The 288,358-nt window shown below is 39.3% G+C and overlaps 4 protein-coding genes and 2 long non-coding RNA genes across 10 annotated transcripts; 1 reads left to right on the top strand and 5 right to left on the bottom strand.

Moving 5' to 3' along the window:
* The first annotated feature begins 39,700 nt into the window (after nt 1-39,700).
* Nucleotides 39,701-40,489, top strand: LOC122433833 (spindlin-1-like). The gene has a single exon (XM_043456794.1). It carries the CDS (start codon nt 39,701-39,703, stop codon nt 40,487-40,489), a length of 789 nt encoding a protein of 262 aa, XP_043312729.1.
* Nucleotides 40,490-44,857: 4,368 nt separating this feature from the next.
* LOC122433968 (heterogeneous nuclear ribonucleoprotein A3-like) lies at nt 44,858-46,106 on the bottom strand. Its single transcript, XM_043457083.1, has one exon. It carries the CDS (start codon nt 46,070-46,072, stop codon nt 44,936-44,938), a length of 1,137 nt encoding a protein of 378 aa, XP_043313018.1. The 5' UTR covers nt 46,073-46,106; the 3' UTR covers nt 44,858-44,935.
* A 21,968-nt stretch (nt 46,107-68,074) lies between these two features.
* Nucleotides 68,075-70,886, bottom strand: LOC122434132. The gene is made up of 4 exons (XR_006267256.1): nt 70,777-70,886; nt 70,569-70,655; nt 70,309-70,420; nt 68,075-69,477 (listed from the first exon to the last, which is right to left on the bottom strand). It is a non-coding gene; the product is annotated as an uncharacterized LOC122434132 (long non-coding RNA).
* A 4,551-nt stretch (nt 70,887-75,437) lies between these two features.
* Nucleotides 75,438-116,886, bottom strand: ALDH8A1 (aldehyde dehydrogenase 8 family member A1). Of its 4 annotated transcripts, none has more exons than XM_043456770.1 (8): nt 116,882-116,886; nt 100,933-101,110; nt 96,870-97,017; nt 93,342-93,497; nt 91,585-91,734; nt 84,678-84,934; nt 82,545-82,706; nt 75,438-76,731 (listed from the first exon to the last, which is right to left on the bottom strand). In XM_043456770.1, the coding sequence occupies exons 2-8, from the start codon at nt 101,068-101,070 to the stop codon at nt 76,279-76,281; spliced, it is 1,464 nt and encodes a 487-aa protein (XP_043312705.1). In that variant the 5' UTR covers nt 101,071-101,110; nt 116,882-116,886; the 3' UTR covers nt 75,438-76,278. The 4 variants fall into 4 exon arrangements, with proteins under 4 accessions (XP_043312705.1, XP_043312706.1, XP_043312707.1 ...); XM_043456772.1 differs by lacking the exon at nt 116,882-116,886 and adding an exon at nt 77,951-78,116 and having other exon boundaries at nt 76,538-76,731; nt 100,933-101,905; XM_043456773.1 differs by lacking the exon at nt 116,882-116,886 and adding an exon at nt 77,951-78,095 and having other exon boundaries at nt 76,538-76,731; nt 100,933-101,904.
* Nucleotides 109,830-190,989, bottom strand: HBS1L (HBS1 like translational GTPase). 2 transcript variants are annotated; one of them, XM_043456768.1, is made up of 18 exons: nt 190,800-190,980; nt 185,205-185,270; nt 177,490-177,618; nt 174,460-174,654; nt 139,775-139,883; nt 132,698-132,960; nt 132,069-132,234; nt 130,290-130,407; nt 129,250-129,396; nt 127,249-127,323; nt 126,451-126,568; nt 125,985-126,053; nt 122,746-122,850; nt 119,606-119,696; nt 119,067-119,175; nt 115,071-115,171; nt 112,370-112,514; nt 109,830-110,484 (listed from the first exon to the last, which is right to left on the bottom strand). In XM_043456768.1, exons 1-18 carry the CDS (start codon nt 190,840-190,842, stop codon nt 110,473-110,475), a joined length of 2,061 nt encoding a protein of 686 aa, XP_043312703.1. In that variant the 5' UTR covers nt 190,843-190,980; the 3' UTR covers nt 109,830-110,472. The 2 variants fall into 2 exon arrangements, with proteins under 2 accessions (XP_043312703.1, XP_043312704.1); XM_043456769.1 differs by lacking the exons at nt 109,830-110,484; nt 112,370-112,514; nt 115,071-115,171; ... (9 more) ...; nt 132,698-132,960; nt 139,775-139,883 and adding an exon at nt 167,073-173,253 and having other exon boundaries at nt 190,800-190,989.
* Nucleotides 190,990-226,470: 35,481 nt separating this feature from the next.
* Nucleotides 226,471-238,221, bottom strand: LOC122434222. The gene is made up of 3 exons (XR_006267303.1): nt 238,193-238,221; nt 236,703-236,707; nt 226,471-226,580 (listed from the first exon to the last, which is right to left on the bottom strand). It is a non-coding gene; the product is annotated as an uncharacterized LOC122434222 (long non-coding RNA).
* Nucleotides 238,222-288,358: the final 50,137 nt, after the last annotated feature.

Genomic DNA, 288,358 nt, shown 5'->3' on the forward strand with positions numbered 1-288,358 from the left:
AGTATCTCAACAATCTGTAAACGCTGGCTCACCACCTGAGTTTGTAAATAAGATTTACGGGAACACAGCCACATCCAGCTTTTCTTATATATTCTCTTGCTGCTTCTGTTCTCTAGCATCAGAACTGAATAGTTGCAAGAGAGACAGTATGGCCCATAAAGCTGAAAATATTTACTCTGGTTCTTTATAGAAAAAGTTTGCCAGTGCCTGCAATGGCTGATCAACACTGGCTGAACCACATTTGTGAAATAATAGTCAGGGATTCCCGAGGAGACCACCACCTTTCAGATTGGGAGCTCACATGCCAAACATGAAGCTTAAGACAGTCAAGGATGAGCAAGAGTTGCATGTGGGCGCGAAGAGACAGACAGCCTAACGAACCCCCTCCATGAGCTGGCATCCACATACCAGCGGGGGCCATTAATATCAGATTTTGAAGCGTACATTCCACTCAGCAGAAAAACAGCCTATAGCACCAGTGAGATTTCACAATAGCACTCCTGACCATGGATCGATTTTCCTTCCTCTCCAACGGGAAATGCTTTTTTATGAGGGACACGCTTAACTGGAATCCCTGGCACGATGTCTTCAGCAAGGGTGGGAGTGGCCTGCAGACAGAAGCACCACTGGTGACAAAAGGTGAGAGTATGATAAGATCACTGGGTCATCAGAGGGATCAAAGAAAAACACGGGCAGCTCACGACGAAACACTGCGCCGTAGTCCTCCTGCATCCACTGGTTTCCTCAAGCAGGAAGCAATGGGGTCATGCTGACCGGGAGCTGGGAAGCTGTCTGACTGACCAGACCTTGGTTGATGACACCACCCAAGTCTCACCCTTCAGTGCAGTGGGATACACTGCTTTCCCAGATTAAGAGCTAGGGTATGATCAGGACAGGAGCCATTGGGGTGGGGGAACTTCCAAGGGCTAAGTGATGAAGAAAGACCCCTTACCCAGCCGAGGATGGCCACCCAGCATGGCGATGGGTCCCTACAGTGGGTGTTGGAAGGCTGTGGACACTTAGAGCCAGGAAGAAATCCCCACCCCCCCAAAGAGGGAAAGCAGCAAGGAATCACCATGTCTGTAGAGGATAGATAAAGAGGGTCAAGTGGGGCCTTTATTCACAAAATATGAGCTTTGGAAAGGCTGCAAAGTCCATGGTGTTGGGCTACTTTCCAAATTTTTCTGAGGTCTTTCCAGGGCTTTCCCTGTGGCCCCAGCTTGTATTCTGTTTTTTACTTCAAGGCTTGATGCTGTGGTAGTGCATCCATGTAGCCCCTGATGGAGCCTGTGGATGATACTGTTGGCCTTCTCTTGCCAGGTGGAGCCATGGCGTTTTGCAGTCCTAGGGAGAAGCTGGCTGCCCGGTAACCGAAGGCATCGGTGAACCCCTGACAGCAAGAGTCCCATCCTCATCTCTGGCTGACAGTGGCTGCTCTGAGAGAAGGACAGTGGGGACCATGCCCCCCATGTCCCCCTGAGCTTAGAATACTCAGCCATGTGGGGAATCAGCCCGGGTGGCAGCTGGACCCCAGGGAGGAGATGCCATCGCAGCCCAGGGACAACATTCCAGCCACAGTCACAACACAGGCAGTAAGTTACAATAAATTCACACAAATGGTGATTCAGGGGTTGACTGTCTTCCAAGACAAATAAGGATCTGGGTTGTCTGACACAGGCCAGGTGGGGCTGGCAGTGATTTGGGATTGGCCCACAAATTGGGGAGCTGAGGATGACCCTGGGGCAAAATGAACACTAAGCAGATGGTTCACATGAAATGGCAACTGAAATAGACAAGAAAGAAGCATGACCCTTAAATATCCAAGGCCAACGTTTAGAAAGCAGAGAAGCTAGACAAGTGCTAGAGGGCAGAACTGGGAGAGAGCCCCAGGGCTGCAGTCACACCCGTGGCCTTCTCTAGAGGTGAGTGGCCAGGCTATAGGAGCAGGGCGAATCAGAGACCTGGGTGAACCACGATCTGCTAATCCCACCTGACATCATGAGTGTTAGTGAGTGGTTAAAGTTTACAGCGAGTATGTTGGGCAATGTTGGACAGAGATCTGGGCTGTGAATTGGGCTACCAGAGGCCTTTCTCTACTCACCAGAGACTGTAAGTGTCTCACTTAACAATTTCTGAACCCAATCTTGGTCTCTGACCTAGAGATTCAGCCTCATTGGTGAAACTTCATAGAAGATACTGCCAAGAATATCTGAAGGACACCTGTAGTGAGCTGCTTGGGGCAATGTTTTCTATTATTGACCTGTCAGATTTTCACATCTGTATCTAACATTCAGATTCTGTTGATGAAAGATTCCATATATATTTAGTGGAAGGCTTTGCAGAAGGAGTCAGAACAACTGACTCTGGCTGTGCCACTGATGAGGTCCTCCAACTTCCAATCTGTGGTTCCTTTCAAATCTATTATCCTACAATTATTCAGAAATCAAACAGTATACCATGATGAAGCATGCTGGCAAAAGACAGATCCATGTGGACTTGTACAATCCCGCTAAAATCAATTATTAATGAAGTCTTTGGCTTGAAGGCTCTGTATACAAGGATTGGTCTGGCGCCCACAGTGTAATCATCTGTACCCATGTACAAATCAAGGCTATTGTGATCAATAAAGCCTTGTTAAACATTACTGAAGGAGTGGACAAACAGCACAAAATTAATAACCTATTACCCACGCTATCGTTTTCCTCTTGATCCAAAATGTCCCTTTTCCCTTGTGTTTGCAGTACATGATTGCACTAAACTTGTTCTGATTCATTTAGCTTTAAAATCCAGCACTATTTATTTATTTATGTAAAAATTCAGAGAGAGGGAGAGTCATTTCACACTGATTTCCTGAACTGGACCCAATTTCATAACTAAAATCATAGGGAGAGTTTAGCCAACATGAGTAAATTGGAAAACTTGACATTTTAGTTAAGACCTAGAAATGCTAACTAAACTGCTTATGAGCTTCTTGTGAAAGCAGTTATTTGAATAAAAGCATCATGTATTTCGGTATTTGCTTAGTCAGAAAAATCACCATCAACTAATTGTACAAAAATTAGGTGTTCTGTATTCAGTCACAGACAGCTGAGGATTAACTTGGACCAGCCTTTGCAGTAGACTCTCATTCATCAGAACTCCTCAATATGAACATGTGGTCATTTTAATGCAGTTAAGATACTGTTAACTTAGCATCGCGGGCTCTCTGACTCCATGGATGCAGAACTCGTGGATAAGGAGAACTGGTTGTATTGCCCCATTTTACACAAGGGATACGCGCATCCCTGGGTATTAGTGTCCATGGGGTATGCTGGAGCTAATCCTCCATGGATACTGAGGGATAACCGTCCAACCAAGTGCCCAGCTGATAATGGTGACAGCGAATCAACCTAGAGGGCTTACTTGTATCAGGCCCTGGTCTAACATCTTTACATACATTACCTCATTTAGTCCTTATAATAACCTTATGAGATGCATTCTACTACACTCTACACATGTGAAAATTGAAAGTATATTTTCTCATAAATAGGAAATCCAGCCAGCCTAGTCCAGAACCACAGAATTACTCCACACTCCTCTGTTATGGGCACCTCAACTGTTTTTGCAGGGAGTCCATTATAAGTGAATCTTGGCATAATTAGAGATATAGAGAATGTATTCCTTTTTACTACCAGGAGCAGAGGATCTTGATGTTGAAAGGCTCTGCCAAGACCTTGGACCTTGTCCAGTTCAGTCCCTATGGAATCTGCCAATGGGAGCAGTCACCCTCTCTCTGCTCACTCGCAGAGATAGGGAGTCATCACACCTTGTAGCAGGACCCTCCCACTTCAGAGAGCCTAGACCACTGGAAGGCTTCCCTTCCTTCAGGCCAAATGTACTTTTCTATAAATCCACCTGCTGCCCAGAACTCTGCTGTCTGAAGCCGAGGTAGCAACGTATATCCCCTTCTTCTCCCAGGAGGGCCGGCAAACATCTGGAAGAGTAATTATGCACCAGCCCAGATGGCATCCTTCCTTCCCACCTTCTTGCTCAGCACTCAGGAGCCACTATTTCAAGTTCCAATTATCCTTCTCATTGCACAGTGGGCTTTATAAGTTTGGAGCAAATTCCATTTGAACTGTGTGTGTGTGTGTGTGTGTGTGTATGTGCTCAGTTGTATCCAACTCTTTGCAACCCTGTGGACTGTAGCCTGCCAGGCTCCTCTGTCCATGGGATTTCCCAGACAAGAATACTGGGGTGGGTTGCCAATTCTGTAGGGCCTGTCAACAAAGACAGTTGTAAGAAACCCTGAAGATGCCACAATAATCTCCCCGAGACCACCCCTGCAGGCCAATAGCACCCCTGATAGTTCACTCACATCTGGCTTGTAGCCCACCACAAGTCTGGAAGGACAGTTTTTCCCCATGAAGTTCATTAAATCAAATCTTCCCCCATTGTATACTTTTTGCTACTTTCTTAAACATAAGCTTAGTATTTAATATTTTTCACTAAATGAGTTGGACCCCTCCTCAAGTCCACAGACAGAGAGAAATAGAGATTACTTGGTATTCATTCCGCTCCACAGATTATTTCTATGGACAGTAAAGAAATTCAAAAGGCCTGTTAATTAGCTCACTAGACATGAGTTATTTTAGAAGAAAAAAGAGGGGGGAAAGGTGATATTAGCACAGAGCCAAGATAAAATATAAAAATATTTTATACTCTAAAATATATAAAAGCCAAACCAAAAAAGAGAGAGAGAGAGAAAGCTTCAAGAGTGTTCATCCAGGGGCTACTGCTTCCCTTGATGGACAAGTTACCAATCAAATGCTATAATTTCATTTATTGAAGCAAGAGTCAGGTCAAATGTCATAGAGGCTGTTTGTGGCATGTGGGTCATTGTTTTGTCACATATGACACTGTTTTCATGAACAACAGGTTGAACCTGGGGAAACTTACTAATTGACTGTCAATTTCAGCTAAAATTCTAACCAAAAAGCAAAGCAGAACAATAGGTTTAAAGTGAATAAAGGATTCCTTCATCATATCCACAGCACCAGTGAATTTACAGCACTGAAGGAAGAAAATGGTTGTTTATATGTTTAGACAATTGTTCTTTATGTTGCATAAACTTTGTTTAAATAATTCAAAACCACAGAATCAAGATCCCACACACAAACTCAATAGATTTTATCTGTGCATACCAAAGGGGTTTAAAATATTTGGAGTAGTGTGTTCAAAGATGCTTTTCTTTTTCCTTCCAAATCTCTTCATATTCTTTGTCACAAAACAGATTTCAAGTTTAAAAGTCAACAAAAGAAAAATGGAACACAGACTTCAATAAGAAATAAACTGTCTAACATGGAGAACAGCCACCTCCCATTTTTTGTTGTTGGATGGACCTGGTTTGTCTCAAACTAGAGAGCAAGTGATTAAATTATGGTGTTAGTGGGTATTATTCGATGTTTTGAAATTCAATGAAATGATAGGAAAAGTGAAAGAGACTTTACAGAAAAGATCTTACTATTGTGTTGACCGAGGTATCTAAAGACATCTAGGTGGACCTTAAGTCCCCATAACACTTACTCTCCGCAAGCAAAAGGGAAACTGAGTCAAATACAATAACATTTTCCCAGGACATTTAAAAGGTTTGTGGAAGAATTATAATGAGAATCTATCATTTTCTGATACCTCACTCGTTTTCTTCAAGGGTATTTTGAAATAGGAGTTAAGAAAGCTTAACATTTCCTTGATGTAATAATAAAAGAAATGAGATCACAGCCACTGGTGAACTGGTAATCAGGACGGAGTGTGGGGCAGGGGAGAGGCAGTTTTTCCCATGTGTCCCACAGTGATATTGACTAAGACATCAATCTCCTTGGCAAAGATGGACAACCTCTGTTTTCTATTTCCCCAGGGCACAAAGCATCCATATCTATGCCATCCCATTGGTCACAGGAATAAAAGAAAGAAAATGAGATTAGTACTTAACACACATGATTTATTGTAATCAATTTTAATACTGTACCCACAAATGGAGGGAGGAAAAAGGAAAACTGTCTTGGTATTATCTAGAGAATTTAATGATCATTACGTGGGAGAAAAGACATGCTGAAAATTCATGGTATTCAACAAAAGGAGTATAAGCAGAATTTTTTTCATGAATAATCTGTCCATGGACAATAAATATATCTACCAGTTAAACAACAGTGTGTTTATGTGTGTACCTTCTATTTAAGGTTATCCAACCTTCTGTCCTGTTTTGTTCTATCCATCCTTTCCTCAACTTCTACTAATATCTACTAATTCCACAGGGCTGTGATTTTCATTTTATATACATTTTGAGTATCCAAATACTATCCTAAAGATGCAAATCAGAAGTAGTCTACAAGTTCAGCTCGCACAGTCTTATTTTTTTAATGAGTTTGTGAACCCAAAAATAGTAAAAAAAAAAAAAAAAAATGTATTCTATTCATCTTTTTGTATTTAGCAAACATATCTCCTTGAGATTAATGACCTACAAGAAGTCTTGTTTGCTGTTCACATGAGTTAGGAACCTAGGAAGGAATGCCATTGGGGGAGGTTTTGGCAAAGATTTTTTGAGTACAAAACATAAAAATACACAATGGAAGTCTGAAAGTATTTGGAAAACTCAAAAACAGCAGCTTGTGCTAATTCTCAGTTGATTTGTGGCTAGTGTTCACTTTTCACCTCACTGAGACTGATGGCAAAAGAGCAAGCCAGACTCCGCGCAGCTTTGGCTGCAGATGTTTTATTCTAATTCCATTGTTAAGAGAAACACAGACCATTGTGAGGGTAATGTATGTTTCTTGGGAAACAGAAATATGTGGCAATTAAAACAATCCTATCTACAATTAAAAACAATGGGCTCAATATATACTAGATTTATGAACAAGGGTCCCCTGACATGATCTCCATTTTTCAAGATAGAAGCAAACAATAAACAAGAACAAACCGAACAGAGAAACACCTTACAAGACAGAACTGCAGCCAAGCACTTACATTTAAGAGAACAGACTGATGAGTTACTGATCCTTAGACTTGAGATTTCAGAGGTAACTAAAGCTCTTTCCCCAGTGGAAGTCCAGTGTCAGGACAAGAAAGGGAACTGCTGCTGCTTTGGGTGCAGCAGAGAGTTGGCCAGATATCTGCCAGCCCAGGCCTTCCTTGTTCCTAGGAGAGGACTCAGGCCATAAGGCTCTGAAGGACCTGGATCGAAGAAACAGAAGCTTGGAGAGTTTGACTCCATCAAAAGGATTTTTCAAAACATCTCTCTGATGTCAAAGCATTTAAATATCTAGAAGGCAATACATGCAAAAAAAATGAAATTTTTAAGGGAATGATTTTGTTTAATTCAATGACTACATAAAAAGAAAATTCTTCAGCCTACTGTTGTACCCGGATCATTGTTTCTCCAACGGGGATAGAACTATATACTCCAAGCTCAATCAATGGCACAAACCTTCACTTATCTTCTTCCGTATCTCTGTTTGGTGATGGTGCCTCATTTATTCAGTCACGAAGTTCTGTCCGTTCTACCCTTGAGGACCTATCAGATCCAGCCCTTCTTATTCATTCGCTCAGCAGCTGTCTTAACTCAGTCTGTTATCAATTCTCTTCCTAAATCTTCAGGTAATCATTCTAAAAGCCAGCAATACTGATGACTTTATTCATCTGCTCACACTCATCCACTGGTGCTTCAGTGTTATGGAGTAAAGCCCACACTTATTTCTGGAATACCCCCAAATCTGGACCTGGACATCCGCTGCTTCTCCAATTCTCCGCCACCGGGAGCCGTCCCTGGCACACCTTGTACCCCTGCCTCTGTGCCTTTGAACCTATGTGTTTGTTGCTTCAATGCCCTTCGTTCTAAACATTTCCACAACTCTGAAATCATTCCCCATCCTACCTTTTCTGCTTGGCCTCTATGCTTCCTTCAAGATCCAGCTCCTACGTCCTCTTGTAAATTCCTCCCTGGTATCCTTAAATGGAGTAGAAACTCCCTTCTTTATACTGCTTTCCTATACTACATAAAACCCTTTTATAGCATATATCTTAACATATTATAGTCATCTACTGACATGTATTCATTATACATCTATATTGTGACCTCTTCAAGGATAAGAATTTTTTTTATTCACCTTGGCAGTCACGGAATTCAGCTGGGACTTAGTAGCAATCAAGGCATGTTTAAAGAATGAATGAATGAGGGAATGAATGAATACATGTGCTGGGAAATCCAAGGAGGAAGTTTACCGGATAAGAGGTGAAGATTTGTGGCAACTCATTTTGGTGAAGCTGATGGGTCTGTTCAGCCCTGACCCTGTTCCCGCACTTGATTTGTTCATTTGTGTACACATTCATTGATTGAACAAACACTGGTTGAGTATCTGCCAAGTTTCAGGTACTAGACCAGGCACTGTAGGTCATAAATAATAAAACATACTTCTGCTTTCAAAAACTATATTGCCCAGAGCAGGCATCAGGTGTGCAAAACATAAGCACCATCAAGACCTGTAGGAGCTACAACAGAAAAGTGGGGCAGATAGAAGCTGAAAAAGTGCCTGATGTATCTGACCGGGGCAGGTTTCCTCATGGAAATGCTTCCTGAGACGTGCCCTGTGAGGCGGGCATGAGGATGAGGTGGAAGACATAGCCAACAAAGGCAGACAGTTTGTGCAAATATCGGGGAGGTAAAGAAGGGTGATGTAATTGAGATGGACAGGATGCAAGGCAAGCCTAGACTCTAGAAGGCAACCTGTGTGAAAATTTCAATTCTGTACCTGTGTGAGCTTGGGAACACTCCACCTGCTGTCAAGTGAAATGGTAATGATAGTACCTACCTGGTAGGAGAGCTGTGAAAATTAAGGCAAATCAGGCGAAAAGCAGGTGAAACAGTTGGCACAGTATCTGGGGCTTGATGACAAGGAGGCTGATTGTTGGCGCTACGGCACAGAGGCATGGAGCAGGATGAGTCTGAACAGCAAGAAGGGCCCAACTGGAGGAGACTTAGTCTGCAACGTATCACAGAGTGGACCTGAATCCATAGAGGCTGGCAGAAAACTACGGAAGAATTTTAAGTATCAAAGTGCTTAATCATCAGATTTGCATTTTAAGATCTCCTAAGTAGCCATATGAAGTGAAAGTGAAAGTGTTAGTCACTCAGTCACGTCCCGACTCTTGCGACCCCATGGACTGCAGCCCGCCAGACTCCTCCGTCCGTGGAATTCTCCAGGCAAGAATACTTGAGTAGGTTGCCACTTTCTCCTCCAGGGGTCTTCCCAACCTGGGGATCAAACCCATGTCTTCTGCATTACAAGCAGATTCTTTACCATCTGAGCCACCAGGGAAGCCCCCAGCTGTGTGAAGATAAAATTAAAAGTAGCACAAGATGACCAGTGAGGGCTGGATTAAGACAATGGTTGGGGGGATGGCGAAGAGAGGACAGACTGTAGAGATGTTATAGATCCAACTAGACTTGGTCACAGACAGTCAATGGGAAAAAAGAAAGATAAAGGGTGGAAAATAACCCTTAGATTTCTGGCTGAAGTAAACAAACTGGAAGTGCCATTGGCCAAGAAAGGAAGCACAAGAATAAGAATCAAACTGAGGAGGAAATACAAGTTTCACTTTAGATGTCAAGTCTCCAGGATATGGAAGACCCAAGCAGGGCTGCACAACAGGCTATTTGGTAGACAGATCTGGTGCCGGCTGGACTTATAGATGAGAAAGGCAATAGCATATTATTAACTGCTACTTGAAGCTACAGAAATAAGACATATTCATCTGAAAAAAAAAAAAAAACAAGTAAAAAGCCTGAAGAGAGGAGAAGTTTAGTTTCCCAGTGAATAAAAGAAGTTAAGTTTACATTATACTGTATTCTACTAATTATGCATTAGCACAATGTCTAAAAAATAATGTACAGACCTTAATTAAAAATACTCTCTTGCTAAAAATTGTTCATCATCATTGGATGCTTCACCAAATTGTAGTAGTAACATCAAAAACCACACATCACCATACCAAGTATAATAACAATGGGGAAGTTTGAAATATTGTGAGAATTACCAAAATGTGACACAGACACAAACTGAGTAAACGCTGTTGAGAAAATGGTGCCGGTAGACTGGTTGGATGAAGAACTGCCACAAATCTTCAATTTATCATTTAAAAATGCAATATTTGCAAAGCACGATATCACAAAGTATGTCTGTACTTTTATTGCCATTTATACATCTTAACTACTTTTTCCATTCACTAGAAGATACAGATTTCTAAATTTCAGAGACAGTAAAAGGTCCCCATGAAATCCAGCCCAATACTGTAGAGCCACCAGTTCTGATTTAACTTTATTCATGGAAGGTCTCACTTTGTTGAGACATTTTTTCAATCAGGCCTAATCAAAGAAGACTCAAGGAATAATCAAAGTAGTGGCACTGGACCTTGCTTGTTTTGTCCCAAATGAAGGCTGTGTCTCCACAATAGTTACCTGATGTGTCCATTCTTAGCCAAATCTTTCATGTCCCAGAGGGGCAAACTTGTGCAGAAAAAATTAGCCTCCAACTAATAAAAATAAATGGGAAAAAAAAAATAGACATACCGTCTGAGATAACATTATTCAAGTTCTATATGGTAAATAGCTCGCTTAAGTGTCACAACACACTTTTGAGGTAGGTTCTTTAGGTTCTTATTTTTAGTCCTTCATTTTACAGATGAGGAAACTGAGGCTCAGAGAAATTAAATAACTTGACTCAGGTCACACCACTAGTGAATGGCAAGGTCAGGATTTGAGCCCAAGCAATCTGATGGCGTCAGAGTTGCCAATGTAAACTATTAAACTTAATACCCTGTGTAATATCATTAATGCTCATTGGTTAGCAGTCTTTTTGGCTTGTGCTCACAGTTCCTAACTGTCCCCTCTGTGGCTCTGATCGATTGGTAGGAACGGTAAGAGATGGAAGGAACAAGACAGCATGTGAAGTAATGAGATAAATTTCCCAGCCTCCAGCTCCTGGATTTCCATTAAGAACTTGCACAGCCCTGTGCTTCAAAATGCAAAGTGGTTTATCTCCCGATTTACTTGCTCTTCACATTAGTAACTCACCTACTTTGTAAATATTATTGTTTTAAAGTGGCCACTGCAGATTAAGTCTCCTGAATGAGTCCAAGAGAAAACTCAGTTGCTCATCTCTAGAGAGACAGAAGGCAGTTGCAGCCGGGAACAGGTTCAGGATAAACTGGTCAGATGAATTCACATACTTGGAATAGAATACACATTTGTGCAGGGAGAGAAGAGACAGTCTGCTTGTTTCCCTGGAGAGACCTTGAACGACATTGTAGCCTCTGCCTGAACCTGCTGGCTGAGACTGAGATGTATCTGGACCAAACAAATGCAAGCACCACAAACTGCTGGGGCTCTTGACACTGACGCAGGCAGTCGGCCGAGCAGCCCCGCGGTACATCTTTCTGTAGCTTCTTCTATGCACACAGCGCTATGCTCAGAGTTGGGAATTCCATGGTGAACAAAAATAGACAAGAACTTCCCCCTTCTAGCATAACCATTTTGTGTCAGAGACAGAAATTTCATTAAATAATCTCACACATGAGTGACTAATCCAAATAAGTGCTATGAGGCAAAGAAGCAGGGCTTTGTGAGAAAATGAAACAAAGACCCTATGAAAGAATTGACACTTTAATAGAAACATGAACAGAAATACATCAGTCAAAGGGCATTGAACTTCCAGGAGGAGGGAACAGCATGTGCAAAAGCCTCATGACAATAAGGCCACCACTGGCTGAGAAGCATTTTTGCACAAATTAGAAAAAAGGCACCACTTCCTCCAGACCTTTGGCCGCAGCTGGAAAATTGTTCTAATTCACTGATTTTGTTAGAACAAGCCTCTTTATTGGTCAACTTCCAGAAATCTTGTTTATACAATGCTACATGATCTGGAATGCCAATGGTACAATTCCTAATATCATAGTAACTAGTAACATAGTAACTAGTCATCATTTGGCTACTGAGCACTTAAAAATATAGCTAGTCTAAGTCAAGATGTGCTGTAAATACAAAATACTCTGGGTTTTGAAGAGTCCATGTGAAAATAGAGGGAGAGAGTACCTCAATTATTTTTATTTGATTACATTCAAATGGTACTATTTGGGCCTATTGGGTTAGATAAAATATTTGTATTAATTTCACTTGCTTCTTTTAATTGTTTAACATAGCCACAAAAAAAATTGAAAATTGCATGTGTGACTCAAGTCCGTGGCTCATGTTGGCTCATGTGGCATTCTTACTGGCAGCTCTGGCAAAGTCTTTGGTGGCGTGGCCTTGTGTACTGCCCGACTTGGCAAGCCATATCATGTGCCCTGAGTGGCGGGAATGGGCCTGATGAGCATGGGAAATGAAAGGACAGCAGGGTCATTGCCACCCAGAGGCCAAAGAGGAGTGTAGCACAAGATAAGACTGAGGCCAAATCATGCCAAACCCTGCCTTCAAAGACTGGAAAGTTCAGTAAGGTTCATCCTTTGCTTCATACTCATGGATACCTCCCTTGCTATGAAGTTGATCTCAGCAGTAATTTATTTTAGAAGCATTTACTGAGCACCTATTGTGTCGGGAAGATCTCCCAGAGGAGAAAATGGCAACCCTCGCAAGGATTCTTGCCTGGGAAATCCCCTAGACAGAGGAGCCTGGTGGGCTACAGCCCCTGGGGTTGCAAAGAGTCAGACATGACTGAACTCACAATTGTGTGCTGAGCACGTGCTTGGAGTTATAGATGTAAAGGTAAACGATAAAATCTCTATTGGCGTGGGGCCTACAGTTTGTGGGAGACACAGGCAAGCAAGAAGACCATTCAGGAGTGTGGAAGGCTTGATCACTGTGCTCAGCCCTGAATGCTACATAACTGGGTGCTGCTGATGAAATGCTGGGCAAGCGAAGGTGGAGAATTCACCCAAGACTGAGGAAAGCATATGCCCAACTGCTCGCGCTTCCACATCCAGAGTGCAGCTCAAGGAAGAGTCTGGCCAAGAGAAACAGAACCGTACCCTGTTCTGGCTCCTGGGGCTCTCTCAGTGTCCACGTGGGGAATCTCCCTTTCAATAGGAGGCCTGCACAACTCTCTTTAGTATTCTAGATGAGTGTAATTTATGTCTATCGTTGTATCTTCTAAAGACAGAAGAAATGAAACCAGTGACTTTAGGAATTCAGCAAGAGGAGGCTAGTGAAATTTTCACCTGAGAGTGCTGAGGACTAGAGCTGGGTAAACCAGAAAGGAGGGACTCTGGAGACCCAAGACTCTGGGATGTGGTGTCTGTGTATTCACAGTTGCTCAGGCATGTCCAGCTCATTGCGACCTCAAAGACAGTAGCCCACCAGGCTCCTCTGTCCAGCGGATTTTCCGGGAAGCAAATCCCTTGTTCCCAGAGCTATCCCCAAGTGTTTCCACTCATATTAAAAGGAATCCAGGGACTTTCCTAGTGGTCCAGTTGTTGAGCATCTGCTTTCCGACGTAGGGGACACAGGTTTGATCCTTGGTCAGGGGAACTAGATTCCACATGCCACCAAAAAAGATCCTGCATGCTGCAACTAAGACCTGATGCAGTCAGGGGGAAAAAAAAACCGCAGAGCAGTAACAATCATAGTGCTGTCAACTATACTAACTGTACATCAGACATGAAATTAGATATATTTATTTGCTCATTTCATCCTCTTAAAAACCTTCTGAAATGGGTAGATTTGTACCTATTTTATAAGTGAGGAAACTGATTCACAGAGAAGTTAATTGATTTGCCCAAGTCTGCTAGTAGATGGCAGAAAAGATGGAGCAAAAAACTTGAATATAACAGAGACAGCTTAGCTGTCATCCTGAAGAGGAGGGCAGTTTGTGTGCTCTTTATGAACCTCTGGCTTCATAAGGCACTGCAGGGGACTGCTGCTCCCCATGCCCCCCTCCCCCACACCTGGAGAAGTCTTTCCAAGGGTCTACTTAAGGAGCAGGGAGAGGAATAGTCTATTACTTGGTTCTGATATAGTCCTGGGAGCCCTCGAAGTGAGCCTTCACCTGTGAGGCAGAATTGGTTTAAATATAAAGATGACCAGACTTGGAACTAGACCAATATATTTGATTTTTAGGCTTTAAATGTACATCTTTAGCAGAATTAATAAAGTCATACCAGCTCTCTGGAAACGTTTCCTAATCCGTAAAATGAAAGATTAATATTGATTATCCTTAATACTCCTATTACCTCAAATAAAGGCTTCGCTTGTGGCTCAGATGGTATAGAATCTGCTTGCAATGCAGGAGATTTGGATTTGATCCCTGGGTCAGAAAGATCCCCTGAAAAAGCGAATGGCTACCCACTCTAGTATTCTTGCCTAGAGAATCCCATGGATAGAGGAGCTTGTTGAGCTACAGTCCATGAGATCGCAAAGAGTGAGACATGACTGAGTGACTAACACACACTTTTTTTTTTACCTTAAACAATCTATAATCCATGAACAAACACAACAGAACAAGAGCTGGAAGCTGTGGAACTAACTAGAAGATGGGCTCTGGCCTCAGCTTCTTTCCCTCAAATATGCATCTTTATTATTTTATCTTTAAGTATTATTCAATCTTAAAACATATCTTCATTATTTTGGAATTTCTCACAAAAAATTAGTGATAAATCATATACAAAAATTTTCAAAAATAAATAAAACTGGTTTAAGAATAAGGAGAATGAGTTCTAGACCAAGTTAAGACATTAATTCCTTGTGGAATCCTAAAGAGATACTTTGCATTTCCTCTTGTGTCAAATGGAGAACATATTAGCATCCAAGAGACAGCAAAGGATGCATGCTGTGAAGTTGGCCAGGACTGGTACAAATACATGACTTCTTGATGCCTTTTTAATTATTTATGTATCAGACTGAAGTGCCCAGATTTCATATAAGTGAGCACAGTGCATGCCTCGTGCTGTCTCCTCGCTATGGGCTCTGCGCTGGTTAGGCCATTGAAACCTCAGGCCACCAGTATGGGGTAGGTGTTACGATTGCCCCATTATATGCAGGAAACAGAAACACCAAGTTGCTAATATATCTGGGCAGGTGGTTGCTACAAGGCCAGGCAAGACTTCCAACCCAGACAGGGAGTTCTTACCCAAACCCCCAAGTCTTAGAGCTCTAGGTGCCAAATACCTACCTGCTCTGCTCAGTCGCTCAGTCATGTCTGACTCTGTGATCTCATGGACTCTAACCCTCCAGGCCCCTCTGTGCATGGGATTTTCCAAGCAAGAATACTGGAGTGGGTTGCCATTTCCTACTCCAGGCATCTTCCCAACCCAGGAATGGAACTCCCATCTCCTGTGTCTCCTGCGTTGGCAGATGGATTCCTTACCACTGCATCACATATCTACCTATGTTTCACTTATTAGAAAAAAAATACTTCTAAAGATATATTAAAACACTAAAATTACATGTTTTAAGTATTCAACAAAATAGAAATAACTAGATCTTATGTCTAATGTATTATTGACTTAAAATGAGGATCATTCTAAGATTTCCAAAGTGACTCATTTTTTTCTTCCTTGAGAGATCAATATGCCTAATTTTAAAACCATAAAATAGCAGGGACTTCCCTGGTGGTCCTGTGGTTAAGACTCCACACTTCCACTGCAAGGGATATGGGTTTGGAAATTAAGATCCCACATGCCACTCAGCAAGTGCAAAAAAAAAAAAGCACAAGTCAGTATGCAAATTTGCTTTAAAAATTATTTCTTACCAAAGACCTAAGTTGGATGTTATTGTGTGCACACATTAGCACTCAGGGTCACAAGCTTTGAGACAGTTGACAGGATTGCATCAGAAGCGAGCTCCCAGCTTCCTCCATCTCGCCCACTGGGGAGTATCTGGAAGAGGACAGACAAGGTGTGTCCACACAGACCAATCTACAGCAAGTGACGCCCGTGTCCTTGGGGTCTGAACAAACAAAAGCCAGAGGGGGCTGACGTCAGTTCACAAGGTTGGCACAACAGCCAGGTGAACTAATCTGTTTGTGCAAATAACCTCTGCTGGAGGCCCATCTTGCGCCAGCATTCAGACTGGGCCACCCCGGGCTCCTGCACATGCGTGGCCTCTCTGACTGTTTGCTGTCCTCTGCAGTGACTTCGCTGGAAACCAGGCGGGCGCAAAGCACCGGGATACAGGCTCCAGAGACAGGCTGGTGGGGAGACCGGCTCTGCCGTGCCCCAACTGTGTGACCTTGAACAAGTCACCTGTCCCCCCGCGCCTCCATCGCCCCATCTGTAGAGCGTGGGTGATGACCGCACCGTCTCAGATGACACCCTATATGCTTTTCAATTGAGACTAATTCACCAACATACCATTTCAGAGTAGACAGTCACTGTCTGCAGCGTATTTGCCATGCTGTGCCGTCATCCCTGCTACCCGATCTGGGATGTTCCTTATCAGCCCAGAGAGAAACCCTCCCCACGGGCTGTGTGTGTTCACTCGCCTCAGTTGTGTCCGACTCTTTGTGACCCCATGGACTGTAGCCCACCAGGCTCCTCTGTCCACAGCATTTTCCAAGCAAGAATACTGGACTGGGTTGCCATTTTCTCCTCCAGGGCAACTTTCCAACCCAGGGATTGAACTCGCGTCTCCTGTGTCTTCTGCATTGCAGGCAGATTCTTCACCCACTGAGCCACCTTTCCTTAAACCCCTTCCCCATCCCCTCACACCCACGAACCCACCTTCTGTCTCTCTGGATTTGCCTTTTCGTGATATTTCATATAAAAGGAATCTTAAAATAGGTGGCCCTTTGTGAAAATGGCGCACTCTAAAAGAAGCCCTTACACTTCAGAAGCAAAATAATAGGATCCTTCCAACCTCCCTCCGCAAGACAATGTGGCATCAACCACATCTCCTTGTTGTAACAGCATCTCAGTGGTCTGCCGGGAGGAGGCGCAGCTTGATGTGGGCTTTTGAAATGGCTTAAGCTCTGAAGTTTGTTTTCTATTCCACATCACACAACACAGATGCAGAGCAGTGGATCTATTGTTCCAGCCTCCTGCTTTCCTGGTTCCTCTACAAAGATCAGCAGAGTAGCCTAAGTCTCACTGCCAATCAATTATCTCACCTGGCAGGATGCTTCAGACCTCCACACCTGACCCACAGGAGGAGACTGATGACAAAGTTTCTTAAGATGGCAAATTCTTCCTTAAGCTCACAGAAGCTCTAGGCTAAGAAGCCCCCCTGGGCTTAAATCACACCAGCAATGTCTCCTGCTTTAAAATATACTGAGGTCGCCCTTAGGCCTGATTGGTGCTACTTAACTGTTTATGAGGAAGAAAACTCCGACACCGCCCTAGAGAGAAACAAATAATACAGAGCAGCTCATACTGGCTGTCTCATACTCATTCCCAGTTTGAGAAGAAAACAAAGGTACATTTTATTCATTTCTCAAATCTCTTAGATTTTATGGCATACATTGCTGGCAGATGGAGAGGAGGAAGTAGATTAATACAGCCAGCCATAACATCACAGTAGAAGGCAGCATCAACCTCTGGACTCTCTTGGTGGCCAGTGAGCCTCAAAGAGCCGTGAGGAGCAGCCCACCAGCCCAGGCATTGCAATCAACTAAGCGGTCTGGTTTGAGGAAAACCCATTAAAGACGTATGTTCATGGAAACCATGCTAAACTAAATTTCTATTCTGTAGCTGAGTCTTTTGGACACCTGGGTATAACTTACTATTAATAATGACTGCATTATGATGATTGCATTATCCACCCATGGGACTAGATAATTTTGTTCAGAACAGCTTAGTAAAAAGAGCTGTGAACCTGTAACACCTCAAGCAAATCTCTTTTTAAGTTGCTGTTCATCTCTATTGTTATATCTCTTTCTTTGAAAGTATCTGTGCTTTTGCATATTTTAATGGGCTATATATCTTTTATTGTTGAATTGAAGGAGTTATTTATATATTCTGGATACAAAGCTTCCAGCAAATACATTAATTACAAATACATTCAGTCAGTGCTCATCTTTTTATTTCCTTTTTCTTTTTAAAGCTTTTATTGCTGTACATCTTAAATTTACACAATGTCATATGTCAAACGGATCTCAATAAAGCTGTGGGAGAAAAAGATTTTCCAAAAAGAAAGCATGGTTTGGAGAAACGGGAGGAAAAGGTTTATTGAGATATGAAAGCGAAAGTGTTCGTCGCTCAATTATGTCTGACTCTTTGTGACCCCATGGACTGAAACCCGCCAGTCTCCTCTGTCCATGGAATTCTCCAGGCAAGAATATTGAAGTGAGTTTCCATTTCCTTCTTCAGGGTGTCTTCCCTACCCAGGGATTGAACTCTGGTCCCCTACATTGCAGGCAGATTGTTTACCATCTGAGCCACCAAGGAAGCCTGCTATTGACGTATAACTGGTATACAAAATTTGCACACATTTAATGCACACATCTTGATGAGTTTGGACTTATGCATACTCCCATGATACTTTTCAAGGTACTAAATATCTCCATCACATCCAAACATGTCCTTGTGTCATTTCGTGAGTAGCTTGGTGTGGGTTGGGTTTTTTGTGGTCCTTTTTGTGTGTGGCTTGGTGTGGATTGGGTTTTTTGTGCAGTAAAAACACTTAAGATGAGCTCTATCCTCTTAACATCTTTTAAACTGCAAATCTTACTCTCCTGCATTCAATATCCTTGTGATTTTAGACAACGACTCCTATATCTTTGTCCTGGACTTCTCCAAGTGTAAAACAGTGATGACCCCAAGACCTCTCCAGCTCTAAGGACCTGACAAAGTTTCTCTCAATAATCCATTAACATGAGCGTGAAGCACTGACACCACCAAGATAGCTCCCAGAACTAAGCGCTTTCTTGTAGTCAGACTGAATTTCAAGGAAGGAAAAGTAAGTGGTAACTTCTGGCTCACTGAGCCCCTGCTCATCAATAAGGGGTTTGAGAACCGGATAAAAATTCTGGACCTCCACTGGTCTTCAGTCAAGCAAAGGTATGATTAAAACGGGAAGTATTGTTTTGATTGTCACATGGGAATAAAGAACACAGGTGTGTTTATCACCCTTGCTTTTAAATTGTGTGGCTCGTGAAAATGTTCTAACATCTCTTATAGAAAAACCAACATCCTTGTGAAGGTGTTAAGCTCCAAGCTGGCTAACAGTCAAGCAGCAGGAAACAGCACAGAACATCAGAAGGGGAATAAGCCCCTGAGTAAGAGAGTGCTAATTATATAATACACCCAGTATCGGGCCCCATTGTCATGGGTTACTCGCTGCCCTTCCCTATTGGATAACCCGGGAAAGGCTGCTTTGTTACCGGAGTGGATTCTGCCTTCTGTGCCAGCTGCTAAGTGTCCCAGTGCCCGAGTGGTTTCTCTGATTACTTGATTTTTCAGGCTGGCTGGGATTTCATTCTTCTAGATCAGTTCTTTTTATCAAAGGACCCAATGATGATCTCTGAACATTCATTCCTTTAAGGTACCAAGGCTATCAAAGCAGTGAGATCACTTTATGCTCTGGCCAGTCTGAAATGAAATAAGAGGTCTACTGTATGTACTGTACCTGCTTCTGTGGCTGGGAGTTGTCTTGTTGTGTAAGTTCTCTAGAACTGAGACTCAGAAATGCACTGTAAAAATTCAGGAGCAGATGTATAAATCACACACGTGCTAAAACCACCTTTTTGGAATTAAGGCAGCTTGCATTTCCAGTTCATACACAGTTACCTGTATCAATAGAACTCACGAATTAAAAACACATCCTAATCCATTTGGACTTCTTTTCTAGCCCCAAGATTTTCACATGGTTTTATTTCCCAACCCACTTGAGCCAAACAGGGTAGATCAGCTTTCACTGTAGTCAAAACATTTTGCAGAAGCTGACAAAAAGTTATCATGAGGCAGATAAGAGGGTCCACGTGATGTCAAAACAAGGTTAAGACAACTTCAAGTTAAACACATATGCCTCCTGTTTTGAACATCCCTTCTTGCTAAGTTTAAGAAACACAGTTTTCAGCGCTCTGTGACAACATATAGGGGTGGGATGGGATGGGAAGTGGAAGAGAGGTTCAAGAGGGATGGGACATATGTATCCCTAGGACTAATTAATGCCGATTTATGGCAGAAACCAAAACAACATTGTAACGCAATTATCCTTCAACTAAAAATAAATAAATTTTTAAAAAGAAACATGGTTTTAAATTTTCTCATTTTTAATTTTTTTTTCTAATTTTCAGTTTTTAATTCTCCTCCTGCAAATTCTTCTAACCTGAGTGTCTTCTTTTCTTTGTTTATGTTTATAAGCTTCTTGCTATTGGAGCAGCCCAGGTGGACCCAGAGAAAATACTGATCATGGTTAGAGTAAAGAAAATGGGGGAGTCAGGGAAGAGTCTGCCTGGAGGCAGTCCTTCAGCAATACTCACCGATCACTCACTAATGACACTTTATTGGCCATCTGCAGGGAGGCTGTGGCCACCACTTCTGGAAAACATAGCACAGAGGTTGTCCTTGAGTCCCCGAAGGACAGGGCTTGTGGGTGGGGGTAACCGTTTACACTGGAGCAGGTGGTGGGATTTTGTGTAAACTGGTCTCTGTTTTTCAAAGAATCAAGGTGATCATTTTTTATTAAGTATCAGATGAGCACTGTCAACAGTGCCACATAAAGGTCAATGGAGGAAGGGAAAAAAAAAAAAAAGGTCAGTGGAGGAAAAATGTGAAGCCCCAAATAGCCTTTTATCATGGTATCCATGAATCTGCCATTCTCACTGTTTAGAAATTCTTTGATCAGTATTTTCCACAGTCCATGGGGTCGCAGAGAGTCAGACATCCCTGAGCAACTGAACTGAACTGGACTGATCAGTACTTCCCCTCCCCGAGAAAAATTATTTGCAAGTACTGGAGGGACTTGATTGCAATATTTTAAGAATATTTTCAAGAGGGGCAGCATTTATCACTCAAAACTAGCCTATATACTTGTCCGAAAATTTCTCTGCTGAGGTTGTGGAGGCTATTTCTCCTATTTTCAAAGCAAAGAGGGCATTGAAGGATGGACAGCCCAACAGACACCAAATGCAAAATGAGACCGGAAATATCTATTTAGAGCAGGATTTCTCAACCTCAGAACTGTTGTTATTTGTTGTTGTTGTTCAGTTACTAAGTCACATCCAACTCTTTGCAACCCCAAGGACTGCAGCACGCCAGTCTCCCCTGTCCTTCACTATTTCCCTGAGTCTGCTCAAACACTTGTCCATTGAGTCAGTGATACTATACAATCATCTCATCCTCTGTCGGCCCCTTCTCCTCCTGCCTTCAGTCTTTCCCAGCACCAGGGTCTTTTCCAATGGGTCAGTTCTTCGCATCAGGTGGCCAAAGTATTGGTGCTTCAGCTTCATTTGGGGCCAGACAACATTTTGTGGAAGAGAAATCCCCTGTGCATTATAAGCTGTTTAGCAGCATCCCTATCTCTCCTCTAGATGCCAGGAGCACCCCCACCCCACCCCACAGTTGTAACAAACAAGTGTCTCCAGACACTGATGAATAATTCCCAGGGGACAAAATCACCCCTGGTTCATAGCCACTGACTGATCTAGATGAAAAAAGGTTGTAGTTTTCTTTGCTGGTTTTTTCTGGGAATAGGAGGAGGGACAGTATGGTGATTAAGTCTGCTAAAGGATCTAAAATGGATTTCCAGCAATCAAAATGACTTTCTAAATTATACAAACAAAAGGATACTGAAGTTTGTATAGAAAGCTAAGAGTTTCCAACCGGAAGCCTCTGTTAACACACCTCAGTCTTGTTTGGCAAGCTCCTGAGGAAGCAATTGACTTATCCGAAAAAGTGAAATAAATTATACTTACTCTTTAGAAGATATAGTGTTTTCTAGACTAGAGAATCAACTAAATAATAGTTAAAACTAAATTATAGTCTAAATAGTCAAGCTGGTGCAACTTTTGCAACTGATGTTCTAGATCATTTTGCTGATAGAAATGAGAAAAATTAAAGCATTAATTTCTGAGGTTTCTGCTTTAAGCCCAAGTTGATGGCTAGTTTGTGACTTTCTGAGAATCTATACAATTATACAACTGTGTTTCATTTTGTGAATTACAGATACAATAAATAAGATTCCATAAGCAAATATGTTGGAAAATTAAATGATCCTTTTATATCACCTCTCCTTCCTTCTTCCCCCACCCCAAAACACAAGCGCACACACATACATTCTGAACTTTATTAGTCTAATTTGGATTTTCTCTATGACTAGTCATTTTAACCTATGGCAATAATTTTCTTTATTAAAAAAAAAATCAGGGAACCTCTTTCTTCCAACAAGTTTTAGGCAGAAATTCAACTCATGAAACAAGACACCTCCCTTTTTCTCCCTCTGGAGCTCTTCTTGAAGCAGAGTTTAAACCACTGACCTAGGGAAGGAAATGAAACTTGTCCGTTCTTAGTTATTATGGACTACGTGAGGCATAATGACATAAGTAAGGTTCAAAAGCATTTTAAGGTTATGAACTGCCTTTATATGTGGCAAATTTTCAATCAGCCTCAAAAAAAACTTGTAGTTTCCAAAGACAGACATATAAAGGAAGAGCAATTCTCTCAAGTTCTTATAAGAGCAAAAAGTACTGTAGTGAAAACTCTGTTTATTGTACAAAGCTCTTAGTTCACGTATTCAGTTAAAAGTCTTCATTAAACACCAGTTCTCTGCCGTGAGAAGGTGTCCCTCAATTCAAAACCTCACAAGGTTTTGAGCTGAATTGAGCTGAATTCCTATTCTGCCATTCCAGAGTCCACTGACCTGTGTTTCAGCCATTTCTCCAGCCTCAGCTTGGTCCCACCTCTTCAAACAATCCAGCCACCACACTCTGGACATCCTCACAGATGTCCCTGTCTAACAGAAGCCCCACTTCCTGATCTCCATCAAGTTAACTGCTTCGTTAACATCAACTTAAGAACTGTTGTTGTTGTTTTAATTTAGCTTTAGAATTCACCTGAAGCCTCTCCTAAGTGTTTATTTCTAGAAAGAGCTTTGCCTCCCTTTAAGACTCCTCGAAATCTCTGCATTTGAGCTCAGTCATTGCCTGGCCTTTGAACTCTTCAATCTGGTGAATGAGTTCTTTCAATGAGTAAGTTAGTCACAGGGTTACACCTAGAGAACAAATTCTTCAAAGATAAGACCCTATTTCCTCCTTTTCTCTATTCCCTATCTTTTTTTCATAGGACGTAAAACAGATTTTCAAAAACATGTGCTAAAATGGAACTGCATATATAGTTTATAAAAGGAAAAAACTATTAAGAACCCAGGTATGAATAGGCCAGTCACGGAAATAACAGTTCACTCATAGCTCAACTGGTAAAGAATCTGCCTGCAACGCAGGAGACCCTGGTTTGATTCCTGGGTTGGGAAGTTCCCCTGGAGAAGGGATAGGCTACCCACCACAGTATTCTTGGGCCACCCTGGTGGTGGCTCAGATGGTAAGAATCCGCCTGTAATGTGGGAGACCTGGATTCGATCCCGGGGTTGGAAGATCCCCTGGAGGGGGACATGGAAACCCACTCCAGTATTCTTGTCTGGAGAATTCCCATAGACAGAGGAGCCTGGCAGGCTATGGTCTGTGGGGTCACGAGGAGGCGGACACAACAGAGAGACTAAACACACACAGCTAACAAAGTGAGCTTAATTTTACGGGCCCACGTGACTAAGTCGAAGGGTACTCAGCTGTTTCGCTGAATATTATTCTAAGGAATTCTGGGAGGATGTCTTGGGATGAAATTAACATTTAAACTTGTATACTGACTAAAGCCAAATGCCCTCCAGAGTGTGGGTGGGTCTCAACCAATCAGGTGAAGGCCTGAGTGAAACAGAAGTTGGACCATGCTCCAAATAAGAGAGAATTCTCCTGCCTGATGGTCTTTAAATGGGGATATCAGCTTTGCATATTTAGGACTTGCTAGCCTCCAAAATGACATGAGCCAATTCCTTATAATCAATCAATTTCCTATTGGTCAGTTTCTCTGAAGAATACTGAGTAATATACAAAGAAATCTACAGAACTGCTAACAATTGTCACAGGGCCCTATCTGAGCACGAAAGGCCTGCCAGCCTAACCCAGCCCCTAAGAAAGGAGCAAGACCAACAAAAGGCATGACAGGTCTCAGCCTCCTAGGTCAGGGAGGCTGGCAGCATGATGGAAGGAAAATGACACACAGGTCCAGGGTCACCCCCATGGCCACAGGGGCAGAGACAGACTGAGGGTTTGTGGGACTTGAAGTTTAGATCACGGTGTGTGTTGGGAAAGAGGGAGGAAAGGATGCTTTTTAAGAAAAAGAATATAAAACTAGAAAATTTCAGAAATATATAAATTCAGGTGAACATGTGAACTTCTAACAACATTGGGAAGATTGGACCCTAAAGCTTAAGCTTCATTTACTTCTCAGTCATTTTTCCAGTAGTCTTGTAGAGATGTGAGAGTTGGACCATAAAGAAGGCTGAGCACTGAAGATTGATTCTTTCAAACTGTGGTGTTGAAGACTCTTGAGAGACCCTTGGACAGCAAGGAAATCAAACCAGTCAATCCTAAAGGAAATCAACCCTGAATATTCGTTGGAAGGACTGATGCTGAAGCTGAAGCTCCAAGACTCTGGCCACCTGATGAAGAGAGCTGATTCATTGGAAAAGACTCTGAAGCTGGGAAAGATTGAAGACAAGAGGAGAAGGAAATGACAGAGGACGAGATGGTTGGGTGGCATCACTGACTCAATGGACATGAGTTTGAGCAAACCCCAGGAGATAGTGAAGGAGAGGGAAGCCAGGAAGGCTGCAGTCCATGGGGTCACAAAGAGGCGGACATGACTTAGCAACTGAACAAAACCCAAATCTGCAGCAGGAAACTTAGCTAAATGATCCAGAATCACCCTCTATCTGAAGGTTCTGGTTCAGTGCTCACCCAACTTTAAAAGTGTTGAGACAGAAAAAAAAAAAAAAAAAATACAAACAGAAGGGAGAATGAGGGCTGCTGACAAATTTGACAACTAACTTTTGAAATTATTTCCAGATTCGAAGTAGCAGATGCCCTCCTAAAATAAAAACAAGTCAGAAGTAAAAAAGATGCAAGCATTTTACAAAGAAAAAAAATCCCTCAGTAAATAAAATATGGTCAGTAGGTACAAATGAAATAGCAGCTGCTTACAATCCTGGCACTGGGTCAGTCTGCAGTCAAATGAATGCCGAGGGTACACGGGGTGAGTGCATCTCAAATCTGAGACAAGGGCACTCAAATTGGCTCACTTCAGAGTTGCTCAAGCAAGCATAACCATTCATGCTGGCGGAGTGTTGATAGATGGAAGCTGCATGGGGAGAGAATGCTAGCTTTTTTGTTTATAAAGCTTGCAATGAAGAGAATGGGTTGGTTTTCTGGAACGTCTTCAGGGCTAATAAATTTCGTGTTTATACAAACAAAAGACAGTTTTACACTGGAAGTTAATTTTGGTGAAAATTGACCATACCTCTTTAAGAAGCAGCAAGCTTCCATCCGAATCTCTAACTTAACACAGGTTACTTAGCGTGAAGGGGAAATAGCTATTTTGACCTCTGCTATAGTCATACAGATTATATGATTACAGATTCCATTTCTTCATTTCAGTCTTCAGAAGCTTACTGTGTGAATAAAAAATTCACAGCTGCCAAAGCCAGTCTTGATTCTTGACTTTATTCCTCTCAAAGATGAGGTACTCTGAGACAGATAGAAATGACAGCCTGGCTTATTCCAGGGGGCCTGGCTCCCCTATCCTGGCTGCTGAGTTAATTCACGGAACTGAAGATCACTGGGTCCTCAGCTCATCTGCTCTCAACTAGCACAACCACAATTACTGAAAGAAGAGCATTTTACATTCCCCAGAGAAGGTAAAAACCGGCAGCACTCTGCTGGAAAAGGTAATACCATTGAGGAGTGATGTGTTTAGCTTTGTTATAAATCTCACTGGGGAACTTCCCTGGTGGTCCAGTGTTTAAGAATCCACTTTCCAGTGCAGTTGACACAGGTTTGATCCCCAGTCTGGGAACCAAGATCCCACAGGCCTTGGGGCAACTAAGCCCACGTGCCACAACTACTGAGCCGGAAGGCTACAACCAGAGGAGCCCACAGTCACAATGAAGACCCATCAGAGTCAAAATTTAAAAACAAATAAATCTCACTGGGACCAACCTAAATCACACATGGCTGGCCACGCTTCTGTATTTAGTACGCACTCTTAGGCATACTTTCGAAGTGTTCACTATCAGAGAAGGTAAGAGAAAAGAACTAGTGTGCAGAGCTAGAGCCCCAGAAGCCTGAAAGGAAAGAAGATACATACAAATGAAATTTATAGGAGTGATCACAGGCCAGTAGAAAAGGTGATTTAACTTCCACTAGAATCTCCCCTCGCTTCAGCGTCACACATCGCCTACTAAAATCAATCCCTCCCCTGCCTCAGATAACAGGCATAGTAGACTTGTAAAGTGAAGAACTTGCTCATACACCACACAGATTTTGTATACACACATTCACAGATTTTATATACACATTCATGTATATATATACTACACATATGTGCAAGCATATGCAATTGATTCCCATTATTCATGATAGTTATAGTCTATAAAGTCATAATGAGCAATGAATTAGTGAATACTGAAGCACTGCTCCTGAGGAGAAGTACAGTCTACAGGGTTGAGTTCCCGCAAGCCTCAGGTTACATTTTCATTCACTGATCAACATAGAACCTTGTTTTATGTGTGTATCTATTTCAAGATGCCTTATTTAATATTTACCGTTGACTCATTAACATTGAACCCACAACCAAAAGCGCTATAACTCCCAATTGCATGAAGCTTATCTGACTCATGTACCTACTCTGTAAGGCACATTGGCCTTCTTGCACCTTAAAACACTAAACATTTTAGCACTAACATTTCACTGTTTTAAACAGTGAAATCACCAACAAGAAGCACAAAAACATGAAAAATATAGCATTAAATAGACTAAGCAAAGGACCCTGTATATAGTATGAGAGCTGAAGCTAGAAGGTAGAATTTAGGCTTGTTCCCTCTCAATGTGCCCGATGGGCAAACTTAAATTTGTCACCATCCTCTGCAGTCCATAGATGACAATGAAAGCACTGGGACTGTTGATCTGGGGATTACAAACAAATTTTAGTGAGTGGGTAAATTCATAAACACAGAGAATCTGCAAATAATGAGGATTAAATATATGTGTGTGTGTGCACATGTGTGCGTATCAGTGCCACTACTTTACAGGTTATGATTCAGTCAATATTTATTGATGCCTACTATTGGCTACATATACACATACAGACACTGTGGTAGATGCTTAAAGAATGCAAAAAATCATAATTCACAATAGCTTCCCTCAAAGGAATGCATAGATTATTGGAAAATCAGGGAATTTGCATATAAAATGATAACCAGTAAAGCCAGTGTTCACTGAGTGATGGAGATAGTGCATGTTATATAAAAGCTATTCAGATTTTATTCCTGTTGTGGATATTTCATGAGTTATTTTCTACATAGTTTTGGAGGGAAATAAACTGAGTTTAGACCTGCACTGTCCAACTGTTGTAGACACTAGCCGTTGGTGGCTATTAAAATTAAATCAAACTAAATTAAAACTTCAGTATCACAAGCCACATTTTAAGGCTTAATGGTGACGTGACTAGTGGTTACTAAACTGGACAGTGTAGATATGGAACACTTGCATCAATGTGGAACACTCCACTGGACAATGCCGACCTAGATTCTCTTATTTACATGTGTGGGAAACAATGGCCAAAAAAATCTCCCATTTACAATTACTAAACTCTAAATTACATAGAATATTTTAAGTATTACTCTTATACAACTTGAAAAGGAGAGTTTTAAGCTTATCATCTTTTATATGCTAACATTATTGTATGGTAACAGCCCCCAAACACCATAAACATTCCACAAGTTCTTCAGATAACAATAATAGATGACAGACAGCGATCTTCTGACATTGTGTGCTCCATGAAGATTTATTACATCAAAAATATACATATTCTACTTTTCTATTTCCCCTCGTTTGTGCTCCTTAATTCTCTCAGAGATGCACTAAAAGTTCACCTGTACTGATAAGCCCTGTAGAATGAACCAGAAGACAGGAGTCTGATCACAATTCTGATCACTTACTATGTCAACTTTAAAACACAAGAATCAAGAACCTGGATTGGAGCTGTGCTTTCATTCACTTCTATGGAGCTACACAAGTGCCCCCAGAAACTTCCAAATGTCTTCCCACCCACTCTGCATCTCCAGGAACCTTGGTAGCTTCTCCAGCTTAGAGTCTCCCTGCCACCAGCTCTACGGACAGATGGCAGTGGGAGAAAGGGGTTGGGGGGAGTTCCCCAAAAGATCTGTGGTGTCCAGATTCAACCATAAAGTAAAGAACAGATCCTCCTGATTTTCAGAATTCCAAACAGAAAAAAGTATTCCATAATATGTCAATCCCCACTTCACCTTTTCATTTCCAAATTCTCCCCCCATTCACATTTCAGCTTAGGACGCATTGCTTCTGTCTGAAGAGACAGGGCAAAGAAACGGCTCTGGAAAGTTAACGCAACAGTCTACTTCAGGTATCTTTCTAAGTCTTGCACTTGGACCTGTTGACATTTAAGCTTAGAAGATCAAGAATTGCTGACTTTGTTCTCGAGTACAGTCCTGACAAATTCCCCAAATCTCCCAGCCCCGCTGAGGAATGGTCCTAAGAAGAAACAACTACCCAGTTTGATTCTTAAAGTTTATTATCCCAGCACAGACACCAATCTATTCGCAACAATCACATCAGTTATCAGTCTTACTTGAATTGGTACATCAGGTTGTTCCAATACCTGAACAATTTCCTACCCATTATCATCAGAAGCCATAAAAGATATAAAGGAACTAACTTGGATCCAGGTATGCACATTTGATCAGACCAGCATAAAAAATACACTTATGACAGAGTGGTTCTACTTTGGATACTTCCTTTAACATTACACTTTTTAAAAAGTTACTTAGTCTAGTGCTGAACTTCTAAGTTTACATTCAGAGGCTGCTTAAGAAGAAAACTAGAAAAATGGAGATTGTATTCCCTGAAACTTGTGAGAAATGCTCCTGTCTCCTACTCCCTGCTTTAAACAATAATCTGACACAACAAGGAATTCATTTTTTTCATAAACTCCATCATGCAAGAGTTGTTGCCAACCTCAGATAGATTTAATTTTTATAAAGAAATAGCATAGATTCCATGCTAAATCTGTGTGATTAAATTAAAACATGTTAAGTTAGGGGCTCAGGAGAACTTGCCTCAACTAGTACCATGAATTCAACACACCATCCTAGAAACAAATGTCCTTCTAAAGAAAGAACAAATAAAAAAATTAGGGAATTTCCTGGCAGTCCAGTAATTAGAACTTGGAGCTATCACTGCTGGTGCCCCGGGTTCAATCCCTGGTCAGGAAACTAAAATCCCATAAGCCAGGTGGTGTAGCCAGAGGGGGGGGGGGGGGGGAAATTAAACAAAAATCTTGATTGTAAACCTTTATGAATATGCAGTTTTTGTATGAAAAATGCTTTTTAGCACAACCAGCAATTTTCCAGTAACTGAACAAAGCTGCACAACTGTCTGCCCCCACCTAGAACATGAAAGGTGATTTTTATTTAAAAAACTATAAAATAGCAGATTGAGTAGGCAAATTTTAAATATGACAGTGCAGCCATTTTACTTTATTGGTTCCTGGTGAGAAATTCCAAGGATGAATTCCATCTCCAGACATGATTTTTTGCAGGAAGCAGCAGTTTGAGGTTTAAGTAAGTAGCTCTGGTAATGAGACATTTTGACTCCTCATATCGTTCACTTGTGAATTACAGATGGGCCAGTACTGTCAAAGGAGGTAAAGACGCTGTCTTACCAAAGTGTGACCACGTGTGTGTGCATCTGTGTCCATGTGCACACGCATGCATACAGCAATGGGCCGCCAAGGACATTTTCATCTGCTTGTTTTTTTCTGAGACTCTGACTACATAGCATTGTTTTCCAGCAATATTCAGTCTCTGACTCCTTGGTGACAATTGTGTGACGCAGCAAGGTGCTCAGGGCTCCTCCTCCACAGGCTCCTGGGGGCAGATATTGTCTCTGTGTCTGCGTCATGGAATCTATTATACCTGGCATCCTTTAGATTAGGCTCTTAAGGCTTACTACGCATGAGTTTCTTCAAAAGAATGTGTAAGCCATTCCAATAATAAGGCAGGCATGATAGGGGACAATTATGCCACTTATACAAGTCTCATGTTTACTTAGTGTACATACCTAGTGTATTTATCGCATGAAACGCCGCATTTTTTACTCTCCTCCTTTTTGGAGGTAAAATTACCTTAAGTACAAATACAAAATGAAATAAATAATAATAATAATAGAAAGTAAATGCAAACAGTTACCATTTTCTCATAGAATTTTATGTATCATGGTAATAAAATTAATAAGTGATTTTAATATAGCTGAAACATCCACAAAAGTTAAAATTTAGTTGACTTCTAAGTCATATCATTAATGTAATATGTTGTTTTCTTCATTTTTTTGTTTTAGTTTTAAATAACAATTTAAAAGAATAAAATTCTATTTTAAAGATATTAATCAAATTCAGAAAACTATGTCCTTCAGGAATTAAATTTGTACTAACCAATCAAAAATATTACATCTTGTAGCTGACATTGCTTCACTGCTTCTAATTTAAACACAAATAAAACAAAATTGCTACTGGACATGAGTGGAGAAATAAACAAAATGAGAGAAAGAATTGAAATAATTCAAGCTCTGGTTCTTCCTCTTTATAACCTTTGTACTATCATTGTTTATATCAAACCTACCAAGTACGTCATGAGAAACGCTGGGCTGGAGGAAGCACAGCTGGAATCAAGATTGCTGGGAGAAATATCAATAACCTCAGATATGCAGATGACACCACCCTTATGGCAGAAAGTAAAGAAGAACTAAAGAGCCTCTTGATGAAAGTGAAAGAGGAGAGTGAAAAAGTTGGCTGAAAGCGCAACATTCAGAAAACTAAGATCATGGCATCCGGTCCCATCACTTCATGGCGAATAGATGGGGAAACAGTGGAACCAGTGGCTGACTTTATTTTTATGGGCTCCAAAATCACTGCAGGTGGTGATTGCAGCTATGAAATTAAAAGATGTTTACTCCTTGAAAGGAAAGTTATGACCAACCTAGACAGCATATTAAAAAGCAGAGACATTATTTTGTCAACAAAGGTCTGTCTAGTCAAGGCTATGGTTTTTCCAGTAGTCATGTATGGATGTGAGAGTTAGACTCTAAAGAAAGCTGAGCACAGAAGAAGTGATGCTTTTGAACTGTGGTGTTGCAGAAGACTCTTGAGAGTCCCTTGGACTTCAAGGAGACCCAACCAGTCCATCCTAAAGGAGATCAGTCCTGGGTGTTCATTGGATGGACTGATGTTGAAGCTGAAACTCCAATACTTTGGCCACCTGATGCGAAGTGCTGACTCATTTGAAAAGACCCTGATGCAGGGAAAGATTGAGGGCAGAAGGAGAAGGGGATAACAGAGGATGAGATGGTTGGATGGCATCACTGACTCAGTGGACATGCGTTTGAGTGGACTCCGGGAGTTAGTGATGGACAGGGAGTCCTGGCGTTCTGTGGTTCATGGGGTCGCAAAGAGTCGGACACAACAGAACAACTGAACCGAACTAAACTGCTTCAGTGGAGGATGTGTAGCATCCTAGGACCTGGGGATGTGAACTTTGTCAGAAACCAGCTAGAACTCCAAACCATTATCAACTTACTATAGAAACAAGCATTTGTAGCTAAATCCACATGCGTTAGAGCCAGGAAAATAACTGGGATTCTCTACATTGACTTCTTTGTAAAATACAATGTCTATTAAAGGACAAGTAATAATACAAACAAATTTGCAGCTAATATGTAATTAAAACTTGGTCATAACTATAAAAATTAGAACTTAAATCAACAACTTTTTTTCAAGATTCATCATTGACATTGCTTAGAATTACTAGCCCATGATTGTGACGAAAAGCAAATTAACCTGTACTCATTTTAATTATAGTTTTTAAGTTCTCTATAGATAATGCACTTCTGTACTGATACACAGAGGGCTGTCTATTCCTAGCGACGGATCATCAGGACACTACTGACTTCTAATAAAGCATCTACAAAGCATGTAATTGCAGAAACCCAATTTGCACACAAGTTTTAAAATATCAAAATAAATTCCCAATGTACTATCCATTCTTCCTTCGGATTTTTGACAATTTCATTTAATGATACAATACGCAGGAGATCGAGGCTGGCACCTATTTCACTTCAAGATTTTTGGTCTTATCTTGAAAATACAGCTAGTTTTCCATAATAACTTCGGTACTCCCTTCATCCTAGGATTTTTCTGAACATTTTTGGAACCTATTTATATTCTTATCATGGTCCATGTTAGGGGTTTATACATACTGTCACTTTAATACTTGCTATTTACTACTTCTATGCATTGTTCTCTTTAAAGTTATTCTTTTAAGCTTTAAAGGCTGTCACCTGGGTTCTGGATTCCAAGATTCAGTTATATAATTTTGGTCACATTTCCAGCATACGTTCAGAGAACTTCAAATGAAACCATGCTGGTTGTTCTATTATCTTCAGATAATTTTTCACCCTCCCACCTCATGTTGCTAATTAAAAATTAAACATAAAACTGGTTTAAGAAAGAAGACAAGTAAACCCTCCAGCTATAACAGAAGCTTGATTTGCAATAGTAAGCCAGCACATTCAATAGATTAGAAACCATGCCAATGGACCAGGATCCCGGAACCACGAGGCTGCCCTCATCTGCATTTGAAACCTGGAATGCTTGAACGGCAGCGTACCCTCCTTTGAGAGGGTACACAAACACACCTGTGCTTCCTATTGACATTCACCTGCTAACTAATTAACACTCCCTTTTTGACTTACAATAACTTTCCCGGAAAAACTACTTTACTATAATGTTTTAATCTATTGAATTCCTGCTGTCATATAAATGTGTTCATCCCAATCTGCCTATGGCTGGATAGAAACAGTGAGGTGCTTCAGCTGGCTTCTGCCAGCTTGCTAGAGATGATATTTAGATGCATGCATGCTTGCGAAGTTCATTCAGTGTGCTGACTCTGCGACCTCATGGATGTAGCCCGTCAGGCTCCTCTGTCCAAGGGATTCTCCAGGCAAGAATACTGGGTTGCCATGTCCTTCTCCAGGGGACCTTCCCCCACGCACAGATCAAACACGAGTCTAAGTTTCCTGCATTCTCAGGCAGGCTCTTTACCACTAGCGCCACCTGGGAAGCCTTACTGAGATGGCATCTCCTCCCAATGGTTATTCAACGATGTCACACTGGTGTTTTGAAACTGGCCCTGGCAGAAACATTTACACCACAGAAAATGGCAAATGTCACAAGTCTGGACTCCCCCCAACAAGAGAGCTGGCTTTTAAACATTTCCCAGCACAACTAACTGTTATTACTTCACAAAGGTAACTTTATCCTCTCTGCTTCTAGTCTGCCATTTCCTCCTCCAGGGGATCTTCCCACCCCAGGGATCGAACCCAAGTCTCTTATGTCTCCTACTTTGACAAGTGGGTTCTTTACCACTAGCGCCACCTGAGAGACCAAACATGCATGCATCTACAAGAATGATTAAAAAAGAACAAGCATTCACTTAGAGATCAACGAGGGTGTCCATCCCCTCTCAATACAGTATGCTGAATGAAAAAGGACGCCACAGTTCATCAGAATACATGATACTGTTTTAAACATCTAATACAAGAGAGCAAACATGCTCTGATCCATGAGTCTGTATCAGCCAGGGTCTTAGCACTGGCATACGTAAATGCTTACCTGAGAACAATGCAAATGAAAAGCTATTTACTCGAAAGGGATATATGTATATCTATAGCTGATTCACATTGGTGTACAGCAGCAACCAACACAACATTGTAATGCAATTATCCTCCAATTAAAAATAAATTTTAAAAAGAAAGCTGTTTGTGGAGGGGTGGGCTCCACTCCTAGTTTATCTTTATCTTTATCACTCCTTGTCTTCTTCCGCTGTTTTCCTGGCGCTCTTTTTGTCCGTGGGGTGTGGGTAATAGCCTATGAACAGTCATAGGCTTTTGAAGACTTTTAACTGTTTTGTTTATTCCTTTTCATTTATAAGAACATCGAACATTCAATTTCAGAGAACCAATGATCCCATACTCTCAAATTCTTTCACACGCCTCCAACTGGGAGTCACAGCCTGTGACTGCTTCAGCCAATTGAGTATGACACAAGTGATGCTATATGATTTCTGAGGCGAGGCCAGAAAAGGCCATGAAGCATCCTCCCATTTCTCAGGATGTCTGCTGAGGCAGAGGGTGGGAGTAGGGGTACCAACCACCAAGTAAGAAGTTCAGCTTCTCCCAGACCACCATACTTAGCTACTTTGGTCAACAGTCCGGCTGAGTTCCTGACAGCCAGCCTCGACAGCCAGACAGGTGAGTGAGACATCGTAGACATTCAGCCTCAACCAGCTAGTATGAGGTGAATAGTGCCCCTCCAAAATGAATGTCAAGTCCTAACCTCTGGAACTTGTGAATGCAACCATATTTGGAAAGATGGTCTTTGCAGACGTAGCCAAGTTAAGAGGAAGTCATACTGAACTAGAATGGGTTCATCCAGATGGGTTCAACCAGATGGGAGCATCCAAGTACTAACCAGGCCTGACCCTGCTTAACTTTCGAAATCAGATGAGATTGGGCATGTTCAGGGTGCTGTGGCTGTAGACCAGAGGGGTTCCTAATCTAATAACTGGTGTCTTTACTAGAAGCAGGAAATACGGACACAGGGACAAACAGAAGGAGCAGCCTACCCTGCGAAGAGACAGACAGGGAGGTCACCTGAGAAGAAAGGCAGAGATGGACGGGATTCACCTGTGAGGTGAAGAATACCGGCAACCACCGAGGAGTCGGTGAAGAATCTGCCTGCCATGCAAAAGACCGCTTGCAATGCAGGAGACCAGGTTTCGATCCCTGGGTTGGGAAGATCCCCTGGAGAAGGTAATGGCAACCCACTACAGATTCTTGCCTGGGAAATCCCATGGACAGAGGAGCCTGGTGGGCCACAGTCCATGGGATTGCAAAAGAGTCAGATGTGACTTAGCAACTGAACCACCACAGGAAGCTAGGAACAAGCAGGGAATGATCTGCTTTTAGAGTCTTCAGGCAGAGTACAGCCCTGCTGACACCTTGATTTTGGACTTCTGGCTCCAAATTGGTGAGCAATAAATCTCTGTCCTTTAAAGCGCCTAGTTTGTGATACATTGTTACAGAAACCCTGGAAAACTAAGGCAGTAGCCTTCAGGTGACTGCAGCCCAGTTATCTGGCTGCAAACACAAGTGAACCTCCAAGTTAGAAATGCCCAACCAAAACCCTCCCCTGGTGGTCCAGTGGTTAAGATGCCACACTCCCAGTGCAGGGGGCAGAAGTTTGATCCCTGGTGTGGGAAGACCCCTCATGCCATGTAGTGTGGCCAAAAAAATAAAATTTAAAGAGTTAAAAAAAAAAGTCGCTGCTGATTTCCTGACCTTCCCAGTTGTGAGCAAAATGAAATGGTTGTTTTAAGACTTTAACTTTTGAGGTAATTTGTTACATAGTAATGATAACTGGAACACTTGGTTCACTCCCATTCACCCTTCAAGTTTCAACTCAGCTTTCACAGTCCTGGAAGCCTTCTCCAACGTCCTCCTATCTGAGTTGCATGTCCCTCCTCCAAAATCCCACAGTATCTCTATTTACCCACCTTGTTTACTCTGCATTGTCCACGGAACCCATATGTCAGTTAAGTTCAGTTCAGTTGCTCAGTCATGTCTGACTCTTTGCAACCCCATGAATCGCCGCACACCAGGCCTCCCTGTCCATTACCACCTCTCGGAGTTCACCCAAACCCATGTTCATTGAGTCTGTGATGCCATCCAACCATCTCATCCTATGTCATCCCCTTCTCCTTCTGCCCTCAATCTTTCCCAGCATCAGGGTCTTTTCAAATGAGTTAACTCTTCTCATCAGGCGGCCAAAGTATTGGAGTTTCAGCTTCAACATCAGTCCATCCAATGAACACCCAGGACTGATCTCCTTTAGGATGGACTGGTTGGATCTCCTTGCAGTCCAAGGGACTCTCAAGAGTCTTCTGCAACACCACAGTTCAAAAGCATCAATTCTTCTGTGCTCAGCTTTCTTTAGAGTCCAACTCTCACATCCATACATGACTACTGGAAAAACCATAGCTTTGACTAGACAGACCTTTGTTGACAAAGTAATGTCTCTGCTTTATAATATGCTGTCTAGGTTGGTCGTAACTTTCCTTCCAAGGGAGTAAGCTTCTTTTAATTTAATAGCTGCAATCACCACCTGCAGTGATTTTGGAGCCCATAAAAATAAAGTCAGCCACTGGTTCTACTGTTTCCCCATCTATTTGCCATGAAGTGATGGGACCGGATGCCATGATCTTAGTTTTCTGAATGTTGAGTTTTACCCATCTTGTTACTCTGCATTGTCCATGGAACCCATATGTAAGTTATCACCCAAAGACAGTCTTTCCTTTTGTCATACACCCGACCTCTTCTTCACATTCACCCAAAACATGAACTCACCCTCTTCACCTCAAAGTTTTAGTAAAGGTTTTGTAGAGGAGATAGAAGAGAAAGATGGTATGACACACTCACAGAGCAGATAACTGAAACACTCACCATTAGATATCTTTTTGTTTGTTGTGCTTGTTTGTTTAATCTGAAGTTTTCCAGGGGTTCTTTACTGCAGAAATTCTCAGAACTCATCAGATGTCAATGTCACCCCGTAAGGAAAAGAAAGTATTGAGAGTGATCTCCCAAACTGATGAAATCACAGAACTCTTTTCATGGAGTAGTTTCAAAGGCATGGGCTATCCCTAAACACTCATGGTTATTCTACATTCCTTCCAAATAATATATTATTCTTTCTTCAAAGTTATGGACACTTTGAAAAAGGAACACGACCCTGGGCATGTTACTTTGACTTCTTTATCATCATTAAGAAGTCTCAGAATGAGTTTCTGTAGAGATACTTTGAAGATTCCTATCACTCTGGCTTGGGTTTAATGAGCTTCATATCGCGAGTTTTACAGAACAGCTAAAAAACTCCCATCTCTGGTGTCCAAAGTCAAGTAGAAAGCCATTTGGGGAACACTGAATACTTAATTTTCTTGTTCTTTTTTATTTCTTTGAGTCATAATACTAACAGACTATTAAGTTCATGGCTTCTACATACATGGCACAGAGAAGGTCAAATCGAGACGGAAGTTTTGACAGTGCTGCAAACACCTTCAAATATAGTTCTCTCAGCTCCCAAATGACTGTAAGGGCCAGAGCCTTTGACTGTATAGATCACAAAAAACTGTGGAAAACTCTTCAAGAGATGGTAATATCAGACCACTTTGCCTGCCTCCTGAGAAATCTGTATGCAGGTCAAGAAGCAATAGTTAGAATCAGACATGGAACAACAGACTGGTTCCAAATCGGGAAAGGAGTACGTCAAGACTGTATTGTCATCCAGCTTATTTAACTCATATGCAGAACACATCATGCTAAATGCTGGGCTGGATGAAGTGCAAGCTGAAATCAATATTTCTGGGAGAAATATTAATAACATCAGATATACAGATGATACCACTCTTACGGCAAAAAGTGAAGAGGGACTAAAGAGCCTCTTGATGAAAGTGAAAGAAAAGAGTGAAAAAGTTGGCTTAAAACTCAACATTCAGAAAACTAAGATCATGGATGGCATCCAGTCCCATCACTCCATGGCAAATAGATGAAGAAACAATGGAAACAGTGACAGACTTTATTTTCTTGGGCTCCAAAATCATTGCAGATGGTGACTGCAGCCATGAAATTAAAAGATGCTTGCTCCTTGGAAGAAAAGCTATGACGAACCTAAACCCCATAGTAAAAAGCAGACATTACTTTGCCAACAAAGTTCTGTATAGTCAAAGCTATGGTTCTACCAGTAGATATGTATGGATGTGAGAATTGGACTATAAAGAAAGCTGAGCACTGAAGAATTGATGCATTTGAATTGTGGTGTTGGAGAAGACTCTTGAAAGTCCCCTGGACTGCAAGGAGATCAAACCAGTCAACCCTAAAGGAAATCAGTCCTGAATATTCACTAGAAGGACTGATGTTGAACCTGAAGCTCCAATACTTTGGCCCCCTGATGCAAAGAACTGACTGACTGGAAAAGACCCTGATGCTGGGAAAGATTGAAGGCAGGAGGAGAAGGGGATGACAGAGAATGAGATGGTTGGATGGCATCACAGACTGGATGGACATGAGTTTGAGCAAGCTCTGGGAGTTGATGATGGACAGGGAAGCCTGGCCTGCTTCAGTCCATGGGGTCGCAAAGAGTTGGACACATGGAGTGACTGAACTGAACTGAACTGAGTTTTCTTGTGGAGAACAAAACTGCTGCTGCTGCTAAGTCGTTTCAGTCGTGTCCGGCTCTGTGCGACCCCATGGACAGCAGCCCACCAGGCTCCGCCATCCCTGGGATTCTCCAGGCAAGAACACTGGAGTGGGTTGCCATTTCCTTCTCCAATGCAGGAAAGTGAAAAGTGAAAGTGAAGTCGCTCAGTCGTGTCCGACTCTTTGCGACCCCATGGACTGCAGCCTACCAGGCTCCTCCGTCCGTGGGATTTTCCAGGCAAGAATACTGGAGTGGGTTGCCATTGCCTTCTCCGGAGAACAAAGCAGGTGACATCATTTTCTAGCCACTGACAAGCGCGGGTGAATTATGTATTCGAGCAGCAGGACAGCATGTTTGTGAGCCCAGGGCCCAGGGATGGATGATGCCAAGGACAGAGGAAGGATCCTGATAGGCGACTCTCATATCCTATTATTCAGTGTTGCAGCTCCGTGTGATCCATGATCTCCGTCTGTACAGTTTTCCTTAATCAGAAGAGCTTGAAATGCAAGAACTGTGCATACTCGACCTCCTATAGGATCAAAAGAAAACCAAGCACACCCTTTTAATAATTGAAATTTTGCAACGATAAATAAAGATTTTGGCACCCGATCAACAAAGGCAGGCACAGCCAGGGGGCCTCAGTGCACAGGTGCCCTCCGTGAGCAGGCGCCAAAAGGCTGGGGGCGGGGCTGGGGCGGGGCTGTGTTCAGGGATTGGGCGGGGCTGGGCGGGGCCATGGGCGGGGCTGGGTGGGGGCGGGCGAGGTCGTGGGCGGGGCCGGGCGGGGCCATGGGCGGGGCTGGGCGGGGCCGTGGGCGGGGCTGGCGGGGCTGGGCGGGGCTGTGTCCTTTCCTGGGTCGCCAGTGCTGGGAGCGAGCCTCAGAACCTCAGGCTGTGGACGTTGGCCTCCGTGGCCTCGCAAAGTACTTAAGATTTCGAGCTTTTGCTGAACTTGTAAAAGAAGCACTTGAGTGATGGATTAATAAGAACACTGAAGTTCCGTGGAAGGTTTCACATTGGAGAATCTTGAACTTTGATCCTCATCCGGCAGTTCCACTGTTCACGTAACTTCAGATGAATGAAGACTTCATTAAGGAAGACAGCTGACCAGTGGTCCAGAGCTGATGCAGGTATCACTGGTGTATCTGCTAGCATAATGAAGAAAAGAATGACTCACGCAAAACATCAGAGCAGAGTGGGACCCAGCTCACTTGTTTCTCAGCCGGAACAGAGCATCATAGGCTGCAGGATTCGCCATGGGTGGAAAGAAGGTAACAGCCCTATCACCCACTGGAATGGAACCATTGTGGGCCAGGTGCCTGTAAATCCCTCTTTGTATCTTATAAAATACGATGGATTTGACTGTGTCTATGGACTAGAACTTAATAAAGATGAAAGAATTTCTGCACTGGAAGTCCTCCCTGATAGAGTTGCAACATCTCAAATCTGTGATGCACACCTAACGGACATGATGATTAGCAAAGCAGTGAAGCACCTGTTTGAATCGGAGGATGGCTCTAAAGATGAGTGGAGGGGAATGATCCTAGCACCCGTCCCTGTAATGAACACGTGGTTTTATATCACCTACGAAAAAGATCCTATCTTGTATATGTACCAGCTCTTAGATGATTATAAAAAAGGTGACCTTCACATTATGCCTTATTCTATTGATTCACTTCCAATACAAAGGGAACAAGGAGACGTGGTAGACTTCTTGGTTGGCAAACGAGTGGAATACGCCAAACAAGATGGCTCTGAAAGGAATGGCATGATCATCCATCAAATAGAGGTCAAACCCTCTATCTGCTTCATCAAATTTGATGATGATTTCCATATTTATGTCTACAATGTGGTGAAAGCATTCTAGATGTCTTCACTAATTTGGCCAGATTTGTGAAACTATTAAATGTGTAATCTGTAGATGTAAAGGTTTGACTGCTTTCCATTTTAATGAGAGCTTAAATGTCCCTGTGAACCCACAATTTGCCAGCAGAATTGATTTTGTTCAGAATAGTATAGATGTCTGCGAAAACAGTGTATTATTTGTAAAGAACCCTTTCCACTTAAAAGAAGTCTGTCTGTTTGGAGGGGAGTTATAGACAAGTTTGGTAAAAAGTTAAGCTAGTCTCATAGTTACATAAAACTAAAAGGTTTTATCTGCTTTCCCTTCACTCCTAACATTGTTTTTCTGTGTTGTCACAATACAAGCACAACGCGGTGTTTCTGCCTCTCTGTATCTCTGCACAGATATCCACAGATACCTCTCTATTGTGTGATACATATATATGTGCAGGCACAGATCGGTATACACACACATACACACACACTTCATTGGCAGTCCTTTATGGATTGGAGTCGGGGTTAAATAATTTCCTCCAATTCAACAGGAATTTTTTAAGGAAGTCAATCATATTTGGCATATGACTGCTGCTTGTTTAAAATTAAATTTGGGCACAGAAAGCCCATCGGGACATTCAATTGTTTGGAAAGCCAAAAGTGCAAAGCACCTTTTCGGTCTGAAAGTCCAAACAAGATTAAATTGTGAGCCATTAATGACCCACATTAGAATTTAACCATTAGAAATCTGGGTAAAATGTTGACTTTGATTCTAAGCTTTGCAAAATGTTTATTTACATTTTTGGTTACATTTTTTTCTTTTATATTTTACTTTTTTGGGGGGTTGGGGGTCAAAGTCCAGGTGGTTTAATTTGGTCCACACAGTGTAACACAGGTGTATTTTGGTCAGTACTTTTCGTCCATTATTTGTACAAATCAGTAATTTGGATTTTAGCACATGATTTAAAATTCAGTAGTACATCAGTGGTTTGTGTGTATGTGGTAAGTTCCTGGGAGAACACAAATATTAGAAATGCAACCTTAAGAATAGTTTTGTTGCTTTTTAACACATCCTCTGGGACACCTTTTGTTTTTATTCCTATTTTACTGATGGTATGATTATGGTCAGAAAGCTTTTTCTCCTGGGCTTGTCCCGACAAAGAGTGTCTGGGCAAGCGACAGCAGAAGCCCTCTGATATCTCAGTGGCGCTGCACCCTCTTGCAGCCTCCATGCAGCTGATGTGGATTCATCCCACAGAGTGGACCCTGGCATGCAGGGTCAGTCACCTGCGCCGGCTCATGGGTGTAACTGACACCGGCCTCCAGCCGCAGGCTCCTTATGTGGCTTACTCTGCAAGGTTGTTTTAACCAAAATAGAACTGCAAAAGTGGTTGGTCTTGCAGGGAAATGGCCATCTGTCACTTTGTTCTGGAGGAGCCCTGGCATTTTGAAAGCTAAGAGAAAGGCAGTATGTGGAACCAGTCTCCTGGGGCGATTAGAAATCCGACCTGAGATTTGGTTGGAAGGTGAAATGCCTACCTAGGCTCTCAATCAAATATCAGAGGTCCCTACAACCTCCACTGTGGCTGTTCTTGGTGTTAGAGATTGTGTAGTTTCAAGGCCTGGCTGTGAATGGTTGGCATGATGCACATTTCTTCCTGCAGGAAAGCTGTGTCTTGAGCTTCTGGCTGGTAACCCCTTGCACCCTGTAAATACAGCACCCCATTTTCTGCAGTGTGCCCAGTGCCTCCCGGGTTTCAGCCAGGGGAGAGCTTCTCCATGCAGTGAGAACCCCACCCAGGTCTGAGATGCTCCTCCCTGCTTGAACAAGGTCACGCTGCACCTGTGTCATCTGCTTTCCTGGTGGCCCTTGTAATAACCCCTCCATGTGAATCTCAAGGCTGAACCTGGCTCCCGGAGCCCAAGTAGACACATGACCCAGGGAGTGAGTGTCCTGCGTTCACTAAACACCATACAGTGACTTCAGGATGAAAAATCAAGTTCTTTGGAAGCACCCAGAAAGTTGGATCAGTTAGAACATCTCATCACTGAATGACTTGAACTGTGGTTTTTCTGCAAGTACCTTTATCAACTTCAATACCTTGTTATTGGCCAGTCTCTCAAATGTGACATGTGATTATTATTATCATTATTTTAATCTTTGTTCCTTTTCTTGCCTTTAGGGTAAAGGAAGAGGAAGGAGGGTGTTGTTTTTCCATTTTTTCCCCACCTTTTATTCTTTTGGTGGATTAAACCACACTTCCTGACTCCATGACTAACTCTGCTCCACAGCCGAGTATTTCAGGCTTCATTTAGGCTTGTGTTTCAGATCTGCATGCATGGCTTGCCTTTTTGTGATATCTAAACATTGGTTTCTTGTTCTTGGAATCCAATGTGAATTTCCAACATTATCATCATGGGACTTAACAAAAGACAACTCTGTATAGAAGAATCTCTGTAAAAAATTTATTGGCCTTTCTCATTGACCTGCTAGAGTATTGTTGTGTTGTGTGTGTGCATGCCTGTCTGTGATGTCTGGGTGCTCGTAAATCTTCAAAGGAAAACCTTAAAAGCAGACCATCCTTTTTTGCATGCTATTCCAAGTAGAATGTTCAATGTAACTAACTAAAATTACATGTTAAAGATATTTAGGGTTTTTTATTTTGCGTTTTTGTTTCTCTTTGTTTTCAGTTTTCTATTTGCCTATTGTGCAGTTTTAGTGGTTGTAAGATAAAATGCACTCCTGAAGCAAACAGTGCCAACAGAAGGTGGTTTTCCAGTTGTATATGCCATGCAGTATGTGAAGGGACTGCAAATTCTGAGAACAATCACAGTCACTTCTCAACCAGAGTTCATTCCTATTACTGTTTTACAGTAATTGTAAAATGCCAGGCTGGATAAAGCACAAGCTGGAATCAAGATTGCCGGGAGAAATATCAATAACCTGAGATACGCAGATGACACCACCCTTATGGCAGAAAGCGGAGAAGAACTAAAGAGCCTCTTGATGAAAGTGAAAGAGGAGAGTGAAAAAGTTGGCTTAAAGCTCAACATTCAGAAAGCTAAGATCATGGTGTCCGGTCCCATCACTTCATGGCAGTAGGTGGAGATACAACGGAAACAGTGGCTGACTTTATTTTGCGGGGCTCCAAAATCACTGCAGATGGTGACTGCAGCCGTGGAATTAAAAGACACTTGTTCCTTGGAAGAAAATCTATGACCAACCTAGACACCATATTAAAAAGCAGAGACATTACATTACCAACAAAGGTCCATGTAGTCAAAGCGATGGTTTTTCTAGTGGTCTTATATGGATGTGAGAGTTGGACTATAAAGAAAGCTGAGTGCTGAAGAATTAATGCTTTTGAACTGTGGTGTTGGAGAAGACTCTTGAGAGTTCCTTGGACTGCAAGGAGATCAAACCAATCAACTCTAAAGGAAATCAGCCCTGAATATTCATTGGAAGGACTGATGCTGAGACTGAAACTCCAATACTTTGGCCCCCTGATGCGAAGAACTGACTCACTGGAAAAGACCCCGATGCTGGGAAAGATTGAAAGCAGGAGGAGAAGGGGACGACAGAGGATGAGATGGTTGGATGGCATCACCAACTGAATGGACATGAGTTTGAGCAAGCTCTGGGAGTTGGTGATGCACAAGCAAGCCTGGCATGCTGCAGTCTATGAGGTCACAAAGCGTCAGACACAACTGGGTGACTGACCTGACTGAATGACTGTTTTACATGCCAAACCCCGAAGTGTCTTTAGCTTGAATCTCTGAATGCTGTGGGCCCATTAGAAGACTATTCTGATGGTCATAAATTGTAGTGCCTAAAAACATTCCTAAGTTACTAGTCTTTCTTTAAAAACATAAAAGTTCTCAAAAATATAGGAACAATGATTATAACAGAAAATAATTATGGCCAAATGCCTGTGGTTTTTTGGAACTGCTGCAGTTTTTGTGTTTTCCGTCATGAGTACAGTTTGAATGTGTATAGTTCAAGAGGTCTTTGTGCCTGCATTTTAAGATTAGGTAAATGACCATCTTTCAAGCTTGAATTCATTTTTAAATTTTATTTATTTATTTATTTTTTAAAGTTAAAAATTCCTTAATTTTTTATTCCTGGTACCACTACCACAATTTACAGGGCAATATACCTGACGTAATGAAAAGAAAAAGAAAAAGACAAAGCTACAACAGATAAAAGACCTCAGGAATGTACATCTAATTGACACTACATTGCATTAATCAATAGCTGCACTTTTTGCAAACTGTGGCTATGGCAGTCCTGAACAAGAAGGGTTTCCTGTTTAAGCTGCAGTAACTTTTCTGACTACGGATCATCGTTCCTTCTGTGGCAGATTTTTACAGTTCCTCTAACGCATTTGGGATGACTGTCTCAAAGTAACCTGCAGCTTTCCTGACACCTCCTCGCTCTCTCTCCTGCTAAGAACTGTAGCCCTTTTCTTCTGAGTTTTTAGAACCTTCTGCTACCATATCCACCACTTCCACCACCAGATCCATAACCACCACCATAGGGACTGCCCGAGCTTCTTCCACCAAAACTACCCCCTTTCATGGGTCCATAATTTGATTGCTGTTGTCCACTATAATTTCCAAAATCATTATAGTTTCCACCACCACCATAGTTACCTCCAAAATTTCCTCCTTCATTGTAGCCATCATATCCTCCACCACCGCCACCATATCCACCACCTTGGTTTCCATATCCTGGCCCACCACCACGGTAACCTCCTCTACTCCTATAACCAGGACCACTGCCATAGTTGCCACCATCACCTCCACATCCATTGTATCCACCATCACCTCCTCCGTAACTCCCTCGGCTGCCACCACCTCCTCCACCATAGCCTCCTCTTCCACCAAAGTTTCCACCACGGCCAAAGTTACCTTCACCACCTCCAAAGTTTCCTCCACGACCCATAAAGTTGCCAGATCCACCTCTACGACCTCTTTGTGATCCAGCAGATTGCATCTCTTGTTTAGAAAGGGCCTTTTTCACTTCACAATTACGCCCATTAATAGTGTGGTATTTCTGAACAACAATTTTATCAACTGTATCATGATCATCAAAAGTTACAAAAGCAAATCCTCTCTTTTTTCCACTCTGCCTGTCTTCCATAACTTCTATGGTTTCAATCTTGCCATACTTTTCAAAGTAGTCTCTCAAATTATATTCTTCTGTATCTTCTTTAATACCACCAACAAAAATTTTCTTCCCTGTTAGATGGGCACCAGGCTTTACAGAATCCTCTCTAGAAACAGCTCTCTTTGGCTCCACTGCACGCCCATCAACCTCGTGTGGTCGCGCTAACATTGCTGCATCCGCTTCTTCAACACAAGAGTAAGTCACAAAACCAAAGGCCCTGGAACGTTTTGTTTGGGGGTCTCTCATCACCACACAATCTGTAAGTGTGCCCCATTTCTTAAAATGTTCCCTTAAGCTATCATCTGTAGTTTCAAAGCTCAGACCACCGATAAACAGCTTTCTCAACTGCTCTGCTTCCTTGGGATCGTGACCCTCCTCCCCCCCGCGGCGGCGGCGACGGCCGGAGTCGGGCTGGGGGCGACCGGGCGGCGGTTTTACCTCCATTTTGAGACCGGACTCGCCTCTTCCAACTCGAGTTCAATATCTAAATTTTATTTTAATTTTAGACATTGTGTAGATGGTTCCGTGGTCTCTGCATTTAGAAGTATAAGCAGTATAAATCTGTTGATTCTGTATGTCATTTTTATAATTATGGTGAAGCTCTGTCCTTAAGATGTTTCAAATAAACCCTACGTGTGCCAGAAAAAAAAAAAACAAACTGAAAGTTGTAGCATGTATTGTACTCCTTGGTAACAGTGAGGTTACCTGAAGCTTGCCTGTCTTTGGGCTCAAAGTCCTTCATCCCCTACACTGAAAATATACCATCCTCATTCCTCAGCACACTCAGATTTTCTTATACACACACTTTTGCGTAACTGTGGCTGTCCTGTGACTACACTCGCTTGTACACTTGATTCTACCTACTGAGTTTCTACAATAAAACTAGAAGTCACTTTTGATTCCTTCCGGTCTCTGTCCCTCAGCCTGGGCAGCTGCCGCTGGCTGCAGTCTGTCTTTTTACCAACCCTGAATACCACCCTCTCCCCTGCCAGCTCCCACAGATCTCCTGCAGCACTCGGCCCGCTGCATGTCATCATGCAGAGGCAAAGACACAGACCCCTCGCCTGTGTCTTCTCTAAAGACACAGACACGCCTTCCCATGGCCTTGTGACTTGGTCCATGACAACATCAGTTCAGTTCACTTCAGTCGCTCAGTCCTTGTCTGACTCTTTGCGACCCGATAGAAGGCAGCACACAGGCTTCCCTGTCCATCACCAACTTATGGAGCCTGCTCAAATTCATGTCCATCGAGTTGGTGATGCCATCCAACCATCTCATCCTCTGTCGTCCCCTTCTCCTCTTGCCTTCAATCTTTCCCAGCATCAGGGTCTTTTCCAGTGAGTCAGTTCTTCGCATCAGATGGCCAAAGTACTGGGGTTTCAGCCTCAGCATCAGTCCTTCCAATGAATAGTCAGGAATGATTTCCTTTAGGATGAACTGGTTTGATCTCCTTGCAGTCCAAGGGACTCCCAAGAGTTTTCTCCAACACCAGAGTTCAAAAGCATCAATTCTTCAGCACTCAGCTTTCTTTATAGTCCAACTCTAACATCCACACATGACCATAGGAAACACCGTAGCTTTGACTAGATGGACTTTTGTTGGCAAAGTAATGTCTTTGTTCTTTAATATGCTGTCTAGGTTGGTCTCCATGACAACATAGCGCCTGGCAAATCACGACACACCTTCCCATGCTCTTTGTGACTTGGCCCGTGACAACATAGCACCTGGCAAGTCACATTATCATATTGAGTGAACAGATTGTCATATTAAGTGAAGTAAGTCCAATGGAGAAAGACAAATGTCATATGATATCGCTTATATGTGGAAACTTAAAAAATGATACAAATGAACTTAGTGACAAAACAGACTCAAAAGCATAGAAAACAAACTTATGGTTACCATAGGGAAAACAAAAAGGAGGATAAATTAGGAGTTTGGTGTTAAAATATACACACTACTATATGTAGAGTGGATAACAAAGTACAACACAGGCAACTGCATTCAATTATCTTGTAATAACCTGTAATGGAAAAGAATCTGAAAAATAATATTAACTGATTCACTTATGTATAACTGATTATACATAATTGATTCAGTTTATATATATATATATACATATATATATAAAATCTAAATCACTTTGGTGTGTTCCCAAAACTAACATGTTAAACCACCTATATTTCAATAAAAATGTTTTTTAAATGACATGTGTCCTCTAAGATAAGAATTATCACTTCAGATTAACCTGTTTAGTCAACTAGCAAGATTAAGAATGGAACACAGAATAGATGAGTTTTGATGGCTGACCAGGTCAAGTGAGCTCTATATCATCAAACATAAAATCCCTAAGGAGGGGCTGGGTCTAAAGGAAAAAAATCACAGAAATAAAACTCGAGGCATTTAGGCTTTGCCTCTAGAATGAGATAAATCACAAGAAAGCAAAGCGAATACTTCGCGCTCGAGTCAGAAGTAGGAGAGGCTGTGTTTCCTGTCTTGAGCCACAGCTCCTATGCTCTGCTTCTATGGAGAGCCATAATTCTCCTGCAAGACGTGAATTTAAGAAAACCATGTGTTTGGGTTTCCTGGAATTCTTCTGACTTTGAATATGGACGTGTCCCTAAAACTTCCATGTCCCGTCTGCCTCATGCACGGGCAGTGTCCGTGATGCGGGCAGAGGGGACTCAGCAAACGGCCTCAGGGCTGCTGTGGCTGCGGGATGTGACCCAGCGGCCGGTGGAGATTTATCGTCCCTGAGATCTACACGCCGCTGAATTCACCTTTTAATTTATTGCCCGCAGCAAAACAGAATGAAATAAGAGCTAATAAAATAACCCAGTTGGCCAGAAAATGTTCTCCATCCTATTTCTGCAGAGTGCTCTAAACAAGCGTGAATCATCGCCACATCTATCAGCCGTGGTGGGTGGTTAGCGATGCTACAAGTCTCTGGGCTGCCCCCTCCTTCTCCCTGTTTCCTTCGCCTTGCTTCTTTCTGTTCTTTTCTTCCTTCACTCCCTTCCCTCTCCTGTAGCTTTCCTTCCTTCCTTTCTTCATTTCCTTCCATCCTTCATTCATTCAAAAAAAAGGAGGGCTTACCCCAGGTAAGGTGCTGCAAAGAGAGGAATAAAATTATTGCACAGAATCCTTTCTCTCTCTCACACACACACACACACGCAGAGACACACACACTCCTATTTGGGGCCTCCCCTGGTAACTCCTCAGCATGAAGTGGACATTGGCTCTGTCACTTTTCACTTGGTGGTGAGGCATAGCTGATGGCCTGGACAGGATGCGACAGCAAAGGTGACTGACGGGAGATCTGCGTTTGCCTCCTGGCTCTGCCTTTGCCTCTGAGTGAGGATCTGGGCCGTAAGATCCTAGATGGTCTTCTTAAGTCCTCTCGGTCTCCTCAACTGGTTATAAGAGCTGAAAGACCTGAAGTGTTTGAGGATAATAATGAGGAAACTGGTCTTTCAAGGTCAGAAATGTTCAAATGAAAATCATTTTTTAAAATCTGGCTTTTTGATACCCTTGTTTATCAAGAGATTATATAACAAATGGAAGCAATTCCCTATTTCCACTAAGGTGGTTGTTGTTTGGTCGCTGAGTCACGTCTGACTCTCTGCAAGCCAACGGACTGTAGCCCGCAAAACTCCTGTCCATGGGATTTTCCAGGCAAGAATACTGGAGTGGGTTGCCATTTCCTTCTCCAGAGCATCTTCCCAACCCAGGGATCAAATCTGTGTCACCTGCATTGGCAGGCAGATTCTCTACTGCTGAGCCACCAGTGAAGCCCCTCCACTAAGGTAAAATATTCAAATTGTTTCTTGGGGTCTGGCCTTTGCAGTAGCGATGTCAGTGATGGAGGCTGATGAACCCATCAAAAAAAATTTCTGCAGAGAAGCAGCGCCACCCGCTGGGATATTATGGTGCTGCATGTGGTAACACAAATGATGAGAAATCATGGAGTCTGAGGTTTCACTGAATACAGAATCAGGAGCATTAGTCTTAATCAGAAGCTGAACCTTTAAACTTTGACAAGACCATCAGACTGTGGAAAGATTTCTCCACAGGTTAATTTTAGCCGTGTCTTAGATATACTTCCCTGGAGGAGGAAATGGCAACCCACTCCACTATTCTTGCCTGGGAAATCCCATGGACAGAGGAGCCTGGAGGGCTACAGTCCATGGGGTCGCAAAGAGTCGGACACGACTGAGCGACTTTCACTTCACTTCACTTAGATATACTTCTGTATCAAACTGTTCATGCACGCTATACATCTTTCTTTATAAATCAACCTCAATAATACATACTAATAAAGCCACTTAGTCAAAATTGATTATTTTGAGTATATAGCTAGGTTCAAAAGTTTAAAGTGTTCTTTAGCTCAGACTCCATTAATTGATCAACCAACTTGTCCGGTCTCCAAATCTCCATCCAGCTCTAGAATTCCACCACATGGAGAAAACCCTGTGTCTGATGCATGCAATTTCGCACAAGGCATTTTCAGTATTGAGGGGTATATACAGTGTAAGACAGGCTTCCCAGGGGACTTAGTGTGTGAGGAATGCACCTGCAATACAGGAGTCATGGATTTAAGCCCTGGGATGGGAAGATCCCCTGGAGGAGGGCATGGCAACCCACTCCAGAGTTCTTGCCTGAGAACCCTGGGAACAGAGGAGCCCAGCAGGCTATGTATGGTCCATGGGGTAGCAAAGAGTTGGACACGGCTGAAGCGACTAACCACACAGACACGCACAGTGCGATATGCATTCCTGATCTCTCATTGTGGAGAACTGGCATGAAAACACAAACATAAATAGCAGCTGTAAGAAGTAAAGAATCGGGCTGATCAGCAAGCAACATGGGCCCCAGAGTGAAGAGGACCTGATTGCTTTATGAACCAGGGCTGCAGGCAGGGGACCATAGAGGGTTTTACGGAAAAAAGATTTCTGGAGTTACATCTGAAAAAATTGCTAGAATTCAGATAACATTCAAGGACGATGGGGGGAAATGGAGCAAACATAAAAAACAGAGGCAGAAAACATGCTAAAATTCTTTATTTTTAAAGAAAATGAAAGGCAATGTGGTGATAAACAACAGGAAGATCAACTTAACCTGAGTAAGACTTTTTAGGAGAATAGAGTGAGATAAGGCAGGAAAAGGAAGTTGAGACTTGATTAAATGATTTCGTCAATGCAAGAATAAGGAGTTTGAGCTTGTTCCTGTAAGCCATTGAAAAGCATTGAAGATTTCTGGGAAGGAAAATAAAATGATAAGAACTGGGTTTTAAGATGACTCACCTGGCAGTCAGATACAGGACAAAATGACACTAAGATGTGAAAAGATGTCCTGAATGTACAAAAGACACATAAGTAAAAAAGAAGGGCTTGTAAGATCACAAATGTATACACAAAAACCGAAGAGGAAACTCATTCTGCAATACTTTTCTGAATCAAGGAATATACGATAACTTAAAATAATTCTGAATATTAAACCAAGAGAGGCTCACAATGTAGGAAAGATTTTAAAAAAAAAAAAGGATATACACCCCATCCCCACCAAAAAGAAGGTACTTGAAAGAAAGTGATCCTGACCCAAAGCCTTAGCAAGTTAAGTTAATAACAGTGTTAAGGCCCCAGAGACATCTAGATTAACAAGAATTGAGAAATGAATCCATTAGACATGGTTCCATGATGTAGACAATGCATAAATAATAAATGGGTTAACTGATTGATTAATCACTTAATATGTTGCTGAAGCTGAAGCTCCAATACTTTGGCCACCTGATGTGAAGAGCTGATTCACTGGAAAAGATGCTGATACTGAAAACACTGAAGGCAAAAGGAGAAAGGGGCAGCAGAGGATTAGATGATTAGATAGCATCACCTGCTCAGTGGGCTTCCCTCGTAGCTCAGTCAATAAAGAATCTTCCTGCAATGCAGGAAACTCGGATTCCTTTCCTGGGTTGGGACGATCCCCTGGAGAATGAAATGGTAACCTATTCCAGTATTCTTGCCTGGAGAATTCCACAGACAGAGGAGCCCGGCAGGCTAGAGTCTATGGAATTGCAAGAGTTGGACACGACTTAGCGACTAAACCACCACCACTCAATGGGCATGAGTTTGAGCAAACTCCAGGAGATAGTGAAGGACAGGAAAGCCAGCATGCTGGAGTCTATGGGGTCACAGAGAGTCAATTTACCTGTGTATCTGAACAGTGGAATAGAATTTAACAGGGAAAAAAAAGAGTAAAATATATGTACTGTGACATGGATGAACAGCAAAACCATTATGCTCAATTTTTTTTAAAAAAAGCCAGTTACAACAGACAGTATGTCATGTGATTCTAGTTATATGAGATAGAATAGTGTGCTTGAAAGCCCCGCCCCCTCATTCTCTCTCTTTCCCTCTGTCTCCATCACTCTCATTTCCTCTGTTTTCCCACTTTGAGTTCCATTATAAGAACTCTCTTCTGTTATGCTTTGTATGTGCCCTGCCTCTCTTGGGAGAGAGAAATGCTTTAGGAAGGGAAAACTGGGGAGGAAAACCCCCAAACCATCAGGCCACCAAAAATGTAGATTTTCAGTCTTGTTAAAAACAAAATGCAACCAAGTAAAATTGAAAATGAAATTGGCTTAATTCAACAATTTTTGAATGAGGCAGTATCCCATCGAGCAACTGGAAGAGCTCTCTGAGAAGCTTACAAACTGGAACATTTATAGAGAGAGAAGGGTAGGACAAGGGAGCTATTAGAAAAAGGAAGGATTATTTGTGGGCCAGGACGTTTTTTTGCAGGGAAAAGGAAATGGCAAGGGATTTAACTTACTAACAAATAGCAAGTAAGAGTTCTGCTCAGAAGTAATCACACTGGACAGAGTAAAGATCTGTTTTTATTGTCTTTGGGGGATGTCTGTTTGTGGCTATGGCACTTTCTTTCAGTCAAAATTAGTCAGGACTGTGTCTCTTATTTCTCAGGAGCCACAGCGTTAACTAGCAAATCTGGGACAGAATCCAGTTGGTGTGCTCACAGGAAGGTCTGTGCTGAGACAGGGAGCCCACTGGGGAGTATTTTAGAACTTTTCCATCATTGTAACACATTTACTGTTCATCTGCATTGCCCGCCTTGTCCTCTCCCCTCCACTCTGCCCACCATGAATCTACTTTTTGTTCTTAGAGCTTTGCCTTTTCTGGATATTTCATATAAATAGAATCACATAACATGTCATCTCTTGTATCTGGCTTTTTTTTTTTTTAATTGAGTATAATGGTTTTGCTGTTCATTCATGTCACAGTACATATATTTTACTCTCTTTTTTTTCTGTTAAATTCTATTCCACTGTACGGATACACAGGTGAATTGACTCTCTGCGACCCCATAGACTGCAGCATGCTCGTTGCCTGCCAGTTGCCTCTTCTTCCTGGGAGTGCAGGTGGGGAGGTTAATGGAGAAGACTTGCGTGACGGATCACCTCATTAGTGCTGCCCAGAACATTCCAGATCGGTTGATTAAGATGACGTTTCTGGAGAAGATGGAAGCTTCAATAAGGGCAAGTATTAATGTGGTTTTCTCTTTAACAGTGTCCACACTGCTTCACCGCCTTTTTGTTGTTTCATATTATACCACAAACATCTTTTGCTGTATTAAAATTCATTTTTTGTTCTAGCAGTAGTGCTCACATCTAGTATTCACTCTACTGTGCTTTTCTGGTTGGAAAAGGATGTGACAGGCTAGGAACCCCCTACCCTCATCCTTCATAAGACCGTAGCATGAGACTGCCTGGGCCATATAGAGCAGGGTTGAAAGGGCAGTGACCACAACATTCATTTCAATGGCTGAGTTGCGTTTTATAAATTATGATTCAACATTCAAAACTCAACATTCAGAAAACGAAGATCATGGCATCCGATCCCATCACTTCATGGAAAATAGATGGGGAAACAATGGAAACAGACTTTATCTGTGACAGATAAAGTGTCATAAAAGTGACAGACTTTATCTTTTTGGGCTTCCAAATCACTGCAGATGGTGACTGCAGCCATGAAATTAAAAGACACTTGCTCCTTGAAAGAAAAGCTATGACCAACCTAGACAACATATTAAAAAGCAGAGACATTACTTTGCTAACAAAGGTCTGGCTAGTCAAGGCTATGGTTTTTCCAGTAGTCACGTATGGACATGAGAGTTGGACTATAAAGACAGCTGAGCACCGAAGAATGGATGCATTTGAACTATGTTGTTGGAGAAGACTCTTGAGAGTCCCTTGGACTACAAGGAGAACAAACCAGTCAACCCTAAAGGAAATCAGTCCTGAATATTCATTGGAAGGACTGATGCTGAATCTGAAACTCCATTACTTTGGCCATCTGATGCGAAGAACTGACTCATTGGAAAAGACCTTGATCCTAGGAAAGATTGAAGGCGGGAGGAGAAGGGGACAACAGAGGATGATATGGTCAGATGGCATCACCGACTGGATGGACATGAGTTTGAGCAAGCTCTGGGACTTGATGATGGACAGGGAAGCCTGGCGTACTGCAGTCCATGGGGTCGCAAAGGGTCAGACACAACTGAATGACTTAAGTGAACTGAACCGATAGCTTATGTGCAGGTTTTCATTCTTTTAAATAAGGCTGTAGGAGGCATGTAGCTAAATCATTGTGCATATTTAAGACATTTTCTGAAATAAACTCCTAAAAGTATTACAGCTGATTCAAACTTATGCACACATGTATACAGATTGAAAAATTACACTCTAAAAATTTTATCCCAATTAAACCATAACAGTAGTATATAAGAAGGCTTGATCCCTTAGTCATCGGATTTTGTTCTTTTTTTTAAAAAAAATATCCATTAGTCTTATAGGTGGTGAGTTGTATTCCTTGTTTAAATTTGCTATTATCTATGAATACTTGTGCAGTTGCATAATTTTTCTATTTTTATTGGACATGTATGTTGCTATGTTGTTCTGCACTCATTAGCTCTTGGTTTTTAAATTCACAGCTTAGTTAAATTCTTTGAGAAGAAAGCCTTAGAACATCAGCTTTCCTGGAGCTCAGGCGCAAAGTAGAGTATGAACCCAAGACCAGCTAGCAGAACAGAGCCCAGGACTGGATTCCAGGCCAAAAATCTGCAGTTCTGGATCGCTTTCCGCCTCTCTCAAACTCTTGACCAGATCTTGAAGTATAATAGATGGCTTGGATACAGATAGCCCTTGTTCATAATTTCATAACAAAACCTCAAAGAGTTCTCTGTGCTACCTCTGAGGAGACAGACAAGCTCAGAGGTCTTGGAGGCTTTAATCAGATCAGTGCCTCCTTATTGAACTAAAATCTGACTTGCAACAGACTCTTTGCAAAATAAATTTAAATAACAATAAACTCTTTCGTGTAAAGTTAAAGAGGAGAATGAGAGCCCCGCTCATCTCTGCTCAGTTCTCAGGGTCCCATTGTCATTAATTAGTAATTCCTTTCCTTCTTTTCTTCCTTCCCCGTGCCCCCTCCCTCCTACCTTCTCTTCCTTCCCACCCCCTCCCTCCCTCCTTCCTTTCTTCTTTCCTTCCTTCCTGTCTTCCTGCCTTCCTGCCTTTAGCATCACCTATTTGGGAATAGGTACAAGGTCTTTGGACTTTCAAAACAAAGAAAGTAAGATAATAGACTCTGTTCCAAAGGTAGACATAGAACACACATTCAGGAAATAATTTTTAAATTGGGTGGGGAGGAGGTTTGAAAGGAAAGGTCTTTAGCTGTTTTGATACATCTGCTTTCCACAGTTTAGTAAAAGGGAGCTGCCCAGAGGAGAGTTATTCATGTTTAAAATTTTGTGTATATATAAAAGTAGAAAAGGTGGTTTTCAAAAGTTAGGCAGTATAAAGCTGTGTAAAGCAAAGAGTAAAAGTGGCCCTTGCACATGCAAGGGGGAGAGAAAAGAAGCCAAAATGTTTCACTTCCCAGAGTAACAATGTGCATGTGCCCTTGGAGACATGTTTGCAAGTCTGCGCATTTGTGACGTATATGTAACAACATGCTGCGTGAATTCTCTCCCTTAGTCTTGAATGGCTAAAGTTCCAAAGCCACGCATGGTAAACACAGCGCCAGGGAGCTGCCCCAACTCCCTTCAGCCTTCTGAAAGGTTGGCCAGAAAGAGCCCTGACCCTCAGCCCTGATCCATTCTCCAGAAACAGAAGGTCAGGCTCATGGAAGGACAAAAGGAGTCATCCAGGTAGTGAATAAGATCATATCCTATTAGGGTGGGTTCTTAATCCAGCGTGACTGGTGTTCTCAGGAAAAGAGGAGACAGGACAGAAACACAGGGAAGTGATGGTTTCAGGGCTGGTCGCCCCAGGGTGTTGCTGCGCTGGCAGGCACATTTCAAGCTGAAAACGATAGAGACCCAGAAGACTCGGGAAAACCCTTTGGATTTCCTCCTAACTGCCTTAAAGAGTGTAAGACAGGAGGCCTGTGCCAGGAGGAACTTTGAGACCCCGTGGGCTGTAGCCCACCAGGCTCCCCTATCCATGGGATGCTCCAGGCAAGAATATTGGAGTAGGGTTGCCATTTCCTCCTCCAGGGGATCTTCCCAACTCAGGGATTGAACCCACATCTCCTGAGTCTCTTGCATTGCAGACAGATTCTTTACCGACTGAGCCATCAGGGAAGTCCCCAGAGACAACTACAGTAAAGTATTAATGTCAGGTGTGGGGGACAGAGAGGAACCTAGTGAAGCCCATTTGATCCAAGTCCTCTCCTCGCCTCATTGTCTTTGAAGGGCCCACAAACATTCATTTACATTAACTCTTTTTATCTTCCTGTGAATTACTTTGTGAGTGTGAAAGTGTTAGTTGCTCAGTTCAATTCAGTTCAGTTCAGTTCAGTCGTGTCTGACTCTTCGCGACCCCATGGACTGCAGCACACTAGGCTTCCCGGTCCATCATCAGCTCCCAGAGCTTACTCAAACTCATGTCCATTGAGTCGGTGATGCCATCTAACCATCTCATCCTCTGTTGTCCCCTTCTCCTCCTGCCCTCAATCTTTCCTAGCATCAGGGTCTTTTCCAAAGTCAGTTGTTCTGACTCTTTCCAGAGTCAGTTCTTAGCGTCAGGTGGCCAGAGTATTGGAGTTTCAGCCTCAGCATCAGTCCTTGCAACGAATATTCAGCACTGATTTCCTTTAGGATTGACTATCTTCTTGCAGTCCAAGGGACTCTCAAGAGTCTTCTCCAACACCACAGTTCAGAAGTATCAATTCTTTGGCACTTAGCTTTCTTTATAGTCTAACTCTCACATCCATACATAACTACTGGAAAAACCATAGCTTTGACTAAACGGATCTTTGTTGGCAAATCTCTGCTTTTTAATATGCTGTCTAGGTTGGTCACAGCTTTTCTTCCAAGGAGCAAGCGTCTTTTAATTTCATGGCTGCAGTCACCATCTGCAGTTATTTTGGAGCCCAAAAACAGTAACGTCTCTCCCTGTTAGTTCTTCAGTCATGTCCAACTCTTTATGATCTGTAGCCTGCCAGGCTCCCTGTCCATGAAATTTTCCAAGCAAGAATACTGGAGTGGGTAGCCATTCCCTTCTCCAGGGGATCTACTTCTGTTGCAGGAAGGAAGCAATTCTGACTCCATGTTGAAAACTGTTTCTTTGACTTGCTTTTATTATTATAATTCTACTCCATGGCTTGCCTGGAGGACCCTGCCCCTCTGCTGACTGTAAACTGACGTGCTTTTGTTCAGCTCAAGGAGAGATAGTTTGTCCCTGTCACCTGTGAATAGAAGAGATTAACACACCCCTTCTGAAGGCTGGACATTCCCTTGGACTTCCCCACTGCATCTCCACCTCCATTCTGCCTTTTGACTTTAGTTCCTATTTGCTACTTTCTCTCTAATCGATAAAAGAATCTGGCATCCAGACCCCAATAAGATGGTTATTTTGAGGCACTAGTCTGCCATCTTCTCGGTCTGCTGGCTCCCCGATTAAAGTCTCTTCCTTGCCTCAACACCTCATCTCTTGGGTTAATTGGCCTGTCGTGTGGCGAGCAGAGCAAGCTTGGAATCAGTATCCTCTGACCCCTTTCTCCTTAGTCCAGAAAATGCACTTTGCTTTACCTTGCTGTCATGGAAATTCTTCACAGTTATGCAAATTCCTCATGCATACATAATAAATTTTGTTTTTTTCCTATTAATCTGCCTTGTGTCATTTTTATTGCCAGCAAAAGAACAAAGAAGAGAAAGAGGGGAAGTTTGCCCTCCCCCACAAGAGAACGTCACATGGTGACCGAGGCCGAGAGTACAGTGATACATCTGCCAGTCAAGGAGGCCAAGAGGACCAGAAACTAAGAGAAAGGCATGCACAGATTCTCCCCTAGAACTTCACAGAGAGCATGGCCCTGATGACACCCTGGTTTTAGACTTCTAATAAATCTCTGTGGCTTTAAGCCACCTCATTTGTGGTACTTTGTAAGAGCAGGCTTGGAAAACTAACACAGAGGCCAATTGATGTGTGGTCAAGAAGGAGAAGAGGGGCTTCCCTGGTGGTCCAGTGGTTAAGACCACAGGCTTCTGACATAAGGGGCACAAGTTTGAACCCTGGTCAGGGTACTAAGATCCCACATGCTATAGGGTGTGGCCAAATAAATTTAAAAAATTAAAAGGACATCAAAGTGTTAGTCACTCAGTCATGTCTGACTCTTTGCCACCCCATGGACTCCCACCAGGCTCCTCTGTCCAACGGATTTTCCAGGCAAGAATATTGGAGTGGGTTGCCATTTCCTTCTCCACAATCTTCCCAACCCGGGGATCGAACCTGGGTCTCCTGAATTGCAGGCAGATTCTTCACTGTGTGAGTAACCACGGAAGTCCCAAAGGACATCAAACACGTTGCCAAATTGCACTATTTTAAAAAAAAGAAGACAACAGAGGAATCAAAAGTGATCTAGATATGCCTGGCTTGCACCAGGTATAGAGGCTAGAGGCTACTACTGGGTAGAAGCTAGTGCTATAAGCAGATAGGGTAGGGGGTCCCAGAAAGAGAATCAGGCAGGGCTTTCTTGACTTAAGCCATTTTTTGGCATAAGCCTCTTTGTGATGTAAGCCTCACTGTAACACTTGTCCTTGAACATGTCTCAGTAACTAACCATCCTAATAGAATGAAAGAATGCAAGAACAAACCACTGTTTTCAGGCAAGAGAAGTAACAATAGCAAAGATATTTTTGCTGTTAATCAGTCTTTAAAGACCCCCAGTTCTGTTTCAACGTTAAAGATCAACTGAAACCTAAGGCATGATGGTGCTGACCTTTCATGACCCTCAGTGACATCAATCAACTAAAGCTTGTACCCTATCGGCCTTTGCCCCAGCTCTATGCTGGAATCCCCTCTGCTCATTCCCCATCACGAATAAGCGTACACCACACACTCCCCTTCATGAATGGGCATGTACTCTTAGCTCAAAACTTCCCCCAGTTTTGCTGTTTGGGAGGACACCACTTTGGGAAAGATCCTCAGTGTTCTTCTTGCTTGCTGCAAGTAATAAGTCCTTCCTTCTCCCAATTGATCTCTGGTGTGGCTGTCTTTTGGCTTAATATCCTCCAAGAAGTGAAGCCAGATTTCCTCACAGTACCCTGAACTATAGTAATGGATATAGAAGATATACAAGGAGGGGCAGTCAGGTTGGGGTAGGGCGTGAGCAATGAGTTCAGTGTCTGACATAGTTTAAGTCATAGCCCCATGGTCCGCCTATTTAGATGTGCCCAGTCTGTGTTCACAAGGAGAAGCTAAGCTATCACAAAGAGCCTAGAAGTACAGGCAATAACGGGAACTGTCAAATTCATTTGAAAAGTGTCCATGTTCAACCTGGAACACCTTCATTCAGTTAAATTGACAGACTTTGCTTTTTGGTAGAGACACAAATTTCTTGGCAGATTTATACCCAGAACTGGCCTGGTGAGTTCTGGGAGCTAGCTCTATTTCCCACCCAGCAAGGATCCCTATCTTGAGCTGATAACTCTCCAGAGCCGATATGTGTCTGCATGGGCTCTGTCTGCCTCAGGGTGACACAGGCAGCCCAGTGGCCCAGACTGTGTGGGACTCACTGCAGGAAGAACGGGAGGTGGGGAGCAGGGGGACCGGTCCCTGACCACGGGGGCGGCCCTGGCCGGGATGCCGAACATCCCATTTCGCAGTGAGAAACCACAGTGGCCAACAGACAAAGGACAGTGAGAACTGAAATCACCTCCCAGTCGGTAAAAGCAGGTTTTTTTACAGAGGAGGAAAATCAGACACAGAGAAGTTCAGTGGTTTATTCAAGGTCACCAACAATCAGGTTTCGGAGCTGAAGCTGGAAAGCGTTCTTTTCATTACAGCATTTCTAAGGTCTCTTTCAGCCTTTAAAGTCTATGCTTTATAAAAGCAGTTTATAAATAGAATGGGGGTGCTAGAAGTTTCTAAATAGCACCACACACCAAACACTGCTATTTAAAAGAGAGAACTAATTGGAATTCATCAATCTCACAATTCAGACGCCTCACATTAATTTTGTGCATTGGAGCAAAACTCGAATGGCAGATCATTTGAATGCAGGTCAGTCAGATAGACTGCATTTTCAGATCTTCCAGAACATTCAAAAGCTCTTTCATGCATGTGTGATTTTCACTGATCTTCCCTGGGACACAGCAATGGGGCTGGTAAAAAAGAAAAAAATTCCCCAAGATGTCCCCAGCTCAAAAAGGAAAAACAACTGTGGTGATAGCACATATTTATAGATAGATAAAGCCATTGTCTAGAAATGGTGAAAAAATAGCAACTGATGACTCCACTGGCTGATGTGCTCACTGGGAAGGGGCTTCCCTCAGGTCACACCAAGCCAGGCTTCCGGAGCTGGACTTGGGAGTGAATCAGAGAGATGAAGGGTGGGGTCTCGAGAGGACCAGGCTGAGAGGCTCTCACCTGCCAGCTGCCGCCGGCAGATGCAATCACAGACCCAGACTCGGCTGTGGCTGGAAGCCACCAGCTATAGAGCCAACAGGGAATCTTCCAGAGAACAGGAGACAGGAAGGCAATATGTCCCTCCCTGATCCCACCTCATTTCCTCTCTCACTCTTTTCTCCGTCTGGGGTCACCTAAATTTCCCCTCCATCCTTTTCCTTTGTCTCATTCTTATTCTTCCTTCTCTGCCCCTCTTTCCTGTTCTTTTCCCCCTTTACCAGGCCTCTTCTCCCAGTCTTCTCCTCCATCGTCACGCTCAGTCAGTCGTGTCTGACTCTTCGCAAGTCCATGGACTCCTGTAGCCTGCCAGGCTCCTCTATCCATGGAATTTTCCAGACAAGAATACTGGAGTGGGTTGCCATGCCCTCCTCCAGTGGATCTTCCCAACCCAAGGATCGAACCCATGTCTCTTGCATCTCCTGCATCGCCAGGTAGATTCTTTACCACCACACCATGCGGGAAGCCCATCCTCTGCTCCAACCCTGGTCTATCACTGGATGCATAGAAATGAAGCTGCTTTCAATCAGTATAAGTCAATAATGTCAATGTCTTAAAAAAGACTAGCTTTATGGTAATAAGTGGGACCTGTCCTTCCCTCCCAAAGGCTCTAGTGACTCCAAGTGATCACAGACAGAGCCACCAAGGGATCAGGGACCACCAGCCCTAGGAGGACACAGCAGGCTCCAGAAAGAGCACCATCTTGGTCCCCTGGCTGCCTGGATGGCCAAGCGTCAGAATCTTCAGAAGTTACCAATATGGGTTCCATGCTCCATTCTTAACTGAGATGCTAAACTGGACATATACAGGAACTACCCCTTCCAACACATAGAATAGGTAGAAATACTGGATTAAAAAAATACATCTATTGTTGTTTTTGTTTAGTAACTAAGGTGTGTCCAGCTCTTTGTGACCCCATGGAATGTAGCCTGCCAGACTCCTCTGACCATGGGATTTCCCAGGCAAAAATACTGGAGGGGGTTGACATTCCCTTTATATATATATATATATATATATATATATATATATATGTGTGTGTGTGTGTATATATGTATATATAATTTGCTATATAACATGTGTATATGCTGGATAACACAACCAGATTCAAAAGAAAGAAATAAAATCTTGAGAACAGACCTCTAAGGACATAGCTGTGGAAAGATGTTTGACTCAGGTAATCCTCAGATGTCTTGGGGGGAGTTATGTGTCTCAGAACTGTTGCTCTAGAGTTTTAGCCCCAAGCCCTTATGTAACAGGTGGCTAGAACTAGGCTCCTTCCATAAAGCCAAGTGTGGAAAAGCCAAGTGCCACCCCTGATGAGTGACCAGAAAATTCTACCCCAAAGTGATACAGCTGCTAGCATTTCTTCCAATCACTTTTGAGACTAATCAACCCATAACTCTAATAACGGGCCCTCTCTGAAAGTTTTAACCTATGCAGATGACAGAAGCAGAAGAATCTTGCAATGAAACCTGCTTTAATTCTGTACTTTGCATTGCATGGGCTTCCCAGGTGGTTCAGTAGTAAAGAGATGCAGGAAATGTGGGTTCCATCCCTGGGTTGGGAAGATCCCCTGGAGAAGGAAATGGTTACCCACTCCAGTATGGAAAATCCCATGGACAGAGAGGCCGGGTGGGCTACAGTCCATAAGGTCGCAAAGAGTCGCAACTGAACACAGTATAGCAACATACAGCAGTCAGCAAATAAGCAGTTAGAGAAAGAGGTGCATGGATGTCTCGAGCCATAGCCTTAGAATATCACCTAGGATCCATCACTCTTTCATTTGCCCAGACCTAGTACCAGACACATGTCATATGTATCCAACAGGCACCCCTTATTGGGTTTTATGGATGTTAATTAAGAGCTTTATTGTTGGCAGGCCATTCAGAGACACTCCGCTGGAAAGAGGCAGCCTCACTGAGGTTGTAAATGTGTCTGAGCCTCCCACGGAGACTTAATGGAGCAGCAGCATGGTAGGATGACTCAGGCACATGTTGATTTTGCAGTGTATCTGTGAAGCCAGGCCATCCAGGTCACTGAAATAGGAATTTACAATGGGCTTTTCCATCCCCTCGGGTAGTAATGCCTTCATGGTAGAATTCGTGGTAGAATTTGATGAGTTCGCTACATACTGTCACAAGATAAGCCAGTTCCTCTGAAGTAGGACATGGGGTCCTGGTTTCTAACCACAAACGAGAAGAGGACAAGGAGGTTTGGTGACTTGCTCACCAAGAGCTGGGCTTGGGTCCAGGTTTCTGATTCACTACACCAGGTGCCCAGAGGGCTTTTCCTTCCAATGACCATGACCTTCTACTATCCTTCTCTTGATACGTTGACTTGAGCTATCCCACACTTGTATTTTTATTGTAGTCAAATACACACAGCATATTCTAACCACCTTTAAATGTGCAGTGCAGTGATATTAAGTACATTTCCACTATTGTTCAACCAACAGTACCATCCACCTCCAGAATATTTTTCTCATCCCAAACTGAATCTCTGTACCCATTAAACAATAATCCTGCGTTGCCTCCTCTCCCAGTCCCTGGTAACCACTGCTCTACTTTCCATCTCCATGAATTTGATGATTCTAGGTACCTCATGTAAAATCATGCACTCTGTCCTTCTGCATCTGGCTTATTTCACTTTGCATCATGTTTTCAGTTTCATCCATACAGTAGCAATGATCAGAATTTCCATCATTTTTTAAGGCCGAATAATATGCCATCGTATGTATAGACTACATTTTATTTATTCATCTGTTTAAGATGCCCTGGTAGGATAGACACCCTACTACTTCCAGCTGTTTGCAGTGCCGCCCCCTAGTGGCCGTTGCCACAATGGCGCTCTCACTTCCTACCCCAGCTCTACGGGGCATCTGGCCGTTCAGTGACTGCCCTCCTCTTTTGGGAACATCCAGTGCCGGGTCCTAGCTCTTTCTGCTGCTGCTGCGAAGTCACTTCAGTCGTGTCCGACTCTTTCTAGACTTCGACAATTAACCAGGCCATGCTTCAGCCATACCTGATCCTGGCTGAACTATACCGCAAAACCACCTTTCCTTACCACCGGATCCAAGCTCTTCTCAAGTCCTATAGGTAGTAAATAAAATTAGCCATGTGCCAAGAAAACCCCACGAACAGAGGAGCCTCAAGGGTGGGGGTCACAGAGAGCTAACACGACTGAGCACATACACGCATGCACGCATGTTCACTAGGATTTGTGAACTCCAATTCAGATAAAAAAATAATTCACGATTAGAGAGGAATTTCTCTTTCATTACTTGAGAAGCACTTTTGTCCTCAGTGTATATTTCCTCAGCTGGTCAAGAAACATTCATAATGAAGCCATCTTCAGCCTGATGAAAGTCAGACTGTCCTCAGATGATAGAGACCAGGAGCCATAAACCCAGTGGCCAGATCTCACTCACTGCCCCTCCCTGAGGTCCACCGGGATTCCTGTGGGGACAGGCTACCCGGAGCTGCAATGCCCACCCAGCTCTCCCACCCCAGGACTCTCCCACTCCAGGACCCGCAAAGCAGCAGAGAAATGAAAGGCATCAGCTCTTCCTGTCTTCTGATACAGAGCAGCGCTGTGCAGAGAAACAGCCAGCCCCAGAGGAGTGCACATTTCCCCAGACACCTTCCATCACTGCCCCAGGAAGGCATTCAGTGGACATCAGCTCACAGGCCAGGTCAATGCCAAGGACAATCAGCCAGGTTGGACTTTCCTTTTTTTTTTTCTGTTCCTGCCCTTGAGCACAACTTGAAGGTACAGTGAGTTTCTCCTCATCCGTCCCCATTCCCTGCCAGCAACCAGAACAAAACCACTCAGCCATTTCCTTGAAAACTGCACAGCCTGCAGAAAGGCCAAGTTCAGAAACCGCACCAGGGAACATTAGTTGTCACGCCACCTCACATGCTGTCTCAAGGATCTGTAACCTAATATGAGTCCTCATAATCTTCACATTTCATCTGACTTAGCAATACTCGGTGACAGATATGCATGTACAGATCACAGGGGAGCCCGTGATGCAAGCTCTGAGCACAGGTTGTTCCGATCCTATCTGAGAAATACCTAAGGGCGGGGGAGGTGGATGGAGGGGAGACTGTGTGATGATGCAGATCTTAAAAAAAATTCCAGAGACTCGTACACATATAAAATTACTCTGTAAAACACACCAAAAATAAAAATGAAAAGAATGAGGTGCTCTACATCCCCAGTCCTGGATGAGGGGCTCCCAGCGGCATCAGGCACACAAACGCAGTACCCACTGCAGGCCCTCTGTCTGGTTCTGTAGAGAGGGCTTCATACTCTTTGTAATAGGAGCCACCCCTACGTCCTCATCTCTGCTGAGCAGACATTTCCAGGACGGGAAAACAAATAATTATTATTTTGTTGTGGATGGTGGTGGTCATGCAGCTTGCAGAATCTCAGTTCCCCAGGAACTGAAGCCAGACCATGGCAGTGAGAGCTTGGAATCCTAACCACTAGGCCACCAGGGAACCCCCAAACAATTATCTCCCTACAAAATTAAACCCTGAAAGCAAACGAAGGCGAGCAGGATGTGGTCCCAGAGTCCCCATCCCTGCCCTGGCCCCTACCACAGTTGTAAAGCACAATTCACTAATATCATTCCTACTGAAGAGGATTTGAGGTTGGGGATAACTAGGTCAACTCTGGATTCTATTTCCCCACGACCTTAAAGCAGTGGTCCCCAACCTTTTTGGCACCGGGGACCAGTAATGTGGAAGACAATGTTTCCACAGATGGAGGAGCGGGCGGATGGTTTGGGGATGATTCCAGCTGCATTAGATCTCAGAGGCTGCCTTAAAGCCACCTGCCTGTTGTTTGAGGACAGCCCAAACCTAGGTAAATAAATCCCCTCCGAGCCAGCCACAGGGCTCCCAGGCACCATCTCAGTGTCAGCTTTTTCCATGCATCAGATGGCAGAGACAGCCACGTGGGGCTCAATGACTGAATGAGGCCAAGTAGGACTGAGGCAGAGTGAGCCCGTAACTCTAGCCAGTAGCAGGACATACGTCATTTCACAGCTCCAACAGAGGGCGGTGGGTATAGAAATATTTGCATCTTAAAATCCCACCCTAACATCTTTGAGGTCAACCCTGCTAGAGAAATGGAACAGTCTGCGAACTTAGGCTACAAAGGATTTACAAAGTTGTTGAAAGGAAGTTTTTCTTATGAAACATGCACTTTCAGGGATGTGATTATTTAATTCAGGAAATCTCCATTCAGTGAAAAACATCAGGTCAAGAATAAATACCCAAATGGGAAAACTCCACACCATAAAATAAATATCTAACAGGCCAAGTAATGGTTAATGGGAGACCAGAAATTCCTAGGAGAAAGGAAACGAGGATGTGAAAGTCATCGTGAACCAAACAGCTCCCCGGAAGACAGCAAGTGTCCCCAAATTAAACAGAGATTCCCAGGACCAAAATGCATGGCCTCAGTTAACCCACCTCCGAGGACCTGGCTTCTTTTAAGGAAACTCAGATTGAACGCAATTCACTCACAGTTACCTCAAGCTAGGCAAAGGGATGAGAGAGATGTCTGTTTAGAAGCATCCTCTAAACTCACCAATTCCCGAGGAATGGAATCATCCTGAGGGAAAGAGTAACAGTAATGCTTTACTAAATTGTCTCCAAGCTTGGAAACACATTTCCTTTTCTAGCATTTCAGCATCTCACCCCTCAACGAAAACCTGTGCTTTTCCAGATCTTCTTGATGATTTCCCTTCGCCTTGTGATAATATCCACCTTGCTTTGTATTGTATTTATTTACATGACTTCGTGTTACTTAATTCTGGTTCCGTTGTTTAATCATCTTTTTCATTCTCCCTCACTTAAAAGCTCTGTGAAATGAAAGACTCAGAACCTGTTCTTTTTGAGTTCCATTGTCTGACCCTACAAGGGCGTTCAAAATATTCTCATTATATAACACACCAAGAAATAAATCCTTGATGAAATCTCTGTTCTCAGTCATTACTGAAAAGATTCCTTTCAGATACAAAATCTTGAGAAAACTATGAAAAAATGTCCACTTCCATTTCACACTCAGGACCTGGACTTCCTTCCACTTCACCATAACAGACTAATAAAAGTTAGGCTTGGTCAAGTCCCTGTGGGTAAAGTCAACTCCTTTTTTCATTGACCTTCTTAAAATGATGATTCTACCCACTAGAACCCACTTTTTTCATTTCTGTTCTCGAACAAGCTTGGAACCCAGAGGTGCAGAATCTGTACTAGCCTTTGCATTTTATCTTTGCTCAGATGCCATTCTCTGAGTACACAGGCCCTTGAAAACCCAGTTTAAAATCCCCGATTACTCACAGCATCCACATCACCTGCCCTCCAACTGGGTGTGTTTTTCTCCCAGAATATTCTCATCCAAGCATAAATCCAAATATTTCCTCACTTAGCTGTAGTGGGCGTATTTTTTCTTTAAGTGATGGGAAATATACAAAATAAAAGGGAGGGACTTCTCTGGTGGTGCAGTGGTTAAGAATCTGCCTTGCAGTGCAGGGGACCAGGGTTCCATCCCTGGTCAGGAAACTAAGAACCTGCATGCTGCTCCACAACTAGAAAGCCTGCACGCTACGACTACTGAGCCTGCGTGAGACACCCAAAGATCCTGTGTGCAACCAAACAAATAAATAAGCAAAAAAAGGGGATCAATGTATGCCAGGCTTCCCTGGGGGCTCAGATGATAAAGTATCCGCCTGCAATGCAGGAGACCAGGGTTCGACCCCTGGGTCGGGAAGATCCCCTGGAGTAGGGAGCAGCAACCCACTCCAGTGTCTTGCCTGGAGAATTCCATGGACAGAGGAGCCTGGCGGGCTACAGTCCATGGGGTCGCAAAGAGTCTGACGCGACTAAGCAACTAAGCATAGTATATGCCACGCGAAAGTATACTGCTTTGGTATAAAGATTATTTTGAACTGCAAACAAAATATTTACAAAAAAAAACAGGGCATAAATTCCTGTGTGAAGGTGTCTCCCGCCCTCTCCCAGACCGGAAAGAGAACAACCTTTATGAGACAGAGACAGTACCTAGATGAGTCTGCGTGAACAAACCTTACAAAATAACCTTCATTTGCCGTTCACTTCTGGAGGAGGAGATGGAAACCCGCTCCAGTATTCTTGCCTGGAAAAGTTCAAGGACAGAAGAGCCTGGGGGCTACGGTCCATGGGGTCTCAAAGGGTCAGAAGTGACTAAGCAACTCAGAAGGCACACACTGTTAGCTTCCCGCGTGTATTTACCTTCCCACAAGTCACCATTCCCAGAAGCCCTAACTCTCCTTTCTTCTTCGCTCTGTCCTTTCTCCACAATTTATCACCTTTGTTAAGATGGCATATAAGCCCTTCCCCCCAAGTATAACTCCTTTTTAGAGGGCTTCATTTTCTCTGGAGCCCTCATACTTATAAAATTGTGATGCCCTTGCTCTTGTTAATCTTTTGTCAGTTTAATATACAGGCCCCAGGTATAAACCTAAGAATATAGAGGAAAAAAAATCTTTTTTTTCCCCTATACTACAGAAATAAGGTGAAAATTTTTATTTCTCATCTATGGATGGAATTCAGAATTTTGCATGTGTCACAATGAAGGAGCCATCATAGGAAGAAAGGGTTGAGGGAAGGAAAATAATGGCTTCAGGGTTTTCCGGAGATGAAAGTAGAACTTGTGAATGATATGTCCAAACTCTGGCCCCAGGGACTTTTCTGGTCCATGATGTCACCTCTTCATTGAATGGCCAGATCACCCCACTAAAAGGCTTCATTTTGTAAGGTACAAATCATTGCTTTAGTGAGTTTAACCCAAAACACTTGAGTCAATACATATCTGATTTTAAACTCCCACAAAACCGTAGCTCATGCTGCCCATTTAACATTTTGTCATTAGATTGACTTATCAATACCTACACTCTCTCTTGCATCTTCAAGTACAAAGTGTTTCTTCCTCCTTCAGATCCCAGACACACATTTTGGAGAGTGTTACAGAAATTCTATGAGTCACTCTAGGAGACCTAAGGCAATGTTGGTACAACCATTACCTTTCAGCCACACAGTGAAGCCTACGCCCTCCTGAGTGGTGGTCGAGAGGTGACGTTTAATGAACTCTCTGAATACTATGCGCCTGAACAGGACCTGGGCCAGGACACACCTCCTGGTTGGTCTGAGGGCCTGAATCCATTACCCGCCACTTGGGCCACAACCCTCTGCCAAGAAACAAGCGGCCTGGCTTCAGATTTTGCGTTGTCTGATGGGCCAGGACACCTGGTTTCTGTACTCATGTTTGTGGGATGGACGGGCCTACCCAGAAATCAGTCAAGATTAGCCTGACTATTGCAACTCAGTCTCAGCCTCACTATAAACCATGCATTATTTCTCCAGAACAAAAGACAGTTGATATAGTCGTATAATGATCCTTATTTTTAAATTCAGTCTAAGTACAGTAACTTGTATTCAGTTTCCACTCTGTCAAAGGCATTGATCTAGGATCTGCAGGAATAAAGAAAAATCCTGGCATTCATCTAACATAAAATACAATCCCTGACTTCCAGGAGTTTACAATCCGCAGAGAATGAAACAATGTTGAAACTCATCTTCAGAGCACTGCATGGAAAACACACAGAGACACTGACATATGTTTCAAAATACATAAATGATGAAAAAAAAGCAGGGGGTGGTACAGGACTGGGCCATCTTCAGATCCTTCAGAACTTGAAAATTAAATGCTGCCTTCTGTATGCTTGAGCTCTAAAGCAATCCACATAGGATATACAAAGTTATCTATAGTTGCCAAGATTTAAGTCATTTTTCCAAAATGGACTGATGAAGACAGAAGCAGGATTTTCCTGTAATGAAGGAGAGGTGAATGACAGGGTCAGTGTGCTGAACAGTCTGGAGTAATCACAGCATTTATTTCAGTTTCTAGGGCTATGTGGGTACTTGTGATGGATAGCAAAGCATAAACAACAGTCAAAAGGCAGAAATAGTAATTGCTCACCTTATCATGCCAGGGGACTGTCATATTCTTTACAATAAACAATATGGTTCAAAGGTTCACAAGAGTGAGAAGTCTGGCATGGGGCAATGTTTTCACTCCTCATCTTTTTTTGACAGTTACAAGAAATCGAGGGAAGGGATTTTCTTGTCTAATTGTTTCTAACCTTAAAGTTCATGGAGTTAGTCTTACTCAAGATTAGGATGAACTAGCAACATCCTGAGGAAAGGGTGCAGTACATTCCCTGGAACCCCTGTCCAGGAGATGCGAACTCCCCGGCTTTATTTAGGCCATCAGAGGAAGGGCAGCGGGCAGAGCCAGTGCGGTCACAGCCTGGGGCAAGTGCTTCATCAGCGCTTTATGTCGCTTCCACCGGGAACAGGGCATGTCCATCCTGATGATGGAACGCAGTCTGACCGCGGACCACTAACTCAGCCCAAGTGCCGGCCAGGGGCCATGGGATCCCGAGGAGTTATAAATAACCCCTTAGAACTGCTTCCTGGTGATTTATTACTCCTGAGTGTGAGAGTGTATTTCCCCGAAGATACCTGAAGTGAATGCAAAAATGGATTCCAGAAGCATGCATTTTGCTGAACTTGAAACATCAGAGAAATGGTTTAAAAATCCAACCCCACCCCACCCCCCACCCAAAAGGTAAATAAGATGATCATCAAGTTTTTACCTGTCTTAATGATTCTTACATGCTTTGATTTCGCAGGGATGTTGCAGGAAAATCAGATTTCTTCTGTTTAGAGACTCATCCGTCCCTGCTGTTCACTTCCCAGCAGCAGACCCTGTAATCAGATAAGCGGACCCTTTGAAAGGCTGCAGGCAGAGCGCTCAGCGCCCGCGCAGCCACACGGGCAGTGGGCATCTGGCGCTCGGGGCGCCGCCCTTGCTGTCGGGCACCGTGCAATACGGTCCAGGGCTCCCTCACCTCACCCCTGCTGCTCATCCACCCCTGACAGGGGCACCACCCTTGCTCAGAGTCCAGAAAGGGGTTCCCATCTTCTCCACTGTTCCCTATTTCTGAAATGGAAACATCGAAATGAAGTAACTTCTTTTACATAAAAACTCAAACTGTAATTAAGAACCTACCCCCTCCATCCCCATGTCTTATCCTCAGTGGAGACAGAGGCCAGCTGCTTACTATCTGTTGGAGGAAGTCCAAAATACTTATCAGAACTTGCAATTATTTCCATTGTCCTCAGAATACCTCTAACCTCTCCCATGCTTGGATCTCTGCATGTCCAGTTCTACTGAGAGTCTCTGCTGGCTGTTAAGATCTTTGGCAGGTCAGGTAATCCCTCCGAGCCTCTGTGGTCCATGTGGGAGGGGGAGGGAGCAGGACACAGTGAGCTCAAGGTCCCTGGCAACTCCACCTTGTTATGATTCAGTGACTCCCCCAGACCTTACTGTTCCAAGGAGTATTTTTCAGTGCTTCGTTGAATACTGTTGAGTCACACTGGAATGGTAATTATGTGAGATTGGAGAACAATGATATCTCCTGAAATAAAGATTGGGCCGAGGAATGTGGATGAGGAGGCAATGAGGTGTGGGATGGGAAAGCTTCATCAGAGCAGGGAGAAGGCATATCCGGGGCCAACAGACAAGATTAGGGCCAATTCCGGACGCTTGATGAATGGCCAGCTGCAGTCAGAAATACGACTCTTCCCAGAAGAGCTACCTAGCATTTGTTTGGCAGAAGCCATAGAGTATTGAGGCCAGTGGTTTGCACAAGGCCTCTGAGTGAGTCAGTACTGACGGTGGCGCTGACGAGCGTGGCCGCAGAAACTGACAATGTAAATGCTTGGGACCGTCAGACTAATGAACCCCGGGACACATTCCAGAGGCTTGCTTTAGACACACATGAACATAATGTCTTCCTCAAAGTACACCCTGAAATGGGTCATCCGCAAAGCCTGCTATGAGGGGCTCATCAGTGAGACATTCTGGGGTGGATCCACCCACTGTTAATGGGGGCCACAGGAAGCTGCAGACACCCCCAAGAAAAGGGTTAAGCAAATTGCCAGGAGTTTAAGCAAATCCAAAAGAAAGGACCACAAGCTTTGGAGATGTATTTTAAAACTCTGGGCTCTGGCTTAGGGGAACATTCACAACGGAGGGCCAGAAGGGCCTCTCATCCTCCTGTGTTCATAGGAGGGAAAGGACGGGTGAGATGGGAAGAGGGTCTCCTGGGTCCGCCTCTCTAGAGCATCGTGCTGGGCAGACAGGCAGCACTCAGGGTGCTGGAGGACATCTCCCAAGCTTAGTTTAGTTACGTTTCCAAAATAGTTTGACTTTAAAAATTGAAAACCAGTAACAGATATTGAGATATTCAAAATGTTGTTATTCAGTGGCTAAGTCATGTCCAACTCTGCAACCCCATGGACTGTAGCATGCCAGTCTTTCTTCCCTGTCTTCACTATCTCCTGGAGTTTGCTCAAACTTATGTCCGTTGAGTCAGTGATGCTGTCTAACCATCTCATCCTCTGCTACTCTCTTCTCCTTTTGCCTTTAATCTTTCTTATATATTCAAAATATATAAATATTAATTTTAGTATTAAGTAGTGTGTAAGGCCCATAAAGATAGAAATGTGACTTTTATGTTACCGAAAATTTCCATCCAAAAAAAAGACTACACTTTTACGCTTACCCCTTCAATTTTTCCAAGTCATATCACATTTCATTTTGCTTTGTCTTATCATGCTATCTAAATAGTTTTTTGTTTCTTTTATTCTAATGGATAGAATAGCCTACATGTACTTGTTTACATGTCTAAGATCGTCCAGATTATTAAACACATTTTTAATCAATATTCTCCAGTCACTATCTCCTGTCTTCCCCGTTCTAATTTGGGCCAACTGCTTTCTAGGCCTGATTAACAGCTGATGTCAAATGTCTTTCCATTTTATTTCTCAGACAGTTCTGGTCATTGCATTCAGTTTTCTTTTTCTATATCCCCATTCCAGGAGGAGGACATAGGAGAAAATTTCTGAGACATTGGATAACTTACTTTGCCTTAAATCTGAAGTAACAGTTTGCTGGCTATTAAATGAGGCTCAATTTTCCCTGAGAACTTTGAAGTCTTTCTCCACTGTCTTCTAGCATCAATAATATTAATGTAAAGTATGATGACAGTCTTCTAGGGCTCTTTTTGTGTTTTTTACTTTGTGTGGGTTTTTTTTTTTTTTTGGTAGGTATTCTGGTAATTCTCTCTACAAGCTTTATATTAGGAATTTCAGATTTTCAACAGACTAGTAGTCAGCACTTAGTGAATATTTTCCATCTGAAAATCTTTTTTTTAGTTCAGGGAAATTATCTTTTCTAATTTATTTCATCACTCATTTTTGTTCTCTGAGCGTGGATTAGTTACATATTAATAAGTTTCTAGATCTATCTGCCATCTCAGCTTTTGGATATTTTCCTTTTCAGTCATTCTGTACATTCTGAGCTATTTTCTCAACTTTATCTTCCAGATACTAATTTAGTTTTCAGTCAAACCAGTGATTCAATTCTACTGATTTTTAAAATGTATTTGGGGAATATTTAATTTGTCATGGCTTCTTTCCTGCTTTCTGCCTGCTCTTTTTTCATAAGAGCCTACCCTTTTGTCTGAATCCACTGTTGTCTCAGACCTCTCTGAAGATCTGAAGATGGTAATTCAAAAAAATTTTTTTTTTTTTGTCATCTTCCTTTTGTGTTTCTCCTGTGGTCCGTCACTTTTCACACATCTTGATATTTCTCTTTCACCAAATATTTGATGATCCCTGATTGGTCAGTAATATTTTTAATAAAAAAGCATGCTGACTGATTATTATAGGTAATTGGCAAAGTTATTCTTTGCAGTTTGGAAGAACACTTTACCCATGAAACTCATCACTGAATGGGGACTAACTTTACATGTCTGAGTGTGAGGGGATCAGAGACAGACTTATTTTTAGGGTATGTGGACAGTCCAGGTTGTACCCTCATAACTATGAAAGTGAGGAGGATTTCACCGTGGGAAGTGAAATTCTTTGGTGGATTTCACTGCTAGGTGGGGTTGCCGTTCCTTCTGCCTCCTCTGAGTTGCAAGCAAAGGGCCCGAGTTACCTCAGGTTCTGTGCCAACATCTCCCTTGATTTTTTTATTTCAGTTCTGAGCAAACCCCCCCCCCCAACCCCCCCCCCAAACACACAAAGGCAGCACTCCGCTTGGGTGGAACTCTGTAGTGGAGTAGGCACAGACAAATATGGTACCCTTAGCTGGTATGCGATGGCTGGAGAAGGATAAGGTCTTAGAACTAAACTCACCCACTTGGGACAGAACTGATGAGGAAAGGTCTAACAGGGGTGCTAAGACATTGTATCTAATGGTTTGAAGAACTGAGAACCAAGGCAGTGGTGAGTTGAGGGAGGACAGCCTTTGGTCAAATCTGCATCCATGAGACTGCCATGTGAGCCCAGGGGAGCTTCTAGAGACCACAAGAGACCCAGAAGCAGGGAAATGGTCCCCAGGGTGTCTGTTGGCAGGAAGCAGGCACCTCCACAAGGAGAATCCAGATCCTGGACAGGGCTGACTCCAAATTCCAGGGAGGACAGATTCCCGGACAGAAAACCAGCATGTTGGGAGATGGGTATTCAGGCACCAGGAGCTAAGAGCTTCAGTTGTCAGAATTTGGACTGAAGATAGGGCTTAGGTATTAGAAATAAGGATGAAGCTTGGGCCAGATCAACTACAAGAGTGAGGATATAGATTCTTAGACACTGGAGCTACTGAATTTCTTCCTGCTGACACTCAGAATTGGTCCTAGACTTACCTGATCAAGGTCAAGGGACCCTAGCCAGGGAAGAGGGAAAGAGAGGGGGTAGAAGGTAGAAGGTAAGAACCAGGTATAACCTGACACTACCACGTGACCTCAAAGGGACTTGTCATTTTCAGCATTTGTAAACAAGCCAACATATGCCAAATCCTACATAAAATGATACAGATTATTCTGTACGCCTGCCCCAATCCCCCATACATCGTGCAACCAATACACTGGGGCCCCAGGAAGCCCTCGTTCCATCTTGCAACTCGTTCTGGGCACCCTCTGTGCACAGCCGGGCACTGGGCTGTGATCTGAGACTTCAGAGGGGAGGAACTCCCGTCCCATCAGGAAGAGAGACAGGTGAACAGATAGTTTTGGTTAGCGTGGGAAGGACCGTACCAGAACTTGGGAAAGGGTTGGCTGCATAGATTGGGTTGCATGGCTGAGTGGAGTGAGGCAGGAGAGAGGAGGGAGGGGCAAAGCAGGACGGAGACACAGCGGCGAGACCCAACACAATGTGTTCTACAAACCATGAAGTGGTAGTTGCTCAGTTGTGTTCAAGTCCTTGTGACCCCGTGAACTGTAGCCCACCAGGCTCCTCTGTCCATGGGATTTTCCAGACAAGAACACTGGTGTGGTTTGCCATGCCCTTCTCCAGGGGATCTTCCCCACCCAGGGATCAAACCCGGGTCTCTCACGTGGCAGGCAGATTCTTTACCATCTGAGCCACCACAGAAGCCGTAAGGACTTCATTTTTCTGAAACACCCAAGGTAAGCATGAAATGGCCAGAGATCATAGGGTATGGCGTCTGAAAGCCCTGGATTCAAGTCCTTCCTTTCCCCACATCATCTGTGGGACCTCGAATGTGCTACTTAATGTCCGCAAATCGCAGATTTCTCCTCTGAACATTGGGAGATTCAGGAAAAAAGAGCTAAGAGTATCACTGATACTCGGTAAAAAGTCTACGCTCCTAAGAGGATGAAGATAAGAATAAAGGACAATTCATGAAGAAGGTGACTGCTTGGTAAAATTGTTTAACATTTATTGTTTCCTTTAAGATTAATAAAGTTTGTAAACTTTTTATTTTATACTAGGGTATAGTTAACAATTCTGTGATAGCTATAGGTAGACAGCAAAGAGACTCAGCCATACAGTATTCGAAAATTTTAAGTGTCCTGAGATACTACACTTTGAATTGGAATTGATTAGACTCCATAGTAGGAAAATATCAAACCCTCCTTGTTCTGAGTTTCTTCCAAAAGTAGTCGTTATTTCATTTCTCTTTGTCTTCATAAAGATATATTTAGTAGGACCTCTCATATATGGTTACTCTGACAAGTCCCACATAAATTACATCATCAACATTCAAAGCACCCTTGCATAATGAGGTACAGTCAATTACCAATGAGCCATGCCAACTGTTGATGAATGAAGAGACCATTTCTGCAATCTCCCCAAAGTTAGAGATTATGGTGATGTGTTTCTCTTTGGCTTTGTAGATTTTTTTTTTTTTTACCATATACTTGCAAATGAAGAAAAGAAACCAATCATCTGTGAATTTTTAAGAATTGAATCAAAATGATGAAAAAATACAATGAAAACACAACTTAGGAGGAGCCCAAATGTTTGGGTGGCTTCCTTTGTATGCCTTCCTATTCAGAGATCTCTTCTTTGACTCCTCACTGAAAAGAGCAAGCATCTTTTCACCAGTTGGTAAAAATACTAGGTACAGAGGATAAGCTATAGAGAGAATCTTCTGCTGAGTCAAGACTTGGCTGAAATGTATGCAGGGGTTTCTTTTCACCACACCGGACGACTGAGTCTCTGCATCCAGGCATCAGCTTCTGCGCTGGCCGAGGTCAGTGTTTAACAGTGATGGTTTTGACTTCAGTGAAGAATTCGTAAGAGTCTCTGGCTCCTTCTCTGCCCACCCCAGAACTCTTCATCCCCCCGAAAGGTAGGTTCAGCTCTCTAATGAGCCAGCAGTTGGTCCAGACCAAGCCTGACTGTAACTTCTTGGCCACCCGGTGGACACGCCCCACGTTGCCTGACCACACAGTAGCAGCCAGTCCATATTTAACGCTGTTGGCTCTTTGAATCACTTCCTCTTCACTATCAAAGGGGACGACACACGTCACCGGACCAAATATCTCTTCCTTCATGCAGCAGGACTCATCCTTAACATCTGTTATCACCGTGGGAAGCATGAAGTACCCTGCCTGATTCCTGGGGGGAAGGTTCAATTTATCCACTCCCTCACCACACAGAATTTGGGCCCCTTCCAGGCGAGCTTTCTTGATGTAACTTCTGACCTGGGCAGATAAAAAAAACATAGTAACAACTTATCATTTGTCTTCACATAGCACAGAGAAAATTCAATATTTTTCAAGCACCTAAGAAAGACATATTGGAGTAGGAAATGGCAACCCACTCCAGTATTCTTGTTGGAGAATCCCACAGATGAAGGAGCCTGGCAGGCTACAGTCCATGGGGTCGCAAAGTCAAACACAACTGAGCATGCATGCACAGGAAAGATATATACGGTTATTCCCCCCACAAAATCTAAGGGTGATGATATTTTCACTCAGCTGCTAAGCCTGAGGGCAGACAAGCCCTAACCACCATCTGGCCAGTCAGCCCTCACAGCTAAGAGCAGGAGAGTTGTGTATTTAATGTCTAAGAGCCAGGCATGTGGATAAGTGCTTTTAACACATTCTCACATAATTCTCTCAAAACCCTATTAGCTACATATTACTGTCCTCTATTTGCTGATGACATAAGTGAATCTCCGAAAGGGTACATAGTTCATACGGCTGATAGACAATAAAGCTAGAATTCTCTTTCTCCTACTCTCTTGCCCCTTTTGAAGCAGCACGCTCACGTTAATTAAAAAATGCCAAGAGGCAGCATTCTGTGTGAACAGGGTGTGTGCAGGTGAGTCTCCAGAGGCCCAGCTGGACGCAGAGCCAGGACTTCCAGCAGCGATTCAAACAGTGCAAGGAGCGCTCTGCCTTCAGATGATCATGTCCAAGCAAAATTACACAATTCTCTCTTTGAAGCTTTTAGGATAATAAAATGTGAAGCGAAGTGTCGGTTTTCAAATTGCGAATTCATCGAATTTAGCATAGAAGGTGACTCACATGAAACTGAATTTCTTTTCTAGAGAAAATATCCCCAGATGACACAACGATATCTACACTCCTAGCTCAGAAAAACAGACTTGTGACTGATAAAGGTGATATAAAACGGAATGAAATATTCCTCTAAGACCTTTCCTTGAGGCGAGAGAGCAGAGAATAGTCAGCGCTTAGTCATTTTGGACATAAAAATCAAAGCCTGGAGGTTGGAAGAGTGGGCTTGGGAGCCCACCAGTGCTCTGACCAGCTGAGGGATTCAAATGCTCTCGGCCGAGAGCCGAGATTCAAATGCTCAGTTTCCTCATCAGAAAAATGCCATTGACTGCGCCACCTCTTTCACAGGTTCTTGCAAAGACTAAATAAGATAATAAATGTAAAGTCCTTAGCGTGATACCTGACACATAGTAAAACTTCTGAAGGTCAGATGCTGCTGTCTGTGTTGATGTTGATGGTGATGATGACAGTAGAATGCATAGTCTGACATTCACGAGCTGTGAGACCGCAAGGATGTCCCCTACTTTGTACATCAGCTTTCTTAACTGACAAAGGAGGACAGGAAGCTGGGTTTGGGGGAGAATGGAAGCATGTATATGTATGACTGAGAACCTTCACTGCTCACCTGAAACTGTCACCACATTGCTAATTGGCTCTACCTCAATACAAAATGTTTTAGTTTAAAAAAAAATAAAATAAAAGAGTGGACCTTAGTTAGACCCAAAGCTTGGCCTTCCTGGGGGATAAACCCATGAACTTCGTCTGTGCTTCCTCCAGCCTCACTGTCAACGTCCAGCACTCTCCCTCTCTCTAGTTTCTTGCATCTTTGGGAGGCTGGCCTAGAGCCAGATTCTCCAGACAGTTAAGTAGGGGAGGATTCCAGAAAGTAAAAGCAAAAAGCACCCTGTGAAACAGACCAGGGAGACATTCCTGCATCCCCCAAGGATAAAATCACCTGCCATTTCCCGTGCCTCCCCTGCCGTCCCTGGGAATCTGGGAAGCCACACCTGCACCTAGGAGCCCTTTGCCATATAGAGCACTCGTCATGTGCTCCAGTTGGATTCTTCTGTCACCGCCTCTCCATCTGTTGTGACAATCCCACAGAAGTACGGTGGACACAAAGATCCCGTGGCTAAGCTGATTTGGAGAAGACAGAGATCTACTGCTGAAGAGGAGGGCTGGAATGCCAAGAGGGCAGCCGGCCTGCCCTGGACTCGCAGCCCCCAAAGCTTCCTGGTGAGAGGGGAGCAAACACAACCACCAGTGGAGCGTCTGCTGCCTCCTCGATCCCAGACCAAGGTTTGGCAGGCTGAACCGAGAAGAATCGCAGCCTGAAAAAGAGACACATACGCTTCTCGAGCTGCTTCGCCTGGCTCCCTCTCAAAGGGCAGAGACACACAGGGTCCCCTCACAAGACGTGAGCTGTCAAAGCCCCCCTCCAGGGCTTCATGTGCTGAGAGACCCAGAGGGCAAGGCTGTGACTCCTGGCATCCAGGCACACATGTTCTGGGCGGAGCAGTGAGGATGGCGGGTGTCCAGGGCCCCTCTGAACCTCAGCAGGATGGTTCTGAGACTTGGGGTGTGTGTGGGGGTGACCACGAGCAGAGCTGAGAGATCTGCCCGTGGAACCACAAAACAAGGGGAACCCCATAGCCACCCGCACTTTTGCGTGCAGGAGGATAACGGAAATACCATCTGTTTTGTTCTTCCCTAAAATATAAAAATAAATGGCTGATGATGAATATTATTTTTAAGTTTTTAACTGTGAAAAAAATTTTTTAACACCACAATATCTTCCAGTAGAACCTCAGAACTTTTTGAGGTGTGTGTGTGTGTGTGTGTGTGTGTGAAGTCGCTCAGTCATGTCTGATTCTTTACAACCCCATGAGGTACCCTCTTTTCAAGATGGATGTCTTAAAAGGGCAGTGTGTTTGAGCTTATCACAACCAGACTTTAAGTGGCCCCCTCTTGACTGTCTGATCATCATGAGGCATCATCCAAAGGGCACCACAGAGTCAGACTCTGATGCTGGGAAAGACCCAGGGCAGGAGGAGAAGGGGGAAACAGGATGAGATGGTTGGACGGCATCACTGACACACGGACATGAGTTTGACAAGCTCCGGGAGTTGGTGATGGACAGGGGAGCCTGGTGTACTGCAGTCCATGGGATCGCAAAGAGTTGGATACACGACTGAGCCATTGAACATCACAACAGCAGGGTCAGAAGCTGGCTTTGTTCACTCTTCTCCTCTGAATGGAACCAGGGCTCAGTAGACAAAGGTCCTGTTGCCCACGTCGGGTAGCGGGTAGCATAGCTCACTCAGCCTGAGGCTGCTTGTTGTTGGAGAGCAGAGATGCCTGGAGGAGAGCCTGTGGTGGAGTTCAGGAGGGTGTGGGGGGTGGGGGGCTAAAGAGAGGGTGGGCCCCTTTGAGCCAGCAGGAATACACTGAACATCGCAAATATTGCATTAACCCTCAGAGGAGCTACAATACGGGGAAACCCAGCAAGTCTCTATTTGGTCCGAGTTCACTATATGGGGCAAAAGGGAGAAATAATCAGAACGTGGCCAAGAAAAGTCGTAACTGCCAATAGGAGTCTGTGAATGGTGGCAGTTTCTCTCACACACACAAGACAGTTTGTGTGTGTGTATGCATGCGTGCACGTGCACACACATAGAGGGGCTACACATCATTCAACTGCGACAGGAAAGTCAAATGCTTTGATTTGCTTCACTGACGTACCTCCCCTCATTGGAGAACTTAATGGTTATGACAGTGTCTAGGATAGAAAAACAGTTTCTCTGCTGAGTTGATGAAGAGAGCTTTGAGTCTCCGGTGAGTTGGTGAATTGCACAGGGGACGTTAGATGGTGCCATGGCCTCAGCTCCCCTGATGGCTCAGTAAAGAATCCACCTGCAGTGTGGAAGCCCTGAGTTCAATCCCTGGGTTGGGAAGATCCCCTGAAGGAGGGCATCCAGCCCACTCCAGTATTCCTGCCTGGAGAATCCCATGGACAGAGGAACCTGGTGGGCTACAGTCCATGGAGGTGCAAAGAGCTGGACACAGCTAAGCAACTAAATACAGATGGCACACGGCCTGAGCTTAATGAAAGAAGCTCCTGGAAAGGTAATTTTGCTCCACAGGAAACAATTGGAAAGAGGCAAAAGTTATTTTTCACCACTTATTTGCATGTGTGGGTTTACAGCATGGACCCCTGAGTTCAGAACAGTCAGATGAGAGAGAACCCAGGGGCCTCTTACACCAGGTGACACCTCGCTTCACAAAGGTGGGACCGTCCACAGCTGTGGGTCCCCCGGGGGCACTCTGGGGACTGCCACCCGCAGGCCTGCCATCGTGGGGGTGCATCTGACTGGAGGAAGACACAGCCATGCTGGCCGGCCTCCCTTTAAATCAATGACCACACGCTTTGTTAGTGTGACCACAAGTGATCACAGCCCCGGGAGGAGCCCTTGGAGCTGCCTCGCTGACAATACAGTCACTTCAAGTCCATTTCTCTCTCTCCTGATCTCCTTGAAGACTGTCTCAGAACTTTTCCTCCTCCTTGAAACTGTCAACACCATCTCCCCTCCTCACTTTGCTTCCTATTTTACCGAGAAAACAATAGAAGTAAGAAGAGACTGGGAAGATTGACACTACACGTTCCTACCTGGGGGCATCTGCGCTTCAAAGTACCGTGAAAGTCATCGTTCACATTAGCAAGTCTGCTGAATCTGCGTAAAGGCTCCGTCCCTCAGCGGTTAACCCATGCGGGCGTGCTACCATTACCCTTGCTTGGTCTTCATTACCATAGCTCACAATGAGACCTCTTAGCTCCAAAATTCTAGCACTTATTGTGGGAGTCTCATCAGGAAATGGAAATGATCTTAAAGACCCAAATTCCACAGAGCACCCAGAGAACACCTTCTTCAATGGCTTCTCCCACAAAGACCCCTCAAGTCACCCCACCAGCTAAAGTCCACGTTGTGCAGACTGGATTCGCGCTCCCAGAATCCCGTGTGCTATCACCCAGAGGCAGAGCCTCACTGCCTGAGGACTTACTGGGAACACTTACCTGTGGAAATGCCTGCCACCCTCAGCCCACAACGTTCTCGTCAGCTGGCCTCTATGCTTTGACATTTGCTTTCCTCCCTCCACAGACTGGCTCCATGGCAGTCAGACTCCACGCTGACTTCCCAAGTTTATTTATGTCATGTAGGCGCTGCTTTAACTTGACTATATTTGTGTATCTATCTGTAACATTTTCAGACTCGGTACCCAGAGACAATTTCCCACAGATCATAATTAAAAAAAAAAAAAAAGAATAGGGTAGTAATTTAACAGCATTTCAAAGATGGTGCTATGCCTTGGCACTGAGTTTCTCTCCTCATAAGAATTCTTTCTGGACTCACAGATTTAAGAGGACAAATTTACGGTTGCCAAGGGGAAGGACCAGGGAAAGGGATAGTTAGGGAGTTTGGGATGGGCATGTACACTTTGCTATATTTAAAATGGATAATCAACAAGGACCTGCTCTATAGATGGCCAACTCTTTGTGGCTATCCCAGGGACTGTAGCCTGCCGGGCTTCTCTGTCCATGGGGTTTTCCAGGCAAGAATACTGGAATGTGTTGCCATTTTCTCCTCCAGGGGATCTTCCTGACCCAGGGATCAAACCTGGGTCTCCCACAGTGCAGGCACATTCCTTACCATCTGAGTCACCAGGGAAGCCCTGCATAGTACATGGAACATGGTTATATTTAAAGGAAAACTAACAAGGCCCTTCTGAACAGCACAGGGAACTCTGCTCAATGTCATATGGCAGCCTGGATGGCAGAGAGTTTGGGCGAGAATGATGCATGTATATGTGTGGCTGAGTCACTCTGCTCTTCACCCAAAACTGTCACAACATTGTTAATTGGCTATACCCCAATACAAAATTAAAAAAAAAAATTTTTAAGAATTCTTTCTGAAACTTACACAGAGGGTTTTACTTACTTTCTCCAGATGAGCTTTACTGATCAGAGCTCCCATGTCAGCCGATGGGTCAGATGGAATACCAACTTTCCACATTCTGGTCGCCTCTACAAACCTCTTTAAAAATTCACTATAGATGCTCTTCTGGACAAAGATTCTGCTGGTACAGAGGCAGATTTCACCCTGCCAAGAATGACTCATGAGGACAAGGACAAGACAGGGGGCTCCACTCCATGGACAGATCACCCTGCACTTGTGAGTGTCTGCCACGATCCGGCACTGGGCTAGATAATGGGGAACAGTGGTAAACAAGACAAAATTCCACCATCTGGAACACAGTGTCTTGTGGGGAATGCAATAAAGCTCAATAAATAATACAACTTCAGGCCACGACCAAAACAATACAAGAAAACTAAGCTGAGGATAAGAGTAGAAATGAGTGGGGAGGGAGAACTTTTACTCCCTTTTATTAAACGGAGTCCTGGATGACACTGGTGAACAGGGAATGTTTAAACTGACCCTTGATTGACGTGAAGGAGCCAGATGGATAGAGGTACAGAATTCTCAGTGGTAAGTGTAGAGAACCTGCCAGAAGAATGAGTTTGGAGTGTGTGAGGAAAGCGAGGAAGGTGAGTGGGGCTGACGGTGGGGGGTGGAGGCAGGGCTGGGGGTCAGAGCAACATGGGAGATACGGGCAGGAGGTGAGGAGCGAGGCAACATCATGCAGCATCTTATAGGCTTACAGGCTCACAAGGACCTTGCATTTTATCCTCAGTATCATGAAAGGATCATGGACAGCTTTAAGCAGCAAGAAGAGGTGGTCGGGAGCTACATTTTTAAATGATCATTCTGGCAGCTGTGTGGAGAACAGAATTGGAGAGGATGAGAGTGGGTTAGGAGAGCTTTTCCGACAGCCGGATGAGGGGAGGCACCTTGGACCAGGTGGAATCAATGGAGATGAGAGAAAGGGAAGGAGTCCACTGAGGTCAACAGATTCTTAAAGGGGCAAAGGGGACCCCCAAAGTGTAAAGAAACTGGCAAAGATGCTCTGAAGAAGATGCAGGATATACCTTAAAGACAGAACCAACAGGACCTACTGGCAGGTAAGGGAGGTTTAAGGAAAAGAGGAGGTTAGAACAAGGATGAGTCCCAGATTTCTGGCCCAAGCACACGATGGATGGTAGTCTCTTCTTCAGAATGGTGGACACAAGGCAGGAAAATCAGAGATACTGCGGGAAAAGGAGAAGGAGGGAAATCAGAAGTCCTGCTTTGTTCAGGTGAAGTTTCAGATGACACTGGCCATCCAAACAGAGACACTGGGTGTTCCAGGGAGAGGAACCAACAGGTTTCTGAGTGAAAGGTCATCCTTACTATTATCTGAGTGTAACATGTAACCGTCGACAAACCACATTCTGGACTTGTCAGTACTGTGTATGTATGATGGCACCTGGTCACATAAACAAATATTTTCATCACACTGATACTGGATCTTCACAACAATTCTTCCAGTGATCAGGAAATACAGAGTTGTTCGAGGCTCCTTCATGATTTCAAGGTAAGAAACCTGCTTGAGACTGATTCAAGTATTTATTTCTAAGTGTGTGAATGCATTTGAGGTGCTTTTGGGTGGGGGCAGAGAATAAGGTTTCCAAGAGATAGGACTCTTGGACAGCAAGAAAAGACGGGAAAGTATAAATAAAGGAATGGAGAAGCCAGAAAGCAATCATTGGCCCATGGCTGGTCCCCCATAAAAGTTCTGAGAGCAAGAGGAGAAGAGGGCGACAGAGGATGAGAAGGTTGAATGGCATCATTGGCTCAATGGACATGAGTTTGAGCAAACTCCAGGAGATGGTGAAGGACAGGGAAGTCCATGGGGTCACAAAGCGGGGGGACCTGACTGAGGAACTGAACAGCTGGAGAAGGAGAGTTTGCTAAACAGGAGCTGTGACGCCACAATGCCTCCCAGTGACATTAAGATTGAACAGACAGTCAAAGGAGTAACGCAATGTAACCATTCTCCTTTCACTGAAAGAGCCCTGCATCAACCTACTCATCCCAGTTGTCACTGTGACACCACAGATGCAGTTTGGCAAGGCTGCTGAGTTAAAAACAAGCAAAAAAACAAAGGGGGAGGGAAAAAAACGGAGGACACACCTGGTTGGCAAAGCTGGACCTGACAGTCGTCGGGATGCACTCGTCCAGGTTGGCATCTTCAAAGACGATGGCGGGGTTCTTGCCCCCCAGCTCCAGCGAGAGCTTCTTGCAGTGGGGGGCACTCAGCTGTGTGATGCGCTCGGCGGTGGGCTGGCTCCCCGTGAAGGAGATGAGGGGTACGTCTGGGTGGGACACCAGGGCCTCGCCAACCCTGGGCCCCGTTCCAAACACAACATTGACCACACCTGGTGGAACACCTGGATGGGAAGCAGGACCGGTTACAGCCATTCTTCTCAGCGTGCCAAGGGCTCCAGGTTGCAGAGAGATTCTCCCTCAAAGTGTTTTGCTTGTTTGCTTTGCTTTGGGGGTGGTGTTTTTGGTTCTTTTGGCAAAATGATTGCTGTCAATGTTGTGTTAGTTTCTGTAGCTTGAATGGGGGTGGGAAGGGACGTTAATGGTTGTCTCTAGTACAACAAAGATCTTCACAACCCCGGTAATAACGATGGTGTGATCACTCACCTAGAGCCAGACATCCTGGAATGTGAAGTCAAGTGGGCCTTAGAAAGCATCACTATGAACAAAGCTAGTGGAGGTGATGGAATTCTGCTTGAGCTATTTCAAATCCTGAAAGATGATGCTGTGAAAGTGCTGCACTCAATATGTCAGCAAATTTGGAAAACTCAGCAGGGGCCATAGGACTGGAAAAGGTCAGTTTTCATCCCAATCCCAAAGAAAGGCAATCCCAAAGAATGCTCAAACTACCGCACAATTACATTCATCTCACACGCTAGTAAAGTAGTGCTCAAAATTCTCCAAGCCAGGCTTCAGCAATATGTGAACCAAGAACTTCCAGATGTTCAAGCTGGTTTTAGAAAAGGCAGAGGAACCAGAGATCAAATTGCCAACATCCACTGGATCATCGAAAAAGCAAGAGTTCCAGAAAAACATCTATTTCTGCTTTATTGACTATGCCAAAGCCTTTGACTGTGTGGATCACAATAAACTGTGGAAAATTCTTCAAGAGATGGGAATACCAGACCACCTGACCTGCCTCTTGAGAAACCTATATGCAGGTCAAGAAGCAACAGTTAGAACTGGACATGGAACAACAGACTGGTTCCAAATAGGAAAAGGAGTACGTCAAGGCTGTATATTGTCACCCTGCTTATATAACTTATATGCAGAGTACATCATGAGAAACGCTGGGCTAGAGGAAGCACAAGCTGGAATCAAGATTGCAGGGAGAAATATCAATAACCTCAGATATGCAGATGACACCACCCTTATGGCAGAAAGTGAAGAGGAACTAAAAAGCCTCTTGATGAAAGTGAAAGAGGAGAGTGAAAAAGTTGGCTTAAAGCTCAACATTCAGAAAACTAAGATCATGGCATCTGGTCCCATCATTTCATGGGAAATAGATGGGGAAACAGTGGCTGACTTTATTTTTTTGGGCTCCAAAATCACTGCAGATGGTGATTGCAGCCATGAAATTAAAAGACACTTACTCCCTGGAAGGAAAGTTATGACCAACCTAGATAGCATATTAAAAAGCAGAGACATTACTTTGCCAACAAAGGTCTGTCTAGTCAAGGCTATGGTTTTTCCAGTGGTCATGTGTAGATGTGAGAGTTGGACTCTAAAGAAAGCTGAGCACCAAAGAATTGATGCTTCTGAACTGTGGTGTTGGAGAAGACTCTTGAGAGTCCCTTGGACTGCAAGGAGATCCAACCAGTCCATCCTAAAGGAGATCAGTCCTGGGTGTTCGTTGGAAGGACTGATGCTGAAGCTGAAACTCCAGCGAAGAGTTGACTCATTGGAAAAGACCCTGATGCTGGGAAAGATTGAGGGCAGGAGGAGAAGGGGATGACGGAAGATGTGACGGCTGGATGGCATCACCGACTCAATAGACATGAGTTTGGGTAAACTCTGGGAGTTGGTGATGGACAGGGAGGCCTGTGTGCTGCGATTCATGGGGTCGCAAAGAGTCGGACACGACTGAGCGACTGAACTGAACTGAACTGAGTCAATAGCAAAGCAGAGACAACAGCATCCTCTCTGCCTGTATTATGCCCCCAGGTGGAATTTCTCTGGGTGCTTTGCCCTAGAAAATGCAGGGTTAAATGTCCTACGTAATTCATTCCAGAGTATTGACTAAGCCTCAGGGGCTGAGGATGGAGAGATACACTCGGGCAGGTCAGGCCCTGTGAGAGAGGCGAGCAAAGGTTAAGTACAGGGCGTATTCACACTGCAGAAGCCAGAAAAGAGAGCGGCTACCTCCTTAGGAGAGAGAGGGAGGGTCCCCGGGGAAGGTGACTTTTGAGTTGAAGGTCCTGTTCCCCATGATCTGGATGCACCAACACCCTCTAAGACTGAGTGTCCAAGAACACCCCCAAGTAGGTGCTCCAGGCTTTTCTATTACAAAAACTCACTGCCCTAAATCTGCATGTATTCATTATGTGTTTTATGGATTTTCCTGTTCATTGCACATCCCACTAGAAGGGGCACCAGCCAAGGGCAGACACGGGTCTGTGTTTTGCCCTCTGTTGTACCCCTTATGCCATGGCCTACTTTGCCAGATAGAATGAATACTCAATTTTCAAAGTCTTTTTTTGGCCATGCTATCAGTATTTGGGATCTTAGTTCCCCAAACAGGGATCGAACTTGGCACCCACTGCATTTGAAATGCAGGGTCTTAACCACCAGACTGCCAGGGAAATCCCTAGAAAAATATTTTTAATGCATCAAATTTAAAATAGATCAATGAGAAAAGAAGATATAATGCTACATATATATGTTATTAAAATAATTTTAGCAATAATAAAAATAAAAATGTAAAGAGATGATACCAGTAAATGCTCACATGTATTGGGTGCTCACTGTGAATCAACTGTAACTATAAGTGGGTTACACCCTTTAGATCTCCCAATAGCTCTGTGAGGTACATCATATTAATATCCTCACATCACCCATGAGATTATTGAGGCAAAGTGAGGTTAAATAAGAGCTTCCCAGGTGGTGCTAGTGGTAAAGAACCCATCTGCCAATGCAGGAGTCATAAGAGACTCAGGTTTAATCCTGGGGTTAAATAACAACCAATAGAAGGCAAAACTAGGTGTTGGTTAGTAAGTAACTGTTAAGTCAATGAATGCATGGATGTGTACCATATCCAATTCAGAAAAGGGTCCTGACTTTGGGAAGATTTAAGTGTTCAGAAAAAATAATCTATGTGCCATCGATTGCGTCCAGGAAACTCTTAGGGTTTTTCCTGGAGGTAGCTGAGTACATTCCGTGTTTGCAGGTTTGAACAACAGGAGATGCAGAAATGCTCTTTAGTAAGCTAACTGCTCTCTCGCTCCTCTCATCGTTCCCTTGCTCCGAGGTAGACATACTCTCTTGGATTAAAATCACCTCTTCAAGAATATGCTCTCAAGGTACACACGATAAGTCCTCACTGATGATCCAGAATCACCGAGAGGCCCTTCCCTCAGAGCGCAGGCTTCACGGCACCACCTCGTGGCCCTATCGAGGGGGCCCCCAAGGAGGCCGCGGTCTGGCAGAGTCCCCCTCTGATGGCCCCACCTCTGCATTCAGCCTGCACACGTGTTTGAAATCCAGCTCAAGTGCATCCTGGATCATAAACACCATATGAGAACAGCTGGGCCATGGCTTGGGCCAAAGAGGAGGTGTGAGGGGGAGGTCCTGCCAGCTGATGATGGGGGAAACAGGGACAAAGTTTCCCATCATTCACGTCCTCGTGAGTCCTGCATCTCCATCGCTATCGAGCTTGTGGATATTTGCCTGGTATTCAAATGGACAGTTGAGAGCCAGAGAATGTGGACTGTTGGCCTTTATGAATCCTGAAGGCAAAAAAATGGCTCAAATCACTTCTAATGCTTATTTTAGCATTTTTTAAAAGGGTGAGAGAAAACATAGAAATACCACATATTTATCATCACAGGAAAATGAGCTCATTTCAGCAGGCAGAGTGCCTTCTACACCACAGAATTTACATTTTGATTACATTTCCCTGAACTCCAATGTTAATAAATTGAGTTAGGTATCTAGTGGCTTGTATTTCTCAAAACCATTTTGCCATTTGATCCAGACATTAATGAAATTTTTCTAGAGACATTCACCCTTTACCCTTAAAAGATTCTGGTTATAAGACAGGGAAGACCGTTTAATTGGCAAATAACAATTCACCAAAACTCAGAGTAGGTGGCTAAGAGAGAGCAAAGCGAAGGGAGGCCTGCCAGTGCCAGGATATGGCTGGATGGTGACAAGGAAAATTTTAAGCTTAAATAGAGCAGAACAAAAATTAACAGGAAGGGCCAGAAACCTACCACCAGTGGCCACTTCAAGAATGAGGGCCAACATTTGGTGCACCCAAGATAAAAACAAATATTCTAAGACTTGCAAAGAGGTATTCATGGTGTACTTCAAAACATCTTAAATGATTTTTTATTTCAAACGAAGTTCATCTTCCAAGTCTGTTTGAACACTCAGGACTAGAGGAGCTAGGTCTTGCAATATCCAGACTGCATTAGCAGGTGGTTTTAGCTTTCTTACACAGCTGGAAGTTTCTCTTAGAGTGCTCTAAGCAGAATTAAGTAGATGAGGTTGACACCCCTATCCCAGTGGAGAAACTGAGGGCTCACGTCAGGTGTGACTGGATCATCACACTCTCAGTGTTTGCTGGAGGAGGAGAGTTGGACAAAAGCCAGCCCAGAGGGGGAGCGAGGGAAGGAGCATCTTGGTATAACAGGTTTATTCACCCATAGGAATGAGTGCAATGCTGTGCAAATAAATGGAAACAGTAAACCCTCATGCAGACTGGGTTCTGGGTTATTTGAAAGGGGAGGGTGGTCAGACAAGAGCAATCCTCACAGATCAAGACGTAGCTGATTTTAGGACAGAGAAGCCTCCGGGATGCAGCTCTGTGGTCTCTCCCCACCTCCTCACGCACCCTCCCAACACAGGATGCAGCAGACCAGAGGCCCCCCTTCTGTCTCATATCAAGGAACCAGCGGCAAGAGACAGGGAAGAAACCCCTTGGACCTTTGCAGATACTAGAGATTCAAGGGATAGAACACGGTCACCTTTGTAAGGAAAGGATAACATATTCTGTGACACAAAGAAGGTAAAGGTGTCCACTTCATCCTTACCAGTTTGGTAAGGATGTTTCCAGAGGTCCAGAGCAGCCATTGACGTCAACCCAGAGACCTAGGCTGGGCAGCCTCTTTCCTTCATAGGATAGGAGGCCTCATGAGTTTCCCTCAACAGGCAGCATCTAACCTGTCATCTATACCCCGGAGTAAGGAACTGGCTCAGTTATCCTGGAAGCCAACACGTATGTTTTTGCTTTGAGAGCAAAGGTGTTCAGGACAGAGAGACAGGCTTTTAGCAACCTGCCCCCTCTATGGACGTGAGCGAGCGGGGACGCACCTTCTCTGGGGGCTGGAAGGAAGCGGGCACAGCAGGGCCCGAAAGACGGCCTGCTCCCCCCCACCGGCTGCGGGTCATTCCAGCCCGGAGACGTGAGCTCAGAGCCTCGCAGTGAGGGGCTTCCTCGTGGGTTACAAGCTAGAGCCTCCTGCCTGTGACCTTCCAACCCTGGCCCGGTGTTGGCTCCACACTCCAGAATGAAGCCAGGAACGCACGTGGCCATTAACCCATCAGCAAGAGAAAGACAAGGAGCCACAGCGCATCATCGTCCGCGAGGCAGTGGGTCCCAATGCAGGGAAAACGAGGGGGTGTCTATTCGACTCTCTTGAAAACGGGCTGCTTCTCCCAGGCATTCTGTACCTATGCAGATCAGAGTGGTATCTAGCAATATTTCCTTTTCATCAAGATCCACTCGTGGTGCCAAGGCAGCATTTAAAGTGATGACTGGAGACTGTCTGGGGCAGGCTGGGGGCGGATTCGGTCGGGCTCTCGTAGCCAGCCGCCGGGCCGCTGTCCTGCGCTCCGGCGGAGGAGCCCCGCAGGGAGCGCCGTCCCACAGCAGCGCGTTCTGGGCAAGGATAAAGGCAGCGGCGGGAGCCAAAGCCCGTGGATCCGCTCAGAAGAGGGGATTTCACTTCTCAGAAGAGGTTAAGGAAGACAGATAACCAAAGATGTCCCTGGGATCTGCCGAGCAGATTTCTGTTCAGAACTTTTCAGATGACCGTGGCCCCAGATATAGAGAACCAATGTATGGACCCCAGGAGGGAAAGGGAGGGTGGGGTGAATTAGGGGATTGGGACTGACTACACACTCTCAGTCACGTCTGACTCTCTGGGACCCCGTGGACTGAAGCCTGCCAGGCTCCTCAGCCCATGGGGCTTCTCCAGGTACAAACACTGGAAAGTGTTGCCATTTCCCTCTCCAATGGAAACACCACTATGTGTAAAACAGATATAATGAGAACCTGCCATACAGTACAAGGAGTCTACTCAGCGCCCTGTGGTGACCTAAACGGGAAGCAACTCTAAAACAGAGGAGACGTGTGGGTATGTATGTATAAGGCTTCCCTGATGGCTCAGAGGATAAAGCGTCTGCCTACAATGCAGGAGACTCGCGGTCGATCCCTGGGTCAGGAAGATCCTCTGGAGAAGGACGTGGCAACCCACTCCAGTGCTCTTGCCTGGAAAATCCCATGGACAGAGGAGCCTGGTGGGCTGCAGTCCACGGGGTCACACAGAGTCGGGCACGGCTGAGCGGCTTCCCTTTCACTATGTACACGTGTCTCTGATTCACTTTTCTGTACAGTGAAACCAACATGACATTGCAAAGCGACTATACTCCCATAAAATTTTTTTTTCATTATCTTAAAAATGTCAGTAACCCTACAGTGGCTGAAGCCTACAAAACGTACATCTCCAAAGCCAATCATGTGCCTCTCCTCTGACACCCTAACGCTGATTACCTGCTTTCTCCAGGAGTCTGCACATCATCCACGCGGTCACAGAAGTCAGCTCGCTGGGCTTAGCTATCACTGTGTTGCCAGCCGCGATCGCTGGAGCGATCTTCCAGGTCAGCAGATAGAGGGGCAGATTCCAGGGACTGATCAGAGCCGCTAACAGAGGAGAAGAGAAGCATCACCAGCAATGACACACCCTTCAGAGATGGGCCAGACACGCTTTACTAATGAAAACTCCTTCGTGCTACACCAAATGTTAGCTTGCTCTTCCAAAATCCCAATCGTGTGTAGAATTTCAATGCTTCAAAAATTTCCACAAAAGAATCTCCAGTCTTTTGTAGAATTTCTGTAGAATTTCAGAGAAATAAGTCTAAAATATATTGCAGACAGCCATACCTTTAAAACTATAACCAACACAGCTCACTCTTTTCTTGATGACTCTCAATCATATTTATGAACAACAATATAAGTACCAGGGCTAAAATACTGTCACTTCTCCCCAAACAGTCTCAGAATGTGATCAGTTTTGAGGTTTGTAGGCTGATCTTTGCACTGTCTCAACAATCTTTTTTTATCTTTAAATGGTCTAGGCACTATTTCTTCTAAATTTTTCCACCTGTTTTTTCTAATTGGTTGTGGATTGAGACATAAGATCTTAAATTGTTCACAATTATTTGTAATAAATAAAAGCAAATAGGTCCTGAGATATGAAATCCATTTTAGCTAACCCAGGGAATTTTTTAACAAATAAATTATCTCTAGATTCTCACCTGTATCCTAACCAGATAGGTTTGCTGGCTAAGTAACATCTATAACATTTAGAATGTGTCTTCATGTAATATTCTGAAGCCATCCAGACTTCCGACCACAAAACACATAAAAATAAAACCCACGTTATGAATAAATACATGGAGTCACTTTATTTTATACTCTACCCTCAAACCTGAGCTATGAAAGTAAACATGCTTTATATGTTATTAAATTTCCCACTGAAAAATCTGCTCTTCAGGGAGTAAGAGAATATTTTTGCAGCATAATGTATTAGTATACTTCTTAGAAGGATACTAAAGTTTTGTTATACTGCCTTGAAAATGTTACTTCCAAAGGGTTCAGATAATCAAAGTGGCAAAATGTCCCATTTTCTTTTCTTTAACCTATCTTCTTTTATCCTATCATAAAATGAAACTAGTAAAATATGGACAGTTGATGGTTTTTCTCACAGGAAACAGTGACATCTAGTGGACATGTTGAGTCATTGCCTATATTTCTGAAGTGCAGGAACCACCGAAATAAGAGATAATACAGTCAAAGCTTATTTATCACAGTGCCAGGCACTGTTCTAAGTGCTCTACATCTATTAACTTATATAATTCACATACAACATATATAGACAAAATTAACCTATTCTCCCAGTTTCCAGATAACAATACTGAAGCACACAAAAGTGACACTTACCCCACTCTGATTTTAACTGCACTACTTTCCTGAAAGTTTTTTTTTTTTAATTACAAGGAACAAAAAGTCCTGGTTTATGAATTTATTTTCAGTGTCATTCCTTTCCCTGTGATTCTTCAAGAACAATGTAGGAATAAGTAGGGAATTTGACACAAACAAACTAGATTTAGATTTTTAAGGTCGTCAATTAAATTTCAGATAAAGCAGAAGTTTCTTTTTTAAAGCCTGTCCCCTTAGGTCACTTCTGCAGGGCTGACCCAGCATCTCCACGTGCCCCCGCGGCCCGGCGGTCATTGCATAGCACCTACCGATGCCCACAGGGGCCCGCACTGTGTAGTGCAGACAGCCCAAGTGGTCCATCTGCGTGCATTCAGACGTGTGGTGCAGGGTGGAGGAGGCGAAGAACCGGAAGTTCTGCACCGCCCGGGGAATGTCCACGGTTCTCGCCAGGGTTATGGTTTTCCCTGTAAGACGTCAACAGCAGAAGGCGCTCAGTGCACTTCACCTCGAACCTGGAGGGGACACTCCCGCACACATGTCCCAGCTCCCTCTGAAGCAGCTTCTGTTCCTTCCAGCCTGGGATGGGCATTGCTTGATGACAGAGAGTGTTGATGATGGTTTAATAAGACTATGAAATAATTAGATGTGAGATTATAAGATGAAGTAGAAGTGGTTAGAATTGAGTCAGATAATCTTTGCTTATTAGACTGAACGATTCACAGCTATCATCATTCCAGATGTTACCACTTCACCCGATCCAGCTCTTTCAATTCAGAATCACCAAGCTTTGTACATACTGCAGAGGGGTTGGAATAGTGGGTGTTAAGACAGCTGTGTTTGCACATCACCAAGAAACATGTGATGATATTAATTAACTCCTCAGCACACAGTGGAGCCATTAAGATGAACATGTGGCAGAATGCTGATGGGTACCACCAAAGGATGCTGTGTGGCCCTTACTCACCATCACGGGCCCCACGCACTTCCTAGACCTGAATTGTCCCTTAGTTATCTTTAGTGATGCTAGGAGACTCTGCCATATCAGGAAGCATTTTCTACTTAAGGGTTTGGAGTCAAGCTGCTTTCTAACTTCAGGCCACTTTACAGCACACGCATACACATACACGTATGTACATACATACATGTAGGGCTTCCCAGGTGGTAAAGAACCTGCCTGCCAATGCAGGAGACTTTAAGAGACACAGGTTCGATCCCTGGATTGGGAAGATCCCCTGGAGGAGGGCATGGCAACCTACTCCAGTATTCATGCCTGGAGAATCCCATGGACGGAGGAATCCGGTGGGCTATGGTCTGTAGGGTTACAGAGTCGAACACAACTGAAGCAACTTAGCATCGGCATACATATACGTATATATACATACATGTATATACTAACATATCTTTACAAAGATTTACAGATGTTTACCCCATTACGATGACTTCTGGGAAGCAGTTTTAAAAATTGGGAAATTGTGTTGGGAGTGGAACAGTGACTGACATGTTGGAAATCTTTCTACATTACTTGACTGTGTGCCCTTCAAATTATCTTTGCTTTTAGGAAAGAAACTTGGGTTACCAAAGGGAAAAGGAGGGGAAAGAGATAAATTAGGAGCTTGGATAACATATACACACTACTATATATAAAAGAGATCACCAACAAAGACCTCCTGTAGGGCACAGGGGACTATACTCAATATAATAACCTATAAACGGAAAGAATCTGAAAAAGAATATATACACACACACACACACACACACAGACTCTTGAGAGTCCCTTGGACTGCAAGGAATCAAACCAGTCAATCCAAAAGGAAATCAGTCCTGAATATTCACTGGAAGAACAGATGCTGAAGCTGAAGCTCCAGTACTTTTGCCACCTGGATGCGAAGAGTTGACTATTGAGAAAAGACCCTGATGCTGGGAAAGATTAAAGGCAGGAGGAGAAGGAGAACACAGAGAAGGAGATGGTGGATGGCATCACCGACTCAATGCACATGAGTTTTGAGCAAGCTCCAGGAGATGATGAAGGACAGGGAAGCCTAGCATGCTGCAGTTCATGGGGTCGCAAGGAGTCAGACATGACTGACCAGCTGAACAACTAACACACACACACACAGAGACACACACACAGAGACACACACACAGAGACACACAGACACACACACACAGACACACAGACACACACACACAGACACACACAGACACACACAGACACACAGAGACACACAGACACACAGACACACACACACAGACACACACACAGACACACACACAGACACACACACAGACACACACAGACACCCACAGACACACACACAGACACACACAGACACACAGACACACAGAGACACACACACACACAGACACACACACACAGACACACACACACACAGCACACAGACACACACACACAGACACACACACACACACATACAGCACACACACAGACACACACACACACACACACAGCACACACACAGGCACACACAGACACCCACAGACACACACAGACACCCACAGACACACACACAGACACACACAGACACACAGACACACAGACACACACACACACACACACAGACACACACACACACACAGACACACACAGACACACACACACACAGCACACACACAGACACACACACACACAGACACACACACACACACAGACACACACACACACAGCACACACACAGACACACACACACACACACAGACACACACACACACATATATGCTTCCCTGGTGGCTCAGGGGGTAGAGTCTGCCTGCAGTGGGTCCCATCCCTGGTTCGGGAAGATCCCCTGGTTCGGGAGGAGGGCATGGCAACCCACTCCAGTATTCTTGCCTGGAGAATTTCATGGACAGAGGAGCCTGGCGGGCTGTAGTCCATGGGGTTGCAAAGAGTCAGACATGACTGAGCACCCAACACACACACACACACACGCACGACAATCTGCAGCGCAGTCACACATCTACATGAATGTGTATAGACGTGTATAACTGAATCACTGTGTTGTACCCCCGAAACCAACACAAAGTTTTAAATCAACTACTTCCACTTTTGTTTGTTTTGTTTGCTTTTGACTTTCTATTTTACACTGGAGTAAAGCTGACTGATGAAGTTGTGATAATTTCAGGCACACAGCAGAGCCATTCAGCCCCTACACACACATGTATCCATTCTCCTTCAAACTCCCTCTCACCCAGGCTGCAACAAAACATTGGGCAGAGTTCCCTGTGCAATACAATAGGTCCTTGTTGGTTATCCATTTTAAATGTAGCAGTGCAACTATACTTCAATTTAAAAATATAATAAAAAAACAAATGAATAATGCGATAAAAAAAAAAAGACAAAATTTTTTTTTTGGTTTGAAACTATTTAGAACTGATGGAGGGCTGCACTCTCAGCCTTCACGTTCTACCCCTCTCCCCAAATCTGTAGTTCCTTCTATCAACAGTGTGTTTATTTCCCTGCCTCTTGAACTTGGGTTCAGCCTTGACTTGCTCTGACCATCAGAAGGAGGCAGAAGTGGGCCAGTTGCAAGCCTCAGCCTTCAGAGGCCTCGGCTAGCCAGGCTTTCCAAGCTTTACCGCGGCCATGAGAAGCATGGGGTGGGCGGGCCTGATGGGCCCACAAGGGGGCACGTGAAGAAAGAATCCTGAGTTCCATTCATACGGGTAAGACGCAAGAGATCCCCTGACAACTTGGAAGGAGGGTGTGAACGGGCAGCATCTGAGTAAGTGCATTTCCATACAGGACGGGGCACTAATCCTGGCTCCACTAGACAGCGGGCGAGAGAGAGAGGGAAGAGGCCAGCACAGACCCCTCTCACCTTGGTCCTTGGACTCGGCCTGGGCCAGCTCCTCCAGGGACTGTTCCAGCAAGTCCGCCAGCCGCTGTAGCACCTGTGAACGCTCCTGGGGGCTCCGGGAGGACCAGCCCGGAAAAGCTGCTCTGGCAGCCTCCACCGCGGCTTCGACCTTGCAGGAACAAACAGAAGAGGTCACCTTACCCTGTTGCTCTCGAGGAGCAGAAGCTAAGAGCTTCCAGCAGTCACGTGCAGATGTGAAAGTTGGATCCTAAAGAAGGCTGAGTGCCAAAGAATTGATGCTTTCAAATTGTGGTGCTGGAGAAGACGCTTACGAGTCCCCTGGACAGCAAGGAGATCAAACCAGTCAATCCTAAAGGAAATCAATCCTGAATATTCATTGGAAGGACTGATGTTGAAGCTTCAATGCTTTGGCCACCTGATGTGAAGAGCTGATTCATTAGAAAAGATCCTCCTGATACTGGGAAAGATTGAGGGCAGGAGGAGAAGAGGATGACAGAAGGAGATGGTTGGATGGCATTACCGACTCAATGGCCATGAGTTTGAGCAAGCTCCAGGAGATGGTGAAGGACAGGGAAGCCTGGCATGCTGCAGTCCATGGGGTTGCAAATAGCCAGACACGACTGAGCAACTGACCAACCACTCGAGGGTTGGATGAGTCCAGAACCCAGGTCTGTATATATCTCACTTTTTTTTTGCCTACTTCCAAATATTTGACACTCTGAAGTGCTGAGTTGCCCAGGAAGTGTTGTTTACTTAACCAGCAAAGCAGGGCACCACAAAAAAAACCCCAAATTCTCCATTTCAATCCAGTTATCCAGAATGTGGTGATAATCAAAAGAAGCTATTTCAATAGCTGGTATACATTTTCAGCAATTTCAAAATACAGAAGTTTTTGAATATCATATGAGAGAGGAAACTTAAGGGTGTACTGAATCTCTAAACTCTTAAAGAAGTTTTGACATACTGGATAAAGTCTAAGAGTTCGAAATCACATCCCAGACTGTCATTCTGACTTGGAATGACTAGCCATATTACTTATGTATTGACTATTTTTTGTATATAAAGGAAGGTACTAAACGCTTTGCACAAATTATTTCATTAAATAAACACTCTTTAAAGTTCTGTAACATGAGTATTGTTAAGCCCGTTTTACAGATGAACAAACTGAAGCACAGAAAGCTCAAGTAACTTGCCAGAGGTCACACAGCTCATAAGTGGCAGAATCAGGATGTAAACCAAGGTCTTTGTAGTTCCCAAGACCACAGCTGGCCTGCTATGGCATAACCACAGTCCCGGCCTCTGCCTGACTCCACCCAGTGGAAGGGTCCTCTTTTGGAGACGAATTTGAACAGATGGCTTGGGGACTGGGTTTTAGAGTTAAATTCAAGGCAAACAATGAATGGGAAGATATGAGCAAGGTCAGTTCAGGCAGGCAGAATGAATTATCAGGGCATCTTCTGCCCCTCCAGGGCTCCCCTAGTGGTTCAGTCAGTGAAGGGTCCACCTGCAATGCAGGAGGCCACTTGCGATGCAAAAGATCTGAGTTCGATCCCTGGGTCTTGAAGATCCCCTGGAGAAGGAAATGGCCACCCACTCCAGTATTCTTGCCTGGAGAATCCCATGGAGAGAGGAGCCTGGAGGGCTACAGTCCATGGAGTCACAAGGGTTGGACACGACTGAGAAGCCAAACCACTGCTGCCTTTCTCCTCTCCTAAAATTGACTGAGGGATCATTACACAACTTGTGAGTGTCATTATCACTCACATTTTGCTTCCCTGGGTTTTTGTTCCAATCCTGTGTATGTTACAAACGCAAGCTTATTTCTGTAAAATTTTCAAAAATGACGCATCGTGAAATTCTGAGTGAAGAAAAACTTTTTAGTGAATTTTAGACAGCTACTTTGTCTGACTGTGTCTCAGAAGATGACAGTTCTGAGAATATACTTCTGATTCAGATGACAATCAGAGGGACAATTCAGTTGCCCTCTCACTCCAAATCTGATCTACATGCCTTCCTGTTTTCTTTACGTAAACAAGGTCACTTTCAGATAAGCTAAAGGTATAAAAAATGATTCTCATCTTAATTATAAGTTTCTGGGAATTGGGAGGTTTCACCTCAAAAACCAAATCTCAAATCTCCACCAGAAGCTGTAGCCTCAGGGACACCCTACTGCCAGCCAACAAGAGGAGACTGAATGTCAAATCTAGTCTTCTTCCAATTGTCCATGTAAAACTCTGATCTTTTTGAAAAGCAGAAAATTCAAGTCCAGTCACATTTTCTAAGTTGTCTTTGGTCACATGTCCTATGTCTATTTAATACAGAACATGTGTTAATCCACTATATACAATAATAACAGCAAAAGCTAATACTTGGAAAGCTTTTACTGATGCTAGACACAAAGAGCTCTACATATGTTAGTGTGTTTAGATGTTATTATGATCCCCATTTTATAGATAAAGAGCCTGAGGCACAGGGAGGCTCAGCTCTGAGTTCAGACCATACATAGTAAGTGGTGCTGCGGATCTTTGAAGCCAGGCAGTATAACCCAATCTGTGCTTATGAATGCAACACTACAGTGCAAATGCTACCAAAGTGTGTGCCTGTGTGTGTGTATGTGTGATCACTGATACAAGTACGTTGTCATCCGTAAAATAAGGATGATGACAGAGTCTCATTTATAGGTGTTACAATGCTGATTTGGGACAATTTTTGTTCCACGGCTTAGTGAACGCACAGCACAAGGCAAATGCTGAAAGAGTCCGAGCCCCGTTGGCAGCATCGCAGCACTTTCTGTGAGTGACTTTTGGGGGACACTGGGCTTGTAGCTTGCATGGCAACCATATTCTTCAAGCCAGAAAAACATGAGATTTGAGGGATCAGGTGCCATGTTTGAAAGCTAGATTACTGGGAAATCCAAAATATACATTCCTCTACTGGCCAGTGTACTGATCCCTCTCTTGTCTCATCTGAAAGGGCTGAGTCATTAGCTGCAGAAAAGATTTCACCTGAATTTGATGTACTTGTCATTTTTATTTCAGAAAGGACTCAGACAAGAGAGGCCTGGCAAACACAAAGCTGGATTTTCCCCATGTAATCCCAGGTCATTTGAAACAGGTAAAACTGGGGGTTACAGTTTAACCAACAAACTAGTCAATATTTGCAAACTTTAATCCAGAAGTCTAAAGGTTTTTTTTTTAATACAAGACAGATTTACAATATTATTAACAACAGAGAAAAAATATCTTAACCCTTTTTTTAAAAAACGCCTTGCATATACTTCTTATTTGTTAATATATATAAAGACTACATTTATCTTTTAAATAATCTAGTTCTTTGTGCCTTACAAAATAAATTAAAAATCTATTAGGCTTTAGATGAGTATACATTCATCAGCCACATTTACCACCTCAAATATATTTATTTTCTCAGTGCAATGAGATACTAATCAAATAGATCTTAAATATCTTACAAAACTCTTGAATAATATTAATTCTACATCACTGAAAAACGTGTGTGTGTTCCCTTTGAGTAAGAAAAAGTAATGTTAAATTTAACTCCAAAAATATGTAGGAATTTGATTCTGCATTTCATCATTCAAATGATCGGTTTTCACTTTATTAGATAATTTGAAGACCTGAAGAATTACTAGAGGATAAGTTAAAATAAATCCCTGGGTTTAAAAATTTTGTTTATTTTAGTGAAGTAACACGTTTCCTGGAAATCCATGAATATAGTGGCAAATTCAGGCAAACTTGATCGAGAAAGGGAACACTTAGTAATATGATAATTCTCACAAATACTACTTTTTACTAGCAGCCACTGAGGAATGTCTGAGAGTTGTGGCTCTGTGTGAGGTTATCTAGATTATTAGTCACTTCTGCATATGATCACCTGAGATCTGCTCCACACATCATATATACCCAGCTACAAAATAAACCTTCTCAGAACTAAAAATCTTCCTTCGGCTAACATTTAGCAAAGCCCTTTGCTCCGCGAAAATCAAGTACCATAGGTCACTGCCAGGCTAAGCAGATTTCAGTCTCCTCCAACTGAACGTACTCACCTCTTCTTCCCCACTGTTTGGCACGTGGCAGTACACTTCCCCTGTGGAGGGATCATAGGAATCTAGGTATGAGCTACAAGGTAAAAATTTTCCACCTATGAAGTTTTCCAGCATCAAAAGACCCCCTCTTCCAGCCATGCTAAAGGATTCGCCTGCCCTTCCCCTTGGCTTTGCCGGGCTCACCCGCCACCCACTCCCTGATTCCTGACTTAGTCTCCTCCTCACTTCCGGCCCCAGGGCCTCATCTGCCAATCACTGAAAGTGGGCGGCGACCTTACAGTCAGAGCATTTCCGTCTCCGAGCTTTGAATGAAGAGTTCCCGAATATGTCACAGCTGACCAGGACATTATGACAAATGGATAATAAAAATATATTCAAGTAGCATCAGCTATGGGTTCACGATCCTTCAAAATGGCCAAAAGGCATCTGTCTGTATCATGTTATTGGGTGCCAGGCCGATAGTGCCAGGCCCTGAAGCGGGCCATTTACATGAATTTACTCGTTTGTTCCACACAACAACCTATAGAAAGCAAATTTCCCCTCTTTTGTAGAAAAGCCAGCTTCGGAGAAGTGAAGTCCAAAATGGCATCGTTGGTAAGGGTGAACAGTCATTTTGTCTCCAGGCTGCCTGCGTTTTCCTCAGTACAACCATCACTGCCTTCAACGGCAGAGGCGGCTGAGGGCAGACTCTCTTTCCACCACCCACCATCTCCTCCCTTGACTGTCTCGTCGCTACACTGTCCATCCTGAAACCAGGGTGGTCGCTGCAGCGACATCTTCCCAGACGTGCTATGAAGATGATGACATCAGCCAAAACGATGTATGATGTGTATAACACAACCAGGATTCACGTCCATGATGTAAGAATTTCTGCAAATAGGTAAGAGAAGTGAACAACCGCATAGAAAAGATAAGCAAAGGATAGTGTGAAAGTGTTAAGTCTCTCAGTCGTGTCCAAATCCTCATGACCCTGTGGACTGTAGCCTGCCAGGCTCCTCTGTCCATGGAATTCTCTAGGCAAAAATACTGGACTGGGTTGCCATTTCCTTCTCGAGGGGATCTTCCCGACCCAGGGATCAAACCCAGGTGTCCTGCATTTCAGGCAGATCCTTCACCTTCTGAGCCACCAGAGCAGCCCCAAGCAAAGGAAAGGAAAAAGCGATTCACAGCAAGGGGAACAGAGCAGGCTAATGAGGGCGTGAAAAGATGCTACATGTCACTGTTAGGCAGGGAATGTGGGAGACTAAGATGAGCTATGTTGCCAAGCCGACTGGAGAACAGTTTCTTTTTTGTTTTTTTAATATGGCATTTTTCTTACTTATTTATTTGATTTTTGGTTGCACTGGGTCCTTGTTGCTGCATGCAGGCTTTCTCTAGTTGCGGTGCATTGGCTTCCGGCATCACTGGCTTCTCTTACTGTGGAGCGCAGGCTCCAGGCACACATGCTACAGTAGCTGCAGCTATCAGCCTTAGTTCCCCCATGGCTTGTGGAATCTTCCACGACCAGGGATCCAGCCCATGTCCCCTGCATTGGCAGGCAGATTCTTACTCAATTGTAGTACCAGGGAATTTTGGGAAGCCCCAAAGCAGTTTTTTATGTTGAAGTATAGTTGATTTACAATGCTGTGTTAGTTTCGGATGTATACTCTTTTTAAGATTCTTTCCCCTTGTAGATTATTATAAGATACTGAACAGAGTTCCCTGTGCTACAAAGTATGACCTCGCTGCTTATCTATTTTATATATGCTGCTAAGTATCTTCAGTTGGTTCTGACTCTTTGCGACCCTGTGGACCATGGACCACCCCTCTTGTGTATGGGATTCTCCAGGCAAGAATACTGGAGAGGGTTGCCATGCCCTCCTCCAGGGGATCTTCCCAATCCAGGGATGGAACCTGCATCTCTCGCATCTCTTGCATCTCCTGCATTTCCAGGCAGCTTCTTTACCACTAGTGCCACATGGGAAGCCCATTATGATCAAATTGCCAACATCCACTGGATCATTGAAAAAGCAAGAGAGGTCCAGAAAAACATCTATTTCTGCTTTATTGACTATGCCAAAGCCTTTGATCATAATAATCTCTGGAAAATTCTGAAAGAGATGGGAATACCAGACCACCTGACCTGACTCTTGAGAAATCTGTATGCAGGTCAGGAAGCAACAGTTAGAACTGGACATGGAACAACAGACAGGTTCCAAATAGGAAAAGGAGTATGTCAAGGCAGTATATTGTCACCCTGCTTATTTAACTTATATGCAGAGTACATCATGAGAAACGCTGGGCTGGATGAAGCACAAACTGGAATCAAGATTGCCGGGAGACATATCAATAACCTCAGACACCACCCTTATGGCAGAAAGTGAAGAAGAACTATAGAGCCTCTTGATGAAGGTGAAAGAGGAGAGTGAAAAAGTTGGCTTAAAGCTCAACATTCAGAAAACTAAGATCATGGCATCCAGTCCCATCACTTCATGTCAAATAGATGGAGAAACAGTGGAACCAGTGACATACTTTATTTTTGGGGGCTCCAAAATCATTGCAGATGGTGACTGCAGCCATGAAATTAAAAGGCACTTACTCCTTGGAAGGAAGGAAAGTTATGATCAACCTAGACAGCATATTAAAAAGCAGAGACATTACTTTGTCAACAAAGGTCTGGCTAGTAAGGCTATGGTTTTTCCAGTAGTCATGTATGGATATGAGAGTTGGACTATAAAGAAAGCTGAGCACCGAAGAATTGATGCTTTTGAAATGTAATGTTGGAGAAGACTCTTGAGAGTTCCTTGGCCTGCAAGGAGATCCAACCAGTCCATCCTAAAGGAAATCAGTCCTGAATATTCATTGGAAAGACTGATGTTGAAGCTGAAACTCCAACACTTTGGCCACCTGATTTGAAGAGCTGACTCATTGGAAAAGACCCTGATGCTGAGAAAGATTGAAGGCGGGAGAAGAGGATGACAGAGGATGAGATGGTTGGATGGCCAACTCAATGGACATGGGTTTGGTTGGACACCGGGAGTTGGTGATGGACAGGGAGGCCTAGCATGCTGCAGTTCATGGGGTCGCAAAGAGTCGGGCACAACTGAGCAACTGAACTGAGCTGAAGTGTGTATCTGTTAATTTCCAATTCATCCTCCCCCTACCCCACCTTCCCCTTTGGTAATCATAAAGTTTGTTTTGTGAGTCTGTTTGTAAATAAATTCATTTGTATCACTTTTTTAGATTTCACATACAAGTGGTATTATATGATATTTGTCTTTCACTGTCTTATTTAATACTTCACTCAGTATGACCATCTCTAGGCCCATCCGTATTGCTGCAAAGGGCATTATTTCATTCTTTTCTATGGTGGAGTGATATTCCATCATGTATGCATATCACATCTTTACTCAGTCATCAGTCAATGGGCATTTGGCTTGTTTCCATGTCTTGGCTTTTGTAAATAGTGTTACCATATTTATTTCATTTACTTCACTATTAATTTCAGTGGTTTCAATATAAGAGAAATGGGATCTTCTGAAAGCTAAAAGCTGACCTGGCACTCACGGCTGGGCCATGGTGTTCTCCTATTGGACACTGATAATTCTTAAATCTCTGACATCAGACAAAGTTATTCTGTGCTCCTTATGAAGCGAGTTAACACTAGACACGCCTGAGCAGATTAACATCGCCCTCTTGTGGCTAACATGGATGAGTGCTGCTGCTTTAAGTGGCTCAGATGGTAAAGCATCTGCCTGCAGTGCAGGACACGGGTCCGATCCCTGGGTCAGGAAGATCCCCTGGAGAAGGAAATGGCAACCTACTCCAGCATTCTTGCCTGGAAAATCCCGTGGTCAGAGTAGCCTGATAGGTTACAGTCCATGGGGTCGCAAAGAGTCGGACACAACTAAGAGACTTCACTTTCACTTTCTTCTACTTCCTAGATGAAAGTTGATCAACTGCAGAATTACTCCCCACTTTCTGACAGTGCGCAATCCAGAAGAAACCATTGTTCACTTGAGCCCTCCCTCCCAATTCCCTACATGTGCTCAATTCTTTACACCTTCCTATTGTGAAGTACCTAGACTCCATGGCATGTGGTCTCTGACTGTGACGTGTCAAAAAAATACTTTTGACTGTGACGTGTCAAAAAAATACTTTTGACTATAGTTGTGCCCTGTGGCCTTTGATGACATCCATAAATGATGGGCATCAACACACAGTTGCTAAGGAATTGTCTACCATAATATCCCCAATCTAAGTTGGGAGCTACCTCTTTATGATCTCAGCACTTTAAATCCTGCCTCCCCAATCCCTCACCCCTCTCCCAGGACATCTTTTGAGATTCTTACCCCAACCTATAAATAATGTCATAGCTGAATAATCAATGTGTGGGTTACGGTCCCTTTAAGTTTTATGTATTTAGCTTCTGTGTCCTTTTGTATTTTAGAGTTTAGTGTTGTAGAAAAATCTAAGGCTAATTTTTTGTTTCTTTGAAGATGAATTTTGGGAGAATTTTGTATTGTTCCCAAGGCTTGTTTAATCTGGTTCTAATTCTTTTGTGATGTTTTCAATAACATGTGGTGCAATCTTGGGTTTTCCTGTTCATTATTTTCACTTATCTGCATTCTAGGAGTGGTTTTCTAGGACAACTTCTGTACTATCAATTTTCCTGCAACTGATATCTATTTTACAGCCCTCGCTGAATATTTAAATTTTGCTATTATGAATTAGGCTCCATGTAGTCTCTTCTAACCTGTCCTGATCCTTTTCTCAATTCATCAATATTTCCTTACATCTTATAGACACCGTGGACCAGTTATTGAAAGAAAACTTTTGGGTCCTGCAATCCACCTGAAAGGTTTTTGTCTGCATGTGCTCAATTACTACAGATTTTAACTGCAGGTCTGTTATATATTAAACATTATTTTTGAACCTTGTTTAAATAAACAGAAATACACCCAAGCCCAGAATTGGAAAGCACTAATGCATCAGTTACCCACACCATCTCACAGGCCACCATGAGATCTAGGAGAATCCCCAGCAGCCCATTGATCGCTCATTACCTTTCTGAACTGCAAGCACATTTGACTCTTCCAGGCTCAAGAGGGTCACCCCAGTTCAGGAAAGACATCAAATGTGGGCTGTGGTTCACCAGACAACAGACAAAAGCAGCTTTAAAGTTTGCTTCTAACAAATTTTCTTTTTCCTTCACTATAAAAAAAATTGCCCCTTCACACACAGCATTATAATAGAAATAAAAGCTTGTAATCCTCTGACAATACAGATGCAAAGAAACGAGAATCACTGATAGCATTACCACCACGATTAATTCTTTCATTCATTTAACAATTGCGCATATGAAGGACCACACCTGTTGCTGAAACAGAATCAGAAGGAAAACAGGTCTCTTTCCTCTTGGAATTTACATTTCAGTGGAAGGAGAAAACAATAATCATAAAATCAATATACAATTGAACCCTGAAAGTATCCCAAGGAGAGAGACAGGTCCCATGAAAGCACATTTTATTAGTAACTCATTTTCCTTACACTAGTCAGAGGCCAGGGGCTCCCTGGAAAAGGAGCGATGAGCTGGAACACAGGATCAGGACCTAATGTCCCACTGCTCTGATTAATTATTATCACATATGGTTATATGGTTCATCTCATCCCTACTGAGTCTATATTTTTTTCCTTTTAGAAGTTTTGAATACCTTTGGAATTTCAAAGAACCAGGTTGTAAATTACTTGATCCGTTCTTTCGCTCTGCCAGCAAGATCCTAGGCCCTCTAAGAAGGGCTCCAAGTATCTTCAACGAGGGTCATTGGTGGCCTCCTCGTCTTGCCACTTGGACCGTCCCTCACGTCAGTGCGGTTCTGCTGACTTGTGCTGCCCCACTGTTAAGATTCTCACTGGTGTGGCTCTGGTTCCTGGAGGTGGATGGGTTCTAAAGGATGGTTTTCAGTGTTGGTGGGATCTTAAGTTGCTGCGGCAGCATCCAAGCTGCCCTCTTGGATGATTTTGCCAATGCAAAACATGACCTGTCTCCCTCCACAAATTGTGACCTGGTCGGAGATTGTGGTTTACAGGCTGGATTACTTTAACACAAGAGGCTCTCTTTGTGTTAAGCACAAACTTGCTTCAATGTTAGGGGCTCTCCTCTTCACCTAGTCCCTCCAGCATTGTATTCCGGATGCACTCCTCCTAAACGCCTTCATAGGTTAATTCTCACTTGCCGTTTGTAGTACCGAGACCCCCTGGCTGAACTGTCAGCCCCACAAAGGCCTAAGCTGCAGAGCTCTCCTCTGTGCCTGGAATACGGCAAACTCACACTAGGGAGGAAAGAAGGAATGTTTTTGTATTTACAGGGTTCTCTGGATGTTTTAGAGGGAAGCTGGAAAACAGTGACCCAATAATTTTTATTGAGTCTAGAAGCTTTTTATAACTCTTGACTGTTGCTGAAGCTCCAATACTTTGGCCACCTGATGTCAAGAGCTTCCCCCTTGGAAAAGACCCTGATGTTGGCCAAGACTGAGGGCAGGAGAAGGGGGTGGCAGAGGATGAGATAGTTAGATAGCCTTACCAACTGAATGGACATGAGTTTGAGCAAACTCTGGGAGACAGTGGAGAACAGAGGAGCCTGGCACGCTACAGTCCATGAGGTTGCAAAGAATCAGACATGACTTAGTAACTGAACAAGAGCATAATCTTGATTAACTCCTATACACTGATGTTTGTAATTTTATATTTTTTTAAATAATTTTTAAAGCTGTAGTTCTATTAAAAAAAATCTTGATTACGTTATAAAATGAAAAGATCCTGACTAATGATCACAACTCCAAAAAAAGTATGCATGAGAGACAGAAAAGAAACACATGAAAACGTTAGCAGCAGTAACATTTAGGCAATACTACAATGGGTGAATTTTACTCTTCCTTCTACTTTTCTCTATTTTCCAAATTTTCCAGAGTGAACGATTACATTTTTAGCAATAGTTAAAATTACTAGTTTGTGTATTCACAGGAGAAAAAAAGGACTATGTCCAGAAGCTGTTTTCTAAACCAATATTTGAGTTTCTAAAATTCAAGAATGAATGTGTAGAAAAACACTATCAAGTCAAACTGTGGATCTGAAATTTTTTCAAGCCAGGTTACCAAACAGGCAACTGATCCAGTGGAGACCCATGAAGAGTTGAGATAAGAGGACAAAGCCATTTGTGTGAAGAAACGCAGTGACCATAAATAGGAAGCAGCAGCAGAGACAAGAAGTACCTGAAGCAAAATGACCCAAAATGAACATACTCTTTTGTGTGGGTAAGTCTCAGGGGAAGGATTTCAGACCAAACCAAGCTTGGGCATGCTTGCTGGACGCCCTGTCACTTATCCCTAACCTCTCACAGTGGGTCCTCTTATCACCACCCCCTCAACAACAATTCATATAATGTAAATAAAAGGATCACTCTATCACAATTGAATGAAGAAATAAACTCATTTCTACTGCTACTATTACTTGTTTTATGCTAAATTTTTACTTAAAATTCTTAATGCTATACTATCGTGCCCTTATATATGATACAGAGCGGATGTCTGTTTTCACATCCCTCCCCTCCGCACCCCCCCACTCCCCAATCCATTTCCCCTTCCTCATAGCATCCTGAATTTCCTTCCATCCCTTCCACAATCCTCAGCTATGTGCTTTGCGTGAGATTTACACCATATCCAAAGGATGCTCCAAGGAAAGAAATTAAACAGAATTACAGTCAGTGGTAAGATGTTTTTAGGCCTTCTGGAAAAGACATGCTTTAGCCTGTCTGTGTGCTTGATGCAGGGTCTGAGGATCTAAAGGTGGAAGCACAGGGGTTCTGTATGGAGTCTGAGGGTAAGACCCACACTGGAAAAGGGAGAGTACAGAGAAGTTTTTGTATGACTCTGTGACTCAAGCAAGGCCAGGGCTGAAAGCCAGGGCTACTGCTGGAAAACCGGGGCTACTGCTAGTCTTTCTTTTTTGCTTAATTCACTTAAAGTTAGGTTTCCACCAGACTACCCATAATGTGCTTAGTCACTCAGTCATGTCTGACTCTTCGCGACCCTTTGGACTGTAGCTTGCCAGGTTCCTCTGTCCATGGGATTTTTCAGGCAAGAATACTGGGATGGGTAGAAATTTCCTTCTCTAGGGGATCTTTCCAACCCAGGGATCGAACCCACGTCTCCAGTGTCTCCTACATTGCAGGCGGATGCTTTACCTGCTGCCCCATTCTGTCAGATGTATCTGTTAAATTTCTGATTAATATAGTGTATAAACAAAACACTTTCTTGCCTTAGTTTACTCTCGTGACAGCTACACATATATTTTTCAGTTAAAAAACGTGCTCATCTTGTGATGGTCCACCAAGCAGCACATTTATGGTCTGTACATCTTACCAGACTTACTCTTCAATTAAGAAGAAATGCTATTGAATATGGCAAGCCATCAATATACAAATCACATCATTTCCCAGTAAAAAAGAAAACAATTCTATCATATGGTCCATCAGATCATATAACGGGTCCCAGGCTCAGTTGAGGACAAAATCTACTCCAAAGCAATTGTACTCAGGAGGGAGCTCAACAAATATTTGCTCACTAAATATATCTTGGAGTCTGCTCAAACTTTAAAGAAAAACATGATTCTTACTCATAGGGGACTTATAATCTATAAAGTATACAAGATGAAGTCACTATACATGGAATTATGGAAGTGAGAATGGGAAAAATAAAGTTATGGTTAGAAATGGATGAGACTAAATTTGCTCTATTAAGATCAAAAGCAAGGATTCACATGAAAGAGTCGGGAAACTCACAGGCGAAAAAGATCCCATAAAACCCAAGTCCCACTTGGAAATCTCACAAACATCAGTGAAACCACAACACATTTTGTTGTTATGCTCAAACTAAGACATTTTATTAGCTAGCTTTACATCTTAAATATTATGTTACCAAAGGAACAATTTCCACTAATTCCAAACTAAGCTTTCAAATGGTTGCTTGCTGAAGGAAGAATACTCTTATGCTCAACACCAAATACCTTAATTATAACCTTCAACAAATCTTTTCTTAGAGTTAACTAAAAACTATTCAGTTCAAATATTAACTACCTCAATAATCCATTTTAGTTATTTTTCCTTAAAAATGTATGTTGTAGAGTTGAAATCAAGAGAGAAAACTGTAAACATTTGTAGTTTGGCTGGAAGTAGAGTTCACTTCATGATGATTCAATGTCTTCTAACATATTTCTGATAGCTTCCATAAATCTCAGTAAGGTAAATCCATTCCTAATATTTCAAAGGAAAAAGCTAGTTTTTAAAATCAAAGTGCAGTATTAGCCTTTCTTTGTCAGTTGGCAACTTGAAATTTTTGTAGGGCTGATGAATACTTCTTTGTGGTTGACCATAGCTTTAATTTTCTCTCTCATTAAAAAAAAAAATCAATTGCACATTGTTGCTTTAACTGAGTAACTGGATTCTTTCAAAACGGAGGTTAGCTATCTCATTACATTTAGAAACATGGTAGAAATTCTGACCCATCAATCTTTTATCTGTAAAAGAGAAAAAAAGTATTTGCTACAATTTAACCAATCAGTACACAGAAGGAACCACCAACAACAAACAAAAGGAAAATGGCAGGAGAGTAATCATTACATCAGACAGAACTTTTTGTTTTTCCGGCAACTTTTCTCCTTTCCTAGTCATGCTATTTGAGATTTTCTATAGTCTCTCCATTATTTTCCACAAGAAACTGCATCTTATTTTTAGAATGCTCTTTTATAAAGAATGTTTTGACAAATTAAATGCAAGGCTAATGACAAAGATGTTAGGTAACATTTACTGAATTCTTTCTAAATGCCAATCACTGTGCCAAGTGCCTTACACAGATCATCTCATTTCACAGCTCCAGAAAGGAGATTCTTGCCCTGTTCTCACAGATGAATCAGTGACAGGAGAAACACTATGCTTCTGCAGCCAGGCATCAGTGGGGCAGTAACTCAAACGTGGGCTGATGTTTAAGGCCAGAGCCTTCTATATGACACGGGTATGGATAACTGAATTTTGATGCAACATGAAGCCCATGTCAAAAGTTATCCGTCCAGTTAAATGAAGTAATTTTTATGCAGAAAACAATCATATGAAGTAATGAAGCCCCTTTTAAAAATACATGCATACCTCAGAGATATTGTGGGTTTGATCCCAGACCACTTCAATAAAGTGAGAATCACAATAAAGTGAGTCATAGGAATTTTTTTTTGGTTTCCCACTGCATAGAAAAGTTACATTTATACTATGCCATAGTCTATTAAGAGTGTAATAGCATTATGTTTAAAAAAACATGTACATACCTTAACTTAAAAACACTTCATTGCTAACAATTGCTAATCATCATCTGAGCCTTGGGTGAGTCATAATTTTTTTTGTAACAGCAACATCAAAGATTACTGATCACAGACACCCATAACAAATATAATGCAAGTGAGTATCGAAGTCACTGTCGTATCCAACTCTTTGTGATTCCATGGACTGGAGCCCACCAGGCTCCTCTGTCCATGGAATTCTCCAGGCAAGAATACTGGAGTGGGTAGCCATTTCCTTCTCCAGAGGATCTTCCCAACCCAGGGACTGAATTCAGGTCTCCTGCTTTAAGGCCGATTCTTGACAATCTGAGCCATCAGGGAAGCTCAACAAAGCTAACAAAAAATGCAAAAGTCTGAAACATCTCAAGAATTACCAAAATGTGAAACAGAGACATGAAGTGAGCAAGTGCTGTTGGGAAAATGGCGCCTATAGACTTGCTTGAGGCAAAGTTGCCATAAACCTTTATTTCTAAAAGAATGCAATATCTGCAAAGTGTAATAAAATGAGGCATGCTCATATTCATAAGATCTATATTAACACATCATACTGTGGAAGAAAATTAAAGTTAATGAAATTCTGGTTCATTTCTGGCTATCTTCTCCAAAATTCAGCTGTACCTTACCTTATCCTTACAGATTAGGTATGTTTCAGAAACATTACTGGTATGTTAACTGAACTTTCTGAATGAATGCATTAAGAGCTAGTTATTTAAAGAAAAAAAGTAATGAGGGTGTTTCTATTAAACAAAACAACTACCCCCAATTCATTGACTCTTAAAGTCTATATTTTCATGATTTGTATTGCATACTTACATATCTATTTTTCAGTGGATTTCCTTTAATTTTGAGCAATATTACTGGTGGAGAAGATAATCTGGAAGTCTTATTATGAGAAGATCTAAGACCAAACATTTTCCTCTCATCATTCTTTTAATTTTTTAATATAATTTTTAAAATGCTGTTCTAATATCATAACTGTTCCACTTAAGCCATAAAATCTCAGGAATCATTCTTAAAAAGTAGAAAAAGAAAAGACATAATAACCAGGGACACATAATCAGTCACTTTAAAATACCTCAGTCACTACACCAGCAGCTATGGTGGAACCGCTGTAGCGCAGCATGAATCTCCCCAGCTCTTTAAAGTCTTTGTACAGCTCAAGAGCCACTGGTCTTTGTGTCTGTAGCTCCACTAATGCATTCTGGCCTTTGGTCAACAATCTATCATGAAAAATAAAATAAAAGAAACCAACGGATGTCTAACAGAGGTAAAAAATGTAATTAAAACCTGCAAAATAAACATTTCACATTCCATCTATAAATCAACTTAGTTTTTAAAAAAACTTAAAAAGAAAAAAGGGATTTTCTTTAAATGAAAATATATGCTTTTAAATTTGGGGCAGTTAGTTGAAAGAAATGAGAAGAGTAGTTCTAGATTTAAGAAATATTAGCTAGTTCATACATGTGTATGCACATATATATATATATACACACATACATACATATACACATTTTTTTAAACAATCCTCCAAATATAACTCTACCCCTTCAAGGATCCTATAATCTAAAATACTCAGGACCTCTGCACAATAAGCCTTCTCTTTCATTCCTTCATGAAATTAAAGAAAATGATGCATTTGCATTTTAAAAGTGGAATGCAATGTCCTATGTCTTCCCCAGTAAAGTCCTAATTGGTATATTATGTGTTAAAAAGTTATCTTTAAAGAGGACACTTTCCTAGTGTCAACACGCTACCTGAGAGTTCTCTCTCTCTCCTTCCCTCCTCTCTCTTTTCTCACCTGGGAACAGTGGTTCTTTAACAGACGGTTCAAGATAAAAACACGTAAGATTTTCCCACAACATGCTGTTTGTAGGAAATGAAGGCAGATGAGGCATGGGCCTGACTGTAAACAGCTCCACACAAATAAGCAAACAAATAAAAATCCTTGTGCATGGGCCCCACCAGCTTACTAAAAGAAGTAGAACCCAAAGGGGACATTTAGAAACATTCTCTAATTCAATTTTGATGTATTCTAGAAGGCTAGAGGACAGCAATCAAAAACTCCCCTTATGAAAGATTGCTTTAGGGACAGAAAGAATAAACCAAGGTTTCCAAAAAAGTATGCCAAAAATTCTAAATACTGGTTTTGGGCAACTTCAGCTTAAGGTCCCATTTGTTAGCAAGGGAAAAATTTAATATATTCATAATTTGCAGTTAAGTTTGGTTCTAGAAAGTCTGACTCCATCCCATATAAATCAATCGAGTCTACAACGTGCCTCAAGTGGAAGCAAAGCAGAAAGGCTAAATGATGTTGGTGCAAAATAAAAGGACAAAGCTACAGATATGGTGATTGGAAAAACCAGCATGATAATACATTAAGACCTAGTGTCAGCATCACTGAACTAGGACTCTGCAGCAGGAGCAGGGAGGGGAAAATTCAGGATTAGATCTGATGAGTCAGTATCAGATTGAGAACTTTCCAAATCACTTATATCTCAGTCCAACAGCCTGGGTCCTGCCAAAAAATATAATTTATGTGAACAAACTGACTGGATTAGCATCTTGAGCCTGCCACTTGCTAGCTTTGTGATATTGAACATGTTATACAATCTCTCTAAGCCTCAGTTTCCTTATCTGAAAAATGGGAAGCATAATATTTGATTCATATTGTAGCTGAGAATGTAAACCACACAAAAGCACTTATGATAGAACCAAGAGAATAGTGGTCCTCAAGAAACATCAGTCATGATTAGTTCTGTGACAATTCTCAGTACGTTATGGCAGGCACTCATGCTAGAAGCTAGAGATTCAGATTAAAAATAAAGAACTATCTTTCAAAGAGGGGTTAAGTAGCCTCCTTTTTCTAAGTAATGGAGAAACAGACATGGGTGTTAGAGTGGTGTGAAGTTCTGTCTTCTACTTGCAACCAACCCTAAATTAACCCTCTTACCACCTTGGCCTCTTACACAGGTGCAAATGAGGAGGAATACCCCAGGACTTAAGAAAGGGGATTTTGGGTGGGATTCCCCATAGGGCTGAAGTGAGGAAAACCCCAATGCTGAAGCAGCCAAGCCAATCTGTGGTCAGTCTTTTGTTGAATTAGAGTAAGACACTCAAGGTTCTCAGGAAGCACTTCCTCTGAAAAATCCCAAGCCTATCCCAGCCAAAGGGGAATTGTCCACACGCAGACCTAGATACTAACGGTAATCAGAGGGGACCGACTTGTGATCACCTCGGCTCAAGGCACCAGGTGACTTTAAGGAGGAAAAAAGGACACCTCCCAGGTGGGAAAAAAGCAGTGTGTAGGTCACTCTCTCCCTGAGGTACTCTCAGCACAGGGCATGATTCTCACGAGGGGGTAACAAGATAGTATAGAAGAACAATCAGTTGGAATTTGGGACAAGTGGCTAGGCATAAATCAAACTCATCTTCAAAAATGTAAGACTGATTTTTTTAAATGACTTCATTTTTACATCATCGGTGTCTAGGGCTTGATAGTTAAATAAAAACTTATATTTATATTTTTATTTACAATTCACACCCATCACTATCATATGTAACAGAAATTATATCAAGCATTCCTACCTAAAATAGGAGCTTAAATATTTCTTTTAGTGTTTTCACCCAGTCCTTTAAAAAAATGATTTCTGGAACAAGTTAAAATAGACTTATCACAAAGAGAGTTCACTTATCACAAAGAGAAATATTATACAAATGAATTCATCTGTAAGAAATGTACTTACTTGTGTTTGTTATTTACACATTAAAATACTTACTTAGGCTTTTTCTTTGTGACTTCACCAGTGCTTTTGCTTAAGACACTAATCAATCTTTTAATAACAGCAGGTTCACTGACGGTTTGGTAGTGTAACAGCACCTGAAAAAAGAATCGTAACACAAAAAAGTTGCTGGCTGCAGCATCTCTGGCCTTCTACTCTGGCACTTACACTGCATCACATCAGCCTCGGGACTACTGCCTGGAGTCGCGGGATCTCCAGCTGCTTCCTTGAAGCTCCACCACTCTCATCACGCCGTCCCTTAACTCACGAGGGGTAAGGTCATGGGAAGCAGTTCCAATCGCTCCTCCACCACTACGGTGGAAACCTGGGTAAATTACATAACCTTCCTTACATGGTTATGATGAGAATGAAATAACATCAGAGACAGTGCCTGGTACAGTAGATGTTAGCAAATGTGAACGGCTACATCATAAAAACGAGGGAAGGGAAACTATGTAACATTCAGCAGTAATGAATATTATTTATTGTTGGATAATGAGACTAAAGTATTAAATGGATGTTTAGACAGGCTTTGAAGTCAGGCAGACCCGAATTTGAATCCTTACTCCAGCTGGGACAAGTCCTGTAATGACCCTTCCCACCCCTCCACCCCCAATATCCCCAGCCTCAGGTCTCTTGTCACTAAGTGAGGAACACCAGACAATGTTACTTCAAAGTGGTGCCCAATACATGGTAAAGCTGAAGTGAACTGATGACCTTATATATTAGCTATTATTTCTCATGTTTCACATGTAAGGAAATTAGTATCAAGTAGGTTAAGCAGCAATAACAGCGCCAAAACCACCAACAGAGAAAGAACAGTCTTTTCAACAAATAGAGCTAGGAAAATGGGATATTGAGATCCAACAGAATGAAGATGAAGCCTTATACCATAAACAAAAATTAACTCAAAGTGGTGCAAAGACCTAAATAAAAGGACTAGAACTATGAGACTCTTAGAAGAAAATAGACGGGGAAATCTTCTCAGTGTTGAATCTGGCAATGACTTTTTGGATATGACACCAAAAGTAAAGCAAAAAAAAGAAAAAGAGAATGTTAATAAACTGGACTTCAGCAGAGTTTAAGGTTTTTGTGCATCAAAGGATACGAGTAAAAAGTAAACCCACAGAATGGAAGAAGGTATCTGCAAATGATACACTGATATGGAATTAAAACCTAAAATATATTTTTTAAAAAAATGAAAAGATGCTCAACAACAATAGCCATTAGGGAAGGACAAATCAAACACTACAGTGATACATCCCTTCAAAATCATTAGTTTACCTATTACAAACAACAAAAGTCATCCCCCACACACACAAGAAAGGAAAATAAATGTTGATGAGGCAGAGGAGAAATTAGAACCCCTGTGTACTGCTGGTGGGAATGCAAAATTGGTATAGCTGCTGTGGAAAAGTTTAGTGGCTCCTCAAGAGTTAAACACAGAATTTCCACATGATCAAGCAATTCCACTACTAGATATATACCCAAAAGAATTGAAAGCAGGGGCTCAAACAGATACTTGTATGCTGATATTCATAGAAGCATCATTTACATCTGTCAGAAGATGGTAACAGCCCAAATACCCATCAATAGATGAATGGATAAACAAAAAGTGGTACATACTTACAATGAAATATTCTTCAGTCTTAAAAAGAAACAAAACCCTGATACATGCTACAGCATGGATGAACCTCAAAAGCATTATGTTAAGTGAAATAAGTCAGACACAAAAGGACAAATATTGTATAATCCCACTTACATGAGGGATGTAGAGCAGGCAAATTCAGAGAGAGGCAAAGCAGAACTGTGGTTACCAGAGGATGGGAGAAAGTGTAATAGCAGAGTAACTGTTTAATGGGTACAGTTTGGGGCAAGGAAAAAGTTCTGGGGGTGGATGATGGTTACACAACAAGGTGAATGTACTCTAATGACACTGAACTGCATTAAAAATGGTTAAAATGGTAAATTTTCCATTATTTTATCACAATAAAAAAATAAAAATAAAAACATGAAATTTAAAGTCTAATTCATTCGTCTGTTTTTTCCTTCTTAAATATATAGAGTTTACCATATAAACAAGAGAAACAAAAAATATGTATTAAAGGACTAGTCCCTAAACAGCGGTATTTTAACTGCTCAGGAAGCCTTTTCTTGGTTAAACTTTTAAAAATTGTGAGTTTTTTCCCCGCAGAGAATGGATTAAATGACAAAACATGACCAATGTTTTCTGAGACAAATTTCATCCTGGTATTCGTCAATCGACATATGTGAGTGGAATCTCATAAAGCGGCACTGAAAAACGTTTAATTCATAAAAGAAACTACAGTACACAGGAAGACAGTATTAGTATTCAAAGTAATTACTGACTTCTTGACCTCTCAACTTCTCCACTGGCAGATTGTTGCTGCATGAGTGAAAACACAGTAACCAACTTCTCCAGCTTCTCCTCACTGGACATGCTGCTTTCTAAGAATGAGTGCAAGTCACTCATAGCAATTTCTTTCCTACCAACATGTGAATTCTGAATATTTAAAAATCAAGTATTTGGAAAGAAACTTTTGCCTCCTATTTTTTTTTTTTTTAGCATGGGAGAAATATGATTATAAAACTAAAATGCTTAAATGATATCTTACAAATATACTTTCATAAGATCAAATTTACAAAGAAATCATTATACAGAACTATATCAAAGCATATAGTTATCTCAAATAAAGGTGCAGAGGTATAAAATAAATTTAAATGAGCTAAATAAATTTATTTCCAATCTTAAAATACTATCACTAATTTAAATAAAGTTTAAAGGTCAATTACTATTACTGCCTTACTTTTATTTCAGAGCTGCATCAAATGGAGGAAATGATCTGTCTATATTTTCAGGGACAAGCCATTTAATTCCACCGAGAAACATTTTTTTTGTCGTGGAGAACCTGTACTATATAAGCTGATCAAGAAAAGAAAGATAAGTCTAGTGGGGAAAATGCCCATTTGTTAAACAGCAAAAGCAAGGTGCCAAACTCCCAAATATCTGAAAAAAAATTACACATAAAACAAAAACCTTTCCTAGATAAGTAATAATACAGTATATTGATCCGTAGTTTTATATATATACACACACACACACATGAGTGAGTGAGTGAGTGAAAATCGCTCAGTTGTGTCCGACTCTTTGTGACCCCATGGAAATCCTATATACACATACACACACACATATAGATCCATCTATATACATATACAGATCCATATATATATAATTATAGATCCATCAATATAACATATAGATCCATAGTAAGATCTGATTTTGGAGAAGGAAATGGCAACCTACTCCAGTATTCTTGCCTGGGGGATCCCATGGACAGAGGAGCCTGATGGGCTACAGTCCATGGGATTGCAAGAGTTGGACACGACTAGCGACTAAACCACCACCACTATCCCTCTTCCCATAAATGTTATGTTCAAATGGTGCTAGTCAATGATGACCTGCAAACCAACCTCACAGCTTCAGCACAAAGTTTACCTTATGTCAAGTATCTCCAGAATATACCAGATACCAACGTACACAAAAAACTACTCTGAAATGTAGAGAATAGATATTTATAGGTTGTGCCATTATAGAATGTTATTGTTTTTATTTTTGTGTTTTCCAAAATTCCAAAAAAACAAAGACACAATCTAAGAAGCAATCTTTAGAATTCAGCAAAAAAATAATCTACCAATTTCCTTAAATGAATTTTTTTTACTATCATCACTTTGTATCCTATTGATTATTAAATTTCTTCTCACTGACTCTTTGAAAATAAATGCCAGACTTAAGGATCAAAATAAAAAGCAAAACATGATTTTCAAATTCTAATTTCATGTTTTTATGGATTAGAGTAATACGATGCTAGTTGAAAATAACAATAGCATCATCAGTTATAACGACAGTTACCACTTCCTAGGACAAAGTTACAGTGAATTTACAAAAACAGTAACAAACATTTTGAAACTTACGGGAAATCCTTTAGTGATAGGAATTTCAATATTAAAGATGAGAATTCGGGCTCTGAAACGAGTGCAAACCTTAATGGGTTCTTTGGGGACACAAAATATGCAGCCAACACTGTAACAACAACAACAAAAAAAACAAAAAAGGAGAGTAAAAATAAAGGAGAGTGGGTAGTTGGGGGAATAATTAAACACATATTGAATACCTCTAAAACCATTTACAAAGTAAAACAATCAAGTAAATTAGGGACTTTTAAATATTCCCTTCTGGGTTAAAGCATGGCTTTACACCATTATTAACCTCGTATCATTTTCACACACTACAGTTTTCCCTCAAAGAACACATCAGGTATACTTGCTGACGTGTATTAATTTAAATTTTAGTAGGTTTTACTTATTCTTATACTTCCACAAGTGCCTATTTTTGGCCAAAGGAGATTCAGAATTAACACTCATTCTTTCATTTGAGCTGGTGAACTGCAAATTTTACGTGTTTTGAGGTTCTATATCCATAACAATGGTTGCTTAAACTCTTTCTCACTCACTTGATTTTGATGATATCCATTCCAACCAACGTAAGACTAACATGATCTCCTGCTGCCGCCCAGTCGACAGGTTCATCGTGCAGAGTGATTCCTGGAAATGAGTAAGAACTAAAGCATACAGTGAAACACCTCAATATCAAACCATAACAACCAAAGGAGTCTGGCTGATTTGTACCTCATCAGTCACTACTCATCATTTTCAATATGAATGGATTGAGAGTGAGAAGTGTTAACTGTGAGCGTTGAGGAAAACACACTTCCTCCAGACTTGACTCTTCTGGACCACCACCCTAAACATAGAGTGACTTGCATCTGTCCTTCTGGACCACCACCCTAAACACAGAGTGACTTGCATTTGTCCATAAAAGGCTGATTTCTACTTATTTAACCAAAATTTTTAAAACTCATGTACACAATTAGTATACTCATTATATAGGCCCCACTGCAATACCTCTCTTACATTAATGGATGCAGGCATAAAAGAACAGCTCCAATTATTTTTAATAACATAAAAGACGAGACTGGGGGAGATGCTTAGCAATATTTTATTCTCTTGAGCACTGCTTTAATTAAACAACCACGTCAACAATCTCCTGTGTTCTCTGAGTAACCTACAGGGCGTCAGTACTCAGTCAGATGGTGCCCTTAGCATGCCCCTTCACTATTCCCAGCTCAAGAGAACTGCTTCTCAGAGAGAGATCCACAGCAATAAACAGTTATATGAAAAGGAGATTCATAGTGTAAAAAACTTTTAAAATGATCTCAGTTGTTGCTATATACCTTTATTACCTAGGGAAAATCCTGGAGTACAAAGGCAAAGGGCAATAATACTCAGGTATTTAAATAAAGGCTTTTAAAAAGTTGTTCATATTTTTCTGATTCTGCAGGGTAAATTCCTTTCCACTGTAACTTGAGTCTTCTGTGGAAAAAAGTATGTAGGCCAACCACTGGGGAACAGTTCTTGATTGACATGCTTTTAGTAAATTACAATTCACCCATCTATTCCTCAAAGTACTTATCTTTCCCATGTAGCATCCTCTTAAGTGAGTTTCTTTGAGACTCTCTGAGAGTTCAAGGAGAACTTTAAGGGCTCTGAGACAACCTAAAGCTTTATTCAAAATTTCATGTAGGTGTACATCTGCATTAATCTGAGAAGAGGGGCCATAACTTTCATCAAAGTATCAAAGAGGTTCCTGACTCCCAAAATGTCAACAATTATGATATTTTTAAATGCTGGTTACAATTTAAACTAATTAAATTTAGTTTTTTCATGTAAATTTAAAATGACCATATGTGATTTTCGGTTTGAAATGTGGAATTGAAATCAGGAGCTACTCACAGACTAAAGATTGCCTTCAGATTAGAATTAAGAGTTTTCATACTAGAAGTTCAATTATAAAATTTTCTCAAGATAACATATAATCTGATTTCCTTCCCCCAAACATGCTATACTGTCCTATACAGTGATATTTACTTTCTTAAGAACATTTTTCATTGGAGTAAGTTCTTTTTTAACACTCTAAATGAAAATGTAATTTAGAATTTCCATTTGTTGGTAGCAGATTCAGTCAGTTCTCTTTTTTAGGATATTACTGGTTAGTGAGCCACAGCAGTACTTAAAGTGTTCAGATAGAAGTTGCATTAAACAATCAAGTAAACCAAGCAAAAGCATTAGAGTGGGAAACTGGGGAAGAAGGGTGATTCTCACAGAGTGAAGCGGTGCTCCTGACATGGCTTTCCTTTAAGAACCACTGGACTAAAGAGAAGTGGTTGGAATTTTTCTGGTGGGGTAGAAACAGGATGGGAAGAGACAAAGAACATGGAACTCTCAGAAGTGACCAAATTATAATTTGGAAGTTCACAAAGGAGCCAATCTGTTAGGTCCATGACCATGGTTTATGATCACGGTTTGAATTCATGTCTAAATGATTATATAAAAAAATTTCCTATTCTTAAAAAGCTCCTTAACATATAAAGAAACCAGCATTTCAAAAGTATTTCAGCTCTTGACCACTTTAAGAGACAAAAGCAGAGATTTAAACTTGCAAATAACAGGATTATGAAAAATGATTCCTTTTTAAAAAGTGTAAAGTAACTTTGGCTTTCATACCCTTATTCATCCTTAAATTTAGATTAAAGTCTGTTACCTAGCAGATATTCATTAATTTCTTCTTAATCCTTAAGGAAGCAGTTTTTAAAGTAAACAGAGCAATTCAAAAAACATACATTTGAATTCATAAGCTAGTTAGGTACAACTCTGGTTATAAACTACAAATAAGAGTAACAGACGGACATGACTCAGCAACTAAACAACAATAAACAGAAGGAAAAGTAGAAAAAATGTTTTAAATTTTAACATTACCAGTAGGTTATAATTAGCTTAAAATTGTTACAAATATTTACAGTATAAAGATCTTCAGTTTAATGTTGAAGTCAGAAATTTAGTTGGAAGCTAGATTAAGGTAAGAACAGAATTATAAACTTAAAAGTAGAATTCAAAAAAGAAGAATATGTACACACGGTCAAATGATTAGAAGAAAGAAACAGTTACTAGCTATTATGAAAAGTCATGCGTGCAAAAGCAGTAATTGTGGCATTTAAAACTAGCTCAATTTCTCTTTTCAACATCAGGATTCTCTGCATTTGCATCTTATTTTCTTACTTAGGTCTTCCTGTAAAAAAATTTTGGGGGTATAAACATGATATAGATTGATAACATAGTAATTCTGAAATACACATTTCAAAACAACAGACTGTAGCAGTCTGCTTTGCGACTGACTGTTCAGTGCCAGGATGGGGTCAGACTTAATTTCTGCTACTGAACACTGTTTTAAATGTATCTGACAGGTGTCTGTACATCTGGTTCAGTCTTATCCAGGATTCTCAAATCAATGTCAAGAAAAAAGAAAAATGCTACCACAGTAAGAATGTTATATATACATTTATACACACATAGTCACAACCGAAAAAAATCGTTTAATGTTTTCACATTTTTATCTTTAACAGTTGGTATCATTTTGACAGTCAGTTACAATTTCAGTAAGAGGTTATTTACTCTGGAGTTAATAACTAAACTACTTTTAAAAATTTGCTGTCTCAATGTAAGGGTTGTTTAACAAAAGAATTTTGCAGAGGAATACCTTTTGCAGTACAAGTTTCATTAGGAGGCATTGCTAGTAGTCGGTCACCAGTTTGGATATAACCAGCTTCAATTTTGCCAGTTACACAAAATCCAGATCCTTGATCTGCAAAACATGCCACAATTTTGTTATGGTTTACTTAACGTATCATCTGATGTTTCACACTGCTGGCTATACTTAGTTCCCTGCATGCTATGCTAACCGACTTCAGCTGTGTCTGCTTCTTTGCGACCCTATGAACTGCATCCCACGAGGCTCCCCCGTCCCTGGGATTCTTCAGGCAAGAATACTGGAGTGGGCTGCCACGCCCTCCTCCAGGGGATCTTCCTGACCCGTTGGGTCGAACCCGCCTCTCTTACGTCTCCTGAATTGACAGGTGGGTTCTTTACCACTAGTGCCACCATTTCCTACTAGTTATATGAAAGCAGCAGTTCAATGAACATTAAGCAATGATTGTTTCAGAATTTTTAATGTATCTACTAAATATGGTACACCACATTCTATTTTCTTATAAATAAAAATATTTATATAAGAAAAGGTAGGAATTCCTTCTTCAAATATTTATTAATGCTTACTAAATACCAGGCATTGTGCTAAACTCTGGGAATAAAGAGATAAAAATATAAGCCTCTACCTAGAAGGAGTTTATACCAGTGAAGAGAAAGGCAAAAATAATTACACTGTCCCAAGGCAAAAGTTATTTATAATGTGCAACAGAAACAAAACAAGATGCGTCCAAGAATCCCTGATAATGGGCAATGACTACACTTCAGCCAGGCACTTAGAAGAGAAAGAGTCAGGAGTCTAGCAGGCAGACTGTAGGAGTGCACAAAGGCACAGTCATAAACGGACGTGGGGTGTGCTAAGACCCACATGTCACCAACATGGAATCTGTACGGGACCGTATGGAATAATGAGGGGAAGCCAAGAGAGGTAGCAAAGGATGCAGACACAGAACAAATAATAATGGTGCCTCATAAATCATGCTTAGGGTTTGAATTTCATCCTCAGCTAAGTAACTGGAAACTAGTGAAGAACTGTGAAATGGAGAAGTAACATGATGGTATTTGTGTGTCAGAGTGGAGAGGTTGACTGAAATACATATGTTAACTGTAAAAAGAGAAGAAACTCAAGAATCTGAGAATAAGGTATGACAGATTTAAGGTGATAAGGTAAGTGGGGAATAATGGCAAAATAAGAGAAATCTGAGATGATGTGTATTAACCGTGAGATAGAAAATTAAAGAACAAGATTCATTTTAGCTTTGGTGAATCTGAAGTGTTTGCAAGGCAGACAGGTGAAGAAGATGCATTCAAGGGGGCCCCAATCATACCAAATCCACGAGAATGGAGCCCTGGGAGCACACTCCCTGTGGAGATGCCCAGCAGCAGTCAGCAGATGTATCTGCAGGGTGAGAACAGGTTTGGGTGGAAGATTTGGGGTGCATCAAGATGTAGGAGATAGAAGAAATCATGGATGTTGGTCAAAAGAAGCGTGCAGAGTAAGAGAAGTGAAGTGACAGAACACAAGTTAAAGGACAGAGAAAGAGGAGGCCAGAGGCGATAGCGAGAGGTCAAACAGTGGAGCAGGAGAAAGTGGGTCACGGAAACCAAGGGGGAAAAGATTCAGGGTGGATGTGGCTAGCAGCCTCAGAGGAAATGCCAAATTCAAGTAAGATGGAAGTAAGACAGAACTGAAAAAGGCATACTGACGCTGGCAACCAAGGAGTCATTTGATAACCTCAGTGGGAACACTGAGGAGGCAATGCAGGCGGAAGCCAGGGAGCAGCCTGAAGAAAGAAGAGGGGGTAAAAAGTAGTCAGCAAAGGCTGTTAGTCAGAAAAAGAATTAAGCTCATCTTATTTTTTAAATAGATAATAGTAGCATTTTGAAAAGCATTACCATAATTTCTCTTCTACTAGAATGCTGGAAGATGATAATAATAAATTTCAATTTCACTGAATGATTTTTGTGAAGCACCTTCATTTATTCATTTATTAAACATTTATTAAGTATGTGTTATATGCCAACCACTGGGCTAGGTGCTGCAAATATTGAAATAGAAGTGACAGTACTTGCTCTCAAGGAGTTCATAATCTAAAGGAAATAAACAGCACAGAAACAAGTATAACACTGCATGAAAAATGCAACGAGAGCACACACAGAGACCACAGAGGAACACCTTAGGGTATGTGTGTGGACGACCTCACTTATCACCTCCAAACTGTCAATTTATAGCTGCTCAGTTCCGAATCTACTCTTTACTGCCCACTCTGTGGTAATGAAAATTTGGGGAATAGCTGCCATCTTTACCATCCTGATTATTCCAATATGTTAAGTACATTATATTCTTCTATTTATTAAGAACTTTTATTTCATTTCCATGTTATATTTTTTATGTAAGGCCTTGTAAACATTAAATTAGATGTATTCTTAGACATTTAATACAATACCTCCTCTAACACCTCTTCTAAGTTTGTCCTTCCTTGGGTTCACATCATCAGTCCTAGGGTCCCATATAGTCCCTGGTATCTTACAGTCACTCTTTTTTATCATATTAATAATTCTCTATATTAAACTTCCTATTTTACCTATGTGTCACATCTATTTCCTGACCAAAACTGCTACATATGGGTAGGAAATGAACAAGTGAAGAGAGAGAAGAGCACAAGATGGGTAGACACAGTGGCAATAAAAACCCTATATGATTAAGAAACACTGAATGATCCAGTTTGGCTGAAGGATACAGAAACTAAAGGAATCTAAAGGGAGAAAAAACAAAACTACAAGGCTAGAAAGATAAAAAACTAGTTTTTTTTTACCCTTGGAAGATGAGTAAGATATACAAGTGAAAGTGAAAGTCACTCAGTTGTGTCTGACTCTTTGCGACCCCATGGACTATACAATCCATGGAACTATCCAGGCCAGAATACTGGAGTGGGTAACCTTCCCCTTCTCCAGGGGATCTTCCCAAACCAGGGATCGAACCCAAGTCTCCCGCATCGCGGGCGGATTCTTTACCAGCTGAGCCACAAGGGAAGCCTAAGTAAGATATGAGGAAATGGTAAGTAAACTGAAGATTTTTCTGGGTGGGGGCATTAAGTAACTAGAATTATGTACCACTAGCATAAAGAAGGGAGAATCTGAAGACAACATCATAATTTCGTCCAACAACAGAGATCAAGAGAAAATGGAAAAGCAGGGGTCATACTGGAGAAGGCCAACAGAGGTAGCACTTACCTTTGAAAACATCAGATACACATAATCTAAAAGGCTTATCTATAGATCTTTGAGGAGGCTTGAAGGAATCTGGGAAAAAATGGTAAATATAGAAAGATTTAATTTAAAAGTAATTTTTGATTCATGTCCAATGAGTCCACTATACTCCTATGTCTCCTAGAAAATATTTTTAATACTAATAGCAAATTGACTGTGATTCATATAATACTTTGTAGTTTGTGAAATGTTTTCACACATTTCTTATTTAATTTCACAACAGTGTGTGAGGTAGGTGGAGTATGCATTAATTAAACAAGAAAAATTTGACACCAATTTGAATATTCATATAATTCTAAAACTGGTAATCTCATTCCTGAGTATAAACACTATCCATTTTCACATAAATCACTGTCCTCTATAAAGAACTCTAAATAATAATTACTATCAAGTTTATAAAGTATTAAAATTAATATGGCAGTAGTCTTACCAATTTGTTCTAATAAACATAGTCCTTTATACCATTTTGTAAGTTCACTTGATTGAGATCTTGTGATTAGATTTTCACCACTGAGACCACTTGTAGGGATAAAAGCTACATCACTTTCCTATAAAAAAGGATTGAACACATGAAACTCAAAACGTTGTTTACCTTTTTTTTTTCTTGCCTGTGCCTTAGGCATGTGGGATCTTAGTTTCACAACCAAGGATTGAACCCATGTCCCCTGCACTGGAAGCAAGGAGTTCTAACCACCATACAGCCAGAGAATTCCCAGTACAACATTATTTTTAAAAAGCTAAAAGGTTCACTATTACCATAACTGTATCAAGTTTGCAAAAGTAACAATGTACTTTTCAAAAAGTAACTTAAATCATAGAACTACTGCCCTGCTGTTATCTGATCCAACAGTTTCCAACCTTTTTTATTTTGTGGGAAACTTACAAGTCTGTTCCAAAACACTCACGCATTTTTAGCTAGTAACATAGGTATATTTCATACTTTTGCTGGAGGTATTTCTCTACTTGTTTCTACACTCCTCTGTGACCTCCCTAAACCAATACATCTAATAAGTGGAGAAAAAGTCTTCTACTTATACTAAATCCAAGCCAATTTATGCAATTTTCTAAAACAAAGTAATCCAAAGAACCTAAGATACATATAATACCAGGGATAAATAAAAACAAAAAGGATTAAACACACTGAACAAGACAAGAATATCAAAGTAGTTTTTTCTCTCATATCAGTAAGATGAGACTTAAGAAAAGTAACCAAATAAAATTATCTTACCTTAAAACCTGCTTGCTTAAGAAAGTGCCCAAGTTTTCCAGTAATCTCTTGAAACCTTTCTTGTTGCCAATTAACCTGAAAAAGATCCAATTTATTTTTAAAACTATGCAGAAGACCATGCTATATATAAAAAATTTTAATTTCTGAAATAAAATATAAATAATTAAAACTGTGAAATATAATTATAAAATCTATGAAAATATGAAATCTACTTAAAATTAAAGCTCAGAATGTCAGATCTTACTATTAAAATGATTGAAAAGTAGCTTTTCCTACAACAGAAAGCCTGGAAACAAACACCAAAACAGAATTTTTTGTGTATGCTAATTTTGTTTTTGTTGTTCAGCTGCTAAGTCATGTCCAACTCTGTAACCTATGGACTGTAGCCCAACAGGTTCCTCTGTCCATGAGATATTCTAGGCAAGAATACTGGAGTGGGCTACCTCTAAAAGTGAATTCAAATGTGAGGAGAAAAAGTGAGTTACTTATTAAATTTGTGCTTGGACCAATTGCTTGACCAAATGAAATAACATAAAATTACTGACACCTACTCAAGTCAACTAGATGTCTTAGTATATATACATATGTGATATGAATTCTAGGTAACTATTCCCATGCTATAGTATTCAGGGGTAAATGTAAAAATGACTATAACTTGTAAGTTACATGGAAAGTCGTGTCAAAATAAGATGGATTAATGGATGGACACAGGGGTAGACAGACAAAAATGAGATCAAGCAAGTGGAAGAATATTATGTAGGAGGTATATTCTGGGTGTCTACTGTAAAATTCTTCCAACTTTGCTTTATGTCTGAATATTTTCATACTAAAATGTTGGGGGAAAAATAAAAGGTATATGTAATGATGATACCATAAAAGAACTATGTAGAAAATTTAGGTGAATATGTATTTGATCCCAGGATAAGAAAATGCCTATGCATAAAGAAAGAAATTAAAAGGAAATAGTAATGTCTTTAATAAATAATGCTTACAAATCACTCAGTTTTAAAACTTTAAAAAAATCAAATTATACAAATTCAAAAAAATACAAGTGATAAATAAATACACAAAGAATGTGCGTCCATGTGTGTGGGCTAAGTCACTTCAGTCATATCCAGCTTTTTGCAACCATGAGGACTGTAGCCTGCCACGCTCCTCTGTCCACGGGATTCCCCAGCCAAGAAAACTGGAGTGGGCTGCCATGCCCTCCTCCAGGGGATCTTCCAGACCCAGGGATCAAACTCACATCTCCTATGTCTCCTGCATGGACAGGTGGGTTCTTTAGCACTAGCACCACCTGGGAAACCCTTCTGATCATGTACAACAAGACTTAAAAACATATATATCCTTAGGCCCAGAAATTTCCACAGAATAAACTATTTCTAAATACACGCACAAAACTGAAAACATTCAAAAGTAGGGAGCTGTCTGAATAAAGTATATCTTCAAAATATACTAGAATAAAGCTGTAAAAACCTCTTTACATAAAAAGTATTAGTCACTTAGAAACAAAAACAAGAATATTGCCAATTTTTTGAAAAAAGTAGATAATGAAGCAGACTAGAATCCAATGTTATAAAGAAAAAGATTTTTATGTGCAAAAATAAACTGAGTGGAAGTACAAAATGAAAAGTTAAAAATGTGCAGGAGGGGGAGGCTGGAAATATAGTTTATTTCAGGTTTTCCTCATAACAGAATAAATAAAGCATTTTCATTTATTTATTTATCTTAATTAATTTATTATTTATTTATCTTAAAAATGATTTTAAGATTTATAAGTTAATTCTGAAAGTAAAAATTTATCTTCTTGCTTAATACTACTAATACCTCATTTTAAAATCAGCATCATGTATTTATTCTTTAAAATATGACAACTGGGCTAAGAAAATGTATACCAGTCACACCTGAGGTCATCAACAAGGCAGAACATCATCTTAATCAGCATCTAAAATGAATACTCAAAACGCTTTTAAATACCTGATCCAAAAAAAAAAAAAATACCTGATCCATTTTATTGACGGCAACTGCGAGTTGGGTCACTCCAAGAGAACGAACCAAGAGGCCATGCTCTCGTGTTTGTCCCCCAGTCTCAAATCCAGCTTCAAACTCTCCCCTGCTGGCATCTACAACTAAAACAGCTACATCTGCCTAAAAAACGAAAAAAAAAAAAAAAACTAAGCTAGAAACAGTGTCACAGCATTTGAATTCAAAGGACAGACTACTGAAGTAATTGTGCAGCTCAGATTTTAAAGGAAGACTCTAACATGACATCAAACACAAGCAAATCAAAGGAGTCACACAGATGGATTAAAAACTTTAAAGAGAAGAAAGTACTAGCATGTGGTCAAAAAAATAATGACATAAAGAATAAAACCTTCCCATGTTTGATTACATAACAATTATGATAACTGGGCAAAGGAAGAAAAACATAAAATTAAAACCTAAGTAAACAGAGACAAATAATTGTGTTATGAACTCTCCATATTTTCTAATAATCATCTATTACAGAAGAAATCAGTGTTCCATATGTCTAATGCTATTTTCAATGTTTTAATTATTTAGAGTTATTATCTTTGAATTTTTTTTTCAGTACCCTTATTAAGAATCATGTACATTTAATTCCATTAAGACCACAGGGGGAAAACTCCCAAGGTTCCCTATTTCTGCATAAATAAGCTCTTTAAAAAGATACAGGACTCGAATACTAATATAAATGTAACAAAAAGGCTTATATTGAAATATTCACTCCAATTTATTAATAAATGAAATACAAAGTTATGCCTCATCAAGCCCCTACCATTATTTTTACTAAAGAAACTTGTGGCTTTTATACATTTACTACTTTGTAATAAATTACAATTCTAAGGTTTTATACAGTACCAATAAATAGACAATGAAAAATACAATATTTCTCTATTTTTTTCAAATTTTTTAAAAGGTTAGAACTTTAGTATTTCAAGTTATAATCCTAGAATTATAACCTCAGCATCAGGAAATTTTATTTACATTCACTGTACTTTGGTTAAGGAAATATCTGGTACCTGGGCTGCTCCTGTAATCATATTTGGAATGAAATCCTTATGGCCTGGAGCATCCATTAATGTAATAACTTTCGTTTTGGTCTCAAACTTTGTCATACCAACATCCATTGTTACCCCCCTTAAAGAAAACATAAAATGGTTAGAACAACTATAGAAATAATCAAGCTTTAGAGATTAAGTTACTTAATAATATAGGAAAAATAACAGTCTAAATTCTTAAGTTATAGTGAGAATTCTATTATACAATCTGTTATTTTGAATAATTAGGTTATCTGGAATTTCTGCTGGTATGGCTTCAAAACAAGGTTGTAGACACAACAAGAGCTTAATCAAAATGATTGATGTTTCCCATTTTCTTTTTTTTTTTTTCCCCAGTAAGAAGCAGTATAAATTGCGAAGGAAGAAAGAAATATAGGGACATCTCTGGAGTGGGAAACAAATACTGCACATGAGAAAAGATAAAAATGAAGAATGAGGTACTATCAAGAGGAACTTTTCCTTATCTTCTTACATTTATGTTTCAGTAATTATAGAAATAAACTTGTGAAACTTTCATTTGCAAGGTTGGTCAGCATGTTACACATTTATCAAACGAGACATAACAAAGGAGATGCACAATTTCTTAAAAATTGAGAGAGACAAAGAGAGACAAAGAGATTTTGCATCCCATGTAATCTTCTTGGAGTCCAACACAGTACTCTTCTTAGCCACAAAAACAGTCAGATTATAAGAAAGTCCAGGAGTGTCTAAAAAAGTAGCAAGTCTTTCTAAACTTGAGGAGTTTAGAAAGTGAAAACAAGCGGGCAATAAATTAGGTAATTATTCATTCTGGTTTGCCCTGAAAAATCCAGAATAAGGAATGAGCACTCTTTTACTAGCAGTATCCCAACAATTATGCTGGTAAATTACATGTTCATCTTAGCAGTAAAGTAACTGTGGGTCTTCTTCGTCACATTATTCTAGTTTAATCTGAAACCATGGGCCATTTAAGCTTGTAAAAACGATACTTAATTTTCTTTAATAATCTCCAAATAATTATCTGAGAATAGTGATGAACCAAGACTGAGCCTAAGCTCCTCCTTGGATCACTTTGACCATATGCTTTGGACCTATCTTTACTCTGCATGTGTAACCAAAAAAATATGAAAATGTCACTCAGGCTACTACTAATTTCTGTTCAACACATGAGTCAACTTGTTTGTTGACTGTGTCTCATAAAAACATAGTAAAGAAAGTATAAAGATGAATTAAATCTTGTAATTGAATTTACTAGTCATTTTGATTTCAGACAAAAGATAGTATACTACAAAAAGTTACTTTTCCTTTATAAACTGATATTATAATAATTCTACATATATATATAGGATATATATATTTAACACTATATATACTAATTTTAAATTAAGAGTCTTTCTCATAATGTTAATTCAAAATCAAGACAATTTGACATATACTCAGGGAAGTGACAAGCAAAACTTCTCCCACAGAATAATTAACTAAGAGATTTTACTGCCTTTTTCTGTATGTGTTTTTCTTTCAGTTTTTTTATAAACATACTTTCAAACTATTTCCATAGAATTTAAAGGAGTAAAACATTGTATGTTGTAGTCTACTACAACCAAAACTGCAATAAAAATACTTCCCTGATAACTGAAAGTTTTCTAAAAATAGTATCTAAAATATTTCATGATTTGTTTCATGCACATTCAACACATATTACACAATCATTTAAAAAACTATATGCAATTTCAGAATGAAAATTTTATATATAATGACTACCTTTCCCTTTCTTCACCAGTCTCGTCCAAGACCCATGCATATGCAAACGAAGCTTTGCCAGCCTTTTTAGACTCTTGTTCATACTTATGCATAGTTCTTTTGTTTACGTCACCCAGAAGATAAAGCAAATGTCCCATCAGAGTACTCTTCCCAGCATCAACATGACCTAAGGAAAATTGATTCAATTTAAAAATAGGTACATTTTCCAGATGTTGTTCACATTGAGGCATAGCATGAATTTGTAATTCAATAGTTTAGAGCAATAAACACCAATTTTTATCAAATAATAGTTTGCCAATAAGTTGTTTAAATGGAGGAAAAAGAGCATATCTCTTTAGAGGGGAGAAAGTTTTCTTGATTTCTGGAAATCAAAGTGATCAACAAGACATGCCATTTTCCAATATTCACAAAATGAAAGGCCACAACCAAGTCTAATGACCTCTTTGGCAACTTGGCATTATTTCACCCCAAGTGACCTTGACAACTCAACATTACGGTACCATGCCCTCTTGCTTCATGTCTATTACACCCACACAGAAACTCAGAGTGGAGTGTATTCCCATGCTGCCACTAGACAGTTACTGGGCTGAAGCAGTTGACTGACAATCCAGAGGAACAAAAGGCATTACCAATGACCACTAGGTTGAGCAGCTGCTTTCCTCCTTGCCGCTTCTCCAGTTCCGCTTTGATATCTATTTGTTGCCTCAGCTTGCTAGACTTTTTCACTGGTGTTGGTGTTGAACTCTGCTCTTCTGATGCTTGAATGGTGTAGGATGGAAGAGCTGATTTAGAAGCACTCTCAAGTACATCAGAAGAAACAAGGTTGGTATCTTCACTAGAGTGTCCTTTTTGAGGTGTGTGGAAACTATGACCATTTTCTTCAGCAGTTACTCTACAGAAGGCAGAGACAGGAATAAAGAATATTTAAACCAGGTCTGGCGACCACCCTTGAAGAACTGCTGCTTTCCCAGAGGTGCTGGGATATTTCTTGGGAGTGTTAGCAGAGAAGCCAAGTAGTGAAGTCACATGCCGACATAGAGAATAATCCGAGATCAAGTCCTGAGCCTTTGGAGTGGGAGCACTGATTCCAAGACCCTAGACTACCAGAGAACTAACCCTAGGGAGTATCAAATAGTGAGAACTCACAAAAAGGAAACCACTTGAATACAAGACCCGGTATCACCCAACCACCAGTAGCACCTTGAAATCATTCCACCTACGATCAGGAACAAGACAAGGGTGTCCACTTTTGCCACTATATTCAACATAGTTCTGGAAGTACTAGCTATAGCAATCAGAGAAGAAAAAGAAATAAAAGGAATCCAGATTGAGAAAGAAGAAGTAAAGCTTTCACTGTTGGCAGATGACATGATACTGTACATGGAAAACCCTAAAGATAGTATCAGAAAATTACTAGAGCTAATCAGTGAATTTAGCAAAGCTGCAGGATACAAAATCAATACACAGAAATCACTTGCATGTCTATATACTAACAATGAAAACTCAGAAAGAGAAATTAAGGAATCAATCCCATTCATCACTGCAACAAAAAGAATTAAATATCTAGGAATAAACTTACCTAAGGAGACAAAAGAACTGTACACAGAAAATTATAAGACACTGATGAAAGAAATCAAAGGTGACATAAACAGATGGAGAGATATTCCATGTTCCTGGGTAGGAAGAATCAATATTGTGAAAATGACTATACTACCAAACGCAATCTACAGATTCAATGCGATCCCTATCAAATTACCAACGGCATTTTTTCACAGAACTAGAACTAAAAATTTCACAATTCATATGGAAATACAAAAGACCCCAAACAGCCAAAGCAGTCTTGAGAAAGAAGAATGGAGCTGGAGGAAGCAACCTTCCTGACTTCAGATTATACACAAAGCTACAGTCATCAGGACAGTATGGTGCTGGCACAGAAACAGAAATACTGACCAATGAAACAAGACAGAAAACACAGAAATAAACCCAGGCACCTATGGGTACCTTATTTTTGACAAAGGAGGCAAGAGTATTAAATGGGGCAAAGACAGACTCTTCAATAAATGGTGCTGGGAAAACTGGACAAATACATGTAAAAGAATGAAATTAGAACACTTCCTAACACCATACACAAAGATAAACGCAATGGATGAAAAGACCTAAATGTAAGACCAGAAACTATAAAACTCTTAGAGGAAAACACAGGAAGAACACTCGATGACACAAATCAAAGTAAGATCCTCTCTGACCCACCTCCTAGAGTAACGGAAGTAAAAACAAAAGTAAATAAGTGGGACCTGATTAAACTTACAAGCACAGCAAAGGAAACTATAAGCAAGATGAAAAGACAACCCTCAGAATGGGAGAAAATTAATAGCAAATGAAACAACTGACAAAGGATTCATTTCCAAAATATACAAGTAGCTCATACAACTCAATGCCAAAAAAACAAACAATCCAATCAAAAAGTGGGGAAAAGACCTAAACAGACATTTCTCCAAAGAAGACATAAAGATGGCCAACAAACACATAAAAAGATGCTCAACATTGCTCATTATTAGAGAAATGCAAATCAAAACCACAATGAGATAACACTTCACACTGGTCAGAATGGCCATCATCAAAAAGCCTACAAACAATAAACGCTGGAGAGGGTGTGGAGAAAAGGGACTGCTCTTGCACTGGTGGGAATGTAAAGTGATACAGCCATTATGGAAGATGGTATGGAGATTCCTTTAAAAACTAGGAATAAAACCACCATATGACCCAGCAATCCCACTCCTAGGCATATACCCTGAGAAAACCAGGGTTGAAAAAGACACATGTATCCCACTGTTCATTGCAGCACTATTTACAATAGTTAGAAGATGGAAGCAATCTAGATGTCTACTGACAGATGAATGGATAAAGAAGTTGTGGTACACAATGTAATATTACTCAGTCATAAAAAAGGAACACATTTCAGTCAGTTCTGATGAGGTGGATGAACCTAAAACCTGTTATACAAGTGAAGTGAGTCAGAAAGAAAGATAAATATATTCTAAAGCACATATATGGAATCTAGAAAAATGGTACTGAAGAATTTATTTACAGGGCAGCAATGGAGAAACAGACATAGAGAACAGACTTATGGACATGGGGAGAGGGGAGCAGATGGTGAGATGTATGTAAAGAGTAACATGGAAATTTACATTACCATATGTGAAATACAGAGCCAACGGGAATTTGCTGTTATGGCTCAGGAAACTCAAACGGGGGCTGTTTCAACCTAGAGGGGTGGGATGGGGAGGGAGATTCAAAAGCGAGGGGATATATATATATGTATACCTATGACTGATTCATGTTGAGATTTGACAGAAAACAAAATTCTGTAAAGCAATTATCCTTCAATAAAAAAATAAATTAAAAAAAAAGAATATTTAAACCAATTTGACTGACATCCTATAATGTCAGAAGGGCAGAGACATCTCTTTATATTCCTTACATCTGCAGACCAAAAAATAATCTCCGCTACGTGGCTAGAGTCTGTTAAGGTGGAAATGATAAGCAGTTAGACCCAAACCACACAAATACAGACTTAGAAGATTCCAGGAGAAAAACAGACTACTAAAAACTAAGATAAGAAGAAAATATCCCATAAAGTAACTGAAACTCAGTGTCTAAGCCCATAGCTCAGCCATACAGTCCTATCAAAACAGGTGGCATAAAGGAGATATTTTGTAAAAATTGGTACCAAACGTGTTCCAGCAGATAAATTCGTATTAAAAAAAAAAAACAATAGCTTTATCAGTTTTTAATCCCTAACTCATTCCTTCAACAGCACAGAGACTCACAATCTTCTTTTGCTCAAACACTGTCCTTGAAGGAAGTATCTCTAAATGTCTACATTTTTATTACTTTTGGCAAAGGGGTTTTAATTCATTAATTCAATAATACTTGATTCACTAAAAACTGTAACATACACTAGTCACTGATGCTGAGAAGAAAAGATATAGAAACAAAAAAGTTATCAATTGATCCCAAAAGTTTACAGTCTAGTAAGGAACTCAGATATCAGATACGTAAAATAGAAATAAGACCACCTGGCTTATTTCCTCCTTGACAATGACAGTGCCTCCAAAAGTAAACACTGCTCTTACTGAGTTCTTCATTAGCTCCTTGACTGTCCTCCATGGAAATCATACCAGTGCTATCCTGTGGATAGCTATGAAAGATGTAATGTAATCAAACAGACTTATGAAGTGCTTTACCTTTCCTTCAATGACACAAATAAAGACTTAGGACAAAGAACAGGTTAAATTTCAAGTTATTAGAATGAAACCAATTAGACCCATCTTAATGTGGAGCTGGCAGAGAAGAATTACATATAGAAAGAAGTTCACAAAGATCACTTAAGGATTGTACTGTGATGGAGATGTGTACGAACAGCAAATCTCTTTTCTTCCTGCCCTGCATAACAAAAAGAGATTCACTGTTCTCTCTCTCAGTATTTTTTAAATGCCCAACACTGATTCTCATCCCATGCCTCAGGAAAGAATCACATTAGTTATATTTTCAACTTCATTAAAAGCCTCTTATCCACTCCTGTTTTATTTTGCTTTAGCAAATCTCCACTAACTTGAGCGGTCACTGCTTAGACAGATTAGCTTCACCTCGAACTACAGGGAAAAAATTTAAGTATGTGGAAACTGTTCCCACTCTTAAAAGAGTCCAACAAACCAAGCTAAGTAAATCAAATTTAAACTGAAATTTTCAAACATTTATTTGAATGTCCACAACTAGTTCTCTAAAACAAAAACATGACAACTCTGTATTTAGAGGAGTAAAGAAAAAAAAAAAAAAAAAAACCCTACAAATTACTGTCAAAGTACTCAAGCAGAATAACTAGTCACAAACTCTGGTTCTGATCAGGCCTGGGAAAAATCACACTCTCTGGCTTCAAATCTTTCTGTTTTTAGTGAGACTTTTCTTCAAAGGAAAACTCATGGTAACTCCAACACAGAAAACAGACAGAAGCAGAACAGCTCTGATCTGACACAGTGGGCTGAGGGCTGAAGCTGGGCTCACCCACAAAGTAGGCAGCCCTCCTCAGGATAGGAAGAGCACCAGAAACGCGGTCTGTCTTGATTATCTCATTTACGGTTCAGCAACATGGAAGATTTGCTTTTCTCTAACTCTTACAACATTTCTTCAATTTTAGGAAAACTGCATTTTAATTCACTAACCCATGCAGTGTTACAGCAAAGCGCCAATGTAGCTAGAAAGCATTCTAGGTAAGTCTGTACTGAGTAAAAACTTCTGCATATTATAAAGTAAAAGTTACTGTATTAAGATTTTGAAAAATCTCTTAAGATGAGGTAAAGTAACTATTACGAGTTCAGAGCTATAATTACTGACTGAAAGAAAGAATGGAAGAATAAGCTTGTGAATATTTTTTAAGGTGCTTTAACACATAATTGTTTAACCTTATCTATTACTATAAAATGACTGATCTGCTTTTTTAAACCATCTTTCCAAAATTGACAATATTTCCACATTTCGAGAGGCTTCATGTTTCTTTGTGAGTTCTTTAAATGATACTGAAAAGTTAATAATTTAGATTGAAGAGGTTAACCACAGAGTTATTTGTTCTCTACACAACGTTCTAATGATTTTTACTCACTGCATTTTCGAGAGAGGTATTTACTATCTTTACTAATAGTGAAGAAATAGTTGGCTCTTTCACTTTATTCTAAGAAATGCATTACCCTTTTTTTTTAATAAGCAGTCACTGGGAATCACATTATATAGAAACCTATGATGCTGAAATCTTGACTCAAAAGTGTTTAATTATATTTCTCTGTGCTTTCTTGAGACTAAATAAAAACAACAGCCTAAGTATTATCCTTACTATACATTTCCCAAAAAATCCTATAAAAGTATTTGATGTAAATATAGCTTGGTCCTTGAGCAATATTTATGCATTTCTAAGTATTTTCCATCTGTACCTGTAGACCTTTCACATTCTGATGACTTCTCCTACAGAGCCACATCAAAATACTAGCTCACAGGTCTGCTTTTTACTATTTCCAGGTGTTTTTTTTTTTTTTTTTTAATGTATTTCCCCAAGGATTCTGATCAATAAATACTTAAACAACTATTCTATGAAAAGAAAATAGTGATTAATATTAATGGTCCCTGTCCTCATGAAGCATATAGTCTTATAAATTCTGAAAAGCTTGCATTATACTTGTAAAGTATAAAGGTAGTATTCTAAGAATTACTACTTGAATTGAGCATTTTTTCTTGATCATTAATTACTATATTAATAATTTCAATTAATAATAATTTAACAATAATTTTAATTAATTATTGAGTATTACTGTTATAAATACTTACAAACATAACTACGTATTTACTTCTGATATATAGTACCCCATGGGCTGTAATATATAAACAAATATACATAGACAAGTCTAGAATCAAGCCCATTTTCTCATTCTCTTTTCTTTGTACTAGGCTCATTTGCATGTTGCTTTCTAAGCCTCTAAAACCTTTTGCATAAGATTTTAAAATCCTTAGAACAAGGAACTGCATATTTTATTTATTTTTTCCTTGCTCAATGGAAATAATTCCATAATAGGATTAAATGGCACTCAAGACATGAGAATAAAAAGGTATTTATGATTCCAACAACCCAAGCCTAATTCAGAGAGAAAAGACATACACTAAGCTTTTTGTTACTGAATCAGGATGCAAAATTATTTTAATGGGCTAAAGTTACTCAAACTAAAAATTAACTTTTTCATTCATCCATTCATTCAACTAACATATACTGAATGCCTACTATGTCCTAGATATAGAGTTCTTTCCCTCACTAAATTTGAGATCGGATGAATAAATCTGGCTTCTATAAAATAAAAAATAAAAATAAATAAAATGAACGAAATAATCATTAACATCTGTCCCAACAGACACTCATGGATATTTCTATTAGTTTACATTAAGAAATACTGTAAAGGAGAAAAAAATGGCTGCTGAGGTTGTATTTCCTGAAATTGAAAAAAATATATATTGTTCATATCTGATAAGTGTTTCTTGTCTAACTGGTAGACAAAACATATATAATTAAAGTTATGACTCCGCTGTTATGTCTCAAGCAACCCACTTTCCTCATCTATAGAAACTCTTGAGAGAATTCTAAAGATTGTGAAAAGAAAGAATAAATGAGTAATAGCTAAGTATGACTTATTATCATTTCTCATTAGATATCTGTGAGTCTAGGTATGCTTTATATTTTGTCTTTGTTATACTGATCCATTTTATTCAGTATCAAAGTCTAAAAGAGTTTAAAGGTAATAGCAAAATATTTAATTAATGATTGAATGATTCACCAGCTACATTTAATTCGCAAACACTGCTTGTTTATGCCATCTAGTGGCATAAGGACGCCCTACCTCGCAGTGCTTGATTTCACAAAATCATAGGCTTTTGACAGTAAAGAAGCTATACTTTATTTGTATGAGGAAATTGACAATGAGGTAGATTAACACACATAGATAAGTTTAGAATCAAGCCTAATTTCTCATCCCCTTTTCTTTGTATTATGCCATACTGAGGACCTATTGTACTTCAATGATTATATTATGCAAAATTGAAATAGATTCTTACAGTCTAACAAGGAGACAACACTAATTTCAAAAAAAAGGAGGAAGAGTTAAAAACCTTACCTGGGCACTTCAAATCCCATAGTTTGCTTCTTTCCAGATACAGTCATCTTAGTAACTTTTGGCACAATTTCAGATTCACTTTGAGATGACTGGGAATCTATTGATTTTTCTAATTAAAGAGTAAAATATAAAAAGCACATTAATTCAAGTTGATTCCTAGAAACATTATATTTTAAATACATATTATGACAATTTTCACAGAACCACATCTTTAAACATGTTTTTTTCTCTAAAAAAATTCAGTGAAATATTAAAATGCTGAAAGAAATTCTTCTGTCACCCTGTTCTGGGAAATCCCCTCCTGTCAGGACTCTTCTATGCTTAACCCTCCACCAACCACCAAATCTCTTCCTAATTCTGAACTGACTCTGAAGTTTCAATATTAAGAGGTCACAAGGTGGTTTCTGCACTGAGCCTCGTTCTGACATTATACCTAGACCCTCTCTCTCTCTCTCCTACCACGCCCTTTCACAACACTAAAATTGTTCAGTCAGTTAGCAGATGGTTAAACTATTTTTAATCATGATACCTACAAACTGATGAGCAAGTTGAGAGTCTGCTGAATTGTACTAGACACTGCATATATTTTACTTGGACATAATACTAGACTTAGTAAGATACTTCATTTGTTGTTCAGTCACTCAGTCGTGTCCCACTCTTTGCGACCCCATGGACTGCAGCACACAAGTATAGATACTTGATATCTATATAAAATATGGGCAAAGAGGTCAAAATTGAAAAATTAAGAACATGAAGGAAGATAAAATTATGAGCTAGGTCAAAGTAAGACTTTTATGCATTTGAACCTTTAAAAAATACACACACACACACACACACACACACATATATATATTTAATTCATGGAATTCTTTAGAATGAACTTTTATTATTTTCAGTAAGAGTACCATCAGGATTTTGTCCACATAAAACTATGGAAACTGCACTGCTGCACTGGTAAGTGTATATACAGAAATTATGTTTAAAAATTAGAAAAGGCAAATTAATGTATATAATTCATTCAAAACATTTGTTATCTGCCTACTGTATGCCAAGCATTATGCTGGAAATAAAATGTTGAACAAGAACAGACATAATCCTTGTACTGAGAAAGTCTAGTGGAGAATAGGTACTAACTGATCACAAAAATATAAGTAAAATTAAAACTGTCACTAGTGTTATAATCCATATATGATTTGGTGACAAGGGACATGAAAACAAGAGTTAAGATGCAAAACAAATGAATAGGAATAAACTGCAAAGAAGAGCATTTCAAACAGAGAGAGTGAAAGTGGAGGAGAGAGGGAGCAGAGTTAAATGAAGCTGAAGGAGGAGGCGATGGTCGGGCAATGAAGGACCTTTAAGTCACAGCAAAGAACCCAATGTTCGTTCTAACACAACTGGAAGCCCAGAAAATGATGTAAGAACATGAGGGGGAAGGGAACTAGAGGAAAAGATAAAATAAATGGTCACTCTCAAAGAAGAAGTCTGGGCTGGAGTATTTATTTGTGACTCATCGGCACATAATCAGTTGCTGAAGGCACTGACATAAGTGAGATCACGGCAGAGAACACTGAGGAAGAAAACAAGTGGTCTGAGGACAAAGCCTTGGAAGAAACGCAACCTTTAATCATTAAGACAGAGGACAGTAAGAAAGAGGACAAGGCCTGCAAAAAGGTGAGAGAGGAAGGCTGGGGGTGAATGGTGCCCAAAGCTAAGGGGATTTAGCATCACCAGAGTCTGAGGCTGCTGTTCAAGCAAGTGAGACGAACAAAATCATTCACCAGTGATGCGAGCCCTTTAGATAAAGGTCATTAGTAGAGTTAGCAAGAATCACTTGAGAGACATGAGGGGAGGAAATGTTAAAACGGGTTAAAAAGAAAATGAAGTTGAGAAAACAGAAGTAGCTGCAAGTGCATGTCCACTATCTCTTACGCATGATTCCAAAGTCCAAAAGCTCTAAAAACAAAATCAAGGTTTTTTTAACCTCATTTGGAAGTAAAACCTGACCTGGACTGAAGTGAAGCTTTTTGCAGCCCTTACTTCACTTAAAGTGAAAAGCCACACATTCCAGTGCAGAAATAACAATGTGATGATCATAGGGTGCTGCCCCAAATCCCATCAGGGATATCACACTACAGGTGTTAATGCTTTCTGAAATCCAAAAACTTCTGATTTCTGAGTCAAATCTGGTCCCAAGGGCTTAGATAAGCAATTGTGTAGATATACAGACCAATGACTCTTTAAAAAAAATCTGACTGGAAATGGGGGGAACGTGGTAGAATGGTAGCAAAAATGTTATATGGGATCATCTGGTGAAGAAAGTAAAATTGAGAAGGCCTGGTTCAAAGTATCAGGAAGAAACAAGATCATCTCAGGTGTTTTAGAATTTCTGACAATGCAGAAAGGGATGGGCCATAAAGCACAGGTAGAAACTGAACTAAAATAGGAGAAAGGCACTTTTACTACAATAGAAACCAGACTGGTATGTTGAGAAGCTGCTATTGCTGCTGCTGCTAAGTCGTTTCAGTCGTGTCCGACTCTGTGCGACCCCTTAGACGGCAGCCCACCAGGCTCCGCTGTCCCTAGGATTCTCCAGGCAAGAATACTGGAGTGGGCTGCCATTGCCTTCTCCAGTGCATGAAAGTGAAAAGTGAAAGTGAAGTCGCTCAGTCGTGTCCGACTCTTCACGACCCCATGGACTGCAGCCCACCAGGCTCCTCTGCCCATGGGATTTTCCAGGCAAGAATACCCAATGGAGTGGGTTGCCATTGCCTTCATGTTGAGAAGCTAGAAGATGAAAACTCCTAATAGCTAGTTCCTATTTTCTCCATAACATAGCAACCAGTTAACTGGTGAAACTGAGGGTGACTGAAAAAAGTTAAAAGACTGGTGAAGCAAATGAGGCTTTCAATAATTTTTGCACAAGAAATGAGTTGAACACACACCAAAATAGGGGAACTGTTGGATAGTACTGACATTTACAGTATTTAAGATTGAGATTTGCCCATTTAAGATTTGCAATAATGAACGTGCAGTGGAATCAATCTGCCTGTCCATATGACTTTTTCTAGCAATGTTCAGTCATTCAGGAACAGGTACAGAGAAGATACTGACTGCATCATTCAGAGGTAGGTTTCTACTCAACAGATACAAAAAACGGGCAAAGAAATAAAGATGGTTGAAGGTAACGGCAACAAAAAAGGGGAGTTATTGAAATTATAAATCACGAACTCTAAGCTGGATTAAACAAATGATAAAGGAAGAGTGCTGATGCACTGAAAGTTGGGGTCCAAAGGTCAAGAAAAGTCCATGACGTAAGAAATACAATGAAGTGGTTGTAGTCATAATGGGACAAGTGATTTCATGATTTGAGGGGAGAGGAAGTTGAAGGGAGGGAATTCATCAGTGAATTGCTGATGAAAGGTGAAGGTCACTGGAAATGAGCTGGTCAAGGAATTGCCAAGTTCAGAGCACTGGACTTGTTTTCCCACATGAATGCACAAGCTATGATCATGAAGAGCTCACAGCACAGAAGAAAACTGTAAGTCAGCTGCCAAAGTCTTAGTGCTCAAGGAACAGTGATTGTGAGGTTGTTCAGGAAAGGACAGCAGTGAAGATGAACTAAAGGCTGGTTAGGGAAAAGACAAAGAGGCTTCAAAGGAGCCAAGATTTAAGTGGGAAAAGAGAGCGAAGGGATATGGTTGGAAATGGCAGAAAAGAAAATAAAGTTGACTTTCTAGACCTTGGAGTTTGAGAGGATATACACGAACTAAGCAAGGAAGTGGAAAAAACACTAAGAAAACAGGTTGAGAATTCTGAAGGGGTTTGATTTCCATGATAAAAGCAGTTTCAAAATTCTAGCAAACGTAGGAAGGGGTGAGTGAATGAAAAGGGAGGAGACTGAGAACATGATGAGGATGATGATGATGGGGGGGAGGGTGGATGAGGGAGTGCTGTGTGTAGGTGGGGAGAACACCCTGACTGATACAGACGCATGGCAGGTTTTGGACTCTGTCAAAATAGAGGGAAAGGCTCAGCATAAAAACGTCTCAATCCAAGTAATACAAGGTTAATTCCCACTTCTCCTGCCTTTTATTCCCCCCCCACCAATTATAAAATACTTATTAAGGTATACTTTAGGGAATATAGTGAATATAAAACTTAAGATAATTAAAGCTAATTTTAATACCTTCTATTTTGTGTGTAAAAAACCCCTTGACTCATTTATACATTTAGTACATTGAAATACTTTAATGGTGAGTTTCATAAAAATTAGTTGGGTCATAAAATGAAATAAAAGGTCTTTAAGCATAAAGAAAAGTCACAATATGAATTCATACTATTTCTGGCTGTGCTTAGTCACTCAGTTGTGTCCAACTCTTTGTGACCCCATGGACTGTAGCCCGCCAGACTCTTCTATCCATGGGGATTCTCCAGGTAAGAATACTTGAGTGGGTTGCCATGCCTTCCTCCGGGGGATCTTCCAAACCCAGGGATCAAACCCAGGTCTCCTGCATTGCACATAGATTCTTTACCATCTGAGCCACCAGGGCTGTTTCTGGGGATGCAGTAAATCTTTTTCATTTCTGGTGATTTCTATCTACAGGATATCACACCTCAAACCAAAGATGCAGTATTTCAAAAATTTGGTTATACAAATGAAAGCCTTATTTAGAAAAAAAAAAAAAAAAGAATCTGAATATCAACCATTAAAGCAATGGTTCATAAATCTTCTTATTTCAGTCAGACACCCCTTTGAAAAAGCTATTGAGAATAATGGGACACTTTTGACAGAAAAATACACAGCACACAAAATTCTGCATGCTATTTCAGCAGGTTCAGTAATTCCAACCCTAGAACTCTCCCCTTGAGAGAGAACCTTGCTTCAGCCTATTTTGGAAATACACTAATTCAATTTGATGTTATCCGCAGTCAACAAAAGCATATGCTCAATACATTTTCTATTAAGCTGTTATTAATAGCAGTGTGATGTGGTTCCATTTATCCAACCACATTACACAGTTCCCTTCATAACTAGCATCAAACTGATGACAAGTAAAATCTACTGACACAGGTCAGAAATGAACTAATAACTAAAATAACCAGTCATGGATCAATAAGAGATACATATATCCATCACATAAAAATGTAAAATGTTTACTGTATTCCCTCATCTTCTCAAACCAACTAGAAATTCATTTTCTGTATAACAACCTCAAGAAATTGAGCATTACATTTTCAAGAAGTCCCAAAGTAATGGCAGTATGGAATGAGTCCTGGATGGAAAAAAGGAGCTTGGACTCCGTACTGCTCTACCACGAATTAAGTGTTGTCTACCTTACAGCTTAAAGTTTGTTTAATTTCACTAGCTTCAGTTTTCCCATCTACACAATGAAGTAAATTAAAAGGTTTCTAGTTCTGTGAATGCGTCTATCATTCCCAAACCATTAAGATATCCCTTAAATCAAACAGCCCCTTAGAAGGTAAAGAAAAATGTACCACTCCAAAGAAAAATTATCAAAGTCCTCCCCCAAGTCATGTAAAACCCACCCACCAAATCATGCTCACAAAAAGAAACATATTCTGAAGAGTCATATATTAGTGATTAGTGTTTGGTCTCTAGCAGGATGAAGAACTGACCACCTTTTAGATTCTTCTTTTCAATGAAAATAACAGCTATCCAGTTAATCAAGTCCAACCAGCTTGTTACATAAACCAAAAAAAAAAAAGTCCCCCAAACAAAAACAAGGAACAAAGAAGTGACCACCTTAGTCGCAGGGTCTGTACTGAATCAGCCCGCCTACTTGTCCAGTTCACCTCTATCTCTAAAGCAAAGCCGCCTTCTTTGCTAGTGGTTACCTAGTTCCTAGTGGTTACCCCTTGCTGGGCTGCTTCCTCCAGAACTGCTTCCACTTCCTTCCTGGGGGCTAAAATCTAAGTAGCAGAAACCATTTAGATCTGTCTCTTGAACATGCAATTACCCAGGTCTCTCATCCTGAAGACGTATATTCAATGTATACTCCTTCCTAAAGGATTCAAAGCTAAATCTCCCTAGCTCTCCACAACTGTAACAGACTTGCTAAACTTAATGAAACTTGCCATTTACATATCCACAAAATTACCCTCTTCTGATTCATCCCTTTGGTCTTTAAAACACAATCAGTACTAGAATGCTACAGCTCTCTGAGGGCAGGAACTGCCTCGTACACCTGTCCACACAGAGCCCAGCACAGACACAGGGCTCTGCTCACAACTAGCATTCAAGAAAGAGTTGAATGATAAAGCCTTGAGGGTTTAAAATGTCAAACCATGAGTTCATCCCTGTTGCTTCTGCAAGTTATCTTAGTTCTCTTCTTCAGGCAATAACCTCAGTTTACTTTCTACCTACCTATTGCACTTACTACCAGCCACCTCCAAATGCTTAGAGACCTGGGCTCCAGAAGCCAGTCTGACTCTTGCTATGGGTACTCAGGTAGGCTCTTCTGCCAGGGGTTGCATATGCTCTTTTACCTTCACAACAACCACGCAAAGTGAGTATAATTATTCCTACTTTAGAGAAACTAAGGTTCAAAACAGTTGCTTTGTCAGAATTATACAACCTTGGGCAGTGACACAGCTAGATTTTAAAAAAAAAAAAAAGATATGCATCACATGGTGATTAAAGAGCTTCTACACTATTCTGAGACAATTATAAAAGCTGTGGAGATTAAGCTGTAGAAGCGATAAGCAACAGAATTCTAAGTATGCATCTGAGTAATTAGGAACAACTTCTAACAAATGAAATGAGATTTGACCTGAACCTGGAAAACAACATGAGAAAAGTCATTTTTAAGTGTTAATGGAGCAAAAGTTCTGAAAAAGAATGGGCAGCGACAAAAGACATTTTTAAAGACTATGTAACACTGAAGCTTTGAAGGAAAGCATTCTTTAAAAAAATAATCTTTCATAGATGTATTTTCAAGGGCTATTTTCTCATTCAATAAGTAGAGTAAAACAAATAATATTAAATATACTAAGTTAGGGAGGATAATTACTGTTTAAAATGGGAAAAGCTAAATTAAGAGGAGGTAAAACAAAAACCATAAAAACTTATATGTAATAATGATTTCTCCATAAAATATGCTGCCATCTCTCTTCTGTTTATAATTCCTTAACTTTTCCCTAGCCATTAATAAAGCATCCACTTCTTCATTCCTAGGATGCTTTAAACTCTATAGGTATCTTCCACCTTGCAGTAATCAATTCTAGTATGTCTAGAAATCTAAGTCTCTGCCACCAGAAAATTCATGAACTTGAGCCTAGACTGAGTCATCAAATACTCCAAAGACTGAGTTTATCCCATGGGCAAAATAAGGATATCACTACCTAAACCCTCTACCTGACAACAATTTTATAATAAATATTGTATTTGTAAAAGCACACCAACTATTTTAAAATACTGTCAACTAAAAAAAAAAATTGTCAGATCTTATTCTTTGGAATTATCTCATCATTGTTCATAGAACATCCTTGCCAGAATTCGTGGTCAATACATATTTACTGTCAAGTATCTTTAGCTTCACTGGATACTGCTGTACCCATTAACCTCTCTTATTTTTTTAAGTGATTTTAGCCAATTACAGGATCAAAAAGTGCTGGAATAAATATATAACTAGTCATAAACAGGAACACAAAATTTATATCTCAACTTGGCTTAAACCTAGTGTGTTTTTTAAATTTGCTTAAGTGTCTTTCCAGGTGGTGCCGTTGGTAAAGAACCCACCTGCCAATGCAGGAGACAGAAGAGACCTGGGTTCAATCCCTGGGTCAGGACGATCCCCTGGAGGATTACATGGCAACTGACTCCAGTATTCTTGCCTCGAGAATCCCATGGACAGAGGAGCCTGAATGGCTACAGACACGACTGAAGTGATGTAGCACATGGCATATACAAGTAAGTCTAAAGAGTACATTAAAAAAAATGAGATGGTATTACAAAATCCAATGGGACTACTGTGGGGGAAAACATGCTAAGCTAATGTTCACCTGAAAGAGTAATGTGAGAGAATGACCAATAAAATTTTTAAACTTAAGGATAATGATAGTTGACTGGAACTACCAGATATCAATCATAAAGCTGAAATAATTTAAATGTGGTAATGGCACAAAAACAGCCTGACGAATTAGAATAGAGCATCTGCAAATGAACCAATAGGAATATATTTATGTTTGAGATACATAAAAATAAGAATTAAATGTATGGAAAAGTACATATGAATATATAGGTTACAAGGGGCTTCCCTCATGGCTCAGCAGTGAAGAATCCGGCTGCCAATGCAGGAGACACGGGTTCGATCCTGGGTCAGTAAGATCCCCTGAAGAAGGAAATGGAAACACGCTCCAGCATTTTTGCCTGGAAAAATCCCATGGATAGTGGAGACTGGTGGACTATAGTCCATGGGGTCCCAAGTCGGACATGACTTAAGTGACTCAACAACAAAAATACAGGTTATACACAGTCTTCTAAAAAAGTAGGAATTCAACATGTGCAAAGAAATGTCTCAAACCAGCAGGGAAAGAATGGGTCATATTCAATATTGTATTGGGAATACTGGCTATTCATTTGGGGAAAAGACCCTATCATAGGTTTACAGTGTATCATATATAAATTCCTTAATGACTAAAGATATGAACATAAAGAAAACATAAAAATATATTTAATTTTCAGGTAAGGAAGACTGACAAATTTTACATAAAAATTTTTAAATGTTTCCAATTAAAGATACCACAAGCAAACATAGTGTATGTGGGGAAATACACAGAAGGGATTAATATATATAAAGAGCTCCTACAAACCAATAAACAGACCAGTTCAAAATACACTACTCAAAGAAAGGTGTGGCAGAGGAAATGGAGGAGCAGGGAGGGACAAGCAGAAGGGAGAGGAGGACTGAAAAGAGGAGATGGTAAAAGAAGGGGGGGCAGAGGGTTAAAGGGGGCAGAGGAATAAGCAGAATTTCTACTTTTTTATTAGCATCCAGCATTGCAAAGGAAAATGGAAAAAGAGCACTATCTGACACCACTGGCCAGAGTACAGCCTTTGGCAGGGTTATTTGATAAAAATAAAGAAGTTTCCTCTATACACTGTTATTTCTGGAAATGTGTCCTACAGAAATACTAACACTACTGTGCAACAATATATGAACAAGATTATTTACTGTGGTGCTGCTTGTAATGGCAAAAAGATTGTAGATGTACCTCAATGAGGAAATGGTTAACAAATTATGATGCATCCAAAGAAAAAATTTGCTTCAGAAAAAATAGTAAACCTAAATGTACGGAAAGAAAACCATGATACATTAAATGGGAAAAGCAATTGCAATATTATACAGCAAAGATGCTGTATCATTATGCTATTGGCATTAAAATGCCTACAAGAATGTAAGTGAACTTTTAAAGTGATTACTTCGAGAGACTGATATTAGGAAAGAGGAAGGACTTTTCATCTCAAAATTTACATACATCTATGCTACAATGACTACATATACTTTTTATAATTAAAAATGTTTAAGTGAAAAGCATATATATTAAAACACTCAAAACATTAAAAACTCATTTCTATACTATTCTTCAGAGATGCTCTGAATTTTTATTTCATGTTTGGAAACAAAGGTACAAAGTTCACCCAATCAATCATCCAATGATTACTTTATATTCAGAATGCTCTAGTAAGGCTGAAAGTAACATTCTAAAGAGTTTTGTCTTTTTGTGTTAAGTAACCCCTTGTTAGGTTCCAAGGTTTCCTGACAGCAAGGACTGAATCTTTTGAATTTTTCTATTTCTACAACTGAAGTACTTGATACAATGCCCATCATTTATACAGGTTTGCTGAATGCTGAACTGAACAAACAAAATCATTTCCTAGTAAATTCCTAAAGGAATGAAGGTGAAAACTAAAGGGAATTATAAATGTGACGTCTTTGAACATGGAATCTTTTATTGGGAAAAAAAAAATCATGGTAAAATCTATCCTACACTCTTACATTTTCTAAAGCAGGATTTCTCACTCTTAACTACTGATATCTTGGACAGGATATTTTTTTGTTGAAGGTGAAGCAGGGTATTACAGGATGCTTAGCAGCATCCCCCAAACGTCTACAGACAGAGCCAAATGTCTGCTGTGGGGCAACATCACCTCCAGTTGAGTACTGCTCTAAAGAGTTATTAGCAAAAGAATTAAATACGTATGATACACCCAATAACCATTCCATGTCAAAATCCTCCAGTCAACTCTCACTTGAGAGTATAGTAATGGAGGTAAGTCTACCTGCTGCCAGGCAGTCTGGGTTGAATCCAGGCCCTGAAACTTTACTGACTTCAAGTGAATCACTTCACTTCTCTCTGTGCCTAGTTTCCTTGTCTATAAAGTGATAACAATATTAAAACCTACCTAATAGATTAAGAGAATTTAATGAGTTAACACATGTAAAGTGCTTAGAGCGATACCTGGCATATATTAAGTACTCAATGATTCATACCACACTGAATCTATAGACATAAATCAATCTCTGACAATCATGTATTAATTCATGACGGACAGGAGAGAAATGTTGGGTGACTCTCTCTGCTAAGTACTAGAATAGAGAGATCAGAGACATGATACTTAGGTGGCACCAGTGTCAAGAACCTGCCTGCTAACGCAGGTAGACGTAAGAGAAGTGAGTTTGATCCTTGGGTTGGGAAGATCCCCTGGAGGAGGGCATGGCAGCCCACTCCAGTGGGTCCACAGGGTTGCAAAAAGTCGGACACGACTGAAGTGACTTAGCATGCACACACACATAGCCTCAAGAAACTTTACGTCTAACAGAGACATCACACAAACATTATTACAATATAAAGCAGACACAGAGACAGTGCATAGGAAAGGTCCTAACCCACTATACTGGAAGAATTAGACAAGTTTCCTTCAAAAGATTCCTAGTGAATCCTGGAGGGAAAAATAAGGAACAGGGACTCAGAAGCTGACACAAGCATACAGCTGACAGCACATCAGCATGGTTGGGAAATGAGAGATTAACTGCATGGGAAGGACAGAAAAACTGGCAACTCATTAAGACCACGTGTAACATTTAGGTATTTAACTTGATTTTGAAATTTAAGAGCCACTAAAAGAATTTCAACACTGGTAAGACATACCATACTGTGAATTAAAATGAATTGTGGAGGAAAGACTGAGGAAGAGCAATTAGAAAAGTGTTATACTGACATGCATAAGAAATTCTATTAACTGCCCTAAGAATGATGGAGATGGAGAAAGGGTTATTTAAAACCTATTACAAGATAAAATTAGGGACATTTACTGCTGAATGTATGTAAGAAAGTAAGAGTAAGAACAGCTGCCAAATTTTCTAGCAAGGAAAAGTAGATTGCTATGTCATTACCAAATAAATATATCACAGAGAACTAAAAGAAGTCTACTAGTCAGGATCTTTCTTCTCTTCGATGGTCTCTTATTCAAGTGCAAAATTAAGAGCAGTCTATTCAGGGACTGCTGCCTCCTAAATAGAGAGATTGCCTATTTCATGTTTTTTTTAAACACTGCTTAGACACCATCTCAGGTCTTTAGTTTTTCCAAGGTAAACTGTAACATGTACTTGGCACTGGAGACACAAAGGTGATTAACAGTCTGTTTTCAGGCAGCTTTCATTCTAGATGTGATGTACCTGTAAAATGGCAAAGCTGACAGAAAATATAAACCAAGAAATGAAGAGAATATGGCAGGTGATCACAAGTGCTATGACTATAGCTAACTGAGTACCAGAGCACATGAAATAAATAAGAGGGGACAAGCATGAAAGATAATACATTAATAAAATATGGTGATAAGCTAGATGAAAATACAGATGTTAATCCCTATGACTCCAAATTAGATATGAATATAGAACACACTGGATCTGATATTTTATTTCAAGACAAATAGAGATTGGATAGAAAGCTCAATAATCAAGTTTGCAAAGCCGAATGAGAGCACTATTAAAACACAAGTAACTTGAGACCTGGGAATGGATGAAATAACTTACAGAAAATGAAAGGTGAGAAGGTAGTGAAGGTCCAATGGATGTACATTAATAAAGGGAGAAAATAAGCACCCACATTCCTTGTACAGTCCTTACATGAACTGAGGTTCATACAATCATGCAAATTTGCTGGTTGTATTATTAGAGAGCATTTGGTGTTGTCCATCATTTTATAGATGAAAATTTAAGTGGATTTCGGAAGATCACATGCCTGATAAATGAGTTTTTTCCCTCCAGGGTATTTCACAGGCACCCTCTCCTTTCCACCCTATTTCTGACTGCACGTCCTCAGAACTTCATCGAAGTACATTTCCCAAGGTAACCAAATCATATCTGTTTTGAAGTTAAAAAAGTATACAAAACTTGCTAAGTCAAGCACCTCTATAAAATCTTAATGCTCTGTCTAGATTACGATTTTCTGATTTTAGTTATCTACTCAGATACTTCTGATCATATTAAATTAGTAATTCTGATTTCAATTAATATTTGCATTTCAAAATCTGGTAAGTCTAGAAGTTAAATCATTCTCAGCTTAACACAGAAGTTTCCAATTAGTAGAATTTTAATTTTCAGTGGGAAACTAGAAGGGTACACTAGGCTGCCTCTAATAACAAACATCTGGATACAATCTTCTTAACCTTTTGCTTATGCTTATTTTAGGTGGGAAATGGAATATTTAGGGCCTAAAACATACATTACAGCATAATGCTATCAAATTTAGGTCACACACGATAATCCCAATTTCTTGAAAATGATAATTCCAGACCAAAATGATATGACTTGAAATAAACCTTTATTGTAAATCTTCATGTAGCGTATATCATTTCTCATCTGTCTGTCAGTATAAGTATGTGCCTTACCTCTCCAACTAACCTCTGAGCTCCAGAAGGATATTTTTAAATTTCTTTTCCACAAGAGCAAGTCCACTGGCCTAATATATACTAAGCACTTGAATATTCACTAAGATTACATAATCTTACATATGGAAAGAAGTAGTAGGTTCCCTGACTCAATGATTCGCAGCTTGCAGGAAGGCAGGTGCAAGCACACCCCTGCCCTCTTCCCCTCTGACGATCATTGTCACCGACAGGTACCAACCCTGACAACAAAGTGGTACATCCCAGGTGTCCTGGGCAAAAAAAGTACTGTGGATGACTCGTCTAACATAAAACTAGTTCTACAGATGAAGAAGTGAGGTTCACAATTTGTCCAAGCCTGGTTAACATTCTTTGCAGATTATATCTATCTACCTTTTGTTGTTGACTGGTTTCAGGCTCATAACTAAAAATGTTTGAAGATGTCTCAAGTCAGGAAATTAGTTCAGATGACCTTTTACTGTGGCCCTCATACTATTTTTAAAAATAACTACATAGCCCGTTCAGTGAGAATCTCTTCCTCACATATATATATCATTAAATCTCTAAAATGTTTGAACATTTTAATACTATTAGCCACATCAAATAGGATACTAGGTAATGAAAAACTGTTCTCTAGGAAGCAATATTCTTAAATTCAATTAAAAACAACCAAGGTTTGTTTGTTTCATATAAAGGCTATAACTAAACATGAGAGGTATTACCAGGGACATTTTAAGAAAATAAGCTTATTTATTTACTGATTGTGTTAAGTAATTTCAAATTTAAACAGGACCTATAAAGATGTGAAAACACTGTAACATTAGTTTTAAATTTTATTATTTTTAATAAATATTTTTAAAGTATTCTCTGAATCAAACTGGGATTAAAAATTGACTCCACTTATAAAGATGTGTGCAAGTAGACAGAAAATGAAGACAGGGAAAACACAGCATACAAAACTGCATGTAAACTTGTATGCACAAATCTTATTAACATAAAGAATAAAAATAGGAAAACCTAAAATGATGTGGCAAAACACAACATTTTGTCTTTGGGTAAGAAAATCATAAGTGACTTTTCCCCCTTTTACTACATTAAATATTTAGGAAAATAAGTTAATGGAGATTTGAGCAACTTCAAAAGGAAGAAATTATTTTTCATATTTATATGGTTAAGACAGAAATTTACAATTTAAAATCACTCAAATCAAAACATCTATAGAGTTTTAAAAAAATATATTTTAGGTTATTGTTTTTAACTGAGGTTTTCTAGGTAAATACATTTTTTTGCCATGAATCATTATAGTTCCTATGTGTTTCAATACAGAAACACATACAAAAAAAAGATTTTCAAAGAAACAGCGTTAAATTTTCAATGAAAAATTACTTCAAATAGAAAATCATTTCATTGAATCTGAACACACATACAAATTCTAGTTACTAGATACACATTTAGAAAGCACAACGGGACTACAGAAAATAAACCACTAAACCACCTTCTTCAATATTACAACCACTCTGTGATTTGTTAAGTGTATTTTTTCATTTTAAGATATCCCTCATATAGCAAAACCTGCCTCATCAAATCCATCACGCTGTATCCATCTCCTATGATTCAGAAGAAAAATGTTTATCCTAAAAAAGATTCATTGGGATCAGCTTTTAATTTTCTATAAATATCACTGAGCCAGCAATCTTAAAAAGTAGAAACTTTTGATGAATAGATTTCAACTTTATATTAGGCTGGATTATATGCTTTGAAGTAGCATCCACAAAATTTTATAATCTAATATATGTAATTATTTTAAATTATATTAGGAGCAATAAGAGTTTTACCCCCTGGAAGAGAAAATGGCAACCAGTCCAGTATTCTTGCCTGGAACATCACTGTACAGTACAGGGAACTATGCTCAATATCTTATAATAATCTACAAGGAGAAAGAATCTGAAAATGACTATATATATACACATACATATATATATCAAACTGAACTGCTTTGCTGTACAGCTGAAACCAGTGCAACATTGTAAATTAACTATAATTTTAAAAAAAGACACACAGGGAGTCATAACCGTCTCCAAACATCATCGTGGGGCAGTCATTCCTAAATAACTTAAGAAAACTTGGTAATATCCAATATTATCCAATATCCAGAAATAACTCCATAATAACGAATGTAATGAACTTTCAAACAATTAGTAAAGGAAAGAAAGGGAAACTAGTATTGTTTTAAGACACTACTACATGGAACAAGCTGGGTTAAAGATAAATCATCTTAATACTTTGAGACAGAGAATATTTTTACAATTTCAAAGAAAAATTCAAGTCTCAGAGAAATCCAGTAATTTTACTAAGGTCATGCAGATAGCAAATGAAAGAGCTAGGTTACAAAACAGTATTAATCTAATTCAAGCACTATCATCCTTTTCTGCTGTGTTACATACTACCAGTCAGAGCATACAAACTGTTCAATCTTTTAAATTCTAATGAAAATCTGAAAGAAAATACAAATTTGACTATTTTTTAACACTTCACACAGAAACACATTTTAGAGGAGTTAAAAGTCTTAAGCTCATATAATCTTCCCAAAGGAAAACAGAATATGCATAACTTAGGCTTGATTTTTTTTTTTAATCCAAGAATGCAACCTGTTAAAACAGAATCATATGAAGTTTTTAAATTTTTCTGTAGAAAGAGACCATAAATAAAGAAAATGAAAAGATTGGAAACATTTACATTGTATATGCTAATAAAAGGTTAATATCTGTAATATAAACATATTTTAATTAATAAGAAAAAGACAACTTAATTAAAAATGGGTAAAATATACAAAACTAGCAATTCACAGAACAAGTTTAATGGCAAGTGAATATGTGAAAACATATTCAACTTCATTACGAAGCAATGAGACATTAATTTCTTACCTGTCAGACTGTCCAAAATCAAGATAAACAATGACCTAACTGCTGGGGGAGGGATGAGCCAAGGTACCGCTCATAGAGCAAAGGCTGCATCTACTGGAAAGCAAGCAGTGTACCTTTAAACCCAGCAGTTCCACCACAGGGGTCTAGCTCATAGAATCAAGAGCCCCGGTTTTTAAGGATATGTACACAGATGTTCTATAAACAGAATAGTTCATAGAACCAGAAAGTGGAAATAAAATTAATATCCTTCAGCATGCAATATTCTGACTAAATGGCAGCACAGCCGTCCCACAGAATAGGAGGTAACTACCAAAAAGGATGGCTTCCCTGGCGGCTCCATGGCGAACAATCCACCCGCCAATGCAGGAGACCAGGTGTGACCCCTGGGCAGGGAAGAGACCCTGGAGAAGGAAACGCCAACCCACTCTAGTGTCACTGCCTGGGAAATCCCAAGAGCTTGAAGGGCTACAGTCTATGGGGTCACAAAGGAGTCTGACATGACGAAACAACAACAACAAAGACTACAACGGAAAGATTCCGGTTAACAGTGCATTACAAGGAAAATGAAAACTATAGTACATCTTTTCTTTTTATAATAGTAATGAAAAATCCCTCTATGTATATGTGTTTATTTTTATATGTGATTATGTAAAAAGAAATACATGGAAGAATTTATATCAGGCTGTTAAAAATGGCTAACAGAGAAGATATGTCATCTCCCCAAAAGGGCTTACATAAAAACATCATGAATGACTTTTAAAAAACCCAAAAAATTCAGTGGAAGTAAATGTAAGTCCCTTAATGAATTAGACTTTAACATATAATCACTTTTTAAGGCACTTGTTCCTTAGATAGTAGTAAGTTGAACCAAGTTCAGTTATCACTTGTTGAGCATTCTTTATGTGCCAGACACTGTGCCCATTTTATCACATGGCTGCTTTACTTATGAGTGTGTGCTCAGTCATGTCTGACTCTGTGCGGCCCAGTGCACTGTAGCCCGCCAGGCTTCTCTGCCTGTAGAACTTTCCAGGCAAGAATACTGGAGTGGAGTGCCATTTCCTACTCCAGGGGATCTTCCCGAACCAGGTATCGAACCTGCGTCTCTTGCATCTCCTCCACTGGCAGGCATATTCTCTACCACTAGCACCACCTGAACTTCTAAAGCTAGGTACTGTCTTCTCATGAATGAAAGTGAAGTTCAAGTGTCAGTCACTCAGTCGTGTCCAACTCTGTGACCCCATGGTCCGCCAGGCTCCTCTGGAATTCTCCAGGCAAGAATACTGAAGTTCCAGGGGATGATCCTGACTCAGGAATCAAACCTGGCTCTCCTGCATTGCACACAGATTCTTTACCATCTGAGCCAACAGGGAATAAATGACATTTTAGACACTGCCTACCTATAAAACTGCACAATGCACCATGGATACAATTTTTAGGGACACAAAAATGACTTTCATCACAACTGCCCCCTCCCACCAAAGGAATAATCTATCTCTCTTATCTACTCTATGAATGAAAACATCAATAATATAAAATCCTTCCTTTATAAAAAATGCTATCAATGCTATTATGATTAACAATTAAATGAAAGAAATAAATTAGTATAATCTTCCTGAAAGTAACTTCACAATATGTACTAAAAGCATCAAAACTGTCTGTACCTTTTTATCCGGCAATATTACTCTTAAAAAGCCTTTTATAAGATAATTGAAAAAAAAATGCACAAAAATGTTTACTGAAGCATTTTTAGTAAAATTACATTGAAAAACTTAAGTCCTACAATAGGTGTTTAGTTACATAAAATAGTAATATTATGCAGCCTTAATTTATTGGCATACCAACAAAGGTCTGAGTGGCTGCTAGGGACTTGAGAACAGGAAAATGTAGAGTTGTTAAATGAGTACTGAGTTTCAGTTTATAAGATGGAAAAGTTCTGGAGACTGGTGGCATAACAATGTGAATATACTTAACACTACTGAACTATATGCTTAAAAACAGTGAATAAATTTCATGCTATCTGTATTTTACCACAATTGAAAATAGAATTTACCAAAGTAAAAAAATTTTAAAGCCTGTAGCACATGATTAAGTTAAATGGGTTAAAAAATGAAGTGGCCCATTTTTTAAAAAAATAACTAATATTCCCTATATGAAGAAAAACATACACAAACTATAAAGGAGGACTTCAGTATATTAGAAGCATTTTATTCTGAATTTTGGCTCCACCATTTACTAGTTTTATGGCCCTGGGTAAGGTGTTTAGCCATTTTTCAGCCTCAGAGCCTCCTGGTGACACTAGGATTGAAAAAACAAAAATCCCTACTTGACATGAGTTATTAAATATTGAATACATTAAATATGATAAGTGAATATTAAATAAGTATAAACAGTTTAATACAATATTTGGTGTGCAGTAAGTGTTCATCAATCTTGCCTACCATTACCGTGTAAATGCATCAAAACACGAACAGTTCTGAATTCTGAACAAAGGGATTAAGTATCACTGGGTTATCCGGACTTTCTGGCTTTACTAATGAACACTCATTTATTATTTAAGCATGTGATTAAAGATGGCACCGAGCTAACAACTATTAAAAAACTAAATCCTTCAGGATTTTTAAATCAAACATAATCAAAGACAACACAGTGATTTAAAATTTAATGAACTGCAACAGGACTTATTATAGGACCACTAATTTACAAGGATTTAAAAACTGATACCAATTCTCTATATAGGTATGCCAAAACCTCTAAGTAATATAGTAGAAAAAATAGTTGAAAATAATTTTGAAGTACCTCACTAATGATAAAGCTGATTCCCCCAACAAGAGATTTAATTTTATCCTTAAGTTACACAAAGAACCACAAAACAAGATTAAGTTTACAATATAAAAACTTATTGCAAGCAATATATAACAATGAAAAGTGTGTTCAATTAACACAATAGTGTAAATTAACTATACTTCAATTTTAAATAAGTCAAAATTTAAAAAAAAATTTTAAAGGATGTCCAAGTTCAAAAGAACTCAATTTGAGTTACAATTTGCCTCTTAATAGCTGTGAAGTACAGCAAATTATTTCATATGAGCCTCAGTTTCTTCCACCTACCTCACAGATTCTCATAAAAACAAAATAAAATATATACAAAGCCTGACACAAAGTTTACCTTCAATGCATTAATTCACTTCCCTATCTCCCCTTGAGAAGTGGTAGCTTCCAGAACACTTTTACACATAGCCAAGAAAAAGAAAGAGCCAACATGTTCAGAGGGAAAACACCTTGGCTCTATTTGGTGCTTCTATTAAATCAGACTTAGCTCCTGAGGGGCTACTTTAAAATTCTAGGGAAAAATCTGGGGCATACATCTATGTCCCCAAAGGCTACCATATTTTTCTGACAAAAAGTGAACATGCAATAAATGCTAGCTAAATTGAACTGTATTTATCAGTTCCTATTCTAATCCATCCTAATCCCTAGCTAAATACTTAGCAATTCTTTCACCCAAAAAAATATTTAAGAGGGTTTATAATTGCCTTGGAATGAAACAAGAAAGTATACACACATACATGCAGTCTGATTATAATTTTATGGTTTAAAAAAAGCAAGGTAATTAGGATGAAAAGAAAACTGTATTTAACATTCATGCAATTCTTACATGGTACTGGCTATACAAAGAAGACAGGCTGTTTTGAGAGTCTAAAGCAAATTATTTTTAAATTAAGCAATTAGTGCTTCAGTTTTTCCAGTGTAGGTGTATACACAAAGAGAATCTTAAGACATATCTGAGAACATTCTGAACTACTTAAGTTTTTTAACTGAAATAAACCACTTCCTTTCAAAAGCCCACATAATTTTAAAGCAGAAAGCCAATTAGTCTGAAGCTTTCTGTGCAAGTATAAAATTCTTCTAACTGCTTCAATAAAATTACTCAGTGACAGAAAAATTAATGAGAAGACTTTTCAAAGAAAAATATACTTAAAAGAGGAAATCAAAAAATTCCAGCTAAATATACCTAAACTCCCTATAAAAAGATTAAAGCAAAAGAAAATATATATTAAGTACATTACTGAAAAGTTCATATAGATTCAGAACTGTTCATAACATGCTGTATTAATAATTTTTCTTTGTAAGGTATACTTCTCAAGTTAATCATAGTCTTTACTTCAAGGATAAAATCTCATAATATACTTGACCTGAGAAGGGAGAAAAAGAGGTTACATATCCTCCTAAAAACTTAATGTCACTATTACGTCTATTTAGTTACTTAGATTATGCTGAAGAAAGAGTCAAATACAGCACAGTAAGTTAAAAAAAAAAAGTCTTGTTGCAAGTGTCTACAGCTCTTATCTTTAATTTCTTGTAATCTTCTCTAGGGAACAATTTGCCACTGAGAAGCAAGACTAGACTAAGATAATCATCTGAGTACAAATAATACTTTACAGATATTCAAATAGTAGTATACACTATAGTAGATATCCACTATATGACATTTGTTTAAGAGACTATTAATACTACAAAACTAGCAAAACAATGCCTGCAAATTAACTATATCCTCATGTAAAATTAGGCTCTATTTTGTAAATGAAAACTTCACTTGAAAGGTAAAACCAGAAGAAATTCAAAAGGGAAAGGAAAATGAGGCATAATAGGTTTCTAAACAGTATGGGCAAACCAATTCTACTCAAGACAAATTTTAGTATTCAAGTATATTTCTCCAAATACAGAAATCAAATATATTTCTCCAAGCACAGCAATCAAAAGAGTTAAACCTCATTTTACAAAAAAGCATTCATTCTGTTGAAAACTTTCTCTTCCAAGTTGGTTGACTAATTATAAATTTTAGAGCATAAATAGTAAGATTCTTCTGCCCCCCCCCCCAAAAAAAAAAATTCTGCCTAGAATTTTCCTTTCAAATAATAATAATATGTGCATTTCAATCTCTGGATTTCTTTGTGGGAAAAAAAATGCTACTTAGTTTTATAGTTTTGGTAGTGAATCCCTCCTCTCCTGGTAGGTTTAAGGTGATAAAGAAACTATCTACAGAAAACAGATTGTCCCCTGATTTTAATCCCTAAATATATACTCCTTTGGCAGTTCACCCACACAAATGCATAGCAAAATGATATGCTAACCTAGTCTAAGGTTATTTATATTTGTTATAATGGTTCACTATTACATATGTTTATAAAATGAACTCAAATGTTATCAAAGTTAAGGAGACACATAAATATTTAATACATCACCTTAGAAATTGAAGAGTTCTAACTCATTACAGGATAAAAGGTTAATTTTCACATAGATATTAAGTTCTCGTTTCAAAATTCTAAGAATACAAATACACTGAGGGAATTCCCTGTTAGTAGAGTGGTTAAGAATCCAGCTTCCAATGCAGGGGATGTGGGTTTGATCCCTGACTGGGCAACGAAGCCCATCATACTCAATGCCACAACGACTGAGCCCGAGCACACTAGCGCTCAAGTGCTACAACTAGAGAAGGCCTGGTGCGCCGCAAAAAAGCGCCCGCACGCCTCAGAGGGCCCAGTGCAGCCAAAACGTGTGTGTGTGTGTGTGTGTATATACTCCCAAATAAACATAGTAACAAAAGCTTTCTCCTAGACTTCAGTGGTATGCCACCACAAAGACAGGATGCTATGGGCAGGGGAATCATTATATCTAAGCTTTTGGAACAAGGTCTGTCATATCACATATCCGAAAAGAAATTATTCACAAACTGCTCACGTTATCTAGCTTCACCGCTGTTTGGGGCATTTAATCTAATCAAGTGTTACTGGGAAGACTGTTGCTAAGTCTGACTCTTCTGAGACCCCATGGACTGTAGCCCACCAGGCTCCTCTGTCTATGGGATTTCCCAGGCAAGAAAACTGGAGTGGGTTTGCTGGAAAGATATATCCAGTTAAAAAGACAAAGTAAAGATGTTTCTATCTCACTTTTCCGCTCAAAAAACATACCCTCCCTACACACACACACACACACACACACTCAATAAAAGAAAAGATAATAAAACCAAACAGAAGAAAAAGGTAAAAATAAGCCAGCAGAGCTCACAAGAAATACAGATTGAAAAAATCAAAACAAACAAAAAATACAACTACTTTCAGAAATTTAAAAAGCCATGCTAGAAGTATATATGATAGAAAACTGTAGCGCAATGTCTGCAAGACCCTCCAGAAAAAAAAGACAAACCAAGGACTATTATTTTTAATGCAGATATGTCACAGAATCATTTTCATATATTCAACAACTTGGGGAAAATTTCAAATGTATATTTGGGGGAGGGGGGGCGGCGAGAGATGGAAAAGATGTCAAAGTTAAACAAGTGATAAATATAGGCCTAATCATGAGAAACCAATCAAGCTTAATGTAACTACAGTTGGTTAAAAACTAAGGAAAATTTGAGTACAGAATCTAAGGAAAGTGTTAAAATTTTTGGCACTACATTAAATAATATGACTAAAATCACCAGGAGATAAAGGGAGAGAAGAGGTCAAGTATGAAAAGTGTAACTCTGATGAGCTCAACTTTTAAAGTGAGACTCATCAAAGAACTGATTAAAATTAGTAATTCAGTTAATAAGGTTTAAAAAAGAGGTATAAAGATAAATATTTCCCCTAAAAACTTAAAATATTAATAAAAATTATAAGAAAGAGGAGGTGAAGTATGTGTGTCAATTTCTTCATCTTTCATGAGAGATCAGCACATACATACTGTTTAAAGTTGACAAATTTTTAAAAAATCTATTCTGTAAAATCTGAAAAGTAACAGAAATATATTTTGGATTAGTCAGACAGAATTTATATTCCTGACATTAGCCTATGAAATAACAATAAAACTACGCTGGACCACAAAGAAAAACTGAATAAACTTTAAAAAGTAAAATGTACCAACCACATTCTCTGATGACAGTACAATGAAATAAAAAATTATAAGAAAAATAGCAAATAAAAATCCCACAGCAAAATGGGATTTAAGAAAAAAATAACACTTCGATTCTTGGCTTAAAAAGAAAATCAAAATTAAAATGGGGATTATCCAGAAAATAACAATAGTTCTAAAAGAACCCAGAAAATTAACTAAAAGAATCCACATGTTACAGCAAATACAGTTTTCATAAGAAAAACAGTAGCTACAGAGACAAAAGTAAGAGAGAATGGGAACAACGCATATCGACTTCAAGGGAGTGAGGAGAAACAAGAAGAGTGCAGAACTCGGATTTCAATCTAACAATATATTTCTTAGAACAAAGACAAACAAGTACCAGAAATGTGTAATGTAAAATGCTATCTTCTGTTGAATCTAAATGGCAAGTTCATAAGTACTTGATACATTAGTCTCTGTGTTTGACATTTCATAAATGAATACTACTACTACTAATAAAAATAGACAATGTTTGCTACAATGCAAAACAAAATCATTTGTCAACCAGATGAAATGGATCCTTTACTCAGAAAATTAAAACTTCCCAAGCAGACCTTAGAATATTGAGAAAAATAATTCCTATCATAAAACAAATAATTTCACTGTCTTTCAAATTATAAGAATAAAGAAAAACTCTCTAAATTCTCTAAAAAACTATCACAAGAGAAACCAAAGCATGACAAAGAACACATACGCACAATTGTAAATTAATTTTATGAACAGACAAAACAATTTTAAATAAAGTATTTTCAAATAAAATCCATTCCATTAAAAAAAAAAAATTCACCACGACCAATTAGGAATGTTCCAATAATACAAGACTAGGCCAATACTAGAAACTCCATTTAATAATGTAATGTTTAGTACCTAATGAAGACAGTTTATTTTTTTCTCACCTTTGACTGTGTGGATCACAATAAACCGTGGAAAATTCTTAGAGAGATGGGAATACTGACCACCTGACCTGCCTCCTGTATGCAGGTCAAGGGGCAACGGTTGGAACTGGACAGGAAACAATGGGCTGGTTCAAAATAGGGAAACGAGTAGGTCAAGGCTCGATACTGTCACCCTTATTTAACTCCTACGCAGAGTACATCGTGTGGGATACCAGGCTAGATGAATCACAAGCTGGAACCAAGATTGCCGGGAGAAATCTCAGCAACCTCAGGTATGCAGATGATACCACCCTATGGCAGAAAGCAAAGAGGAACTAAAGAGCCTCTTGATGGTGAAAGAGGAGAGTGAAAAAAGGAATATCATGGCACCTGGTCTGATCACTTCATGGCAAATGAAGAAATGAAGTGAAGTCGCTAAGTCATGTCCAACTCTTTGCGACACCATGGACTGTAGCCTACCAGGATCCTCAGTCCATGGGATTTTCCAGGCAAAAATGCTGGAGTAAGTTGCCATTTCCTTCTCATGGCAAACAGATGGGGAAAAATGGAAACTGTGACAGACTTTATTTTCTTCGGCTCCAAAATCACTGCGGATGGTGACTGCGGCCATGAAATTAAAAGACACTTGCTCCTTGGAAGAAAAGCTATAACAAACTAAAACAATGTATTAAAAAGCAGAGACTTCACTTTGCCAACAGAGGTCCACATAGTGAAAGGTATGGTCTCTCCAGGAGTCATGTACCAATATGAAAGTTGGGCCACGAAGAAGGCTGAGCACCCAAGAATTAATGTCTTTGAACTGTGGTGCTGGAGAAGACTCTCAAGAGTTCCTTGGACAGCAAGGAGACTAAACCAGTCAATCCTAAAAGAAATCAACCTTGAATATTTATTGGAAGGACTGATGCTGAAGTTGAACCTCCAATACTTTGGCTACATGATGTGAAGAGCCAGTTCACTGGAAAAGAACCTGATGCTGGAAAAGACTGAAGGCAGGAGGAGAAGGGGACGACAGAGGACGAGATAGTTGGATGGCATCACTGATTCAATGGACATGGACATGAGTTTAAGCAAACTCTGGGAGATGGTGATGGACAGGGAAGCCTGGCATGCTGCAGTCCATGGGGTGACAAAGAGTCAGACACAACTTAGCAAATGAACAACAATAAATGAAAAAGAAGAGTAAAAAACAAGACAGGCTATAAGGTATTTAAAAATTAACAGTAATATAAAGCTACAGTAATTGAAAATTTGATACTGGCACAGAACAAGACAAAGAAATAGAACAGCACGGAGTCTCAAAAAAGGCAAGACAGATGGAGAGAGGAAAACTTAGCATACGTCAAAAATGGCATTTCAAATCAGGTTAAAGAAGAAAAAGGACGTGTAATACAACAAAAAGTAATTGTGAGAAATTGAGCTATTGAAAAAGAAAAGATGTTGGTAGAAAAACTGTATTTCTTCCTTACCCCCTGTAGCAGCTAAATCAAACACTCAAATGTTTTTTTTAAAAAAAGAGATCCTGCTAAACACAGAGAAGCAATTTTTAAAAAAATTACCTTGTAGTAAAGTAGAACTTTCAAACAAAAACCCATAAAAGATTAGTAAACTTTCATATACTTTATTAAATTTACTTTTGATATACTTTATTATTAATATCAAATTATTGTTATATTATGAATATTAAAATTTTAATATAGTTTATTAATTTACTTTATAAATTTTAATATAAATTAGAAACTTTTAATACAAAATTTTAATATTGATTTTATGTATATAAAATCGAAAATTTGTCTTATAAATGACCTAAAAGATGACAAAGAAAAAATATTTTCCATGCATATAACAAAAGGATTAATTTTCTTAGAATTTAAATATAAAAATCAAATACATTAAATACACACACATACATATGCCTAGAAGTCATTATGAAAGATAGCCAGCAGAAAAATCATCAAAGATTAGGAATAGGTAGTTCTAAGAAATACAAACAGATTCAAATGTGTGACAAAGTAGTCAGTTTCACTCATTTAAGACATATAAACAAATGAAAAAAATACTTTCCAATTATCAGGTTGGCATAATACCCAAAAGAGCAATAATCCTATATGTGAGAATTTGAACAAAACACACTCATAAACTTGTGTGGGAAGGAAATCAGCACAGGTTCTATTAAGGACAATTAGACAATATCTATCAAAAATTTTAAAGTACATACTTATGGGCCTAGAAAATCAATCAGTAGAAACATAGGATGTTCATTCAGGAGTCAATAGTGATAAGACGTTAAAATGTTAACAGGGGCTATTTAATGCATAAACATATGGAATTCTAATGGCTTTTGAAAAGAATGAGATTGACCTCTATATGCTGGTAAGGAAAAACCTGCAATACACTTAGCATGCTAAGTGATACAGATATTGAAGTGTTACTGTATCCTCCCACTTGTGTAATGATATGTATACAAATTTGCTATGTCTAACACACAAATAGTTTCTACAGCAGTATAAAATATTTTTTTACAGATTTGTTTTACAGCTTCCTCTAGGGAATAAGATGTGGGACAGTATTTAAGAGTGAAACTCACTTTTTAATTTAAATTCTTTCCTACATGTATGTGCCAGATATTGTCTGAGCTGGGACTATAGCAATAAAGACCTTACATTCATAGAAGCTGCACTGTGGTGGGCGGGGCGGGGTAGGGGGGATTACAGGGAAGAGGAGGGAAATAAAACTGCGCACACACACCCTGACAGATGAGGTAAGGGTTGTGAGGAACAATAAAACAGGGTTACCAGAGAAAGGGGCTAAATGTATGGCAGAGGTTATGATTTTACATGAGGTGGTAATAAAAAGGAATACAGAGAATTACGGGTACACAGGACTGTTCCCCTATCCCAGGCTTAGGAGTAAAGTGACATGTAAACTACAGCCTCAGGAGCTAACTGCCAGGAGGAGAGATGGATGGGAAAGGGCAAAGGGCTACAGAAGCAGAGGAGACTCAGGCAGCTCTTCTTGGGAGGGTTGGGCAGTGGGTAACACAGAGAAACCAGATGGCAAAAGGTCCTACAGTAAGATAAAGGGTTTAAACAGGGGAACAGACAGTCAGGACTACATTTTGGAAAGGTCACTCTACCTGTATTGTAGAAAGTGTCTGAGAGATAATTAACTGAGAAGTAAAGAAGCCAGATAAACATTTTAGGAATTCTGCCCAAAGCTAATAGTCTTTAAGAGAAAAAGTAGTAATAAGAACAAAGAACATGGATCGAAAAATGGACAATCAATCCGTACTTGAGGATTCCATATTCATGGATGCAGCTAGTCACTAAAAACCATGACTTTCAGCACTTTTGCAGTCTCTTGTGGACAGTGTAGAGCAGTAAAAAATTTTAGTAGACCAACATTCATGTTCCCAACTGAGGTCAAATAAGATGCATTTTGCCTTCTTGTTTCAGATCTCATAAAGCAGTATCCTTTTTCTGCTGCTGCTGCTACTAAGTCACTTCAGTCATGTCCGACTCTGTGCGACCCCACAGACGGCAGCCCACGAGGCTTGCCCGTCCCTGGGATTCTCCAGGCAAGAACACTGGAGTGGTTGCCATTTCCATCTCCAATGCAGGAAAGTGAAAAGGAAAAGTGAAGCTGCTCAGTCATGTCCAACTCTTCGCGACCTCATGGACTGCAGCCTACCAGGCTCCTTCGTCCATGGGATTTTCCAGGCAAGAGTACTGGAGTGGGATGCCATTGCCTTCTCTAGTATCCTTTTTCACGACCTCTTAAATGCCGCATTTTTCACCCTGTGATATTAGTTGGTGATTTTGCTGTTTAAAATGGTCCCCAAGAGTAGTCTGAAGCTCTGTCTAGTGTTAAGCACAAAGCAGCTGTGATCACCTTACAAAGACGCATGTGAGATAATGTTAGTGTTAGGCTTTAGTTACAGTGCTACTGGTTATGTGTTCAATTTCAATGAATCAATAATATATGTATAATATGTATTAAATAAAGTATCTTTAAACATACATAAAACAAGGTCATGTATTGATTGTTTGACAAAAATGTGACCAGACGATCACAGGAACCTAACCTCGTATTTCTTATGGGAGCAATGGTTCAGTTTTTGCTAAGTCAGCATCTGCCTATTTCATTCAGTGTTCACTCATTTATGACTTTATAAAATGTAACTACCACATACAAGAACAATCAACTGTATATGTACACACATATAATTACTTATTTGTAAAGAAGAAATAATAGGACTGGAATCAATTACAGGGCTTTCCAGGGGCCTCAGTGGTAAAGAATCTGCCTGCTAAGGCAGGAGACTTGGATTTGATCTCTGGGTCGGGAAAATCCCCCAGAAAAGGAAATGGCAACCTACTCCAGTATTCTTGCCTGGGAAATCCCATGGACAGAAGAGCCTGGACAGGCTATATAGTCCACGGGGTCACAAAAGAGTTGGACACAATTTAGCAACTAAACAACAACAATCAGTTCTAAGAAGTAAATGAGGGAGCAAAATCAATGATGATGCTACCTAGGTTTCTGGCTTAAGCAACTGGGATGATGCTGATATTGCTAATAAAGAGAGGAAACAGGAGGAGGTCGCAGCTTGGATCAGGAAGACAAAGACATCAGCTTCGGAGAGTGTAATGTCATGCATGCCGTACACACTGCAATAAATATAACTATGTGTTTAAGTACCCATTTTCCCATCCCATTTGAGAATCACATTTTTGATCATCTCCAGCTATGTCCTGTAACTAGAAGGATGCTTTCTTTCCTTTAAGTCATACAAACCAGGCATGTCAACATCAAAACTGTGTACTTTGTCAAATGTTTTATTTTCACTGCCATCTTTGCAATTATATTATCCATATTCACCATGATCTATACTTTAAGAATGTTTCTATGTGAGTCCTCAAAAGTAAAAATATAAATTCTCCCTTTTGGAAAATAAGAATTCTAAACGACAAATATCTTCAAAGAAAGTCTGCACAACCAGGCAGTGCATTTTTCAACTTGTTTACAGAAACCTTTATCATAAATTATTAAAATATCACTCTGAAATATTGAGCTTACATAAAAAATCCTAATGGATAAATTGTGATGTTTTCACACCTGATTTTAGAAAACCCCAGAATTATAATTTATTTCAATGTACATTCAAAATGTGACAAATCTTTTGCATCCTACAAATTAAAATTACAATATACAACTGCATACACTGAGCATATTAGTAAAGGATTCATATCAATCCCTCCCTATCCAGTCAGCATTACCTTCATTTATAAAAGTAATAGAAAACAATTTCTAGGCTACTATTAAACTGATTTTATAAGTAAATATACACTTGTATGAACACCAAACAGAAACCTGATACATAGCTATTCTTCAATGTATAACTGTGTACTTGCTACTTTGCAATGGTCCATATATTTAAAAGCACTGGAGTAGTTTTACCCTTGATATGGCAATTAATCGTATGATATCCCACTGACCACAAGAAATTAAATATTCTACACTGGGAACAGTTATTACTATTTATATGAGGGGAAAAAAGGCTGAAAGAAAAGTTCAAGAAAGAAAGATTCAAAGCTAAGGTGGTGGGGAGAGGTTAGAATACCAGTTCAGTAACCAAGAAATAGGAAAAAGATAGAATAACTAAGAAAGAAATGATAAGCAAAGTGTTCTGTACAGAAGTGATACCTTGTTCTTTGCAATTAATGGGAAGAACCGTAACCAAAAAGACCAACCAAATGCAAGACAGAAAAACATCTGTGAACAACAGCTCTCTTAAAAAATCAAAAAAAGTGAAGAGGAAAATGGTCATTTTAAACATCTTGTATTTTGTATCATTTAGAATATAATTACAACATTATTTCCAGTCTTAAAGTATACTATTAATATTTGAGCATAACACAAATAAAAATGGCTCTGTATGTCAAAGTCGACATCTGAACTGGAAAACAGACCAAAAACACTTAGCATACCTGAGCTACCAAGACAGCAGTCAACCAATAAACAGCAGCTGGTGCAGGAGATGCACTCAGTGCAAGCATCTGTCCTCACTAGGAAAATGCCCACGAATAAGCAGGCACTAGTCTCTTTACCAAAGGCCAACGGCCAAAGGCAGAAGGGGCACTGGGTCTTCCTGGTTCCACTCTCTGAATCTCAGAGACTGTGACACTTCCTTAGTCAATGGGGCAAGTGCCTGTCAGGTATGTGCCTAACGGCCCAGTAGCCATCACAACAGAAACACGGAGACGTATTTAAAAATTGTTACCTTCCCTATCACCTTGTAATATAGAATGTTTTTCCCCTAAAATCATAATATCATAAATAGTAGTCACAATCCTGATCATCCAACAAAGGCAGATCTAGTTCACTCTACAAGATCTACTATATGGCTTTAAAAGTACTGTATTTCCACTTGAAAATTAGTTTGCTATAAAAGATAATATAACAGTAATGCTGTTCAATTTCAATATGGATAAATATGTATTTGTGGATTTATGTGCAAAGGGACCACTTGGGCAGCATTTAATCTATCAAGAATTGTTGTCAGTTCTAAACAAACACTTAGAATACAATTCACTTCTAAACTGGAGACTGCCTACAGTATATAAATTTAGTTGATGAGTCACAGACTAATAGTTCAAAATTACTAAAATATCCAATTAAAGTTCAAGACTAGAAAAACAAAATCAGCAGTTGGGGTAATTCAAACTTCAAAACTGATCACAAAATATAACTTGTAATTTATATGATCTAAGCATCAGTAGGATACGCACTGAAATCCGCAGTTAGAAACAAAAAGTGAAGATGTCACAAAGTGTTTAGTCAAGAACAAGTACATAAGGCTGGCTTCAGCTCTCTCACCAAAACACTGGACATAAAAACATCATATACAACTAAAAATATTGGGATATTGGGATGTCATTCTGAAAACAGAAACAAGAAATATTTTAAAAAATTATCAAACGCAGACTATAGTAGTAGTCAGAGAACAACATTTTTACTGGGAAAACAGCTATTTTGTTCTCATTAAGAAACAACATTTTAAAGACTCCTTTTTTCCTGCAAGAAATAACTAATAGCATTATCTTCTAACAAAAAAGGTGTTAATTCCTAATTAGCAATATTCCTTGGTATTCCTAATTACTAGAAAACACAAATTAAAAATTCAAGTTGGCTAGGTGTTATTCCTAGCATTAGTAATTCCTTTCATTCTACTGATTTCTTTAAGGGAGCGATTCTCAAGTAGAAGTAACCCATCAGAATTAACTGGGGACCATCCTGAAAATATACATTTCCAAATGTCATCCCTCAGAAATGACTCGCCATATCTGGAGTGAAGTCACAATAGCTATGTTTTGAAAAAAATTTCCCCAGTGATTTTGACTGCTGGTTGAAGACAACTGCTTTAAGAGATGAATTACCTACTTGTTCTACCAACTAGAAGGGATCTTACTCGGTCGACTACTGCTGAAACTTTGTCCTTATAGCACACAGAGCTGTCAGTAGCAAAGAGGAAAACTCCACATTTCATTACTTACAGTAAAAAGAAAAAATGAAAAGAGATCTGGCAAGATTACTCAAGGAACATGCAACCATACTTGAAAAGACTTTCTACATATTTATTTTAAAGTGTTCATTTAGGACAAATGGTTTTGAAAATGTATAAAAATAAATTATGTATTAAACCATCTTCAGTATGTACATGGTCCCTTAAAAGGATTTATATTATCATGAAAAATGTATTTCAATAACCTCCACAGTATTCTTAAAAGTTAGGAATTTTTAGATTTTCTAATAAAAAACTTTTAGTATTCACCGGCAGAAAAATAATGAAACTTGGAATGATTTCATTAATATTTCAAAATATAATACTGTCTTGGCTATGTTATGCCATATATCACAAGAAAAATCTTCATCATTAAACTATACTAATCCCAAGTGGTGGCATTTTCATTTAAGAACAAAGCACAAAAATATTTTATAAAAGAAAATATCTCATCATAAAAACTTTCAAAGCTGAATGCTTTAAACAAAAATAGCTGCGGTTTGATTTCACAATATCAAGTTACCATAAGCACTTTGTAAACATACACCTATTACAGGCTATCAACTTAACCAGTTATCACTATAAGAAGATATAGTAAAAAGAAATTTCAGTGCAAAAGCATTTATCAACTAAAGTTATCAACTGACTTAAGACAATTTTAATATAAAAATCACAACTTAAATCCCATAATATAAAGTAACCCTATAAAAGTTTAAAATTTTTAAATTAATTTAAAAGAAAAAGCTCTACAACAGTTAGCAAGTTTTCCTTTTGTTACTATTCTCTAGTAAAAGCTTTCTTTTGATTAGCTTTCACAATGTCATCAGGAGATGCTGATTTGAAGTCAAATGGTGTTATTGCTATAAGAGGACTTATTTCCTTGTCTTTTACGTCTTGAACTTGTCTACTATAAAGAAAAGCCTTATAGAGATCAAAGGTGCGTCGCTTGCAGCTTTTCAATGGGTAACGAAGACACAGGGTTGAAGCGAAAGCTGACGGTCTGGCAGCAAGGGCCTTGGTCCAAGAGAGAGAAAAAGGTGGTTTCCTAGGCAGAGAGCTTTTACTGTTTCTCTTATTATCCTTAGCAGAACTGGAAGTTTTCCCTAATTTTGAACTCAGAACTTTAGTTTCTGGTATTGGAGCAACTGATTGGTCTACTACAGGTCTGGGAACAAAATCTGGGGCTTTTATGAGGACACTAAGATCAATATTTGAGTCTATTCCAGATGACCTCATTTCAGATAAACTGAGCATACAGGAATCTTTCTTAATCTGAGGGTTGTCTATATCAATCGTTTCTGCAATCAAATCAGAAAGTGACAAATTCTCAAGGTCTCTTGTTGGAGAAGCTTTATGAAATGCCAAAGATGATAGAGATCCTGTTAACTCTGATATTCCAGTTGAAGATTGATACCGATTTGCTAGTTGTGACAAGGGAAAAGATCCCAAACTGAGATCTGTGAAACTGGCAGATGGTTGGTGACAAAAATCAGGTAAAGTAAAGCACTGGCTTGGATTGTTTTCCTTGTGTTCCTGAAACAATTCAGCTAGGGATGGACTTTCACACTGAGAAAACCGCAAGTTGTCATTCTTTAACATGCAATTCTTGTTGCTTTGTTCAACTGAAGAAACAACTCCAACTTCAGTCGTTTTACTAGCATTTAAACTATCAACAGCCATATTCTCCATTGAGTTGGTTAACAGCAAAGGATTATTTAAACTTCCTAAACTGTTCTGTACTGGAATGTTTTGCAAATCAGGTACCGAATCATTTTGAATAAATAATGAGTTATTAGGTGCCGTGTTTTTTATCATTAAGGATTTTAAATCTGGTATGCCTTTGAAAGCAGAATCATCTTTGGAAATACACTCAGACACATGAGGTCTTAACAAATCACCATCTAGACTCCTTGAAGGTAGACTCTCCACACTATCTGTGGGTGGTAATCTGACTGAAGGCTGACTTTTATAAGAATCTCTTGGCATATCATCGATTAGGTCAGCTAGGGACAGCTCTTTCATTAACTTACATGATTCTAGTTTCTTTTCACTTTTAGGTCTGTCAAGTTTCTTTTTTTTATGGAGTAAATAGTGACTTGGTATAACTGAGGAATTATGATATAATCCATATTTTGCTACTGGGCCAGAAAAATCAAAGGATTTGCTGCTGCAATCCAAATAGTTTGCAGACTGTTGACAAGAGCTGTGAACATTATCAGCTGAAACTTCAGAGGAAGATAATAAGACTCCTTACCTTACAAGAGCCATTAATTTTCAGATGAATAGGTTGACATATGCAGAAGACAGTCACAGCAACCAAAAGGAAACATGAAACGAGGCATTTAATTACTAAATGTTTCTTTTGATTATGACATGAATAAAGTGATACTTGATCATTATTTAATAAAAAGTGAACACTCTAAAAAAAAACAAAGGATTTTACCTTCCTTTAACCATCATAAGTGACCTTCATTCATACTTTGTTCACTGATATATACAAAGGTAATTACCAAGTTAGTAAATCTGCTAATATTTACAAATTTATGTGAGGTTTTAAGTTATTCATAATCAAATTCAAAACATCTAAAGAATCAATGGAAAGAACTAGGTTCACCTATATTTTTAATGTATTAAAAACAGGTAAACAAATAATACCATATAACTTCCACTGTCATCTGGGGTAAACTATTATTATAGTTGTCACATTATAGACTTATTCTCATACTATTGGTCAGTTAAAAGTGAATCCCAATGCCCCCTCAAAATTAAAAAAATTTCATTTACATAAAAACAACCCTTATTTCATAGTAACAGGCTGCACACAATTTCACTGTGGCAAAAATCTAGACTCCAGGTCATAAGAAATATCAATCCAGTTAACAAATCACCATGCCTCTACTGACAGATACCAGTTAAGATAATTAGTTCCCTTCTCATGTGGCCTAAGTTATAAATTTAACCTCAAATTCTAAACATTTAAAATTAAAGATCTGGCTATGAAATGAAAGAGTACTAGAATTATAATACTTAGGATATTTAAGGAAAACTAAATTATATTCATAAAATACTATAAGCATAGGAGGGATTTTTCTGACATTGTCTGGCTATTAATTTCCATCTCCCAACCCTTTAGTTAAAAAAAAACCACCAATAATTAAAAAGATCTTCAAGACACTAACAAGAAGCAAAAAGTGTTTTGTCTTGCTTTTATTTCCCTTATATTCTGTCAGTTGCAAAAATAAGCAGGGAAATGATCAAAAAATAGGCTTTAACAGACTGAAGAGAACATGGCCAATCAGCTTAAAAATTCACAAATTGCAAAATCAATTGATAACAATCAAGAATTATTGTAACATGTAAAAATTTCTGCCCATTTTTCTTAACAGCTCGATCAAAATCAAAGCCTCTTTTAAAGCATTAACTGTAAAACTAAAAGAGAACAAGTAAAAGCATACCTTTTGCTATTTTTCCTGTAGATATTGCTCCCTCACTCCTGACTTTAAAATTCTGCACTTTATCTTGCTCCAGAACCACTGACAAAGCCTTCTGCACATCAAACTTGTTCTTCAGAACTGCTTCAATCAATATGTCATCTGGCACAGCATCTCCAAGTACCTCTCTCATGTGATCAAGGCATGAATAAAGACGAGCTAGAACAGACAACAATAATTACAAGCTATACTCAGTGGTGTCATGAAAGATCCCTGAATCTTCAAAACTGAAACAAAGGATTTGAAAATTTACAGTAGGATGTTCATTTCTTGTAATTTGCCTTGGCAAAAATTACAATGATTATATTTTTACCCTAGATTCCCTGATCAGAGGAACAATTTCAATAACCACTATAATAAATGTCTCCAAAGTAATACTGATTAACGCTTGAAAAAAGTGTCAATTGTGAATCTTCCTGCAATGCAGGAGACGCAGACTCAATCCCTGGGTCAGGAAGACTCCCTGGAGGAGTGCGTGGCAACTCACTCCAGTATTCTTGCCTGGAAAACCCCATGGACAGAGAAGCAAGGCCAGCTACAGTCCATAGGTAGCAAAGTCAAACATGACAGAAGCAACTGAGTATGTACCCACACACAAAGTCTATTTCAGTCAATGAGGATGATGAGGTCCATACCGATGACTTTTTACATGCGTAGAAAGGGTTAATTTTGAAAATATTTCTAACTTACTAGTGAATGGATGAGATAACTTGGTACAAAAATGCCACAAAAATTAGGAAATCCAGTAGATTAATGAGGAAAATGAACATTCATGTTAAACACAAACATTTAAATCTGGGTGACTAAAATCTTTAACGATGTTTATTTTCTGATGACTATTTTATAAAAAGTAATTACTAATAATATTAATAATGGAAGTTCCATCAGAGCAAAGGCTTTATATCCGTAGATCTTAAAATAGAGTGAGACTACTGAATAAAAATGCATGAATATATTAACTTATATTTGTACAGCAGTTGACAATATTCAAAATACTTTACTTATACACACACACACACACACACACACACACACACACACACACACACATCTTCTGTAATCCTCACAGTAACTCTATGACTTAGATATATCAAACTGCAAGTCATAAAGAGGACTGAAAATCACGGCACTACTTAGTTTAGCAGTAATCAAAATAAAACTCAAGTTTTCAGATTCCCTAATCCATGAAATCAGTCCACAGAATGCATTTTACATTACATTTTACATGCTTACATACTGAACAAGGCATCTACTGGCAATATTCTTTTTTTCCCCAAGTATATAATACTTTCTCCATTGCTCTTTTTTAATTATTACAAGTAAATTCTTCAAATATTTGGGTAATTCTGCTTTCCTTTAGTCCAAAATTAATTTTAGGCTAATAAGATAAGCTTGAAAAATTATACCTATTTCATAAAAACATGAATTACTAAAACTGGAACAGAATACTTAGTATATAGCTAGCATCATGGTCTATTCTAATTAATTATAGCAACTGTTGTCCACACATACACAAAGGGTAGAGATATGAAGTCAGGCTATGTTGGTTCATACCCAAATGCCACTTACTAAGCAGTACAACTGCCCCCAAGTGACCTGGTGTCTCATTTTCCTCCCCTACAGAATGAGGACAATAGCTGGCCTATCTCACAAGGTTGTCATGAGGATTAAATATGCTAATACATGAGCAGCACTTAGAACAGTACCCAGAAAGCAATTAGTAGAGGCTAGTTACAATCACTATTGTTACCATGCAATTTTTTTCATGCAATTATTAATACTTACGTATGTCAGGTGGGAATGATTAACTTTCATTCTCAAACATAACTCTGAATTTCATACCTCCTTAATCATTCTGAGGCACAGCAGAGAAAGCATAAGACTTCTCCTTTATTCCTACCTTCTCCCCCCTTACAATGACAACTGTACACATTCTTTGAAAATATAATCAAAACTATGGAGGAATTTATATAGCAGCTCCTCTATGAACTTTTATCCCACTTGCCAAATGTATCTGCAAAGTTGATAAAGAAATTTTTTAATTCTCTGTTGTTTCCCTTTCTGCTTTCTAATTTTGTCTGTCTGTGCTTTCTCTCCATTTTTCTTGGTTTGGGTAGCAGCTGACATATACTGTACCAATTTATGCAAAGATCAACTCTCAGATTTATATACTCCCTCCTTCCTGTTTTCAAATTGTTATAAATTTTATATTGTTATCAATCTGTTATCAATTTAAAAATATTCATAGAACAAAGCCAGAGAAAGAGTACACTCCAGAGAAGGAGCAAACAAGCTGAGCCCTGTTCAGTACCAACAGATAGCACGACTTTTACACCTGGTGATTTTGGTTCTACAACACTATTCATCAACCTGTGACTGGAGCAGTATGTCTGAAATTATGTCACATTTGAAATTTATTTATAAAAGACAAAAGCCAAAATATAAAATATCTTTGTTAAAATGTTTAAGAGAACTAAAAAGAAGCAAACTCAGAACCAAAGCCATTACTGTTTACAAGTTCTATCTTGAAATTTAATTTACATGACTGACCAATCAGGACACTTGTATAGTGCTACTCTGCACCTTTTTTTTTTTTTTCCATAAAAACCAGTCTTTTCAAACCTAACATTTTGCAAGGAAATGAGCTTCTGTAATCTAACCATAAGCTCTACACAGAGCTTATAAAACAATAAATACTGATAAAAGAAAACGAATCACGGAAGTTTCTCTCCTAAGGAGATTTCAATCACAAATTCCAGTTACTGAATAACAGCCACACAATCAATTTTTCAACCAAATAGTTAACCATACAGTCTTCACAAAACATAATTAACAAAATGTAAATTTTTGTTGAAGATGCAAGATATAATGGTAGTTCATACCATTACTACCCATGATCAATATTATGAACAATAAAACTGATAAATAACATTGGTAAATTTCAGTAAATTATTAATCATTTTCGGATAAGAAACATACTAATTCTTACTATACCTTGATCAATTCCACTTAGCTGATGATTCACAAGAGAACTGGAGAATTCTTTCAAATCTTCATAATCATATTCTTCTACGGGTTCAACAGCTGAAGGTTTGTCACGTCGTGAGTAAATAAATTGAGCAGCTAGAATATAAAATGATGGAAGAATGCTGTTATAACCATTTCCCATTAACTTTTTTTTTAAACGCAAAGTAAAAATTAAAGATTCTGACCTTCTACCTAAAGTCATTTGCCCACAGTCATAATAATGGATGAAAAGAGAAAAAAACTAAGACAAAACATATCATACCCCAAATTCTGCCCAAATGTCCTTACTAACCATTTGCTAATCTCTTCTAATTGTCTTCATTCTTTTCTCCTATCTCATAAACACTGAGCTTACTTTCTCCACAGTTCTCAAAAATTATCTTTCCTAATATCTCATGTTTGCTGAGCGCCGAAGAATTGATGTTTTTGAACTATGGTGTTGGAAAAGACTCTTGAGAGTCCCTTGGACTGCAAGGAGATCCAACCAGTCCATCCTAAAGGAGATCAGTCCTGAGTGTTCACTGGAAGGACTGATGTTGAAGTTGAAACTCCAATACTTTGGCCACTTCATTCGAAGAGCTGACTCACTGGAAAAGACCCTGATGCTGGGAGGGATTGGGGGCAGGAGGAGAAGGGGACGACAGAGGATAAGATGGCTGGATGGCATCACCGACTTGATGGACATGGGTTTGAATAAACTCCAGGAGTTGGTGACGGACAGGGAGGCTTGGCGTGCAGTGATTCACGGGGTCGTAAAGAGTCGGACATGACTGAGCAACTGAACTGAATACCTCATGCTTGCCTACTACTCTAGCTTCCCTGAAATTTTCTTCTCTATGGTACAAATATTTAAAAACTCATATCAAATTTGCTCATTTGCATAATTAATACTAAAAACAGGCTAGTTCAATTTTCCCTTTCCAGGAACTACTAATTTTGCTTGAACCCAAGAGCTGACCAAAATCATAGGCTTTAACTTTTAAACAATGTATACTTCAATCATACACTGACACTGTATATCAGCGTCACATACCTAACTTTCAGGCAGAAGTCTGTGCTACTTTGCATACTGGCCATGTCATTACTCAACACATAACTGCGCATTATATATTTCATTAAGAGGCAGAAAGACAAAATATCAAAGTGACAACATATGTTTGAATATCATACACAAAAATACAAGTGACCAAAGGAGAAAAGCATCAAGCATGCCCAAAGTGTTCACTCTTCCACATCAACTGGATGCCCACTGAACTCAATTCTTCAAGATTGTGTTCACAATTGTGAAGGAATAAAATTAAAGTATTAAGTTTAAGAAGGATAAAAACATCAATACAGTTTTCTAAAGGCAAGGTGTCATCAGAGATTTTACATTATTTAGCTTTCTGTAAGAGCACATAACACGCATCTCTATTGCTCAGCATTCCCACTTTTGACTTCTGGGTATGTTCCAGGAAAGCACTACCCATAAATGTGAGGGAATCTAACTACACTCAAAATTTATAAGTAATGCATATACACACAATAGAAAATACTACAGCTTAGTGTAACACCCACACTCAGAAAGCTATGGTGTAATTCATAGTATATGAATAAAGCTAATAAATAAAATAAAGCTATGATTTATTCATAGTATAAATCAACGATGGCCTGACAGATTAGCAGGAAAGGCAAAAAAAGAAAAGGTAGTGACAAATTTTAAAAAGCCAAATAATTATTACAGATGACAAGTGCGACAGAAGTACAAAAGATTAAGTGATCATTGAAGACTGGAGCACTTACAATAAAAAAGGCAAGAACAGAATAAGAGAAATACAGAGCAGCTGAAAGAATTTAATCTATTCTGCTATAATGCATGTTTCCTTAACATATACTAGTTTATACCAAATGGTCAATAGGGGAATGATGAGGGTATAACATTCAAGATGCTTTCGTTTATGAGATTCTCCCCACCCCCAACACTTTGTAAGGCAAATACGAAGTTCAACCACAGAGCATTATACTGTAATTGGAATTGTACTGTAAAGTTAGATAGCCCCACACTTGTCCTCTTGGCTCACTTTGGCCCTGTGTCCTGTTCTGTGCTTGCTTCCTGCTTGGCTCTCTAAGACCTGTCAGCATTTTGCCTTTGCAACATCATTCATTAGTTTCAACTCTTCCTACAGGTTTATCAAGCTTTCATCTTGCAAACATGTAACAAAATGTAAACATTTATAAAAAATATTTTGTTAAATGTAAAAAAATACATTTTTAAATTTAAACATTTAACAAAAACATTTCCTGGAATATAACTTTATTTGGAAATTAACATTAACTTTCTAAATATGCAAGCATTTTTATTAGATGATTTTTTTGTGTTATTAGTACTTTATAGGCTGAGTGATCTGTCATGACCCTGTTTTTTCCCCACAGGCTTTGTTATTTTTTAGTATACAAATTTGAGGACTGCAGTTTTTCAAGAATGTACATATTATGCTGTATATATATCACCATTTCCCCCATCCTGCACAAGTAAAATACAATATTGCCATTATAAAGTCAGCATGGTTAAATGGTAGGAAAAATATCCTATTTCACAGATTTTCTAAGATGATCACTGTTTCACATAAAAAAAAATCTCAGAATGAGGGATATGTCTTACAAGCAAGTGGTATCTTAGTATTATGTAATACTTAGATTGACAGCTGATTTTTTTAACTGGTATGTAAAGTAATAGTATGTCTTACAATCTATGGCATCTTAGATACAATAAAATGTGGTAGTATTAAAAAATGTAAACCAGGCCATTTTGTGCTCAATGATTTTCAAATTACTTTCCTGGCTGTAAACTGTATTCAGTTTAGCCTAAAGGTAACAAATATACTTTCCCCAACTTCCTCTCATAGCTCTGAACTGTAAGGAAAACCCTAAGACAAATCGAAAATTAAGTGAGAGAAGAAATCAGATACTTCTATCAACAATTTTCACTTAGAAAATATTGACAAAGAAAATGGAAGTTGTCAAAATCCAGGCTTCCACTCTACCTCCAAGGAGCTATTCTTCCTGGAAGGTTTTCCTACACCCTCCCAAACATAAATCCAACTCAGAAACCTATATTGTGGCCACTGTTTTAGAAGTAAATGATGGCTGGATTTGTTGAAGAGTGGGGAGAGACAGTGGATAGGAAAATTCCCCAGGGACAATAGCTACCAGGGGAAAAAGCAGCATCCAGACCTCTGAAATTGAAATGAGAGCCAAGGCCAACAAAAAAAAAAAAAAGTGAGATAAAAGCAATGGAGAGAAAATGATAAATATAAAATGCTCTTCTATTCTAAAAATTTAAATCACAAGCTTTGACAGAAACGCTTTCTGAAAAACTGAACACCATAATGACTTGCAAATTTTTCAAGTATTTTGATAAACATAAAAATTCAGAGAATTCAAAACCTTGACTCCTGTAACTGCTTAACACTGTTTCCTAAATATAAAATAAAAATCATGTGAGGCACTCATTAAAGATACAGCTTTCTAGGCTTCTTCCCCTGGAGATTCTGGTTAAGTGGTGCTAGAATGGGGCAGGGAATCTGTATTTTTAGAAAACAATTACTCAGCTGATTGGTATCATCAGAGAAGGTAGGAAACAGCTTACAAGTCTCCCCTTTCATCCAAATGTAGTCCCCTTTGCTTACCATCATCAGTTAATTTCCTAAAACGTGACCCCTTAATTAAAAAGCCTTCAATAAACTGACATTACACAGCTAAAACTAAAAACTGCCTTCCACAATCTGGCTATTTCCTTTCCAAGCCCGCTCTGTGCTCCAACTGCATTCACCATGAGTCTTCCCAAACACGCCTCACTCAAGAGACCGCTGTTCAAGCACTGTTGGTTCCTTTCTCTAGGATGCCACTCTTGCTCCCAAATTCACCAGTTCCAATTCCATCTCCTTCCAGAAATCTTTCCCACCTTCTTCAGGCAGGACCATCTCTTTACCCACCATATTATCGTTTGAAGGGAATTTTTAACAAGCTTCTTTACAAGTTAACTGATGCTCAATAAAGGTTCTGAGTTGGAATGGACTGAATAAGGATATCTACTGTTAAAGGAGGTCAGGAGACTGAAGTGGCTCTAATGCCTTGGCTGCAAAGGTAAAACCAATCCAGAGTCAATTCCTGTAAAGGCCTCAGGATTAAGAGCATCCAATCACAAAAAGCCAATTATTCTCTCACAAATAATGTGTTTTAAGCTGTAAGCCAATCAAATAATTTCCTTGCTTTGTTTTGTGTATTCTCTATAAAAACCCTGCCCCAACTTCTGTTGATGGAGTGCTCCTAACCACTTCCCATTTGGAGCGGATTCAAATTGATGCTTGTGCAACTAAACTCTGAAAAAAAATGTTAGTTAGCCTCAGTTTATCTTTTAACACTTCTAATTATATTAGTTGAAACAAGATTAAAAACTGTAAAGTCCTATTTATAGGCTCTTTTTGCTATCCCTTTTTTGCTATCTTTTTGCAGCTCCCTAATATAAGTTAAATATTCAGTATCAAAGCAATATTCAGTCAATCTTTCCAAAGGAAAAAAAAGCTATAACATTTAGCAATCACCTTACCATAAAGAAAACTGTATTTAGTAGAATTTTTAAAAATACATGATAAATTTTAGAGAAATTCCTATTAATTGATAAAGTCATTCAATTACCAGAATTCATTAGATCATAAATATAATAATTTCTTCAATGAATGACATTAGCTGCTTCTTTAAGAACAAAAGTATCCTTCTAAAACTATTTCTTTTTTAATTGAAAATTCCTGGGAAGAATACACCACTAAAGAGGAATATTAAGTGTCTGATCTGATATTACTGATATTTTATACATGTTTCAGAAAATTTAAAAATCCTAAACCATGCGCTTTTGTTAAAAATACCAGTTTGTCACAGAGGAAAGTCAAAACTATTTAACTATCTCCTGCTCTAATAAAGTCGATTTCACCTCCTGGAGCATACAAAGGTACTCTCAGATAGACTGTTCTGAATATGAACCATACACAGTACACATATCAAGAGCTGTGAGAGAGAAGGGATAAACTATGACCTCAAGAAAGGTAGGTCACAAAAGCAAATCTCAGAAAAACACCTTCAGAATGCCTGACCCTTGTGTACTGATGGCTCATTACTCAACATTAAGCATGATTTAGTTCAACAAGCCTAGATAAATGAACGTATTAATCTGCAATATGAAGATGTTTTTCAGTAGTCCCTCCCTCCATGAAGCTTTCCTGTGCAAGTCATAGTCAACCAACTTCCAAGTCCAGTAGTCTTTAGCTCCTATAATTATCTCTTGAATCTATTTCCAAATCTACCACTATCACCTCTATCCTAAACAAACAGTTCTCAAAGCAGTACCTGTGCCCCACTGAATATGAGATGGGGCCAAGAAATACTTTTCTAACAAATTCTCAAGTGATGCAAATGGCACATGGACCACATTTTGAGAACACTGTCCTGAGATATTTTTCTAGATTAGTATAATAGTCTCCTAACTAACTATTCTAAGTTCAACCACTTAGGTACCACCTTTAATCCAGTCTCTACTGCATGTACTTAAAAAAAAAAAAACACTCAAATCTAATTACCACACCCATATTATCATCAGTCTCATGAACATGCCATGATCTTTACTTCATTCATAGTACTAACTAGTGCTACCAGACACTACTTCATCACCTAGTCAACTGATTATGATGAACTGTAGGCACCCCAAAAGGTTAACCCACAGAGTTGTTGTTTTTTAACACACTGCAAATGACAAGTGCTTGTGAGGCTCCTCAGAAAAACTGAAATTTCTTTTATCCCTAATCTCAACAAAATATGGCTTTTCTGAATCCCTGAATAATAAGCTTAAAAGAAATGCTGGTTAAGCCACCTCTCCACTTTTAAGCCAGTCTTCTTTGCTCTGTGATGCTGAGGTTGAAGTCTCTGCAAAGCACATTTCTTCAGACAACTGGTTCCCTTTTAGGTTCAGCCAACATGGAGATAATAAAAGGAGACTAGGAGGAACACACATGTTCCTTTCCTTTTTGCTTCTTATCTAGTTACCATGACCCCAGCAACATTTCATCTTACCAAAATCATTTGTTCCAGTAATCATAATCAATATCAGTTTTTCCAAAACTCCCAGAACCAACTTCAACCATGACGAGACTGCTGGATAGAATGCCCTCTTTAAAAGGCTGAACTCAGCTTCCCAGGGTCCCTTCAGAGACACCAGTACCAACCACGCAACATTCCCCTTCTCAGGTCTGAGCCCCAGCTCCACAGTCCCTTCTCTTAACTTCAATGGCAAAGCAACAAGGCAGAATCTTCCTGCCACACCCCTAGGTCCTAGCTCCAAGGAGCCCCCCACAAGGTCCTAAAAGGTTGGCTCCATCCCTGTCTGCTGATTCCCCTAGGAGCTAGAGATGATAAATGCTTCCTGAAGCTACTACCTCCTTGATATTCTCATTTGCACTTTGTGTTCTCTAATACCTAGTTAACTTTTTAAATTAAAATCTCTCTGGCAAAATAACCAGTGCAATTTCTATCTCCTAACAAAATCATGACTGATAACGGTGTAACATTGAAGAAAGAGAGGAAAGGCTCTGATTAGTCAGGCTAAATGAGCAAAGTACCCATAAAGAGCTAGATGCATTACAGAGTAATAAGTAATAGGACAAAAGATGTAAGGCAGAGTAGGGGTGCTAAGACAACTTCCAAGGCATCTGTGCCTTTATAAAAAAGAAGAAATTCTAAAAAGTCAGAAGGGACATATTTAGTCTTCAGAAACTATGAAGAGGCTTAAAGCGGGGAAAGGTTTACAAGACAGTTGAACAAACTGTAAGGTATTAAAGACAAGGCAGACTGGTGGAAATTTCAATTACTACATTAAACCTTCAACTTGTGAAAAATGAACTCTATGAGTTTATTTATGCTGTACATAACTATATTTAATTGGACCCACTTTTATGGCATAGTAAAATTCAGCAGAGCATTTTAACCAGTTGTTTATAGAGTAGGATAAAATTTGAAGATAAATGCACTGTTGGGAGGATTAGTAAGAAAAAGGTCTGGATCAAAGACACTGTCTCTGCCGCCAACACAGGAAATGTTTTCATTATGTGATTGCAGAGAAGTTTTTCAGCAAATGAGACAAAAGGTGCAGCTCTGATGTGGAATCCTACAGGAATTTGAACTCTAAATCATTTTGCGGCTCCATCACAAGTTTGAACTATGTACTAGGTTTATTTACAGTAGATAAAATAATGTATGAAGGGAAGTTTATGCATAACTTCAGTGTTCCTAATATTCAAGATTTTCCTGGGGATATAAGACTAACTGCTTTCTGTCTTTAGAAGTTTAGATTTTCACTACTGACTAAATTATCATTTTAATCAATTTAGATTAATTGCATACTGCAAAGAATACTGGAAAACCATAGTTTTGAGAGTTTTCTTCAAATTGTATAAAGCTAAATGAAGGAATCAAAACTTTATATTCTATTCATAAGTAATAAAATTATTTTATATACCTTTAAAGTTAACAATTATCTTTCTAAATGGTACATATTATAGTCTTCTAGGACACACTAGTTCTAGAATGACAATAATACTTACTTAACATTTTTAAATACTCAAATAATGAAAATCAAATTTTTTTTTAAAACTCACCTGTTGATGGGGAAATACAATAATCATCCTCTACAGACTGGCCATAGAGGTCATCATCTTCAAAATCTAAAATAAAAATACAAGAGATAAAAATATTTACAAGTTTGTCTTCTATTCTTAGTTATTAATGAGGAAGCATCTGAATTCTCTCCAAAATAAATTACTGTTCACCTAAATTAAAGGAACTTAGAACGTCTACTTTTCAAAAAAAAAAATCCAAACATTGTACCAAAAGTTGGTATTTACTGACTTTACATATTTATAAAGACATATGTGTTTTTAGATTTTTAATTGACAAAGATCTGAAATAAGCCACCCACCCATTTTACTCACCAAGTGCCTGCTCTAAGCAAAGCATTTATTTTTCATACAACTGACTAGCGCAGGGTATACAATCAGACCACAAAGGCAGTTTCTCTTCATGTAAAGCTAGGCAACATACAAAACCCAGCTTATCCTAAACTCCTCTCTGCTCTAGCTAGTTGGTCTTTTTTCCTACTGATTAGAATATGGTCTTTGCCGAGGTTTTCCTAAGGCTGTTTCCTTCTCCCAGTTAAGGTTCCCATTCAAACATCATCTATTTGTGGACGTCTTCCCTGACCACTCCAGGTAAAGCAGCAAGCCCCTCCCCTACCGCCTGTATTCTCTAGCACTCTCCTCTAATTGAATGTCTTCAAAGCACCACACCTGGTTCACTCCATGAGACTATAAGCTCCTTCAGGGCAAGACTCTAGACAACTACCTGACACGGGCCTGACATAAATTAATACTTGCTTTATTATCAACTAATGAATCAAACAATCTATTAAGTAAAAGTTCGTAAGGAACATAAACATGCTTCCGTAAGTGTATTCGGTCACTGGACAAATACTGACACTGTGACAGGGGCTAGCAGAGGCATTTGGGGAACAAGACTGAGCGACAGGCACATTCCCCGATCTCTGCAAACCTAAAATCAGAGGGAGACAGAAACCGGGTGGTTACAAAGCTATGTAACAAGTGTCTGACACATGATCAGGAATGACTCTGGAACACACATAAGAACAACAAAAACAGAACTGGGAGCGGGGTGGCTAGGGAAAGATCCCCCGGAATATCATGTTGTGAACCAGTTCTTAAGGATAGCTAGCTAATTTCTGAGGGTGCTCATGTAGCAGCAGCAAGAACTGCATGTTCAAAGGCTGAGACCAAATACTTACGACAAATAAACATTACATAAATGTTATTACTCAATAAAAACATGCAATATTCAATAAACTTAATAATTTATTAAATTATTAAACAATAATCAGCATCCTGAGTTAATAAAAATTATTAGCAAATAAGTGAGAAGCCAGTCACAAAAAACTTGGATATTAAAGAAAACAATTTCTTTTTATACTGGGTCAGTTTTTTTTTACACTGAAATGGACCCTGAAATTGTTACAATTATTAAAAGATAAACACAATCCTTTCCTATTATCTCTATAAAAGTGCTTCTTTTCCTCAACAATATTCTGGAGTATTTACTGCATAAAAAGCACTATGCTAGCTACTGGAATAAATATAAAGCATGGGTTTTGCCTTCCTGGGATATTTATTAATTAATGGGTGAGACTAGAGATCTCTTCAAGAAAATTAGAGATACCAAGGGAACTTTTCATCCAAAGATGGGCACAATTAAGGACAGAAATGGTATGGACCTAACAGAAGCAGAAGATATTAAGAAGAGGTAGCAAGAATACACAGAACCACACAAACAAGATCTTCAGGACCCAGGTAAGCAGAATGGTGTGATCACTCACCTAGAGCCAGACATCCTGGAATGTGAAATCAAGTGGGCCTTAGGAAGCATCACTACGAACAAAGCTAGTGGAGGTGATGGAATTCCAGTTGAGCTATTACAAATCCTCAGATGATGCTATGAAAGTGCTGCACTCAATATGCCAGCAAATTTGAAAAACTCAGCAGTGGCCATAGGACTGGAAAAGGTCAGTTTTAATTCCAATCCCAAAGCAGGGCAACACCAAAGAATGTTCAAACTACCGCACAATTGCACTCATCTCACACACTAGCAAAGTAATGCTCAAAATTCTCCAAGTCAGGCTTCAACAGTACATGAACCGTGAACTCCCAGATGTTCAAGCTGGATTGAGAAGGCAGAGGAACCAGAGATCAAACTACCAATATACGTTGGATCATAGAAAAAGCAAGGGAATTCCAGAAAAACGTCTATTTCTGCTTTATTGACTACTCCAAAACGTCTGATGGTGTATATCACAACAAACTGTGGAAAACTCTCAAAGAGATGAGAATACCAGACCACCTTACCTGTCTCCTGACAAATCTGTGTGCAAGTCAAGAAGCAACAGTTAGAATTGGACATGGAACAACAGACTGGTTTCAAATTGGGAAAGGAGTATGTCAAGGCTGTATATCGTCACCCTGCTTATTTAACTTACATGCAGAGTACATCATGCGAAATGCCAGGCAGGATATAACACAAACTGGAATCAAGATTGCCGAGAGACACATCAATAACCTCAGATATGCAGATGACACCACCCTTATGGTAGAAAACAAAGAGGAACTAAAGACCACCTTGATGAAAGTGAAAGAGGAGAGTGAAAAAGATGGCTTAAAAATCAACATTCTAAAAACTAAGATCAGGGCATCTGGTCCCATCACTTCATGGCAAATAAATATGGAAACAGTGAGAGACTTTATTTTCTTGGGCTCCAAAATCTCTGCAGATGGTGACCGCAGCCATGAAATTAGAAGACTTGCTTGCTCCTGGTAAGAAAAGCTATGACCAACCTAGACAGCATATTAAAAAGCAGAGACATTATTTGCCAACAAAAGTCCATCTAGTCAAAGCTATGGTTTTTCCAATAGTCATGTACGGATGTGAGAGTTGGACTATAAAGAAAGCTGAGTGCTGAAGAATTGATGCCTTTGAACTATGGTGTTGGAGAAGACTCTCTAGAGTCCCCTGGAATGCAAGGAAATCAAACCAGTCCATCCTAAAGGAAATCAGTCCTGAAACTCCAACAGTTTAGCCACTTGATTTGAAGAACTGATTCATTGTAAAAGACTCTGATGCTGGGAAAGACTGAAGGCAGGAGAAGGGAATGACATAAGATGAGATGGTTGGATGGCATCACCAACTCGATGGACATGAGTCTGAGCAAGTTCCAGGGGTTGGTGATGGGACAGGGAAGCCTGGCGTGCTGCAGTCCATGGGGTCACAAAGAGTTGGACACGACTGAGTGACTGAACTGACTGACTGAGGCAGTCATGTAAAGTACTACCCATATATCAGAGAAAAACAAAATCAAAGTTAAATAGAGGAACCAATAAGTTTGGGAGCACAAAATCTCTGTAATGAGGTTACAGTACTTTTGAGAATTCTTAAATTATTATCTGAGAGAAGGGAAAGCTTAACAGGGAAGATGAGAAATAAACCAGACACTTAAAATAAATAGAACTTTTACAAACAGGAAAAGGGGATGAACCTCTGATGCTATAGGAACAGCTTGGTTATGATGTCAACAACTGTTCCAAATAATCTGACAACCTGACCACTTGATCTGGGGTCACTAAGGTGCGAAGATACTTGGCACTCACTCCCTCCAGTCAAGCACCTCTCCTTCAGGATGCCTTCCTTCACACAGAAGTTCTGCTGAACTCCTCCAATTCATTCTCAACAGTGCAATCACTTAAGTAGCTCCCACAGCACTTCATAAGCACGCTCTGTAGCATTTCATGATCATCTGCTACTTGTGTATTTTCCCCTTTAGACTCTCTCAAACATCTTACTGTTGGTCCCCAAAACTCTCTAACAGTTATCTAGGCACTCAGTTAATGTTGATTGAAGACACAATATCTATTAAAGAAATGAACAACTGTGATGACCTAGAGGGGTGGAATGGGGGGAAGGGAGAGAGGCTCAAGAGGGAGGGAATATATATAATGACTGATTGGCATTGTTGCACAATAGAAACCAACACAACAGTTCAGTTCAGTTCAGTCACTCAGTCGTGTCCGACTCTTTGCAACACCATGAACCACAGCACACCAGGGCTCCCTGTCCATCACCAACTCCCAGAGTCCACCCAAACCCATGTCCATTGAGTTGGTGATGCCATCCAACCACCTCATCCTCTGTCGTCCCCTTCTCCTCCTGCCTTCAATCTTTCCCAGCATCAGGGTCTTTTCAAATGAGTCAGCTCTTCGCATGAGGTGGCCAAAGTATTGGAGTTTCAGCTTCAACATCAGTCCTTCCAATGAAACCCAGGACTGATCTCTTATATATAATGACTGATTGGCGTTGTTGTACGATAGAAATCAACGCAACGCTGTAAAGCAATTTTTCACCAATTAAAAAAATTGTAAAAAGAAATGAATAAGTAGTAATTAGGCCTATTCATGTCTTTTACAACATATCTGCAAAAATATCTCCCAGGCTAAAGTCATTTCTCAGGTAATAGTGCTCCACAGGCAATACTTAACACCCACTGCAATATTTAGAAAGACTTCTTAAGTGATCCCCAGGAACCTAACATGTGCCAGGTAGACTGGATCACTGTCTGGAAATGCAGCACAGGGTATTAGCTTCCCTCCACTCTGATTAGCATAGTGATGTTCTAGAATAATTTGCTGGGAATGCTAATAACGATCACCAATACACTAAGCATGCTTCACACTCTGTACTCAGGAAAGTGACTGATCTTTATTCATTTGCATTCCTTCATATTTATAATTTTACCTTGTATGATGCTAGGTGATGCCGCTAACTATCCACTGCTTAGAAATGTTTGTCCCAAACTAATTATCTTTTTAAACTCCTGGACAACATTCACATTTTTTCCCCTTTATTTCACTTTTAAAATTAGCAAGTCCTTTTCAAAGCCCCCTTTCTTCTAATGCTACTTTTTACCCCCTAAAGTACATTTATATTGAGCATGACCAACCAAGAATTAAATACACGCGTCAAAATCTGATCAACTTACTCTCCGGGCCTTTTTAATACGTATTTTCTTCTACCATCTCCTAAGTTTCCAATTTAATTTGAAAAGCATAGAAAATAAGTTAACTAACTCAAGCCAGATTCTGCATTAAGTGTGTATGAACAAACACACAAGATTTACCAAGTAGGGCTGACAGTTACAGCAGAACAGCTGAGTATAAGCGTTAAATCAATCAGTGCTCTACAAATAAAGTCTCATGGGCACTTGTGAAAGAAGGGTCGAGAGGAGCTACATAAAACCATGTAACCGACCTGGGAGGAAACAATGGGAGTGGTGATAATGCTTACGTGTGTTAAGTATCACCGAATCCCAGCCTCTTCAAATGTCCTTCCCAAATGAGGCCCAGCAGCACTTCCCCCGCCCCAAATAAAATCAATCCCAGAAGACAAAAATCACTTAAAACAACGCCATGTAACAACGCTATTCGCTGGCACTCAGACGACCTGTAACTTTCCCCAAATAAGCCTCCTCTGAACTCCAACCTGGCACCACTGAGGAGAAACTAACATATGGAAGGTGGTGCCAACCGTCTGCGAGCCCGGCTGGAACGGTGAACGTAACGTCCTGGCATGACCCTGCCACCTACCTTCATCGTAGTTATAGCCTCGGACATTCCGATGCCTGGCCATGGCAGCGGAGAGGGCGTTTGCCACAGTCCCTTACAAACTATCCGCTCAGATGCTGGTAACGCGCCAACTGCGGCCCGAAGTACACCTATACGCCATCTTGAATTCCCGCAGGCCTCAGCGCCTGCGCATGCGCGGCGTCTTATCTGCGTACGGCAACCTCTCAGGGTCAGCCGCCTCCCGGAGGACGCATGCGTACTACTGGAACTCAAGGGAGGGGTAGGTTTCGGCGTGGCCCCGCCCACAGATAGCTTGATTGACGGGACGTTCGAAAGAGAAGGCTTCCACCACGGAGCGTTTGTTGTTTTGAACCAAGTATTTCGCTCGGGTTTCTTTGACCTACACCAGCGTTCCCAATTTTTTTCCAAATTTGGCTTCTGATAATCTAGTGAAAGATGACTGTGCTCAATAAGAGCAGGAACCTTCTCTTATCCAACTTTCATCTTTGGGGCCTATTTAGGCTCTAATAGGAGTTAACAAACTTTAAGTTTGGTATTAGAATTAGTTAAAATTTTAAAGACTAAAAAGACTCTTATTAAACGGCTGTATTTTCATTAATAACCTAGCTATGATAGGTAACCATGCATTTGTATATGTAATTCGTGTTTTCATGTATATGCCCCAGTCTGCATTAATACTTCTGATAAACAGCTGTCTGTCTTTAGCTATGGATGGAAAGGATTATCATCAGCGTCATAAAGGATTTATTGACCGTTCATTGAACACAATAACATGCTAAGAGTACTCAATATAGCTTTCAGACACAGCACTGGTCTTAAATGGTGATGAATGTTACTAATGAACAAATCTATAACCTTTTATTAAATGTCATTTCTTAGATCACAAAGTGAATGATGCTATGTAAAAAACCAACCTCTTTATTATACTGAAGAACTGCACTTAGTTTTTGAAGTAGTGATACTTTACATTAAATTATAGAAATAAAAAGCTTACTTTCAGCTTTTTATTATCCATAATTGAAAGAGAAAATAATGATACAAATTCAATTCATATTTGAAACTGGCTTGAACGGTAATTTTTACATGTGTTTGAAAGTGTCTATCAAATGTTTAATTTTACACAAAAATAGTTGCTAATTTTATGTGATATAAGTGTTTCTTTATTTTACACTTCAGTTCAGTTAAATTCAGTCGCTCAGTGGTGTCTTGACTATTGCGACCCCATGAACCGCAGCACACCAGGCCTCCCTGTCCATCATCAACTCCCGGAGCCCACCCAAACCCATGTCCTTTGACTCAGTGATGCCATCCAACCATCTCATCCTCTGTCGTCCCCTTCTTCTCCTGCCCTCAGTCTCTCCCAGGATCGGGGTCTTTTCCAGTGAGTCAGCTCTTCGCATCAGGTGGCCAAAGTATTGGAGTTTCAGCTTCAACATCAGTCCTTCCAATGAACACCCAGGACTGATCTCCTTTAGGATGGACTAGTTGGATCTCCTTGCAGTCCAAGGGACTCTCAAGAGTCTTCTCCAACACCACAGCTCAAAAATATCAGTTCTTCAGCGCTCAGCTTTCTTTACCGTCCAACTCTCACATCCATACATGACCACTGGAAAAACCATAGCCTTGACTAGATGGACCTTTGCTGACAAAGTAATGTCTCTGCTTTTTAATATGCTGTCTAAGTTGGTCATAACTTTCCTTCCAAGGAGTAAGTGTCTTTTAATTTCATGGCTGCAATCACCATCTGCAGTGATTTTGGAGCCCAAGAAAATAAAGTCAGCCACTGTTTCCACTGTTTCCCCATCTATTTCCCATGAAGTGATGGAACCGAATGCCATGATCTTAGTTTTCTGAATGTTGAGCTTTAAGCCAACTTTTTCACTCCCCTCTTTCACTTTCATCAAGAGGCTCTTTAGTTGTTCTTCTCTTTCCGCCGTAAAAGTGGTGTCAATATCTGAGGTTATTGATATTTCTCCCAGCAATCTTGATTCCAGCTTGTGCTTCCTCTGCCCAGCGTTTCTCATGCTGTACTCTGCATGTAAGTTAAATAAGTAGGGTGACAATATACAGCCTTGACATACTCCTTTTCTTACTTGGAACCAGTCTGTTGTTCCATGTCCAGTTCTAACTGTTGCTTCCTGACCTGCATACAGGTTTCTCAAGAGGCAGGTCAGGTGGTCTGATATTCTCATCTCTTTAAGAATTTTCCACACTTTATTGTGATCCTCACAGTCAAAGGCTTTGGCATAGTCAATAAAGCAGAAATAGATGTTTTTCTGGAACTCTCTTGCTTTTTTGATGATCCAGCAGATGTTGGCAATTTGATCTCTGGTTCCTCTGCCTTTTCTAAAACCAGCTTGAACATCTGGAAGTTCACTGTTCACATATTGCTGAAGCCTGGCTTGGAGAATTTTGAGCACTACTTTACTAGCGTGTGAGATGAGTGCAATTGTGCAGTAGTTTGAGCATTCTTTGGCATTGCCTTTCTTTGGGATTGGAATGAAAACTGACCTTTTCCAGTCCTGTGGCCATTGCTGAGTTTTCCAAATTGGCTGGCATATTGAGTGCAGCACTTTCACAGCATCATCTTTCAGGATTTGAAATAACTCAACTGGAATTCCATCACCTCCACTAGCTTTGTTCGTAGTGATGCTTCCTAAGGCCCACTTGACTTCACATTCTAGGATGTCTGGCTCTAGGTGAGTGATCACACCATCATGATTATCTAGGTTGTGAAGATCTTTTTGTATACTTTTAGGTAATCTTTATGTTGTAGCCTGTTTCTTCATCTGTAAAATGGAGATAATGATAGTATCTAACTCAGGCATATTCTTTACCAGCTGAGTCACCAGAGGAACATCTAAAACATAGAGTTGTGAATAATAATTTACATGTGGAATGAATAATAATTCCATGTAGAAGGATTTCACACAGAGGAGACAAAGGATTTGGGCTATGGGTTGTAAATTTTGGGGAAGTGCTAAGTATTCTGGAAGAAGGGAGGGGCTACAAAACCATTGAAAGATAGGGGATGTTTCAGTAAGTTTATACAATCCATTTCAGCATCAACTCCTGGTATAGGAAGGACACTTTTTTCATGAGCAAATTTTATGATGTGCTTCTAGGTGGAAAGAAAAAAATCTGAGAGCCTTTCTTGGTGTTTCTCCAGTTACTTCAACTCAAAATAATCAATATACCAAAGAATATTTTTGGGTGACATGCTCTGAACTCCTTTGGTACTCAGTAAATGCTAATTCTGTACACCACTAGTTGGAATGCTTTATATCTGCTTCTCCAGCACCCTAATGTCTGGCACTTTGAACATTTGCTAAATAAAATAATGAATTTTATTATATTTATACAATAAATATAGCTATATAAATTATATTAAAAATAGCTATATATTATTATTTATATAATAATTTATTTTTTATATTAATATAAAATTTGTAAAATTTATATTATATAAATTATAAATAATTTATATTATTTATATAATAATTTATAGCTATGAGATATTTAATAAATACCACAAACTATACAAATGATTTATTTTACTATCAATTTTTTTAAAAATTAAAAGTGAAAGCATAATTACATCATAAAGTTCTTAGCACCTTTATTGAAGAATCGTTGACAAGGAATAAACTCCTTTTTTTTTTTGTCTTCACTTTGCAGCTTGCAGTTTCTTAGGATTCATTTGGCAATATGTCAGTATTTCCTGGAGTGGTTTGTTTTCTGTTATCTATTGTAAACCGATCATTTTAAACTTGAATTTAAAATTTTCCCATGTTTCTGAAACAATACTGCTCTTGACAGCTACTGAAATACTCAATAGGAATTTTGGAAAATACATTATGATGACTTCTATACTCAATAATTCTTCTTTTTTTTTTTTTTTTGGTCTACATCTTGAAGCGGTTTGCATGATCTTAGTTACTCCACACAGATCAAACCCATTTCTCCTGCAGTGGAAAGTGCAGAGTCCTACCCACTGGACACCCAGAGAATTCCTCGTAATTCTTAAAATGAAATAAAGGAATTGATCTTAATCATTAAGAAAGGAACAGCTGGAAAAGAGGGAGAATCATTGCAATTCTGACAGTCGACTCAGCATACGAGAAAAGTTCTAGAGTTTTCTAATTAAGTGCCTATACTCCAAACAATAAAATGAGGTATGTAAATAGAGGATCTGTTTGGGGTCCTTTGCAGTTCTGTGATTATGATTATTCATTAATAATGTACATCTATAGTCATCTTTATCATTTCTAAATATCTGTAATACCATAGACAAATGACTTAATTTTCTTCCTGAGCTTCTAAATTAGTTCTATAACCCTCTGTCTGACCTAATAATATTCTTACACTCCTCTTTGGAATTTCCTCTGACCACCTTCATGTGTAATCCTCTTTCTTTCTTTCTTTCTGTCTGTCCATCTCTCTCTCTCTTTTTTAAAAATCATTTAGCTGAGTGAAAACTGGCAAGATCCAATGAATAGATTCTTAATCAAGATAGAGTTTTGCCCCCAAAGGGCTTGAGGCTGTCCAGGGGTTCCATATTCCACAGAAGCACTGACAGCATAACTAAACAAACAAGAAGGTATTCAGGGAAGCTAAAACAGATCTTCAAAGGAATTCGGTAGGTGCTTTTTAGATTTCTGTGTGGTATTATTGAGCTTAATGCAGAACATATCAAAACTTTGAAAAGTCAATGGTAGGGTCATGAACTTCATAAGGCAGAATGACTGTACAAGAACAAAATAAAAGTCAAAGTGTTCTATATTTAGTTGTGAACTACACTTGATAGGGAATACCAGAAAAGTAATAATGCCCAGGCAAAACCTTCTTCTTACACAGATATATTCTTTCAACCACCAATCCTGGGCTGTCAAGCACTCTGTCATGAAATACAATAATAAATATGGTTCAGGAATTCTTTATAAGATTCACTTTCTCAAGGTTCATGTTATTCTAAGTGTTATAGAAATAACTAATCCTCCAGTTTAAATTCTTTCAATGGAGCCACATTGCTTACACAATAAGTTTGAATCCTTGGAAAGACATCAGCATCCTTTGTAATTTCACCGCTGGTTGATTTTACGCCTCACCAGACACCACTCCACCGCCGTGCCTGAGGCAATGTATGCCACAGTTCCTACTTTTAGTGTTTCAAACTCTTCCTGCCCCAGGACATTTGCACATACTATCCTTTCCGCTAGAATTCCCTTCAATGTTCATGTCCCCTTTTGTTACTCAGGAGTGTTATTCTTCCTTGACTCTGACAGAATAAGCACCCCTACTCTGGACATTCATAGTACCCTTTGGTTGTTTCTGCTATAATATACATTAATGATATTCTAATTGTTTATGTTCTAGATATAAATTCCTTATCAGCAGAACATCCTTTAGCTTATTTTGTATCTCCAGCATCCAATATAGTAGCTAATACAAAACTCATTTTGTTGAATGAATTTGTAACATGTAAAATATATTTGTAAGGTAGAAGAATTTCATAAGTTTGGAGACATCACTATCAATAGGATTCTGGAAAAAGAAACTGTTGGCAAGGTGAAAAAGAGAGAGTGGGCAATATGGAAATATAAGCTGTGAATAGAAATTTCTACATTACAAATCTCTGTTTTTGTATACCTCCAAAAAAAACAAAACATTTGTTCACACAAAAAGTTATACACAAGTGTTCACAGCAGCATTATTCATGATAGTCACAAGTCATGATAAATGTTCATTAGCTGATGAATGATTTTTTTAAAAGTGGTAAATTCATAAAATAGAATATTATTTGACAATAGAAAGAATAAATACTGATGATATGCTACCACTTGAATGAATCTTAGAAACATTAAATGAAAGAAATCAGTAGCAAATCAAACATTGTGCATGACTCCATTTTTATGAAATGTCCAACAAAGCAAATCTAGAGGCAGAAAGTAGGTTAAGGACTGCATAGGGCTAGAATTGTTGGAGGTAAATGGGGAGTGACTGCTAATGGACAGTGGGTTTATTGGGAGTGATAGAAATGTTCTAAAATTGATTGTGGTGATGGTTACACATCTCTGAAAATACAACAAAAAATACAACAAAAACTGTAAAAATTGTACACTTTAAATGGATAAGATGTATGATATGTTAATTTTATATCAATAAAGCTAGTTTCTTTGCAGAGTTTCTTTCCGTGAAATTCAATCTCTTTCACATTTTTAGTCAATTTGAAGATGAGAATTTCATCCTGTTGAGAAACATGGGTGCGGTAAGAAGTTTCTGCAACTTCTCAGCACAGAAAGAGAAAATATTTAGCACGGTGGCAATTACTACAGTGGTTAAGAGCTTCCTGCATGAAAAGCCTTGTTCTTCCATTTATCAGCTATATAATCTTGGGTCAATTGCTTGTCCTCTGATGCCATATTAACTATGCTGTAAGATGGTAAATAAAACTTGAACAACCTTAAAGGACAGTAAGGACTTAAATGTCCTAATTCAAGATAACACCTGAAACAGCCCCTGATACATAGAAAGCATCCAAAAAAATCTGAGGCCCCCCCTGACTTCCATTGCAGTGGATGGAGCACATCTGGTCATTGAATGTTACGTTGATCCCCATTGAGATGGGACTGGTCTGGTTTCGTGCCTTGGTGCTGACATCCGTCACACGGACACCCTTGAACTTTTCCACTGTCTCCAATGATATTGTTCCCATCAGGCTTTTGCATCTTTACTTCCAGGCCTCTTGGTCCATCAGAACATTTAGTACCTTCTTGCCCCTTGGCAGGGCTGATGATTCTCAAATGTTTTCTCAGATCTGTGCTGTAGCAAGACAACTTCAGGATCTTTTTTAGGGACTTCTCTGGTGGTCCAGTCATTAAGACTCACCTTCCAGTGGAGGGGTTGCAAGTTCAATCCCTTGTTGGGGAGCTGAGACCCCAATGCCTCTTAGCCAAAAAATCATAGACATAGAATAGAAACAATCTTGTAACAAATTCAATTGCCTTTAAAAATGGTCCCCGTTAAAAATAATGTTTAGACATATATTTTTCCACAGTGATCAATCCCTTAGCATTTAAACAAATTTTATGTGAAACTATTTTGTAGTTATACATATTCGATGGTTAATATGTGTACTTCATTGCCTTATGACAGAGGTGATGCTTTTAATTAGACCTGTAGAATTCTACAGCAAAGCATAAGTGCATTTGAAAGATGTACATTGAACAAAGGTGGAAAATGCCAACAAAGCATAATTTAAAGTAGGTTTCCAAGAAATCTGAACTCACCAAAGTATAAAAAAGATTCATATTTGTATTTCATGATGCCAGGCATATACTAGAATTTAAAAATAATTATTGAAAATTTTATATGAATAGAAAGATTGAATTGTATTTCTATTCTCTATACAGAAAATATTACAAAATTATTGTCATGGAAAGAGGTGATCAAACTGCAGGCAGGTAAAAATGTAGGAAAAAGTAATATGGAAGTGTGATAGGCAATTCATAGATGTACTATGTTATTTTGTGGATTTTATCATCATAAAATTGTGGTATTTGTCAGCTTTTTAAATGCATTTGTCATCTTCTGAGATTTTTTTTTCAATATAAATATATACTTACTTTTCAAAATAATTTTGAAATCTTTTTTTATTTCTTTTCCTAGAGAAGAACTGCAAAACTGAATAAGCTACAGACCCCACCAAACTTGAGTCTACTTTGATAAGCAAAGTCAAGGATAGATAAGCTGATTAATATGCTAACTTCCTCCATTTTATACCTCTTTTTCAAGCATTGATTAGCAATTACAGCTTAAAAGTCTATAGATTCTTAGACAAGGAATAAGTAGAACCGTGGGGAAGATAACCATGTAAGTAGAGAAAGGCCCTGTGGTTTGACTGTTGCTTTGTCTGAGAAAGCTTGACCGAGGGAAATGTACTAGTTTTGATTGGAAATCTGAGGAAAGTTGGATAAGAAAGATATTTGGTTGAGAATACTTCACTGAGAAGGTGAAATACTTATCTGTCCATTCTGGTCTCATTCGAGGCTTTCTGGACGTACATTGTTAGCGCACACATAACTTCTTCTTGGATCTACAGCCTGTCCACTTCTGTGTATCATCTTGAATGCTGCCTATGTACATTTAGTTTAAGGACATATGCAGTTCCTTCTGTCCGTAGTTCATTAGGCACTCTGTCTATCAGATCTATTTCTCACTTCCACTGTCTAATCGTTAGGGATTTGATTTAGGTCATACCTGAATGGTCTAATGGTTTTCCCTACTTTCTTCAATTTAAGTCTGAATTTGGCAATAAGGAGTTCATGATCTGAGCCACAGTTAGCTCCTGGTCTTGTTTTTACTGACTGTATAGAGCTTCTCCATCTTTGGCTGCAAAGAATATAATCAATCTGATTTTGGTGTTGACCATCTGGTGTTGTCCATGTGTAGTCTTCTATTGTGTTGCTGGAAGAGGGTGTTTGCTATGACCAGTGCATTCTCTTGAGAGAACTCTATTAGCCTTTGCCCTGCTTCATTCTGTTCTCCAAGGCCAAATTTGCCTGTTACTCCAGGTGTTTCTTGACTTCCTACTTTTGCATTCCAGTCCCCTATAATGAAAAGGACATCTTTTTTGGGTGTTAGTTCTAGAAGGTCTTGTTGCTGGGAGAAATATCAATAACCTCAGATATGCAGATGACACCACCCTTATGGCAGAAAGTGCAGAAGAACTAAAGAGCCTCTTGATGAAACTGAAAGAGGAGAGTGAAAAAGTTGGCTTAAAGCTGAACATTCAGGAAACTAAGACCATGGCATCCAGGCCCATCACTTCATGGCAAATAGATGGAGGAACAGTGGAAACAGTGGCTGACTTTATTTTCTTGGGCTCCAAAATCACTGCAGATGGTGACTGCAGCCATGAAATTAAAAGACGCTTACTCCTTGGGAGAAAAGTTATGACAAACCTAGACAGCATGTTAAAAAGCAGAGACATTACTTTGCCAACAAGGTCTGTCTAGTCAAGGCTATGGTTTTTCCAGTAATCATGTATGGATGTGAGAGTTGGACTATAAAGAAAGCTGAGCACTGGAGAATTGATGTATTTGAACTGTGGTGTTGGAGAAGATTCTTGAGAGTCTCTTGGACTGCAAGGAGATCCAACCAGTTCATCCTAAAGGAAGTCAGTCCTGAATGTTCATTGGAAGGACTGATGTTGAAGCTGAAACTCCAATACTTTGGCCACCTCATGCAAAGAGCTAACTCATTTGAAAAGACCCTGATGCTGGAAAAGATTGAAGGCAGAAGGAGAAGGGGACGACAGAGGATGAGATTGTTGGATGGCATCACCGGCTCAATGGACATGAGTTTGAGTAAACTCCAGGAGTTGGTGATGAACAGGGAGGCCTGGCGTGCAGCAATCTATGGGGTTGCAAAGAGTCGGACACGACTGAGCGACTGAACTGAACTGAACAGTTCCTTAGCCGTGGGTAAGGTGTGTATCCACAGTACAAAATGCTCCAAGGCACCAACAAAATATTAATAACAAATCAAAGGGCAAAATATTTTTAAATCCCAAGGGAAAACTCGGAGCAAAGAAACTTTGCAAATCAAATTTAAAGGCGTAAAAAGCATAAACATAAAAGGTAGGGTCTGAAAAGGTAAAACAGGCTCTCATTAGAAATCATTTAGAACAGTGAACTGTTTGAGGAATTTCCCCATCCTTGCCTTGTCATGCTCTGTTTTCTTTGAAAAGGTAGATGAGGTATGGTGTCAATGGGTTGTTAAGGAACCTAAATCTGGAAAAAACTGAGAAGACAAGAGTGAAATAATTTAAATAAAATGATTTAAGCCATTTGGGATACTTATTCTTAGGAGAGGCAAGTTAGAAAATCATAAGGAAAACATTTTTTCCCTTCATCTCAATGTGTGTAAGCCTGCAGGTGATAATCATCTTGGAAAATTGGGCTATGGGACAGTCACACAGCAGTGTTGCCTTTATATTGGGCCACTGATTTTGCACACTATCCCATAAAAATCTGTTAGCAGTTTTGAAAAAAATCACACTGAGAAGTCAGTTGTACTGATTAACTTTTTATGTAATTTGACCAAAGATAATTTAGGAGACTTTTAGCTCCTAATTTTTACTTGAACCAGGAAAGGTTTCAGTGTGATTAGTCATTTTCTCCTTTTTTTTTCCTTATATACTAATTTTTGTTTCTAGGGTATAATTTAAATAAGCAAGAGTTACTTTGACTCTGGTTGAAATGCACATAATTACACTGATATGACTGGGTTTATAGCCATGTTTGTGTTTAGATAAATAATTGAGTAGGCATTAATTCTTTTCAAGTAGAACGCTGAACAACAATTAGCCCTAATGGTTTCCCATCACAACTATGGTAGATTATACTTTCCTAAAACGTCTACACCAGTATATTCCATCCGACTACTTTCCTTACCATGGAATGCTGGCACTCCTCAACTGAGAGATAGGGGGCTAAATAACCCGCTTAAAACTGGGTAGACCTGTGACTACTGCGGAAGCAGCATTGCATGTCTTTTCTCCCCTGCCATAAGAGGTGACACGGCTCCCACCCTGTCCCCTTGGGGTGCTCATTCTTGGACCTTAGCCACTTACTCTATTGCTGCTGTTCGGCCACTTAGTCGTGTCCGGCTCTTTGCAATCCCATGGACCACAGCACTCCAGGCTTCCCTATTCTTACCATCTCCCAGAGCTTGCTCAAACTCTTGTCCATTGAGTCAATGATGCCATCCAACCATCTCATTCTCTGTCGCCCCCTTCTCCTTCTGCCTTCAATCTTTCCCAGCAACAGGGCCTTTTCTAATGAGTCCACACTTCACATCAGTTCGCCAAATGATTGGAGCTTCAGCTTCAGCATCAGTCCTTCCAGTGAATATTCAGGATTGATTTCCTTTAGGATTGACTGGTTTGATCTCGTTGCAGTCCAAGGGACTCTCAAGAGTCTTCTCCAACACCACGGTTCAAAAGTATCAGTTCTTCAGGGCTCAGCCTTCTTTATGGTCTAACTCTCACATCCATACCTGACTACTGGAAAAACCATAGCTTTAGCTATACGGGCTCTTTCTTGGCAAAGTAATGTCTCTGCTTTTTAATTGCTGTCTAAATTTGTCATAACTTTTTTCCAAGGAGCAAGTGTCTTTTAATTTAACGGCTGCAGTCACTATCTGCAATAATTTTGGAGCCCAAGAAAATAGTCTGTCATTGTTTCCATTGCTTCCCCATCTATTTGCCATGATGTGATGGGACCAGATGCCATGAACTTATTTTTTTGATTGTTGAGTTTTAAATCAACTTTTTCACTCTTCTTTTTCACCTCATCAAGAGGCTCTCTAGTTCCTTATTGCAAAGACGTCAAATAGCCACATGGAAAGACCACACATCTGAGTTCCAGCATCGGCCTTAGCTGCAGTCTCAGATGACAGCCAGCATCCACAACCATGAGGCTCCAGATGATCCTGGTCCCCAGCCTTCCAGATGCCCAAGCTGATGCCGAGTGGGATAGAGAAAACCTATCCTCACCAGTCCTACTCATATGGCAGATTTCTGAACAAAAATAAATGATATCTTTGTTTTGAGCCAATGAATTTTGAGATGATTTGATATGTAGCAGCAGATAACCAGAATAATTATCAACCTAAAAATGTTTCACTGGGAGATAGCAATAAATGCTTCAATGTTTTAAGAAAGACTTCCATGTACCTATGGACTGATAATTCATAAAAATGTTAATGATAAGATTAATGTTCAGCACTATCAATTATGATAATTTGTATGACAGAGAATAAAAGTTTAGACGGCCTGTTTTAAATAAGGTTTGAGTTTAATAAACACCTTTTAAATAAGGTGTTTTGGGTTGATTTTCCTTATTTTTTTCTTGGTCAGTAGCCACAATTCTGAAAACTGCTTCCTAGGTATTCTGGATAATCACAAAAGATCTCTTTATTCCATTTCATTGATATTTTATACTAAAATTACTAAAGAAGGCTAGTGTAACAAGGCCTCGGTTTTCTAATTTTAAAATATATATGATGAAATTCTGTAGTCTCCACTCTTTAATGTATTACCCAACACATTAATTGCCTGAAAGGTATTAAGGAACAAATGTTTTATTCATCAGTGCATGTGTATTTAAAAAAAACACACACACACAACTCAACAAAGAAACATTTGATGAAATGTCCCCTTCCCAAGTAATTTAATGTGAGTCATTTATGATTTTTAAAAAATATTATTATGTTATTACATTTTAATTATGCTGATAATTGATCCAGGCTTACCTCAAAGACTTTTTATTCCTTAAGTCATTTTCTGAGTAGCAAAAGAAAAAGAGGGCAAGAAATTAAGCAAGGTGCCACTTTTCCATGTCACTAAAGTAGTCTTAGTTTCAATAACACACAACGTTCTCTGGAAGAAGTTTAAAATTTTAGTAAAATCTTTAAGAATGAATTGTTACCCTCCAGGTGTTTTAGACCAGGCACAATGTTAGGCAATGTTTTTCTCACACTCAGGACGTATTAGTGTGCACATATCTGTACTAATGTACTGGAAAGTATAGGTAAGTCATAACCGCTGATGATATAAGCAAACAAAAAAAAACCAATAAAAAGCTTAAGAGGAAAATGATACTGGAAATTGTAGTTTTTAAAAAGTGCAATTTGGCTGGCAAGGCCAACAGGAAGAGCCAGACATGCACTGAGCTTCATATTGGCCCCTCTTTCTTCTTCTCAGCCCTGGATCCAGGGGTTTGATGGATTCTGAACTGTTTGTACATAGAGAGACTTCGCCTTCTGGCTGGCTCTTTCTACTTCAGGTAAAGAACCTTTTGAGAGTGTACTAATGTTTAAAGAGGGAGTAGTCCCAGGGGAGAGATATTTAAAATCAGTTTTTGCACTTTACAATAGGCATCCTAGAAAAGTGGTAAGTGGGGAGTGTTGAAAGAATCTAGATTGTTATGAGCTATGGTCGGAGTGAATTCTGGAGTCCTTCATGTCACAGCAAATTAACAGCATTTAACTTGTGTCTCAGAGAAACTTAAGTATAGTGGTTCATTTATCAATAGAAGCTGTGGCTAGAGAAAACTTCATCAAGGAGAAATGCATGGAAAGACTCCTTTGCAACGTACTGCAAGAGAAAAGATAACTGCCACGTAGGGGCTCTGGGTCTTGTCCAGCCCACTAATCAAGAGTAACTGTGAGTCTTATGCTAACTCACTTTACCCTTGTTTGTTTTAAACAGATTTTACTACATGACCTCTAAGTTTCCTTCCAGTTTTATTTTACATTTCCATGATTTTTGATTAACAATACCAGAATCTGTCTATTTTCTTTTTGGCCACACTGCATGGCTTGTGAGGTCTTAGTTTCCTGACCAGGGATCAAACCCAGGCCCCGGCAGTGAAGTACCAAGTCCTAACCACCGGACCACCACAGAATTCCCAGCATCTGTCATCCTGCCATCTTTGAATGTAAAAGAAGAAAGTACATATACAGCGTTTTTCACTAGATCTGACAATATGAGCAAGATTCTAGCTTTAATGCTGATATAATCTGTTCCCTCCTTAAGGAACTCCTTATAGATTATAATATATTATAGCTATATTATAGATGCTGACTTCCATATGTAGAAAGCTGTTTGAAACGTCTCATCCTGACATCTATCTTGATGATTATTTCATTTTTATGGCCTCAACATGTGACTTGCAGGATCTCAGTTCCCTGACCAGGGATTCAATCTGGGCTAGAGCAGTGAAAGTTCAGAATCCTTTTTCAGAGAATTAGAACAAATAATTTCACAATTTGTATGGAAATACAAAAAACCTCGAATAGCCAAAGCAACCTTGAGAAAGAAGAATGGAACTGGAGGAATCAATCTGCCTGACTTCAGGCTCTACTACAAAGCCACAGTCAACAAAACAGTATGGTACTGGCACAAAGACAAAAATATAGACCAATGGAACAGAATAGAAAGCCCAGAGATAAAACCATGCACCTATGGACACCTTATATTTGAAAAAGGAGGCAAGAATGGAGAAAAGACAATCTCTTTAACAAGTGGTGCTGGGAAAACTGGTCAACCACTTGTAAAAGAATGAAACTAGATCACTTTCTAACACCACACACAAAATAAACTCAAAATGGATTAAAGATCTAAACGTAAGACCAGAAACTACAAAACTCCTAGAGGAAAATATAGGCAAAACACTCTCTGATGTAAATCATAGCAGAATCCTCTATGACCCACTTCCCAGAGTAAAGGAAATAAAAGCAAAAATAAACAAATGGGACCTAATTAAACTTAAAAGCTTTTGCATAAAGAAGGAAACTATAAGCAAGGTGAAAAGACAGCCTTCAGAATGGAAGAAAATAATAGCAAATGAAGCAACTGACAAATAATTAATCTCAAAAATATACAAGCAACTCCTGCAGCTCAATTCCAGAAAAATAAGCGACCTAATCAAAAAATGGGCCAAAGAACTAAACAGACATTTCTCCAAAGAAGACATACAGATGGCTGACAAACACATGAAAAGATGCTCAACATCACTCATTATCAGAGAAATGCAAATCAAAACCACAATGAGGTACCATTACACGCCAGTCAGGATGGCTGCTATCCAAAAGTCTACAAGCAATAAATGCTGGAGAGGGTGTGGAGAAAAGGGAACCCTCTTACACTGTTGGTGGGAATGCAAACTAGTACAGCCGCTATGGAAAACAGTGTGGAGATTTCTTAAAAAACTGGAAATAGACCTGCCATATGACCCAGCAATCCCACTTCTGGGCATACACACTGAGGAAACCAGATCTGAAAGAGACACGTGCACCCCAATGTTCATCGCAGCACTGTTTATAATTGCCAGGACATGGAAGCAACCTAGATGCCCATCAGCAGACAAATGGATGAGAAAGCTGTGGTACATATACACCATGAAATATTACTCAGCTATTAAAAAGAATGCATTTGAATCAGTTCTAATGAGGTGGATGAAACTGGAGCCTATTATACAGAGCGAAGTAAGTCAGAAAGAAAAACACGAATATAGTATATTAATGCATATATATGGAATTTAGAAAGATGGTAACGATGACCCTATATGCGAGACAGCAAAAGAGACACAGATGTAAAGAACAGACTTTTGAACTCTGTGGGAGAAGTGAGGGTGGGATGATTTGAGAGAATGGCCTTGAAACATGTATATTATCATATGTGAAACAGATCACCAGTCCAGGTTCGATGCATGAGACAGGGTGCTCGGAGCTGGTGCACTGGGATGACCCTGAGGGATGGGATGCGAAGAGAGGTGGGAGGGGGGTTCAGGATGTACACCCATGGAGGATTCATGTCAATGTATGGCAAAAACCACCACAATATTGTAAAGTAATTAGCCTCCAATTAAAATTTTAAAAAAAGATAGTTCAGAATCCTAACCAACAGGCCACCAGAGAATTCCCTGATAATGGTTTTAGAATTAAAAAATGTGCCCATTTCTCTCTGCCTTTTAATATCTGTTATACAAATGCAATGTAAGAAACAACATAGTCTCTGTTCTAAAATTGCTTATAAGCAATGTATACCAGTTTGGACATTAGACAGAATACTAAAATTATGCTAAATAATCAAATAATTGTAAATATTGAAATAAATGCTTTCTCAGAACTCAGTGAAAGGGAACTATGGGAATAGGATGACTTTGCCTGGAGGGCATAAAGACTGAGAGAGAAAGAGAGAGAGAGAAAAAGAGAGACAGAGACAGACAGACACACAGACACACACACGAGTTATGGACCAAGATAATGTAAGAGAATGAATACCACACCATAAGAAAAAAAAAATGGCTAAATAGCTTGGAACTGATTAGCCTAGAGAAGAGGAGGCCAAAGGAAGTTATAAATGCTATTATAAAATACATTAAGAACTTCCCTATGGGTAATGGAATCAATTTATTTTGGGTTGCCCTAGAAGGGAAGACTTCACAAGGAGGAAAGTTTCAGTTGAATGCAAAGACAATTTTTTTGGATTAATTCTCTTTTCTACTTTTTAATTTTTTATTGGAGTATAGCCGATCAACAATGCTGTGATAGATTCAGGTGCACAGCAAAGTGACCTAGCCATACGTGTACATGTATCTGATGAGAACAGTTTAAACAGTTTTTCAGGAATAGAATGAAATGCCTTAAGAGATAGTGAATTTCCTATTATAGAGAATATCCTATTGGAAAAACTATAAAATATTTCTTCATTTGGGAAGAGATTACACTAGTTGTCTTTTCAAAAGCTCATGCAACTCTGGTTTGTGATTCAATTTTTAATCAAATAGCAAGCTAAAGCAAGAAATACTTTAAGAAAATAATAGAGACTGAAAGAAAGTAATAGAGATGTAAATGGGGAATTAACCAGGAGAGAAGCTATGGAATAAGAAAAAACAGAATCAGTAAAGAAATTTAGCCAGACATAATAAAGCATTTTGACCTTCAGGAAGATGGTTGGGACCTTGAACCAAAAATGCAACTGGAAGTCGACAGATTAGCCAGAAGAGAAGGGAAGAATCAGAAAGTCGATGTGATGCTTTGGAGGAGGGCTGTTAAGACGCAGTGCTAAAGGCACTTCAGGCACTCCATAACTTTGAAAATGTAACAATTTAATGGGAAAATTCTAAATGGGCTCGATTCTTCACCATATATTTTTGCATAACATTGCAATACATACCCAAGAGTTACATGGGAGGACGTAGTGGGAGGTGAGAAGTTGGAAGAAATGGATAGAAAAGGAGATCTGAAGAATTTGTGTGGAGGTGAGGGAGAGAACTTTCCAAAGGCCCACAGATATACATAATGGTTTTATTTTTCCACCAAGCAAAAGAGAGTTATTTTCTGAAAAATAAGTAAGATCTGAGCCACCTACACATTTCTATTTGTTAAAGATTACATACTACTTCAAGAGGAAGGTGTGCTCACATCTCCACATCCTGGTTAAACTCCAAGTCAAAGCATTTCATTTTCTTTACCTGAACCCTCTGCTGCTTACTTGAGGGAAGTCATACTTCACTTCCTTAAAAGCTCATAAAACATGTCTGGAGTTTTTCACACCATTGTACTATAAGGTAGAATGTGACCCTTAGATTTCTAAAAGTCCACAAATTCTTTATATCCCTTAGAAAACACTCATTAGATTTAGGTTGTCAACAGTTTTTCCCAGCAATAACATTTTGGATCTTTATTTAGTTACATGTCTTTATTATGTTAGTAATATGTGTTTTGAAGGACTGATGCTGACAGAGGATGAGATGGTTGGATGGCATCACTGACTCACTGGACATGAGTTTGAGCAAACTCCAGGATATAATGACGGACAGGGAAATCTGGTGTGCTGCAGTTCACAGGGTCGCAAAGAGTCGGACACTAGTTAGCAACTGAACAGCAACATTATATGCTTATGGAACATCATGGTTAGGAATATAATTTAATATGATTATTTTCATATAGTAATATGGCATATTTCCTAAAATTACATGATAAAAAGCAACTTTCAACTTTTCTTGTATATTTTCATGGTTTTCTTTGGAAGGTTTTTTTATACTTGCCATAGAAATGCAAGAAAGCATCAACTGCTTGCTTCTTCACTTTACCTCTCAGTTGTCAGCTTTTCTGAATTCTCTTTCATATTAAGGCAAGACCTAACTTGGTTTGGTTATTGGAAAATCCTAGCATTAGAGGAGGGTGGAAACTTGGCCCAAATTCAATATACTTTCATGATAACACTCTTTCAGCTTCGTTTTGGTGGATTAATCTGATAACCAGAAATAAAGGAACTACTTAACAATATGACAGCCTACTATCTGGTTTGTTTCACATGTCTGAAGTGTAAAATTCTATCACCCATTGCTAGGATAAATGTCATATCTTGAAAAGACTAATCTTGCTCAACGGATGCACTTTTAAAATGCATAAATCTACTTGAAAACCAATCTGATAACAAAGACATGCCTGCAGAAGGATGATTCAGTTGTATCAATGTACTTGTCACTTAGAACTCACCCCCAGAAAAAATTATGTGATGGGTTGGGTGGGTGTTAAAAGCATGCAAAGTCTTGATAATAGGAAAACATTAGCCACAAGATGAAAAGAAGAAACATTTAAGTTCCACACAAAAAAATTGTCTAAGAAGGTTTTTTAAACTTTATTACATGAGCGCAAAGAGACAAATTCTTAATTTGCCTGAAAAATTAGTAAATCTTTAGAAAGGTTTTATTTACTTTGGCCATTATCTTTATTTTAAAATTGAGGTTAAACATATTGTCCTGACTCATTCTTAAATGATATGTTTGAAATTGGGAGTAAAATTCTTCTTTGCTTCAAACATTACAGTCAATTTTGAATTCTAATAAGAGGGAAAACTCTCTCAGAAAATATTCTCAATCTCCCCATTTCCCAGCTTCCTCTATTTTCTTGTCCCTGAATCTTTATTTATTTATTTGTAAATTTATTATAATTTTATTTGTAGAAGCCATTGGCCAAGTCCAATAGCCTATAATTGAAGATAAAGATTGTTTTCTATATAGTCATTAATAATTTAATAGGGCACTTTATTTTAACTATGTCCAATTTCACATGAGAAACTGTTCCTCTAAAATTTAATTAAGCAAGTTTAAGCTAGAAACATTTTTAAAATTTCACAAAGTCCAGCCCTAAAAAGTCACATTTTCCTAATAATTTCAATCCCCCCTCAACCTCAGAAATCATATCTGTGCATGCATAGGTAAATAAGACTATTATTATTTGATGTATTTATCAGGATTCTCTTTTATTCTCAGAAATTTTTTTTAAAAATTTAACTATAGAAAATTATGATCTCTATTTTTACTTTGTGAATGGATAATTAATTGCTCATCATCTGACTTTTTCACATCTATTTGACTTCATTTTACCATTTTACTATGATACTAGGTGACAGGAATATGTTATCTTTTCTTCCTTGCCTTCCTTCATTCCTTCCTTCTTTACTTTCTTCTTTCTTATTACTTACTCTAGTTAAGAACTTGGGAGTTGAACTAAAGCACTTGATTTTTTTTGCTTTTTAATATTTTTGTTTTGTTGGTTATTATGTGTTTGTGCTACTTTCTTTAGTCTAATTAGAAATTTGATCAAAAAGATCTGTGGTAAATTCATGTTCTTCTTATTATATTTATAGAGTAATGTCTCACTCTAACATTTTTAAGAATTTTATTAGAAAAGTTCACATACAGAATAATACAGCTGTCTATTTCTATGTTCATTTAAAGTGCAAAAATATTCAATGAATTAGATACAATGTTCTTTAAATTGTATTTTAGAGAACTAGCAAATAATATTGATATTTTATATTTGAGTTTTTTAGGTAAAGCCAAAACATCTGATTTCCCCTTTGAGATCCTAAACTTCTAAATACTTTCATGAATCCTAAAATGCTAACATTATCTCAATTTTTATCTTATTGAATGAATACGAGTCAAGATATTATTTCTTTTTAGGGCATGAGATCTTTGAATTTTAAACTGGGCTTTCTAAAACCAGATGCCTAAACCTTCAGGTTTAAGTATCTAATCGTTGGAATCTTGGTCACCAGAAAAATCAGTGAGGTTCAGTATTTTGGGAAAAGAAAAAACACATTAGATTCATATATTTTTCATTCATTTATTGAACACTTACCATTTGATAAGCCTTTCATTAGAAACCAGAGATACAAAATGAATTAGGAAAAATAATATAAAACTGTAGGAGAGGTCAATCTAGAGAAAATAATATTGTCATTGAACATGAACTATTCTCAACCTGGAATCCTCTTCTCCATTCCCAGTTCTCTCGACTCCTCACTTCACTCACATTGCCCCACGTTCCTCCTTCATTCTATTCCATGTTCCATCTCTTTTTCAATACCAATACCTATTCCCCCTGCAGGTTTCAACTTAAACCTTGCTCCTTGGAGATAAGGAAGACCTCCTCCTACTCCATAGACATAGATATGTGGGCTATAAACTCACAACTTTTCCTTATAATAAAGCTCAGGCCTTACGCCAACGAGGACCTTCCCAGGTTGCCGCTGCCTGCGCCCCCATCCCTGTGGTAAGCCCCTGCCACCCCATGCCTCCACAGGAGACCCTCCAACACGAGTCGATGAATATCAGCCTAGGAATGCTCAGAGTTATTTCATCTGAAATATATGCTTAGTTTTGGTCACTAGCTCCCAATACAGGTTACTCTGGACAACCTTAGGCCAGGCCCTCTTCCCAGATGTCTCTGCAGCAGATCATTTCTGCCCTTTTCTCTTGAGCCTTGGTTTTGGCCTTCATGGAGTTCCATGATGATGGTGGCTGAGGATAAGTGGAGGTGAAATTTTTCCTCAAATTATTTTTCCAAAGGGGAAGAGTCTTTTGCTTAAGACAAATTTTGGTGCAAGCTGTAGGTTAATGTATTGTCAACCTCGGAACTTCCCTGGTGGTCCGCTGATTGCGAATCTGCCTGCCAATGGAGGGGATACAGGTTCAATCCCTGGTCTTGGAAGACCCCACATGCTGAGGAGCAGCTGAGCCCATGTACCCACAACTAGTGGACCCACGCTCTAGAGCCCATGAGCCACAACTACTGAAGCCCTCAGACACCTAGAGCCTGTGCTTCGCAACAAGAGAAGCCACAAGAGTGTGCAGACTTCATTGTAGAAAGTTCAATCCAAGAAATCTAAGTACTGCAACAAAGAGTAGACCATACTCACTGCAACTAGAGAAAGTCCATCTTTGCACAGCAACGAAGATCCAGTTCAGTCAAAAATAAATAAATTAAAATTATAAAAAAATAAAACTCAGCAGTTTTATTATATTACTTGCTTAATGTCTATCTTTAGACGTTTAACACAAGAAACATCCTGATTTTTTTTTTTTTCTCTTGCTACTATATCCTTAATACCCTGCACTTTTTCAGGCTCATAAGTACACAATAAATACTTTTTGAGTGAGCAAATGAGTGAAAAGATGCAGTTCAACACTCCTAAAGGAAAAAGTGTTAATTTAACCAGTGGGTTGAGTAAAATAAAAAATATTTTTAAAACAAAGATTAAAACATAATAGTATTATGAGTCCAGTGCTATAACTGTGCTGTTCAGAGTTCATATGCACTTTCAAGTCTTTCCATAGTATGTTACAGCTAAGTTCTACAACTCCATTTTTACTACTTTCTGATCCTTAGTTTTAGATTATAGAACTGTCAAATTATCTAGAAAAGTATATGTTCACATACAATTTTTGCTAAATGAAAGTTAGTAATGAAATAATAATGTACATTTCTGTATATTTATTCAAGATCCAAAAAAAATCAGTTTTTCTATTTTTTATACCGTGGAATGCCTCTTGTCCTAGTGAGTAACATAATACATTGATTTTCTAATACTGTCAGAAATCCAGTTGAGGTCACTAATATTTAAAGGCAATTGTCAAAACTATGTGTACCAATCATACAGCAATTATCTTTCAGCTCCAAATCCACCCTTTCTACTCTGTTTTGTGATGCTGGGCTGAGACTGCAAAGCACATTTCTCCCTGGCCATCTGGCTCCCTGCTGGGCTCAGCCAGTAGAAGATGTTAGAGGAAGGCAGGAAGGTTGGGGCTGAAGAAAGGGCTTGCTCCTTCCTGTTTGCTTCCTGTTTCATTGGTGTTGTCTCAGCAAAAGTCTCTCAAACTGGCAGAGGCAATGATTCCTGTCTCCTATCAGTCTCAAGGTGTCCCCACATTGGTACAGCCAGAGGCCAGTCAGGAAAACAGAAATGACACCAAGTTAATGAAATGAAAGATTGAATACATATTTGTTGTTTTTCAGTCACTAAGTGGTGTCTGACTCTTTGCAACCCCATGGACTGCAGCACACCAGGCCTCCCTGTCCTTCACTATCTCTCAGAGTTTGCCAAAATTCATGTCTATTGAATTGGTGATGCCTTCCAACCTAAAAAATTGAAAAAGCAGAAAGGAGACACTGAGATAAAACAGATAAGCAACCCCAGGAAGTAGTTGCCACTCAAAGGCTAAGAGAAAGAAGTGGGAGTTATCAGAACTTAAATGCCTAGAGGAAGGACCGTGCAGAGCCTCTGCAGAGAGCCTCGCCTGGTTGGTGCTGAAACCCAGAGGAAGGGGTTCAGAGGAATGGGTTCATGAAGCTGGGAGTTGGCCATGAAGGTTGGGCTGCTGTCTTGTTGGCAGAATATATAGAGAAAAATATCTCAGTTTGAGCCTAGACTGTATCCACTATTGTGATTCCAAAGTGTCTAGGCATTTTTACTGAACTTTTGAGATTGGCCTAAGAGAAATTATTTCAGTTGATATATTTATTTGTTAGTTTGATTTTTTATTTTTTTGGGGTCTATTTCTTTGTTTTGGCTCAAGGAAGAGGAAATAGGTTTTAATGATCAAGTGGCCAGTGAGAAAGATTGGAAAATAAAGAGTATGCCTGCATTCAATTCTCAGCTTGGTCTCTTTTGACAAATATGGAATCCTGTAAGGAGAGAAAGAGAAACTGTAAACAGGATTAAGAGATCATATTCATGAAGTCCTTGTAAAATGCAAGGCACTAGGGATACCTCTTAGATTTCCCCATGGCAGAGTGTATCACAAACTGCAGGGAAGGAGTTCTTTGCCCCCCAATTTCGGGCAAAAGCACAGTGCCACAATGGTGTGATAAGAGCTAAATTGCCCAGTCGCTGACAGCCGCAGAGCAGAGAGCGTCTTCTTTTTCGCAGAGGCAGGACTTCTGAATATATTTGAAAACCGAACAGTTTCAACCAAGTCGAAGCATCTGTCTTCCCAGAGACACAAATCCGACTTAAGCTGAATCACAGCAGATGTAGGTACCCTGCGGAATATCTTTGGTCTTGTGATGGTTGAAAGTGAGCAACTGTTGCACAGAAGATAAGGGACTGAAAAAGCTGGGATCACAAATCCTTGCTCTGGAGGCCACTGGGATCTATATATGTAACCCTCACCTATTATATCACTCTTTCTTGTAAAATCATCTTGATTTTGCAGGGAAAGGGACATAGTTTTCTCTAGAATCATTCTGAGTTATGTAAGAAGCAGCCATTTAAAAAATAGTATAATAAAAGCAATAACCTAACATTTCTGCACCAAATCAACACTGAAGGTGACTATCAACAGACAAAGGTTTTATGAGGTAACAGTTTTTCTAAGCTGTAGTTTTAACTTACCTATTCCATTCTCCCTTTTTAGATCTTATTTCCTTTTCCAAGGCAACCAGTTTATCAACTGAACTGTTGCATATGAAACATTCAAAACCTGACTGTGTCTAAAGCTGTGGTGGCTACAGCAAAATAATCTTTGAGTGAATAGCATGTTTAACAGTTCTTACAGTTGGGAGAATTTTTTCTCAGTTTATTCATCCTTTTTCTCCTAACCATGTTCTGCTTATTGCTGTTCTAATATTGTGTGATCACATCAAGGGAGGTGTTCCCTTTTATGCAAAACATTATAAATGTTAAATGTTTTCTTCCCGAGACCAAGCTCGGAAGATTGGCTAGGAGTGCAGCTCCCTGGGAAGCCTTATTATAGATTCCTACTAGATACTCCCAGGCTGTTGGCCTGGTGTAGACTTTAGCAATGTTGCTTTTCTTTTCTTTTTTTTGTTGTTGTTGCTTTTCTTAAAGCTCTTCACATCACTCTGAGGATGGACCAGACTGGAGACCGTTTGCCCTATTCAGCCCAGGGCTAGGCCTCAGTGTCAGTGGAAAAACCTCCACCTCAAAATGGTTTGTAAATTTTTGTACAGCTTGCATTAGACTCTTTTTAAGGAGCAGTGACCTCAAAAGATGAAAATATGAAAAATGAGTTCCACTTAGCTTATGAAAAATTGGAAATTTCCCCAGGGCAAGGATGGATAGAGGGACTGTTTGGGCCAGTTTCCAATTTAACTAAATAAGTCTCAAGGGTATAACATATTTTGAGTATCAAAAGTTTGGCCCCTGGCACACAACCACTGGACATAAGTTCCTACCAGCTCTGATTCTCAATCCCCATGTATAAAAGCGAATAAGATGAATGGGACAATATATGGATAGTTTTGTTGTTGTTCCTTCTCTCTCATTCCATTGCTCTGCCATTGTGCTTATGCACTAATGCCACATGATCGTATTTATTATAGTTTTCCAGTCCATCTGATACCTGGCAGGCCAAGTGTACCCTAGATTTTCTTCCTGTTCAGTAATTTCTTCAGTCTTCTTAATTTTGCTGCTGCTGCTGCTGCTGCTAAGTCGCTTTAGTCGTGCCCGACTCTTAGCGACCCCATGGATTGCAGCCTACCAGGCTCCTCCATCCATGGGATTTTCTAGGCAAGAGTACTAGAGTGGGTTGCCATTGCCTTCTCCATCTTAATTTTGAGTATCATTATATTCTTTAAAATCCTCTTTGAATTAGGACTGAAATTGTATTGACTTAATGATTAATTGGAGTTGAATTGGTATCTTTCAAAATCTTCAATCTTGATTTTCCCAGTCATAAACCTTGCCTATCTTTCTTTTTTTTTTTCAGTCTTCCAGCTTTTTTCGTCTAAGTTCTACTATTTATTATTAGGTTAAATCTTAGTTTGCATTTTTTGTTGCCATGATGGGTGGAACTTTTTTTTTTTCACACTAAATCTTCTAAGTAATTACAACTAATTTGAGTATTCACTCTTTTCTATATGTTGAGTTTAAAAACTGCCACCCCAATAAATAAGCTCATTTATTTATTCAAGGGCATTTTTGGATGACTGTCCTGAATTTTCCAGATAGAAAATCATACCTGGCTTTCTCCATAGCAGTCCAAAATAGCAGCAATCACTTACATTCTTGTCTTGTTAATCTCATTCAAGAGAATGCTTTTCCTCTGCTAAGATAGGGTGTGGGCTGTGTATTACTTCTAGTTCTATAGAAATTTTTTCAACATCTTAAACTTAAAAAGTTAGAAAAGCACTGATTCCTGAATTTAAGTGAGAGCTTTAATTTTAATTGAAAACTTTGCAACGTCAGAGAATCATTTTTTTTCTCCTTAACCTACTAATAGGTTAATTGATTTCATGACTTTGAGCCATTCTTGTATTCCTAAAATAATCCGTATTGGTCACAGTGTATTCTTTTACTAAAATATCAAAATCAATTTGGTGGTAATTTCTTTTGGATTTTGGCATCCATATTGCTGCAGGTTGGGTAGCTAGGAGTGTGAGCCCTTCACTCCTTGTGGCTCTTACTGCTACATCTCAGGTGAACTGCCCAAATGTTTATATCTCTACTGAGTAAGAATTCCAGATTCTTATAACAATTGCCTAAATTGATACTCTCACTTGAATGGCTCATAGATGTAGCAAAGTTAATATATCCAAACTATAACTTTATTTTTCTTACAAGCCTGGCCCTCTATCAGTTTTCTTGTTTTCATTAGGTGGCATCACCACCATCTACCTAGTTCCAAAAGCCACAAACCTGGTCAACTCTCACATCCACTCTATCAGCTTAATTGTTTTTTTCTGCAAAATACATCCCATTTTTCATAGCTCCTTGCTGCTTTGTCACAGTCCCAGATTCCACCACCTTCTTCCTTTAATCATTTTCTAAATGGTCTCACCATTTCCTTTCTTATCCCTCAAAATTTTCTCTTTACACAACAGTAAGGGTGAACTTTAAAAAAAAAAAAGAAAAAAAAAACTCTGTGATGTGATTCTCCTAAGCCACTTGATGGCTTCACACTGTTTCAGGCTCCAGATACTTATCTCCCTGTAGTCCCCAAACCCACAAACTAAATATCTTACCACTGTGTTCTCAGCCACAGAACAGTAATATTAGAAGACATATAATAAATATTTGTTCAAGTAATCAAACAAAAAAAAAAAAAAAAAAGAGCTAAATTGCCCATGGTGAAGATCAGCACACAGTGGAGTCACTGCAATGCTGAAAATCAGAAAATACATGAGTCTAATAGGGAACAAAGTTAAAGATATAGTTCAGAAGGGAAGTTCTTCCACAAATGTTATATTCTTCCCTCATTATTCTCTACTATACAAAGAGATTTTGAAGTAACATTTTGATTTCTCAGAGAAGCATTCTTTAGATAGCTATTGGCTTTTTCAGCTTAAAGCACAAACTCTTGTATGAGGTTTAGAAACCTTTGTAGAATCCTACTGATAATACATATGGCTGGTGTGAAATTTTGATTTCAGTTCAAATGTGCCAATTAAATTAGACTACTAATTATGCAAATTAGAAACACAAATCACAAATATTTATGCTAATTTAAGTATCATGCTTGTATTTGTGATATGTTTTATTTTGAGGAAGGCATTCTCCCTCAGTTCCTCGTATAAAGAACCCCAAGAGTCAATAGCTTTCATGCATTAAATATGTGTTTTACTATGAAAAGTAGCATGCTAAAATGTTTGAAAAAAAACATGAACACTGTGCCCCAAATTCTAATAATGAGTTTCCTTTAGAACCCTTTAATCTTAGATTAGATGAAGTAAGCCTTTATAGATGCTTTTCATAGTCTCTTCAGAATTTTTGTTAATTTGAAGAGTATTAAACATTAAATTATGCTTTGGGGTATACACAAAAAGACATCAAATGCAACAGAACATTTTAAAACATTCTGAAGCATCAGCACTCCACATGCTGAAAGGCATATTGCAGAATTACAGTGAATTGTTGGGAGCGTGTTTCACTATAGCACTTTTTATGCTAACAATAATATATAAGCAGACAATCTGTTCAAGACTTCTGCCGACCCAGTTACTTACTCTCTAAGTTTAATGTAAACATGACACATTTACTTCTGTGAACAGCAAGTATTTTGCTAGAGAAAGAAGGTGTTTGTAAGCATTGCCACATGGTCCTTGAGATGTCTGAGTATAGTAAGACAGCCATTTTTAAAAAATTAGAACACAAAGGCAATGTATAGACTAAAAAGAAGCAGTGTTTATTTTTGCTGTTTAAAAACATTTTAAGAATTTGTACACTGCTTTCAACTTAAGACGCAGAAGGTATATGGTATAAAAAGTAATTCATTTTTTTACGTAATAAAAACTCCCTGACTGAGGTTGAAAATATACCTCAACCCACATGCATACACACATGCGTACACACACACACACTCACACATACACACACACAGAGACCCTCAGCAAGATTAACTAGTTGAAGTCCTTGAAGGAAATCACTGACTAATTTCCAACTTATCACCAAGCTACCCAGAGACTTTGGTGGCCACATACAGTAAAATATATAAACCTTACAGAATTAGTTTGGAAAGTCATTCAACAAACACACGACAGTAGCAACAACAATAAATCCTTGGATTTCTAGATTTCCACAGTTGCTTTATTATATTATCTTAAATGTCCATTTTCAACATAAAAATTATAACACACACAAAGAAACAGGAAGTTATGGCTCATACACAGGAAAAAAGTGGAAACACAGACACTGAATTGCCTAGACAAAGATTTAAATCAGCTGTTGTATGTATATTTAAAGAACTAAAGGACTAATACTAAAGGATTACAGAAAAGTATGAGAAAGATGTTTTCTCAAATAGAGAATATTAATAAAGAAGTAGAAATTATAAAAGATAAACCATAAGTTTATTCTGGAATTGAAAAGTACAATAACTGAAATGAAAATTCCACCAGAAAGGCTCAAATTTTGAAGTGTGAAATTTGAACTGACAGAAGAAAAAGAAACAGAATCAGAGATGAATCAGTGGACTTGAAGATAAATAGATTGAGATTATCCAGCCTAAAGAACAGAGAGGATGAGAGAATGAAAAAAATAAAAATAAACAGAACCTCAGAGACCTGTGTGATGACATCAACTTCACCAAGATAAATAAAAGGGCAGCCCAAGAAGGAAAGGAGACAGGAGGAATATTTGAGCAAATGATTGTTAAAAACTTTCCAAATTTGAGTAAAACAATCTGCACATTCAAAAAACTCAGTAAATCCCAAATATGATAAACTCAAAGATATCAAAGTCTAGACAAATCATTGTCAAACTGTAGAAAAACAGAAATAAAGAATCTTGAAAAAGAAAAACAAGAGAAACGACTCAACATTTACAAAATATCCTCAATAACTATTACATTCTGACCACTGATCGGAGGCTAATAAGGCCAGAAGGCAGTGTGAGAATATTTTCAAAGTGTTGTAAGAAAAAGACATTCAACCAAGAATTTTACATCCAGTTAAACTATACTTCTAAAATGAGGAGAAAATGAAGACATTACAAAATAAACAAAGTCCAAAAAATATTAAAGGTAGACCTTCAAGCTGAAATAAAAGAACACTAGACAATAATTGAATCCACATGAAGAAGTAAAAGTACCAGTAATGAAAAATATATGGTTCAATAAAGATTATATACATGTATTTTTTGTGATTCTTTTTTTCTCCCATTTGATTTTAAAAGTAACTGCATAAACAACAATCATATAAATGTATTGATGGGCTTATATTCCTTAAAGATGTAATTTGTATGACAATAGTAACACAATGGAGATAGAGGAAACAGAGCAATATTGGAGCAAAATTTCTGCATACTATTGAAATTGTTACTCTTAATACAAATAGATGATTTTAAAACTTACATGCTAACAATAACCCCAAGGAGACCACTAAGAAAATAACAAATATTATATATGCATATGGGAGACCCGGGTTCAATCCCTGGGTTGGGAAGATCCCCTGGAGAAGGGAATGGCTACCCACTCCAGTATTCTTGCCTGGAGAATTCCACAGACAAAGGAGCCTGACAGGCTACAGATCATGGGGTCACAAAGAGTCAGACACAACTTAGCAAATAACACTTCCACTTCACTTTTTATGCTATATATAGTATACATGTGTACACTCACAATAGGGAATTAAAATCTTACATAAGACTCTACCAATTTAACATAAAAGCAGGTAATTATTATTAAATTTCATTCAACTTTTTTGTTTAATGTGGGAAAATTAAACCACTGAATTCTTATTTATCAAGATTACGATAAAATTCATCACTGAAATCAAAGTAGCTTTAAGAGTGACAGAGGATATTATTAATAATTATGTAAGGACAAAAGGCATAAATAGGAACTGTCTCTGACTAACTAGTATGTAAGATCACCCTACTTTCTACTTTTAAGAGAAATGTTTAGGTATTTTAAACAATTAGTTTAATTGTCCTGTATCAAACATCATTTGATATTCATGTTTGACTACTAACTTAAAAAGCAAATAGGATGCTATTTTAACATTCTAGCAATCTGGTTATGAGAAATTACTTTTAGTTATTTAAATATGGCTACTACCACCAAATAAATATTTTGTTTGGTTTTGTACTGGTTATAGATCAGTGTGAGAAAATACTTTTCTAAGTTTTCATTACACAGGTCTTGCAATAGATATAGCTAAACTTACCCCTAAGTAAGACTACTAATGTAATCTGCTGTTTTCAACTTTTTTACTGCTAATATAAAGGTATAAAATTGATTTTTGTATATTGATCTTTTTATTCTACAACCATGATAAATTCACTTACTTGTTCTGGTAGTTTTTAATAGATTCATTTTACTCTGTCATACAAGGCTAAAATTTTAAAATATTAATGCTTGCTACTGGTAGGATATATCCAGTAGAAAGATAGTATTTAAAGAAGCAAATTATTAACACCTTTTCAGAAAGCATTTTGATAGCATCTATTAAAATTTAAAATAAAATATACATATATTTTTAGCTCAGCAATCTCAAAGATGTACAAAGATATATAAAAAGATGTTGATTGCAGCTCTCATTTATAGTGACAGGAAATTAAGTAGATGTAACCAATAGGTGAGTGGTTAAGTGGTGGCATATCCACCTCTTTCTTAAAAGTTTTAAGCTAGCTTAAGTGAGTTTCTCAGACAAATGGGGAAAACCTATTTCATCAAAGGACTGCATAATACTCCAGTAATATTTCATTTCCACATCCCGTTATGTATTTACTGAAAACTTTTCAAGATCTATTACTTTTCAGTGAAATTTTTTTATTCTTTCTGAAAACTTGCCTTGCTGTGAGAAGATATATTCACAAGTATTTATTTCTTTTGAGTTTGCATAATAGACATGCAATTTTTTACTCAGTTGCCACTGAATATTCCCATAAACTTATTCAATAGAACTTACTCAAATACAGGAATATGTTTTGACCTGTTGTTAAGTTAAAAACAAACTCGTATTTATCACTCCTCCATCATTAATTACTTAAAAAGGAAACAAAGCAAAGAAAATTTGATTCTGATAGATGAAATGACCATGATTTCCACATACCTCCTTGTACCACATTCTTTTATGCACACTTATAGTGTTCCCATGCAATCTGAATTAATTCATCATATCACTGTGTATCATATTAAATGCCAGTTTTTATTGCTCCATAGAGTTTATTGCCTTTTGAAGAAATAAACAAATACTTTCCAAATAAAAATAAAAGAAGTGAAGTTAAGAGGTGTTATGGTCAGGTCTTCTGCAAGGTCATCAACAGCAGAACATGGTTATCTTCCCAAGGCTTGTCATATGAGGGACTGATTTATAGCAGGTTCTTGGAACAACTACTATCTGGACAACCTAGCAGAGAAAATAAAATAAAAGTCATGAAGAAACTCAAAAATAAGCCATTTTTGCAAAGTCATTAACTGCAGAGAATATGGTGTGTGCTCTTACGAAGAAATTATTTGAAACACCCAATAAAGGGAGGAAGCCAGAATCAGCAGCAAATGTTTCAAATGGGGGCTGAGAGAATGGGGTCACACAGAATGGATTGGGGAAAACAGGCTGACTGTTTCTTTTTCTGTGTTTTAAAAATCTATAATTATAATGAAATCCCTTTGCTTTTTTCTTTACCTAATATCCCCTTGCCTGAAATGTCCTTATTCTGCTATAGTATCCTGAATTTCTCCAGTTAAACTCAGCTCTCAGAAATATTATACTTCCTCATCTTTTGCCACAAACCAAAGAATTCATATAAGGATAAACTGAAAATTAATGCTAAGTACATTTTTTAGAGATAAATAATGTGGTCAGAAATCCCAGACTACAACATACTCTTATAAGAGCTCAAAATTGTTAGAACTATCTGTGTAGCTAATAGTCAAGGAAACGTCAGTCTAAACACCAAAAATATTAGCTTGGTTCCTGCTATGAAGGAAATATACAGTAATAATTTTATTGAGTGTTTTCTATCTTTTGATTAGTATAGCCAACTAATTTCAAAAATATAATGGCTCAGAATGAATATTTCCTTCAATGTTTTGCAGATTTTATTTATAGCTGTTCAACCTTTCATTTATTCAGAGGGAAGATCCTAAATAAATATTTACTGAAAATCAATACTTTTTATCTATGATGTAACAATCATGAAAACATCCTAGTTAGAAAAGTATTTATAGCATTTGTCAAATTAGGAAACTACAGTTTAATGAAGAGTGGTAAAAATAAGTGAGTGAATAAGTGGATGGATAGATAGACAGCAGTGTCTGAAATTCAATCTTCACTCTAACCAGCCTTCTGAGAGTAGAATGCATGCTGCAAATTTAAAGCATGGTCTCCAAAAACAAGACCAAAATTAATGAAAACTCTTGTAAACTTAGTGGAGATAATACAATCATCAAAATAAGTAGAAGTAAAATCACCTTAACTCAAATAAGGTGAAAGTCACTCAGTCGTGTCCAACTCTTTGCGACCTCATGGACTATACAATCTATGGAATTCTCCAGTCCAGAATACTGGAGTGGATAGCCTTTCCTTTCTCCAGGGTATCTTCCCAACCCAGAGATAGAACCCAGGTCTCCTGCATTGCAGTCGGATTCTTTGCCAGCTGAGCCACAAGGGAAACCCAAGAATACTGGAGTGGATAGCCTATCCTTTCTCCAGCGGATCTTCCCAACCCAGGAATCGAACGTGGGTCTTCTGCATTGCAGGCAGATTCTTTTCCAACTGAGGTATCAGGGAAGCCCCTAACTCAAATATGCCTTTTACCCAAAAAAATTTTTTTTTAATTTTATCTTTTGCCTTATTATAACTCTGGGTTCCCTGTGGCCCAACTGGTAAAGAATCTGCCTTCAATGCAGGAGACCTGGGTTCAATCCCTGGGTTGGGAAGATCCCCTGGAGAAGGGAAAGGCTACCCACTCCATTATTCTGGCCTGGAGAATTCCATGAACTGTACAGTACATGGGATCGCAAAGAGTCAAACACAACTGAGCAACTTTCACTTTCACTTACTATAACTCAAAAATATAACGAGCCACATATAAACAAAACATGAGACAGTAAGTGATCAAATGCCTTTTTTGTGACCCTTTTATTTTGTACTGGGATACAGCCAATTAACAATGTTGGGATAGTTTCAGGTGAACTGTGATAAAAACTCTATGTAGGAAATATTTCACCAAGAAAACCCTAAGAAAGAATAAGAATCTATGTGATGGACTTTGGGTTGTCAAAGTGAAAATTGTCCAGGATAAATAAGAGGTGGAGCAATCCAGTTTTTAAAACTGTGACATTGGTATATATTTTTCACAAACAGATTAAGCCAGGCTTTTAAATTACTTCCAGTTAAACTCTTGGCTTAGGCCTGGGGCTTAATTTCAGTAGATCTGCTTTATCCTTCCTTGGGACCTTCAGGGGAGCTTAGCACGTACCCAGAGGAGGGTGTCTGGGGTGATTTGTCCCTGGCTCACCTCTTGCCGAAGTTCCCCATAACTACAGACAGACAGACAGACAGACGGAAGCGCTGCTGCGCACTGACTCTAAGGACGGCCTGATCAAAGTCACCTAATTCAGCCTGATGCCTTAATGTGTCCTGCGTATGCGATCATACGGTAGAAAGACAACTTCAGCTGCTTTCACTTTACTTTCGCAGAGGTGGTTCACCTAATGCATTTTCTCTTTTTGTTATGTAACAATTTCCTCCGGGTTGGCTGGGTTCTAAACATATTTTGATTTTGGTAAAGTTTCTGAACTTTGTGTTTCTATATTGCAAACCTGTGTCTGTTACTACTGCTATGGTCCTACACTCTGGACTTGAATGTCTCAAAGATAATCACAGTAAGTCAATATCAGTGGCTCTGTTTAAAACCCGGAGCAGGTAACTTTCACTTGAACATCCTAGACTCTCAGAAATCCTTAAAGATCTTTATATTTAAAAGATGTCTTTTTTTTTTAATGTCATCTATTTTTACTTAATTTCAGCAGCATTTGAAAGAAGATAGGAAGTTTAATATGAATCCTATCACTTGAATAGTATGGTTACTTCAATGCTAAGACTAGAAAAAAAATTAGTCTGATATTTGGAGACAGAACTAAATAATTTATTCAAAATTCTTATGCATGAAGACTAGAGTATGGGGAAAAAAGAAATAAAGGCAGTTTGAGCATAGTAGAAAGTGCGTAGGCTTTAGAGCCACACATAGACATGAAACCCTAGGAAGTGCATCTATATATATAGAATATATATATAATATATTATATATATATTATAATTATATTTTGCTTCTTTCAGCATAAAGTTATGACATTCAACATACAATTGCATTCCACACTTAAGTTCCACTGCATTAATATAGTAATGATTATGTGGTTCTGTGTGTGTGTGTGTGTATGTGTGTGTGTGTCTGTGACTGTTCTTCCTTAAGGAAATTTTGCCTCCATAAGCCATGTGGCAAAGGGACAAGACAGAACATGAATCACCGCGCTCATGGAAACAAGCAGCCAGACATGAAAACAGACCGCGTCACAACAACTTAAGAAGCTGGCAGTTTTTGGACTTCTAAAGTAGAATAATTTTTTTTTTTAAACTAGGCAAACCACAGCTGCTTGTGTGGTTGGTGTGTACCTAAAGGCCATGCCTCTTCTATCATATGATCTCACACAGAGCTGGGGTGCTTCCAGCGAGCAGGTGCCAACGGTCCCTGAAAGCCAGTTTTTAAGAGAGACCAAAGAAGGGTCAGAAAGACACCTCCAGCTGTTGTCCCAGAGTGACACGCTTTTAAAATCAAAAGAAATCCAGGTTTCCCAGGAAATTGGTATCAAGGTTGAACAGAAATTCCAGTACACAAACAGGCAATTTATCCACCATTCATCTTTATTGCGCACCTCCTGTGAACTATGCACCTTCCCATCTTTGTCTGTTTAAATTCCACTGTTTCTTTCAATCTCAGTAAATCATCATTCAGTAAGGGCTTTCCTTCTTTCCCTGAAGAGGTCAAATCCTCATTTTATACATGCTGGAAATGCTATTTATCCCACCTTCACAGCTCTCACCACAGCTGAATTTTACATTTACATTCTCTCGGGCTGACATCAATTTCTTCCAACAGTTGTAAAACCATGAGAGCAAGGGACTGTCCCTGACTTTAGTCACCTCCACAGAGTGTAACAGGCACTCAATATAAATTTGCTAACAGTTGCAGATCTTTCTGTTACCTGTAGTCTTGCACACTCTTAAGGTAATAGCTCAGTTGACCTGGCATGGGGTCAGTATGGGATAATGCAAGTTAAAATTGAGTAACATTGTGTGTTTCTTCCTTTGGGAGACAGAAATCACCCACACCAGTGGTGAGCTGATAAGCCAGCTCCAAATAAGTAAATCAACAAACAAACCTGATTTGCATCGTTTGCCAATTTCCGCAATATAAAGAATCCTACCATATCCAGTTTCAGGTTACCAACATGAAGTCATAGAAGCTGAGTTGGGAAGAAATGAACACAAGCAGTTCTCATGAGCCAGTTTGAACCAGCACCAGTCTATTTCTGCCTCACACCCAAGGACACTCTTGATACTCTTAAATATCACACTGTTGCTTTGGTTTATTGCATCTATAGAGGAAAGAGCAACCTACAACCTTTCGTCCTCTGGTAGCATGCAATTAGAGAGCTTGTGAAATACAGTCACATGCAAATGATCCATCAAGAAAAGTCAACACCGTTGGGAATGAATGTTAATTTTTTTTCTTTTGAACTTTTTGTTTTTTATTGGGGTATAGCCAATAACAGTGTTGTGATAGTTTCAGGTGAACAATGAAGGGACTCAGCCATACATATACCTGTATTCATTCTCCCCCAAACCCCTCTCCCATTCAGGTTGCCACATTAACGTTGAGCAGAGTTCAATGTGCTATACGATAGGTCCTTGTTTTTTATCCATTTTAAATATAGCAATGTGTATATAACTATCCCAAACTCCCTAACTACCCCTTCCCCCCATCCCCGGTAACCATAAATTAATTTTCTAAGTCTATGAGTCTCTTTCTGTTTTGTAAGTAAGTTCATTTGTATCATTTCTTTTTAGATTCTTCATACAAGGGATGTCATACACAATTTCTCCTTCTCCATCTGACTTACTTCAGTCAGTATGACCTTCATACGCAGTGCTATTGCAAATGGCATTATTTCATTCTTTTTTATGCAATTTGATTTATTTATTTTTGGCTGTGCTGGGTCTTTGTTGCTTTATGGGCTTTTCTCTAGTTGCAGCAAGCAGGTGCTCCTCTAATTGCAGTGCATGGGCTTCTCATTGCCGTGGCTTCTTTTGTTTCGGAGCATGGGCTCCAGGGCACAGGGGATTCAGTAGTTGCAGCACATGGGCTCAGTAGTTGTGGGTCCCAGGCTCTAGAGCACAGTTTCAATAGTTGTGGCACATGGATTTAGTTACTCCACAGCATGAGGTATCTTCCTGGATCTGTGTCTTCTGAATTGGCAGGTGGATGCTTTATCACTGAGTCCCCAGTGAAGTCCTATTTCATTCTTCTAAATGGCTGGGTAATTAGAATGCTAATTTTTTAATCTGCGTAGGATTGCAATTATAGTGAGGGTCCTGTGTAATGGATATGGATTCACATTTAAACTCTGTGGACATGGTGACTTGGGAACATGGATTCTTCGTTTAGAATGTTACTAATCTGATACAAGCAAAGTAATGTTTCCTCTATAAACAGGCTTTGTTAGGGCCCCAATAAATGGGAGCAGAAGTATTGAAAGAGAAATTGGAAATATACATAAACGGATTCTCTTTTTCACACTCCTTATTTATTTATGCACAGTTGAACCAGCTAATTCTTCTTAGATTTTGGCAGCTCCTAATGTTTTAATTTTCAGTCACATATTTATACTAACATTTATTGAGCAATCATATGTATTGAGAAAATCTATAAGGATTTAGGTCCAAATTATGGTTCATTTTAATTATTTGCAGTCCTCACACAAATATGACTGAAAATTGACATTGATTTTTGCTAAACAGAAGTCCAGGAGCCAATTATCTATGTAACTATTGCTTTCTTAAAAGCAGTTGCCTTGCCTATGTATCATGATATTTCTAAAATCTACCAGAGCCATTGGAGCTTTCAATAGCCTCCACATTAGCAGGATTGGAGGGGGATTGATTGCTGTAGTCAATATCATGTAGAACTAAGTCCAGACTGCTAGGAACAAATAAAGCCTAGCTCACAGTAGTGGGATATATGCCTCCTGGACAAAGTCAAGATTAGATGTGATATGCTGACACATGTTGAAGCCTCTAGCACAATTTTGGCACAGGTAGGTACTCTGCCATTACTGTGTTAATTAAATCTTCCATTTAATTAACTATAAACCTAAATATATGAAACAAGACCTCTGTAAAAGATTTTAAGGTTGAGAACATATTTTATAACAGGCACAACATTGAAGCAGTAAAGGGGGCGATATGACAATAGAGTCTTTGATGTTGATAGAAAGTCAAACTGGAAAATATTCATCCTTCAGAAGCTGAAATCCACCCACACTGGAAATTGTCACTAACGTACTCTTGCCCAGGAATAACACATATTCTGACCAATAAAGCTTGTCTTGTTCTTTCACTCTTAAATAGAAAGAGGGCAAGAAACAAAGAGAGGACAACTTTCAATTCTAACAAAGCCTGTTTGATATACATTTGGAACTTAACAGTGCAAGAAATACTGAACTAATTCAGACTCTAAAACAGTGAGAATTTACATGGCTCAGACTTTACACAGTCTAGAAAATCATTACTCTTCTGATATTCTAAAGCTCTACAAGGACCATCTCTTGGCATTGCATTATTTTATATCCATCCTGATGGATTAGACAACCTCCCTTTCACCTAGTTGTATTGCTTGACTTGTGATAGTCTCCTGGACATATCTCAATAATAAAGCATAATATGGTTGCATATTCCTTGTGAAAATTTCCTTTTTGGGGTCCTTTTAAATACTGGTTGTTGCTTTGCAAGAAAATACGAAGCTCCGTCATTTCTCAAAAGACAAATTTTTGCTTTACCCAAAGTGATAAGCAGAATAATGACCCTCGTGGACATCCAAGTCCTAATTCCTGGAAGCTGTGAGTATATTAGATTACATGGGAACAAAGGGGACTCTACAGATGTAAAGATTAAGAAGTGAAAATGTAAAGATTAAGGGTAAGGACCTTGAGATGGGGAGATTATCCTGGATCATCTAGGCAGATCTGATGAAATCACATGAGTCTTTAAAAGCAGAGATTTCCTAGCTAAGGTCAGTCTCAGAGGGAGATGTGGATATAGAAGAAGTGTAAGAGAGGTGTGATTTGAGGAGTTAACCTGCTGTTGCCAGCGTTGAAGATGGAGGAGGAGATCCAGGAGCCAAGGAAAGCAAGCAGTCCAGAGGACCTGGAAACAGATTCTCTCCTAGAGCTTCCAGAAAGGAATGCAGCCCAACCAACACCTTCATTTCAGCCTGGTGAAACCTGTGTCAGACTTCCAGAGCAACAAGATAATAAACAACTATTGTTTTAAGCTACAAAATTTGTGTAAATTTGTTATAGAAGTAATAGAAAACTAATATGAAAAGTGAAAAGTAGAAGTGAAAGTCACTCAGTCATGTCCGACTCTTTGCGACCACATGGACTATACAGTCTTTGGAATTCTCTAGGCCAGAATGCTGGAGTGAGTAGCCTTTCCCTTCTCCAGGGGATCATCCCAACCCAGGGATTGAACCCTGATCTCACACATTGCTGGCAGATTCTTTACCAGCTGAGCCACAAGGGAAGTCCAAGAATACTGGAGTGGGTAGCCTATCCTTTCTCCAGCAAATCTTCCTGACCCAGGAGTCGAACCAGGGTCTCTTGCATTGCAGGTGGATTCTTAACCAACTGAGCTATCAGGGAAGCCCAGAAAATTAATATAGCAAATATCAAAGGTATGCCCCACTGCTCTGTTTGCATGCCTTTTTTGAACAGTTACCTTCACTTTCAATGGCAAGTAATTGTATGCTCCTTTAAGAGACATCTCTTCTGATAATTAAACTCAGTACATGTAGTATCAACATGCAAGTAATTAAACTGAATTGACCGTAGCATAAGCGGCTATGACAAGTTCATGCATGCTCAGGCAAGAAGATCTACATTACAACTGCCACCTCACTGATAAGGACTATATGACTGTTCCAGTTTCAAAAATGTTAAACTATGAACAAACAGAATCTACACAATGTGGAAGCTAGGGATCATGCTTTCCAGGTCTTCATACCCCACTACTCCCACCACCAAATCCCCAAGCTCACAGGCACTACTTGCCTGGGGCCTGGAGACCCTAGCTTAACCTCTCAATTTCCTGTTTTGTAGACAGGAAAAATGATATCCATTCCATAGTTTCATCATAAGAGTGAAAGGTGAAATGACATGATAACTGTGGAGAGCTGTGGACATTACAGAGTAGCGTGCAGGAGACCAAGGTGTTCTGTCTACTTGTCACCAGACCAGACTCCTCACACCCTCTTTCCCTTTGTCTTCTCAGTTCATGTCCAATAGGCCCTCAGATCTTTCCATCTATCTTTTCCTTTTTCACTGCCCATTCCACATGCTAATGCTTAATTATTTTAATAGCCTCCTAATTGTTCTAACTCAAGCTGCTATTTCTTTTTTCTTTTAGTCAGTTTTACAAAAACAAAGGCTTTATCTCTGTCTTTCTTGAAGGCAATTCCAAACTTTCAGTGATTTGAAATTTTGACTAAAAAAGCACAAACCCTTTAGCCTGACCTCCAGGGTGCATAGAAATATTGCTTTCCATCAAAACACATCATATACCCAGCGTGTCTTTCTTGAGAGTGTTCTCCTGGCCCTTCTTTCCTCCTCTATGCATATCTAGGTTCTAAGCTTTTATGAGAATTGAGCTGAAGATACGGCTCTGTCGTGAAATTTTATTAGCCAACCCAGGCCTTGACTGCCCTCTCTGATCCTTCACATCACGTGTCAGATGCCTCTGAATTTTCTGACATATCCAGCACCATGCCCTAAATCATGTAAGATGGCAGCTGTTAACGGTCATGAAAATCCACCAGGTTTTTATTGTCCCTTGACTTTGTTACTGATTTACTGATGTATTTCACTTTGTCTGAAACAACTTTTCCTTATAGGTAACTAAATCCTGCCCACTTATCAAGGGCCAGCTCAAATTTTCCACCTCTCCTAAGAACTTTACTGCTCTAGCTCACTCCATACTCACTATTTGTACAACTGAGTTTGTTCTGTGCTGTGTCTCTACTTATCCAGTTGATGCATGTAACTCATGGTTTTTCTTCCAACCAAATTTTATGCTCTTTAAGACAGAAACCTTTATCACACTTTTTGGATATTAAAATTCCATCCCTGCCTCTTATTTGCTGTGTGACCTTGCAGAAGTCACTCAGTCTCTAAAAGCCTGATTTGTAAACTGGAGAAAATGTATGAGAAGGGACCTATCAAAGTGTCTGACACATAGTAAGTCCTCATTAAATGTTTATTGTTTGCACAATGTTGGTTTATAGGCTTCTATCCTACTCCATTCCCCGCCATGCTATCCACAGATACATAAAGCTACTCATTAGACTAATTATTTCATCCCTAAACTGGTGTAAGTCTAATCTTTGGGATGGTTTGTTGCTCACCACAATGACCACAACTAACGATATGCTATCAAGAAGATAGACACTCCCAGAGGTCTGGGCTTTGTTAGTGAGATATTGACGAGAAACACTGTCATCTTTTGATCCTGAACCTTATATTTTCCACCTATAATAACACTTGTCTTTTTTACAAGAGTTTTATGAGGTTCAAATGAGATAAATATGTGAAACTGTTTTACATGTTCTATACAGTACTATTAACATATATTATTATTCCAGTGTCCTTATTGATAATTCTCTTTTATTCAAATTGCTTTCCCAGGTACAGCAAAAGAGGTTACAAGATGCAAACTATTATATACAGGATGAAAAAACAACCAGGTCCTACTATAGAGCACAGGAAACTATATTCAATACCGTGTGATAAATGATAATAGGAAAGAATGTGAAAAAGAATATAAATATATGTATAACTGAGTCACTTTGCTGTAGAGTAGAAATTAAATCAACTATACTTAAATAAAATTAAAAAAATTTTTTTTTAAGTTATAGAGGCTCCAAACCATCCTCAATGATTACTCATTTATCCATTCATTCTCTTTGTCAACAAATATTTACTGATGTCCTATTATGGACAGGATAACTGGGCTATAATCACAAGGAGAGGACACGAAGAAGTAATATATCCACCCTCAAAAAACTTCATATTATCTTTTTTTTCCTTCTCACCTTTCACCTTAAACCATCCTGTTTATCAACTGAACATTTTACGTATCTGCACATGAGACAGGATGGGGTGGAGAAAGGAGCTGAGTAGGTGACACTGAAGAGGACTCATCTGTATGATCAACTCTGTTGTACCATGTGAACCACAAGAACTGTATTTATAGTGTAGTGAATCTTCTAGAGATGAAAAGTCTCAACCCCAGAAAGCAATGTCAAATTATGAAAAATCCGGAGGCAGGAGAAAACCACCAAAGGGTATTCTTAAAAAAAAAAAAGTCTACCTACTAAAGACTCTGATCACATATCATTATGACTCATAGTAAAATGATCCTTGGTGATTCACTGCTACTTATTTTTTTTTTAAGCGTGATAATTATCTTTACTGCTTAAATTAAGCTTTTCTTATTTCCAAAAACAATTTTTTAAACCCTTGAGGCTTTGTTGGATTTTTATTCCATTGTTTAATGTAAATACAATTAAATACTCTGAGTCTTTCAAGTCTAACATAAGAATTGGTCATACTTTTGTAATACAGGATTATTCTGAGTTTCTATTCTAGATCATTTTTTTTAAAGAACAAAAGATTTTTTTCTAATTGCAAGTTAGCTATAAAGCAGAATCTTTAAAACTAGAATATAAAATGAGATTTTAATCTGTTTCAAACAGTGAGCATTTCAAGATAAGCAAAGGAAGACAGAAACAGTGGTAGGGAAAAGTCTATAGTATATTTCACTGGCTATACTTAGACAAGTATTAACCTATTTCAAAACCTATATCACTTCATAGTAAATGAGTTTTGACATGTGCATGATTATGGTTATATTTTGAGTGAAAATAGCCTGGCCTGAGGCTGAGGCTCTTCCGAGATATTAACCACTTCAGATATTCTCACTACTGCATTTGTTCATTAATGAGTGAATTCATCTGATAGGTAGATTGGATGCAACTGAACTCTCAATTAAGTGATTGAGTTTCTCTTTTTAATGCCTGATAATTTGTGAATAAAGAAATAACCTGAAATACTCTAAGAATATCAAAAGCATATCTTCCAAAGACCAGCTCATCTGCTAAATATGGTCAGTCATTGTTCTTTGTTATTCTTTGAATTGCAATGAAGTCATAGAAAAATAAACCAAACTAAGAAAGAAAGTGTGCATTTCTGCACATGCAGTTTAACAATCTCAGCTCTCTTAGCAGAAAACTGTTCTTTGCCAAGAGTTTAATTAATTAGTACTGATATTAATTTACATCATGTGCTTAAATTAACCAAGTCACCTACTCCTCTGTTTCTTCATGTTTGTTTAAATAACTCTCCTAATATTTATGAAGTTGGACTGTCTTTTCTGACTTTATCAATGTATGAATATTATATTCTTGAATATAATATTCAATTATATACTGAATATATATTCAATGTATAAATATATATATACATTATATATATACCTGCAAATAGGCAAGGATACATCTTCAGAATTTTGTATGAAATCACAAACTCATTAAAAGGCTAGTGTTCAAGCCTATTGAAATACTAAAACAAGACTTACACCTGATACCTACTCACAGAATTCTGTGAAGTTTTAGAAAAACATCTATTCATAATGTCTGGCATGTCTGGAACATATTTAAAAGAAGCAGTACCTCAAATACTTAGGAACTATGGTGTTGTGAGTGTTCATTCTAGATTTGACCCTAATTATGATTTTTAGTCAGATTTTTATCTTCTCTTAAACCTCTGTATTTAAAGAAAGCGACTAAGAAGACAACTGACTGATCCATAGCAGTAATAAGTACACATTTTGAGTATAATTTTTTTTCAGATTTCTTGTATTATTTAATCTAGCCAATAAACTGCTGAATTTAGTGTTATTACTGATCTTATTTTTCAGATACAATACTCAAGCAGAGGACCAGGTAGTAGAAAAGCATAGTTCAGCTCAATGTATGCATATATACATACAGGGCCGTTGCTCAGAATTGTGAATGTGGCTTGAAGGAATTATAAATTTGAAGAAGTAAACCAGTAGCTCTATCAGTGAATACTATCAACATTATATGATTAGCCACAATAAAATACATATTAGTACTTTAGTAAGTACCAAACACTATTCTAAGCACATTACATAAAACTCTCTTAATCCTCCTAAATAAATTTCAGGTAGTTATTATTATGGTTCTCATTTTATGGATAAAAAAAAAAGCTGGGACACAGTGAAGTCCAGGGTCCACACAGATAGTAAGTGAAGGACCTGGGATCTAAACTCAGCACTCTGGATTTTAAATTTCTACAGAGGAAGGATCATTTTCAACAATCATGTGCTCCTGCCTTAAAGAATGTAGTAGATTGTATTTAGAAGTATGTATTAAGTATTTGCTGAATAGAATTATGACGGTAGTGAAAGTGTTTTGGTCAGGGGAATTTAGTGGGTCATTCTTCGTGAGCCACTGCCTCTAAAGTAAACCAAAGTTACTGCCTTTAATAGGTTTTTACTGGGGGAGGGCAATCAGGGCTCTAGTGAATGAAACAAGCTGGAAATATCATCACATCTTTTTCTGCAACTAGGAAGTTGGCTAATAGCTGGCTTTCTGAACCTGAGTCTCTTCAACAGTAAAAATAAGAATATTTAATATCCTGAGAAAGAGGTTGTAAAAATTAGATAATAAAGTGCTGTGGAAACTAATATATATTAGTTATAAAGAGGTTAATAATAATGCCTGTAATTATTATTATTTTTCTCATTATCTCCAAAGCACATTCTAGCTGAAGAATCAAATGGAACTAGAAGCTGGATCTTCAGATTTTTAATCTAGCTTGCCCAGACACTCATTGTTATTCTTCATCTCTGTAGTTATTAGGGACAAATTAGTTAATTTTCACATTCACCTAACTCCACCATCATGTTTTCAGTGCACACCATTTTTAAGTTCTTTTTTAAGCCTGATTGGGAAAATAATTTTGTGACGTTGCAGGAGAACAAAGCAATTTGGTCTTTCTGATTAAGGAGCTCTACTGATGCTACATCAGGATTAAATTCACCCTAGAAAGCAGATGTTACTATATCAAAACCACAAAATGTTATCAGGGCGGTTCCCTCAGAAGACACTTACTGGCAAAAACTTCTGACATTTACTATCAAAAAATTTAACATTTTTCTCCTTGTAAGAGTTAATGGTAGGCAGTTTAGAAAGTACAAATGAAAAAAAAGAATAAAATAAAAATTTTCAGAAATGTCATTACTGAGAAAAGCACAGGCCTATTGGGGCACAGTGCACGCAATATATATATAATTTGCACGTTACTTCTGCAATAGATATTCTTCATGTCATTAAATAGTCTTGTACAACATCACCTTAAAAGGCTATGTGGAATTCTGTTCCATTGATACACAGTAATTTACTTAACTGAACATATGATTGCTTACAATTTATTCACTATTATAAGCACTCTTGCTATAAAAATTTTTGTGCACAGATACAGTTCCATTATTAGGATAAAATTCTGGAAGTGGAATCACCTGGTCAAAGTTTTAAATAGTTTGAATTCTCACCAAAGTACTTCCATCAATGAATCAACCTTGCCCAAAACAAAAAACATCACTAAAAACAATCTTTGTCTGTTGTTGTTTTTCTTTAAATAATAAGTTTGCTAGGTTTTAAACCCCTGTATTTTTTTGGTTACTCTCAATATCCAATTTTTAAACTATATTTATCTGTCTTTCATATTCTTCTTTTGTGAAATGCCTGTTCATGTTCTTTGTTACTTTCATATTGGATATTTTTATTATTTATTTCTGTGAACTCTTTATGCAGTAATCCTTTGTTATAGATGCAGCAATAGATTCATCAGTCTCTTTTGATTTTGAATCTTTGATGTTTTTACAAAAAAAACTCAAGGTTTTCACTCTTATGTAATTTAATCTGTTACCTTTGGCATCAAACTTAGAAATTTCCACTCTATACAGAGATTATAAGAATATTAGCAGTTATACTCTGGCATTGAAACGTTTTGGTTTTAACATTTAGGAATACAATATCTCTGGCATCTGTTTTTGGACTTTACTTGAGTTAGGAATACACATTTACATAGAAACCCCTGCATCAAAGGATAGGTATAATATATATTTTGTATTTTCTGCCTCAAAAGATTAGCTATTTGTTACAACATCATTTATTGAATAATTTTGCTTTTCCTCATTGATTTGAAATGCCACTTTGTTCACATGCTACACTCTTGTTTCGTTTGTGTGTGTTGTATGGATCCAGCCTCTCTACAGCAGATTGCAAATATGCTATCAGCTCCAGGCCACAGAGACAGAACACAGTCAAGACGTGTTCTTCTAGGGTCACTTTCTGTCCTGTGACTCCATGTTGTTGTTTTTTTTTAATTTCCCCAAATTATGCTATCTGTTTAATAGTAGTCATAATTTTGTTACAATTTTGCACTAGCATTTAGATATTATAACACTTGTTTGATTTAAAATAACATGGCTTTCAGAATTAATCAACACTGGTTAGCATCGTGTTGGTGTACATCACATAGGAATTTTCATTTTGGAGGGTTTTTTTAAGATTTCCAGGAAAATATTGTAGAATAAAGCAGGATCACAGAATCTTCCAAGCTCCCCAAGAAAAGTGAATAAACTTGGACTACAGAATTTGAAAAGAGGTGAATAGGAGGGAAAATTTTTTGACGGGGCATAGTATGACAATTATAGCTTCCAACTCTTCCCCAGATATAATCCGTAAGGAGAAAAAAGATGAGCTAAACATTTTTACAGAGTAGGCTTAAGGAGCCTCTTGTTAGCTATGGGAAAAGTCAAGAGAAATTCTTCAAGAGTAGAAATATCTAAAATTAACTTAGAAGTTTGTCTGAGGCAGAAGGTCAGTAGTACTCACCATCTTACAGGTGCTATGGTGTCTTGGGGTGGTATGCCAAAGCCCATGGATGAGATATGCCTCTGGTTTACTGGACTGGGCCATGAGACAGGACGTGTAACACCCCAGGAAGACTCTGCGGAACAAGATTTCCCAGCATGGACTGCACCAGGCCAGGAGTCCAGGTTAAGCTCACTTTCTTTCCCTTCTTTCATCTCTGCTATTACATTACAGAGAAAGCAAATTGAAAGAATAAAACTGCCGTGATACATTAGCCCAGAGGGGAAAGAACAATTAGGCCCCAGAGATAAGTGGGAAGAGAATTAGGGAGAACACACCCACACTTCATTATAGAAGACAGAGTGTTTGAACTAAGCCTTCTAAGTAAATCTGGACAAAAGGAATGTCACAGCAAGTAGACAAATACACCAGAGGAAGGAAGAAAGAGAAAGAAAGATATAATTCAGCAAATTTTTCTCTGAAATGAGGAAAAACCGATTTAACAGGTCAAATGGACACATTGTTTACTAGGAAAGATTGATATTGATTGCCAACATTGGGCATATACTGGTAACCTTATTGAGTATCAATGTCAAAAAGAGAATTCTTCGAAATCCAGGCAGACAAAAAAGTGAGGTTATCTACAGGTGAGAGGGTGGGTGTGTATCAGTGAGGCCTCATTGTTGTTCAGTCACTCAGTCATATCTGACTCTTTGCAACCCCTTGGACTGCAGCACGCCAGGCTTCCCTGTCCTTTACTATCTCCCAGAGCTTGCTCAAACACGTGTCCATTGAGTCAGTGATGCCACCCAACCATCTCATCCTCTGTCATCCCCTTCTCCTCCTGCCTTCAATCTTTCCCAGCATCAGGGTCTTTTCTAATATCTTCATAGCAATATTCAGTACTGTAAGACAGCAGAACAATGCTTACGATGCTCTGAAGGAGAGAAAATATGACTCAAGAGTATTGTTCCCTGCCAACTGGACATTCAGATACACAGGTGCATGCATTCGTCAGTGTGAAAGCATTCAGGGAGAAGAACTCTTCTTAAAAAACACTTTTAACAATGAAAGCTAACCAACTTGGACGGGACTCAAAACTAAAGTTTCAGCAAAAGAGACTGTAGGGGAAAAGACTGATGATGGTCATTAAGTCTGTTTAAATATATAAATTAAGACTAAAAAAATTGGGAGACTGTACTTTCAGAATCGGACATAAATACTATAGATTCTAACAAAGTGAAAATAGTATAAGCAACAAAAATTGCAAGACTGGAGTGGAAGAGGTGAAAGTGTAAGATTACTAATCACCTTTCTTTCATTGCATGAAGTCAATCCATACATTGTCTAAAATTGAAACATATAGCTTAAAAATAAAATTCCATCCTCTTTGCCTAACCAATGTCTTCCTGAGGTAAAAATAAATATTTCTCTTAATTTCAGTAATTCCTTCAGTTTCATTTTCATTTTTTTCTTGCGTTATATTTGCAGTCCGTGGGGTCACAAGGAGTCGGACACGACTGAGCGACTTTACTTTCTTTCTTTCTATAGTTCCTTTTGGAGAAGGAAATGGCAACCCACTCCAGTGTTCTTGCCTGGAGAGTCCCATGGACGGAGGGGCCTGGTGGGCTGCGGTCTATGGGGTTGCAGAGAGTCAGACACGACTGGGCAACTAACACATACATTTGTCGTTGTTTAGTCGCTAAGTTATGTCCGACTCTTTGTGACCACATGGACTATAGACCACCAGACTTCTCTGTCCATGGGATTTCCCAGGCAAGAGTACTGAAGTGGGCTACCATTTACTTCTCCAAGGGATCTTCCCGACCCAGGGATCAAACCTATGCCTCTTGCATTGTAGATAAATTTTTTACTGCTGAGCCATCAGGGAAGCCACTGCATTATATTTAGGTCAAACGAAATATAACATTTCTATTTTAAAAGTAGTGTGCATAATATAATCTCGTTCTTGTTAAATTGCTTACCTATGTTCTATATGTCAGCCCAAACAATTGCCAACACATTTATCCACTCATTCAACCATCTTAAATAATGCAGAGACATGTCTGAAATGACATCACCATGATGTGAGGTAATGATGAGACTTGCCCCTTTACATTTGGTAATTTCTCTTTTGTCTAAAATTCATACGCCTATCTTATCATTTTTTTAAAAAAAACCTAGTAAAGTCACTACCTTTTTCTGATTAAATGATTACTTTTGTTTTTGTGTTTGTGTTAAAATATGCATAAAACAAAATCCATTGTTTCAGCCATGCCTAAGTGTAAGGCTTGGTGGTATTAATTACATTCACTATGTTGTGCAACCATAAATATCACCCATACCCAGAATTTTTCATCATTCCAAATGCAAACTTCGAGCACATTAAACAATTAACTCCCTATTCCGCACTCCTCCTGCCCATAGTAACCACTATTTTCCTTTCTGTCTCTATAAATTTGCCTATTCTAGGTCCCTCTTTTAAGGGGAATCATACAGTATTTGTCCTTTTATATCAGGCTTATTTCACTTAGCATAATGTTTTCAAAGTTCATCCATGTTGTAGCATATGTCATCTTCATTCCTTTTTAATGTTGAATCATATTCCATTGTATACATGTATGTGTATATATATGTGTGTATATGTATGCATATATATATTATATAATGTAATAAATGTATTACATTTCATTTATCCATTTTTCTGTTCATGGACATTTGGGTTGTGTCCACCTTTTGGAAACTGTAAATAATGTAACTGTAAATAATGTAACCGTGAACATTGGCATACAAATACTTGTTAAAGTGCCTGTTTTCAATTTTTGTGAGCATGTAGTCAGAAGTAGAAATGCTGGATTATATGATAATTCTGCTTAATTTTTTGAGGAACTGCCATAACGTTTTCCACAGTTGGCTACACCATTTTGCATTCCCACCAGTGATACACAACAATTCCAATTCGTCCACTTCCTTGACAAAGCTTGCTTTTTAAAAAAAAAAAAAAAATAGCCATCCTAAAGTAAGATCTCATTGTGGTTTTGATCTCCATTTCCCTAATGACTATTATGTTGAATGTTTTTTCATGTGTTTGTTGGCTATTTATAGATCTTTGGAGAACTATCTGTTCAAGTCCTTTGCCCATTTTTAATTTGAGTTTGTTGTTTCATTGCTATTGTGTTGGAAGAGTTCTTTATATATTCTGGATATTAAGCCCTGTATGGATTGCAAATGTTTTCTCTAACCTGTGGGTTGCCTTTTCAGTCTGTTGTGTCCTTCAATGGATAAAACTTCGCAATTTTGATGATATCCAATTTATCTGTTTTTTTTCTTTGTAGCCTATGTTTTTGGTGTCTTATCTAAGAAATGATTGGCAAGGCAGTGTCATGAAGCTTTTCCCTATTTTCTTCTAGGAGTTTTATGTCTTATCTCTCACGTTTAGACCTGTCATCTATGTTTAGCTAGTTGTTGTATGCAACATAAGGTAAGAGTCCAACATCATTCTTTTGCATGGATAGTCATTACTTTTTAATAAATGCTATCATTCAGCAATATAGCTTCTGACACTAAAGACTCACTCAGGAGAAAGTACAGTGAGAACCTAAGGGCCCTGGTGTACCTTCCTGACACAGTGACCCAGAGCTGCTGCTGAGCGAGTCTTCCCATTGCTCCCACTCCTCACTTCCGGAAGCTGCTACAGACTGGTACAAGAGCTGCTTTTTCTTTTTTAAACATCTAGAGGCACCTGTTCTTTGAAGTGGGTGTCAGCTGCAAATGTAACACCCATCATCACATGACATCTGTTTTTAGTTAGTGGAAAATGCTACAATACTTTACTCTCTTGCCACTCTGCTTGAAAATCCACAAACCAAATTTCCTATACGGGATCATTGTTTTTTTCTCAAACATTTTTCTCTTTTACATATCAAAAGACATCTTTTTTAGTATTTAAGTGTACTATTTAAAATCTTCAGTGTTTTAACTGGAAATAAACAAAACAGCATATTTTTAAAAATAACATCTTACATGCCAGCTGTCAGATTGGAAATACCAAAAATTCTTGGCAAAACTGGAATGTCAGATGAATGATCAATTAAAAAGTCACTACAGCAAATAAGACACATTCCATAAAAACAGAATATAACAGGTCAATGAAGATGAGAAATGTGACTTTTTGGTAACTGTTCCATCATAGTTTTTTCTAGTTTATATCAATTGTATTTTTTCTCTGAACAAATCAAACTTTAAACTAAGAATACATATCACATCTATCCAAAAATGTTTAATGATTTATATCAAATCATATCATGAAATATTGCTAGATCACTTATTTCTGCTTCTAAGACAGCTATAATTATCTGAAATAAGAAACAAACACTCTTAAAGTAGACTATAGGAAGAATCTTAGTGATTTTTAGTCACCTACCATCTAGCGCTATAGTATCTATTTCTTTCGTTCCAAATTCTTTATATTCTATGCATCTTCCTCAACTGGAATGAGAAAATATGACATGGCTTAGGTCGGCTAGATTAGGTGTGGGACCCAGTACAAAATGAAAATGCAAGGCTCCTTGATTAAAAATATATATATATATATATATATATATTATTAAGAATTTCAAGACAGCAACAGCAGAGCATTAAGCTACGTCAGGGTCATTCGCAGAGTTGGACACAACTTACTGACTAAACAACAACAAGGGCCGTTCTGAACGTGAGGCCCTGTGCTGCTCCCCAGGTTTCACATGAGAAGTCAGTGTTGAGTGTCCATGTTTCTGTATTCAGCTTTATAGATTTCTGAAGACTCAGTTGCAGAAACTGATTTCCAGATGCTGCCAAGAATTCATTTTCATTTTTTTTTTTCATATTCTAACCATCTTATCTCCTCCCCAGGTTGTGGTAGCCCCATCCCTTGACTGCTGAACAAACTTTCCACCTTCTAGATAGTTTCTATGAAGCTATGCTGCCCCATCTCCTCTTCAGCCTTTTTTCTAAACATGTATCTAGAATCCACTGAACTGAGTAGTTCATTCAACAGTAACAAAATCTTTATTAGATTGGCTTGGGTGGCCCCAAACAGATCCCGAGATGAGAGTTTGAGGCAAAATATTTACTTGAGAGGTGCAAGTTGGTAGGGGACTGGAGAACTGATACTGAGAAGAGATGGTGATTGTTTAGTCGCTAAGTTGTGTTGCACTCTTTTGTGACCCATGGACTGTAGTCGACCAGGCTCCTCTATCCATGGGATTCTCCAGGCAAGAATACTGGAGTGGGTTGCCATTTCCTTCTCCAGGGGATCTTCCCGACCCAGGGATTTGAACCCACATCTCCTGCATTGACAGGAGGCTTCTTTATCACTGAGCCACCAGGAAAGTCCACTGGGAAGGGATGCCAACCAATAAACACTGTGTGGTTAAGACAGCTGCTTCAGTCTCAGAAGTACTCCTTCTCCCTCAATTCAAGGACTACAGAGCTATAGTATTTATGCAGCAAATGTTGAGAATCAACAACTGAAGGTGTGGCATGTCAGTGTTTGGGGAGAGATATCAATCCTCAAGTCAGATGCACAGGGGGACAAAATAGCCTACAGTTTCTGGAAAGTATCCTCAAACTTGGAGATGCAGAAGTTAGAAGCCAGAACTTGGCAAGAGCACATTAAATGGTACATTCCAAGGGAGGGGCACTGATGGTAGTGACTCTTTGGTTTGTCCCGAGTATTGTTGTAAGTGCTAAGAATATGGACCATAAACAAAATCTAAGTTCAGAAGTTTGTATTCCTATCTAGGAAACAGACCATAAACAAACATATAACAAAAGATGGTAAGTGCTATAAAAATAAAATAAAACTAGTTATGGGAATAGGAAAGGGGAACTAGTTTAGAAAGGATGGTTGGGGAAAGCCTTTCTTTAATAAATTGATGTCTGAGCAGCAATCTTAGTAAGTTAGGGAGAAAGCCTAGGTGCAGGGAGATCCAGGCAACGGGAAGAGCAAGTGGAAAGACTCTAAGATAAGCATATAACAGCATGTTCAGGAAAGAGCAAGAAAGTCAACGTCAACTAGATTCTTGGGAGAAAGAAACAGTATGGCAGCTAGAAGAGTCAGAATAGTAAGCAGGGGTGATCATGTAGGGCTTTAGAGACCACAGTAAGGACTTGTTATTTCTTCATGTGTTATGGAGATGGAATGAAAGTAGAGTCTTTCACACAGAGATGTGAATTGATCTGCAGTATCACCAATAAAAATCGATGGTCATATTTTTTGTTGTTGTTTTCCAGCCTATATAGTAACAAGCAGCAAACGCTGGAGACCAAGTCTACCCAGCTTTTTTATGCTTCCTATAATCTAACTTCAGAAAACACTAAAAATAGTAAAGTAAACACATGGTCACCCATCCATTCATCCATACGATTGAGAAAGCCTTTCAGACTCGAGTAGCTCCTGCTCCCTAGGCCCCAGTGCCATCTGGGACAAGCTGCTGCGGGGTTTGTGGCAGGTGGAAGAGAGCACGTGTGAAGGGGCATAAGGCAAAAAGAGAAAGACAAAGGTGTTGTCCAACTTCATCTCTACTGCCTTTCATTTTTTTTTTCTCTTTTTCTTTTCTTTCCTTTCCTTTTCCTTTTGTTTGAATAATCTACCATAAAGCATGCCAATATAACACACGACAGTTCTTAACACAAACACAATAGTCACTTAATGTTGATGAATCACAAAAATCGACATTAATATGGGGGGAAGGGACTTCCCTGGTGGTTCAGTGGTTACGAATCCACCTGGCAGTGAATGCAGGAAACATCTGTTTGATCTCTGGTCTGGGAACATCCAACATGCCCCAAGCAACTAAGCCCATGTGCCACAACTACTGAGCCTGTGCTCTGCAACAAGAGAAGCTACTGCAGTGAGAAGCCCCTGCACCACAACTAGAGAATAACCCCAGCTCATCGCAACTGGAGAAAGCGCGCATGCATCAGTGAAGCCCCAGCAGAGCCTCAAATAAATAAATAAATAAAAATTTTTAAAATATAGGGGAGAAGAAAGCAGTAACTACGTCCAATGAACATTAGCATAAGCACTAGTTGGCCCCAAAAAACATAACACAAGGGATTTGCTTGTGCCCTGGAGGCTAAGACCAGAGACCAGGATCATCATAGTGAGTAAGTTATTTCTCCTCTGCTACAATATTAGACTGCTGTGATTATTGAAAATGGTGGCAGGGAACCAGGAGATAGAAAGGGGGGCTCCTTGTGTTGCTTCTTCCCAATGAACAAGCAGCAGATGAGAAAGAATAAGAAACACTTAGGCCACAAGATCCACATCCTGGCAAGCTCAGATTTCCATGGAAGACACAGAAAAACTGACTCCAGTCCTTTGTTCTATCTGTGATAAGACAACAGATAAGTTTTAAGTTATCTGCCTTTGAGACAGATTTCTTTCTTTCTTTTTTTTTTTTTCCTTTCTGTTCTTTATCATTCTAGTAAAGGCAGAAAAGCAGATGAGTCCTCTCTACATCGCTATAGGAAAGCATCCACTGTGGCAATAACAAAGGGTAGTTTTGTCCAGAGTAAAGCTGGGTATTGAGGGTTGCACTTTTGACAAAGGAGAAAGGAAAAGCCCCAGAGAGCTTCAGGGTGGAGCAATGTCTGTGATGTTGGGCAGCTGCCATATGCCTGCAGCAGAAAATAGGACTGGAGGACCTCAGGTGGCCCCGTCAAGACTTAGGTGGAAGGGAGCAATGCGGCCCCTGGAGAAGCCAGTCCAACAGCAGTGAGAGAGAAAGAGGCCTTGCTTGCTGATTGCTTGGGATTTGTAAAACGAGATATTTGGGAGGCAGCACTCTCCCAAGTGAGTTTCTTGGTGGTTCAAATGGTAAAGAATCTGTCTGCAATGCAGGAAACACAAGTTTAAAGATCCCCTGCAGAAGGAATTGGCAACCCACTCCAGGATTCTTGCCTAGGAAATCCCATGGACAGAAGAGCCTTGTGGGCTACAGTCCATGGGTCACAAAGTTGGACATGATTGAGCTACTAAACACCACCACCACTCTTCCAAGTAGTTTGCAAAATGTAGCTTTAGAAAAAATTAACCTCTGCCCAGAACAACTAAGAAGGCACATTTGAAGTAAATATCAAGATTGAAAGCCAGGAAAGAGAACCAGGACCCAGCTAGTCACCAGAATCTTCTTTCGCCACTAACTAAAAGGTGTAAAGACACAGCCCTGTCATGAAAAAGATTTTGACCAATAGAATCTTCTTGGTTTTTTAAATTTATTTTTCTTAGTCTCATTCAGAAACTGCAAACTTGGTGCATTTTTCCTGAGTTGTAATCTATCTGGTTTCACTAACATTAGCAAACATTGCTCTACAGAAATAGTTCTGCATGTCTAGTCCTCAATTTGTGATCCTAATTGAAGGTTGAATTGAAGATCATTCTTTGAGCTAGACTGAAAGTTTAATTTCTTATTTAGGCATTGCAGTTATAACACAGAGAGATTATGAACATTCTTTACCTACACAGCTATCTATCTCTCTTTTCATAGATATTAAGATTGAGGTAGAAATGGAGTGAGAAATAAAATAAATATTGCCTTGAATACAAATTGTAGAGAGTAGAATTTCTACTAGTAACAATAAAATCCTGTCTAGCAATACATTTTAAAAGACATTGATCATCATTTAAGATAGGAATATCATTTCTGGGACTGCCCTGGCTAAGTGGTGTATATAGGTAGTGATTCATTTATAACACAAATGTTCAAAAATTTTTTTTCTTTTATATGGATGAAAAGCTAAACTGTTTTTGATGCTTTAAAAAAGGTGTCTGCTTCTTCCACCTAACAAGTTCTAGAACTAAAAAAATTTTAACAAAAAAATAGAGAGGGGAAAATCTTCAAATCAATTCTTCATGATATTGTTTTGTTTAGTTGCTAAGTTGTGTCTGACTCTTTGTGACCCCAGGCTCCTCTGTCCATGGGATTTCCCAGACAAGGATACTGAAGTGGGTTGTCACTTCCTTCTCTAGGGCATCTTCCTGACCCAGAGATTTAATCCAGGTTCTCCTGCTTGGCAGGGAATCCTTTACCACTGAGCCACCTGGGAAGCTATGCACTCTTCATATTCAAACATAATAAAACTTCTTTAGAAAAGCCAACATCCCTCAGAGTTTCTATCATTATTTGTAAAGGATCTCAGACAGCAATAAACCATGTCCTTCCATCAAACAGAAAGAATAATAAATAAGATTTTTATACAATGCAAACAAGAAAACATAGGAAGTATTTGTTTAATTAAGGCCTGAACATTCACCTCAAGTTTGCAATCACTGTGCTCGTTGTCTTTACCGTCTTGAAACTGTTAGTTTTATTGGGAATAAAGAAAAAGAATTAGGGAAAAACATAAACAAAAACATAAACAAAAACCTCTCAAAATAGTATGCAAGACCTGAAAGAGATTAGAAAACTAGGAAACGTGATATATATTGACTCACCTGTATGCTTCTTTAGCATAGTGACCCTGTCTTATTCAATTTGTACTTTGTCATTTCTTCTAGTGTAGAGTCAATTGTTTAATGAAGAGCAAATCTTCATTGCCACAGGATAATTTGTCTTGGAAAAAGCTCACCTAAAGTAAACCTACGTAAAAAGAGGAAATAAAATCATTTTGTATAAACAAAAGATTTATTTTGAAAAATAAAATCGAAACTTATGAAATTATTTCATCTCATATCTAATGGTATACAAGTTAAAATTGCAATTGTGCAGTAATTACTGAAACAATGACTGAATCAAGAGCTGATTCTTTCTAAGGTTAAGTTTTCTGACAAAGATGCAGGCTAGCAAGGTATATAATTTGTTACCTGTCTGACATTTGCAAAATGATCATAGTTTGAGTCACTGAAAATTATTCGAGAACTTTGATTTTCCAAGGTGCTCTCTTAGCACACTGATATGCAAGTAAGTCTCTTTGAAATGCCTATTACGTTATCATTCTTGTCAATTATTTCTTCTTCGGTTATTAACTGATCTAGTTCTCCCAGGTCCTCATCTGTCTACAGATTTGTCTATAAATTGGAAGTTTTCCTTCATTGATTTCATTGGCTTTATTATAAGATTTCCAATTTCACTTCATAATCAATATGCACTGTATTTTATTTATACTGTTAGATATTTAAGAGAATAGCATATTCCATAGAGAACATGCTGGATTTTGACAACTTCAGCATCCTTAGGCAACATTCCTTGCTTTGGAGGATGAGAGACCAAAAAATGAAAAGAAATCCCTCTTATGTCCTCAATAAATACCTACTAGATTTGCAAGCAACTGTAAACAAATATGGAATAAATAAGCACACACTGACACAGAACATATACTGGTTTATGGAAGTTGGTATAAATGGACTGAGTTGTGAAAATTTTCAAGATTTAGCCACTGAAAGTACTTTTCATTGAAACTTCATGATCAACAACAAATTTACTCATAAAATATGACACAAAACTGCTAAAATTATGTGGGCTTATGGAGAAAGAGTCTGCAACATTTAGTCAAATGAATCTTTACTTTTACTGCGGCTATTTTCACCCAATGGTTAGTCCATTTTATCTTTACTCTGAAGAAGACACACTCTTTAGGATCATTCTGTATGTTTTAATGTCCCAGTAGGAGAGCAGTCTGGGACTTACTATTAGTTTAACTACAACAAACATTTACTCATCCCTGTTTCTCAGAGAGCATTCAGGCTGTTTGGAAAATGACCAGACAATTTGTGTGCTAGCCACGGGCACTCTAGCTATGTGAGAATGCATAAAAAATCTTATTAAATCCTAGGAATCCAATCCTAAAGGAGCATTCTTCATCCATGATGTGCTGTGACTCTAAGCAATTACTCTATTTTACAATATAAGCAATATATTGGAACCTACCATAAGGAGATGCTCCGGGTTAGACCCTAGGCTAGAGACAGTAAAAGATGACTTAAATGATGAGCAAGGGGTGTCACCTTTTCTGAATATGTTTATATAGACAATATGACCTCATGTTGGGCATTGCAAGAAGGAGAAAATGAAGAGTCTTTGTTTATTAAGGGTCTATTAGGTATCCAGTTTGCAACAATCCCATTTCAATTTATTAATTAGGCAAGTTGGAAATCATCTAACCTCTACTTTCTGGCTCACTTTTGTTTATGAATAGCTCCTTATCCACCTGAAATTTGACTGTCTACCTGTATGAATTGAGTACGGTATCTAGCCTTACTTTTTCCAAATCATTTGCTAAATTTTGTAGTGATATTCATTAACTTTCCCCTTTGGTTTAAATTACCATATATCTGCATACAAATAAGGTTGACTTCTGGACTGTCCTGGTCTATTGATCTTTGTGTCCACTTTACCATCAACATTATCCAATTTTCATTAGTAAAACTTTAGGTTTTCATATATAGTAATGCAAGCTCCAATGACTATGATTTTCCCCTATTCTTTTATGAACATTTTTGCATCTTTTTCTCTTTAAATTTTAAGATTATCTTTCAGAGAAATTTTTAAATTAAACTTCATTTAAAATTCTGGTAATATGGTATTTAGGATTTCATTAAACTTATAAATTAATTGGGTTAGAATCAAAGGGTTTTTTAAATAATATTGTTTTCCCATCTAAGAACATGGCTGATTTTTCCATTTTCTTCAAGTCTCTTGACAACCTTAAAAAAAAGTTTGATTGTATTCTTCGTATGGATCTCACACAAGTATTATTATTATTATTACTATCTTATAGTTTTTATTATTGTTGCTATTGTGAATAGGCTTTTTTCCTTTTACATTATGTTATCAGTTATTGCTTTTATATAGAATACTATTTTTGTATCTTATAGTAAATCCATTGATTTGTTTTTACTTTCCTGTATAGCTATTATATCTCCTATAAGTGTTGATTTTACCTTTTCCCTTTTAATATTTATATTTTAAATTTCTTTTCCTCAGTATACTTTTCAGAGCTTTCACTACATACTAAATAGCAATAGTTTCGCAGAAATTCTTGTCTTCGTAAGAATTCTTCCAATATTTCGTTATTAGAATGTTGGCTATACGTTCTTGATAAAGTCCTAGTTTATTAATATTTCTATGTTTGTGGGTCTTTCTTTAGCAATAAATTGTTTTTTACACCTGCTGAGAAATCATATGTGCTTTCTTCTTATAGGTTCTTACAGCTAAGAAGTTGTTCACATTACTACCAAAGAAGTTCATAACTGATGCTTTTTCTTTTTCCATAGCTCTAAGTTTAGAGAAATAATTGAAATAGGATGTGTATCTTGAAGAGGCTAAAGGCGATAAATATATGGAATAAACCACACATATACTGTGTCAGGGAGACTAATATGCATTGGGTTCCACCAAGATTGATGGTATACCTAACACTGATGACACAGACCCTCACAAACAGCCACTGTGGTCCACAGGAAAAAGCCACAACCACAGGAATGTAAGGCTGGGCACGGAGGCTGTCAGTTGGACTTCTAGGAGTTCTCACGGGGCTCTAGCTCTTTGGACTTACTATCTGCGATCGTACATCTGCCAGTGTCTTCTGTCTGTTATTGGAGAATGCTGCTGGCCTCTTTGCTGTATATCATGATTGCAATAATTTCCTTCTGTAGGTTCCAGATAACTAAATTTTCTTGATTTATCAGGAGGTGTCTTGGTCTGGTTCCTCAGTCCATTGGATCCTACTATTGACATTTATCAACATAGTGGATAGAAGATCTTTTAATCTAATAAGTTACATATCATCTAACATTAAGTGATTCTTGCATTGCTAGAATACATTTTATTGGCTTGTGAGATTTTAATTTTTTTATATACTACTGGAACCAAATCTTTTCAAGAATTTATTACATGATAAAGATTACTTAATTCAGTATGGAAAAGATGGGCTTTGTCAGCACACGGTGTTATGAAAAGTGGATAGGATATAGAAAAATATTAAACTGGATTAAGCTTTTATACTAAACACAAAGGTACTCTACAAATGTGCCAATGATTAAATGTAAACCATGATATAAGAAGGTAAAGGTACAGAAAGAAAATTTCAATGTGTTCCTTTACAGCTCTGGGTAAAAAAAGCCTTTCAAAACCAAGTCTCAAAAGGCAAAAACCAAGGATAAGAAAAAGATTGCTAAAACAGACTACATAAAAAAGGGAAAGTTCTACAAGGCAAAAGACACCAGGAGCAAATCTAAAATCAAATGACACATAGAGATCAAGCATCTGAAATGTACAGCAAAAGCAATACTTTAGAGGCTCCTGTATACTTTCTCTAATCCTTAAAAAACCCCTAGATATTGAGAAGAAAAAGAGCAACAATCTAAAAGAAAATCTACAGTTCACAGAAAAGGGAATATAAAGGGTCCTTACATATGAAGAGATGTTCAACCTTACTCAGCATAAGAAAAATGCATATTTAAACTACTCTAAGATAATACTGCTCACCTACCAGATTAGCAAAGCTCTCAATAGCTAGTTGGGGAAGAAAGCCTATTAATGTAACTTAGGTAGTCATGTAAAATGGAACAAACTCTGTGAAGGACAATTTGACCAAACTTGACAAATTGCAATTTGAATTTTCTTTCTACAGTTTCCCCCTGCAGTTATACCTGCTTGTATATAAAACTCTCATTTACAAGGTAATTCACTGCTGCTCAAGATAGGAAAAAAATTAAATAGGGCAAAGAGTGTCTATCAAAGGAGAACAATTAAAATAAATTATGGTAAATCCAGACAATGAAACAGTAGGCTGTTACAAGAGCAAGTGAAGAAGCTTTCCTTTTATTGATGTGGATAGATCTTTAGAACATAATGGCTTCCCTGGTGGCTCAGACAGTAAACTGTCTATCTGCAAAGTGGGAGACCTGAGTTTGATCCCTGGGTCGGGAAGATCCCCTGGAGAAGGAAATGGCAACCCACTCCAGTACTCTTGCCTGTAAAATCCCATGGACAGAGGAGCCTGGTAGGTTACAGTCCATGGAGTCGCAAAGAGACGGACACGACTGAGCGACTTCACATGGTTCATGGTTCATTAAGTGAAAAACAAGTAAGGTGAAGATGAAGTATATAATATGCTATCCATAATGCTATTAATCAACCAATCATCACTGTCACAGAAATGATTTGCAAAGTATCTGAGGACCCCAAAGTTCCTTTGAGGGTCCACAAAGTCAAATCATTTTCACGATAATACTAAACATGTATTTGCTCAATTTTTGCCACTTTCTAAAATTTATAAAAGCACATTAGTGAAAATTTCAAGAATAAAAGCAGTCTTGGACTTACTGAGATTCAGATTGATCTGGCTGACATTTTTCTTGCTCTGTCACATAAGCCCGTGCCATTATCGATGGCATTTTGGTCAGGTTGTGAAGAAATAAATAGACACTGTCTGGCAAGACCACAGAAACAGCCCACAAAACAGACCAGTTGCTTTTTAAGGCTGTCCTTTTCCACAAAGAAACTTACACACACACAAAAAGAGGATCACAAAAATATTCCCAGAAGTCAAGTCCAAAAATATCTGTCAGTATTAAACTTCTTTCCTCTTCAGACTTGTAGTAATAAAAGTAAGACAGAAAGCTGAGGTAAATTCTAGGTCATAATAGATAAAAATTTAAATGGATGGTTTATTCCTGTTTAACAAATATAGATCTACTAAATACAGGGTTTGCGGTCATTGCTGTATGTAGCTGGAGATCAGATGCTTGGTCACATGGGAAATTGAATGAGTATGGAAAGCTACCTCTACTATTAAAACAATTCAAAAGCATATGGCATTTGCTGTTTATGTTTCTCCCTTGTGTAAAACGTTTCTGAACCATGGTCTCCAGGGCACACACCTTGAGCTGCTTTTTTCCTGGGGTAGTATTTCTTTTGCACAAACCAACCCACGTTTTCTTCTGTGATTCTCCATATGACTAATGAAGCATAGTTCTGGAGTTATGATTTAGGGGAATGTATGTGGCCATGGAGTACATAGCACTGACTGGATCTATGCGCTTATTATAAACCTCATTATAAACATGCTTTCACACAACTGGTTTCCCAGCCTCCATTTTCCTCTTTTCTTTTTCATTTTGATTTTTAAAGATGACCTATTCAATTCTAATAGTGTGCTTAATAAAAACTGTGTTTTCTACACTGGCTCTTGGACTTATATCTTCAATAAAAATGCACAGGCCACTAGTTCTTCAGATTCTGTGCAGACTTTTCCCCAACGCATAGTTCCAAGCTTCATGACTTTGTGCTGGGCCAGTTTATCAGCTACCTACATAGCCCAGCTGTCTGAGGCTACAAAATTAGGATACTGCAATATATGCCCTGAGAATGTTTTTCCCTTCCTTTTTGCATTCATCTAACATATCCATCCTGTTCTTTAAGTAGATATATCTATTTACTTGCATATACCAGTAAGATGAATATATGTATGTGTAAGTAATTTAGGTTCTGAGTATGTTTATTTGCAATATAGTAAAACAACTTGAAGAATAAATGTATTTCAAACTCAGAAATTTGTATATAATACTTTTTAAGGGTATATTAAAATTTTATTTGTATTTCCTTATCTAAAAAATTGATAAATATGAGAAATATCCAAGCTAATGGTTTCCTAAAATGATAGGATGCAAAGAGTCATCTGATATAAAAAGCTGATTTACTGGAAGACTCTGATGCTGGGAAAGATTGCGAACAGGAGGAGAAGGGAGTAGTAGAGAATGAGATGGTTGGATGGCAACATCAATTCCACTGACAGGAGTTTTAGAAAATTCTAGGAGATAGTGAAGGACAGGGTAGCCTGTCTTGCTGCAATCCATGGGGTCGCAAAGAGCTGGACAGGACTTAATGACTGAACAAAAACAAAATGATAGCCTCGATTAGTTTCTTATACAAGTATAATGATTATATTATTGCAAAGACCTCAGAATTAATTTCACTGAAAGTCTCCTATCAGATTGAAGTAATGTTTCCAGAATCATTCTACTTTTAACTCTTTTGTTGAATCTAGGATTTAGTGATCTGTGTCGAATTTCTTTCTAGACGTGGTTCTAGAAAAAGTATTAGAACTGCCAACACATCTTTATTGTTTATCTGAATAGCTTAGTCGAGATTAGGTTTATAATCTATAGACAAACAATGAAAATTTTTGAATGACACTGAAGTTTGCTGGAGATGATCAAATTTTCAAGATGAATATGAGCACTTCATTCATAAAATGTATCAATTGATTACAGGGAATCCAAAAGACTCAAGAACAGGAAAACATAAGCCAAAAATGAAATTATCAGGTGTGCTAAAGCATATTTAATCTCATACAGTAATCCTGCCTCTTTACCAGAATGATATTATCCTGAAGCTTTCTCATCTGTAGCCTACTCCTACTATCTTCGGATGTCACCTTCTTCAGTAGGCCTTCTATAAATCCTTTAGCTGCTTTTTTTTTAAGGCCTTCCTTACTCATTAGTAAACTGAAGGTTGAGAGTGTTGGTAGAATGTGTGCATATCAAGAAATGAAATAAAAACAGGAGTTAATTCTGTGAAACATTTCCACTGTTCTGGTAAGAATGCAAAGCATACAGATGAACTGCAAAATACGAGCTGTGCAATTTCAGTAATTAGGCATACACAATCGATGCTCTTCAATTTGTATTTAACACCTTGTGTGCACAAAATAAAGATGAGCAGTAAGATTTGAGCTAATAAATTCGACTTTAGTTTTTCTTCACTTGAAATGACAATAAGTTGGAAATTAGAAAAACCCATAAGAGGAAACAGACCCCAAAAGAAAGGAAGAAGCTTCATATAAATACCTTTAACAGCATTTCTGTCTGATTTCTGAACAAGTTTTCTGTATTTTGATTTTGAACTGAGCCCCGCAGATTATGAGGTGTTGGTTTTAATAGCGCGTCAAACAGGACCCGTTGAAGTCCAAAAAAGTACAATATCTTTTAGAACATCTCCTCCATAGAAAGGTGATAAACAGATAGATGGAGAGATAGGTAGATAAGATAAATATTGTTTATTCATTTTCTTAAAGCACTCACTGTGTGAATATTTCTGAAGTGTGAATACCTGGTTCATCAGTTCCTTAGAATCTGCTTACCACCATCCATTGCCTCCATGTTGTTTATAGAGTTATGACTATGAGGTGTGAATTTCAATACGGCACCGGGCTCAGGTGTGACTCTGCTGTGGCGTGCGGTGTGCTGGATGACCTTTAGGGGAAGATCAGGTGGTTCCTCTGTTCGTCACACTTGGGAAGGAAAGACATGCTTCTAAAATGCAACAAAAGTTTCCTGGATAGAAGCCAAATTATTTTTGATTTTTATTTGATCTTTATTTTGACTAATCCTTCTCTTTTGTTGTACTTTCTTTTTGTTGATATGCCAAAATCCTGCCAACTTGTTTCCTTCCTCAAAAAGCCCCTTAATTTCTAAGTTTATTTTAATATTTAGATTTATTTGCCAAAGCTAAATTAAATCCCCTCTGCTCTAGCACCAACCCCTAATTAGATTAGAAGCATGTTTTATAAAATGTCATGGCGTTCGGCTCACCTACAGACTTGATGTGCATGCTTAGGCTTATTATGCCTTTAAAGCACTGTCATAGATTGGTCTTACTGAATATGTTTAGTGGAGCAGGGGGGCAAAATTTTCCTTCCAGTTATTCATTCTCATAAGTAAGAGAATATTTTCATGTCACTGTGGTCAAATCTATAGTGTAGCAACTATCTAGGTAATGCTTGTAATACACTCAGTTTTCACTTGAATTGCCCAGATAAACTGAATAGTCCCCAAAGGCCTTTAATCTCAACTCAGGGATGTGACATCAGGACTTGCTTGAGCCAGTCAATTGCTCTTATTAATTCAACATTATGGCAATTTATACATTCTACTTGTTGCATATGCATATAACCTGTCAGTAATACCAAAGTCCTTCTGCAGAGCTTTACTAAACTCTTAACCTATTAAGAGAACCTCTTTTTCTTTCCAGATGAAACTCTATTCAGAGGGTTGGACAAGGCAAACTAAAGCACCAATTAGCACTGTTAGCTCAGCATTTTCAACATGCAAGTTTACTTCCAAAAACCTCCCTTTGAGCCTGAGTTTGCAAGACGTTCAGATCTCCTGAGTTTCACTTTGAGTGTCAAGTTCAAGCAGAACCCCAAAGAAACTCAAAGCAAAACCCACTTTGGACCCCTTGAGTTTCACCTGACTTCTACCTGAAAGAACTACACAGTGTTCCTTTAAAACTTGGCCCAAGTTTGCATGCAATTCAACTGAAATCCAATTCATCATTGCTGAAAGATTTGCAAACCTCCGTAAAATGGGCTGTGAACCTAGTATGACCTTGGGTATCTAAGGAAGTTTACCAAAGTTTTCAACAACTTAAACAAGACTGTTAAAACCTGGTGAAGAATCTACATGTTATATTTTAAACTATTGAAGAAGGAATTCATAGGGCTGGACTCCATCTCAGGCCTGTCTGTGCTGATCGTGCGCGGCCACCTCTCCAGTGGACTCTGAACTCTGTGCTTAGCGCCTGTGGGAATGACAATGGAAGGATAAGACCCCCCTCTGGGCAGGGGAATCTTGAAGAACAGACACTAATCACCCCTGCCTCCGGACACTAGCTATCAGAATGTAAGCACAGGCTTATCGGTTATTAACTATTTGTTATGTAACTGCGGGCTTATTGATTATTGACTGTTTGAACACATAACACGTGAATGATGGGGTTATTGTAGTTGTATTTACCCTTCCTTTGTTTATGTAAGTCTCAAGGGAATTGGGGTAGTGGGTTTGGACATGGGGTATAAAAGATTTTCACAAATGCTGGTCGGGGTCCTTGGCTAAGAGGAGACTCTGCCTTGGGCCCGCCGGCGTAATAAACTGCACTCCACTATCTGCATTGTCCTTCTGAGTGAGTCTGTTTCCCGGAAAGTGTGGCTATAACACTATAATTCACCTCCAAGAAATCTATGAATCACATATAATTGTTCCCAAGAGATGACTTATTTCTGCTTTGTAAAATTACTATTTTTTATCTCTTCATACTCTTTAAAATAGGAAAGATTCTGGCTCATTGATGAGAAATTAGGGGGCTACCATTATATACTGTTTTCATCTCCTCACTGCATACAGTAAATACCACAAGCTTAGACACGTTATTAGGCATTGGCTATAAAGTGACCCCGGGAATCTACATTTTTCTAAAGGCAAGCAGTTGAGATAATTCAGTATCTCAGCACAACACAATGGGTTGGGACAAGCTGTCACAGAAGACAAACTTCCACTTTTTCTAATGGAGATAAAACTGTGTTTATTCTTTTCTTTGTTCTCTAGGCAAAGTTTCTTCCCCTTCTCATCTCTGCCTTGCCCTCCACCCTCTCCTCTCACCACAAAGCCCTACTTGTGTCTTCCTGATAATCCTCATTCATTCTCCCTTCTCTAACCATTTCCTTTATTCACCTTCAAGCCATGTTCTCCTTCTTTAGTCTACCCACTGCCTTCCACCCACATTGGCTCTTCATCCGTTCTTCTTTTCTTAAGCTTCCTGATGGGATTTTTCAACCGGCTTCCCCCTGCACCTGTTTTGCGACAGTGTTGTAAATGGGTCTCTGATATCCCCTTCCACCATTTCTGTGTCTGCAGGAAGCTTCCTATTCCTAATCCGGCCCCCTTTGCTCTTTGGACTAAGATGGTGAAGGACAGGGAAGCCTGGCCTGCTGGAGTCCATGGGGTTGCAAACAGGCGGACACGACTGAGCGACTGAATAACAACAGCAAGAGGGGAGGTCGAAAGGCTGTCCTCAGGCCCTGCCGTGAACATCACTTTGCAGCAACTATGAGTGACAGAGTGACTTTATGCCATCAACTTAAACACAAACAAGAGTGGGGAAAAGTAATGTGTAGTGGAAAACAGCATGGTTTTGGGAGTCAAATAGAGCTAAGTGTGAATAGTGTCTCTGCTGCTGTGACCTTGAACAACCAATCTTCCCCTTTGGAATTCTGGTTCCCTCACCTCTGCAATGGAAACATTAATATCTGCCTGAAAATGATAAAGGAATAAATGAAATAGCACACCTCATAATTCTTTACCATTAAGAGTTTCCTTAAGAGACATACTGCATCTTAATCTTAGGCATAAACCAGGATGGTTTAATGGGAAATTAGAGGACTGATTAGAAGACTTTATTTTCAGCTCTTTTTATGTAACTTTCTCATTCGATGTCCTCAGCAAAGTGGTGTTTTTTGCATTGAAGCACAGATGACACCAGGCTCAAAGAAGTATCCAGTTTTTTTTTCATTTGGAATACATGTTCTGAAAAGCTCATTTTACTAGGGCCAGGGTGACTTCTCTTCAATGAACTTCAACACACACAGCTTTGGAAAATTTATTTTTCTATGAATGTGTGCTCTTTAAGATAAAGCAGATTCCTTGTGGACTTCTTAATAGCTCCCATTTAGTTTTTTCCCATTTTGATAAACACACACAACCACCAAAAATTGGAGGAAATGTACATATTAGTGAATTTTTACTGCATCTATGTAAGACGTAGGCTCTAAGCAAAACCAAACTATCTGAATCAGAAATGAAGAACCCTGTCAATCATTCAGAGATTTTGTTTAGTTTTATAAGGATATCATATTTAGAGTCAATAAATAAGAATTCTGTGCTATGTGGTTATCTTGAAAATGTCTGCTGATTTCAATTTTGTATAAAAATTAATTATTCAGTATTTTTTGAAGGGGGTCAGGTGAAATGTATAACAATATTTGTTTTTTTAGATTCAATAGAATTTACAGTGGGATACAAAAAAAAAATCCAATATGTGAAAAGGGAAAAGACCTGTTGCTTTTAACTTTATTATTATGTTTAGGGCTCAATAAATACTTATTGAATGAATGGATAAACCTTATAGCAAATATTAAGGAAAGAGTGAGCTTGGGAGATGGCTGTGCCCAGCTCGAAGTAGGTTGGGCAGGCCCAGGGAAGGGCTTCTCATAGAATACAGTTGGTGTATCACATGGATGATGCAGAGCAGAACTCAGCAGTCTAATAGGAAAAAAGAGTGAGACCACATAGAGATGCAGAGTACAAATGGGGAAGGCTAGGAGCAGGGTTACAAATGCAAGAGTGAGCCAATAGCTAAAAGCCACGCCATAGCTGAGTCCTTAGGACTATAGGGCAAGCGAGCAAGAACAGAAAGATTACCTAAACAAATATGTTAGCTTTATTCCCTTAGTCCTTTAAGTAGCAGTTTGCACTTTGGATTTACAAGCTGCCAATTGCCTAGATGGAAATAAAGAATGGAGGAAAGTCAGAACAAAAGGGTGAAGGGAAGAGAAGGATGGAGAGACGAGAAGCGGAGAGTAAAGAAACTGACAATATGAAAGGAAAAGGAAATAGATAAGGGAGATAAAAATGAAGGACAGAGACTAGGGCAGGAAGTGACAAGAAGAAATTCCCAAGGACTGAAAGGAATCCTGACAATTGCTCCACTGATCCTAGAGAACACACAGTCCACTGCATCAGTTTTTCACAGCAGCTTCCCAGGGTACCCAGCCAGGCATCTTTGAAGTCTGTAACTTTGGCATAGAAATGGCTCTAGTCTCAGAAGACACCTCTTAAATAAATATGAGGGACGTTTCATTATAACCACAAATCCGTAAGAGTGAAATTCAAAGAAAAAGGAAAATGAAAACATTACATTTTGTTTGAAAAAGTTTGTCCTGAGGTCATTACCCAGGAATGATTCATTCTACCCGGCAAGGAAAGTTAGGGGTACCCCTTTAATGAGTCAAAATCTTTCTCTTGTGGATTTCTTTGTTTTGAATATTTTATTTCTTGATTTGTTAAACAATATTAATGTCAAGTGACATAACAAATGGAAAAGTAGTTGCAGTCATCACCACAAAATAAAGTTGAACACAGAGGCATCAATCCAGCAGAGTACACTTGATAAAGGCAACTAAAATTTTTATCTTCTCTAATTAATTAATTGTCAACTGGTAGTCAGGAGCAATAAAACCCTTTTTAGAGTACAGCTAGATCCTTACTTGCTCTACACTTGAACTTAGGGTGCTGAGGTTCCAGATGTCTCCCAAAACATACATTTGAGGAAAAAATACATTTATATAATAGAGTAAAATCAGGGACATTATCAACTCTATAAGAGGTCTGTAATAATATATATGTGTTCAGCAAAGATTTAAAAGAAAAAAAAGGGATGATATCACATGGACCACAGACTTGTCTAACTCAATGAAATTAAGCCATGGCCTGTGGGGCCACCCAAGATGGTCGGGTCATGGTGGAGAGGTCTGATAGAATGTGGTCCACTGGAGAAGGGAACTGCAAACCACTTCAGTATTCTTGCCTTGAGAACCCCATGGACAGTATGAAAAGGCAAAAAGATAGGACACTGAGAGATGAAATCCCCAGGTCGGTAGGTGCCCCATATGATACTAGAGATCAGTGGAGAAATAAATCCAGAAAGAATGAAGGGATGAAGCCAAAGCAAAAACAACACCCAGTTGTGGATGTGACTTGTGATAGAAGCAAGGTCCGATGCTGTAAAGAGCAATATTAAATAGGAACATGGAATGTTAGGTCCATGAATCAAGGCAAACTGGAAGTGGTCAAACAGGAAATGGCAAGAGTGAACATTGACATTCTAGGAATCAGTGAACTAAAATGGACTGGAATGGGTGAATTTAACTCAGATGACCATTATATCTACTACTGTGGGCAGGAATCCCTTAGAAGAAATGGAGTAGCCATCATGGTCAACAAAAGAGTCCGAAATGCAGTACTTGGAAGCAATCTCAAAAACGACAGAATGATCTCTGTTCATTTCCAGGGCAAACCATTCAATAACACAGTAAACCAAGTCTATGCCCTGACCAGTAATGCTGAAGAAGCTGAAGTTGAATGGTTCTATGAAGACCTACAAGACCTTTTAGAACTAACACCCAAAAAAGATGTCCTTTTTATTATAGGGGGCTAGAATGCAAGAAATACCTGGAGTAACAGGCAAATTTGGCCTTGCAGTACAGAATGAAGCAGGGCAAAGGCTAATAGAGTTTGCCAAGAGAACGCACTGGTCATAGCAAACACCCTCTTCCAACAACACAAGAGAAGACTCTACACATGGACATCACCAGATGGCCAACACCGAAATCAGATTGATTATATTCTTTGCAGCCAAAGAAGGAGAAGCTCTATACAGTCAGCAAAAACAAGTTTGGGAGCTGACTGTGGCTCAGATCATGAACTCCTTATTGCCAAATTCAGACTTAAATTGAAGAAAATGGGGAGAACCACTAGACCATTCAGGTATGACCTAAGCCAAATCCCTTATGACTATACAGTGGAAGTGAGAAATAGATTTAAGGGACTAGATCTGATAGACAGAGTGCCTGATGAACTATGGACAGAGATTTGTGACATTGTACAGGAGACAGGGATCAAGACCATCCCCAAGAAAAAGAAATGCAAAAAAGCAAAATGGCTGTCTGAGGAGGCCTTACAAATAGCTGTGGAAAGAAGAGAAGTGAAAAGCAAGGGAGAAAAGGAAAAATATACCCATTTGAATGCAGAGTTCCAAAGAATAGCAAGGAGAGATAAGAAAGCCTTCCTCAGTGATCAATGCAAAGAAATAAAGGAAAACAATAGAATGGGAAAGACTAGAGATCTCTTCAAGAAAATTAGAGATACCAAGGGAATATTTCATGCAAAGATGGGTTCATAAAGGACAGAAATGGCAGGGACTTAACAGAAGCAGAAGATATTAAGAAGAGGTGGTAAGAATATACAGAAGGACTGTACAAAAAATATATTCATGACCCAGATAATCATGATGGTGTGATCACTCACCTAGAACCAGACATCCTGGAATGTGAAGTCAAGTGGGCCTTAGGAAGCATCACTACGAACAAGGTTAGTGGAGGTGATGGAATTCCAGTTGAGCTATTTCAAATCCTGAAAGATGATGCCGTGAAAGTGCTGCACTCAATATGTCAGCAAATTTGGAAAACTCAGCAGTGGCCACAGGACTGGAAAGGTCAGTTTTCATTCCAATCCCAAAGAAAGGCAGTGCCAAATGATGCTCAAACTACGGCACAATTGCACTCATCTCACACGCTAGTAAAGTAATGCTCAACATTCTCCAAGCCAGGCTTCAGCAATATGTGAACCGTGAACTTCCAGATGTTCAAGCTGGTTTTAGAAAAGGCAGAGGAACCAGAGATCAAATTGCCAACATCTGTTGGATCATCAAAAGAGCAAGAGAGTCCCAGAAAAACATCTATTTCTGCTTTATTGACTATGCCAAAGCGTTTGTGTGGATCAACAGTAAACTGGAAAATTCTGAAAGAGATGGGAATACCAGACCACCTGACCTGCCTCTTGAGAAACCTGTATGCAGGTCAGGAAGCAACAGTTAGAACTGGACATGGAACAACAGACTGGTTCCAAGTAGGAAAATGAGTACGTCAAGGCTGTATATTGTCACCCTGCTTATTTAACTTATATGCAGAGTACATCATGAGAAATGCTGGGCTGGAAGAAGCACAAGCTGGAATCAAGATTGCCGGGAGAAATATCAATAAACTCAGATATGTAGATGACACCACCCTTATGGCAGAAAGTGAAGAAGACCTAAAGAGCCTCTTGATGAAAGTGAAAGAGGAGAGTGAAAAAGTTGGCTTAAAGCTCAACATTCAGAAAACTAAGATCATGGCATCCAGTCCCATCACTTCATGGCAAATAGATGGGGAAACAGTGGAACCAGTGGATGACTTTATTTTTAGGGGCTCCAAAATCACTGCAGATGGTACCTGCAGCCATGAAATTAAAAGACTCCTGCTCCTTGGAAGGAAAGTCATGGCCAACCTAGACAACATATTAAGGAGCAGAGACATTACTTTGCCAACAAAGGTCCGTCTAGTCAAGGCTATGGTTTTTCCAGTGGTCATGTATGGATGTGAGAGTTGGACTATAAAGAAAGCTGGTGGTGTTGGAGAAGACTCTTGAGAGTCCCTTGGACTGCAAGGAGATCCAACTAGTCCATCCTAAAGGAGATCAGTCCTGGGTGTTCATTTGAAGGACTGATGTTGAGACTGAAGCTCCAATACTTTGGCCATCTGATGGGAAGAGCTGACTCGTTTGAAAAGACCCTGATGCTGGGAAAGATTGAGGGCAGGTGAAGAAGGGGACGACAGAGGATGAGATGGTTGGATGGCATCACCGACTCAGTCAACCTGAGTTTGGGTAAACTCCGGGTGTTTTGATGGACATGGAGGCCTGGCATGCTGCGATTCATGGGGTCACAAAGAGTAGGACACAACTGAGCAACTGAACTGCACTGAAGGGATAAGAGATTCCAAAAGAGTTCTTAGAGGTAATTGGCTACATAGATAACCTTCTTCTTGTTGCCACTATCCGAAAGGCAATATTGTCCTGAGAAGATCATTGCTAAAGGCTACTAACATCTATGCCAATGATAACAATGATAATAGCAGCAGTTTACATTTACTGAATGTTGCTACAGACCAGGAGTCATTCTAACCATTTCACAAACGAGTCAGTTCTGAGAACACCTGTCAGTTGTTGTTGATCAGTTGCTAAGTTGTGTCCAACCCTTTGAGACCCCTTGCACTGCAGCATACCACTCTTGCTCATCCTTCACAATCTCCTAGAGTTTACTTATTATTTTCCCTTTTTTTTTTTTTTTTTGGTGAGATGATGATCCTAGACTGATCACTAGTGAATTAATTATATAAATTCAAGTCACCAAATAGCAAAAATTAATAGCAATAATAACAGTAATTTGACAAGTTGGTAAAAAGCTATGGTGACTAAGTTACAAAACTTTTCACTGTTAAAGAAAGATTGCTCCTGGAGATCAGGACATAAACAGTTAACTGTTTCAGAAATTCAAAACGTAATATACAATTACTTTGATTAAGACATTTTAGCAAGCATTCTTATAGAATTTCAGTGGTTTCCACTTGTACATCTGACCTAGGAAATCTCAACCATAAATTCAATATTTGTTGTATGCATGAAAATGATAGAGTTTCATGTAATGTTGAATGTAACTTTCTAAGCCCCATTCTCCCTGTATTTGAGTAGCAGCAACCCAACCCACCTCACAACATTGTTATGAAATCAAACAGCAACAACTGGCCCAAAGGATGGAGCTAGAGATAGGGATAAGGACGTGACTGGCAGAGGGTAATTGGAGAAAAAGCCTTGAGGATGAATGAATACTCCAGAAGAGAGAAAGCTTTAAGGCTCAACTCCAGAAAGGGGGAAGTAGGAAGAGGAGCCCTGGGAAGGAAACTAAAAATTTTGTAAGTAAGGGAACAGAAAAACCGTGGTCTACTGTCATTAACTAGTAAATGACTTTGTGGGCAAGCTTTACAAATTGTCCTGCATTTGTTCTATTTTTAGAAGCACCTACTCCATCAGGTTATTTAGAAATAACCACCAGTTTATAATACGAAGGACAAAGATGTAAACATATTTAATTATATCAAGAAAATGATCAACCCTTAGCTGGTCTGCCAAGCAGTCAACTTTTTCTCAACTTAGACAAGCTGGGGAGGACAGAAGTCTAAACTAATGAAAACCAAGAATTTTATATTTTAAATAAATGCAATTTCATTCTTTCACAGCTATACAATGAGATTCAATTAGGCCAAAAAGAGTACTGGCAAGTAGATACTTTTGTAGACTTGCTTTCATAAGTAAGAAAAATTACTTTATTAATATACAAATTAAGAGTACTTAAATAGATGATATCAGACTACATGCTTGAAAATGTGTTCTCTTAGGTAGGTTAATTATATCCTTGCAATCTTTTAGACTATTTTTTGCTTACTGAACCCACTTAGCATAAATAGGTTGAAGACGTCTTTATCTTAACCCCATGGCAAATACCAAAAGTTCTAAATTGGCAATCCAGAGTAATGAGATTTTACCATACGTAATGCTCAAGTGAACATTAGAATATTCTTCTTTTCGAAAATCCAGTTTATTTAAGCTATTTCTTTTTAGATCAAAATTTTAATTGTTACTACTTCCCAGGTGGTGGAGTGGATAAGAATCCACCTGCCAATGCAGGGACACAGGTTTGATCCCTGGTCTGGGAATATTCCACATGCCCTGGAGCAACTAAGTGTGGGAATCTCAGCTGCTGAGCCTGAGGGCTGCAGCTGCTGAAGCCCTCGCATCTGGAGCCTGCGCACGGCAACCAGAGGACCCGCCACCATGAGAACCTAGTTCAGCGCAGCTAGTGAGTATCCCCCGCTCTCCACAGCTAGAGAAAGCCCGCGGGCAGCAATGAAGACCCCAAGCAGCCAGAGATAATTAAATAAATAAAATAGTAGTGTGCACATGTCAAAAAAATTTTTAATTTCAATGGCTAACTTGAACCAAATGCATGCATGCATGTTAAGTCACTTCAGTCATGTCTGACTCTTAGCAACCCTGTGGACTATAGTCCACCAGGCTCCTCTGTCCACGGGATTTTCCAGGCAAGAAAACGAATGTAATTTCACTAATAGCTTCTCTTATAAGAATACAGTTTCTGTGCTAAGGAACACAGAACCCTTCGTTCTGTTCTGCCTCCCACCCCTGTCAGGGCACACCTGGAAGACTATACGCAGCTTTGAGCATCACATTTTAGGACAAACGTCATTAAAATGAAACACACTTCAAAGAGAATGAGACTTAGAGCCATTTTATATGACAGAAAATTGAAAAAACTCAAGAGGCTTGGTCTGGAGAACAGATGGCATGGAGAAACAGTGATAATAATACCTCTTTCCACCTATGTGAAGGACAAGGCCGATAAGAGACACTGACCTTGCTCTTTTCTTCAGCTTCAGAGTACTGATCTTCAAGCACACACATGCAAGGGGAGTTTATGAAAGCAAAGTTTATGAAAGCTCTGGCTCGATAGCCACCAGCTGCCATTCAAATGGCCCCGTGTGGAGGAGAGTGAAGGACCCACATTTCCACGAGAACCACAGTGACTGATGCAGGTGGTCTACAGAGCACGCTTACTGAAACACTGCTTTAGGCTAAATGAGAATCAGTGGGTCAGTACCACAAGGAGATAGAGTGCAGATCAATATACCAAACAAACAAACAAACAAAAAGACCTTCCTAAGGATTAGAGCTTCTCTGAAATGAAAAGACTTGTCTCGTACGATTGTACATTCCCATCACTGGTGGTTTCCAACCAGATCCTGAGTGACTAAGGCCAAAGTGCTTGAAATTCAATAAGCAGATGGTTGCCTGTATGGCAGCCTAGAGATTCAACCACTGATGAGAGTGTTTAATTCTGGATTTGCTAAATAAAGATGCCAGTTCTGATCATTATCCTTCATATAGAAGTTACTTGGCAGTGGGACAAAGAAGATAGCAAAGGCTAGAATTGACCCCTGTTAATTTTGAAACAGGGAAATTAACTGATCGATTAACTCTTTTTCCTTGAAGGACCTTAAATTAAACTATAGTTATAGGGGAAATGTTAGAACTTTTTATTCTAATTTTTTTAATCATGCATTATCTTTGCCACAAGATGAATTCTCAAGACTTGAGGACTATTTAACATTATGTTGACCAAAGAGAGTAAGAAACCATGAGTGACGTAAGTATCTAGATTAAAGAAAAAGATGTGGCAGCAGGATCTACCAGACTCATGTTCCCTGGGGAGGGGGAAGTGATGCTGTGGAAGGAAACAAGGTAAAAGGGATCTTCTATATTTGTGTTTCACTGATTTTTCTTTCCAAATTTTAGTTTCCAGCCTGAAATTTACTACAAGCCAAGAGTTCAAAATCAAAATTAGTTGCTCTAAAGAGAATGACTGGAGAAGGAAATGGCAACCCACTCCAGTATTCTCACCTGGGAAATCCCATGGACAGAGGAGCCTGGCAGGCTCTAGTCCACGGGGCTGCAAAAGAGTCAGACACAACTGAGCGACTAAACCAACAAAGAAATGAAGAAGAAACAGGAAAAGAAATGACATCTTTTCACATCCTGAACTAGCCAAATTTGATATTGATAGGGGAAGGGGGGTTGATTCATAGTAGGTCAGATGTGATGGCAAATGAATAATGAGCCATTAGTTCCATTTGTGGTTTGGCTGTGTGAACTGCCAAGCGGCAGGGTGTGAGAGAAAGCTGAGGGCCCAGATTCACGCCCTTTCCTTTGATGACATAAAATGCCCTTCATTTGTGGGCAAAAGTACATCCTTTTACAAATAGAAATAAAAGTCTAAGAGAAGAAGGATATCCATGTAGCTCTTCATCTGAATGAAGAAAGATGTGCTAGTCATTGGAAGGCCTTTCTGTGGAGGTATTAATCTTATTTGAATTGGGCTCTAAAATAACCAAAAGAATCCTGATATTTGAAGACCACGAGAATCATTTATGAGGCAGAAGGACCAGTCAGTGCAAAAAAACAAGTGCTTGCCTCAAACATACAAAAAATTATTTTGCTGGAAGAGAGCTGCAGTTTCCAGGGTTTGGGGGTGTTGGGAAGACTCCAGCTTCCAATAATATAGCTCTTGTTGTCCCTGCGGTCATAAAGCTACCAGCATGTGCTTCATGCTCAGTCACATCCTACTCTTTGCAACACTGTGGGCTGTAGCCTCCCAGGCCCTTCTGTCCATGGGATTGTGCAGGCAAGAATACTGAAGTTGGTTGCCATTCCCTCCTCCAGGGGATCTTCCTGACCCAGGGATTGAACCCGCATCTTCTGCGCCTTCTGCATTGCAGGTGGATTCTTGACCACTGAGCCACTGGGAATAGCCACCACGGTCACTAAAGATGAAAGAGCCACTCTGAGCTTCTGACTGTCACAGAGAGGCCACGGGCCAGCACACAGGCGGGAAGGGGTCCATGGAGATTCTTGCTTTCCTAACAGCTGCCTGGAGGGTCAGTTACTATAATTCAGACATGAGGTTGGGTTAAACCCCACGGGTTGTACTTTGACCAAAGAAAACCATGACATAGGAAAGAGCCAGAAGATAAATCGCTTGCTTGTCCGCCTCTCTGAGATCCTGTTTTTAGATATTTTCCTACAGTTCTTGGAGAGGTCCCGTGAGACCATGGAACCTACAAACTGTGGCCCACCCACTAGCACACCCTCTTATATTTCCCCTCTGTTCTTTCCTAAAAACAAGTTAGTTGCTCAGTCGTGTCTGACTTTGTTGTCCCATGGACGATAGCCCACCACACTCCTCTGTCCCTGGGATTTCCCAGGCAAGAATAATGGAGTAGGTTGCCATTTCCTTCCCCAGGAGATTTTCCCAACCCGGGGATCAAACTCGGGTCTCCTGCATTGCAGGTGGATTCTTTACTCCCAGAGCCACCAGGGAAGCCCCCGTTCTTTCCTGCTATTTATTAAATTCCTTTTCCTCTCATGCCTCTTTCCTGGAATTTCACTCCCTAATAGAGTTAACCCCAAAGCTTTTGCTTCAGACAGTTTCCTAGAAGATGTGGTCTAAGATACATATATTAATTTATTTAATCCTCACAGAAAGCTCATGAGGCAGGTACTATCAATTTCCCCATGATAGAGATTAAAAAAAAACAAACAACTGATTACAAAAATTATGCAGCCTGCCTAGAGTCATGAAGCTGTTGAGTTGGCCAGCTGAGCTGTAAACCAGGGGATCTGGTTCCACAACCCCTGTGTTCTACTGTCCTGCAGATGCCAGTCATAAGCAGGGGGCAGGGGCCACGTCTGAGATGGGTTTGCAAAGACTCATGTAGAGAAGTTCCTGAATTATTCTCAGAAACTGATGCTCCAGGCCCACATCACTGGACTCTTATTGGAAAAGATTAGGCTTGGGGCATTAGCTAGCCTTCATCAGCAATATCAGTAACCACTTATCAAATATCTATTCTGTGCGAGCACTGTTTCAGGTCTTAAGTATCCCAAGTCATCAGAGATGACCTTGATACTCATTCCAGAGACTGGGGAAAACAGAGCCAAAACATAAAAGTTAGTCCCAGACCAAAATAAGGGGGGTGAGGCATTTGCCTTGAGCACACAATTTAAGGAAGCCCCCAAAACTCAGTAACCTAGAGAAATCATGTTTTAATGCAGTAATTTTAAAAAAATCTTAAACAATGTCATGATGAACAAAATATCAAAAATTTAAGTGAAAACAATATTAGTACTAGGGCCCTACCAAGCTATATTGGAGCCTAAGGCAAAGGACATAATCAGTAATCCTGATCCTTTTCCCCAGTCCAGTTCTGTAGAGAAGAATAAATTATTCAAAGTACATATGCTCATTTCTTTGGCCCTCCGGTCACAGTAAGCCTCAGAGTAGAATCAAGACTCTTTTAAAACAACTTCAGTGTACAGATCTAACAATACACACATTTGATTGTGCTATACAAGAAATAACATGAACAATTACAATCTGTTACCAGCATCACACTCTCCTATAGCCAACTTAGGGTCATTAAATAATATTGTTCAGAATTAGAATTATTTTTTATTATTCCTATCTTTGAAAATGGAAAAAAAATTACTGTTTTCTTATTGGAGATTTTTAAAGTATTAGAGTTACATAAAAATATGATTATTGGTGATGGAAAACATCAATGTTCAAAAACTATTCAGTAGTGTGCTGTGAATGGGGAAACTGAAATAGGTTATAAGCACTAATATATTATCTTTATTTTTTTATTCTATTGTATTGTGATGAATGATAATAGTTATTATGCAATCATTTAAACTTTCACATTCAAAATGAATTTAAATTTACAAAATTATGAATTCCTAATCGAAAATTACAAAGTTATATGCCTTTATGTATGCTAACTTTGAGATAATCAGGTGAGAAAATGTTCTTGTGTGCCTATGAAGAATTGTCTCCTGGGGTGGGAAAAACAGATTCTTTGAAGGATAAAATTCTACCTGAATTGTTGTACTGTATTCAAATAGATCAAAAACTTTCTGTTTAGGCGTGGATTCCTTAAAAAGGGGCAGATCTAGGGAAAAGCTTATTTGCAAGCTGCACCACTGGTGAGTGGGGTGGGGGAGGGGGTCATGCATGGAGAAAGGGAGGGAAATTCCCAGCTCTGGAGGAGAGAGAAGGGAATACCCACAAAAATTAGAGATACTTTGGCATGGATTTAACTTCCTCTTCCGAAACTTGCTGAAACACTCCTTCAAATCAAAACAAAATATAGCAACAACAACAAAAACCCCTTCTTTCTTTTACAACTGAACAACAGTGGTGATTGTGAGCCTGCTGACAGTACTTTCCCAGCAGGTCAGGCTCTAACTTGATTTAACTGCTTTTGCACTGGGACAAACAGAGAAAGGCGACTCTCCTTTCCATCCCCAGCCTCAGTCCATGATTTGCCAACTTTTATAAATATGCCACATTGTTGGTACTGTCTTCTTACTCCTGTAGCCTACAGTCATTCTGGAAGTTCTTTGGCTTTTCTTTACCCCTTTATTTATACTGTATGTAACTGACAGAAGTCTCAAATGCACAAAAGAGAGAAACTTTCCTCTCCTGTTAAATACCGATTGGGGAGGAAATACTTCCTAATGATCATTCAAAATGAGTTAAGCAGGAAGATTTCTATTATGGCTCTTGCGTGTGCATATTATAAAGCTTTGCTAGTCAAAACCTCATAGCACAAAAATAATAAAATAAACGACCTTTCGTCTCCTTAGCTATAATGTCTTCAATTAGGAGTTTGGTCAGTGTAACGATATCCTTAGGTTATCTCCAGTATGCGATTTTATACACACACACACACAGACACACACACACACTTTTCAGGTTCAAGAAAACCTCCAAATTCCAATTCAGTGTGATAGTCTAACATTTAGTCTAACATTATTCATCCAAGGAGAACAAACTGGAAATTTCTCAAGCATAGACTTAGTTGTAAACTTTTAGATTTTTTTCCCCTGCTCTAATTATACAAATATAGTCCTCGAAAAATCCTGGGGGACAACATTTCAATGTTTTTGTTCCAGTACTTTTAATGCACTCACACACACACAGCAAACAGCATCATAAATCTTAATACTCTAATGGGGATGTGTTTAAAAGCCTAGTCTAGATATATAATAAAGTCTAATTCTTCATCATGCCTCTGGTGTGGACACGGAGGTTCTTCTGGAATTTATATTTGAGCCAAGCTTCCACTTACAAAGCGAGGGCAGCGGTATGTGCTCATTTTGTGCATTCAAGTGCCATGAAAGCTTTGCTATGTTCAGTCTTAGATACTGTTTAACAAAACGCCCCAAGCAATATTATTTATACAGTAAGTAGGAAATCCTCTAGATATTTCAAGTCAAAAAAAGAAGTGATATAATTTTTTAGATATCAAATACCTGGCAGAAATTTACCAATTCAGTTTTGAATACGGTCATTAGTCTTTCCTCAATGCCAGGGGAAATTTTCTTCGTGCTCTAAAAATAAGAACAACAAATTGTCAGTTAATCTCATTTTAAAATCTGTAAATTTTACTTTTTATCTCCAGATGTGAGATTAGATATAGAACAAATAGAGCAGATGAAGAAAGAAAAAGAACAAAATATTTAGGGTAATTTCCCCCACTCAGAGAAAGATGACTGCATAAATCATTGGAACACAGACTTCTCAGCTGTGAATAGAGACATTATTTGACCTAAAAAAAATGCTATAATCTCTGAAACTTTACGTATGTGGAGTCAATGAATATTTCCTTTTATTTTCATTCTCATCTGTTTGAAGGTTGAGAATTAGCTACTATAAATTTGAAAAGCATTCATATATTAAATTAAGTTAATTAAGCCCAGGAGTTCAGAGGATTTATTAAAAAAAAATACTGTGTAAACTACTAACTTTAAAATTATGTCTATTAAGCTTGACTTTGTAGGTATTTATGTCACAGTTATATCTTTATGGGAACACAGGGAATGAATGCTCAACCATTTAGCCATTTTTATTTATTAAAATTTAGCCATATTTATTATTCTAGATTATCTGTCTGCCACAGATTATTTACATGAAATTGTGAGGTGCCTCCAGGGGGAAAACTCTTCCTTAAAAAGAGAAAGATTCAGACAAGCTTGCGAGTTATGATCCTGTTTTTAAAATATAGCTTTAGTAGTCAGAGGAGAAGGGATTCTAAGTACAGAACAGTAAGTGTCCTTCAGTTCTCTCCCCTGATCCAAACCCCAAAGACTGTGTTCTTCTGGAATCTGTTATCCTAAAAATCTGTTGACATCAGGACATAGGAGGGATATCCATGGGGAAACGTGTAACTCCATCAAGACAGAGACTCCCACTTCTGCTCAGGGCGTGGGTTGGCTGTGGTCGTTTGAACATTCCAGAAAATTCATTGCCCCTTAGGCTTCGGGGGGAACCCAGAGCACCAGCTGCGGTGGTGGCCACGCCCACTGCCCATTGACTGGGTCTAGCGGCAATGATCTCTTGTGGGCACCATGGGGAGTTACAGGGGACACAGAGGGGAAAAGCTTGGAAAGAAAGTGACAGACCCATGGCCACCAGTAGGATGTGTTTTTCTAGGAGCACAGGTGAAACGTGTGAGTGAGGGTCATGAAATAATGGATGGAAGAATCAAAGACACAAATTGCCGCTGCTGCTGCTAAGTCGCTTCAGTCGTGTCCGACTCTGTGTGACCCCACAGACGGCAGCCCACCAGGCTCCCCCGGCCCTGGGATTCTCCAGGCAAGAACACTGGAGTGGGTTGCCATTTCCTTCTCCAATGCATGAAAGTGAAAAGTGAAAGTGAAGTCGCTCAGTCGTGTCCGACTCTTAGCGACCCCATGGACTGCAGCCCACCAGGCTCCTCCGTCCATGGGATTTTCCAGGCAAGAGGACTGGAGTGGGGTGCCATTGCCTTCTCTGAAAGACACAGATTAGCTGCCTTAAAATCATATAAAATCTATAGTAAATAAATTCTGTAAAACAATTATCCTTCAATTTAAAAATAAATTAATTTAAAAAATTTTAATAAAATAAAATATGACACAGACATAGAGAATAGACATGTGGTTGCCAAGGGGGAGGGATGGAATGGCAGTTTGGATTAGCAGATGCAACTAATATATATACCGGATGAATAAACAACAAGCTCTGACTGTATAGAACAGGCAACTATATTCAATATCCTGTGATAAACCATAATGGAAAAGAATACAAAAAAGAATGTAAGTATATGCATAAGTGAATCACTTTGCTCTATAGCAGAAATAAACACACTGTAAATCAACTATACTTCATTTTTTTAAAAAAGTCATTGACACAGTACCCATTCTCTCCCGTATCCCTATGAGTTAATCCTATCATCTTCTTCCATGGACTTAGAGGGATGGGAAAAGGATTAACATCATGAGGCCACCAACCCTCAGCATCTACCTCCTTCTTGGGAAATAGAACTTTCAGCTAATATCAGTCTGATAATAACATTTACATGGCCCCGCTGCCTGCTGAGCATTTTTATGCATGATCATTTCATTTAATTCTCAAAACAGACACCATGAGTTGGATACAGTGCTCACCCCTCTTATTCACATGAGGAAAACGGGGCTCAGAAAAGTAAAGTAACAGAAAATGATGGAGTATTTTGATTGAATATTTTTAAATGAATCTAGATAATAAAATGGATTGATTTATCAACCTTAGAAGGTCCATTTATGAATTTCAACCTCACGGTTATCGACTTTACCCTTTAGGATGTTAATGTGATTGAACTATTTCATCACATGCTGTAACTTGAAAATGTATTATTTCCCCTAAACCGGCGGACTTATAAGGAGCACATTTCTAATATAACCCTGTTTTAGAGAATGAAACCCAATTCCAGGAGGACCGATAATTTGTTTAATATCTATCAGTGCAGAAAGGGTCAAACTCAGGGCCTCTGGCTCAGAATCTGTATCCACCACACTCGAGTCATAGCCCTCATGACCTATCACTTCCCCCACAACTACTTGGTGTCCCCGGAGTCAGAAGGTGAAAGCTCTGGGATGACAATTGGGAAATCCCAAATGGAAGCCTCCTGGCTCTTGTTCAGCTTCTCTTTGGCCTTGGGAAAGTCGTAACTTTCTATTTTATTTCTCCATCTGTGGGATGGGGTAAGTAGTAATAACACCTACCTTACCCAAGTTTACATGAATGTTACAAGGAAGAATTAGATAATGTCTGTACTGAGCTTTGCTGTCTTCAGAAGAAAGTCCCTGTAAAACTGAAGGGAGAAATTCATTACAGGGGCTAATGAGATCAAAGCCTGCGGCCAGGAGCTGGGGAAGCTCTTTCTTGCACAGAGAGCATTTACTCTCTCAACTCTAATAACATTCCTCCCTTAAGATTCTACAGTGATTTGCAGATAGTCATTAAGTAAATCTTGCTGCCCTTAAGCAAGGTGTGATTTGCACTATAAGAGCCTAAAGCTTTAGGAAAACAAAATCTTAGGAGGAGCAAAGGCAGTGCTTAAAAAAATAATCCAGGAATTAGGATCCTTACGTCCGTTTTCTAATTCTCTCTGCTCTGTATCCACAAAATATCATTTATATTAAACTTTTTCATTTTCCCTTCCTAGCAGCTAGGCAGTGCCCTTCCAAGTGGACCTTGCGGTAGGCGACCCTACGCAAAAATGAAGGGAAACAAACACTCCTAAATATTAGTAACTTTAAAAAGTTTTGGCAACTCTGAAACTTTAAATAAATCCTCAGTTTTCATATTTGTCTGAACCAGTGATACTGTCCTCTGTCCTATTTAGTTGTGCAGGTCCTTTCCTTCAGAAAGGGAATATAGCTCTAAAACCACAAAGGAACCCACTGGTCAGCTTGAAGGAATTCATCTTCCCAGAGTGCCAGGATCCATTAACCAGGCCTTGAGATGTTTGCATATTGCCTAACCTCGTTTTCTGATGTCTCAACTTGACTGCATTTCATTTTAATTTATTAAACTCTACTGGCAAAGACTCAGAGTAAAATGCTGTGCTATCTTATTTTTGAATCTACATGTTAATCATGTCTAATTGGCCTTCATTTCCATCTGCACAGATCTCTAGTCCTCAATTCTGGAATTAGTAGATCAAATTGCAAAATCCAACCCAGTCATGACCTTGTGACATTCGCTTGACTCTGCTTCAATGTGCTGTCAAAGCCTTAAAATGTAGATTACCAGTGAGAACAAGGACCAGGTATTGAAAAGATGCTTCAGTTTTTATAATATTTCTTGTTTGAATTAGATCTGTTGAAAGGCAAGAGTTAGAAGCACAGTTGTTGTTCAGTCATGCAGTCATGTCCGACTCTTTGCGACCCCATGGACTGCAGCACGCCAGGCTTCCCTGTCCTTCACCATCTCCCAGAGCTTGCTCAAACTCATGTCCATTGAGTCGGTGATGCCATCCAACCATCTCATCCTCTGTCATTCCCTTCTCTTGCCTTCAATCTTTCCCAGCATCAGGATCTTTTCTAATGAGTCAGTTCTTCACATCAGGTAGCCAAAGTGTTGGAGCTTCAACTTCAGCATCAGTCCTTCCAGTGAATTCAGGATTGGTTTTCTTTAGGACTGATGGTTTGATCACCTCTCAGAGGAAGGCTGACAAAAGCTTTAAATGTTTTCTTTCCTTTCTAGACCTGTTTTATAGTTCATTGAGGCCAGTGTTGAAAGGCAACACACATTTATGAGAAATTGAATAGAAGCCACTAACTCCCTTCTCTCAACCTCTGCAAGATTTTTTGCCTCAAAAAAGAGAAGCCCATTCAATCTAATTCCAAAAAATAGAGGACTAACCTTACTTATAGGTGTTGAGTTGATAGTAACAGAACCTCCCCATCCAAAAAACACAAGACTTCCATTTCTCCTCCTGCTGATCTCAAAGAGGAACACTTAAGCTGGGACAAATAACGTTGAAGATTTTACAAAGATACCCTTTTGCAAAATGATTTTCTCTACTTGTAACTGTTTTTCTCTTGATGAAATGCAAATAGATCTAAAAGCAATAATGTATCAGGTCTTATCAGTCATCTTTACCTTAGTGTAAAAGGATTGGACAGATTCTATGGGCATGGGGAAGGGCCTGGAGAGGAAAACTTAAAAGAAGTTTGAGGAGATGGGACAAACTTTGCCCAGTTTTACCTAGTCAGGTCTTCTCTCAATAATAACGCCAGTTCCCTTCTATCCTCCTGTGGTGGCTTCTTTCTTCTGGGGCAGAAATGGCACACAGAATCTTTTCTTTAAAATCTACAGAGGAATTTTGCATTTAGAGAGTAAAAAGATGAGGAGGTGGAGGAGATAGATCCTGAACTTCATTCTTGCTTCTGTGCTCAGGAGGACGGCGCTGAGTGCAGGCAAGCTGGCTGAGGTGGCTGGCCACGAGGACCTGCAACAGCACTCTGCGTCCAGGTTCCAGCTTGAGGGAGGAGGAATATGAATGTAGGCCATTTCATTCTAACAATGCAAAAGAATCTGAACCAAGAGATCAAATCAAATCTCAGTAACACAAGAAGATTGTTTGTTGCGATCTAAAGTGAATTGGGGTTACTAAGAGTTAAAGAGGAGAGGGTATTTCTGGTTCTTCAGCTCTAACAAATTTTTGAAGGTGAAGGAAAATTAATGTTTCTTTCAAATGAGGAATAAAAACCAGTGAGCCTATACATAGAAAACTATAAAACACTGATGAAAGAAATCAAAGAGGACACAAACAGATGGAGAAACATACCGTGTTCATGGATTGAAAGAATCAATATTGTCAAAATGGCTATTCTACCCAAAGCAATCTATAGATTCAATGCAATCCCTATCAAGCTACCAAAGGTATTTTTCACAGAACTAGACCAAAGAATTTCACAATTTGTATGGAAATACAAAAAACCTCGAATAGCCAAAGTAATCTTGAGAAAGAAGAATGGAACTGGAGGAATCAACCTGCCTGACTTCAGACTCTACTACAAAGCCACAGTCATCAAGACAGTGTGGTACTGGCACAAAGACAGAAATATAGACCAATGGAACAGAATAGAAAGCCCAGAGATAAATCCACGAACCTATGGACACCTTATCTTTGACAAAGGAGGCAAGGATATACAATGGAAAAAAGACAACCTCTTTAACAAGTGGTGCTGGGAAAACTGGTCAACCACTTGTAAAAGAATGAAACTAGAACACTTTCTAACACCATACACAAAAATAAACTCAAAATGGATTAAAGATCTAAATGTAAGACCAGAAACTATAAAACTCCTAGAGGAGAACATAGGCAAAACACTCTCCGACATAAATCACAGCAGGATCCTCTATGACCCACCTCCCAGAATATTGGAAATAAAAGCAAAATAAACAAATGGGACCTAATGAAACTTAAAAGCTTTTGCACAACAAAGGAAACTATAAGCAAGGTGAAAAGACAGCCCTCAGATTGGGAGAAAATAATAGCAAATGAAGCAACAGACAAAGGATTAATCTCAAAAATATACAAGCAACTCCTGCAGCTCAATTCCAGAAAAATAAATGACCCAATCAAAAAATGGGCCAAAGAACTAAACAGACATTTCTCCAAAGAAGACATACAGATGGCTAACAAACACATGAAAAGATGCTCAACATCACTCATTATTAGAGAAATGCAAATCAAAACCACAATGAGGTACCATTACACGCCAGTCAGGATGGCTGCTATCCAAAAGTCTACAAGCAATAAATGCTGGAGAGGGTGTGGAGAAAAGGGAACCCTCTTACACTGTTGGTGGGAATGCAAACTAGTACAGCCGCTATGGAAAACAGTGTGGAGATTCTTAAAAAACTGGAAATAGAACTGCCATATGACCCAGCAATCCCACTTCTGGGCATACACACTGAGGAAACCAGATCTGAAAGAGACACGTGCACCCCAATGTTCATCGCAGCACTGTTTATAATAGCCAGGACATGGAAGCAACCTAGATGCCCATCAGCAGATGAATGGATAAGGAAGCTGTGGTACATATACACCATGGAATATTACTCAGCCGTAAAAAGAATTCATTTGAAACCAGTCCTAATGAGATGGATGAAACTGGAGCCCATTATACAGAGTGAAGTAAGCCAGAAAGATAAAGAACATTACAGCATACTAACACATATATATGGAATTTAGAAAGATGGTAACGATAACCTATATGCAAACCAGAAAAAGAGACACAGATGTACAGAACAGACTTTTGAACTCTGTGGGAGAAGGTGAGGGTGGGATATTTCAAAAGAACAGCATGTATACTATCTATGGTGAAACAGATCACCAGCCCAGGTGGGATGCATGAGACAAGTGCTCCGGCCTGGTGCACTGGGAAGACCCAGAGGAATCGGGTGGAGAGGGAGGAGGGAGGGGGGATCGGGATGGGGAATAAGTGTAAATCTATGGCTGATTCATATCAATGTATGACAAAACCCACTGAAATGTTGTGAAGTAATTAGCCTCCAACTAATAAAAAAATTAATAAAAAAATAAAAAAAAAAAAAACAGTGAGCCTTGATTGGTGAAGAAGTGAACTGTGCTTAAAAGTAAAGAAAAACATTTTTCACACATATTATTAGCACTTTCTACTCCTGAGGGTGACTCTTGTTGACTGTTCTTGGGTTTAGCAAACAATATGATGAGGTTTCTGGATATGCAAAGATACACATTGAGCCTAATCTGGAATTCGTTGTTGTTCAGTAGCTAAGTCATGTCCAATTCTTTGCCACCCAATGGATGGCAGCAGGCCAGGCTTCCCAGTCCTTCACTGTCTCCCAGAGTTTGCTCAATTCAGGTCCACTGAGTTGGTGAAGCTGTCTAATCATCTCATCCTCTGCCACCCCCTTCTCCTTTGGCCTGCAGTCTCTCCCGGGATTAAAGTCTTTTCCAATGAGTCCACTTTTCCCACCAGGTGGCCAAAGTATTGGAGTTTCAGCTTCAGCATCAGTCCTTCCAATGAATATTCGAGGTTGATTTCCTTTAGGATTGACTGGTTTGTAGTCCTTACAGTCAAGGGACTCTCAAGAGTCTTCTCCAATACCACAGTTTGAAAGCACCAATTCTTCAGTGCTCAGCCTTCTTCATGATTCAACTGTCATATCCATACATGATCACTGGGGAAAACATAGCTTTGACTACACCTTTGTTGGCGAAGTGATATCTCTGTTTTTTAATACAATGTCTACGTTTTTCATAGCTTTCCTGCCAAGGAGCAAGCATCTATTAATTTCACGGCTGCAGTCATTTTGGAGGCCAAGAAGATAAATTCTGTCACTGTTTCCACTTTTTCCCCTTCTATTTGCCATGAAGTGATGGAACCAGATATCACGATCTTAGTTTTTTGAATGTTGAGTTTTAACCCAAGTTTTCCACTCTTCTCTTTAACCCTCATCAAGAGGCTCTTTAGTTCCTTTTTGCTTTCTGCCACTAGACTGGTATCATCTGCATATCTGAGGTTGTTGATATTTCTCCCAGCAATCTTGATTCCACATTGTGATTCAAACAGCCTGGCATTTCACATGAGGTACACTGCATATAAGTTGAATAAGCAGAATGACAACATACAGCCTTGACATACTCCTTACCAGTTTAGAACCAACCAACTCCATTGTTTCATATCTGGTTCTAACTGTTGCTTCTTGACCTGCATACAGGTTTCTCAGGAGACAGGTAAGGTAGTCTAGTATTCTCATTTCTTTAAGAATTTTCCAGTTTGCTGTGATCCACACAGTCAAGGCTTTCAAGTAATCAATGAAGCAGAATTAGATGTTTTTCTGGAATTCCCTTGCTTTTTCTATGATCCAACAGATGTTGGCGATTTGATCTCTCATTCCTCTGCCTTTTTTAAATCCAGCTTTTACATCTGGAAGTTCTTTGTTCAGGCATATACTGCTTAAGCCTAGCTTGAAGGATTTTGAGCATAACCTTACTAGCATGTGAAATGAGTATAACTGTACAGTAGTTTGAACATTCTTTGGCATTGCCTTTCTTTGGAATTGGAATGAAAACTGACATTTTCCAGTACTGTGTCCACTTGTGACATGTTTGTTAACATATTGAGTGCAACACTTTAACAGTATCATCTTTTAGGATTTGAAATAGCTCAACTGGAATTCCATCACCTCCACTAGCTTTGTTCATAGTAATGCTTCCTAAAGCCCACTTGACCTCACACTCCAGGAGATCTGGATCTAGGTGAGTAACCAATTTTCCAAATAATAATATAAGAAGGAAGCAGGGGGAGTGGTGATGTGAGGGGTGAAAGAGAAAGTAGGGCTTTGGGAGCCATGGAAGGAGACCACTCAAGGCTGGCACTTGAGGGTAGGAAGACCTAATCCTGAAGATTAAGGTGATTTCTTTTTGACATCTTGAGTTGGTGCTACTTTGGGCAATGAAGGAAGATGTCTGATGGCCTTGTGATGAGTGATGACTTTGTGAAGGTTGACAGCCACTAGCCAACAGAGGCCACAGGATGAAGAGAGCTTACAGGGAACTCAGCAGGTGGTCAGGGTGACAGGTGGGTGAGAGGAAGAAGGCACGCATTCTGGGATCCTTAAGAACCTCAGGGAGAGTAGTAGGCCCTCCTACGTACTTGGCATGAATGTTTGAGCCATTTTATTTATAAAAGCAGAAAGAACAGAAAAGAAAAGAAAAGAAAGGGTAAAACCAGAATGTTAGAGGACATTCTTCATACCATTTAGACTACTCTTGCTGCAAAAGGTGTCATAATCTCTTTCCCAAGACTTGTCTCCTGCCTGCTTCAGTGCTCAGATGAAGAGCCATGTGGAATGTCTGGATTCTGAATCTGGGCATAGCTTCATGTAGTTCAATCCAGGGATGTGCTGATAACCCAGCTCTCTGGAGAGAGAGCTAATGGTTTTTACAGTATAGCTACCTGCACCTTTTCATACTGTTCACGGGGTTCTTAAGGCAAGAATGTTGGAGTGTTTTGCCATTTTCTTCTCCAGTAGACCACATTTTTTTTAGAACTCTCCATCATGACCCATCCATCTCAGCTCAATTCACATGCTAGCAAGTTCATTTCAGTTCAGTTAGGTCACTCAGTCATGTCCAGCTCTTTGCGACCCAGTGAACCACAGCACACCAGGCCTCCTTGTCCATCACCAACTCCCGGAGTTTACCCAAACTCATGTCCATCGAGTTGGTGATGCCATCCAACCATCTCCTCCTCTGTCGTCCCCTTCTCCGCCTACCCTCAATCTTTCCCGGCATCAGGGTCTTTTCAGATGAGTCAGCTCTTCACATCAGGTGGCCAAAATATTGGAGTTTCAGCTTCAAAATTAGTCCTTCTAATGAACACCCAGGACTGATCTCCTTTAGGATGGACTGGTTGGATCTCCTTGCAGTCCAAGGGACTCTCAAGAGTCTTCTCCAACACCACAGTTCAAAAGCATCAATTCTTCTGCACTCAGCTTTCTTTATAGTCCACCTCTCACATCCATACCTGACTACTGGAAAAACCATAGCCTTGACTAGGCGGACCTTTGTTGACAAAGTAATGTCTCTGCTTTTTAAGCAATGCATTAGCAAAGTAATGCTCAAAATCGTTCAAGCTAGGCTTCAACCAAATGTGAATTGAGAACTTCCAGAGGTACAAGTGGGATTTAGAAAAGGCAAAGGAACAAGAGATCAAATTGCCGACATCTGCAGGATCATAGAGAAAGCAAGGGAATTCCAGAAAAGCATTTACTTCTGCTTTGTTGACTAGGTAAAAGACTTTGACTGTGTGAAAGTGAAAGCCTCTCAGTCATGTCCGACTCTTTGTGACTCCATGGTTTATACAGTCCATGGAATGCTCCGGGCCAGAATACCAGAGTAGGTAGCCTTTCCCTCCTCCAGGGGATCTTCCCAACTCAGGATCGAACCAGGGTCTCCTGCACTGCAGGAGGATTCTTTACCAACTGAGCTATCAGAGAAGCTGACTATCAGGGAATTGACTGTGCAGATCTCAGCAAACTGTGAAAAATTCTTAAAGAGATGGAAATACCAGACCACCTTACCTATCTCCTGAGAAACCTGTATGCAGGTCAAGAAGCAACAGCTAGAACCAGACATGAAACAATGGACTGGTTCAAATTTGGCAAGGAGTATGTGAAGGCTGTATATTGTCACCCTGCTTATTTAACTTATATGCACTGTATGTGCATCACGTGAAATGCTGGATTGGATGAATCACAATCTGGAATCAAGATTGCTGGAAGAAATATCAGCAACTTCAGATATGCAGATGATACCACCCTAATGGCAGAAAGCCAAGAGGAACTAAAGAGCCTCTTGATGAGGGTAAAACAGGAGACTGGAAAAACTTGGGTTAAAACTCAAGATTCAAAAAACTAAGATCATGGCTTCCAGTCCCATCACTTCATGGCAAATAGATGGGGGAAAAGTAGAAGCAGTGACGAATTTTATCTTCTTGGCCTCCAAAATCACTGAGGATGGTAACTGCTGTCAGGAAATTAAAGGTGCTTGCTCCTTGGAAGAAAAGGTATGACTAGCCTAGATAGTGTGTTAAAAAGCAGAGATGTCACTTTGCCAACAGAGGTCTGTATAGTTAAAGCTATGGGTTTTCCCATAGTCATGTATGGATGTGAGAGTTGGACCATAAAGAAGGTTTAGCATTGAAGAATTGATGCTTTTGAACTGTGGTGTTGGAGAAGACTTTTGAGAGTCTCTTGACTGCAAGAAGATCAAACCAATCAATCCTAAAGGAAAGCAACCCTGAATATTCATTGGAAGGACTGATGCTGAAGCTGAAGCTCCAATACTTTGGCCACCTGATGCAAAAAGCCAACTCATGGGAAAAGACCTTGATGCTGGGAAAGATAGAGGGCAAGAGAAGGGGATGACAGAGGATGAGATGGTTGGATGGCATCATTGACACAACGGACACAAGTTTGAGCAAACTCTGGGAGACAGTGAAGGACAGGGAAGCCTGATGTGCTGCAGTCCACGAGGTTACAAACAGGACCTAGTGGCTGAATAGCAGCACCCACCTTGGCCAATTTCAAGCTACCACCTTTACGTCACTGAACATGCAGTTGGGAAGAAGAGGCTGTGATGGGCTCTCATTTTCTGGTGTAAACCAGCTCCAGCACACCCGGCGCTCCATCCATGTGACAGCAATTCATTCCACTCTGTCACAGGACCAGCCACCTGCCCTTCTTTCAATTCTCTTTACTTGCCCTGCTTCCCCCTGCCTCAGGACTCCTGCACTTTCTGTTCCTTCTGCCTAGGATGCACTTTCCTTCCTTTCCACCTAATCAATATTGGCTCATCCATCTGTCCTCTGCACAACTGTGACTTCCTAGGGCATACTTTCCCTGACCTCCCCACCAGGTCAAGCACCTCAAGTCTAGACTCTCATCACACTGGGCACTTTCCTAGCCTAGAATATGTGACATATAATTTTACACTTATTCAATTCATGATTTGATTAATATCTGTCTCCCCTTCTTGACGGTAAACTCCAGGAGGTCAGGCCTCATCTGCTTTGGTTGACACTGCATGGCCTGGCAAGTAACAGGTGTGTGCCAACCATTTGTTGAATGACTGAGCATCACAGGTCATCCCCTGGTCTTTGTAATTCCTCAGCTGGTCACTTTTCATTTGAAGGTGGAAATCTTAGAGCACAAAGAGTTCATCTCTCTTCTTATCAGCACCCTACCTGGAGTTGCTTCCAACCAAGAAGCCCTCCCTCGATCAGACTCACTGGAGTGTGAGAATTTACAATAAATTCTTCATCTCTGAGGAAACACACACCAAACCAGCAGAGGTTTAGAAATCATTTCGTGTAATCTAGAGCTACATAACAATGTCTTATGAGGTTGTCTGATAGAATCTTCATCAAATAACCATATATTTTTGTTGTTGTTCTCTTCTGTCTACACATACCTGCTCAATATACTTGGCTATATCCAATTAATCTGGAAAAAATAATAAGAGAAACTGGAATGTTTTAAGGATAGGTGTAATTTCCAGTTCTCAAAATGTTAAATGTTTCACTGGTAAAAAACGATATTCCGTGCATGCGTGCATGCTTAGTCGCTCAGTCATGTCCGACTCTGTGACCCCATGGACTGTAGCCCCCCAGGCTCCTCTGGCTATGGAATTTTCCAGGCAAGAATACTGGAGCAGGTTGCCATTTCCTCCTCCAAGGGCTATTACCCACCCAGGGATCAAACATGCATCTCTTGTTTCCTGCATTGGCACTGGCACTGAATTAATGGAAATGCTTAAATCATGTAGAAGTTGAAAGGGTTTACCAAAACACTATTAAATAATAGTTGAAATCTATAGAGTAGCTGACTCCTCACAGCAACTCTCTGAGGCACAGAGACCTTCAAGTGCCCAAGGTCACACAGCCGGTGGCAGAGACTGGGAAGGTAAGGACTCTAACACTGGAGCCCACACTGTTAATGACTGAAATCTGCAGCCTATGGGGAAAAGATCAAGTGCAAAAGTGATGCAATGACCTTTTAGTCAATGAAGACATGATATGAGTGCAGACATTCAAATAGAATTGGAAGAAGGCAAGAAGAAATTTAAATAACCATGTTAGGATAAGAGAATGGAGTAAGAGGTAGATTTTTTTACTTTTAAAATTTCATTTAAGACTATTATAAAGCATTTTCTTAAAGGGCTAAAAATCCTGCTTGCATCTTTTGACCTGTGGGGCATACCTACACACTGTCATTGGCATCTTGCTAAGGATTCTAAGAGGAAAAGTAGACTCCAGTTTATTCTTCTATAATCATATAAGCTGTGCCCTAGCCTAGTCATAATAGTAGGAACATATTTTGGCAGTACAATCATAGTTAAATTTAGTTAAACTGCTTAGCTATGCATCAAAAGTCAAGAGTTACCTATACGCAGTTAAATATTACTTTCTGTACAGAATCCTTTAAGGTCTAAAGCTAGACTTAAGCAAAAATTAAAAGACACTTTTAGAGAACATGATACATTGCTCCTACAAGTTGCTATTTAGTACAATTGCCTTTACCAACAATCCTAACTTTCACTGACAACTTCCTATGTGCCAACCACTAGGCTCAATGCTAGGGTAGGTCATGCATTATTTCATTTAATATTTAGAAACCCCTGTGATCTACCTGCTATTACTATTCTCATCTTAGAGTCAGAAAAGTGAAGTAACTAGCTCAAGTCAACACATTCAGCAAAAGATGGAGGAGAGTTTTCAACAAAATTCTATCTCGTTCACTCTACATGCACACACACACACAAATACAAAAAGTTAAAAAGGAAATTTTCAGTTGAAAGTTCTCACAGGCCATTCATGGGGTTTGATCATTTGGCTTTGTCAATATGTGAGTCTCTTTCTGGAAACTTTTTAGAAATATATTCCATGAGGAAGCTTCTGCTTTGTAAGAAGCCTGAAGTTTTGTCACACAGCCACTTTGCTCACTGGGAAAAAACCCAGCTCCAAGAATAAGAAGCAGCAAAATCATAGCAGTGGTTTTCAGCTCTGACATATTCAAATTATCTGGGCAGCTGTGAAAAAATTACTAATACTCGGGGCCCTCCCAGACCAATTAAATCAGAATTTCTTAGGGATGGAGGCTAGGCCTTGGTGATTTTGAAATACTACCTAAGCCCCTCATCTGCCTTCTCTACCTCCTCCACTCCAGACATGAAGGTAGAAAAAAAAACTGTTCATTGTATAACTAGGGTAACAATAAAAAATATTGATGCTTAAAAACTTTTTTTTTATAATAGGCCTAATTTGTAAATTTCTATGACTACTTATAATTGTTGCTTACTTATAAACTTATCTAAGCCCTGCCACTGGAATTTTCCGGTTTCAAAAAGTCATACCAAAAGGCAACGGTAGATGGCTCACTTCTCTCAGAAAGATCAAAGAACCAGCACTGGGTACTGAACGGTAGACCCAAAAAGGTCCTTGTAAATTAGCTTGAGGTAGCGGGTGGGTAAGAAGGTAGAAATGTGATGGGGAAAATGAGAACTCAGAGCTCACCCTAGAATAATTGAAGAGTAGGTTAGAAGTCACCAAATAACAACTAGAGTGAAAATGAGCAAAAAGTGATTCCAAAGTATGTCTTTGAAACTGATAATGAAAGTAGTGAAAGTTTGAACAAGGAAGTTGACAAACCATTAAAGTGAGTCCAAAAGTTCCCCTTAATCTTGGATATCTTTTTTCCCCTTTTTCGGTGAAAGTAAAAATGGAAGAATTGGGTTTTATATGTATAACATCTGCAAGGAAACTTGGTCTGCCTTTCCCCCGAATGTCCAGATGTACCATATGGAAGGGCCCAAGAGGCCAGGAATTTTCTCTTGCTTCATCTATTCTTAAAAAGTTGTTTTCACTTGCACTTTTGCCATTTATATTATTCTTCAGGGACATGAAGTAATGATTCCACTTGTCAGAAATTAATGAAAGTAAAAGTCTAGTTAAAGACTAACTTCTATCAATGTATGGTAAGTATCATAATATGAAGTATTTGTCATAACTGAGTAGAATATAAGGGAATTGTCTTTTTTTATACAAGTGTAATTTTTAACTAAGAAAGTAACATATTCTTTCAAGAATTTTTGCAGATCTCAATACATACTAAGGAATACTCATTTCCATCAAGTAGGAAAGAACAGATTGCTATTTCTAATTTTACAACTGGACCAGCTGAGAAATGGAGAAAAGGTGATTTGATGAAGATCTCCAAATGAGGCTAATCTCATTACTCCCAATCCAGAATTCTACTGTCAAATGATTTTTCTCACTTTATTACCTCTGGGTTTGATAGAAGTTTGAGGTTGCATTTTCACTGTTAAGGATACTTGTGTCCTAGTTCTAGGGTCCATCATGACTAAGAGCTCAGAGCCCAACTTTAGTCATTAGTTTCAACTTTTGACCCAACACTCTCTCTAGACCCATGTAAACCCAGAGACCCTACTTGAAACTGTGGTGGCGGGGGGAGGCGGGTGGTGGGTGATGAGAACACATCTTTCCCACAGTGCTTAAAACCCAACCCAGGACTAGATGCCAGAAACACTCAACCACAGTAACAGTCAGATTTCTCCCTATGTGTGACTCTATATCATCAGAGACCCATTTCAGCATGCCTTATAAAGTATTGAACTTTAATTTAGACCTACAATCTGGCAGTGTGTTCAGGGGTAGCAATGCATTGGCCTTGTCCTAAAACTCTGCTAGAAAATACAAATGTCTTTCTTTCAAGCCCATTCATTACCAGGCCTCGGTGAACAAAGAGAGGAGAGTCATGGGGGTGGCCTAGGGTAGATAGCTGTGGCTAAAGCAATACCAGGAGCCATGGCCAAGGGAGCAGGTCAACAGTGGTACAGCTTAACCACATCCTTCTGGCATGAGGTCACTTGAACCTTGGCCCAGCTCTGCATACAAATAGGTAAATGTCTACCTGTTTATTCTACCTGTGCATGTCAAGTTTTTTTTAGTAAAACTGAGTCCTACTTAATGTGCAGAATGGGAGGGTGTTGACAATTCTTTTTAAGAGTGCGAGAAATTCTAGCCAGTAACCATTATCCATAATTGCATATGCAAATCTATGTGGTGATGGTGGTAATAGAGTTGTCCTATGGTTCATTTAATTCCTGAGTACTCGATTAATCCCTGTTGGAACTACAGACTAGTACTGGATCTACTTCTATGCACACTACCTCTGTGAACAGACCATGTAAATCTACATTCAGAATTTGTTTTAAATTTTTAAATGTAAAGTATTATGAACATTTTGGGGGCGTTACAATAAATCCAATTACCACGGCCTTTTTCTACATGAAATTATTATTTTTCTCTATTACCTCTAGAATGAAGTCCAAACTGCCAGGGTAAGAAATAGAAGGTCTTTGATAGACTATTTCCAACCCATTTCTCCATCTTTATCCTTTTCCACTCTCTACCCTCTCTCCCACTGCACCCCCACCCCCAGAGTATATTCCCTGTTCCTGACCCAGAACTAATCATTTTTGGAGTGTGTTATTGGCCAAGATTGCCAGCTTGAGGCCTGTAGACCCAATCATCCTATTTATTTGGGTCTTACAGTGTTTAAAAAGATTTTTGTTTGGCCATTTCATAGGACTTCTACCTTCTTGTGAAAAAATAGATTTGTCAACATTAGGCCTATATTCCTATATGTCAGCGACCAGTTGAAGCTAAGTAATGGCTTTCTACTTCATATGTGGCATGAAGTTTCTAATTCTCTACAATCCCTACCCCTTTCCATTGTACCATTCCTAGCTTAGACATTCATTTTCTTTATCTGCTTGTCCCCTAGAGGGCCATACACTTTTCACTTCCATATTATTCCTTCATACTTGTTCCTCTTTTGGAAATACTCTTCTGAGTCTTTCTGGTAGACCCCTACCAGTCCCAATTCAACATCTCCTTCAGTGTGAAATCCTTCGTTTGTCTCTTTCATCTATGATCCTTTAGATATATTTTTATCATAGGATTGATCATAATATATTAGAGTTCATTATAAGCATTAGCTCCCTGAATACCTGTTCCCTCAAATTCAAGAATCTGGATCTATTTACTTCATCTCTGCCAGTATTTAGCACAGATGCTAATGAAAGGATAAGTTTCCAAGCGAGACATGATGTAATATAGAAAAGAGTAAATCAATTCCCACAACATTGAAGGAAGAGCAGGTTTTTTCTGAGTCAGGCACTGGATGTGTTAACAGTGGTTGAAAGTGGGGCAAAAAAGTAGGGTAATAAGAAAGATAAGAACATGGGCAGAATTCTCACTTAAGAAATTCAGAAAACAGGACACATAATTGTATGTATCTTGGAAATACAGGTAGGTAAATAATAAGTACATTCAAGGAAAACTGTGAAAAAAGCATATAGATACAAAAGTATTTGTATTTATAAACTCTAGCTAAGAACATTTTCAATGTAATTGAATTATTCTTTCAATTAAGGAAGATCAAATTCTGAAGTTGTTTATAAACCTATTCTTTTACATTATAGAGGTAAGGGGTTCCAACATCCAAAATATGTGTTGTGGAAGAAAAAACAAAAAGAAAAAAATAGCTCTCATTTTCCTGAAACTTTCACTTAAAAAATGAAGAAGTGGAGGAAATGATTAAATTCATTAACATCTTCTTGTATATTTTAAAATTTTTACTTTTTTGGCTTGCCATGTGGCATGTGGGATCTTTGTTCCCTGACCAGAGGTTGAACCCACACCCTCTGCATTGGAAGTGCAGAGCCTTAACCACTGGACCACCAGGGAAGTCCCAAAATTCATTAACATCTTAAGGTTTGACTCGTAGGTAGAACAGAGTTCAGCTGTATATTTCCAATAATTTCCATTGCATGGTCTTTAGATCTTTTATGCTTACATCTTAAATTAATTTCAGTAAGCAGTAAAAGTATGGGGAAACAGTTGAACAGTTGTTTATGAATGAGATATATGAAAACCAAAAATGGTTGCACACATCATAACAACAAAACTAATACTGTGTGCTAATACATAACAATAGTCTGGTTTATGTAACGGACTCTAAGGTATCAGGATAAGGGACACACAAGTTTTCTTGTATAATTTTAGAGCACTTCCTTTAAAGATTCTAACTGAAGTACTCTGACAAATGGGTGTTTTATCCTTCTTATTACCTACTATTAATCTACTCCTACTTCTTTTCCATTAGCTGCTTAAAAAGAAGACACATGTAGTAAGTGACCTAGAAAGACTAGTTGCCAAGTTTTTAAATGAAAGAAAGGAAGCGTAGTGTTTTTAAGGTGACAAGTTTATGTGGGAGTGTTATTTTCAGTGACTTCAAGGAACCCTGATATTTTTCTGGTATAACATCAAGTTAGTGATATCCTCTTAATTTTTCTTTAAAAAGTGTCCTCTCTCTTACAAAATCCTGTTGAAGAAATAAAGCATACACATCGAAGTATAAGATACTAATTTCCTCAA

The sequence above is a fragment of the Cervus canadensis genome, chromosome 33 (genome assembly GCF_019320065.1).
Source record: "Cervus canadensis isolate Bull #8, Minnesota chromosome 33, ASM1932006v1, whole genome shotgun sequence".
Taxonomy (NCBI): Eukaryota; Metazoa; Chordata; class Mammalia; order Artiodactyla; family Cervidae; genus Cervus; species Cervus canadensis.

Coding starts and splice junctions, on each gene's coding strand:
- LOC122433833 (XM_043456794.1), top strand. CDS start 39,701: ATGAAGACTTCATTAAGGAAGACAGCTGACCAGTGGTCCAGAGCTGAT.
- LOC122433968 (XM_043457083.1), bottom strand. CDS start 46,072: ATGGAGGTAAAACCGCCGCCCGGTCGCCCCCAGCCCGACTCCGGCCGT.
- ALDH8A1 (XM_043456770.1), bottom strand. CDS start 101,070: ATGGCTGGAAGAGGGGGTCTTTTGATGCTGGAAAACTTCATAGGTGGA. Junction 97,018..100,932: donor CAAACAGTGGGGAAGAAGAG/GTGAGTACGTTC, acceptor TGTTCCTGCAAG/GTCGAAGCCGCGGTGGAGGC. Junction 91,735..93,341: donor GCGGGCCCCTGTGGGCATCG/GTAGGTGCTATG, acceptor CTCCTCTGTTAG/CGGCTCTGATCAGTCCCTGG.
- HBS1L (XM_043456768.1), bottom strand. CDS start 190,842: ATGGCCAGGCATCGGAATGTCCGAGGCTATAACTACGATGAAG. Junction 139,884..174,459: donor TACAGGAAAAATAGCAAAAG/GTATGCTTTTAC, acceptor CTCTTTAATTAG/AAAAATCAATAGATTCCCAG. Junction 119,697..122,745: donor TGAAACTTGTACTGCAAAAG/GTATTCCTCTGC, acceptor ACTCATTTCCAG/GAATCACTCTGCACGATGAA.